This window comes from Bos javanicus, chromosome 6 (assembly GCF_032452875.1).
Source record: "Bos javanicus breed banteng chromosome 6, ARS-OSU_banteng_1.0, whole genome shotgun sequence".
Classification (NCBI taxonomy): Eukaryota; Metazoa; Chordata; class Mammalia; order Artiodactyla; family Bovidae; genus Bos; species Bos javanicus.
The window spans coordinates 115,524,285-115,804,209 of NC_083873.1; the positions used below are offsets into that span (position 1 = coordinate 115,524,285).

Here is a 279,925-nt window from a genome sequence, read left to right on the forward strand (position 1 = left end):
CATCAATTCTTCGGCACTCAGCTTTCTTCACAGTCCAACTCTCACATCCATACATGACCACAGGGAAAACCATAGCCTTGACTAGACAAACCTTTGTTGGCAAAGTAATGTCTCTGCTTTTGAATATGCTATCTAGGTTGGTCATAACTTTCCTTCCAAGGAGTAAGTGTCTTTTAATTGCCTGGCTGCAGTCACCATCTGCAGTGATTTTGGAGCCCAGAAAAATAAAGTCTGACACTGTTTCATTAGGGAAATGCAAACCAAGACCACAGCGAGACATCACCTGGCACGGGTCACAGGCACTATTACTAGAAAGATGACAGGGTTTCCCTGGCAGCTCAGGGGCAAAGAATCCGCCTGCCAATGCAGGAGCCGGGTTCCATCCCTGGTGTGGGAAGATCCCACATGCCACGGAGCAACTAAGCCCAACAGCCACAACTCCTGAGCCCCCAGCCGCGACTACAGAAACCTGCGCTCCCGGGAGACATGCTGAGCAACGAGAGAAGCCGCTGCAGTGAGAACTCCAGGCGCCACAAGTAGAGGGCAGCCCCTCCAGAGAGAAGTCCCTGCAGCAATGGGCCCAGCGCAGCCGAAACATAAAAGTAAAATGATATAAAGACAACAGATACCAAAGGTCGGCAAGGATGTGGAAAAAGGCGGCCCTTACGCACTGCCGTAGGTGGGTGCAGCCTCCAGAGTGAAAGCGCTCAGTCATGTCCGGCTCTTTGTAACCATGCTGTCCAGGGGATTCTTCAGGCCGGAACACTGGAGTGGGTCGCCTTTCCCTTTTCCAGGGGATCTTCTCAACCCAGGGATCAAACCCAGGTCTCGTGCATTGCAGGTGGATTCTTTACCAGCTGAGCCACAAGGGAAGCTTATTCCTAAGTGGAATATTACTCGGCCGTTAAGAAATGAAACCCTGCCATTTGTGACAACTTGGATTACCTAAGAGGGCACTAGGACAGAGAAAGCCAGATGTATGGTCTCACACATACGTTCAACCTAAAAAGAAAAAACCGAACGGGTGGAACAGGTGAACACGGTTGCCAGAGATGGAGGACGGGGAGTGGATGATGACGCAGAGGGAGTCAAAAGGCTCCCGGTTACAAACCAGGCCACGGGGGCAGCGCCCAGCACGCGGCTCTAGGCAGCGATGCTGTAAGAAAAAAAAAAATCCTGAAACTCGTAAGGTGACTAGACTTACTGTGGTGCTCATTTCACAATATATACAAATATAGAACCGTAATGCTGTACATCTAAAACTAATACAATTTGTCAATTACACCTCAACAAAAAGCATTAAGCCTTCCGGTCTGACACTGATACTCCAGAATTAGGGTGCTAAGCCCTTCCCGGCCCAGGAGGCCCCCAGGCTGCAGGGCACCCCTCCGCCGGCTCTGTGTCCAACACCCTGCGGGGTCTCCCTGAGGGCTGGGGGCGCGACAGGACAGGAGTGGGGCGGGCAGTGACGGGGCTGCCTGCGGGGGCCAGGCCAGTGCTCCTCTGTCGGCAAAGTCGAGGCGCCCTTCTCAGGCCTCATTCGGGTCCAGGGCTCCTGAGACCTTTCACAGCCACAGTGGCCCGCGTGCCTCAACCCTGGTGGCTGCAACAGTTTTGCTGAGGTGACCCCAACGGACTTAGCCACCACCAGCCACCCTTCACGGCTCTGCAGGAAGGGCAGGCATTTGTTTGGTTCCCACTTGGCTCCGTGTGGCTTAGCCCCCGCACCCCAGAGCCTCGCTGGCCAGAGGGTGGCTGTCACGTGTCAGGACAAACCCCTGCCTGCCCCTGGTATTCTGATTGCTGGCTCCTCAACTGCCCCTCCAAGGTGCCCGTGGCCAGGCCTGGAAGACCCCCGTAGGGAACTGCTCAGCTTCCCATGGCCACGTGCCTCCAGGCAGGTGCTGCCCAGGAGACCCCCGGCCACCCATGGGGCAGAGGGCCAAGGGGGTGCAGGGGCCCTTCCTGGGTGCCCCCACATCCTGGGTCAGCATCACGAAGCCACGGTGGGCTCCTCTTATTCCAACAACAGGAGAACCCAGACGCCAGCCACCCGAGGCCACGGGTAACACCTGGACCCTGACCGCCTGTCCCCATGCTGCAGCGTGTGGCCCGCCCAGACCCCAACCCCCAGCTGAGGGGCCCCAACACAGCAGGAGCCCCAGACTGGGTGCTTGGCCACACTTTTCCCCCACCTGCAAAGACAGAAGCTTGCTCCCCCTGGAGTGCTGTCCATGGTCTGTGAGACTCTGACCTGCGTGTGGAGCGGCCCCGGGGCCTTTGCCTCTCACTGGGGGCGTCTGCTGGCTCAGGCTTGGTGGGGGAGGGGAGCTACATCAACCCTGGCCACATCAACGTGAGGGACCCTCCCCCAAGAGGCAGAGCACGTGGTGGGTGTCCCACAGGCTTCCCATGGTCAGACTAACCGAGGCCTGCTGGGCACTGGGTGGGATCACCGCAGGAGGCAGTAGGCATGGGTCTGCGGGGGGCGGGGTTAGGGGGGGTGGTTGGAGCCCCCACCAGGCAGAAGAGCCCTATCACATCTCTGAGACCAGGGTGGGTGGGTCCGGCCCAGCAAGGAGGACAAAAAGCCCACCACCAACTCCAGGAACTTTCCAGCACCCAGACCACCTGCACTGGCCAGGGGAGCCAGGACCACCCCTCCTGCCCACTGAGTCACGGACACGCCGGTCAACCCCCAAGGCCACGGGAAACCCCCGCCCGCCGGCCAGGGGTCCGTCCTGTGCCCCCAGAGGGACACAGCAGGAGCCCGGGCGCTCAGGAAATAACTGGCCATGTTGACAATGGAACATAAGAGATTTTAAAGATCTAAACCGTTTACAGGACTAACTCAGTGGGTCCCAGGAGGCCGACAGTCGCCGAAGGGCCCAAGGGCCACGCCCTCCAGGCGCAAGGCAGTGCTGACGGGACGGGAGGTGGGGCCCTGCAGATGGACGCCGCACACCCCCGTCGGGGCTGGAGACGAGGGTCCTCGTCACTGGGCCGCTGCCTCCAGGGAAGGTTGCGGGCAGGTCACATCCCAGGGCCAGAAACTGCTAGCCAGACGCTGCCTCGGGTCCACCGCAGCCGCTGCGGGCACCTGTCCAGGCGGCACCTCCCGCCGGCCTGGGGGCCAGAGCAGGCGTCAGAGGGGCAACCAGAGCCGTCCGTCCACCCGCCGCCGCCCCCCACCCCCCGGGCCCGGGGAAGCGCGCCCACCCTCGGTGCCGAGCCCGACCGCCGCGATGGCGCGGGGCCGCTCCCTCCGCCGTCCAGGCGCGTCGCCGTGGTCCGGCGCCTCACCGCGGGGCCGCCTTCGGCCTCTGCTCTGGCGCAGGCAGCCGCTCCTCCCGGGCCTGCGCGTGCTGGGCCCCCGCCCTGTGCGCCGCCTCGGTGGCTGCGACGTCAATCAGCGCGTAGCGGGAGGCGCCGGCCCCTGCAAGTACACGGGGTGAGCGCGGCCGGGCCGAGCCCCCCGGACCCCAGACCCCTGGACGCCCGGCCCCCCAGCCTCCCAAACCCCGGACCCCCAGAACCCCTGGACCCTCGGGACTCCCGAATCCCGGACCCCCAGACCCACGGAGGCCCTGGCCCCTCAGACCCCTCGGATCCCCGGGGGTCAGCCCCTCGCCTGCACACCCACCTCGCACACCTGCGCCCGCCTCCGGCAGCTGCAGGCCCAGGTAGTGAAGCCGCTCGGCAGGGCAGGGGCTGGTGGGCACATTCACGTAGGTGGGCGTCTCCCCACGCGGCCTCCCAGGACCCCGCGCTCCTGTGGGGACAGCAGCCATCAGTCCCCAGGCGGTGACCCCCTAGACGGTCCAGAAAAGAGCTCCCCACCGCTGCCCACCCCTCTGGCGCCTCACCTCCACCTCTCCACGGCTTCCCCGACTCCCCCCATCTTCCCGACCACCTTTGCCCACCCCACCCAGGTTTCTCCCTGCCCCTCCTACACACACACAGCGGGCACCCAGGGGTGGCCCCGATGGCCCCACTGAGCCCAAGCGACCACACTTCTGTCTTCAGCCCCTGGCCACCCAACCGTCCAGCGTCTCTCCCCACCACTTGCTCCTGGGCTCCCCAGTGCCCAATCCCCTCCCAGGCCGCCGCCTTTCCCTGCTGACAACCCCCAGCCCTCCCCCTCTCAGCTGTCCTCCTGGGTCACCCCACCTGTGTCAGGGACCCTCTCTGGGCCAGTGAGTCCTTCCCTGAGCCCAGGCCCACCCACACTTTCAGTCACAGTGACACCTCCTCCAGGATGGCCCCCGGGCACTTCAAGTCCCTTCCCCCATCAAAGAAACTGCTCCCAGCTGGCCCTCATTGGGGTCCAGGGTCCTGGCTGTCTGCGGCGTCCACCGGGGGCGTGGCCAGGTCAGGGGGTGGCCCTGCTCTGCGGGGCAGCTGGCTGAGCGCCTTCGTCAGGCAGAGGATGGGAGTGAGTCCAAGCCCCAGACATCTCAGCTCTGAGGCAGGGCTCAGAGCTCAGGGCTCTCTGTGAATCCACTGTGTCTGTAGCACAGAGCCCATCACCCCATCACCCCCGAGAAGGAGACGTCCTCCCCGAGGCCCAGCGGGCAGAGAAAGAGCCTTGGTGGGTGGCACTGGGCAGGGCCCTCTGCAGCCCCCCGCCCAGGGCGGCAAGGAAGAACCTGGCCTTGCCAAGCTCACGCTGGCTACAAGCTCCCACCCAATACACCCAAACAGCAAGGCAGGACCCCACTGTGGCCAGGCTTGGGTGGGCACTGACCCACAGAGGGGTGGACGCAGACCCTCGCCCGTGTAACCCAAGATAACAGGCAGAGGCGCCTCGGGGAGGCTCTTAGACCCAGGGGCCCAGGGGAAATCTGGGCAGACTGCCTGGAGAAGGCGGCATGTGCCAAGGGATGAAGTTGGGGGGTGTAGGGGGTGGCAAAGGCCTGGCTAGAGTGAGGAGAGCCCTTGGGGGCTGAGATGGGGTCTGAGGGGAGTCTGGGAAGGAGGCCCAGCTCCTGAAAGCCAAGGGGAGGGCTGGGGTTTGACCTGAGGCCTGGGGGACAAGCTCCCTGTTACTCAGCGGCTGGCCTTAGGTCTGGGTCCATGGTGGGCGCAGGAGTGGGAAGGGAGGGCTGTGGCAGCCCAGAGAGGCTGGTCTGCCTCGCCCCGGCCGCCTGCATGGGGTGAGGGTGCCCCCCGGAGGCCACCACCTGCCCTGGCTCCGCCAGACTCCCCTTGGCCTCCTGTCTCCCTCCCTGAGCCTTCCCTCTGAGCGTCTCGCCAGCATCTCCGAAGCCGCTCCGAGTCCTCTCCGGGCCAATCAGAGATGGAGCGGGGCTGCCCTGGCTTCTCCCTGGCCGTGCAGCAGGCCCGGCCAGACCACCCTGAGCGTGTCCTCCCCGGCCTGGGTCCGATTGTCTTCTGCTGCCCCCCAGCCCCCTGCCCAGAGGAGAGCTTCCTCGCCCCCCAGCAGATCCTGATGCCGCTCCCGGGAGCACACCCTGTGCTGGGGGCAAGGGGCAGGGGGCAGCATGCAGAACCCTGCTCCGTGTCATCGGAGGATGGTCCCGAGAGCCCCATCCTGACCGGGGGATCCCCACGCCGCCTCGCATGGGGCTCCCCCATGGCCGCTCTCTGACCCTGCATGTCCATGACCTTGACCCTCCCCTCCTGCCCCCTCCACTGCAGGCGGGCCTGAGCCCTGCTTGGCCTACAGGGGCCAACCCCAAACAGGGGGCACACCCCCTGAAGAGGAGAGGGAAAGACCTAAGCTTGTAAGGACCCCGCCCCCAGGCTGGAGGTGGCCTCTATGAACCAAGAGGACCAAGCACAGAGTGGACCCCCCAGCCGTGCCAGGCCAACCGCCCCCACCCGCGGCCCCTCCCACGCGCCCAGGCCTTCCCAGCCCAGAGCCAGCTCTGCCCAGCTGTCCCCGTGTACTGGGATGTCCCCCTAACTCACTGCCTGGGCCCCCTCCCACCACACTCCCCTGGGCCATCATCACCTCCATTCTCTATCCCCCAGGGGACAGGCTCCCTCTTAAAGGTTGGGGCTCCAGGCCAGCTCTGGACCCACCCGCCTGCCCACACACCCTCCACGGCAGGCTGGACATACTCGGCCACCTTGACCCCAACCGCTGCCTGGTGCCCCCCAGCTTAAGCCAGGGCCCACCCAGCCATGGGCTGCTGTTGGGCTGTCTACCATCCCGCTCACTGTCCGCCGTCCCCCCTCCCACCGTCCCCCTTTCCCGCCGTCCCCCTCACTGTCCACTGTCCCCCCTCCCACCGTCCCCCTCTCCCGCCGTCCCCTCACTGCCTGCCGTCCCCCTACTGTCTGCCGTCCCCCTCTCCCACAGTCCCCCTCTCCTGCTATCCCCCAATGTCCCATCTGGCAGACACTCTGGCTGGGCCGTGACCACGGCCACATCCCTTCCCCAGGCTGATGGGCGCCGGTGCCCAGGCTGAGGCCTACCTGTGTGCGTCACCAGGAGCCCGGGGGGCGTGGCAGCAGCTGCCTAGACCAAGGAGACACATGTCAGCCGTCCGCCCAGCCCCACCCCGGGCAGAGGTCGGGCTCCTTGGGTCCACCCCCTCTCAGGGCCCCACACGCCTGCCCTGACACGCACACAGCCCATGTGGGGCGACGCGGTGGCACCTCGGGGCCCTGGACGTGGCCCGCAGCCGCGCCGTGCCACACGCTCACAGCAGGTGTGTAGCCAGCTGAGGTGCTCAGGGGCTTGTCACGCCACCCCTGAGCACTGCCCACCTGCTCTAAGCAGAGCACCCTGGGTGAGCCACTCCTGGGGGCCCTGTGAGATAAGTCAAGGCCCCCAGACTGCAGGGCGGCCACTCTGGGGCGTCTGATTGGAGGCGCACATGGGCCGGAGGAGGAAGGTGGTTTGGAGACCTCAGAGCCGGGGGCTGAGTGGGAGGGGCGGAGGCAGCCCACCGTGGGCGCGGTCACTCTGCCTGGGGCTCCGCTTCGCACACCCAGGAGGAGACGGGCCCCCGCAGGGCTGGACCCAGCACCCCGGCGCGGCTGAGGGCACAGACTGGCCGTGGGGCCTCCCGGGGGGCCGTGAGCTGGAACGGGTGCAGAAGCCGACCCGCTATTCAGGGGGGCAAAGGTGCTGCCCACTCTCAGGACGCAGCACCCCAGCCCCGGCCCCAGGCCGGCTCCTGTTGGGAGCCCCGACCCGCCACCTGTGAAGAGGCCCCAGCAGGCTCCGGGACTCGGGGAGGGTGTGTCTGACCCCCGAGACCCAGGACGAGAGCCGGCTGCCCTCGGGGGTCTGGGAGCCCCCCACAGCGGCGCCTGCTTCCCAGGGCACAGCCTGCAGCCCCGACGGTGCAGCCAGGTGCTGGTGGGGCACGAGAGCAGCCCCTCCTGTCCGCCCTCCCTGGGGACCGGGGCCAGGTGGCGGCAGGCGGGCACACGTGGCCCGTGGGGTGCGGGGGGCTCTCTGGTGGCCCCGGGGGCGGGGGCGAGGAGCACGAGGCCCAGGGACCCCGGCCCATCCTACAGCCTCACGCTAGACTCCCCCTGGGAACGGGGGTGGGGGGATGTCTTTGTCACCCGCCCCATGGGCTCAGAGATGAGCACAGGTGAGCTGGAAGCCTTGTGGTGGGGAGGCGCTGTCCTGGGGCCCACCCAGCCCCACCAGGCGAGACGCCCCCCGCCCTCACCGGTCCCCTGGGCCACGCTGGGCTCAGGGGAGACTGAGATGCGGCCACCGTGGGGGCCTGGCCTCCTCCGGAGCCTCCCCAAAGGGCCTCCGTAGTCAGGGGCCACCGCCATGAAGGGCCCTGCCTCCCGCAGCCCAGGGCCCCCACTGGAAGGCCTGGGCCACCCGCTCCACCCCGGCCTGGGTCCCCCACTGAGCACTGCCCACAGTCCACCCCGCCTGCCTCGCCCCCGAGACCGCCCTTCCCCGAAGTCCCAGCCATCAGCCTCAGACGAGGAGCCCAGAGCTCACAGCCAGGACGCCCTCGCGGGGCAGGGGGCCAGCAGAAGGGAGGCCCAGCTTCCAGCCTTCCCAGCTTCCTGGCAGTTCCCTGGGCCGCCAGGGCCTCTGCCGGCTCTACTGGAGGAGCGGCCCGGTGGGACGGAGCCTGGACGCCCCCCACCCACGGCTCCGGCCGCTCCCAGCGCCTCGCTCTTTGGCAGCAAGGCCGGCGGGCCCGCTAGGGGGAAATGGAAGCGGTGTGTGTGGTGAAGACTCCCACGGAAAAGCTCCCACTAGACGCGTTGTCTCGCCAGTCCCTGGCCCCCCAGACCAGCAGCACTGCCATCCCATGTACGGGGCAGGGGGCTCCAACGGGAGAGACCCCCCAGCCTGCCTTTCCCACTGCAGTCCTGCAGGGGCCGGGTCAGAGGCTGCTCTCAGCACTCCCAGGAAACCCGGGACCCGGGTCCCCACCAAGCAGTGACCAAGGCTGAGACGTGGCCCCCCAGGACATGCAGGGAGCCTGTGATGGGGGAGTCCCGGCTGCTCTGCCGCCCACACGGGGCAGACTGGGGACGGGGGTGCTTCAGGCTCAGAGCCAGGACTCTCGCTGACCCAGAAGGTGGGGGGGTCCACCCTCTCTGGACGCAGGGAGCCACCTGCCTGAGCCCAAGCGGACCACTGAGGACTGCGCTGTGGTCTCCAGTGAGCGCGCGCAGACACAGGCACACGCGCGCACACCTGGCACACACGCATCACACACATCACCTGGACATGCAACACGTGCACACAGGACACACGCCACGTGCAACTGCATGCATGTGTACACGCATGTGCACGCCACATGCCACGCTTGCGTACACGCCTCATACACAGTGCACGCGCATGCACATGTCACACGCGGACACACACCACACACGCATGCGCGGGCCCTGGGGGCTGGCCGAGGCCACTCTCCTGGTTCATGCTTCTGGCGTGTTCAGGCTTAAGGCCGACCAGACAGGCAGGGCCTTGTGCAGCTGCGACCCGCGGGCCAAAGGAGGCCCCTGGATTTCAGAGACAGCGAAAGGCCCCAAGCGGCAGGGCTGGGGCAGGAGGCGAAGAGAGCCAGCCACACGGAAAAGGACACGACGGTAAGAAAAAACAATTTTATTTCCAGTCTAAGAAGGTCTTACAAACGGTGTCAGGTTTTAAAAATGTGAAAAGAGCAACAAACAGTCTTCAGCCGACACTGAAGGTACAAAGCGGAACATTTACAGGTGAGCTGAGCGCGGGACGCCCGCCGGCCGGAGCCCAGATGAGCGGCCACGGGCCTCGCCTTCCACGGGGGCGTCCGGAACCAACCGCGGCGCCAAGGGACACAGCAGGCCACGCAGCCCAAGTCCATGCAGGTGAGCAGGCCGCCCCCGAGGGCGCACGCGGTGCCTGGGGCCCCAGAACGGGAATGGACAGCCCCACCCTGCACCTTGTGGCCCTGACCACCGACCTCCAGCTCGGCCAGGAGTGGGAGTTGGGGGGTGGTCCTGGGGCTTCTGACACGAGCCCGACCCTGCCCTTCCCCGCCCACAAGAGGCCGCTGTGAGTGAGCCACGGAGGTGCCAGGGTCCCGAGAGCAGACCCCCGCCAGCCAGCAGGCCCCCTGAGCCTCGGGGTCCTGTTCAGAGGTTGGGACACCTGCGGGCGCAACTTCAGCCAGGAGGCGCAAGGGCCAGGCAGGTGGAGGCCCCTGGGACGCACGTTGAGGGGCACAGGGAGGTCCTCGGGTTCTGCCTCCCTGAACCTGCCCAGGACACAGCCCTCCCTGCAGGCTGGGCCCCCACCCTCAGCCCGGGCCCGGCCTACCAAGCCCAGCGCCCACCCCGGGCCACCACCACCCTCAGGGAGGGGGCTTTACCTTCAGTCCTCCGCAGATGGGACACGCGGAAAAGAGCGCGGGAGGGGGCCCGGCGTGGGGGGCGCCGGCTTCCCAGGACTCGCCGGCCCCTGCCGCTGCCTCTGGCGCCGGTCCCCGCCGTCTCTCACCAGGCCAGCCAGCGGTACACCCCGAGTCCCGGGCGGTGCCCGCCTCGGGGCTGCCCGGTGCAACGGGGGGCTGGTCCCGGGGCGCCTGGCGCAGGCTGCGGGGCGTGTCGTAGTGCGGCCGTGGGGCGGCGGGCACCTGGTACTCAGACACCCCGGGCGGGCAGGCGCACAGGCCGGGCTCCGGGGCCCCAGCCGCCGGCAGGCTGAGTAGGGAGCCGAGCTCGTCGCCGGCCCGCCACACGTCCAGGCTGCTGCCCGCGCATGACGAGAAGCTGCCGGAGTAGGAGGAGTGGCTGCCCGTGGCGATGCCGCTGTCCGAGGAGCTCTGGCGGCCAACCTCCTGCAGCTGCCGTGGCCGCAGCGGCTTCGGGGCGGGCCTGGCGGTGCCCGGCGTGGCTTCCCCAGGGGCCTGGGCGGCGGCCAGCCCAGGGCCCTCCTGCGATGTGCTGGCCGAAGACGAGGACGGCTCTGGCCACGGCGTGAGCCGGCTGCTGGCGCTGACGTCCGAGTGACTGGCCTCTGATGACGAGCTGGACACGCTGCGGTCGTCCCCTGGGTGGGAGAGCCTGGGGCTGAGGCTGTAGAGGGGCTCGGCCACTCAGGTGGGCGGGGGGTGGGGGAACCTGGGTGGGAGGCTGACGCCCGGCCCCTGAGGCCCCCCGCCCTGCGGAGGGCTTGCGCTCATCACGCTCATCACGCTGGGACGGCTCACACATCCCCTCCCCAGACTCCGCCCCCAAGGGTTCGCCCCCCCAGGACGGCCCCCTCCCCACGTCAACGCTCTCCCAACTGTTGCCCTGGGAACCAGACGTGAACCCCCTTCTCTAAGGAGACGGCAGCCCCGGGCACACCTGAGATCCCCTGCTAAGGGGCCTGGACGGGCCGCTGTCCCCAGCGTGCATCCGTAGGGCTGTTGAGGACAGAGAACCTGCAGGGCTCCTCTGCCTCTGGCCCAGGAGACCCCGGTGCCGCCCCTCCTCTGGAGAGCTGCAGGGCCCCCTCAAGGGTCGTCAGCCCCTTCTGTCCCTCTCCCCATGAACCACAGCAGCGGGGGCGGGGTGGGGGGGCTCTGCTCCCAGCAGCTGACACCTCGGGCCCCCGCTCTGGGCACAGATGGTGCAGCCATGCTCGGTGTTGCGGGTGGGCGGGAAAGAATTCAAGCCCAGCCCGCCAGCCGACTCCGCGGCAGCACCACAGCCCAGTCGGCATCCAGGCTGGAGCTGGGTGAGTGTGGCCCCTTTGTGAGCGGGGCAGAGGGGTGGACAGGAGCTGGGGTAGGGGGGCAGGGAGGGCAGCTTAAAGGAGCGGCCCCAGACCCAGGGCCGCCAGACCTCCCCCGACCTCAGCCGGGTCACTGCCCTACCTCCGCTGCCCGGCCGGCCGGAGTGAGAGAGGAGGCTGAGCCGCTTCTCCAGCTGCAGGGCTTCCAGGGCCTCCTGCGCCACCCTTTCCTCCAGGGCGGGGCCCCCAGGGCTCGGGTCTGCAGCAGAGCAGAGTGTCAGTGAGGACGCGGCCCCAGGCCTGAACAGGCAGCGTCTTCCCCGTGACCCCAATGCCGTCGAAGCCCTGAGGACCCTGGTCCAGCCCCAACATCAGGACAGAGCCCCTGGGAGCCCCTCACCATGCCTGCACACCAGCCACTGGAGCCCAAGATCAGGGTACCCCAAACATCCCCATACAGGTGCCCCGGCCACCATCCTGTGTCTTGGGCCCAAGGAAAGGACAGTCCCTCAACCACCAGCTGATGGCCCTGGCCCAAAGCGGACAGTCCCTCCAGGGGGGCGGTCAGGATGCCAGGACACCCTCCTGCGGCTGGCGGGTCTGCAAGACGCTAGCGCTGGACGACTCGCGGCCCCACCCCTCACCCTCCCTGAGCCTGGCATCCGCGTCTGCACCCCAGTCACGATAGGGCCCAGGTAGGAACGCACAGGACACGTGCTCAGGGCAGGGGAGCCTCGGAACTCTAATCTCTCTCTTCCTCCTCGCAGCTCTGTCTGTCTGAGGCAGGCCCTGCCTCCGGGCCTTGATGTCTGCACGGCCCCGGGCGAGCCGCTGTCGGCTGGAGGAGACACTCCAAGATCCCGGAGGGTTAAGGCTGCACACCCAGTGGAGGCCGCATCTCAAGAGTCCCTGACGATCATGGGCCTCGGTGGGACGCCAGCCAGGCTCAGAGGGCAGAGCCCCACCAGCTCCATCCACACTCCACGTGTCCACCCCTGCTCTGCCCACACCCTCCCCATCCATGCCACCCACACCCACCTGTGGCTGCAAGGCAGGAAGGTGCCAGCAGAGGGCACAGCCGTGCCACCCAGCAGAGCCTGGGCAGCGGGGCTCTGGTCCCAGGAGCCCCGTCCCTGCAGCTCATCTCCCCGCCTCCCCCCAGCTCACTGCAGGGGTTGGGGGCCCAGGGGCCGAGGTAGAGAAAGGGGGGACCTAACACAGCCCCAGCCTCCCGAGAAGGCCCACCTGACCCCTGTCCAGCTGCGGGGCTCAGGCAAGGAGGCCACAGCTGGGAGCTCAGTGACTAGCTGCTGCCCGACGCAGGCCTTGGTCTCCCACCTGGACCAGGGGACAAGCGCCCCTCACGGGGGCCAGGGCAGCAGCGGCAGTCCTGGGTACCACCGCCCAGAGGGCCTCGGCCCCAGGGAGCGGCGATGCCCAGGGCCCACCTTTGTCCCTCCCAGGGCGGCTGTCCCCGAGCTGGTGGGAGGGACAGAGCTCACCCGGTGTGAGGAAGTGCCCGGCTAGCATGCCCTCCAGGGGCCGGCAGCATTCCCGGCCCAGGACTCTTGAATAAGAGGGGCGCCCCGCCCACGCCAGGGAAGCGGGGAGAAAGCCAGGCCAGCTCAGTGCGGCGGCCCCTGCCCCCACCACCCCGACGTGTGGACACTGAGACCCCACCTCACAAGGCGGCCTCCAGCCCAAACACCGGCTCAGTTGGGGCCAGAAACCTGACCCCAGCCACCTGGGGCAAGGCTCCCAGCCAGGTCTGGGAGGCAGGCCCCGCTCAGAAGGTCTCAGCAGGGCGCTTCCAGGCTGTGGTCTCATGCTGGTCCCCGAAGCCACGGCCTCTGAGCGTCTTGTGGAGGAGGGGCTGTGCAGGTGTGAGCGCCCCCCACCCTGGGAGCCCAGTGGGGGGTCACAGCAGCAGCACCCCCAACCCTCCTGCCAGGCCAGGCGCCCCCTCCACCCACCATGCACTCACCTGGGAGAACCGGCCGCAACCCGAAGGGGCCCTTGGTGGGGGAGATGCCTCGGACGATGCAGTCGAACAGGAAGCTGATCTGGTCTCCCTCGGTGGAAGACAGGAAGAAGACCCCAGCCCCTGCACAGGGAGGATGGACGCCACTGTCAGCCTCTCCCAGGGCTTTGGTGGCGTGGGACCCCCCGAGGTGGGCGTGGGACGCCAGGTGGAGGCTGCCACAGAAGCCAAGCAAACCCGCGAGCCTCCCCAACCCCTGCACCAGGGCGATGTGAGCCTCTTCCCCGCCTGAGGAAAACGCACAACTCGCCCAGGAGGCTGCGGCACACGCAGCTCTCCCAGGCCTGTGGGCACCAGGCTGGGCTGAGCAGCCTGGGTGGGGTGGGGGAGGGTGTCCTGCCCACTGGTCCCCGGCCGTCAGCCGTCTCCCGACTCCCAGGCCAGCGTGAGGAGCCGGGTGACTTCTGAAGGACGAGGGCCATGGCGGAGGGTGGCCGGAGGCCGAGGGGGGCGTCCTGCCTGCACAGAGCACCCGGCAGCCCCTCCCCACGGCCCGCGCTCCTCTGGGGTGGGCGGGTGCACCCCCGAGGAGGCAGCTGTGGGGCCCGGCTTCCTTGTCTGGGGCTGTGCTGAGAGGCCTGGCCCCCTCTGAGGCCTCTCCTCTTCCTGGGCATGTCCTCAGGGTGGGGGGCCCTGGAGCACCCCCACCCCGGCACTCTCACCCACAGAGAGGGTCCAGGGAACACTCATATCTTGAGATAAAGGAAGGTCACTGTGGCTCACGCAGAAGTCAACTTGAATTTGATGCTAACTGAAGCCGCCTGTTTGCAGCTTGTCAAACACACACTGTACATCTGCTTTGATCATAAAAAAGGGCATCCTGACCAGACGTAAAGAACGTCCGTGTTAAAAAGGACAGTGCTGGCCCTCCGTCCAGGGTGAGATCCCTCCCCAGGTGCCAAGGCCACGCTGACTCACTGCGCATGGGCCGGTCGTTCTTTTGCGGGGAAGAGGAACCGTGAAAACATGTAACCCTGACTTCTTTAACGCTCTTTGTTCTGACGAGATAAACTCCAATAAAGCCGCTGAAAACCCCTGCTTCTGCAGAGCTGTTTGGCCAGCAGGACGGGTCAGTCCTCGGGTGGGGCTCAAACAAAAGTCTTCTTTGTTCTCGTGACTGAAGTTTTGTTGATCACAGTTGTTGACGGATGGGGAGGCTGGCTAGGATCCTAGCCCCTAGGAGCGGGAGCGGGGCAGGGGAGGGCTGGGGAGGAGGAGGGGGCGCCTGGGCCTGCAGGGAGCCTGGATGAAGAACGGCAGGGGGGAGCCCGCCAGCGTGAATGGAGTCCCGCGGCCTCGTGAATGGGGACGCCAGGTCCCGCGGGCCGCACGCCCGGGCATGGTGTCACCGCCCAAGAATCCCTCGTGCCTCCGCCGTCTGCCCAAAGAAAGGCCAGCCCCCCGCACGGAGGAGGAGGGCACTCGGGGTGGGGCGGGCGGGCCAGGGAAGCAGCACAGTGAAGCCGGCCTGGTGACGCTCGCCTGCCCCGGATTCCATGGCCCCGGGCCAGCCCCACACGTGGCGATGCTGCTGTGCCCCAGGGCGGCCCCCCAGGGCCCTAGCTGGTGACACGCCTGCTGGAGAGACAGGAAACAGAGGCCCCTGGGGGCGGGGCATGCCTGGGCACCACGGAGCCCCGACCTTAAGCAGAGTGAGGGCACCCCCCTCCTGCCCACGGGGCCCCCTCTAGGGCCCCCTGCGGCTTGCTGCCTGCAGGGCTGGGCGGGGTCTCTCTCTCCTGGCCCCAGGGGAGGGGGGGTGGTGCTGACCAAGAACTCAAGCCGGGACCTTGGCCGACAGTGGGCGGACAGGGAGGAGGCCCTGTCCCGGCCGCCCCGCTCAGCTGGGGCCAGGCCTCTAATCCCGAGCTTACGGTCAGCTGGCAGCGGCGGTGGCACAGCCAGTCCCCCAACTATAAAAAACTGCATCACAGGAGAGAGCGGAGCCGGCGGCACTCCAAGGGCGTCTGCGGGCTCCTGCTCCCGCACCGGCCGCCACCCCACCTCCTTGGCAGCCCCAGGGCCTCCCGAGGGGGACGTGAGTCTCTGAGGGCCCACCCGAGCCTCGTGACCAAGAGACGAGGCCGCCCAGACCCAGCGCCGACCGCCCACTGACCCGGGCTCCCCTCTCCAGCCCAGGCTTTGAGGAGCGAACACACCTGGCCCGCCTGGCATACCTCCCCAGGGGGCGGCCACATCTGTAAGCCCCCTCCCCGCTCCCCTGCCTAGGACAGCCCTCAGCCACACGTCACCACCCTTCTCCTGTTGAGACTCTGCTCCTGTGACGTGGCCTTCCCTGGCCCCTGACCCCCGTGCTCCTGGTGACACTTTCATGGGACCCCTCCTCTGGGGCAGACCCGGGACCCTTCCCCTCCCTTGTGTGGACGCTGTCCAGGCCGCCAGGCCCAGCACCTTGAGGCAGGACCACTTCTGGCCCTTCTGTGGCCTCCAGTGTCTAACTCAGGGCCAAGCCCCAGGAGGGGCCCCTACTGAGCGTGGACGGAAAGAGTGGGGTGTGGAGGCAACCGGGGCCCTGCCCCTTCCCAGACGCCCCTCCCCAAGACAGGGTCTCCACGTTTCCTGTTTGCTTGTGTGTCCGCGAGGAGGGCGCAAAGCTAGAGCCTGGCCCCGTCTTGCCTTGTGCAGGAGGGCTCCAAAGTCACTGAGGACGGCGACCACGGCCATGAGACTGAAAAACGCCTGCTCCTGGGAAGGAAGGTTATGACCAACCTGGACAGCATGTTAAAAAGCAGAGACCTTACTCTGCCAACCAAGGTCCGTCTAGTCAAGGCTATGGTTTTTCCAGTGGTCATATATGGATGTGAGAGTTGGACCATAAAGAAAGCTGAGCGCCGAAGAATTGATGCTTTTGAACTCTGGTGCTGGAGAAGACGTTTGAGAGTCCCTTGGACTGCATGGAGATCCAACCAGTCCATCCTGAAGGAGATCAGTCCTGGGTGTTCATTGGAAGGACTGATGTTGAAGCTGAAGCTCCAGTACTTTGGGCACCTGATGGGAAGAGCTGACTCATTTGAAAAGACCCTGATGCTGGGAAAGATTGAAGGCGGGAGGAGAAGGGGACGACAGAGGAGGAGATGGTTAGATGGCATCACCGACTCAATGGACACGAGTTTGAGCAAGCTCCAGGAGTTGGTGATGGACAGGGAGGCCTGGCGTGCTGCAGTCCATGAGGTTGCAGAGTCGGACACAGCTGAGCAACAAATGAACTGAACAGATGTGGTCACTGCCACCATGCCCCTCCCACCCGCCTCCTCTCATCCGTGTCCGTGAAGCCTCCACTCCACCCCGAAGCGGGTCCGGTCCCCTCCCCCGAGCTCTGGACCACAGGAACTGGCAGAAGGGACACTCTACAGGGTTTGGGGCCCAGGCATGAGGGGCTGGCAACCCCCAGATTCCCTGTCTTGGAACCAGCCACCCGAGTTGTCCTGTTGGAAGGTAAGGCCCAGAGGAGAGCTGAGGCATCCCGGCCAGTAGCCAGCACCAGGGCCCCAGGCCATGCCTGAGGCCACCCACCAAATGCCACTGCCCAAGTGACTCCGGCCCACCGCGTGGAACAGAGGGAGCCCTGCAGACCGCTGACCCACAGAGTCGCAGCCAGGAAACGGCGCTAAGGTTTGGGGGTATCTGTCTCCCAGCAATAAGTAACATGGAAAATGAAGATTCGGAGGAGCGCATCCTGCCCAGCAGGAAGCGGCTACCTGCAGGCTCACAGCCACTTTTCACTCTGGAGACAGATGCTATGGGTCATAGGGGGTGCAGCAAACCTCACTCCCATCATAAATGCAACTGCTCCTGGGGAAGAATATCTCCAGGGGGAAAGCATCACGTTCAACTTGAAGATTCACTAGCCGTGAGAAAGAAAACCTTCCTTCAAACGTCCGATGAGCCCGATTAGATCCAGGCTGATCCCTCTCTTTAATCTCCAGTGTCCAGACCTTTGTCCCTGGATCTCGGTGTCCCCAGCTCCTCAGAGAATTCCATTCTCTGCTGGCAAAGACCACACAGCAAAGGCCAGTCGGGGACAGAGCCTCTGAAGGACTTTCCTGCTGAGAAGGTTCTACAAAGCTCCGTCCACACAGCACTGGTTATCAATCAGAAAGCTGGCAGAGCTAAGCTGGCTGAGCCTTGGGATGTTATTTTGCAGTTTCCTAATAGAGTGAAACATCTACTGATTAAAGTTTCATTTGTCTCTGCCTCTATTTTGGGAGAAAGAAACAAAGTGTGATGAAATAAGTTCATGTGAAATGAAGTTTAAATCTCACCTGATCATTTCATCATACCCACTAGGAGTGGGTATTTAAACCTATTTAAACAACAGGTGTGCTATTTAAACAACACGCAGACACAAATCGGGAAACAAGTGCTGGTGAGGGTCTGGAGACACTGGGACCCTCGCACACTGTTGGTGGGAGCGTGACGTCGTACAGGAGCATGGAAGGCAGTGTGGCCATTCCTCAAAACATTCAACCAAGAACCACCATCTGATCCAGCAAGTGTATTTCTGGGCACGCACCCAAAAGATTTAAAAGTAAGGTCTGCAAGAGATATTTGCCTGCCCGTGTTCACAGCGACATCATTCACAATAGCCAAATGTGGACACAGTCCAAGTGTCCATCGACAGATGGACGGATGAACACAATGTGTTCCGTCCACACAGCGGAATCTGATTCAGCCTGAAAAAGGAAGGAAAGTCTAACACCTGCTGAACGCGGATGAGCCGTGAGGATGCTGAGCCAAGTGAGACAGGCCAGTCACAAGAGGACAGATCCTGAGTGATTCCACTCAGATGAGGTCCCCAGAGTTGTCAAACTCAGAGGCAGAAAGCAGAATGAGGGGTGTGGGCTGGGCGGGGAGGGGAGCACGGAGCTGGTGTTTGATGGGGACAGAGTTCTGGACGATGACGAGGTTCTGGGGACGTCGGTGGTGATGGGGGCACAACCATGTGAACGGACGTGCTCGCTGCCACTGAACTACAAAGCGGCTTAAACGGTGCAGTGTGCATCGTGTGGGCTTGGCCAGGGTGAACCAAAACCAGGGGCAAATACCAAACAAGCTCTCCGGAGAGTAGGCTCTGTCCCACCCTCCAGCGAGGCACCTCCCCACCCCACCCTGCCACCACCCAACAGGATGCAGCCACGCGGTCCAGGCACCTCACATCCTCGGAGCAGCTCCCGCTAAACGCCAGGAGCTCATCCTAATCACCCTGACAATGCCCCCTGCACACGGGAAGGGGGGCACCCAACCCCACCCTGAGCAGACAGCAGGGGCGTCAGCCTTGGCCCTGGACTCTGTCCCTGGGTGGATGCTGGCCTCCAGCTCCCAGTCACCCACCGACACCCTGCTCCAGCCAAGGCCACTCACTGGTGACCCACCTTCCTCCAGCGCTCCCCCCACTGCCCCCACAGGGACGCACTGGACACCTGCCCAGGTGAGGGGCCCCTCAGGCGAGCCTGGGACCTTGCTTTCCTCTGCGTCTCCCCAAGTGCTGGCTGAGGGTCCTGCTCTGAAATGGTGTCCTGAATGACTCGGCCACGGAGAAGGCCTGCCCTTCCCCACCTCCACCCTGTCCCCCAGGGGTGCAGGAGGACAGTGGACTGGGTCAGCTGGTGTCCCCACCCCTGCATTGGGACAGGGAGCTGAGGTGCAGGCCGGGGAACAGCAGGTAGAGACCCACACCCAGGCCCCACTCACTGCATGGTGCCTGCCGCCCGCATGGTGAGACTCGGAGGCCCAGGTAGGAAGGACACTGTTCAGACAGAGTGCCCACCTCTGGGAGAATTCTGCCAAGCACGCCTGCCAGCCCGGAGCCATCACGGAAGTAGGGGCTGGTGCCACCCACCCAGTCCCTGCAGGGCAGTCTGGCCAGCAGAAGGGTCTCTCCCTGGGAGAGTGAGACTCAGGGTCCCCTCTAGGGGACGCTGTCACCCCGGCCCAGGCGCCTGGCTGCGCCAGCAGCAGACACTCCTTGGCCAGAGACCAGCTGGTGCGGTCAGTCCCGACCCACGAGAGGCTGCGAAGCTGGGTCCAGGTCACCGCGTGGTACACGCCTCGCAGGCAGGGGCACAGGAAGCCGGGGCGGTGCAGATGAAGGACTGAGGCTCGGAGAGGCTGAGATGAGTCAGACTCATCCTTGGGGGCCTCGGGAGAGCCGCACTTTCTGCCCACGGACCACCTTTCTCCCACGTGAAGATGTGGGACACGGCTCACTGGCCATCACGTCCAGATGGTCCCACGAGGCCACCCTGCCCGTCCCCGAGGATGCACTGGGCCCGCTTTTTGGCCTGGGAGGAGACAGACTGAAGCCAAATGCCCCGAGAAGGAGTCCTGGAGGCCGCTGAGAGCCAGTCCTGGTGCCAAGAGGCGCTGGCTGGGCACCGAGGGGGGTCACCTCGCTCAGACAGACTAGGGCAAGTCTTGGGCTGCTCTGTGCCTCAGTGTCCCCATCTGTAAATGGGCACGTGCACACACCGCTGAGGGTGGGTGTGTGGATCTGGGCCCCACCAGGTGGGCCTCCTGCAGGGGCCTCCTGCTGACTACCACGCTTAGGCCCCTCTCTCCCTGACCCTGAGTGACCTCGGCCTCCCTGGACATGCAGAGGCTCCAGAACCATCCCCGGCTGCACATGCCATCGTGGGCTGCAGAAAGGTGGCAGATCCCGCTCCGACTCAGGCCTGGAGAGCACGGACCTCGGGGCAGAGGGCTGAAATCGACCGCAAGTCTGTCCAAAGTGTGACGGGGCTCTAGACCCAAAGGGAGACTCCGCCTCCAGGGGTAAACCTGATCTGGCTCTGGACGGGCTCTGAACCCTGTCTGGGGGCCTTCCCCTCCCATGGGCCGAGCCCGGGAGCTCAGCCCAGGCCCACCTCCGCAGACCCTCCGCTCGGTGTCCTCACCACCCACCCTAGCTGGCCCTCCTCCCACTCCCTTCCTAAGGCTCCTGAACCTGCAGGCCCCGCCCCCAGCCTCCTCACACCCCGCCTCCCTCCTCCCAGCACTCTGGGGCCAAAGCTACCACCCTCGACAGGCTTGCTGCTGGCACCATCCCGCTCCAGCACCTTCCAGGGCTCCCTGCTACCCTAGGAACACAGCCCAGCTCTGGTCCAGCCTCCAGGGCCTCCCGTAACCGGGACACGGCTTCCGCCTTTGACCTCACCTCTGCCACTCTACCAGGGTCCCCCCACACACTGTTCCTGCCACCAGCCACGCTAATGTCTGTCTGGAACCCCTTTTCTCTTCCCTCCACTCTACCCTACCTTCAGCAGCCAGGCTCAGTTGAACTATTTAACCTGCAGAGGCCGTATTCAGGCTTAGCCCGTGAGGGCCTCCCCAGCCTCCCCAGCCTGTGGCCCTTGCAGGCTCCCCTCACACCCCTGAGGACTCTGAACGTCCTTGTCTTCTCACATAGCCTGAGCCTTCGCGGCGCAGCATGGGCTCCCCACTCCAACCCTGCACCCAGGGCCAGGCACAGAGAATCCCCTGAACACATTCGCCCCTCCTCCAGACTCCCAGGCTGGAGACCACGGCTCTAGCAGCTCCAGCAAGACCAGCATCTGGACCACAACGCCTACCAGAGGCGGCCGAGGGCTGTTCGGCGCTGGACACACGAGCACAGCAGTCTCTCCTGCTCCGGAGCATCCCCCTGTGCCCACTTGCTTGTTCTTGTTGTTCAGTCGCTAAGCCACGCCCAGCTATTTGTGACCCCATAAACTGTCCTCCAGTATCTCCCGGAGTTTGCTCACACTCATGTCCATCGAGTCAGAGATGCCATCCAACCATCTCATCCTCTGTCGTCCCCTTCTCCTCCTGCCTTCAATCTTTCCCAGCATCAGGGTCTTTTCCAATGAGTTGGCTCTTCGCATCAGGTGGCCAGAGTATTGGAGCTTCACTATAATTGGTTACATATATATATATATTCACTATACTCACTTATATATCCGTGAAGAATTGATGCTTTCGAGCTATGGTTTTGGAGAAGACTCTTGAGAGTCCGTTGAACTGCAAGGAGATCCAACCAGTCCATCCTAAAGGAGATCAGTCCTAAATATTCACTGGAAGGACTGATGCTGAAGCTGAAACTCCAATACTTTGGCCACCTGATGCGGAGAACTGACTCACTGGAAAAAGCCCTGATGCTGGGGAAGATTGAGGGCTAGAGGAGAAGGGGATGATAGAGGATGAGATGGTTGGATGGCTTCACCAACTCAATGGACATGAGCTTGAGTAAGCTCCAGGAGTTGGAGATGGATAGGGAAGCCTGGTGTGCTACGGTTCATGGGGTTGCAAAAAGTTGGACACGACTGAGCGACCGAACTGGACTGAATTGAACACTCACTTTATAAAAATGATTTACAATGCTCGCTGCTCCCCAAGGGGCCAACAGGATGGGCTGGACCCCAGGAGCCGGGAGGAGGAGAGGTGGAGCCGCAGGCGGAGGCCTGGGCGCCAGCCTTGGACTCTGCTGTCCAGTACCCGTGGAGTCCCTCCGCAGTCAAGGACCCTGATCCTTGGGGCCGCAGCCGGCTCACGCGGGAGTGGAAACACCTCGGAAGTGTCCTTGACAGGACCTGCCAATGTGAGAGACAGGGGCTTCCCCTGGCCCCTGTCCTAGAAGCTTCCACTCCCCCTTAGGCCCTGTGCAAATGCCCCCCAGACCTCCCCAAAGCCTTCCTGCCTCTGGCAGGACGCCCGCCCCCCCTCCCCTGGGTCCGCCACTCTCCCTGCGGCTGAGCCTGTCATGGGTGAAGGGTGCCCCAAATCTCTGTGCCACCCTCATCTGCATGCCCTGCCCCTGCCTGGGAGCCCTAAACATATCACCGTGATCACCCCAGAGACAGAGACCTCGGGCTCCTGTTCAAAGAATCTCATCAGGCTGCCGTCCATGTGGAGGCCACAGAAAGAACACGTCCACCCATGGGGTACCCAGAGCCACACGGAGCCCCCTCCCCTAACCCCTCCCCGACACCCAGAGGGTGCTGACCCCTCCCCCACACTCCCCAGGGCCCTCTCTTGACAGCCAGTCACTGGTGTCTCAGTGCGGGTGAGGGGCCAGGGTCCCGTCGCTGCTCTCCGGAGTGGTCTGGGGGCGTGGCTCTAGGGCCCCCGGACCAGGCAGGAGATGTTAATTCCTTCATCCAGAACCTTCCAGAGCCTTCTGGTGACTCTAACCCCTGCTCCAACTCAGGGCCCACAGGCTCACTGAGATCTGAATTCTGACACCTCCAGAGTTGGGGTGACCTTGTCATGGGCTGGATGGTGGCCCCAAAGAATAGGCTCACACCCTGTAGCCTGGGACTGGGCCCTTATCTGGAAAAGGCTCTCTGCAGGTGTGCCCAAGTGAAGGCTCTCAGACCCTCCTGAGTATCGAGGGGCCTTGACTCCAATGACCTGTGTCCCACGTGAAGTGGGACCTCGTGAAGCCAGAGCAGACAGGAGGGATGTGGCCACAAGCCTGGGAACACTTGGGACCCCTGGGGACTGGAACAGGCGGGGAGGACCCGCCCAGCCCCGGCCGAGCTTGATTTGGACAGAACGGTGAAGGGGCAGACTGTGCTGTTCTCAGGCGTGGGATGCGGTCATTCGCTACGTGGCCCCCGGAGCTGAACCAGCCACCCTCCTCCCAGGAGGCCCGCGTCCTGAGTGGACTGCTGCTCTGACCACACACACAGGGCTGCACGGTCCCTGCTCACCCTGCCTTGAGTCACCCGAGCTGGTGACAGTCTACAAACCGGCAGAGCCGCGGCCCCTGCCAGGGGCAGAGGGTCGTGTCCCTGGAGAACTGCGCCCCGTGGGACCCGCCGGGTGGCAGAGTGTTGGGAAAGGCTGGCACAGCCACCCACTGCGCCCACCGTGTTCTCTGGCCAGCGCTGGCCAGGGGCCTCCAGAGAGTCTGGAGGGGAGAGGAGGACCCCCAGGAGGGACTTTCTGTGGGAGGGAGAACCCGCCCTGGAACCCTCGGGTCCAGGCAGACCTGCCGGGCCCACCCAGGGCCCAAGGCCCAAACTTGGGCCTTGCACAGAAGCCCCAGGGCGGCCAGCCACGGTTCACGCTGTTGGCCTGCCTGCCCGGGAGAGGACTCAGCAGCCTGAGTTGCAGCTTCCGCCCTCCCAGGAAGCCCTGCGACTTCTGATGCCTGGAATCGTCGACGGTCGGAGAAGGAGCCCACCCACACCAAGAGCTGGAATTTTAAACCCTGAGGTCTCTGGTGGAAAAACATCCAGCGGACTATTACATTACGTCCGGGCAAATAAAACAGTCTCCAAGGAACTGGTCCTCCCGGCCGCCCCCGCTCGAGGGCACACACCAGCGCCAGCCGCGGCCTGCACCCCAGTCCTCACGGCAGCCACAGGCCACCCGCCCGAGTCTCGGCCCCGGGAGTCCCACTAGTCCAGCCAGGACGCTGGTCTCTGTCCCACTGGGGCCCCCAGCAGCTCCAGGGCCCCTGCCTTCTCAGGAGGGAAGGGCGGTCACACACACCAGGTGCGCTGCAGCCTGGGAGGGGGTCGGAGCAGGGCCAGGGCCCCTACCCACCCACTGCCGGCACCTCTAACGTCCAGCGGAGAGGACTCTGGACGGCAACCCGGGTGGGCCTTCCCCGCCAGCCCTGGGCGGACAGGCCAACAGCTGCGCTCACCTCTCCTTCCTGCTCGAAACCCCCGGGCAGGAAAACGCACGGGCCAAGCCTCGTGCAAGGCCTTCCGACTCCGGCTGTGGCCCCCCTGCCAGCCCCGGGGCCACCGTGCCACAGCACCCACTCCCCCAGCCCGCCTGCACCTCTGCCACGTCACCCCTCCCCACCTCTCTGCAGCATCTCAGAGCGTCTAACCTCCCTGGAGCCCAGGACGAGCCATCAGCACGAAATCCAGGGGCTGCAGGCAGCCGGCTGTCTCAGCTGCAGCTCCCACCTGCTTGTTCACCTGTCCACCCAGCTCCCCGTCAGAACCGTCCTGCCTCACAACCCCCCACCCTTGCGGAATGAGGGCCTTAGGCCCAGCCTCCAGTATGACCATGTCCTCAAGTGCATTCCCTGTACCCAGAGAAATCCGGGCACGATTGAGCTCCCGAGTGCAGGCGGGGCGGGGGGCACCCCCTCCCGCTGACCACACTGAGTGTGCGCCGGGCCCTGTGGGCGCCCCTGGCCGGCTCTGTCCTCTCCAGGGGCTGTGGGTTGGGGAGCGATCTGTGCTTCTCTAAGAGGGTAGGGGGAGGTGGAGAGAGGTAGCCTCCAGCTCAGAGCCCCGATCGCCCTCCACACGAGGGAGGAGTCTGTGACCCCCCACCAGTGTCTGGGGTCTTGGGCTGACCAAATTTGTTAGGCACAGCCCCTACCCAGGCCGCACCCTCCAGCCCAGCTCAGCGACCGTGGTCATCGAGGCAGCCCAGCAGGCAGCACTCGGCAGGACAACAGCCCGGGGTGGCCACAGACAGGCTTGGACCCTCCGGACAGAGGAGCGGAGGGACTGTCCCCCGCCCCCACAGCAAGCACAGGCCCACAGTGGCCCCCTCCACTGGGAGAACAGCGGGCTGGGGCGCTGGAACACACCCCCCGCTGCCCTGCACCCCAAACTCTCCACCCGAGGGCCTGTGTGTTCTCCCAGCTGGACGCCAGCTCCCTGCAGCGCTCACCTGGCCTCGGACGCCACCTCAGCCCTGGGGGCCCCCCAGCCTCACTGGTGGGCCCCCACATTCAGCCCTCATCGCTGATATCGGCCTGCGTGGGGGGCTCAGGGCCCACGGAGCCGATGCGTCTGCTAAGCATAGCCTCAGTGGACACGTCTGTTCTCTTTTTTTCCCGGCTGAGCGGCTCTGAAGCCCTGTGACCAGGACCTGAACCGCCCCCCGGGCGGCCCTGCACCGACTTTGTTCAGGAGGGTGCCGCTCGCAGCCCCCAAGCCCCTGCCTCCAGCCAGAAGCGCAGGGTCTGGGCTGGGGGCTAAGCATCAGTCTCTTTGAGACCGCAGGCCGCTGCGGGCCTGACAGAGGCCAGGGCAAGCGGGAGGGCTGGCTCTGGGGCCACGGCCCGGCCAGCAAGCCCGCGGCCCACGCCTGTACTTACAGAATCCACACCTGGTCCCGCCTTCAAAGATGAACCCGTTGGGCACGGCCCCATAGCGCCGGAGGTCTGACAGCTTCCACTGCCCCGCCACGGCTGGGGGGACGTCCCTGGCCACCACAAGGATGTCGTTGCAGAGGTGCAGGGTGGCGGGGCCGCTCTCCAGCTTGGTGCCCGGAGCCACGATCACGGGGAACCTGTGCACTGGGGCAGGGCGGGGGTGACAGGGTGTTGCTGGGAGTGGACGGCGGCCAGGAAGCACGAGCCCAGGTGTCAGCTCCCGAGGGCAGGGCCACTCGGTGCCATGGCCCCGCTCTGTCCCGTCCTCAGGGAGCCCGCCCTGATCGCCCCCACCTCCCACCCTAACAAGGCTGGACCAACCCCAGCAAGCTCCGGGAGAAGCACACAGGCCACGGCTGGTAAGTCTGAGGCCTTGGGCGCCTCCTCTGAGAAACCCCGCCCCCCACACAGCACAGCTGCTGTGGTCCCATTCCAGAGATGGGAACACGGAGGCCTAGGAGGCCCAGCCTCCGGCCCCTTCTGGAGAGTCCCAGCCTGGCCGCGGGGACATGCAGGAAACCCCAGGCCCTCCCCGCTCCAGTGAGAGGGTCTCCCCGGCGCTGAGCATGACAATTAGCTCCCCGAGACCTCCTCTCCACCTCAGGCTCAGCCCTTTGCCCCTGAAGCCCCTCAGGAGGGCAGTGGTGAGCTCTTCTGTTCTCACAAGGCGCCCCCTAGCCTCGGAAGGACCTTGGAAGAGGGGTGCATCCCAGAGCAGCCAGGCCCAGGAGCGGACGGCAGCCTCCTGGCTGGTGCCCTTCGGCCCCGTGTCCACCCCGAAGCTGAAGGGCCAGCCCCAGCCCTGCCTCCTCCTCCCGCCCTGAGCCCACCCAAGCCCCCGTGGTGGGCAGCAGCCCCTGGGCAAGGACCCTCATAGCCTGGTCCCAGGGGGCCAGGGATCAGCAACCCATCACCGTGTCCTGGTGATTTCTATTTAAGGTGCCAGGACAGGGCACCGGCTGCCTCGCACCAGGCCCCTGCCCACTCCCCCACCCCCAACCCTAGCAGAAGTGGAGTCACACGCTGAGCCAGGCTGAACTGGCGGGAACCCCAACGGGAGAACTTTCTGGAAGAGGCTCTTCCCTCCTGCCCCTGCGCCCCCTCACTGGGCCCTCCACACATCCCCCACCCTAGACGCCTGATCTGGGGGCTCCCAGAGGAGGGACGAGCTGCTGACCCCTAGCTGGGCTGGGCTGAGGTGAGTGAGGCCCCTTACTCAGGGTGCAAAACAGGGGCCAAGATCAGTGATATTTTAACGATGATTTAAACAACAAAAATCAGTGCAAAAAGTCCACAGTGAGTGAAACAGCTTAAATAAAGCCCAGGCTGGCTGTAGCATTGGGGAAGGTGCAGACGGGAAGGTTTAAAGACGGCTCACAGACCAGCTCCGCTTTAGATTTTGACATTTCTGTTCATCGTGGGCTTCGAGCTTTCATTTTTAACTGTTTAAATATTGTGTTGAAACATGATGGCTTTTGAGATAACGCGGGGCTTTGGGACTGAACACACACAGCGCTTCGTGCACGTTGGGTAAGCGACAGGGTCCTACTGGACCCGCACAGGGAGCTACACTTGGCGTCCTGCAGTGACCTGTGATGTGCGAGGACCTGAAAGAACACACACGTGTGCCCACACACACGCACGTGCCCACGCACACACACGCACAACCGAGCCACTGCGCCGCCTGCCCGCAGCCGACGCAGCACTGTGAGCTAGCTGCGTGGATGAAAGATGCCAGCCGTGGGTTCTGACGACGCAGCTGGGGGCCGGCCTGCCTCTGCTTGACCAGCCGGGTGGGCATGTGGGGGGGCTGGGTCTTGCCCTTCTCCCGAGAGCACCCCATCCTGTACCCTGCACCCCCCTTGTGGGGCTCAGGGGGGCTGGCTCCTCCTCCCCGAGGCTCCGGGGTCAGGCGGCCACCCGCTTGGGCTAAAGGCCCCCAGGTCATATGGATGTGGCCAAGTTCGGGAGCTCAAGAGGCATCTCCCCTGTGAACCCACCATCGCCCCAATCACGGCTGACCAGAGGGCACTCAGCAGGCACTGGGAGTCATGACCCGGCCTCTGCAGCCCAGCAGTGAGACCCCCGGGGACCCCTGAGGGCAGGAAGAGACCGTCCCCATAGGCTCTGGGCGCACTCACCCTCGCCCAGCGCGTAGCGGATCCGGGCGTCCCAGGCACACATGGCCTCACGGCTGTCGAAGCCCAGCATGACGGCCTGCGACAGACAGACGATGGCCAGCGTGTGGGCCAGGCCCTCGTAGGGCAGGCCGGGCTCCAGCCCGCAGATGTCCTCCAGCGTCAGGCTGCTACGCTCCCGAAGCCCCTTGGCGCGCTCCGACTTGTCCTTGTAGGCCAGCATCAGCAGGCAGTCTGCAGGGGGCGTGGGGGTGGGGGTCAGTGCGGCCACTGCCCCGAGTGCCCGGCACCACCCCGCCGCACCCCAGAGACCCAGGCTCCAGGCACGGCCGGCCCCCAGCAAGCCCCGGGCACCCTGAGCCTCAAGACCCTCATGTGCAAAAGGTACCCCCACCCCACACAGCCCCGGGCCACGCGGGCAGAAGTGGGCTTGGGACACTCCCTGGTGAGGACCCACCCACCCGGCCCGGGGCCCCCAGCTGGGGCCTGCACCCTGCCCCGGCCCTGGGGGGATGCCGCTCCAAACACAAACACGGCACTGAGCCACCTGCGTGGCCCTGGCGAGCCGCCCTGGGTCCGGGCCTCCATGTCCCTCCTGAGTGCAGGCGCACCCCGCCCGGCCACACCCAGTTTCTGCTGAGGGTGAGGGTCCCGGGCCTGATGCGAACACCGAGACCCTGGAGTGCGAGGTGGCCCTGAGCTCAGTGAACCAGCCCCCTCGTCGGGGCAGGAGAGGGCTGGGGGTGGGCACTGGAGGACCTTTCGGGATGGAGCACTTCCCCGCCCCACCCAACACTGGAAACACCTCCCTGCAGACCCAAGGGACACCCGGACCCCAGAGCCTGACTCCACACTCAGGTTGGCCAGCAGACGGAGACCAAGGTGGCGCCTCCTGCCTGCCCGCGTCAACCCCTGCCCCGTGAAGACAGAGGGCGGGCGGTGTGTCCCGGACGCGCACACCGCTGCGGTCAGGTGCCCGCCGTCAACCCCTGCCCCGTGAAGACAAGGCGGGCGGCGTGTCCCAGACGCGCACACCGCTGCGGTCAGGTGGGGACGCAGCCACAGGCAGACTGGACCCCAGCCTGAGGGACGGGCTGGCTCCGACAAGCCCCTATTAACAAGTCTCCAAAGCCTGCGATGGGGGCTCCGCTTCCTATCTGAGACCCTGTCCCTAGCGTTTGAAATGCTTATGTCAGAAAAAAAAAAAAAAAAGCAAGGATGTTTTCATTCTCAGGGGAATACACAGAACCCTAGAGCCCACAGAAATCCACCTGCCCACCCCAGGGGAATACACAGAACCCCAGAGCCCACGGAAACCCACCTGCCACCCGAGGGTTCGGGCATGTTCTCTCCAGAACACAGCTCCCTTGGAAACGCGTGGCCCGGCCCAGAGAGAAATTAGTCACTCAGGAGGCACAAAGGGCACGTGTTGTGGAAATGCCCCCCAGGTGTCACCAGAGGCTCAAGAGGAGAAAGCCTTGGGAGGCCATGAACACAGAGAGACTCCCAGCAAAGAAGCGCGTGGACACGGGGGCGGCCACGGACGGGAGCCCAGCGTACGCACAGCCCTGTCACCCACACCAGGCTGCTCCCCAGACACGCCTGCCGCTCCTCCCCCCGGGAAGACCGGCCTCTCCCGTGGGTGTCGCCGTGCGGCTGGCCGTCCCGTCTCCCGTCTGCCCACCCCCGACCCTGGGAGGCAAGCTCGCGAAGGCGGTGCTCTTCTACTGTGACAGTCGGGTCACCCAGCACCGATGAGGGTGAGGCCCTTCTATCTCAGGAACGACTGTTTGCTTCGGTCGTGGCCTGACCAGCAAAGGCAGGGCAAGCCTGTCACCTCCTTTGTTTCTAGGAGCTATGCTCCCTATGATGTAGCCAAGAGCAGGGTCTGTAGACTTTCCTGTGAAGAGTCAGACAGTAACTATATTCCACTGCGTGGGGCACGCAGTCTCTGTCAGTTTTTTCTGTTCACTATTTATTTATTTGGCTGTGCCGGGTCTTAGCTGCAGCCCAGGGGGTTTTGGTCTTCGCGGCGGCAGGCAGGATCTGCAGGATCTTTCATTGCGGCCTGTGGGAGCTAGTTTCCCAATCAGGGATCGAACCTGCACCTCCTGCATTGGGAGCGTGGAGTCTTAGCCGCTCGACCACCCAGGAAGCCCCTGTCACAGCTTCCTACTGCAAAAGCAGCCAGAGACCACACACACGTGTATGACTGTGTTATGACAAAACTTCATCACAGAAGCAAGAGACGGGCGGATTTGGCTCAGGCCCCGGATTTTCCAATTCGTGGTCTGGAATCCAGCTTGCCACAAGGGCCCCTGGGCTGCCCCACGGCTCCCTGATGCCTCCCACTATCAGAGGAGGAGGACGCCTGCCCTTGCCAGGCTGGTTTGGCTCTGTGTGGCAGAGCCAACATCTGTCCCCAAAACCCTTTTCTCCCGGCCTACCCAGTCTTCCTGGATCCGGGCTCTGTCTGAAATCAGCTCACAGCCTACTCCTTACAGAGATTTGAGAATAGACTCGTGCCCTCACCTGTCTGTGGCAGGGTAAATGGGGACCCCCTCAAAAAAACGTGTCCACGTCCTGACTCCCAGAACCTGCAGACACGCCCTCGTTTGGAGAAAGGGTCTGTGCAGATGTGGTCAGGTTAAAGATCTCGATGGATTGTCCAAGGGGGCCCCAAATCTAAAGATGAGTGTCCTCGTAAGAGACGGGAGGGGAGACACGGACACACAGAGAGGCCACGAGAAGACAAGTCATGGAGCGACGTGCCCATGAGCGCAGGAGCCCAAGCAGGCGGGAGAGCGCTCCCCAGCGCCTTCGCGAAGCACGTGGCCCTGCCGACACCTTGAGTGTGGGCTTCCAGGCTCCAGGACGGGGAGAGAGCACACCTCTCGTCTCGAGCCCCTGGGTTTGCGATGCTTTGCTACCGCAGCCCCAGGAACTGAGACACCAGGCCGGTCACTGTCTCCTTTTTCAGTATGAACGTAAATGGCGGCAGGGAGCGGACACGGCTGTGTGCCGAGCCCAACCTTCTGCCCAGTGGAAGCTGCCCGCAGTCACAGCCCAGTGACGGTGGCGGCCGGAGGAGTCACCTCCAGACCCTGCCGTGGTCTCCCACGAGCTGGCGCAGGACGCGGCCCAGGAGAGGGGCGGCAAGCGTGGGGCCGGGAGGGGCCCCGGGCCGGCAGCTGCCCTGCCCCTCCCCTCCCATTGCTCCAGCCATAAAGGGGTCCTGTCTTTAAAACCCATCCTGTAGAGAGTGCTGCTTAGTGAAAAGCTGTGGAAGGAACAGGCACCAGGGCAACGGCAATTCTCAGGTCTGGGACCTGAGACGAAGCGGGTCTCAGAGCTGCTCTGCACCCGGGTGAGCGCCCGAGCCTCCAGGGGCAGTGGCCCGCCGGCCTGGGACACACCGCGTGGAGGACGCGGGGGCCCGCAGCAGCTGCTCAGCCCGACCGGGGCCCCCTGCCGTGGGCACCCAGGGCTGCACCCCTCACACGAGGCCCCACGAGTGAGGCTGGTCCCTCAGCAAGGTCTCCCGATCACCAGTGAGGGAGCACCGCCAGCCTTCCCACCCTTCATCTCCATGCCAGGCTCCGTGGGCCCAAGGGCCCCGCTCACAGCAGCCAGCCTCAGCCAGGCGGCCACCGGGCCTGGAGCCACTGGGACCCCGGGGGCGGGAGCTGAAGCCTCCCACGGGGCCTGGAGGGCGGCCTGGAAGGGGCGGCTCGAGCAGGGGGTGGAGCGGACCAGAGTGGTCGTGCTAAAGGCAGGCAGAGAGGGGCCGTCACCGAAGTGGGAAGATGAAACGAGGTGGTCCACACACACACACACACACACACACACACACCCGGTCACACATGCCTCGTGCTCACACACGCACACCTGCTCGTAAGATGAAACGCGGTGGTCCACACACACACACACACACCCGGTCACACATGCCTCGTGCTCACACACGCACACCTGCTCGCATGCACGCGCACACACACACACGTACTCTGTGCGTGGGCACTGTGGTGGGGACCGCCTGACTGGTCCAAGCCCCACGCCTGTGACCAGAGACCCCCCACTCAGCTCATAGAGCCTTTACTTTCAAATGAGAGCTCCGCAGAGTTGAGGCACTAACACAGCCTTGGCCGGGCACGCAGAGGCCCTCAGCCACAGGCCAGCCAGCAGGGACCTCGGCTGGGAGCCGGACACCGTCCCATCACCGCCAAACACTGGGGAGGGTCTGCCTGTGGACCAGGCGCACCCACCCTGGCCTCCTACACCAGCCTGCACTGAGCCCAGCCAGGGGCAGGGGGCAGGTTCCTGGTGTAGAAAAGGCAAAGGCCCAGCGGCCGCGCTCACCGAAAGGGCCGCTGAAAGACACCCGCTGGGGCCCCTCGGAGCCCACCCCACCTCCTTTTCCGTCCCCCCGCCTGGCCTGCAGGGACCTGGGGACATGGCCCAGCGTCCGTGCAGCCGAAACCCAAGAGGGGAGATGGTCAGAACGTGGGAAAGGTGGACAAAGAGGCAAACCCTGAGGACGTGCTCTTCAGGGGCCCGGAGCGGGCACCTGATGACAGCAGCTGTTCATGGGCCTCCCAGACGGGACACAGACTCCCGAGGGATGAAAGGTACCAGCCCAGCAGCACGCAGGGAACAGCACTGTGCCAGAGGGAACAGCCAGTGCAGAAGCCCAGAGGCCAACATGTGGGTGGGGAAGAGCCATCTGAGATGTAGGTGGGGTCCAGCCAGGCGGGCCTGCTGAGCCAGGCCGAGGCCTCATCCCAGCTCACGGGAGCCTGAGAGCTGTCATCAAACAGGGCCCAGGCTGGCTGCGTGTGGAGAGTGGGCACAGCACAACAGCGAAGCTGTCCCGGCCAGGGGAGCTGCTGGCTAGGCTGGGCAGAGGGAAGGGGGCTCAGGCTCTGTAGTAACCACAGGGACAGCTGGCAGGGCCTGCCCCCTGCCAGAGGCCGGCCAGCTCATGGGACCCCTTGGTGGGCAGAGGCAGGGCTGAGGGAAAAGAAAGAAGAGGATGATTCTGGATGGGGGCGGGGGGACCTAGGGAGAGGAGGGGGCAGCCAGGCGGGGTGGGGTTTCTGTCACAGACACATGAGCCCAAGAGGCCCAAGGGACGCCAGGCGGCCTGCACGCAGGCAGCTGGACACGGCGCCTGAAGATGTAAAAATAACCACGAGAGTCATGGGCACCCGGAGGCGTTTACGGCCCGGGGCTGAGCGCCTGGGAGGGCGGCCGGGAAGCCGCAGGCCTCCGGGCCTCATGGGGGTGGGGGGCCGGCAGGGAGGACGGAACCGGCAGGGGAGACGAGGCGGACGCCCACCCACGGGGACACGGCCGGAGCAGCGCTGTGGGGCTCAGTGCTCATTGGTCATGGTGACCTTGGGCTGTGCCTTCCGCAGAGCTGCTGGGCAACAGCCCCAGGGGCCGCCCAAGGGCTGGGGCTGGGGGCTGCTGACCAGGCCCGCCTGCCGGGGCCCCGGGCCACCTGACCCACCGGCCTCCTGACACACAGGCCCAGGTCTGCTGCTGATCCAATTCAGGGGGAGAGTGCCCCACCGTGTGTGTGTGTGCAGGATGCCACGGGGCTTCGCGGGGCACCAGGGGGCTTCGCAGGGCTCCAGGGGGCTTCGCGGGGATCCAGGGGGCTTTGCGGGGCACCAGGGAGCTTCGCGGGGCACCAGGGGCTTCGTGGGGCTCCAGGGGCTTCGCAGCCTCAGCACACAGGCGGCAGCAGGAGGAGTCAGGGCCCTGGGCCCCTGCAAACCCGCTGCCCATCCACCCTCTGCAGGGACTACCCTGCAAGCCCAGTGAGGACTCATTCTCATCATGCAATTGGTCAGAGCAGCAGCCAGACCTGACCCGGGGTGCTCTGACTCCTGGTTGGACCCAGGGGCTGCAGGAAGCCTGGCCCTCCGTGTCAAGGGTCCACGGGGACCAGAGGGCTGGTCTCCACCCTCAGCCTGCGCTTGGGGGCTGGCCCAACCCCAGGACTGAGATAGGACACCCATTCCCGGGGGACACGGCCCATCCCAGGCCAGAAGGTGGGACCAGAGCAGGATCCTCCTGGGCGTCACCACCTGAGAGCCCTCTCGTCTTCAAACATGCCCGCCTCAGCGGGGCTGCCACTGCATGGGGTGGGACAGAGGCCGGTGGTATGGAGGCTTAGGGGGCACGTGCCCCGAGGACCCCGTTCCTGGGTTTGTCTGCAGGACCCAGGTGTTGCTGAGAGCAGCTGGGCTCCCAGCCTGTGTCCCCTGGCAGGCCCTAGCCCCAGCATCACCTGTGAGGCTGTCAGGGTCCCTGCCCTCCAGGAACTCAGCACCAGGAGGGAGCGTAGACGGCAGGGGGAGCACTAGACCAGCCCTCCCCAGGACAGGAGTGGCGTGGCCTGCCTGCTGGCCAAAGGGCAGAGCACATGGGGTCGGGGGAGGGGTCAGGAGACGACACCCACTCATCCAGGGCCAGAGCCCTTGGGTCACCAGGTCTCAGCCTGCTGTCTACAAGGCCCTGCCAGCTCCAGGACTCAGGGTCCCTCCTGCCGGCTTTTCTGGGCAGAATAATGCGGCCCCAGCAGCACACGGGAGTCCCTGAAGCAGGGCCCTCGGAGCCGGTGCCCAGGGAGCTGCCCTGGCTGCTCGCGACCCTCTGCACGCCTCGCCCATGGGTGGGCCGCCCTCCAGAGCTCAACCACGGGAGAGACCATCTCCCACCATCCTGAGCCTCGACCCAGGGAGGCGCAGAGAGAGGCTGCCCAGGGTCAGCTGGGGTGGGCCACACCACCCTCCTCTCATGGGGGCTTGGCCCAGGGAAAGGACCCGGACAGGAATTCTCAGGCCAGGACAGAGGTGGGGACCCCCGAGGGCAGTTCTCACTGAAGCTTCAGTAAAGCCCGTCCCCTCTTCCCATAGTCGTTCCCCTCCCTCTGATTACCTAAACTTTATCACGAGCGTAAGTGGTCTTGGCTAAAACAAAGCGCAAGCAGCAAAGCAGGGGCCAAGTGGAGAGGGGCCCTCTGTGCCCTCCGCCTGCCCAGAGCCTCCAACACCCCCTACTGCTCCCCTTGGGCCCACCTGGCAGGGAAACGATTTCTAAAAGCAAGAGCCCTGGGGTCTTCACGAAGAGTAGGCAGGGTGGCCCCTCCTCCCGTCCCCAGGCTCCCCTCTGCTGCAGCTGGGATCTGGGGAGTCTCCGCGGTGAGACTCCCACATGCAAGGGCCTGCCCCCCACCCAGGTCCACCGAGGGAGCCGGTCTTCAGGATAAGGGGGACCAGGCAGCTGCACCCCTCACAGCCAGGCCCTCAGCAAGCCCGAGAGGGGCCGGCTCACCGGCTAAGGGCCAGGGAGGAGAGACAGGGGAGTGGGGACAGATCCTCGGGCCGAATGGGGGACCACAATGGGGGTCCCGAGACTCTGAGGACCAGGACGTGGGGTGCAGGGCTCAGGACGGACAGCAACCCAGAGGGGCCACGTGGACCGTCCTCCCGCCCAGTCCTCCCGCCCAGTCCCCGGGCAAGGTCCTGCCTGGAGTGCCTAACCCTCTTCTCTGGGGACGTCCCCTCCAGCTCCACCGCCCTAGCACCCTGGAGAGGCGGCTATTCCTTCCCCTAAGGCCCGTGGCATGCTCCCCTCCCATGGGGCTGCGCGTGCGCGACCACCACAAGTCCACTCACAGACTCTAAGTCTGCGGTGGTGAGGAGCTGCTGCCAGAGGGCCCGGTATACAGGCGTGCCTGCTGGGGCCGGCCAGGGCACAGCCCTCACCCAGCTCTCTAGGATACGGACATGACACCCACCACCAGGGGCTGCACGTCACCACCCGCCCCAGCAAGAGTGACGAGGCCTGCCCGGGGCTGTGCTCGGGTGGGTCACCTTCCCCAGAGGCCCGCACAGGCCCTAGCTCATCAGCCTCCCCGCAAGCAGCCCCCGCCCCGGGCCCCAGCCGGCCCCTGCCCCCTCCATCAACACCGCCTGTGCCCCACCTCGGCCACCCACAGCCTGGCCAGTGCAAGGATTCCACTGTCTCCCGGCCCCTAGCCCCGCCAGGCCTCCTTGAGCTCCCCGGGACTAGGGTCCCCCAGCACCAGGCACGGGGCTGGGCCTGCAAGACCGGTGAGCTGAGTGAAGGGGGTGCGGGGCTCAGGCCCCCTTGGCGGGGACGCTGAGCTCCAGGCAGGAGGAGCGTGTCCAAGGCCAAACGCAGGCCCTTGCCCCGCAACCGTGCGGCTCCCAGAGCCGGCTCGGCCAACGGATGGAGGAAGGGAGCTCCTTGGGAACTGACAGCACCCCTAGGTGTGCCGGAAGACCGACAGCCTCGCACGTGTGAGGCAGCGTGCACGCACACCCCCAGCAGCCCACACAGACCCCCAGAGACCTGGGCTGGCTCCAGGGCACCTGTCTCCGGGAACAGCTGCAGCCACCCGGCTCAGAGCCTCCGGGTCGCCGCCGCTCGCTGAGGACTGAGGCTGGAGATGCCCAGCTCCACGTGCCCTCCTCCCAGGGGGCGCACTGGCCCTGCAGGGGTTCCCAGGACACATCCCCAGAGGAGGCCGCTTTCCCCTTTCTCTGTTCCCACCTGGGTGGTCCAGCCTCAGCTCCACCTGGGCAAGATTGGGGGGGTGGGCGGTGGCGGCGCCTGGGGTCAACATGGCCCTGACACCCCATCTGGATTTGGGGCCAGTGACACAGCTCAGTCCCCACTGGGCCGGGACTTTCTGGGATGCTCCCTGGGGCGCGATGGGGGAGGGGGCCAGAACAGGCTCCTGCCCTTTCAGCCCTCCCGTCTCCACGGCTCCCCCAACCCCCCCAGGTCCCTCTGAGGTACTGTCAGCCCTCCTGCCAAGGGGGGTCGGCCCAGGGATCTGGGGTCTGAGACGACCTCGGGGCTCCGGGCCGAGTCGGGGCGCCAAGAGGGTCCCCGCAGGCCGAGGCCGGGGCGCTCTCCGGTTACAGCCCTCGCCCCGGGGCGCCCGCTGCCGGCTATTTCGGGCGAGCTGGCCGGCGCTCCGGGCCTGCCGGGCGCACGCAGGAGGCCGCCGGCGGCCGATCGCGCGCGCGGGGCCCCCGACCCCGCGCCGGCACCCCGCGCCCGCTCACCTGCCACCGGCGAAGGCTTGCGCAGCACCAGCCACCTAGTCTTCCACTGCGGGGACAGAGAGAGCGTGAGCCGCCGCCCGCGCCCGCCCCGCCCCGCGCCCGCCGCGGCCCCGACCTTCTTGCCGTCCCGCAGCTTGACCTGGCCCTCCACCAGCGCCGCCTCGGTCATCTTCTGTCATGGTTCCCGCGCCCCGCCGCGCCTCTCCCCGCCGCCCCGCGGGCCGCCCAGCCCAGGGTCACTTTCAAAATAGCTCCGCGAGCGCCGTGCGCCGGCCGGCGGGGCGGCGGGCGGGGCGGCGCGCGCGGCGGGCGGGGCCGAGGTGCCAGCCCGCCGGTCCTGCCCCACCCGCGCCCCGCCTGGGCGATGCGCCCCCGCGGCACCTGGGGCCACCTGAGCGCCCTGCCCTCCGGGACCGCGCGCTGCCGAAGCTCGGACCCTGGGGCTCCGGCCTGCTCACCCCAGTGGGGTGGGCGGGGGAGGGGGCCCCGCTTCCTGCCGAAAGCACAGGCAACGACCACCGGAAGAGGCATCCGCCCTGGGTGGGTCCCGGTTTGCAAGTGTGCCTTCCTCTAAGCTGGCTCACCCTCGCGCACCTGTCCTTCCCACCACCTCTGAGCTGTCACCGGACACCACGGACCTCTGGCCAGGACGTCGCCTCACTCCCCAACCCAGCTCTCCTGCCTGCTCCCTGCTCCCTTCCAACCCCTCAGACCACCCCTGCTCCATAGGCAGGAGGATGGGGGGGGGCATTCCTGTCCCCTGGCAGCAAGGACCCCCGTGTGGACTGCTGCCGGGGGTTAGGGGGCCAGTGCCCCAGTTTGAGTCGTCCCGGGCCTGCACGCGCTGCCACTGGCTGCTGGGGGGGTGGTCCGTCCCTCCAGGCTGCTCCGTAAAAGCCCGTGAGAGAGCCCCCATTGCAGCGGGGGAGCTCTGAGCCTCGGGTTTCCCGTCCTTCCACCCACAGCCCCTGCTCAGCCGCCCAAGTTCTTTGGGAACCCAGGTGAGTCCACATCTCAGATGTCAGCCCCCGTTTCTGAGGCGACCTCCAACACTCACGCCTTTCGGAGTGTCGACGAGGCCCCCGGGGCCAGTGGCAAAGACAGGCCGGCGCTCTGAAAAGCAAAGAGAAGCAGTGCGCCCCAGCCAGGGTCCCACCCTGAGGCGGCTGAGGATCTGGCCGGGAGGAGGGGGGAAGGCTCTGCGGTGTCCTGTTACCCTGAAATCCGCACGGGTAGGAACGCGGGTGCGTGTCATCATCCCGTCCAGGTCTTGCCTCTCACAGAGAAGGATCTAACACTCAGAACCACAGGCACCTCCAGGATTGACCTCCGTTGGCTAAGCCCTGAGCAGGGCATGGGGTCATGTGGGCAGGAATACCGCTGGGTTGGGGTCCCAGCTCAGCAACCACCATGCTGGGCACAGAGAGGGCCAAGTCTGTCCTCTCTGTGCACCCCTGTCCCCGTTGTCCCTGGGAATCTGAGAAGGCAGGGCCCTGGGGGGGGGGCGATGAGCTCAGTTCGAATGTCCTGGGAATGCGTGCCCAGGGTGCGATGCGGAGCAGGGTCACCCCAGGCCCAGGAGGCGCCTCGCTCTCCCGTCCTCCAGGGGCACCACCTCTGCAGGGCGGCTGCCCGCTCATCCCAGGCCCCCCAGCCGCTGGCCCAGGACGGCCAGCAGCGAGCCAGGCGGTGCTGGGGGGCTGTGGCCACCAGCACATCTGCCACCCCAGGCGCCTGGCACATGCTCATCCCCACGGGGAGGGGCAGTGCCCTGCCGCATTCCGCAGCACTGGCCCCGACCCAGGCTCCTGCCACACCCGGCAGCTGCACCTGCTCCCACATGGGCCCCAGAAAACGCGGGCTGCTGTAGGGACAGACGGCTGCCCATCGCCCCCCCGCTGCAACGCTGGCGACTGAGAGGCAGGCCCAACTTCCAGCCTCGCTCTGGACCTGGGGCGGGGGGATCCTGGCCTCTCATTCCTAAGCTCCTGCTGTGGACCGAATGCATGTGTCCCCACCCCCCAAATTCATGTTGAAGGCCAACCCCCAAGGGGATGGTATGAAGAAGTAGGGTTTGGGGGGTGATAAGGTCATGATGGTGGATCCCCAGGACTGGATTAGCATCCTCGTAAGAAGACGTGATCTTTCTCCATACCCACTCTGAGGACACAGCCAGAGGCAGCCATCTGCACGCCCGGAAGAGGGCCCCCACCCCAGACCCCAACCAGGCTGGCACCCTGATCTCTGACTTCCGGCCTCAGCAACTGTTAAGAACCGCATCTGTTGTTTCAGCCTCGCAGTCTACAGTATTTCTGTCATAGCTGCCTAAGCAGACTCAGACAGTTCCCTCAGCCGTGGCAGCCAGAGTCGCTGGTGGCAAGGGGCAGAAGCCGACTCTGGTCACTGAAGCAGGAAGGAATCTGTGGGAAGATCGTTAGGCCTCAGGTGGAACCCAGGGCAGGCGGGGATCAGCAGGACCTGCAGGAGGCCGGGGGCACAGCCACGCTCCGGAGACCTGCAGCTCTGCACCACTGCCCGGGCAGACTCCAAAGCCACGGGCCACGGCTGCTGCCTTCCAAGAAGCCCACCGCCATCACGGGTCAGAGCCGGCTGATCACACAGCCGCGAGCGCTGCTGCTGGACGTCACCACCAAGGACACTGCCACCACGGCCAGACCCTGTGGCCACAGGGCACGGTCACCCCATCAGTGGCTCTGCAGCCGCGGGACCTGCCGTCTGACGCTGCACCTGACCCTCGACAGCCCAATGAACGTTAACTGTCGCACGACTTCTCTGGCCTGTTTCCTCTTCCAGCCTGACGTTGTGATGATGAGCTCCTGAAGGACAGGGCTGACCTGCTGGTTCGGACAGTCAAGAATCTGCCTGCAGTACAGGAGGCCTGGGTTCGATCCCTGGGTCGAGAAGATCCCCCAGAGAAGGGAATGGCAACCCACTCCAGTATTGTTGCCTGGAGAATCCCATGGACAGGGGAGCCTGGTGGGCTGCAGTTCACTGGCTGGCAGAGTCAGACGCGACTGAGCGACTGAGCACTCACCTGAATGAGAGGATGCGTGTGAGCGTCTTTCAAAATGATCGTGAGTTTTACAAACACGAGAGCATGTGGGGACTGGGGACAGGCCGCCTTGTCTTGTGTCTCCAGGTGCTCAGTGAGGCTGGAGAAAAACATGCACCAGCTGATCGTGGCAACACTCCACCTGACTCCACCCGAGTGACTCCCTGAGTCACCCCTCTGCAGGTCCCAGGTCCCCCCAGGGAGGTGGGGCCACATGAAGGAGTGGTGGCCAGCGGAGCACGGGCGGGAGTGATGACCACCGCCTCCCAGCCCCGCAATCTCCCACACTCCTCATTCACCACGTGGTGAGACAGGGTGTTATGGACCCACCTACGTGCCCGCTAATCCACCTGTTGAGGCCCTAGCCCCAAGGTGACTGTGTTTGGAGCTGGGACCTCTAAGGAGGCAACAAAGGTCAAATGAGGTCATAAGGGCGGGGCCCTGACCCCATAGGACTGTGGCCTTTCAAGTGGAGGGAGAAGCTCGCTCTCTTTCTTTCTGCCTGTGTCTCAGCACGCGCACGGGGCAAGGCCGTGTGAGGACATAGCAGGAAGGCCTGGAGAAGAGTCTCCTCAGAAACCCCCCTCACTGGATCTTGACTTCACCCCCAGAACCAGGAGAAAATCAACGTCTACTGCGTGACTCCCCCACCGGTGGCCTTCTGTTGCAGCAGTCCCAGCAGACGGGTACAGAGAGCACATAAGATTAAAAAGCGCCACAGTGTCTCTGGCCTGCACGCCCCTTGACACGCAACCTCCTTCCACTGAGAGTTGGAGTGTGTCTGTCTACCCTGGCTTTGACGAGTGAGATGCAATGGGAACACTCACACCCACTGTTTCTTTGGAGCCCGGCCTCCACCATGTGAATGGGCCCAAGGTAGCCTGCCAGACGACAAAAGATGTGTGTCCCAGTCACCCTGCCACCCCAGCCAAAAGCCAGTCGGCCCCCAAGGACAGAACCGCCTAAGACCCACTGATGACCCACATACAACCCGGGCCACGAGAACCACCCCGTGAGCAAAGCCAGGGACCAGCAGGCCCAGCGTCGTGAGCTGAGCACACGGCTGCCTGTGTCACGAGTTTGGGTGTCATTTGTGACACTCTCGAGAGCCTCTCGGACTGCAAGGAGATCCAACCAGTCCATCCTAAAGGAGATCAGCCCTGGGTGTTCATTGGAAGGACTGATGCTGAAGCTGAAACTCCAGTACTTTGGCCACCTCATGCCAAGAGCTGACTCATTTGAAAAGACCCTGATGCTGGGAAGATTGAGGGCAGGAGGAGAAGGGGACGACAGAGGATGAGATGGTTGGATGGCATCACAGACTCAGTGTACATGAGTTTGAGTAAACTCCAGGAGTTGATGGACAGGGAGGCCTGGCGAGCTTCAGTCTACGGGGTCGCAGAGTCGGACACGACTGAGCGACTGAACTGAACTGAGCTGTGATGCCAGAGCAGTCTGATACAGAGTGTCTGTGGCAGACTCCAAGCCTTGTGCGACACTGGAAGCTCTGCAGAGAAGGAGCCTGGACCCTGAGTTGCCATGGCCACGGGCACCAGCAAGCGTCCAAGCCGAGCAGGGGTCGGCACACAGCAGGCACGAGACAGAGAGGCCCCCCTGCGCGTCCTGAGTGAGACCACAGCACATCAGAGACAAACACTCAAGCGCTGAGCATCACAGGGGAAGTGATGTCAGAAGAACCAGAATTCACAATTCGATTTGTTTTTTGGCCACGTGGCTTGTATGATCTCACTTTCACAACCACGGATGGGACCTGCGCCCCTGCATCAGAAACGCGGAGTCCTAACGGCCGGGCCGCCAGGGACGCCCCACGACTCCATTTAAAGCAGGTTTCTCAACAGTAGGAACGGAAGCCAGGGGAATACCTTCCAAGTGCTGACAGGAAATAGCTAGCAATACATGTGAGATGAGACGCAGAGAGAACAGCACGAACGATGCTCTGTCAATAAATGTGGACATGTAGACAGATAAATTCACCAAAGTGTAGCTTCCTAAACTAGCTCAAGAAGAAACAGAATTCTCAACAAGTCCCAAACTATTAAAAAAATGACTCAGTAGTTAAACATCATCCTGTAAATAAGACACCGGGGGCTTCCCTGGCGGCTGAGCGGTAAAGGCTCCGCCTGCCAACGCAAGAGACATGGGTTTCATCCCTGATCTGGGAAGATCCCACACGTCACACAGCAACGAAGCCGGGGAACCACAACTACGGAGCCTGTGCTCTAGAGCCCGGGGACCACAGCTAGAGAAGAGCCCACGAAGCAACAAAAGCCCAGCAGAGCCAATACAGAAAGAAGAAAGAAAACACTGGGCCAGGGAATCTTGTAGGAGATGCCACCAAACTCAGTGAACAGACGACTGGCTTTCTACAGCCCTCCGGTGGACCGGGAAAGAAGGGCAGCGTCTCTTAAACTCGCTCTATGAGGTCTGAGGGTAGCCCTGCAGACAGTCACTCAAACAGTATAAGAAAGGAAAATTACAGGCCACTCTCGCTCAGAAACATAAATGCAAAACCCTAAACAAAATAAAAGCAAATTCTGAAAAAGCCGCTACAAAGTCAGCGTGTTGGCCAGGGTTCCAGCTGCTGACATGTTAGGACAATTCAGAGAGGGTCTATTTACAAAGGTGTGGTCTTGGAGGGAACCACCAGCAGTGGTGACTCTATGTGTGTGTGTGTGTGTGTGTGTGTGTGTGTGTGAGTTGCTCGGTTGTGTCCGACTCTTTGCTATCCCATGGACTATAGCCTGCCAGACTCCTCTGTCCATGGGATTCTCCAGGCAGGAATACTGGAGTGGGTTGCCATTCCTTTCTCCAGGGGGTTTTCCTGACACAGGGATCCAACCCGAGTCTCTTGCATAGCAGGCAGATTCCTCACCGACTGAGCCACCAGGGAAGCCCACCGTGACTGTGTAGCCCTGGGCTGTTAGAGAGACGTGCAACTGCCTCGAGACCTGGGGGTGGGGGTCCCTGAACCACGAAGCGGCGGGATCTACACCTTGGGAGGAGTGTGACCTTCGGGTGAGGGATCCAGGTGTACCCTTTGCTGGGATACAGAACAAGGCACCACAGCTGCTGCTGCTGCTGCTAAGTTGCTTCAGTCGTGTCCGACTCTGTGCAACTGCACAGACGGCAGCCCACCAGGCTCCTCCGTCTCTGGGACCCTTCAGGCAAGAACACCAGAGTGAGTTGCCATTTCCTTCTCCAAAAAGCACCACAGACTGGGGCTTTTACCAACAGGAATTGTCTCACCGTCCTGGAGGCCTGAAGTCCAAGATGAGGATGTCGGCAGGGCTGGGTCCTTCCTGCCATCGTGAGGACCTGCTCAGGCCTCCGGCCTCGCCTGTGGACGGCCGTCTCCCCCTTGCATCTCTTCACATCACCTTCCCCCCATGTGTGTCTCTGTGAGCACAATTTCCCTTCTTACGGGAACACAGTCATATGGAATCAGGGCCCACTGCAACGATCTCATCTTAATGTGACCCCTTCTCTGAAGACCCTCTTTCCAAATCAGGTCACGTTCTGCGGTCCTGGGGGTTCTGACCCCAGTCTATGAACTTGGGGAGGACACAATCCAACCTGTAACACTGAGGTCACCCCAGAAGAGGGAGCCAGGGAAATCAGCACCCCAATCTCATGCTACCCTCTCCCCTGCTGGGCTCCCCTCACCCGAGGGCACAGGAGCCCGCTGATGCAGCCCATCGGGATCAGCAGACGGGGCACAGCGCAAGGTGGGGAGGAAGTCCAGAGCAGCCCACAGAAGGTAGCTGGCTCCCTCCCTGACTCAGCACAGCTTGCTCCAGGAATACAAGGTTGGCTTGACGTCAGACCATCTGTAGACCCACGTCACCTCTTTAACATCCTCACTCCACACCCACAGGGAACAAGGTCGGGGAGAGCTCACACCAGGCAAAGGTTTGGGGGCACTGAACCCACAGTGTTCCTGGAGGCTGAGAGCGGGCGGTCAGAGGCCCCAGGTCCACCAGTGGGAGCTGCTGTGCCTTCCGGGGGCCGGGGGCCAGCACCGGCCTCTGCCACCCGGCTGTGGCCCACGAGTCCAGTCCACTGACGGCCCTGAGCCGCACCCACGTGCTGGGGTGGCAGGCACCCACTGTGGCCCTCTCTCTTCCTCTGGCTTCGCCAGGGGGCCGGGCGCCTACCTAGTGATCCTGTCCTGACAACTCTGTTCCCTGCCCTCCCAGCCTCCCCAGCAGCTGGGTGTGGCCACGAGACCCTATTCGGGCAGACAGAGCAAAACACAAAATCCGCTGGAGAAGGGGTCCCTGGGGAAACCCATCCTCTCCTGAAAAGGGGGCTGTGGTGACCACTGTCGGACTTCCTGCTACGGGAGGGAAGCAGAGCTCTCCAGCCCCATCGGTCAGGTCTGAACACAGTCCTGACTAAGACGGGGCCAAGAGGCGAGGGGTCTGTGCCTACCTGTGTGCGTGACGACGGGGAGGGACTGGAAAGGACCTGACCACCAGGCCTTCCAGGACGTCAAAAGACTGAGTGGAGGGGGAGGGGCAGCATGGGACAGAACTTTCTAGGCAGCGGTGGGAGCAGGGTGAGCAAGGGGCCTGGTTGGTTTCATGAACACAGGGAGGCCGGGTGGCTGGAGCAGTTTGGGGGTCAGGGCAGGGCAGAGGAGGGTCTGAGAGCAGTCTGGCTGGGAAGAGGTTCCCACCTGCATCTCTTGACCCGAGTCTCCAGGCCATGGGGCCAGACCCCTCCTGGTGGGGTCACAGACTCCCTTCTCCACTGAAGAAGGGCAGCTGGGGTGCTGGCTCGGGGGGCCCCCCAGCCCCGAGGGCACATCATCCACAAAGCTGGGTGGGGGGGTCATGGCCTGGGAGGGAAGGCAGGGCTGGGGGGCTTGGGCAGAGGGGCCGGCAGTGTGGGCGGGGTCTTGGAAACATCTTTATTGGCAGCAAGGAGGGAACACCAGGACACAAGGCCCCGGGGCAGAGGGGGCTCAGGAGGGACTCGCGGGCCGCTTGTGGGGGCGAATCCGGTCGTTGATCCAATCCACATAGTTGGCCACGCGGGTGTAGACGCCAGGCTTGTTGAGCCGCCCGCAGCCGTCGCCCCAGCTGATGATGCCGTACAGGTAGGCCACGCCGTTCTTCTCGCAGGCCAGTGGCCCGCCGGAGTCCCCCTGTGCAGAGCGGCCCATTAGGGCCTGAGACCTGCCTGGAAACTGCCCACCACCCTTCACCGCAGCCTCCGGCACACCGACCCTGAAAGTGCCTCCACAGGGGTCCGGAGCAGCCTGAGACACAGATTCTCAAGGTGGACCCCCAGCAGCCTGGGGTGGGGGCAGGCGACACAGGCACCCCGAGCAAGGGAGCGGTCCTGCTCACTCTCCCCCAGCCCCAGAGGTGGCGAGGCCTCTGACTCCCGGGCCGCCGTTCCGCAGGCCCTGCCCTGCCTCCCTCTCACCTCCACAGCTAGCAGCGCCCTCCTCAGTCTGGCTCTCCACCCACCCACCAGCTGGCACCCTGCTGGAAACGCCCTCTTCACCTCCTGGCAAACTCCTATTCACCCCTCAGGACAGGTGCAAGTGCCCCCTCCTCCAAGAAGCCATCCTTGACCTTCCACGAGGCGTTTGCTGGACCACGTGGTCCAGGGGCGAGCCCCCGCACCCTTTGCCACTTCTCGGGTGGGTAACCCAGGAAAAGCGTGCAGACCCCTCTCGGCGTGTCTCCCCACCTGTGAACTGGGGAGTAAAGCAGTTTCCCCATCTCAGCCCTGAGGCGCAGCCCCCTGAGCAGCCTTGAAACTGGGCTATTGGGATCGGCAGACCAACTGAGCCCACTCGGGAGAAGGCAGGGTGAAATGGGCTTTGGCCTTTGGTGTCACGTGGACAGTCCTGCCCTCAGTTTGATGTGCCCAGGCTTTGGGATCTGGCAGGGACAAGAACCCACCCTGGGGGTGGCCACCGACTGGGAGGTGGGCCTCTGGCCCCACTTCCTGGCTGGCCCCGCTGGTCTGGCCGCTTTCAGCTCCAGGCTCTGGGGCGGTGGGCTGTCCAGGCTAACCTGGCAGGCGTCCGACCTGCAGTCGAAGTAGCCGGCACACAGCATGTTCGGGCTGATGTCGGCCCCATACACCTCAGGGCTGCTGCACTTGTGGTCTGCGACCAATGGCACCAACGCCTCCCGCAGCGAGGGGGAGTAGCCGCTCACGTCTGCGGGCCGACACGGGGGGCGGGGGTGCTCAGGCTGGGTCAGGCCACCGCTCCTGGGGGCACGACCCTGGCCCCCTGCCCGCACTCACTCTCATCCTGGTGGCCCCAGCCTGCTATCTGGCACTTGTGTCCCGGGGGGAAGGAGCTGCCAGGCTCGGGCAGACAGATGGGCTGGACGAACTGGGAGCGGACAGCGCAGCGCTCCCCTTTCTTCTCCAGCCGGATCAGGACTGGGCAGGAGAGAGGTCGGAGGTCAGCCTGCCACGCGGGGGCCCGTGACAGCCGAAGGTGGCCCCGGAGTCACACGGGGTGCCGCCCGCTGGGCCGTGGGGACTGTGTCCTGGGAGGCCCCGGAGGGAACTGCAGGCAAGCTTCCCCCTCCTCACCTTCTCCCTCCCTCCGCCCTCCCCCAGCCCCCGTCTCTCCCATCCCTCCCGGGAGAGGCTGAGGACTCCCCCAGGCCTGCCTGGCGCCGCTCCCAGCACACAGCCTCCGGCGGAGCCTCACCGAGGTCGTGGTCACTGGGGTTGAACACCGAGTACAGCGGGTACGGGATGTACTTCTCGATGCCAAACGTCTGTGTCACGTCCGTCGTGCGGTTGAAGAAGTGCTGGCCCAAGACCACGGAGACGCTTTCCCTGGGGGGGCTGTGCGGCAGGGGCTGGTGGCGCATGACCCTCGGGCCCCTGAGGTCTGCTCGCGCCTCCTCCCACACTGTGCAGTGCCCCGCCCCCAAACCCTGGGAAGACCTGAGCAGGGGTGTGGTGGGGCGTGGCAGGCTACGGCCACACCCACAGTCCTGGCAGCACCACCTCTAAGAAGGCCAAGGCCCGCACAAGTCGGGGGCGTCTCATGTGTCCAGGTGGGCTCGGTGCTGAATGGGGCCCAAGCTGGTGCAGGTCCAGGTTGGGGCACAGTTCTGCCCGGTGCCCCTGGCCTGGAAGCAGACCTTCCTATGAGGTCACCCGGGGGTCCAGGAGCCTGAGCACTCCTCTCACCTGCTGACCCCCATCACACCTGCCCATGAACGCCCTGTTCCAGCCACCTGCTTGGCCCAGTTCTGGGACCACTGCTCTGGGGCCCCAGCTGCAGAGGGTGGGTACCTTCACCCAGCTGGGCCCCTCCTGTTATATGAGGAGAGCATGCCAACTCCCCTCCTCCAGCCTGTTAACCACCCCCACCCCAGTGCGTACAGGGAGGCTCCAGGCGGCTTTTCACAGGTCCAGCCGGAAAGGAGGCGGCCCAGGCCGCAAGCACTCGGCACAGGGCTGGTGCCCAATGCCCCCACCCCCGCGGTGCAGTCCTTAGGGTGACTGGGGGGCGTTGCTCATTCCGGACTCTCATGCAGCCAGACCCCAGCCTGCCCCAAGCCCCTGACCCCTGGGATGACACTGGACCCTTCCCCCGGGAGAGAGCCTCTTCCCCTCAAGGTAGAAAATTTAGGAGAGGTGGATGGGCAGGCCTTTCCCAGCTCTGAGCTCGCTGCCCCTACCCCTTGGGTGTGGTCGTGGGCCTCACACCCCTGACCCCGACCCCGGATGCCAGCCCCAGCCGTCCTTGCCCACCCGGAGGAGCCGAGTGGGCAGGACCTCAGGCTCCCGAGGCCCCTACATGGGGCCACCTGCTCCTTCTGGGCAGAGGCGGGGCCGGGGCGGGGCCTCAGGGCTGGCCTCGCCCACCGCCCTGCCGCGCAGGCGCAGGCGCGCCACCCATCCACGCCCCGCCCCGCCCCGCCCCGCCCCGTCCACCGCCCTGCTGCGCAAGCGCGCCGCCCCGCCCCCGCCCCGCCCCGCCGCGCCCCAAGCTCCAGACTAGGGAGCTCCCGGGAGAGGACCCGCCACAGAGACTGGGGACTGCGCCCCGGGGCAGGAGCGCAGCGGCTCTCGCAGTCTCCGGGCCCAGCACCGGGCTGAGCGCGGAAACCCACCTGAGTCAGAGGGGCGACGGGGAGCGGAGGGACCGAAGGACGGGGCATACATGGGTAAGGTGGGGACGCGCGGGTGATGCTTAGGAGCTGCGGGCGTGTGCGCGGATGGCTGGCGGTGGAGCCGGGACGCCGCGTGTAGGGCCGGGCGGGCGGGCGGAGAGGTGGATGGTTGAAGGGGGGACACCGGGGTGGATCATGGACACTGGGGCCCAGGGCCGCTCACCTATTGGAGAAGCAGTGGGCGGCAGACACCACCCAGCAGGTGTGGACGAGGCTCCCCGCACAGAAGTTGTTCCCGATGTAGATGGCGGCCAGCCAGGGATGGGAGCCGGGCAGCGAGGAGGAGCCGCCGATAATGCGGGGCCGCAGGAAGGTCCTCTTCTTGTGTCTCTTGCCGCAGGTCTGGCGTCCAGCTGGTCCAGCGGCTGTGGGCCCAGGCAGGGTCAGCAGGGCCTCGGTGGGCGGGGGCTGAATCCTGGCAAGGGATTCTGGGGACACAGATCACTGGATCACGCCGCAGGTCCTGGCTGTGTCCAGGATTCTCTAGGCCCCCAGTGGTTCACCTGCCTCCAGCCCCAGCCTAGGCAGCTCCTCTGAAAGAGGAGCCCAGCTCACGCCCAGCTCTGCCCTTGGGTGGGGGGTGGTGGCGCGGGGCACAGGACTTAACTCTGAGCCTGTTTTCCTCATCTGCAGGATGAGGAGAACTGTGCCTGATCACAGGCTTTGCAGAAGCCAGGGTGGCCCAGCAGGCCTGGCAGGGGTTCCTGTCCCTTCCAGCAGCCTGGGACCCCAGAGCCAACCCGGGATGGGTCAGAGGGCAGGCTGGCCTCTTGGAGCCACCTACCCACCAGGGGCTGACCCCAGGGACACCCAGCTGTATCTTTGTCTGTGGGGACCATCCGGGCACAGTGCAGAATGCCTGGGCCCCCTGACCTCTGATGCCGACCCACTGCATGGCCTTGGTCCAGCCCTGTTGTGGTGAGCCTCAGTCTCCCCATCTCTCAGATGGGCCCGTGGTCCTCCGGGGAGAGGCGGCCACACATGGGGGTGTAGTGGGAAGACCCCAGTGGGGTGGGGCCAGCCCGGTGCCCACCCTGCTCCTCCCGAGACCACCTCCAGCTGCGCGCACCGCAGGCCGCTAGGCGGCAGTACTCCCAGGAGAGGGCGCTGTCCTTCACCACGTAGCACCAGGGCCTCTCGTCCTTGTCTGGGTTCCTGGTGGACAGGGACAAGCTGGTGGGCAGGGGTCATGGCCCCGCAGAAGCAAGGGGGGAGATGAGGATGCCTGCTGTGGGGGTGGGGGGTTTCTGACCCCCCCCAGAAGCCTCTGCTCCTGCAGGTGGTTCTGAGCCCCGGCCCCAGGCTCCGCTCCCTGAGCAGCCTCCCGAGCAGAGGGGTCAGGACCGTGGGGACAGTGCTGACCGGCAGTAGGCGTGGGGGCCCAGGCCCAGGAGGGCCGCGGCACCCACGGAGTCCACGTGCAGCTCCTGGTAGAGCAGGTCGGAGTTCCAGGCCAGGCAGCTGAGGCCTGAGGCCGCCGTGCTGGCCACGCCTCGGTACTCGGTGCCAGTCCCCACGAAGCAGCGCTGGGCGGGCACTGTGGGCGGTGGGAGTGCGGTGAGCCTGGGCCGCGGGACGTGGGGCCCACACCGCTCTGAGGCTGGGCAACTCACCGATGTTGCAGAGCCGCCCAGCGTAGTCTGGGGGGCAGGCGCAGACGGTGGTCCCGGTGGCCACGATCAGGTGGCAGGAGCCCCCGTTCAGGCAGGGGCTGCTCAGACAAGCTGGGGGGGAGCACTCGGGAGCTAGGCCTTGGCCCCAAGCCGGGGGTGGGGGTGGGGTGTCTAGGCCTGGTTCCCACCCCGGTGCCCCTCTCTGGTGGCCCTGGGAAATCCCTTCCCAGAGCGCAGGCTCAGTGACGTGGCCCACCCCGCCGGGCCGCGCCCTCGAGTACCTGTGTGGCGGGTCCCCTCGCAGCGGATCTGGCCCCCCGCGCACTCGCACTGCTCCACGCGGCCCTGGTGTACGCGGGCCCAGCGCTCACCCGGCTCCAGGTACTCGTAGCGGCTCTCGTCAAAGCACTTCTCTGGGGTGGGGGGTCGGGGGGCACAGTAAGCCACTGTTCGCGCCTGTGGCCGGCGCCCTGCCGCCCCGCTGCCCCGCTTACCTGTACCACAGTCCTGGCCGGTGAAGGCCGCAGGGCAGGTGCAGTGGTGCGACTCGGGGTCCTGCGTGCTGGAGCAGGAGCCCCCGTGGAGGCAGGGGCCAGAGGCACAGGGGTCCCGGAGGGCTGGGCACACGCGTGAGGGAGGGGGGCGTCTGAGAGCCCCACAGGCTTCAGGCCCCCGACCCACACCGTGATGCCCCTTGCTTGCCAAGGGCCTGCTGCCTTCAAGATGCCCCTTCTAAGGCTCCTCAGGGCGTGTGTGCCCTGCAGGCCTCCACCCTCCCCACCCCACCCCTGCCCAGCTCTCAGAACCTGGGCAGAGGCCTCTGTCTCCGCATCCAACACCCTGAGAGCCGGACCCCGACAGGCAGCACACTGCCCCTGGAGCGCCCTGGCCCCCCGAGCAGGTCTCCCAGCCTTGCTCCCTGCACGGGGACCTCTCTGGCCCTGCTGGGCCCAGCCTGACCAGCAGGGGGTGGCGTGGCCCCAGCAATAGCTAGAGCAGCTCTGTGGACCCCAGAGAGGGTGGGACCCTGCCTTGTGGGTGGGCGGGTGCTCCCCACTCCCCGCTCCTCCAGCCCCCAGGCCTGCAGTGGGATGAGCACAGGACAGGACCCCCCACTCCAGCTCTGACTCCCCCCAAGAGATCACCCCCACCCCGGCTCCAGACCCCCAGGCACCCACCTGGGCCCCCCCGGGGAGCGGGGTCCTGCACACAGTAGCCCCAGGCCCTGTCCCGATCGTAGTTGTGAGTTGTGGCACACCTGGGGGTGAGGCGTGCGCTGATGGGGGAGGGCGCCCAGAGACCGGCTCGTCCCGACCCCAACTCAGGCTGGCTGGCTGGCCGCTCTGGAGCGCTCTCCTGCTCAAGCCCTCGTTCATTCACTCCACCTGCTGCGTGCCGGGCTCAGGCCGGAGTTGGGAGGGCAGAGGGTGGGAGGGCCTCCAGGGTGGACTCGGGGGCGCGGGGACCGGGACCCACCACTTCCTGTGGGCGCCTCCCTCTGTGGTGCAGGAGTGCAGCATGCGGCCACCGTAGCGGAATGGGAAGCTGCAGGGCTGCCCGGCCTCGGTGAGCACTGCTGGGGGGAAATGGGGGTCAAGGGCTCCCGCGCCGGGCGCCTCCTGACCCCCATCACCCACCCCACTCCACCGCCCAGGGCTGCGGTGGTGCCCCCAGAGCCCCGTCTGGGGGTCACCCGCCGCCTCCTCCAAGAAGCCCTCCTAACGCACCTGTGCCCCCAGGGCTGTTGGAGGGGGCTCCCCTGGGCAGGGGGGTGAGCCCTCCACCAGGGGGCCCCTCTGTCTGGGGTGCTCCCACGGCTGCAGTGCTGGGGGTCACTGAGGTTACAGGGGTCACAGGAGTCATCGTGCCGTTGTGTCCTGGCGGCTCCCTTTGGCTCTGGGAAGGGCCGAGAGGGCTGTGATGGGGGGTGTGGGGTGGGCCCCTCACACAAGGACCTGCCTCCATTTGCACGTCGGCGTCCTCAGGCCTTGGAGGGGGGGCCAGGGGACACCGGTCTCAGCTGAACACTGTCCCCTCCCCGCCCGCCCAGTCCAAGGAGCCGGGACACCAGCATCACTGCCATCCGGGCTTGAATCCTGGGGGTGGGGTCGGACGAGAGCAGCTGTGTGGCTTTCAGAGCCCCCGCATAACCTCAGACACGTGGACCCAACAGGCCCAGAGGGCAGGGACCAGCAAGTTGGAGCCCTCGGCCTCCTGTCCCCCAGGCCCGCCCAACATGCCCACCTCGGCCCCGAAGGTCCACTTTCCCCATGGTGGGCCCCTCACCCTGTCCCACACCCTGCCCTGGCCTCACCCCAGGACCCGGAGTTGGCCCAGGGGAGCCCGTGGTCACAGAGCTGCGGGATCAGCACTCACCCTGGCAGACTGGAGCTGCGCCCCGCGAGGCAGCAGCAGCAGCAGCAGCAGCAGCAGGGCCAGCCCAGGCGGGGGGCAGGGGCTGGCGACCCGGGCCCAGCACCCCATGGCTCCTCCTGGGCTGGCGTGAGGAGCCGCGGGACGCGGGAGCAGGGTGAGGGTCAAGGCTGCCGGCAAATGATTAACCCTGGCTGCCTCCCGTGCCGGGAGGTCCGCACGTCCGCCATATCTGCCGCCCAGCTCACGCTGCCCAGGCCGGCGGTCCCCTCTCGCCTCCGCCATGCTCCTCCTAGCCCTGACCGCGTCCTGCAGGCGCAGCATAGACGCCTCCTCCAGGAAGTCTTCCAGGATGACGTGGAAGGAAGGGGCCTGGACCCCCCAGTCCCAGCTTCCGGTCCCCACCCAGCCCGAGGGCTGGCCGCTGTGTACTTATGAGCTGTACTAACCAGAGCAGCTGTACGTGCTGGGCCCTCTGGCGCGGCCCCATGGCCAGCAGGAGGCCCGGCGCAGAGGAGCGTGTGCGCACTGGGGTGGGAGTTGAGGACAAGGCCCCGGACAGGGACTTCCGCCGCTGTCCTCCACAGCACTTCCGTCTGTCCCCTCCCAGGGCGAGCCTGGGCTGGGGCCTCCCATGCGAGGGGAGCAGGGAGGAGGCCTGCCCCCAGCCCCCTGCCCCAAGAGCTCCTGGACCCACAGGGGCGCTGCCTCAGGAAGCCCAGGACCAGGACCAGGACCACCCGTGCCGTCCCGCCTCTTCCATCCCCAGCCCCTGGCCAGGCACCCGGGCCCACTGAGACCCGGCTTGGGGCCCTGCCCTGGTCTGGGGGCACTTCACTCCCTGACCCATGAACGGGGACGGGGTGTTGCCCCCCAGACATGGAGTCGTCACCCCAGCCGGCCTGTGGTTTGTGACTGCAGCCGCAGGCAGAGCTGCTCGGGGACCCTCTTCAGCAGTTTGAGGGGGTCACGGAGGCCAGGGGGCCCTGATCCCTGTGAGCTGGCTCAGCTGCCGACGGGGTGAAAGGAAGGGCTGGTCTGGGGGGATTGGCCTGGCGCTGCAGCCACCTCGCTGGGCACTCCAAATCGCCCTCTGGGCCCCCGTTTGCCCTCTGGGCAGAGAGAGGGAATGCAGAAATGGGGGACACCCAGCTTGGAGGCGGTAGGCACCGGCCCTCTTCCATGTGGGCACCCTCGGGCCCAGCTCAGGGCGCGGCCCCGGGGGCGCTGAGGCTTAGGGCCCTTCTGCAAGCCTGGAGCACGTCTATGTGGGCAGGGCGCTCTGCACAGGCTCCGTCCGCCCAGGACCTGGGCCCGTGGCACCATCTCTGCCTCCCTCCACCCCACACCCTGCCCCCTGGCCTGGCTGCCACCCCTGTCCCCTCCGGACCCCGGCCTCAGGGCCTTTGCACAGGCTGCCACCCTTTCCCAGGCCTTCTTGGGCAGGCAGGGCTCCCCCGACATGGTCACTGCACAGACTGGCCCTGCCAGACCACTCTTCTGGCCCTGCCAGACGACAAGTGGTCCTGGACAGGGCAGGACCTCAGCCGGCTGCCCACACGCTGGGCCCCACTCCCCCTCAGGTCAACCTTGTTTTCCTGCCTGCCTCTGATCCTGCCCCCCTGAGCTGGTCCCCCACGACGTGCCTGGGGCCACGGGGGCCATGGCTCCCTGGAGGAGGGCCCATGCCCCAGGACCCAGCACGAGGCCAACAGTCGGGTCCGCTCTGACACTTTATTGCGGGAAGGCTGGGCACCAAGCAGCAGGGGCAGGACCACCAGCCCTCTGAGCCAGCCCTGGCGGGCGTCTGAGGCCAGGCCCCCGGGGGCGGCTGACCTGGCCTGTCTGAGGCCCTCGAGGGGGGCTGAGCTGCCCTCCCTCAAGACCACTGCTCTCCACGCATGTGTCCCGGCCAGCAGCCTGGGTGCAGGGTCCGCAGGGATGGGCCGGTGGGCGGCAGCCTCAGACAAAGGTGGCGTGGTGTGGGCTAGCCTTGGGCTTGGCGGTTCCCCCGGGGACGGGGCTCGGGGTGGGGCAAGCCAACGTTGGGGCGCCACTGGCCCGTGGCCTCCAGGGGGCCGTCCGCACCCCCGGGATGCTGCCGGCCGGCCCAGACGGCGCGCCAGTGACTCGGTCCACATCTGCGACTGCGCTGACCGGGGGGTGTCGCCTGCCTCGGGCCCTGCCTGCTGTCACGGGGAGAGGAGAGAGGCTGTCACCCGCCTGCCCGCCCTGGCGGGAGATCCCAGCCACCCTCTTTGCTCAGACCCTGCCAAGGGGTTCCCGCGCCACCACCCCCTCCACCTGTGCGTCCCGGGGGCAACAACCTCTGCCCTGTGGCCCCTCGGCCTGTGCTCCAGGGATTACTCAGCAGATACCCTGAGGAGGGTCCCAGGCCAAGGCAGGCAGCAGGCTCCGGGGAGCGGGCAGGGCGAGGGTAGCTGCCATCCTGAGTGCTGGGGGTGAGGCCTGGGGGTGCCTGGCCTGGGGGACTCGGTGTGCTGGAACCAGCGGGGCCCCTCATCTGGCAAGGGGACGCCCGGGGCTCCCTGCCTGGGTCCAGTGCAGCTGGGAGATTGGGGACGGCTCACCCAGCAGGGCCTCTGCGGGAGGAGCTCAGAGGCGGGCAGCTCCCCTCCGCGCCACCCCCAGCCCCTTGTTCTCCTTCCCTGGGGGAGGCTGTCTGTAGCCAAGGGGCGTCGGGCAGGTGGTTGTGATGGGGGCTCCGGGGAGATGCGCACTTCTGGGCTGGGGAGCGCGGAGCGCTGGGTGGGGCTGTTGCAGGCAGGCTGGACCCTGGGAGCAAGGCCCTCCGCAGGCACTTGGGGTCTGCACCCATGGGCCGCGCTGCTGGCTTCTCAGGGCCGTGGTCCCCAGGCGAGGATAGGGCAGGGGGCCCACAGGGCCCTCCCGACCTGGCCCCACCGTGGTCCACGTGCCGGCGGCTGACGGGTGCGTCTCAGCCTCCAAGACCCCGAGCCCCTGCCGGGTCCCCCTCCACGCTCTCCCGCTTAGCCAGCAAGACCACAGGCCAAGCGCCCCTTCCTCCAACCTGCCCTCTCACTGCTCAGAGCAGCCAGGCCCTGACTCCAAATACCTGCCTCACCCCCAGGAGCTCCAGGCTTCCTGGGACTGCCTTGGAAGCTTCCAGACGCTTTGGTGGGCAGCCACACCTCCCCACCCACCACCCTAGGCGGTCGTCACTGCCCTGTCCCCCTGGCTGGTCCTGGGGCCGGGGGGGGGGGCCTGGCGGGGCAGAGGTGCGGTCCCCAGGAGCCAGGCGGGTGTGCACCTCAGCCTCAGCCCTGACACGGGGCTCCCCAGGTTCACCCCCAGGACAGGTGCCAGGCTCAGGGCCACAGGCGGGACTCCAGGCCCCAATCAGGCCAGGTGTTGGTGGGGAGGCACAGCGTGTCTGGGGTGGTCTCGGTGAGTCTGAGCCAAGGACCCGCCGATGTCTGGGGTGCGGGGGAAGGCGCCTCGGCCCGGCCCCCAGTGGACAGGCTGGAGGAGGGGGCTCCAGCCCAGAAACATGGGGTCCGGCTCCCCTGACCACCCCTCCCAGCCTGTGGGGGAGGTGGCAGGGGGGGCCCCCACAGCGGGTCAGCCTCACGCCTCACAGGGGAGCTGCCCGGCCACACACGTCCCACCCGGGCAGTGTGACAAGGTCGGGGTGGAAAGCGGAGACATTTGCGAGGAAAGGGGCCTGTCCAGGGCTCCCAGGGTCCACGCGGAGCAGCCGGGACTAGAAGCTCCTCCCAGACAATCAGTCCTTCAGTCATTCAACAGACATTCCGCTTGGGCCTGTCCCGGGCTTGCCAGTCGGCCCCCAGGGCCAGGAAGCCATGCGGTTGGGCTGGTCTGCCTTTGGATCTGGGGCGGTGGGGAGGGGCAGGGCTGTGCTCCTCAGTTGCTGGCCCCAATTTGGGGCACCTGTCTGGAGCGTTAAGAGGCCCGTGGGCCCACACACACCGCGGGGCACGGCCCGCTCCTGTCCAGCCCTGCTCAGACCCTCCAGGACAGAGGCTGGCGAGCGGTGTGGCCCCAGCCGCGGGCCCTCTGGCGCCCAGGTAGCTTGCGGGCTCGGGATGGGCGTTTCTCAGGAGGGTGGCTGCGGTCCAGGCTCCTTCCGCCGCCTGGACTTGCTCCTCTGAGGCAGCGGCAGCCCCAGGCCTGTGACTCAGTGTCCGGGGCCCAGCCCAAGCGGTGGGAGGGCAGGCGTCACGGCCTCTGTGCCAGGGCCTGCCCGTGGTGACTGCTCTCCCAGCCTCCCCAGGACCCTCCTGGCAGGCGGTGGAGCACAGAGGACCCCCCTATCCCCCAGAGTTCGAGGGCGACCACTTCCAAAGGAACCAGGCTGCCCTGTACACGACGCTCGCTCCTGGCATTAGCTGGCCCCAGTCCTCTGTCCCACGTCCCCCAGAACCTGCACGTGGGGCCGGAGCTGGAACCTCACTGCCCACCTCTCAAGCTGCCCTGGGGATCACAGGCCCGGCCCCTCGGCTGACCGGATTCTGTGACTCTGACTGGCACAGCTAACCCCTCCCTGGGGGCACCATGCTGGAGCCCTCACGGCAGCTGGGACCCAAAAGCCCCTCCCAGGACCCTCCGGCAGCCCCCGGCCAGTGGCGGGTCTGCCCTGGCCCTCAAGGCTCCACATCAGGAGAAGGACGCTCCTTTGGGGGGCCGGCAGGGCTCCCAACAGCCCTGGTGTGGCCTGACCCCTTGGCCACCCCCAGGGTCACAGTCTGGCCTCAGCCTCCAGACCTGCTGGGCCCTCGCGAGGCCCCCGCCGGCCCTGGGAACCCCATCCCACTCGGCGCCCTTTGTGGAGGCTGCCTGGGCCCCCAAGGGCAAGTCAGGGGACAGCCCAGCAGAAGCCCTGGTTCACCTGCGGCTCCCCCCACCTCAGCCCCCAGTCTGCGATGGGGGTGGGTGCCGGCTCGAAGCCCCTCACTCAGCAGATCTCTGTTGAGCACCTACTGGATGCCAAGACTCCAGCCCATGGCAGCACAGGCTGGGTTGGGGGGGGGTCACATGGAACCCAGGCGGGCAGACCTGGGGGCGGGGGTGTGGGCAGGGCTGCCCCGGCGGAGGTGGCGGGGGTCGTACTACCAGCCACCAGCAGCCCGTGGGTCCCACTGGGAGACACCCAGAGGTCGGGTGGCGTGGACCACCTGCGGGGCACTCGGGGGAGACACGGAGAAGGGGACGCAAGGGGGATGGACACGCAGCAGAGACCCAGGGCCAGCGGCCAGGAGGCCGGAGTCATCCTCACCCACGCCGGGGCCTGGGGACAGGTGTTGGGCCAGCTCGGTCAGCCCCGGGGAGGCCGTGGAGCCGGCCAGATGGAGGCGGGAGCCCGGGACATCTTGAGGGAGGTCCACTCAAGTCCATCCTGGCCAGGGCAAGGCCGGGGTGCTGTGCTGGAAAGAGGGTTCTGAAGAGAGCCCTGGCTGAGGTCTGCCCTCCCGGGACCCTCGAGAGCCCACGTGTCCCCGAGAAAGTCCACCAGCCACCGTCGGCCCAGGAAGGTAGGAGTGAGCAGTGGGGGTGCCCCTCTGCCGCCCAGATGGAAGGGCCAAGCTCCTGCTGGGGAGGAGATGGCTGATGGACAAAGTGCAAAGGAGGGACAGGGGCCGGGAGGCGCCTGGAGCAGGCGCACGGGGCTGGGGTCCGGGCTGCGGAGACCGGCACAGCTGCCCCAGGAGGCCCTGACGCCCTGGGCACAGGCCGCGGCCCACTGCGGAGCCAGGCGGGCCTCCCCAGGTGTCCCTAGCCCGGGGCTCCCACCTTACCTGGCCTTAGCAGGTGAGACACGCCAAGGCTGTGGCTGGGGGGCGGGCGGACAGGGGCAGAGGGGCTCCTGGGACTCGGGGCCACCCCGAGGGCATGCGGTCTGGCCGCCTGCACTACCCAGTGGAGGGCGTGGCCCTTGAGACAGGCCTCTGGTTTCCATGGAAGCCGAGTTACTAGGCCACAGCGACCCCTGGCGGGTGGGCTGCGTGGCAGCACTTCCTGGATCCGCGGAGAAGTGACTGCGGGTCCCTCCCGCTCTGGGGTCTGGACATGCCTGGGGTGGGGGGGAGGGGCGGGGCGGAGGTACACACCCCCAGGATGGAGGGCTTCCGCCCCGTCCAGTGCTCCTTGGGCTGAGCCCCCAGTGGGGCCAGGATGGTGGCGAGGGCTCCTCAGGGAGGGTAAGGGAGAGACTCAACCAGGACCCTGACCCAGGCCCCACCGCCCAGCTCGGCTGGGCAACAGGAGAGGGAAGCCTGCCCAGCGCCTGGCTGGGGGGCGGGGGCGGAAGGACACACTTCTCTCAGCCCAGCGCCCGATTGCAGGTCCCACAGGGCCAAGCCTGCACCCAGGTTGACACCCCGCTGAGCGCTCAGCCGGGGGCAAGGCCAGGACCCACCCCGCCCGACACCTGGGGGCGACGGGGTGCTGGGCCGGGGCCCACCACCACCGTCCGCGCTGCCACGGCTCCTCTCCTCGGCCTTGAACACCTTGCTCTTTCCCTAGGAACATAGGGCCCTTCGGGGTGACTCCCACGCCTTTGCCACACCCATCCACGTGGACAGGGGCGTCTCAGCCCCCTGGCTGAGTGAGCCCTGAGCCCTCTGTAGAGCCCTAGACGCCGTCCTTGGACCTGACACTGGCTCCATCGGGGCCAAGGACTCACACCCACACCCAGCCGGTGCTCCCTGGGGCAGGACGTGCCCATCACCGCCCAGGGTTTTGCTGGATACCAAACAGGTTAACAGGACCAAATCCACGGCAGGCCATGCGGGAAGGCTGTGCCCTGCGTGGGCATGCGTCCGTCCAAAGGCCTCCAGCCCTCGGGCTCTGACAGGCCTCTGAACGTGGGCGCTGGGGACCGAGGCCCACCCTGACGGGACCTTCTCCTCAGGGTGGCACAGAGCTGGCAGCCCAGGGCTCCACATCTCACGACCTGGCAGCATGGCCATGCTGTCACTCTCACTCTGGACAGAAGGGTCTCGGTGGCCACCGTCTAGGAAACAGCTCACAGCACCTAGAACTGGGGACGCACTCTGCATGAAACCTGCCGGTGGACCCCAAGAATAAGCACACTGGCTTAAGGGTGCCTGCAGTGCCCCACTGGCTGGGGAACCCCCGATGCTGTTCTGAGTCACCAAGGTGAGCTCGAGGCTCATGGGAGGAGCACCCCCCCAGGATACCCGAGGAGGCAAATATCCAGGGCTCCCACCTCGCTGGGGATTGGGGGGCAGTGGGGGTGGCCACAGTGGTCAGAAGCAGCTGCCGGCACTGGCATGACCTGGGTTCCTACCCACCAGTGCACAGGGGTAGGGGTGGGGATGGGACTCACATGGCCCCGGTAATGTGCTGGGAGATGCAGGGACCCACCCGTCACCCTGCCCGGGCTCCAGAGCGAGAAGCAGAAGACAGAGGCCCCACTGGGTAAACCGCGTGGGCTCAATGCCCAAGCAGAGTGTGGAGCCGGGGAGGACGTGGCTGGACCACAGGCAGCCAGCACACCTGCACTCTGGCTCACAGGTGACCAGGTGGAAGGATCTTGCCGCCTCACCCAGCAGTGCCGGCACCCCCACCTTCAGCCATCCGATCCCTAACCCCCAGGCTCAGGGAGGGGCGAGCCATGCCCCCCGTGTGTTGTGTCTGCCCGTCCAGCACTTCCCACCCCCCGCCATCCTGCCCTCATGCAGCTCTGTCTGCAGACACACCTGAGGCGCCCAAGTGTATCTAGAGTGGTCTATTTTCAAAAGCCAGTATATTAAACAATGAATTACATGGAAATGTGCAGTGTTTGCCATGGATTAAAATACATCTATCGTTTTCTAAAGAGAAAATAGGTTTTCAAATGAAGGAGGAAAGAGTTTTCAAGCAGTCTGATGGTCAGACATAGAGTTTATTTCTCCTGGAGGAGCACAGACTCAGCACAGATGCAGCTGCACACGTGTGCAGGGGATGGGAAGGGGAGACGGGGTCGCAGAGCAGGCCACATGCGAGGAGGAAGCCCGGCTTGGTCTCCGCGGGGAGCCTGCTCACACAGCCAGTCCTCCAGAGCCACCCCGCACACCAAGCCAGACCACCACAGCCCGGGGTCCCCAGAGATGTGGCTGCGGGTCCTGGAGGACCCATCCCAGGCAGGACTCAGGCAAAAGGGGCCTTCCCGGCTGCGGAGCAGCCCACAGCGAGGGTCTGCGCATCCTGGGGCTCGAGGAGCCGCCCTGCGGGCGTGGCCCTCTCCAGGCGGAGCGGTGTGCCCCCTGAGCCCCTTCTCCAGGAGGCTGGGGGCCTCGCTCCCCCAGCCAACATTCATGCGTCTCGGGACCGGCTCACGTGACACATTCACACTTTCGTTTGGAGGAACCATGCTGACCTCCCGGGTCAGGGAACCCCAGGCCCGTGGGCCCCCACGTGCTCTGACCGATGTGCAGAGGGGGAGCAGGCCCCCGCGGCCAGACCTGGGGGCTCACCGTGGGCCTTGGGCTCTAAGCCACACAGGGCTTCTCCCACTTGCTCAAGACACATACTTTTTTTTTTTTTTCAATCTTGAGATTAAAATGCTGAAAGTGCTAGAGATTCAGATTGTAAAAATAACACACATTTTTCAGAAATCCCCAGGGCCTTGCTTGGCGGCATTACTGCCCCGGACTGGGGAGAGGCACAGGGGCCCGCGCCGCGGCCCGGTGGGGGTGAGCGCCCCCACAGGAGGCCTCCCAGGTGCCCGCCGCCCCTCCCACCATCCTGGCCACTCTCCGACCTCAGCGGCGCTGCGTCCTCTCAGAGAGGGCGGGGCAGCCAGGACAAGCACGGTCACCGAGGAGGAAGCACCCTGAACCCTCCCTCGAGAGACTCCGGGCGGGGGTTCACTTCCCACCGCTCTCTCGTTTTAATTGGAAACTGTGTGGACAACGCCAGCGCCGGGCGGCCGGCGCGGGGCCAGCGGGAGGAGGGCAGTCAAAGGGGAGCAGGGGCGGCGCGCCCGGAGGTACCTGGTCTCGGAGGTGCGGCCGCGTCCCGCGGGGCGGGGGGCGGCGGCAGGAACGTGCTGTTGGGGCTGCTGATGTCCCCCTCCCCCGTGAGCGTCAGGTCGGCCACGTGCTCGCCCTCCTCGGTCTGGACGCTGCCGACCTCCACTTCCTGCGCTGGCGGGCTGGGGGTCCCGGGCGCCCCAAGGGGCAGGCTGTCGCCGGAGCCGGGGCTGCTGGCCGGGCTTTCTCGGGGCAGGGGTGCCCGCTCCTCGCCGTGACCCGGCACAGGTCTCGGGTCGAAGGCCTTGGCAGCGGCTGAAGGGGAGGGGGCGAGCCCTGGGGGGCTGGGGGGCAGACGCAGGAACTCGGGCAGCACGAGGTCCTCCTTCCTCAGCAGCCCGCGCTGGTCGTCTGCTCTGCTGCTCTGAGCTTTGGAAATGAGCTCAAAAAACTCTGGGAAGAAATCCCACATTGACCAGGTTTTAGAGCGGGTCCCCTCTGGCCCAATGCAAGCGCGCGTCTAGAAAGTTCTGTCCCGCTGCCCTGGGGCCTCCCCACCCTCTAGCCTCCACCCAGAGCCCGTGAGGCTGCAGGCCACGGGCACGGCTCTGGTCCTCCCTGGACTAGCTCTGGGTGCCGGGGCAGCAGCCACCTGGTTCCCTTCTGAGCAGGAGGGAGGCCGCTGACCAGACGCCACAGCCTGACAAAGCCAGGAGCCCGGGTGTCCGGGCTGGTGAACCTGTGTGCGGGCTTCCTCGGGCACTACCTGGGCCTGCGAGCAATGCCCGGCCCTCGACCCCCTCCTGCAGCCCCGGCACCCCCGGCCGGGTACTCTACCTTCCTGGATGCCCCCCAGAACTTTTCCTGTTCTTGAAAGTGGAAGTCTTAGTAGCTCAGTCGAGTCCGACTCTTGGTGACCCCATGGACTGTAGCCCCCCAGGCTCCTGTCCATGGGATTCTCCAGGAAAGAATACTGGAGTGGGGTGCCATGCGTTCCTCCAGACCGTCCCCACCCAGGGATCGAGCCGCGTCTCTTGTGTCTCCTGCACTGCCAGTGGGCTTTTTACGGCTAGCTGCGCCTGGGAAGCCTGTTCTTACCAGGGTGGGTTCTCAACTGTAACTCAAGTCCACCGTCCCAGGTAGATGGTTTCTACACTGAGCCTTCTTGGGGTTAGCTTAGCTAACTAAGGTTACAGTCTTAGCTTCTGACCAACAAGGAGCCTGAAACCTCACACCTGAGGGTGCGCAGAAGGCGGGCGCTTCGGCGCAGGCGCGGCCGGGCAGCGCAGGCGCTGCGACGAGCCAGCCGAGCGGAAGCACTGCCGGGTTCAGCCGTCACAGGGCAGCTCAGAGCGGGGCTGCTCCTAGCGTTTCTCTTGTGTTACAGGCTTCTGGAGGGAAAGCTTCCCGCCTCCCTGTCTCTCACGCGCTGCCCTCCTTCGTCCTGCGGTCCGGGGACAGCGCGGGCGGCCGGCCCCACGGCCTGACACACAGCGTCTCCTCCCGGCCTCTGACCAGGGCGGTCAGCGCAGCCCGGGCTCCGCCTCACCGAGGACCCGCCCCCTTGGCAAAGGCCTGCCCCCTGACAGGACCCGCCCCCTATCAAAGGCCCGCCCCCCAGCGAGGGCCCGCCCCCTGAAGGACCCGCCCCCTGACAAAGGCCCGCCCCTTGACGGGATCCGCCCCTGACAGGACCCGCCCCCCACCCCCCACCCCCCACCCCCGCGAGGGCCCGCCCCCTGATAGGACCCGCCCTGCCCCGCGAGGCTCCCCACCCCCCACCCCCCACCCCCCGCCCCCGCCCTCCAGGGACTCTGAGCAGGACAGCGCTGTGAGGGGGACACAGAGACCACCTGTTGCAGCCCCAGGCGGGGGCTCCCTAACTCCCGAAGGGCCCGGCCTTCGGTCTGAAAACTGGGGCTTTAGTAAGGTTACACCGACACGTGCAGACCCACACGGGTGACTTCTCAGTGTGAAGGGGTCACAGTCACCCCAGTGGCATAACCCAGAGAAGGTTCTAGGGGTCCTACGCATTCACGAAAAACGTGCAAGTTTTAAAAAGTACACGTACCCTCTGCTTCGTCCAAATTAATTTTCTGATATTTTTTTTTCCCAATCTTTGCAATAGATTCTTCTCTCTTTGAAAGCCGGGGCTCCCTAGCATTCTTCCCATTTTCTCCTTTAATTTTAATAGAATTAGACTTGCCTAGCGTTCTCTCCTCTCCCTGTGTCAGAAGGAAAGTCAAAGTTCCACTCACGTTGCAGACACGACAGCACGTTCCTCAGTTATATAACAGGGGACTTGGAAACACAGACTGCACGGATTTGGACTTTACATGAGTTGCAGAAGTCAATTGCAATAAAGACTGCGTGTGAGGCACACACACCCACCCAGCGATTCCCAGTCCAGTGGGAGCGGGCACCACAAAGGGGCCCTAGAAGAATCCCCCACCCCGGGGCGCAGGCCCGACTGGAGCAGAGGGCCGCGGGGGCCACCACCCCCAAGCATTGCAGGTGCGGGGCGAGGAGAAATTACCGTAGCCGAGTGATTCCTGGAGCTGGTGTTTACAGCTGTGCTTTGTCTGACCGGCGCACTTCTCTGTTTATCTGTGGACACCGAACACAGTTGAGATAGACTTTATACCGCAGTGAACCTCAAACCCACCTCCACATCAATACAATGACGTTTATACATCTTTGAGAGCAAAGCTGCACAGAAGCCAAGGTACGAGAGGTCCCTTATCTCCATCACGTTCAGGCCGAGGTGCCCGCACAGGGCCAAGGGCCAAGGGCCAAAGGACCAGCGCCCTGGACTGGCCGCATCTGGACAGGGCGGGGTGAGGGTGACCATGCTCCCTGGGCTCTGCAGTGACAGAAAGGGCCTCCTGGGGACTGTTTGGCATGAGTGCCTTTAGAAAGTAGGAGGCTCTCACATTCATTATGTATTTTCAACCACGGCCACTGCCCCAAGTCAGGGCCGCAGGCTGGCCCCCAGCCCTCACGGTGCACGGCCACTGCTCTGGCCCAGGATGGGCCGGCGCAGTCCTGCCATCCCATCTGTGAGCAGCATTCCGCACCCGGCACACACCTGCCTGCGGCTGCACCTTCAGGCTCACCTGTGCACATGGGCCAGGGGGTCCAACCGCATCAGACCCTGGAGGGGGCGCTGAGCACCCACACCCTGCTCAGGCCGCTCGCCCCCAGACCAGCCGCTGGCTGCATCAGACCCTGGAGGGGGCGCTGAGCACCCGCACCCTGCTCAGGCCGCTCGCCCCCAGACCAGCCGCTGGCTGCATCAGACCCTGGAGGGGGCGCTGAGCACCCGCACCCTGCTCAGGCCGCTCGCCCCCCAGACCAGCCACCTGCCAGGGGGACAGCGCACTGCACTCTCACAACCCAGATGGGCGCAGAGGGGGACGAGGGGCTGCGCTGGAGCCCCGAGGGCAGAGAGGCCACCACAGCGCAGGTCACCGGACACAGACGAGTGACCGGCGCCCCACTTCAGAGCTGAGTCAGCCTGGGAAAGGGATGGGGCAGCTCCTGGCCCGGCCCTCCACTCGCCCTGTTCAGTGGACTCCAGGGACTCCCTGCAGAAGACACGGCCCCGCTACCCTCCGCCTGGGAGGGGCTGAGCGCTCTGGGGAGTGCTGGTCCCTGAGACCCAAGGCGAGGCCAGGTGACCTGACGGAGCCCCGGCAGTTGCACTGCCGCGGGGATCGCTCTCCCTGAGAGGCTGCACAGCCAAGGCCAAGGCAGCGAGCGTGGGGAGAGCTCAGTGAACCACTGCCGCCCTGTGCACAGGCCCTCCGTCACCGCCCAGTCTCCAACCAGGCCCCACCTCAGCCACCGCTGGGCTCGGAGCAGCAGCAACACCCTGGGGTCCTGGGCCCTCCTGCAGAGGATGGGGGCCCCCCAGGAGCAGAGCACATGCCAGGGCGCGCTGGGATGCCCCGGGGTCTCGGCAGGGCTTGTCGCCCTTCTCCCAGCAGAGGAGACACGCTTGGCGAGGCCCCAGCGCTCCTGCCCACAGTCAGATGCCCGTCAGGCTTGAACTTGGCCACGGTGGGGAGCTGCCGGGCCCTGGGAGACCCTAAAGCCGTGAGCAGCCTTCTGCAGCGTCACACTGAGACCGGACAGCAGAGCCCGGGACACAGCATCTCTCCACTCACCTTTCCCTCGGGAGGGGTCCTTCTCCTCCAAGATGACCCGCTGTCCGTCCAGACTTGAGATGGGGGCCCCAAGGTCCAGGGGCTCCTTCTCTCCACTCTAGAGGCAGAGATGGTGTAATGAGCAGCCACGCAGGCTGGAGCTCTCCGGAACAACCACGTGTGGTCCATTTGCCAGCAAGACCACCCCAGGCTTGATGGAGTCATATAGGCCAGCTGACCCCAGGTCCTGCCACCTCAGCAGGGCTGGCCGCAGACTCCTGACGTGGAATGACACGGATCCCAAGCGCTGGCAGGCCTGCCCGAGCGCAGGCACCCTGAGGAACCTGCGTGAACTGGGCTACCACCTGGAGCCAGCTGCGGGCTACACCGAGTCGGGTTGAAGACTCGGGGGTGGAGGTCACACGGTGGTACCACTAACACCTGAGTCCCCAAGTCAAGCTGGCCGAAGTCTCAGGACCTCTCTCAGCCTGGAGGGGGCGACTCCGAGCCCGCCTCGCTGGTCCTCAGCGTGCCAGGAAGTGCGTGTAGGGCTTCGCGCCCTTCCCTGACAGCAGGGAGCAGGCGGGTCTGAGGCCCAGGGTCCTGCCCTTCTCCCCTGGGAGACTATTTTGCTGTTCGAGTCCCGCAGCTTCTGTCAAAAAACAATCTGAACGTGCAGTCTGGCTCTTGAACTCCTAGTGACCCGACACCCAGCCAGAGCTCCAGCCAAGGGGGGAGCGCACAAGGCTAGCGGTCCAGGTGGCTTACCACCTCCTGGCGTCAGTGGCCCACGGCTCGCCCAGGAGGGTCTGCGAGAGGGTCCCAGGACAGCCGTAGCCTCATGTTCTACCCTCCCCAGTTCCCCCAGCCTCTCCCCTGGAGTGGCTGGACTGCCCTTATGGCTCAGGCCCCAGCAGGGAAGGAGCCCTGCCCGCCAGCCAGCCCCCTGGGACGGAATCCCCACAGCAACCCCATGAGCAAGCTGCCCTGACTCCCCCACTTTACAGATAGGTCTACAGGCACAAAGCGTTAGCCATGGCTTAGGATCCCAGCCAAGGGAGGGCAGGGAGGCCACGTGGCATCCAGGCCATGCCCCTCTCCATCGGGCATATGCTAGACTCCAGATTCTGGGGCAGCGCTCCCCCCATCCCCTCCCCCACCGTCCCAAGCTGGGCCGGGGGGAGCCCTGGGTTCTCCTCGGGACTGGTCCTCTGGCTCAATTCAAAATTTCTGAACAATTCTGGAGCTCATCTCAGAGAAAATAAAAATCCTAAAAATACTTACAATTGTAGTTCTGATACAGTATATTTTGTAAAGAAAGGAGAACACAGGCCAATGGGCCATAAGTGCATGCTCAGTCACTTCAACGTGTCTGACTCTTCGTGACCCCATGGACTGTAGCCCGCCAGGTTCCTCTGTGCATGGGATTCTCTAGGCAAGAATACTGGAGTGGGTTGCCATTTCCTCCTCCAGGGGATCTTCCCCACCCAGGGACCGTGTCTCCTGTGACTCCTACGCTGCAGGCGCATTCTTTACCGCTGAGCCACGGGAAAGCCCCCAGTGGGTCCCAAGTCACATCTCAAAGCAAACATGTGGTGCGTGAGGGGACAGGTCCGAGCCTGCTGGCCCAAGTCTCCCCAGACGCCGTCTGGCGACAGGGTGGGGCTCTGCTCTGTCTCTCCTTAACCCGTTCACCAAGTAACTCGATGGCCGGCTGGGAAATGCCAGAGCGCCATCAGACCCTCAGCGTGTGGGCAGCTGGGCAGTTAGCGGGTGCGTGAGGGGCTGGTGTTGATGGACCGACGTCTGGTCAGGTGTGCAAACAGCGGGACGCTGCAGGGTTTCCCTTTGTTGCTTTTCTTGGCCTCCTTGGGCCAAAACCCCCAAATCTCAACCCAAACCCAGAGGGCACGACGGAGGCAGGAACAGCGAGTGTGTCCACTGCAGGGTGAGAAGCAGGCAGGCGGGGGTGACGGCCTCCCAGGGCTCCGGGCACTGCCAGCCGCTCCTCGCCTGCCCCTTGCGACGCCGCAGCTCACTCTGTGGACGACTGGGGGCAAACTGCACCCCGGCAGGCAGGAGCCCGTGGGCAGCTCGGAGCACAGAGGGCCCTGTGTCCCGGGTCAGCCTGGTTACTCACCAGCCGGGCCACCAGCTCATTCAGCCGCAGGCCGTACTTGGCCGCCACGGGACGCAGCACTTCTGTGACGGGCTTGCTGGGCTTGGCCTTGAGTCCCACCGATCGGTTAATCGGCACCAGATCCAGCCTGGGCAGAGGGGGAGAAACAAGCATGGCTTTGCCACACGCACGTGCAACCCTCGCACAGACGCTCTCCCTCGAGAGCACAGCGAGTCACCGTCACCAGGGCGGCCGGGGTTCCACAGGGAGAGCCTTTGGGGGCTTCTCCAGGGCCTGGGGGCCGCCAGGGTGGTCACAGCCGGTAAGGAGCGGCCACCCCACAGGACGGCCCTACACTGGGTGCAGCCCGACGGTGGTCGCTGGCAGGGAGCGTGACCCTCTGGCCCCGGGAGCTCCTGCCCCTTCCAAGCTCACAGTGGGGGTGTCAGCCCTCCCGTCGCAATAGAGTGGAGGCCAGCAGAACAAGTCGTTAGAAACGGCCCTGTGGCTCTGGAAACCTTATGGAATCGGCAGCTGTATTTTTCTTACCGAAATAAAGTGCGTTTTTCTAGGCGCAGGTCCCTGGACTCCAAGATGCTACTGTCCTGATGCAGCACCAGAGGCTTCGAGCACACAGAAGGGACAGAGAGGGCCGTCAGCGGGGGCCGGGCACGCGGCCACTGGGATCACAGTGCCGCTGCGGAGCCCGGAGAAGGCTGCCTGCCAAGGGAGCTCACAGCCGGGCTGGCTCCCGCCGGGCCTCTGGCAGAGGTGAGGGGGACAGACGCGGGCGGGCCGGCCCCCCATCGGCAGGATCCCCACGGGACAGGCACCCCCCCAGAGAAAGGCCCGAGGTCCCTACAGCCGCACCTTGTCCCCGCCCGCCAGGAAGAGGTCCACGGCAGCCCCGTTGATGCCGTGCCGCTCGCACAGCCCAGCCAGCACGTCCTTGATGGAGAGCCCGGCCCTGACCAGCACCACGCAGGCCGTTCCGTCGGGCAGCTGGATGCTGCAGTGCTTGGCCGGCTTGTCCCGCTCGGGCGCGAGGGTCCTGCAGGCCTCTGGCTGGGGGCAGGGAGACATGGGGGTGGGCACAGGGTGGGGCTGCTTGGGCAGGGCTGGCACTGCTTGCACATGTGGGGGGGCAGCAAGGTGCCCCCGTGCACACGCAGCTCCAGCACACAAGCACACGACCTGTTCTGATAAGTGCACGCTGCGTTGCAGGGCCTCCAGCCGACACGGGAGGGAGCCAGCACCTCTCTGAACCTCGGGCGCCGTCCGGACAGGCCCACCCTCCATCCTATGGGTCTAACTCTCACAAGGGTTAGGCTGGCAGCTAACCACACAGCTCTCCTGCTCAGAACAGGACGGGTCTTTCCACTGTGGTTTCTGGGGGTCCGGTCGTGGCCTCCCTGACCCAGAAGCGCATGGAGTCACCTCTGGAGCCCCGTGGGGCCTCTTGGGGACCACGAGCTGCGCTGCCCGCCGCCACTCAGTCCAGGGGCCGCGGACACGAGGCGGGCTGGATCAGCGCTGAGGGCCTGCAGCCCAACCTCTGCTGCTTCTGGTCGCTTTTCTGGCTCTTTCTGCCTCACCTCCCAGGATTGGAGGCCTTTCTGGGAGGAGCAGGCTGACGGAGAGCAGGGCAGGTGGGCAGCCTGGCCAAGGCTCAGGGCCGGCAGCACACGTCCGAGGTCAGAGGAGCAGGTGGGGGGAGGCGGCGTGGGGTAACAGGAGCCCCAGGCCCTTCCTTCGGGGGAAGGCTGGGGGGCTGCAGCCTGCAGGGCCCGCAGCCCAGGCCCCACAGCGGGGAGCCCTGTCTTCCAGGGGAAGGGGCCGGGGCAGAGCAGTGTGGCGGTGTCTGTGTGGTGCAGAGGAGGCGAGCCCAGGTGCACTCAGAGCCGGGTCCCAGGGCAGGACAGGAGCCACCCAGCGGCCCAGCTGCCCGGGCAGACCCCAGCTCCCTCCACGATGCTCCTCCGGGTCCCTGAGCCACAGGAGCCCCGCCTGCTGGAAGGCGCTCCCCACATACATCCTCCTAAGGTCTAACCTACCCTGCTCCTCAGATTCGTAACACACTTTCCTCCTGGGGTCAGAAAATCCCTTTCACCCAAATGTGACTTCAGAAAACTAGTCTGTAGGTGGCAGGCGGATAGAAAACGGCCCCAGAGTGCTCTTCGCAGATGCATGTGTGATATACACGCCCTTTGAAGCCGCTGGGCCGCGGGTGCACGGTTCACCTGACAGCTCTACCTGGTACTGCCTCAGCTGGAGAAGAACGCGTCCTACACTAACCGCTGCCTGACCATTTCAAGAGACCAGGCTGCTGACAACAGGGTTTTCCAAAGCTGGCATCAGACAGCAGCTAAGAAGCCAGCCAGTCCGCTGACGCCTCCTCCACATCACTGGAAGTGGGGGCCCAGTGGGCGGCTCAGCAGAGTGAGGGGCGCGGGGCCGGGCAGGTTGGGCACCACCCCCGTGCACGGGCGTGGCCGCGGGCATCGGAGCTCACGGCCCTGCGGGCATGCAGATGCCTAGACAAAGACGAGCGCCTGCTGCTCCCGTGGGCGTCCAGGGACGCGTGCCCGCGAGGACAGAGGCCGGGAAATAAAGCCCGAGATACTCTCAGTGCTCTGCGCAGCCCTCCCACCCATCCCCGCTCCTCCGGGAAGCCCCGTGGACAAGGGCGGGGCTCTGCGGGCACTCACCAGGTCCAGGCTCCCGGCTGAGGACACAGAGCCCTGTGACTCCCGGCGGCCCAGGCCTCCATTGGCGTGCAGGGCGTCTGCGGGGACACGGGCACTCAGGACACGCGACTGCACCAGCCTCACGCCTCCTCACTTAACGCAACCACCCCCCAAGCATGGCCAGGCCCCCACACCCCCAGTGGTTCAGGCTGGACAGACGTACTCGGAGGACAGAAGCCTGGCACCCAGCGGAGCCAGGAGCCTGACCCAGGCCTGCGCTCTGCTCTGTCTGCGGCCGTGCGCCCCCCCACCCCCTGCCCCTGCCCTCCTCACAGTCAACACACAAGCGAGCGCAGGGCCTCATGGCCCCTCACTCATCCGCCACTGTTATCTCTGCACATGGCTTAACACGCAGCGGCTCACTGCAACTCCACCGCCAGCTCCCGGGAAGTCCTGAACCAGCGGTGATCGCACTGTCTGATGTCACTAACGCAGCTAATTCTGGTCTGAAAGTTGCGACCACTGTGTCGCAGAAAAGGCCCTTCCAGAGCACAGCGCTGATTCCCGGATCAGGACTCTGTGCAGGGCCCTGGGGCTGAGCAGGGGCCCGATTAGACAGAGGCCCCCAGGGTCCATCGACCACCTTCCTAAAGCAAAGATGGCCAGGCGACCGAGTCAGAACTCCTGGGGAGGGCCCTGGACTCAGGGTTTAGCGCCCTTCCCGGTGGCTCTCTGAAGATCGGGGTGTGGGGGCCCTGGCCTCCTGGGGTCCTGCCTGGGGTCACAGCCCTAGAGAGGCAGGCCCGGCCCCATCTCGGGTCCTCGGGGGTGCCTGGCCCCACTGGCCACAGTGCCCCCATGCCCCAGTCGTCTGCCCTTCCTTGTGGTAGACTGCTGTCCCAGCGGCCCCGGCTGGCCCGGAGCCTGAGGGCCCCACCAGGCACACAGCCCCCCAGCCCTCTGTAAAGGGGTGCAGGCCTGCTTCGCGGGCTGCTCCGAGGAGATGACCACACTCTACCCACCGCCCGGCACAGCGCAGGCCTGGCCGCGGGGAGGCCGCCTCCACCCTGTGCTCAGCTGCTCCCTGTCTGAGCCCCCGACGGGCTTCCAGTTTAAACCTGGGGACCAGGCCTGAAGCCTCCAGGTTACTTGCTGGAAAATAACCCCGCTCGTGGCAGTCTGTGGGGAAGAAGCGGCCCCGTCCTTCCCTGCCTTGCGCCCCCAACCCCACCACCTCCTCCCAGCAACGGCCCCGCCCCCCTCACCCTCTCTTTCAGCCACACAGGACAAAGAAGCATGGGGGAAAAGCTCTAGACTGCTGACCTTTAAGAATTGCAATAATACAATGACGACTTTGGGAAAATGCCTGATAACCCAGCTATGGTGTCACATTTTCTTTAAAAAATGACAAAGGCTCATGGACCCCAGCACACCGCAGAAAAGCAAGAGCAGACACCTGTGTTTCCTTTTCTCCTGGTTGTGTCCTCCAAACTTTCTACAAAGAGCATGTGACCGCTCAGGCAAGATGGGGGTTGAGTGGCGGGCACCAGGCCCCCCGCAGGGCGCCCGGGCTGGGGGGCGGGAGCGGGACGTACCCTGCGCCTCTCAGAGGACCCGGAGCCGCCCCGCGCCCCCGCTGGCCGCCCCACAGGCCAGCGCACAGCACAGCCCGCACTGGCTCCTCCGTGCCCCCGTCCCCCGCCCCCCGCACAGGACAGACCACGAACCGTTCGGACGGTCGCCGTGGTCCTTCTTCTTCTGGGAGCGCCCGGTGCTCCTGGTCCGCGACCACGAGAAGAACGCGCCTTTCCGCTTCCTCTCGCTGTCCTCATCCCCCAGCTCTTCATTCAGGGACCGTCCTGATTTCGATTTTCCACTCAACTGCCGTCAAAGGGAAAGTGCTGTTAAAACAGTGTGAGGCTGCTGCACTGTCACGGAGAGGCAGGGGAAGGGAAGAGGGGCGGAACACCCAGGCGGGGGTCTCCAGGGAGGTGCAGCCCCGCCCGGAGCCCCGGGAGTGCAGTGGGAGCGCGCGCCTTGCAGGTTCTGCGAGTGAGAGAAGACGCCAGCAGGGACGGCTGCTGTCAGCAGAGTGCCCTCCCAGGGAAGGCCGGCGCGCGGACGGGCACCTTCTTGGGCGTGGACGTGTTGGAGTGGTCCGAGCTGGCGCTGTGCTTGGAGGCAGGGCTGCTGGGGACCTGCTGCGCGTCGGGCAACGGGCGGCCCTCCACCTCGGCCAGGATGCACTCTTGGTACAGCGGGGATTTCAGGAACCGCGTGTAGCTGTCGAACTTCATCAGGTTGAAGATCTGCTGGGAAAGGCAGCACCGTCCCGTCACACACAGAACCGGACCCTCGGTCCCAAGGGGGCAGGCCTCTTCCCACAGCCCCTCGTCTGCCCCGGAGGGGTCGCCCAGGCTCCTCAACATGTGATCACACGTCTCATAACACGCCAGCCCCTGGGGTCACGCTTACAACCAGCCTGTTCCAACACCTACATGAAGCCAGCGCCTGAGGGGACTCAGGACAGCCAAGGACAGTCATGAAGAACCTTGACTTTGTTAAATAAGAACAAAACCAAAGGCAACCGGAACCTAAAGGAAGTGAGACCTGCCTTGACAATACCTTCCTCCGGGACTTCCCTGGTGGCCCAGTGGCTAAGACTCCGGGGTTCCGATGCAGGAGGCTCAGGTTCAACCCCCAGTCAAGGAACTGGGTCCCACACACTGCAGCTAAGACCCGGGGCAGCGGGTATATAAATACGTATAAAAAAGAAAATACCTTCCTCATTTGTTTCAACCTTTGTGACTAGGCAACAGAAGGAACCTCTACTGAGGCCAGTGGACATGTGCTCTAACACTAGGTCCCACGTAGACACGCACTCTAACACCAGGTCCCATGTTTTACACGGGCTCTAACACCAGGTCCCATGTGGACACGGGCTCTAACACTAGGTCCACGTGGACATGCGCTCTAACACTAGGTCCCACGTTTTACGCGGGCTCTAACACTAGGTCCCACACACACTTCTCATCGCCATGATGTCCTAAAGCTGAAAAGACCCACACACCTAGGAGCTCTGTGTGTGTCAACGCCCATGAACCTGTGATCGCGTGCAGATGCATACAGAGAGCAGCCAACAGACAGGGATGCGGTGCTGGGTCTTCCTGCTCCGGGCCCTGCTGAACCCTGGCCCTGAGCTGGGAGCCTGGTGGGGGGAGGGTACCACTGCACTCCCTGCAGGGGGCTGGTGCCGGCGGGGGCAGCCCTCCAGGACCCCACCCTGCACCCCTGCCAGGGCCATCACCTGGAGCTGCTGCTCCTTGAACATGTCAGGGTGGGGGGCGTTGAGGATGTCGTCCGCCAGCTGGGCCTGGCTGTCGATGTTGACCGGCGTGGTGGCCTTGCTGCTCAGGAACTTACTGAAGATCTCGCGGGCCCTGTAGGAGAGCTGACGGGGCAGCGTGTGAGCCGCACACACAGACCACACGCGTCCTCTGTGCCTGCCACCGCTGCAGCCCCAACGCCTGACGTGGCTGCAGGCCCTGGAGACACGTTTTCTTGGGACCGAATAACCATCTCTTGGTTGAAATCTGACTGAAAGTACCAGCTGGCATGAAGCTTTTCAATAAATCGGCTCCTCTCCAAGTTCTGTCAAAGGGCAATCCGAATGCTCAGAAGACCTGGGCTGGGGCTCCTGTCATGTGGTCCCCGTGGCGCCGAGCGTGGCGGGCAGAGGGCAGGCCGCCTCAGGGCAGGTCGCAGCGGGACCCAGCCCGCCCCACATGGCCTGCACGTGGCTGCCGAGACGGAAGCTCCTGGAAGGCACCCCCACCCCCAGATTCTCTCCCATTTCCCCTTCCACACTGGGCAGCAGGCAGTACACGTGCTGAGCTAAGTGTTAGGGCTCCAGGCATTTATGCAAGCTAAGTTTAGGCAAAATTAAATATCACATATATTAAGAAACATTCTGAAAGAAGCATTTTTTTAATCGTGTGAAAGTATTTGTGCATAGACTTTTCAGCCACACTAGGTGTGAACCTCTGCTGAAACCACCCGCCCTCCAACCCCCTCACGTCCCCGCCTGAGAAACCTACCTCCTTTTTGTCGTGTGCGGGAACATGGTTAAAGTATTCGCAGGCCTGCCAGAACAAAATGTTTTCTTCACTGAACTCCTTCCTTAGAAAATCCTAAGGAAAACACCATTGATTAACCGTCACACAGTCATCAGAAAAGGGCCAGTCAGCGGTGGGGGAACCTCCCCCTCCTGTGCTATCTCTTCCCCACTTTACTCTGATTTTCCCCCTTTGACAGAAACCAGAGGTGCCAAGCACCTCTCCAGAATTTCCCTGAATATAAACCCAAAGGCTGGGGACACCCGAGGAGCCGAGCATCCCTCCCGAAGGCAGGCCCGGCTCACAGGCAGCTGCTGAGGGTTCACGGAGGCCCTGACGCAGCAGAGAGAGGCTCCCTCTGACCCTGGAACTGAGTGTCCGGGGCTGAGGCAGGAGGAGGAGACGCTTGCCCTGCCTGGCCAGTCCTGCTCGAGGGGGTGCCTGCTGCCCATCAGACTCACAGAGAAGTAGCGAACGCCGAGCGGGTCCTGCAGAAGGCGCTCGAAAGACACGGCCCAGCTGGCCACTCTCCGCTCGCGCAGACGCCGGCAGCTCTGCACGCTGGGCAGGCTGGCATTGCTGCTCAGGCTGTGGTTGCTCACGCAGTCCTTCAGGTCGGCGCCAGTCAGCTCTGTGGGCCACACACACCTCGCTCACTGCGGCCCCTGCCCTCCCGCCCGCCGCCTCCCCAAGCCGTCCCCTCCAGGCGGGGGGGGAGCGCCCACGCTGCCGCCACGCTGTTCGGGCGCCCGGGGACGAGACGGAACGCGCCTCCTGAGGCAGAGGCGCACCCCGACAAGGGCGCCCCCGGGGTCGCGGCCGACCTGGCTGCGGGTGCCACAGGGAGGGAGCACTGAGTCCGCGCGGGGTCCCGAGGCGCCCGGGGCCGGGGCCGGGTGATGGTGGGCAGAGCAGAGGGCAGGGGGCACGGGCAGGTTCCCAGGACCCGGAGAGGCACGCACATCACTCAGCACGCCGCGGTGCCCAGCAGGGAGCAGGGCCCACGCACACAACCGCCTGGACCTGCTCTGCTGGAGCCCGACACACAGAACCCCGAGAGGAGAGCTCCGCTTCTGCATGTACTGACCGGAAACACACTCGCCACATGCACTGACACACTCACAGGCCGGCTCACACTCACACCCTGACAGACACTCAGGCCAGCTTACACACACACACTGACACACAGGCCAGCTCTCACACACACACTGATACACTCACAGTAGGCTCACACTCACACACACACACTGACACACTCACAGGCCGGCTCACACACATTCACGGACGCACTCACAGGCTGGCTCACACACACACACTCCCCACCCCTCCTCCCTGGGGCTGGAGTCCTGGAAGACTCCACGGCTCCACGGTTGACTGAACCTCAGAGACGCTCACCCCCTGAGTCAACCTCTCCTCCTGACACACTTCCCCACGTGTGCTTTATCAGATCTGGACAAAACCGCATGTGGAGGAGTGTGGAGGTCCGTGAGGACAACTACATAAGACAGAGGCAGGACCAGCCCCCCCCCCACCAATGCCAGACACGCTGCACACACGTCCTGAGCGGGGTGGGCGCGGCTGCTGCTGCAGGAGTGTCCACTCCACCCACAGGACACCCGGTCACAGGGAGCGCCGTGGGCCAGCGGTGGCCGCCTGGACAGTAATGGGGTGGGGCTCTCCCAGTGCGCTCCAGAACAAACCCCATGCGGACCAAAGATTCAGGCGTGAACGGTGAAGGCAGAGAAACACTGGAAGGGAGCACAGGAGAGCCCTCCGAAATGCCGAGTGAAGGCACCCAGAGCCGGGGGACAGACTCGGAGTCTCCGTGTGTGAGCACAGGCTGTGTGGTGCCAGCGCTGGCCGCGTGGGTGGGGGGCCCGAGGGACAAAGGCCAATCCCACGGTGAGCCGTCCCTGAGACGGGACGCACAGTGAGCACAGCCAACACGCGTCTGAGAACGCGGCTCGAGAGCAGACCGGGACGAGCTCTCCGCGCGCGCACTCAGGGTGTCCAAGTCTGCGACCCCGGGGACTGTAGCCCGCCAGGCTCCCCTGTCCATGGGATTCTCCAGGCAGGGATACTGGAGGGGGTTGCCATGCCCTCCTCCAGGGCATCTTCCTGGCCCAGGGGTCGAACCCGTGTCTCTTACGTCTCCTGCAATGGCAAGCGGGTCCTTTACCACCAGCGCCTCCGGGAAGCCCTACAACTTCTCATCTCAAAAGTTCTGCAACATGTGCGGTGATTCTTTTACAATATATACACATTTTGAACCATCATTGTACACCTGAAACAAAGCTGTCTGTCAACTACTCTCAACAAAATAAAGTCAATCTCAGTATGTAAAAAACACTGCAAGCGAAGTCAAAAGACAAGCAAGAAACTGGAAAATACAAGTAACACATTACACAGTTGAAGGACTAGTTTTCTGTATCTTTAAGAGCAACTAAACATCATAAGAAAAAAGATCAAGACGCCAAAGAAAAGTGGGAGAAGAGCATGGTCAGTCACTAGGCAGGAGCTTGGGAGGACCCCACCTCATGGGGCCAAAGCGACGGGAACATAGAGCCAGCGTCGGGGCGTGGGGGCTGAGCCGGGAGGCTCTCCTGCCACGCTCCACGCTGAGAAACGGCTGTCCTCACGAGACGAGCAGTCTTCCTGAAAATACGATGGACTGTCGGCACCGAGACGCTCTCCAGCTTTCCTCCCTTGAGGCCACGTGGCTGAGCTGAGAGCTGAGGGGTGCACAGACGGAAACCGACCTGAGAAAAGCCTTCCGTGAGGATGAGCCCGTGAAGACACACGGCTCACAGCTGGGGTGGCTGGGCGCCTGAGGGGCAGGACAGCCCCCAAGGCAGGGCCAGTGGGGCCGGGTGGCGGACACCCGAGCTGTGTGGGCTTCACCCTGGAGGGCAGTGATAAGCAAGGGAAGGGCAAGACGGCAGAAAATATTTCCAAACAAGGCAAATGACAAGGCTTAATCTCCAAAATAGAGAAGCAGCTCATACAACTCAACAGCAAACAACCCGATCGGAAAGTGAACAGAAGCCTAAGCAGACATTTCTCCACAGATGGTCTGCAGACGGCCTGGGGCTCATGAAAGTCCTCAGCATCACCATCAGGGAGATGCACGTCAAGATTACAGCAAGGTGTCACCTCACACAAGCAGCACAGCCACCATCAAGACGTCTACAAATGACAAACGCTGGAGCGGGTGTGGAGAAAGGGTGTGCTGGGAACGTGAACTGGCGCTAATGTTACGGAGAACAGACTGAACTCGGATTTGGAACGGCACGTGCACCCCTACGTTCACAGCAGCCAAGACACGGAGGCCGCCCGGGTGTCCTCTGACAGGCGCGCGGGCACAGAGGACGTGGCACACACACAGGGGAATATTATTCGGCCGCGAAAAGAACTAAATAATGTCATCTGTGGCAACGTGGATGGACCTAGAGGTCACGACACTAAGAGAAGTGAATGAGACAGACACACGCCGTGTGACGTCACTTACCACAGAGTCTACAGTGTGACACGCACGGACACAGGGGGCGGACACAGAGCACGGACACAGGGGGCGGACACAGGGGGCGGACACAGAGGACAGTCTTGCGCTTGCCAAGGGGGAGGGGTGGGGGTGAGTGGAGGGCTGGGGGAGCAGACGCAAGCTGCTACGTACAGGACACATAACATATGTGATACAAAGCACTGCACTCAGCGCGCCAGCAACTTTGGAAACCTCAGCAGTGGCCACAGAACTAGAAAAGGTCGGTTTTTAATTCCAATCCCAAAGAAAAGCAATGCCAAAGAATGCTCAGACTACCGCACAACTGCACTCATCTCGCACGCTAGCAAAGCAGTGCTCAAAATTCTCCAAGCCAGGCTTCAGCAGGACGTGAACCAAGAACTTCCAGATGTTCAAGCTGGATTTAGAAAAGGCAGAGGAACCAGACTGCCAACACCCACTGCATCATAGAAGAAGCAAGAGAATTTCAGAAAAACGTCTACTTCTGCTTCACTGACTATGCTAAAGCCTTTGACTGTGTGGCTCACAACAAACTGGAAAATTCTTAAAGAGATGAGAATACCAGACCACCTGACCTGCCTCCTGAGAAATCTGTAAGAGGGACAAGAAGGAACAGACTGGCTCCAAATTAGGAAAGGAGTACATCAAGGCTGTATATTGTCACCCTGCGTATTTAACTTATATGCAGAGTACATCATGTGAAATGCCAGGCTGGATGAAGCACAAGCTGAAATCAAGAACGCTGGGAGAAATATCAGTAATGTCAGATATGCAGACGACACCACCCTTACAGCAGAAAGCAAAGAGGAGCTAATGAGCCTCTTGATGAAAGTGAAAGAGGAGAGTGAAAAAGTTGGCTTAAAACTCAACATTCAAAAAATGAAGATCATGGCATCTGGTCGCATCACTTCATGGCAAATAGATGGGGAAACAATGGAAACAGTGACAGATTTTATTTTCTTGGGCTCCAAAATCACTGCAGGTGGTGACTGCAGTCATGAAATTAAGATGCTTGCTCCTTGGAAAAAAAGCTATGACAAATCTAGATAGCATATTAAAAAGCAGAGACATTTCTTTGCCAACAAAGGTCTGTAGAGTCAAAGCTATGGTTTTTCTAATGTATGGATGTGAGAGTTGGACCATAAAGAAAGCCAGGCACCAAAGAATTGATGCTTTTGAACTGTGGTGTTGGAGGAGACTCTTGAGAGCCCCTTCGACTGCAAGGAGATCCAGTCCTAAAGGAGATCAGTCCTGCATATTCATTGGAAGGAACGACGCTGAAGCTGAAGCTCCAATACTTTGACCACCTGATGCGAAAAGAGCCAGATGCTGGGAAAGATTGAGGGCAGGAGAAGGGGACGACAGAGGATGAGATGGTTGGATGGCATCACTGACTCAATCGACATGTGTTTGAACAAGTTCCAGGAGATGGAACAGGACTGGGAAGCCTGCTGTGCTGCAGTCCACGGGGTTGCAGAGTCGGACACGACTGAGCGACTGAGTAACAGTAACAAGAGACGTGTAGAGTGGGTAAACGGCGGGGCCGCCTGCACAGCGCAGAGGACTGTATCGATATCCCGTGACAAACCAGCGAGCGAGAGCATGTTTAAAAGAGAATGGACATGTGTGTGTGTGTGTGTGTGCGTGTGTATGTGTTGGTATGTGACTAAATCGCTTTGCTGTACAGCAGAAACCCATACAACATTGCAAATGAACTATACTTCAATAAAAAATATTGGAAAAAATCATCACATCTATGTTAAAAAATAAGACAAATAATAATAATAATAGTAACAGAAGGGACCTGGTCCTCCTGGCTGCCTGTGGAGAGGGGCCCTGAGCGCTGCCCTGGGAGAGGTGCGGCTGAGCGCACTGGTGGCCTGGACGGTGGGTGGGGAGGGGGCGCGGGCGGGGCTGAGAGGACTGCAGGCCTGGACCATGGGGAGGGGGGAGAGGTGGGCAGCAAGCCGCAGAGCAAGCAGCTGCACCCTTCAGCGTGAGAGCTTCTGCTTGTCAAACGCGAGACGTCTGGATTCCAACACGGAGCAGGCATGGAGCAGGCACACAGGGCGGGAGCGAGACAGGCGCGGGGCCCACGCTGCAGGTTTGTGGAGGGACTGAGGGAAGGAGAGGATGAACGCTGAATACATGTTGTAGGGGAAGATGACCCATACACTGACTCGTTTCTATTAAGACTTGGCAAATACGAATCAGTTTTTAGGACTCACAGATCAATAGCTGTCACTTTAAAAGTCTCATCGAGGGCTTCCCTGGTGGCCCGCGGTAAAGAATCCAGCTGCCAACACAGGAGACACAGGCTGGATCCATCCCAGATGCGGGAAGACCCACGTGCCTCAGAGCAGCTACAGAGCCTGAGGTCCAGAGCCCAGAGCTGCAGTTACGGAGCCCACGTGCGGCTCACCACAATGAGAGAAAGGCCAGCAGCCATAAAGACGCAGCACGGCCGAAAATAAATAAGATTAGTTTTAAAATTCTCATTGATAAAGACACTTTACAGTCAGAATAAAAGGAACCTCCTGGCCCCTTGGTGTGGACTCGGTGGGTCAGCGGTGCACTCTGGGGTCTGCCTTGCCGGACTCTTGGCGGGAGCTGGGCGGTCCCCGCGTGAGTCTTAGGGGTGCTGGCATCCTGCACAGGAAGATGGGGTAGGGGAGGGGTCGGGGAGGCTGGGGGGCTCTGCCTGCAGACAGAGCCCCCCCAGGAAGTCGCTTTGGCTGAAAACTCCTGCTCGCCTGAGGGGCGTGGGGACCCACAAGCTCAGAAAGGGGCCCCGCACCTGCACCGCCCCCATGAGCCCCTTCTTGGTCTGCAGGAGACACCCCCCTGCTGTGGGTTCTGGGACCCGAATGCCTGCTCCCTGGGTCTCAACTCTGGCACCGGGAGCTTGGAAGGTGGATGGCAGAGACCATGCAGGAGCACCCCAGGGCCAGGCCACGCCGCCCCCGTCTGCGGACCTCAGCCAGACCTCAGGGAGCCCGCACCCGCTTCAGAGGGGAGAACGAGACACCCCGGGCCCACACAGCGTGTGCGTACGGGTCTTGTCACCATAAGACCTCCTGGTGAGCCTTCGCGTGGGACCCGCCGGGCGGGTGCAGAGCCCCTTGGGATGACAAAACCCAAGCGCGTCCGTGTCCACAACACACACAAAGACCCCCTGGCCTTTGACATCCATTGTCAAATTCTGAATTTCATAATTCACAGCACCTTTCAACTCTCAACACACGGAAAACGATGCACATTTGTGGCAGGACTGCCCTTGAACACAAGTGAAATTCCTCCCAAGGCCAGGGTTCCCACCCCAACTCCAAGGCCAGTACAGTCTCCGGGGAGTCCGCTGTTTGGAAAACCCACAGGCATCCTCCAGCCCAAGGGGAAGACCCTGTGGCAGAGCCCGCCCTCCACCTCCCAGGCCCGTGGGAGAGCCCGCCTCCCGCCTCCCAGCCCAGCTTTAGAGACGCTGCCTGGGCTCTGTCCTCACTGTGTGTTTTTTTTCTCCCTTTCAATTAGTTTGAGTCAAAGAAACGCTTTCCTGGTGAGGAAGTTTACGAGGTCTGTCAAATTTGCTGAGAACGGGAACGCCACGACCCCTACATTGGCTGGATGAACACGCAGGTTACCCTCTGGCAAGTACCTTGAGGCCCGCCCCTGTATGAACGTTTCGTGGATAATTCTGTAACTCCAGGCCCTCTCCCATCATTATCTCGCCAGAATATCTCATCCACCTAACTTCCAGCACTGTAAAGACTTAAGTCCCAGCTCACGGTCAGGCTGTAGGCTTAATGGCCACCTGCCTGGGAGCCGACCCCCACCCCCGCACACATACCTGGAGCCCGCGCGGTCTGCCTGCCCCCGCCAACCACGACAGGGCGCAGACCAGAGGGACTTTACCTGGGCAGAGCTGATAAGAGCCACTGTGATGCCACTTAACCAAATACTTCCAACCATTCACCGCAAACCACCCCTCTGAATCCATACCAGGCTCAGCCGGCACAGCCCCTGGGGCCCCGGGCAAAGGCTGAGGCCACACACAGAGACATTGCTCCTGAGCTCGGCTCCCTGAGGAGGCAAGTTAGTGCACTTTCTCCAGAGATGCCCAGCCCCGGGCTGACAAGGGCGAGTCTCTCCCTTCAGCGAAGGGAGAAGGAGGCGCAGTACACTTAACACAAAGCCTCACAAAGACGCATCCATAATTCAGAGCAGACCTTTCGCCCGTGGCTGTGAGGAGCCTGAATTATTTAGCGGGCGGAGCAGCTCCCAAGGCTGCTCTCTGAGGCTGCAGGGCTGGAGCTGAAGCCCTGGGGCTTCGGGGAATCCTTTCTGTTAAACCAGCAGTGGTGAAGGGAAAACAGATGTTTCACAGTAAAACTCTCATTTCCCTATTAACAGAATTTCAGTCCCACAAACATGAAGCCTGTCTGTAATGAGAAGGTGACCACCCAAAGCTCACAGCGTCAGGAATGAGCCTTCCCTAGGTGATACGCAGCCAGCCCAGACTGAACCGCTTCTAAACCCTCAAGAGCACTGTGAGGTCAAAGCAGAGCACACGCGTGACTGCGGCGAAGGCTCTGTTTACCAACACGGGGTGGGGGGTCTGCTCCGGACTCTCGGATGGACGCTGCGGCATAAACTGGGCGACGCTCTGTTAAACAAGACGTCAAATCAATCTCAGCGTCCTCCAAGGGAACAATTCGGGAGAGGCTAGAAGGCCGCAGCCCAGCCCCCGGGGAGCCACCTTCCCAGCAAGCCCTTTCTGATCTCAAGTTTCCAAGGCGCGGCCATGTGCCAGCGAGGAGGCGGCAGAGCTCAGGAGGGCAGGTGCGGAGTCAGGCCGTGCCTGCCGTTTGTCCGAGGGCTCGGCCACAGGTATGGCTGACACCCCTGGGGACAGGACGCTGACTGAAGCACGGAAACACCTCCCCTGGCAGCCCTCCCTTAGGGCCACAGGTGCCACCCTGTGCGGGCAACTTTTTGTTCTGGTATAAATTAGAACTTGTGAGAGTTACAAAGACAGCAAATGGGCCCTTCTTGTGCCCTTCACCCCGATTCAGCGGCGTCTAGTCCTTCCCTGTTGGCTGTGTGACCTCTCCCCGATCCTGCTCACTCCCTCCCCTTCTTGTCTGAACACAAACGCTGGTAGCTCTTCCCAAACCGGAGATTAAGCTGGAGACAGCATACCTCTGGGCCCCTGAACACTTCAGTGTGAATTTCTAAAGAGCAGGACATTCCCTTTCGTAGCCAGAGCACAGCCATCAAAACTGCGGAAAGTCACACAGCGTGAGTCCCCGTTTCATCAACAAGGCCCTTTCTGGCTACTTCCCGGTCCAGGCTCCAAGTCAGTATTGCTCAGGGCTCGGGCCTCTTTAAAAGCTCCCGGCCCCTCTGTTCGCGAGACTCAGACGTGGGCCTGTTACGCGTGCACGGCCCTCAGTCTGGGCTGCCTGGTGTCCCCTGCTGGCCTGGCCAGTGCCCCGCGTGTGGGTTCTCCTTGCGTGTCTCTGCAGGAGGATGGGGGTCAGCCTATCGCAGGTGGCGCTGGCGCTGCTGGTCAGGGAGCCAGGCTTCTCCATGGTGGAGGCTCTCACATGGTGGACAGAGCCTGCTCCTGCATTTCAGCATCCAGGGGAGACTTCCTGAGGTCGCCGGTCCTCCTCCACTCAACTCTGCGAGAGCGTCCCTTCTCCCCACTTGCTACAGCTCATTCATCTACATCAGTATGCACTCAGCGGGCCTGTTTCATCCAACAGCATATAATCCACAAACACCTGACCTGTTTTTCTTTAATGCTCGGCCTTCCTTCGAGCTGGTGCTTGGTCCTTCTGGTAAGTCCTCGGCATGCACCGAGCGCCTCCTTATTTTCTGGTAGAAGACACGCGTGCGGGGCTTATTTCGTTCTTTCCCTGCTCCAGCCCAGGAAATCAGTCTTTGCTCCTAGGAACCTAGTTCCTTTCACTGAGGAGTGGTGTTTAGACACCGAGATCTGGACACAAGGGCTACTCATTGCTGCTGGGGAGTTTCATTGCTTCCTGGTCCTTCCAGCAGACAGACCTAAGAAATACTAACACACATACCCACACGTGCCTATGATACACAGTTCAGTTCAGTTCAGGTCAGTCACTCAGTCATGTCCGACTCTTTGTGACACCACGGACTGCAGCACACCAGGCTTCCCTGTCCATCACCAACTTCCAGAGTTTACTCAAACTCACGTGCATCAAGTTTGGTGATGCCATCGAACCATCTCATCCTTTGTCACCCCCTTCTCCTCCCGCCTTCAGTCTTTCCCAGCATCAGGGTCTTTTCTAATGAGTCAGTTCTTCCCATCAAGTGGCCAAAGTATTGGAGTTTCAGCTTCAGCATCAGTCCTTCCAATGAATATTCAGGACTGATTTCCTTTAGGATGGACTGGTTGGATCTCCTTGCAGTCCAAGGGTCTCTCAAGAGTCTTCTCCAACACCACAGTTCAAAAGCATCAATTCTTCAGTGCTCAGCTTTCTTTATAGTCCAACTGTCACATCCATACATGACCACTGGGAAAACCACACCCTTGACTAGACAGACCTTTGCTGGCAAAGTACCATCTCTGCTTTCTAACATGCTGTCTAGGTTGGTCACAGCTTTCCTTCTGGGTGAACACACAGGGGCACATCTGTTTGTTCGTTTCTACGTGCTCACATCCACTGAAGCCACGAGTTCACAGTGACAGCTCAAGCTCCAACCCAACGCCAGGACATTCTCCTTTGCCGGTTCTGTAACTCCGTCCCAGCAGTGGAGAGCTGGGCTCCCATGATTCTTGGTGTATTTACTCATTTGCTGGAGCACACAAAACGTACTTTAAGAACCGATAAACACACGCTTGCCAAAAACTAAACCAGTAATGAGAGTTCGGTCTTCCTTTACAGTTTTTGAGATAAGATCCACGTACAGTGAAATGTAGTCTTGGGCGCAGGACTCTGAGAGTTTTAACGTCACATCATTTACTTTTTAAAGCCTGTGCTTGCCAGTGAACTGGTCCACCCTCCAAACCGACCAGACCTTGAGAATACCTGCCACACGGTCCTGCAACAGTGCACCTTGGCTCTGGGGGACCTGGGGGAGACTCGCACCCACGCTGGTCACTGTGGCTCTGGGCGGCATCGCGTGATACGCTGCATGGACTTGAGTATCGTTACGCCTTGGTTTCCCTTATTAGGGAAAAAATGAACAACTACAGGGCTTGGGCCAAGAGTAGATCTTTACACCGTGCATCCAAATATTGAGAAAACGTCAAAGAAGCTAAAGCACTGTTAGTAAGACTCTTCAGATGACCTGGAAGGCCAGCATGGACTCAGAATTCTGAGCCATGCCCGAGTCCCGCACAGGGAGGTGGAGGCCCGGAAGGGCTGCCTGCCCTCAGCCCAGCCCTCCCTCCCCCCGCCCCACCCTCATCAGCCGCGTGCTCACGTCTGCCCCGTCCTGCCCAGGCCCTGCAGCAGGCACCCGGAGCGTGTTTGCTTCAGTCCCCAGCTGCAGCCCTGGTATGCTTTATAGATGTAAAGACGCAGCCCGTCTTTCCTCGAAGAAACCGCACAGGCAACCCCCGTGAGTGGCCAGGCCACTGGGGAGGAAGAGGACACGGGTAAGAACGGGCAGGACGGACCTCAGGCCGTGTCCTGCTTGACCTGGTGCAGCCTCGGGCAGGCGGCCCAGCTCCTCTCGGTGAAAGGCCTGCCCCTGTTTAGAGCCCTGCTGACAATTAGAAGGGGTGCAGCATCCTTGCGTGTACCTGCCAGGGCCACCAGACGCGTGGCCACACGGCAGAAACCTACATCTGAGACCCTCCTGGGGTCAACATCAGAGAAGTCGAGTTATAACTATTCTGGCAGAGCAAAGCAGCACAAACTCCCTGGGTCTGAAATGACACAAGTCCTTCTGGAGACTGAAATGCCAAGCAGATGGGGGTGAGACGCCGGGAGAGCTCGCGAGGCCGCGAGTGGGCAGAACGGCAACCAAAAAGGGGCAGCGTGGGAAGTGGGGTGATGCGGAGGGGACGCTGTCGCTTGTCACGTTGAGGGCCCAGGACGCGAGGCGCGGAGATGGCAGCCGCGGCCGCACATGGCTGCCCACTAACCGGCACCTGACCACAGAGGGCCCCCAGGACTCATGAACAAGAGACAGGGGCGCTTTTCAAAGAGGAGCCCTAGGCAATTTCGTTGATTTGAATGGAAAAACTTACATTATTCACTTATAAATTATTTTGTGAAGTTAATGTATTTCATTTCAGTGATTAAAATCATACACTCCATGAAGACCTCCCTTCATTCAGGTGCCAAGGGCCACACATGAAGCTTAGACCCCCCTGCTGTGTCCTGACCCTGTCTGCAGGCCACTGTTCAATGCAGAAGCCCAGGGACCCCAACTGGGGGCCCCACAAGGGAGACTCAAGCCGGGTGCTGACCCCACGCTCAACTGAGGCACAGAGACCGCAGTCACGGCTGGGCCCGGGTTTGCACGGAGACCATGTCACTGGGCACCAGGTGCCCCCCAGGACAGGGGCCGGCGGGCGGGCCAGCAGAGAGGGAAAAGGGTCCAGGCCGTGGGTCACCCGGGTGCCCGGGGCAGGCGCCCCCCAGGACAGGGGCCGGTGGGCAGGCCAGCAGAGAAGGAAAAGGGTCCAGGCTGCAGGTCACCGGGTGCCCGGGGCAGGCGCCCCGGCCCCGCAGGGAGGGCGCTGAGTGCAGAGGAGCCACTGAGACAAGGAGAGGCTGGCTCTCGCCTCAGGTGCAGCCTGCACAGCTCTGACCCGGGCTCTGGGACAGTTAGATTTCACAAAACCTCAATAATGAAGGCAATACGTCAGGTGCAAAACTAGACAACACTTGCGGCTTTTATGTGGTTTTCAGATGAAGCAATCAGATTTAAAAAGTCATTTATCCCAGGCTCACAAAATCTGGTCACCAGGCTGGCTCCTGCTCCATGGGGTCTTCAGGCCCCATGTCCCGCTCCCCCCGCCCCCGACCCGGGGAGGCAGGCAGCTCTCCTGCCCCTTCTCCTGCGGGAGGTGGTGCTGACGATGCGTGAGCGTCCCAAAGCCCCCGCCAGCAGCCTGGCTGTCTCCAGTGGGCGGAGCTAAGGCAGAGGTGACCCACACTGAGGTAGCACCTACGCAGGGAGCGGTCTGCAGTCTTCAAAAGCAGCATGAGTGTGAAAAGCAAGGGCAGAAGGAGGAACTCTTCTCCTGGAGGAGACAGAAAAACCACGGCCAGTAAAAGCAAAGTGTGATTCTGAACTGGATCCTTTTACTGTAGAGTTGAAATTTACCACGGATTGGTGGAATGAATAGACAGAGGACAAGATCACAGGAATGTATCGGCATTAAGTTCATAATTTCAACAGTTGTATTTTGATTTTACAAGAAAATGTATTCCTCTGGAATACTTTAATACTCTAAAGTATTCAAGATGATAGCGTATCATATCAGCAACTTACTTTCAAATGGTATAGGAGAAGTTCTTTGTGCTACGGCTGCAAATTTTGAGTCTGATATAGTTTCAGACTAAAAAAATAATTTACATGGTGCAAAAAAATAAAGATTAAAGTGCCCACCTGGCAGGTGTGCCCTCTCTCCCCTCACTGGCCCTGGGGATCACTCAAGCCTAACTCTTCCATGGAATAAGTCAAGATCGGGGCTCCACCACACCAGGAACCAACCATTCTTCACGCTGCCATCCTAAAACTGCACGGGACACTAAGATGGACATTTCAACATATATTTGTTCAAAGTCTGCTTTGTGGCAAGCTACGTCTGAGGAGCAGGAGTCTCCAGCCCAGCTCTACCTGACACAGCTGAGTCCTGGACAAAGCGCCCCGACTCCTCCTGGCTGGGCAGGGCGCTCTCCCTTCTGTAACGCGCAGTCATCAGTCAGCTCAGTCGCTCAGTCGTGTCCGACTCTTTGTGACCCCATGAACTGCAGCACGTGAGGCTTCCCTGTCCACCACCAACTCCCGGAGCTTGCTCAAACTCAGGTCCATCGAGCCAGTGATGCCATTCAACCATCTCATCCTCTGTCATCCCCTTCTCCTCCTGCCTTTAATCTTTCCCAGTGTCAGAGTCTTCTCTAATGAGCTGGCTCTTTGCATCAGGTGGCCAAAGTATTAGAGCTTCAGCATCAATCCCTCCAATGAATATTCAGGACTGGTTTCCTTTAGGATTAACTGGTTTGATCTCCTTGATGTCCAAGGAACTCTCAAGGATCTTCTCCAACACAGTTCAAAAGCATCAATTCTTCAGCGCTCAGCTTTCTTTCCAATTCTCACATTCCCACAGGACTACTGGAAAAACCATAGCTCTGACTCTACAGACCTTTGTTGGCAAAGAAGTATCTCTGCTTTTTATTATGCTTTCTAGGTTTGTCATAGCTTTTCTTCCAAGGAGCAACTGTCTTTTGATTTCATGGCTGCAGTCACCACCTGCAGTGATTTTGGAGCCCAAGAAAATAAAATCTGTCACTGTTTCCATTGTTTCTTCATCTATTTGCCATGAAGTGATGCAACCATGATCTTAGTTTGTTGAATGCTGAGTTTTAAGCCAGTTTTTTCACTCTCCTCTTTCACCTTCATCAAGAGGCTCTTTAGTTCTTCGCTTTCTGCCATAAGTGTGGTGTCGTCTGCGTATCTGAGGTTATTGATATTTCTCCTGGCAATCTTGATTCCAGCTTATGCTTCCTCCAGCCCGGCATGTTGCATGATGTACTCTGCATAGAAGTTAAATAAGCAGGGTGACAGTACACAGCCTTGACATACTCCTTTCTCAATTTGGAACCAGTCCTTTGTTCCATGTCTGGTTCTAACTGTTGGCTCCTGACCTGCATACAGGTTTCTCAGGAGGCAGGTAAGATGGTCTTTTATTCCCATCTCTTGAAGAATCTTCCATAGTTTGTTGCAATCTACACAGTCAAAAGCTTTAGCTTTAGCTTTTTAGTCAATGAAGAAGTAAATGTTTTTCTAGAACTCTCTTGCTTTTTCAATGATCCAGTGGATGTTGGCAATTTGATCTCTGTTTCCTCTGCCTTTTCTAAATCCAACTTGAACATTGGGAAGTTCATGGTTCACATATTGCTGAAGCCTAGTTTGGAGAATTTTGAGCATTACTTTGCTAGCGTGTGAGATGAGTGCAATTGTGTGGTAGTTTGACATTCTTTGGCATTGCCTTTCTTTGGGATTGGAATGAAAAATGACCTTTTCCAGTCCTGTGGCCACTGCTGAGTTTTCCAAATTTGCTGGCATATTGAGTGCAGCACTTTCACAGCATCATCTTTTAGGATTTGAAATAGCTGAGCTGGAATCCCATCACGTCCACTAGCTTGGTTTGTAGTGATGCTCTCTAAGGCCCACTTGACTTCACATTCCAGGATGTCTGGCTCTAGGTGAGTGATCATAGTATCATGATTATCTTACTCGTGAAGATCTTTTTTGTATAGTTCTTCTGTGTATTCTTGCCACCTCTTCTTAGTATCTTCTGCTTCTATTAGGTCCATACCATTTCTGTCCTTTATCGAGCCCATCTTTGCATGAAATGTTCCCTTGGTGTCTCTAATTTTCTTGAAGAGATCTCTAGGCTTTCCCATTCTATTGTTTTCCTCTATTTCTTTGCACTGATCACTGAGGAAGGCTCTCCTTGCTATTCTTTGGAACTCTGCATTCAGATGCTTATATCTTTCCTTTTCTCCTTTGCCTTTTGCCTCTCTTCTTTTCTCAGCTATTTGTGAGGCCTCCTCAGACAACCATTTTGCCTTTTTGCATTTCGTTTTCTTGGGGATGGTTTTGATCACAGCCTCCTGTACATTACGAACCTCCATCCACAGCCGGGTACTAATGGCATAGGATGCTGCCAAAACTCCTCAACCAGGCCGCTGGACCATTCTGTAAACCCACAGCAGTCACTGTACACAGGCATCGTAACAATACTGCGACAAGGGTCTTCCCTGGCGGCCCAGTGGTTAAGACTCCGCCCTGTGGAAAACAAGGGAATTCCAGAAAAACATCTACTTCTACTTCATTGACTACACTGAAGCCTTTGATTGTGTGGATCACAATAAACTGTGGAAAATGCTTAGAGACAGGAATACCAGACCACCTGACCCGCCTCCTGAGAAAACTGCACAGAAGCAGCAGAACTGTACACGGAACAACAGACTTGCTGAAAACTGGGAGAGGAGCACAAGGCTATATGCTGTCCCCTGCTTATTTAACTCACATGCAGAGTACACCATGCAAAACATCAGCTGGATGAAGCATAGCTGGAGTCCAGACGCAAGAAGTATCAACAGCCTCAGACACGCAGATGACACCGCTACAATGGCAGAAAGCAAAGAGGAACTAAAGAGCCTCTTGATGAGGGTGAAAGAAGAGAGTGAAAAAGCTGGTTTAAACAACATTCAAAAAAAAAAAAAAACCTAAGATCACGGCATCCAGTCCCATCACTTCATGGCAAACGAATGGGGAAAAAGTGGAAACAGTGACAGATTTTCTTGGGCTCCAAGATCACTGCAGATGGTGACTGCAGTCATGAAATTAAAAGACACGCACTCCTTGAAGGAAAGCTATGAGAAATCTAGGCAGCGTATTGAAAAGCAGAGACATCACTTTGCCAAAGCTGTGTTTTTTTCAGTGGTCATGTAAGGATGTGAGGGCTGGACCAAAAATAAGGCTGAGCACCAAAGAATTGATGCTTTTGAACTGTGGCTGGAGAAGACTCTTGAGAGTCCCTTGGACTGCAAGGAGATCCAACCAGTCCGTGCTAAAGGAGATCAGTCCCGAACATTCATTGGAAGGACTGATGCTGAAGCTGAAACTCCAGTACTTTGGCCACCTGACAGGAAGAGCTGACTCACTGGAAAAGACCCTGATGCTGGGCAAGACTGAAGGCAGGAGGAGAAGGGGACGACAGAGGATGAGACGGTTGGATGGCATCACGGACTCGATGGGCATGAGTTTGAGCAAAGTCCAGGAGATGGTGAAGGACAGGGAAGCCTGGTATGCTGCAGTCCATGGGGTCACAAAGAGTTGGACACGACTGAGTGACTGAACTACAAGATATTATGTACAACACGGGATACAGCCAATGCTTTGTGATAACTATAAATGGTGTATATCCTTTAAAAATTATGAATGAGTGCATTGTACACCTGTAATATATAATATTGTAAATCAACTATATTTCAATTAAAAAAATAGAATGGGGGCTTAATTTTATCAGATACTCCCTTTAGTCTCTATTGTGATAATCATATAGTCTTACCCCTTTAATCTATTTGTACAACACAATCTGCCCATGTGACTGTGATATTACCTTGAAAGTTGAAAGTTAAGCTGAAAGTTAAGTCGTTCAGTCGTGTCCGACTCTTTGTGACCCCGTGGACTGTAGCCCACCTGGCTCTTCCGTCCATGGGATTCTCCAGGCAGGAATACTGGAGTGGGTTGTCATTTCCTTCTCTGGGGGATCTTCCCGACCCAGGGATCGAACCCAGGTCTCCCGCATTGCAGGTAGATGCTTTAACCTCTGAGCCACCAGGGAAGCCCGTGTGATATTACCTTACTGAAATGTAAATCCCATGAAGGCAGGGACTTTGTTCACCAATATATCCCCAGTGCACAAAACAATTTTTAGAAGAAAGTAGGAGCTCTAAAAATAACTGTTGAATGGATGAATCGGATGCATTAGTATAAAGTTATTCATAGAATTTTCTTGTAACTTCACTTCTCTGTTGTATTTGATGTCATCTTTGTCTTCTTTCTTCTTCATTCTTGATATATTTTCCCTCTTTTCCTTGGTCATACTTACTGAAGACTTCTTTTTTTGTCTGATCAGTTATATACCGTTTGTTTTGTTTGCCGTTTTGTTAATTTCTAATTTATCCTTATTATTTCCTTAATCTTAATTTGAGTTTGTTATGCTTTCCCCACCTTATGTTTTTATGTTGAAAGCTTACTTCCTATATCTTCCAACTTTTCTTTTTTATAATATATATATTTAATACTACAAAATTTTCTCTGAAAACCACTTTGACTATATTCAATGGTGTTAATGTACAGCACTGTAATTATTAAACAGTTCTAAACTGTATTATAATTTCCATTTTAATTTTCTCCTTGACCCATGGATTATTTGGAAATATAGTTTTAAACTTTAAAACATACAGATTATTTTGTATTGTCTTTTTTTCCACTGGCTTCTATTTAATTACTGGAGAAGGCAGTGGCACCCCACTCCAGTACTCTTGCCTGGAAAATCCCATGGACGGAGGAGCCTGGTGGGCTGCAGTCCATGAGGTCGCTAAGAGTTGGGCACGACTGAGTGACTTCACTTTCACTTTTCACTTTCATGCATTGGAGAAGGAAATGGCAACCCACTCCAGTGTTCTTGCCTGGAGAATCCCAGGGACAGGGAGCCTGGTGGGCTGCCGTCTATGGGGTCGCACAGAGCCAGATACAGCTGAAGCAACTTAGCAGCAGCAGCAGCAGCAGCTGTTTAATTACACTGCTGATAGTAGATGTGACCTGTATGCTATAAACATATTTTTAATTGGTAGGAACTGCACTTCTGGAGTAGAATATTATCAACTTTGGTAAATACGCCATGTGCCTTTGGAGAAAAAAGTATATTCTCTACTGGGTGTAATATACATGTGTGTGTGTGTATAAAATGTAATACATGTGTGTATGTATATAAGTTGTCTGAAATACCCTGTGGTCTAATTCCATTTCTTAGTTTCTGGAAACTACGCGTAGCATAGCACAGCCTTCCCCTAAGAATACTGGTCCATGTTTATTGTAGTCCATCTAACTTTGTTGATAAGTGAGAGACTCTTTATTTTTGGTGCATATTGCCTGCTTTGTTCTTTTTATAGGTTTTTAACTTGAATTATTTTGTGTGATGTTATTATCGCCATACCAATATTCTCTTTTCTTAGAATCTACACAAGAAAAAGATTAATTTCATTTAATTTTTTCAATCTTCCTGTGTGTTTTAATTTTGAATTTTAAACAATCTAAACGGAGAGCTTTTCTCCTCTGAGGCCGTTTCCTCCTTCCATTTGCCCTGTGTCCTGTCCTGGGTTCTTCTCTCTGCCTAGTCCTTCTAGGAAGTCTTATTCCCTCCTAGAGCCACTCCCACCGGAAATGCAGTGAAGACAGCAGCAGGGACTCTAACATAAACTGGCGGCTCCTAATCACGTGCGTGCTGCTCCAAGGGCCTCGCGGTTCCCGCAGTGACTCTGCACAGCGGTCCCGGTGCCCAAATCACAGAGGCCTGAGCCGCCCCACTCGAGCTCGCTGCGCGTCCCCAGCCGCCCTCCACTGCCCACTGATCGCGCATGTTTGGGCCTCGTCTTTTCTCATGACCTCCCACCACTCAAGCCTCCCACAGCACTAAACCCGCCCGCCGACTGAAAACCCCCAGCTCACACTTCCAGGCCCGACCGCTTCTAGCATCCGCACTTACCCACCCCACTCTCAACACCACGGTCCCATCTGGAGTCTGAGAAGCATCTCCAGAGTCACAGGTCCAGAGCGGAGCGTGTCTCCCTGCCCCGTTCCCGTTTCTCCCGGGCCTGCCCCCTCGCCCCGCCGACGCTGTCACCGCTGTCCGTGGAGGTCTCGCGGGCACAGCACCATCCTCTCCAGGGCTCCGCAGCCCCAGCGCTCCTTCTCGGCTTCTTCCTGGCTCCTCCCACCCCCAGACTCATACCAGGGATCCCCTCAGTCCACCGGCTGGGGCTCGGCTCCGCTCCCACACGCAGGCCCCTGGTCCGACCAGGCCCCGCCGCCCAGCTCGGCAAGTGTCCCAGCGCCTGTGGGCAGCAGACCAGCCCAGCCATCAGCAGAGGCAGACACGGCCTGTCCACTGGCCTCTCTTGGATAACTGGTCACCTTACACGCAAGTCCCCACAAAGCCTTATATGCTACAAGACTCTCCCTCCCTCCTCTGAACAACCGCGTGTCTGAGGGCGACACACGGGCCCGAAGTCAGCTCACTTCCTGCCGGTTTTAGATAGGGTAGAGGCTAAGTCATCTAAAAGGGATGGCTTTTTAAAAGGCAAACACACCCAGCCAGATTTAGCATTTACTCCTGCGGGAATGACCTGAAGATTTTTAGAAAACAAGACAGAATGAAGATCACAAAGGTACGGCCACAAAACATAAAACCCAGCTGTCCTAATATCAGCGTGGCTTTTGCCACCATTGCCAGCGAAAGCATCACACGAATTCCAGAAGTCCTGTGTCTCCACCAGCCCAGACAGAAGAAAGGTGAGTCTGGAAAACCGCCGGCAACCCACTAATGGCTCCAAAACGTGCAAATCAGTGCCGCGCGTCTCAAGACTACACAAGCAGACCTCTGAGTGCAGGCAGACGGCGTAAGCACGACACAAGGTGCTGATCCAACAACAGAGCAACCAGCGGGTCAGAGGCCAGGAACAGACCACAGACGGGGCCACCCGACAGACGCCACGCCTGCTCGGCGGGGAGAGGCTCGCCTTTGCCACAGATGAAACTGGGCCACCAGCTTCACAGGGAAAATGAAGCCCGTCCCCTAATTCACACCATACAAAAATCAGATGGCCAGAGGTTTCACCGTAAAAGATAGAACCTTCATGGTTTCACCTTCATGGTCTTGGGAAGGACAACCGCTGCTCTAAAGGATATAAAAGCATCAGAAGAAAAGGAAAGTGATGAGAAACTCACAGTTATCAAAAGAGCGTGAGGAGACTGAACAGCAAGCTGCAGGGAGCTCACCCGAGCATACGAGCCCAACGTGAGAATCAGTCCCAGGACATGTGTCAGCACTGCCCACAAACCAGTAAGGAAAGGCAGATGGTCCATGAGGAAAATGCGCAGAGGCCCTGCTCGGGCACTTCATAAGAGAGGACAGGCCGGTACCAGCAAGACATGAACGCTGCTCAACCCACCCGTCGTCACAGCCCTGCAAGCTAAACCAGAACCCAGCGCCGTCCATCTCCAGGAGGGTGCGCAAATTCACGTCCACTGAGTCAGTGATGCCATCCAACCATCTCATCCTCTCATCCCCTTCTCGTCCTGCCTTAATCTTTCCCAGCATCAGGGTCTTTTCCAATGAGTCAGGTCTTCACATCAGGTGGCCAAAGTATTGGAGCTTCAGCATCATCATCAGCCCTTCTAAAGAATATTCAGGACCAATCTCCTTTAGGATGGACAGGTTGGAGCTCCTTGCAGTCCAAGGGATTCTCAAGAGTCTTCTCCAGCACCATAGTTCAAAAGCATCAATTCTTCAGTGCTCAGCTTTCTTTATAGTCCAACTCTCACATCCATACACGACCACTGGAAAAACCATAGCTTTGACTATGCAGACTTTGTTGGCAAAGTGATGTCTCTGCCTTTTAATATACTGTCCAGGTTTGTCACAGTTTTTCTTCCAAGCAGCAATGTCTTTTAATTTCACGGCTGCGGTCACCGTCTGCAGTGATTCTGGAGCCCAAGGAAATAAAGTCTGTCGCTGCTTGTGCTTTTCCTCCTGTTTGCCATGAAGTGACGAATGTAAAACGTAACCGTGTGTGACATTTGATCACCGGCTGTCAGATACTCTCCTTCCTAGATGTGTTACCTACATTTTATAAATCCAAACTGGCCAAGCTGGCGACTCAGGTCACGAGTGAGGGCGCCCTGCGTGTGCCCCGAGCTCCCGTGGTCGGTGGGGGTCGCTACACAGACCCTGACCTGTCCAGGAGGGGCTGGCGCTGCCCCGAGGAGGGGGACGGAGCCTGGAGTGGGCTGGGGCGGGGGCGCTGGCTCCACGTGCCCTGCAGCCTCCTGCCACCAGCAGGACACACGCCGGGAGCCCGGCCAGGCCTGTCCGCCCCATGTTCAGCCACATCTCCACTGTCGGCTCCTGACGGGAACTCGTCGTTGGTGTTGGCAGATTGCAGGAAGCAGGAAACCACGCCAGGTTTGGACTGTCAGGCTTTGCTGCTCTTAAACCTTTGAATGGAAGCTCTGAGCACCTCACACGGGGATGGGAGAGAGGACCAGCTCTCTCCTGGGCCAGAAGGAGCCACACGCCAGCAGGGCTCCAGGCTGCAGTGAGGAGGCAGGAGTGACAAGGTGTGAGGTGTCCTGAGAGCTCGTGACCACAGCCCGGCATCACCGGAGTCCCCACACCTCAGCATCACCATCCACAGACCAACCCAGCACCTAACTACGCCTCTGCTCTCTCCACAGGGTGCTGGACAAGCCAGAAATCCCCTGAGGGGGTGGGCCCCCAGTTCCCTCCTGTCAGAGGAAGGGCAGTTCCTGGGCCCCCTGGGGTCTCTGGAGAGACACTCCTCCGTATTCTGGGAGACTTCAGCGCTCACTATGAAAGTCAGGAACAGCACGAACGAGGGGGCTGCAGGCCGGGTGGCTGCCCTCACTCCCAGGAGCTGATCGCCTGCAGTCGTCCTGGGCTGTGCCTGAGCTCTGCCTCCGGGAGGGCAACGCTGCGGCCTGCCGGCGCCGGTCCACAGAAGCTCAGAGCTCGTGGGGCTCCGGGGCTGGGTTGTGTGATCATCGCGGGGTGCTCAGTGCCAAGCTGGGCGGTGGACACGCCAAGGACAGGCTGCGGGTATGAGCCTGGGTTCTCTGGGTGGCGAGGCTCACTCTTACACTACAGGTAATGGGAAGTCACTGAAGCTCTTTGTGCAGGGAAGTGTCATGACCTGAGGTTTGCTCTGAATTTTATAGGCTGTCATGAGAAGTCTGTATCTGGCTAAGACAGAGTAACTGAGACAGGACTTCCCCTCCTGCCGGTGACATGTCACTACAAAACGAGGCAAGACACACGCAACGATGGCTTTCAAAGTCTGGACTCTGGTTTCTGGTGGAAATCAACATGGCGAGCCCTGAGCTGCCCGCTGTCTGCCAGGAGGCACTTTCCACACGTCTGCACAGGGAAGGGGAGCTCACGGAGATCACAGCTCTTCACTCAGCAGAAGAGACCAGAGAGCAGGGTTAGGCCAGGCCAGGATTCACAGGTGCCAGGAGGAAAGAGCAGTGGAGAAAGCAATCTGGGAGACCCGAGTCTGTTGCTGAATTCTAAGCCGTGCGCACACAGGATGCAGCCCTGGGAGGCCAGGAACAGCACAGCTGGGAGCTGCAGACTTCGTGCTCCCAGAACTCGCCCAGGTTTTGAGATTTCTGAGTCCCCAGTAGCTCTGGCTGAATACCTGGCCTTCGAAGGAGACTCCACATGTGTCAGCCGTAAGTAGTGGGGCTAAGCTTAGAGTGAAAGCTACTTTAGATCTGTCCTTTTAAAAAGCCTAAAAACAAGCCTCAAAGGGATAAAGCCAATCCCCAAGTAGCCTGACAGCCAGCTAAATCAAACCCCCACGCTCTTCAAAGGAGGATAACAAAATTGAACACCCACTGGAAAATCACTAGCCAAGGAAAGATGCAGAAATGAGAGCCACACCCAGGGGGAAAATCAGTCAGTAGAACAGACCCATGAAGGACAGCAAGGATGAGTCTGCAGATACAGACTTGAAGACACTCTGAGATGCTGTAAACGTGCTCAAGAGTTTAAAGGAAAGCATGAACTTATGAGGAGGGAAGTGAAGGGTTACACAAGGTCAGAGAAGGACTGCTGGAAATAGAAAACCAACCTCTGAAGCAAGAGTCCCCAGGAGGGAACCAATGGCATATTAAACACTGAAGAAGAGATCAGCGAGCCCAGAGCAAAAGAAACTATGAGACATGAAGCACATGGAGAAGAAAAAAGGCTGAAACTGAGCAAGCCCCAGTGGCCTGCAAGAAAAGCCCAAGCCCCCAGAGCTGGAGAAGAACGAACAATCTCTGACCCTCAATGCACCCCAAGTGGCAGGCACACAAGACCCACCCAAGACTCTCCATAATTAAGCTGCTGAAGGTCAGCAAAAGGGAAAACCTTACAAGTAGAGGAGGCAGACCCAGAGGCATCCACTCTCTCCTCACAACCACAAAAGCGCCCAGAGAGCCCTGGAGACAAGCCACCGAGCCCTCCCCAACTTCAGGGTCAGCTTTTAGATCTCTTCCCCTCAATGACTTGGGCAAATCAGATTTTCAACCCAATCTGTGTGATACTTTCTCTCAGCAACTCCACACGTATTCTCCTGATAAAAATGTCAGACCACGTTGAAGGTTCTTGGGTAGAGACCTTCAAGCATTTAAACCAATATTAATTATTTTAGTAAACTCTTCACTGAAGTGGAACACGTACCCCGAAAGGACACAAACCCTGAGTGAACACTCGTGTGAGGGGGGAGCTCAGGCTGCGTGCGGGGGGAGGGCTGCAGGGTGACCACTCCCGACGGGACACGCGGCCGCTAAGCCATCCTCACACTGCTCTTCAAGCCACGGCTCCCTAGGAGACGCCGCCCCTCGGCAATCGAACGGACCATCCCTTGCAGCGGAAGGACACACACCCAGGTCCAGGCAGGGCCTCTGAGGAAGGACGGGGAGTGGACAGGAGGGACACAGAGCGGACCATCTCCACGGTAACTGCAGCATCGAGCAAGAAAGGCCTCAGGCAAACACACCCGAGTGTCAGCCAGCAGGGCTTCTGGGGCGAAGGTATGAGGTCACTGGTTTATGACTTCTGAACTTCTGTTTGCTGGAAACAGTATAAATAATTACTAATAAAAACTCTCTAGCAGAACTGGAAAGAAGCACATTGCAAAGAATCTTGGCAGAAATCAAGATTCTATGCTTCTAAAAGCGAAAATCTAAGTCTGACTCATATTTATAAAATACTTAGTACTTCAAACCCTATAAATACACTATGTTACTCTGGATATAATTTTTAGGTTCAAAGCAAACCATAAGGAATGTGACATATTAAACCAAAATAAAGACGTCTGCTTTAAACAACCCCTCTCACACAGCAAATTACAAATTACCATTCCATCTCTACTATTTAGCAAACATTTTTGAAAATGAGCAATTAGGCTGCACTATTTTTCTGACGAGGAAAATATGAGTTCACCAGAATTCTACGCAAATCCTACCATGGCACTACCCTGGAACCTTTACATCCAGAATTCTACGCAAATCCTACCGTGGCACTACCCTGGAACCTTTACAACCAGAACTCTACGCAAATCCTACCGTGGCACTACCCTGGAACCTTTACAACCAGAACTCTACACAAATCCTACCATGACACTACCCTGGAACCTTTACAACCAGAATTCTACGCAAATCCTACCATGGCACTACCCTGGAACCTTTACAACCAGAACTCTACACAAATCCTATCATGACACTGCCCTGGAACCTTTACAACCAGAACTCTACGCAAACCCTACAGTGGCACTACCCTGGAACCTTTACAACCAGAACTCTACGCAAATCCTACCATGGCACTACCCTGCACAAATCCTACCATGGCACTGCCCTGGAACCTTTACATCAGTCTTTCTCTTTTGTAATGCTCGAGAATGCAAATTCATTTGCACAAACAAAAGAGGCTGTAGTACCTGACATTCTGAAGAAGCGGGCAGTTTAACTCCCTCGGCTATTAACAGGCATGCAGGCCTCGCTGCCAGGCCCGCCACAAGAGGCCAGGAAGCAGCCTGGCCACAGGGCTCGCTGCTGCCCGCCACCCACCAGGCAGGGGAGGAGATGTCGTGAGTGAAGACGAGACACAGACAGAGGCTCCAGCCCGTGAGCTTCCCTCCAGCTGTGGTCCTGCTGCACGCATGTCACTGGGCTGGGGGCAGGCGCCCACCAAGGAGCTGCGGGGGAGTCGGCCCTTTCCAGCAAACGCCCAAGGCACCAGGGCGCCTCTGTGCATTGACGCAGCGTCTCACACGGGAAGGTGTTACAGGAAGGACCCTCTAGCCAGCACCTGAAGTAACGAGCCCCTTCTGGAAATCACAGTTTGCCGTGAACGTAAGGCGCAGGGAAAGCGGGTGGAGGGCTGGGGCTGGACTTGGGCGGGTGGCGGGAAGCACCCCCAGCCTGGAGGCAGGGAACGGGGACTCCCGGTCGGATCTGACCCAGATTCTGCTCAGCACGGTTCCCTGGGTGGGTGTCCAGCAGGTCATGGAGCGGGCAGAACCCTGGCAGATGGGGCCAGGCAGCCAGGTCCCTGAGCTGGGTGCAGCCCAGGCCAGGCGTGGGGAGGAGCTAGGCCCTCCAAGCGCTCTGCCCGCCCAGGACACTCACCGCACAGCTCCTGGAGGAGCGGGAGGTCAGGAGGACCGGGAGCGCCGCTCTTGACCACCCACTGTCCTCTTCCGCTTCCTACTGATCGTCATTTCAAGACAAGACCAAGCAAACAAGCAGCCAGCAGCCCCGGGGGAGTGTGGGCACCTGAAGAAGAGCCAGACTGCTTCCCGGCGGCCAGCACCGGCGGGCTGGAACGGAGGGACTGCAGATCAGCCACCGATCTAGCAAAACAACCAAAACAGAGGGCATGGTCTGAGGCCATTAGCTTCAAACAAGAAAAAGAGGAAAGGGGGAAAACGCCAAGAAAAGGTAAAGCATAAGAAGGTTCTGACAGGCTCTGCGTCTGACCCACCCCCGAGCCCCTGGCAGGCGTCCTGGGAAGCAAGGTGCACCAACCAAACTCTAAGCATTCCAACCACGGCAGGAGAACAGGGACAAGGGGGAAAGTCAAGGACACACCCTTGTGCGTAGAGCCCAGCTGGTGCTGAGGGGTTGGCTGAGGCAGGAACGACAGGAGCCCAGCGCTGTGGTCTCTCTGGGCTCAAGAATGTCTGTGGCAGAAAGCACAGTGATGGGCTGTGGGGCCTGCACACACCCACAGACGGGAGGACGGGCTGACAGACAGGCGACGGGCGGGCTGGCGCATGGATGGAGGGATGGAGGGATATATGGGTAAGTGGATCAACGGTGGACGGAGGGATGAATAAGTGGGTGGATGGGTGAATGGATGGATGGGTAAGTGGATGGATTGATAGATGAGTAAGTGGATGGATGGGTGGATGGATGGATGGATGGATGGGTGAGCTGACAGATAAAGGACGGTATATAATATGCAAAAAGCAAACACAAAGTCTGGTCTGGAAGAAAACATAGCCTAAAGAACTTTAGAAGTTTTTAAAGAGACAAGGAATACCAGACCACCTTACCTGTCTCCTGAGAAACCTATATATGGGTCAAGAAGCAACAGTTAGAACAGAACATGGATCAGTGGACTGGCTCAAAATTGGGAAAGAAGTATGACAAGGCTGTATATTGTCACCCTGTTTATTTAACTTCTATGCCAAGTACATCATGCAAAATGCCAGGCTGGATGAATCACAAGCTGGAATCAAGATTTCTGGGAGAACTATCAATAACCTCAGATATGCAGATTATATCACTTTAATGGCAGAAAGAGGAACTAAAGAGCCTCTTGAAGAGGGTGAAAGAGGAGAGTGGAAAAAATGGCTTAAAACATAACATTTAAAAAACTAACATCATGGCATCCAGTCCCATCACTTCATGCTAATAGAAGGGAGGAAAGTGTATTAAAAAGACAGCACATTAAAGAGCAGAGACATCATTTTTTGTCAACAAAGTTCTGTCTAGTCAAAGCTATGGTTTTTCCCATAGTCATGTATGGATATGAGAGTTGGACCATAAAGAAGGCTGAGCGCCAAAGAATTGATGCTTTTGAACTGTGGTGTTGGAGAAGAGTCTAGAGAGTCCCTTGGACTGCAAGGAGATCAATCAAGCCAATCCTAAAGGACATCAGTCCTGAATATTCATTGGAAGGACTGAGGCTGAAGGTGAAGCTCCAATCCTTTGGCCACTGATGTGAAGAGCCAACTCATGGGAAAGACCCTGAGCTGGGAAAGACTGAGGGCAGGAGGAGAAGGGGACGACAGAGGATGAGATGGGTGGATGGCATCACTGACTCAATGGACATGAATTTGAACAAGCTCTGGGAGATAGTGAAGGACAGGGGAGCCTGGTGAGCTGCAGTCCAGGGGTCACAGAGTCAGACACGACTTAGCAACCGAACAACAATGAGAGAAAGGGAAAAACACGTTCTATGAGCGAAAGGGGGAAACACAGAGACGATGAGACTGAGGACAGAATCAAGGTTGTTGCAAAACAACTAAAAAGCAAAAAAAAAAAAAAAGAGGCAAGGTGTGTCTGAAAAATCAAACTAAAGACACAGGAAACAACCTCTACAACAGAACTGCCTTTGAATATAGCCGACACACCTCCCCAAAGAAGAAGGGGACACAACACGCTCAGGCTCTTAGGAGCTGGCCTGGGGTGGGGGCACAGCAAAGAAGCTGAGGGTCTGAACTGCTTCCTGGTGGCAGCGTGGCCAGGATTCCTTCTGAAGGCTTGCAAACCTATCTGAAGAAAGATTAGTATCCAAAATATACAAGGAATGCATACAACTCTATAACAAAACCCCAAATAATCAGGTTAAAAATGAGCAAAAAACCTGAGTTGAACATATACTTTGACAAACAAGACATGCAAATGGCCAACAAGTGCATGAAGAGACGCTCAACGTCAGTAGTCCTGAGGAAATGCAAAGCGAAATCACGACGAGGCGGCACCTCACGCCCATTGGTGGGCAGCCGTGTCTGTTATCAAGCGGACAAGACAGAAACGCTGAGGAGGGTGTGGAGAAAAGGGAACCCTCCCACACTGCTGGTGGGAATGGACATGGGTGCAGCCGCCGTGGAAAACAGTAGGGAAGTCCCTCAAAAAAATCAAAACTAGAACGACTACGTGATCCAGAAATTCATTCCTGGGCATTCACGCAAATGAAACAGAATCTCAAAAGCTACTTACATCACCACGTTCACTGCAACATTACTCACAACAGTCAAGATACGGAAACAACTTCAGTGTCCACAGATGAATGGATGGAGGTGATGGCGTTATAATATTCCATCCCAAAATTCCATTAAAGGAATATTATTCAGTCTTTAAAAAGAAGGGAATCCTGCCTGCGAAGCAGCGTAGATAAATCTGGAGGACATGCTACATACAACCCTGACACAGGACAAATACTGCATGCTCTCCTGTCTGTGGAAACCACAGCACTCAAGCTCACTGAAGCAGCGGGCAGGACGGCGGCTGCCGGGGGCTGGGGCGGGGGACGGGGAGATGCAGGCCGAGGGATCAGAGTTTCCGCTGCGAGGGGAGGACCTGCGGCGTGGTGGCTACAATTAACCACGGTGTTTTGTACACTTGTCTGTGAAGACGGTCGGCCTCAGTGGGCCCGAGTCACACACAGCAGGTACCACGTGCGGAAGCAAGGGTGTTAATCAGCTTCATTGCAGGCGCTCTGCCGCCAGGTGTATGGACATCAGCATATCACATCACGTACCTAAACACACAATCTTTTATCAATTATACCCCTGTAAAGCTGGAAAAAAGCAAAATAAAACCATTTTTAAAAGGGAAAAAGAAAGCCTTGTGCAGCAAGAGGCTGCTGGTATCAAAGGTGAGTCAGGGTGACATGCACGGGCGGGCAGCGAGCAGGATGCAGGGCGCTGAGCTCACCCACAGCCTGCTTCTCTCTGAGGGCATCTCACAGCCCAGGTTTACGACAGGGTCCTGGTCACTGAAAGCATCATCGGCTTAACCTGATACACCCAGCCGCACGCCACATGGCCCACAACCACCACCAGTCCTAACCAGCTAGCACAGCGCTCAGCCACCAGGTACAAAGGAACAGGCCAGCACGCGGTGCCCGCAGACCTCGGCCCTCCCCACGTCCTGGGCCCCCGGACCGCGCTGGCTGAGGCCAGGCCCAGCTCACGGGCCAACGCCGGCGCCCCTCGCTGGGCGACACCCCGGGCTGGGCGGCCAGGCTCCTCGGCTGCCGGGGGCCACGGAGCCCCGCGCGGCGGCCTTCTCGGCCTCTTCTAACCTGCCCCCTTCTTCACTCCCTACTGCTTGACCAAAGCTGCGCGCTGTCGGAAAAAGGCAGATGGAGAGGGCAGGGCAGGGGGTACACACAAACTCAAAGAATGTCTCCGTTCAGCAAACAAACAGAGCTGGAGGACGCACGTCTCTGGTCTCGGGTATTCTTCCCGATTTCTGAAGGCCAGTTTCTGTTAGAACAATAATTGAATGTTGCAAAGTACTGCTGATTCATTTATGGCACGGAGCTCACACTCTACCCTGAAACTATTTGTCCGTTAATCAGAGGTGGTAAACTACAGCTTCTGGAGAAAGACAAAGGAAACTGCAGGTGTCCCCGTGGAAGCCGGCTGCCTCGGGTCCCCCAGCCTTGGAAGCTGGAGCATCACCAGAGGGTGGGCTACACCCCATGAGTCCAGAGGACGCGTCTGCTGTTGCATTTTAACAGATTCTACCGAGCCTGCCTGGTTTTTTAAGAGGATATTACTAAGAAGGCCCCCACCCTAACAGCCTAGTGTGGGTCTTACTGAGCCCCCAGGCCCTGGCTGCGGCTGCCACACAGGAAAACCTGAACCCCACACTCACTCAGCAGACACTCCTGCGTGACTGCTGTGCTGGGGGCCGAGGACACCCCTGAAGCCACCGCACAGAGGGCTCCGTCTCTGGGTGGAGGGAGCAGACAGTGACACGGACAAACCACTAACGGCAGGACCTTGTCAGCAGTGTCACAGGGGCTGCAGCCTGGGCTGACCCTCAGGCGAGGGCTGGGTGGTCAGCACAGTGCTCTGGGGGGGCTGCCCCCGGCCAGGGAGACACTGGCAGCGGACGGTGCTGTGTGAGACCCCCGAGGCCCCCGTGTGTCTGCGCACCCAGGGGAGTCCTGGGGAGGAAGCTTGCCCACCACGTGGGCAGCGCCCAGGTCAGCGGTGAGGTGGGCTGAACCGGGGAAGGAAGCGGGAGGCGCCAGGCTGCAAGAGGCAGAGACGGAGAAAGGTGGGGAGACCCTGGGACCACTGCACTTGGAGGCCGGAAAGGTCAGGCCAGCGTGTCTGCAGCAGCCGGAGAGGACGCGCTGTGCAGACATGCCCCCAGGGCCACAGCCCGACCCGTGCCTGCAGATGGGCACATCCACGCGAAAGCTCCCGAAAGCCCCCAACTGCCCAGCCTCCAGGGGTAGGTCCCGGGACGGCAGGGACAGTCGGCCCTTCCAGGACGTGGGAGCAGGGTGGGAGGGGCATCCCAGCAAAGCCGCTCAGTCCAGAGTAGGAAAAGAAGGAAAGAAAACAGGAGAATGAGCTTCTACTACAACAAGGCTGCCTCACGCCAAAGCCCAGGTCCAGGGGCTGCAGGCTCCTTCCCCCCAACGGGGAAGGCTTCCCCTCCCCCAGGCTTCTGCCCCTTCAGCTCCCAGCGCTGCCTGTCCCGGTGCTGGGGACGGCAGGCTCCTTCCCCCCAACGGGGAAGGCTTCCCCTCCCCCCGGCTTCTGCCCGTTCAGCTCCCAGCGCTGCCTGTCCCGGTGCTGGGGGCGGCAGCGCGAATACACGTTTGCATGATTTGCCACAAGGCAGATCCTTGCATTTTTTTTCTTTTTTTTTTTAGATCCTTGCATTTTTAAATGTTGCTCAAGGGCTAGAATGTTCTTCCTGATCTTGAGGCAGATTCTGCCTCCTTGACTCAGCCCAGCTCCTGGTTTGCCCTCCACAGAGACTGACCTCCAACCCTCCATACAGGGTGGTCTCGGGCTCTGGGTCCCTCTCCTCCGGAGAAAGTGAAGACACACTTCAGGTTGACAAAGACTGCAAACGCGGCATTGTCCAACCTCCTTAAAATAAAGCCACGGAGCTAACTACATGGCAAGAACAGACACAGGAAAACATACAGTGTGAAGTGAGTCCAGCAGGTAAGTAAGCCCAATGAGCTCACCAACAAGGTGAACTGAACACAAAACATCTAGTGTTGACCTATTAGTCACCCACACTAGACGGGATGACTAGGTGGGAACCATCCCAGCCTGTGAAGAGGCCGCTCCCCGAAGCTGGCTCCTGAGTCAGGGCAGGACGCGTTTCCCACGGCAGCGGTGTGCTCCTGGAGCGCCAGGCCCCGGAGCCGGAATCTCCTGCTCGGCACGAACGTGAGACGTCTCTGCGTGGAGACACGTTCCAAGCTCCCACCTAGATCCTCTCACCAGCCGCCGACCACACAGGGGAAGGCGACCCCAGGAAGCAGGTATCGGGAAGTGAAGGGTCCCGGGTGGGGCTGGGACGCTCGGGTGAGAGGGGGAGACCCCAGAGCCTGACCCCCGCCTCTTAACTCGGTGTCTGTGGGGCCCTCTTTCTGCCCAGCTGCTTTTACTCGTAAAGATGGCAGAACATGTTTAATAACACATACCTCCTAGGACAAACGTGTAAAATAAATAAGATCACGTTTTCTCCTTATCTATGATCAGAAAAGAGACTAAGGTGGGAAACCATGAAAGTGGGAAACTCCTCAGGACACACACACTGGACTGTCATCTGCAGGCCCTGGACCTGCAGGCTCGTGAAACAGCGGCCTTGCCCGCCCTGCTCTCCACGGCGGGGCTCACGGAGCGGGGCCGTCCCGAGCGGCACCAGCCCGGGGTAGGGGGAGAATGACGGCGGGGAGGGGAGCCCCCCAGGCGGGGGCCACTGCCACCAGCCGGGACCCCACTTCCTTACGGAGGACACGCGGCCGTGAGTCTGGGGCTTCCACAGTGGGCAAGTTCAGCTTTCCAGAAACTGTAAAATGCAGTTTATAATAAAATGCTGTGGGGTTCCTGTGCCTGCTGCTGACAGAAGAAAATTTAACAGATGAATACTGCTTACCATGTATGATTAAACTGAACATATTAAATAAACTTCTCAAACGAATAAATTTTCTGCAGAAATGAATGCCTTCTACCAGAAAACCTAAATGAGCACACAGGAGAAAGGCTAACGTGAACAGAACACTGTAAAACCGCTCACTGCTGCCCTGAGTTTGGTTACATCCTATTTCCTTTCATTAAGGACGTTTTTCCCACTCTTAGCTTAAGGTGATTAAATGACAAGATTATCAGTGTACATAAGGCAAGTTAACATAATTCCTTTTGCTGAAAAATAAATCTGCGAACACAACCTTTAGGACCCATCTGGTCTCAGTGTCGGGTGTCAGCGTGTTTCTCGTACTTCCCACTCTGGACGTGGACGGACCCCGACGGGCAGAGGGTGACTGGTGGCACTTCCTGGTGGCTCTGTGCCCACCCGCCTTCCACCCACCAGCCACCCTTTCTAAGGCCCGGGACTGAAGTCAGCAGTTGTTGGACAATAGAAGCCCAGAAAACTTGGTTTCTCTTCAGCTCACAATAAAGAGGGTAACCCTGACCCCAGCTCTGGCACTTCTTGGCCCCCAAAGTTAACATATAAATGAAAATAAAATGCTGATACTTTTTACATTTTAACAAACTGTAAGATTCAACTCTCAATAGACAGAATAGAGTCGTTAAAAACACATAAAAAGAAACAAACCTGTGAGCACAAGGACTTTTATGAGTGTTACAAGGAACAAGGAACTTTGGGGAGAAACCCTCCAAGTCAGTCTGGAGAGCTTTTTAAAACTCACTGAGCCAAAGGGATAAGGGTTACATCAGAGGAATGACTTAATGAAACAGGAAGTCTCTGGCCACCTCCTTTCAGTAAAAGAATCCCCTGAACGGAATCACTTAAAGGCAGAAAGAAAGCTTTTTCCTCTTTGTCCCACAGGTTCCAATCATCTACTGAACTTTTCCTAAGAAACGGAAATTCAGCCTCTGAGCGTCTCGCCGAACTCCCAGAACCGCCCCAATCCGGCGAGCGCTCTGAAGCCTGGCTCGCTGGTCTACAAGCTGCTCCACCACGCGGGCGGCAGGTCTTTACTTGCCCCCACGGGATACGTGGGGACGAGCCCAGACACTGTCACGACAGCGTGTCCTCAACAGACGGCTTCCCAAACACGGTGGTGGGCCCGGGGGTGACGGCCCCCCAACAGGCCCCGGTGAACCACCCCCACCCCCCAGAGGTGGAAACGCCGAGAAGACAACGTCAGAGTGAGTCAACAGCAAATACACCCCACACTTGAAACTTCGTCAAAAATTATAAAAAATAGACATTAGAAATTGTGACTTACCCCCATCGGACACAGTTGCGGACTGAAAGAAAAGAGAGAGAGACATGAGTTAATTGGGCCTCATGACCGGTCAGAAGGCAGCACGTCCGTGTGAGGAGCGCAGCCAGCCTCTGGCCGAGCCTGCTCTGGGAGCAGGTGCCCGGGCACGGCCGCCTCCCGGGGTGTGGCCCTCTGCTTCCTGGGTGAGCCCTGCCCCACCCCCAGGCCAGGACGCGGCCGGGCGACCGTCCCCTTCCTCCCTGGAGAACAGATCCTGGCACGCCTGACACCGCAGGCTTCGTAACCACCTCGGAGCAGCCTTAGAAGTTGGGCTCACCAGCCCGGGCTTGAGTCTGCCAGGCACACCTGAGCCCAGGAGGCAGGCCTGCCCTCTGTCCATCCAGAGTGATGCGTGGCCCAGGGCACATGGCAGTCCTGCTCTGCACTCTCACCCCAGGCCCACCCAGGGGTAGATCCGCCTCGGTGGTGGTGGCAGAGGGGAGCTGGCCTGCAGCCAGCCCGGACCTCTGACCCAGCCACCCTGGGCAGGCAGGTGGGGACAAGCCAGGCCTGGAGGGAGGAGGCGGTGGAGAGAGGTCTTGGGACAACAGGCAGGGTCCAGAGAGCTCCAAACAACTGAGCAATTCTCTGATGGGGACGGCTGAGCAAGTCCTCCTGAGAACGCAGTTCTGAGGCTGCAACCTAGGGAGGGTGCCTGGGATCATGGAAGGAGGGCCTCCAGAGAAGCCAGGAGAGGGGAAGGGGCCTGTGGAGGCAGCACAGACACCAGGGAGCTGCCCCGCGGGAAGGGCGTGGGTGCAGCACCTCTGTGACAAGTCGTGGTCACAGCCCAGGCACAGCCTGGCAGGCCAGAGGCAGGCAGGGCCCCACGGCAGCCACACGGGGCCCGCAGGCCTTGGGGCAGACAGCACCCCTGGCATCTCAGCCCACAGTCATGCCCTGAGAAGAAGCCCGCTGTAGAAGCCCCGGGCCTTGCACGCCCTCCTCTCTGCAGAGCGAAGGGAGACCAGAGAGCAGAGCGTGGAGAGTGACGGGGGGCCCCTTCCCAGGTCCGGGGCCTCCCTAGTCAGCGGGGATCACGTCTCAAGACCCCCAAGGCCAAGAGCAAACAGGTGGGGAGAAGGTGCCAGACCACTGCTTCCAGGGACAGCCCCCCACCCGGGGGTGAAAGCAGGTGTTCGCGGCCAAATTGAGGAAAGGGTGGTCCACGTCAAGTGCACACCCACACACTGTGCGGCCCCCGTCCCCGGTGCCGGCGCCCCCACCTGGAGGACGGGGGCCGCACCTCCTGGGGCTCACCCCTGCCCAGCCCGGTGAGCCGCCCTCCTCCCCCTGGGGGCCGGCCTCCAGGACCCTGCCCTAGGATCGGGTTCGTCACGGCTTCACACCATCTTGAGCCCTGGGTCACAAACACTGCACAGGCTATGGTGGAGCTAGCAGCCCCTGCACAGCAGGGTCTGTTCTCGGTGGAGAAGTGGGGGGCCCCCTCCCCAGGGTGGACGGGGGCTCACGGACGCTGTCCTCCTGCCCATGCTTACCACAAGTCACCTGCGAGCCTGGGAAAATTCAATAATATCAAAGGCAACTCACTCCCTGAGACTGCGAGAGGAAACCCTGCAAGGCCATACACAAAAGTAGAAACCCCATCAATAATAACTTCTGAAAAGCAAGTCAGAAAATGTAAAATCCACCAACGTGAAGGACGTGGTCCACTCCATGTATGGTCGCAGCTAAAGCTGAAAACTCAGGCTTTAGCAGACTGGACAAAATGCAGTAAAGAATCTCTACACACATCCCCCAAATGCACAAAGATCCTGGAGAGAAGAGTGTCCCTGAAGCTGAGAAGGTGGCCGGTGAGCACAGGCTGCCCATGGGGAGGCTGGACCAGCTGGGCAGCAGGGACAGGGCCAGCAGGGCAGGCCTGCGGCTGCAGAGGCTCTTGAAGGGGGCCCTCTGGTACAGGGTGACCAGATCCAGGTAAAGGTCCCCAAACGTGCTTTAGAGCAGCTGTCGATTTACAGAAACTCTGTGAAGCAAGCATCAAAACACACCAGCTTTCTAATACAACACTGCTCTAAAGGAAGCAAGGGCCCCCTGCGGGAGGAGCGGGGAGGGAACGGAGGCCCGCAGGGCTGAGGGGTGCGTGTCCCCTCACTTGGACGCTCCCGGGGTGAAGAGCCCCAGCCCCACAGCCACAAACACAAACCGTCTGGGAAGAAGCAGCCAGGCAAGGCCCACAGGAGTTCAAAGAGCATGAGCCCACCTAGAAATGAGCTCAAAACTCCCCTAAGCCCAAGGGAAAACCCCCTGAGAAAGAACAAGCAGAAACAGCAATGAACAGAATCTCAGATACTGCAAAGGTCAATGCAGATGTCAAATGACTACGAAATTGTGAAGTCATCAAAGGTTTCAAAAAAAAGGGGAGAAGCAGGGTGGTAGATTTAAAAATAATCCTACGGGATGATTGACGATGAAATCCACAATTGTTGGAACTGCAGAGGTACTCCGTAGAGGGGTTACCAGAGATCGGAGACGGAAGAGAAAACCTGGGAACTCCAGCAGACCTGAAAGAAGCGCCCTGACAGCAGCGCGGCGGCGGCGAGAGCAGCGGGCGGGCGGCCGGGCGAGGCGCTCCTGCGAACGCGCGCCCAGCACCTCGGGCCAGCCCCAGCCCGCCCGGGACTCCTGCAGGACGCCCACCCGCAGGACGCCCACCCGCAGGACGCCCACCGCAGGACGCCCACCGGGACGGGCTTCCTGGTGCAAGTCTCAGTTGTTCAGCATTTTCCAGGAGGGGCTCAGAGTCCGTAAGCCACAGCCTCAGATGACGTCCTTCCTGCCCTGTATGAACTTTGGGCAACTGTGCCGAGAGGACTTCCCAAGCTCTCGGCACCTGAGGAATCACAGCTGGTGGCCCGTGTGTGTGTGTGTGTGTGTGTGTGTGATTGTCTGTGGTGTGTGTGTGTGTGTGTGGTGTGGTGTGTGTGGTGTGTGTGTGTGGTTTGTGTGTGGTATGTGTGTTTGGTATGTGTGTGTGTGGTATCTGGTGTGTGTGGTGGTTGTGTGCGGTTTGTGGTGTGTGTGTGATGTGTGTGGTGTGTGTGTCGTATGTGTGTGGTGTGTGGTGTGTGTGTGTGTGTGGTGTGTGTGGTCTGTGTATGTGTGGTGTGTGTGGTCTGTGTTGTGTGTGTGTGTGTTGTGTTGGTGTGTGTGGTGTTTGTGTGTGGTGTGTGTGTTGTGTGTGTGTGGTTTGTGTGTGGTATGTGTGTTTGGTATGTGTGTGTGTGGTATCTGGTGTGTGTGGTGGTTGTGTGCGGTTTGTGGTGTGTGTGTGGTGTGTGTGTGGTATGTGTGTCGTATGTGTGGTGTGTGTGTGTGTGTGTGTGGTGTGTGTGGTGTGTGTAGTGTGTATATGGTGTGTGTGGTGTGTGTGTGGTCTGTGTATGTGTGGGGTGTGTGTGTGTGTGTTGTGTGTCTGTGTGGGGTGTGTGTGGTGTTTGTGTGGTGTGTGTGTGTGTGTGTGTGGTGTGTGGTGTGTGTGTGTGGTGTGTGTGGTGTGTGTGTGTGGTGTGTGTGTGTGTGTGTGTGTGTGTGTGTGTGTGTGTGTGTGTGGTGTGTGTGGTGTGTGGGGTGTGTGTGTGTGTTGTGTGTGTGTGGTATGTGTGGTGTGTGTGTGTGTGTGTGTGTGTGGTGTGTGTGTGTGGTGTGTGTGTGTGTGTGTGTGTGTGTGTGTGTGTGTGTGTGTGTGTGTGTGTGTGTGTGTGTGTGTGTTGTGTGTGTGTGTGGTGTGTGTGTGTGTGTGTGGTGTGTGTGTGGTGTGTGTGTGTGTGTGTGTGTGTGTGTGTGGTGTGTGGTGTGTGTGTGTGTTGTGTGTGTGTTGTGTTGGTGTGTGTGGTGTGTGTGTGTGTGTGTGTGTGTGTGTGTGTGTGTGTGTGTGTGTGTGTGTGTGTGTGTGTGTGTGTGTGTGTGTGTGTGTGTTGTGTGTGTGTGTGTGGTGTGTGTGTGTGTGTGTGTGTGTGTGTGTGTGTGTTGTGTTGGTGTGTGTGGTGTTTGTGTGTGGTGTGTGTGTGGTGTGTGTGTGTGTTGGTGTGTGTGGTGTGTGTGTGTGTGTGTGGTGTGTGTGTGGTGTGTGTGTGTGGTGTGTGTGTGGTGTGTGTTGGGGGATGTGTGTAGTGTGTGTGTGTGTGTGTGTGTGTGTGTGTGTGTGTGTGTGTTGTGTTGTGTGTGTGGTGTGTGATGTGTCTGTGTGTTGTGTGTGTGTTGTGTTGGTGTGTGTGGTGTTTGTGTGTGTTGTGTGTGTGGTGTGTGTGTGTGTTTTGTTGGTGTGTGTGGTGTGTGTGTGTATTGTGTTGGTGTGTGTGTGGTGTGTGTGTGTGATGTGTGTGTGGTGTGTGTGTGGTATGTGTGTATGTGGTGTGTGATGTGTCTGTGTGTGTGTGTTGTGTGTGTGTTGTGTATGTGTGTGGTGTGTGTTGTATTGGTGTGTGTGGTGTGTGTGTGTGCACTCAGGGTCCCTCTGCATAGCTGGCATCCCTGCCCACACTGGCCACTGCCCAGGGCCCCTGAGGAGAGGCAGGCTCCCAGGGTGGCTCCTGGCAGGATGCACTGGAGGCCGGCCGGGAAGCAGTTCCTCACCGTCTCCCACCGTCTGCTCACGGCTTGTTAACCTGGCAACTGTTTCCGCCCCAGCCCGAGGTGAACCCGGAGGTAAAGCCAGGGAGAGTGCCCTGTGTCATCCCCTGGACGGAAAGCCTCGGCCTCCTCCAGGTTTCACACTCCTGGAGAAGCAGGTGCTGACTCCCTCCAGACCCCCTGCCGTCTAGCATCTGCTCCGTCCACCAGTTCACACCTGGAAGGGCGGCCGGGACACCTCTGACGTGACATCTGATGCCCGGAAGGGGCCCCTGGGTCCCTCGTCGGCGCCTGAGCCCCTGGCCCTCTTGAGAAGGACGCAGAAGCAGGCTACGGGGCACGCAGGGGGCTTCGTTATAACCGGAGACGAGGCTGGAAGGGGCGGCACAGGGCCGCACAGGTGACAGGCGCTGTCGCGGGGGGCAGGCGGCCAGCGCCCCACGTAGGAACGGACGAGGGGGTGCAGGCCCGCCACTTGCTGCGACAGCTGGGGGAACACGGCGAACCCCCAAGTCGTCTCTATTGGCCTCGGGACCGACATGCCCAGCTCTGCCCAAATCACCCTTTCCAAGCCTCGCTTGCAACACTTCAGCACTTCTGAAGTGGGGCACCCCCAAGTTTCTTGGCATTCTTAAACACTTTCACAAATTAAAACTCCACACGCCTAACTGTCCTGATAGCCAGCATAGTCTGTATTAATGATGAGTTTTCATTAGCCTGTCCGCCTTGCGTTCTTCCCACATTCCCATGTTGGCATGCTATTCTTATAACAACGGCAGCCACAAAAAAAGAAGAAAAAGCCGCTAGCTAAAAGGTTCGAGAAAGTGAGCATTTCTCTGTGCTTAAGATTTACCTGTGATGGATTCATTTTGATATTTGGCAAAACTAATACAATTACGTAAAGTTTAAAAATAAAATAAAATTAAAAAAAAAAAAAAGATTTAAACACAAACCATAACTAAACAGCCCTAAAAAGGTCTGCGGCTCCCTAAGCCTGGAGTTTACACTAATGTAAAAACATTTGCTTTTAAAAACTTTAAAGTATTTTAGATAAGTAATTTAAGTTCAAACAATTTCTATTTCTTAGGTCAGCCTGACAGTTCAGTGCTGACTGACTGGGATTTATTCCCAGCAGGAAATTCATCTGGACCACACACACGCGTGGATACTTTATTCTGAACTAACATTTTGAAAGTTTTAAATTATTTACATGAAGAATGCTGATTCTGATTTATCGAGGCTAATTCTGTCAGTAACACTGGGACAATAGCAGTTATTACAATATATAATTTCATAACTACTTAGTATATAGGAATACACAGTTGTATACATTTTCAATTTTGAGCCAATGAAAAAATTTCCTACCTTGGGCATAAGAAATATTAAACAACCATCTGTGACTCTTAAATAAGAGACAAAGGCCTGCAACTTACCCATTGGTACCAAACATTTTGAGAAAAAGAAAAGAAATTCAAATAATCCCAATGAAAAAAAACCTTAAGAATTCAACAATCCAATCTGCATCTAATTCATATTCATTTCGCCTTTGAAAGCCTTGCTCATCTAAGTTTTAAGGCGACTCCCTGTTGGACCGAGCACAGAAGAGAGCAGGGCATGGGGTGGGGGGGACAGGGAAGACCCCCAGGGGTGGGACAGAGGGCCACTGAACCAGGAGGGCCCCTCTGCGGTCCCATGCAGGTGCCCGCCCGCCCTCTGTGCCTCGAGCGCAGGGGTCTTCACACTCAGCTTCAGCACTTGAAGGAGCCGCGCAATCAATCCCGTGGGTTGTAAGCAGCATGTGCGAGAAAAATGGGCCAAGATGGACTAGACCAGCATGACAGGCCCACGCGCAGGCCAAGAGGAGCCACGTAGTTCTCCCGACTCTACCACAGAGGGTGCCCGTGCCCCAGAGGCCGGGGCGGCAGCATAGCCACGGCGCCACGGGTGTGTTCAGCGCTGCCCAGCGACAGACGGAGTGGCCGGACACAGGGCAGTGCAGGGACGGGCAGGGAGGCCCGCGGTCAGAAGAGGCAGCGCCCAGCTCAGAACGGGCTCTGAGCCTCCCCTCTGCGTGTGTGTGTGTGTGTGTGTGTCCCAAAGAGCTCGTCAAGCCCCAATAAAATCAAGAGAAACTGAAAACCCACAATCACAGCATTTTCCTAAGAATTTAACAGCTAGTATTTCTGCCCTGCCCTTGGAAAAGCCCCAGATCACTCATTATAAAACCTTTAAAAGTCCAGAGTCACACGGACGAGGTGGCACGTGGGCGCCACGTGAATGCTGCGGGCTGGGGGCAGCATCCGACTTTACATGAGGACCCTCTGGCCTTCCTGCCACATCAAGACAGAGACCTTCCCCACTAGCCGGCCCGGCTGCAGGAAGACCCGCGCCCCACTGCATGGCCAGGCCAGGCGTCACAGAGGGCGCGTCCCCACAGACAGCTGGACACCCACAGCTCGGGTCAGCACACACACGCACCACACAGCCTTGGACAGACCCGCTTGTCAGAAGCACCTTCTACATCAGCAGCCACTGAGTGCCGCCAGAGCCCAGGACCCCTGGCAGCTGAACTCGAAGCCCAGCTTCATGACACGCTTTCTCATGAAGGCGAGACCTAGCCATGGGGCGGGGGTGGGGGTGGGGTGGGGTGGGGCTGGCCCTGGGTCGGGGGTGCAGGAAGTGGGGGGATTGCTTGGACAGCTTCCACTTGCTCAGCCAAGCCCAGGCTCCTCCAGACATGGGGCGCCCACCGCTGCAAACCTGCCGCTCGGGCGCTCCTGCCAGGGCTGGAAACCAACCCAGCAAGTTAAGGCCCCGCCATCCGGGGTGGGGCAGGGGGGGCGCGGGTGTCCCAAAGCGCATGGCACAGAATTAGGGTCCCCAGGGCCCCAGGCAGGCGAGGAATGTGAGGTCAGATGGACTCAAGAGGGTTTCGGAGGACCGAGCCCAGGGGCCCACTGACCTCCGGGCTCCAGGGTCGAGCCTGAGGCAGGAGCAGGCACATACTGCGGGGGGCACGTGCTTGTCTCTGGGTCTGCAGACGCAGGTGGGAAGGGCGGCCCCTGGGTGGCAGCTGGGACACGACGCCAGAGGAGGTGAGCCCGGCCTCCACGTCTGCCCGACGAGAACTGCTGTGGGCTGGAGGGGAGAAAGGAGCCGCCTGTGGGCACGCGAGGAGACCAGAGGCACGACAGCGCGGTCTCCTCGAGAGTGATGCAGGGAGAGCCCAGCTCAGGGTGACCGCCTCCGAGAGAGAAAGGGGAAGACGTGGAGAAAGCGGAAGACAACAGCTTCCCTCAGCCTTCCTCTCACGGGGACCAGAGCCTTAAAAGGTAAGAAAGGCGTCTGTGCAGCCCACAGACCAAGGGGCAAAGTGGCCGGTCCAGACAGACGGACGTCCCCGCCCTGGGCAGCTCTGGGGTGAAGAGGCCTGGGGCGGGCGGGCCCAAGCCGCTGGGGTGCCTCGCTCGAGGGCCTGCCCACTGGAGCAGCCCCCTGACCCGCAGCCCCGGCTCTCTGCCCAGCGCTGCCTGGAAAGGCCCCGGGCCACCCGGAAGAGACGCTGGTGCTGTTCCTCACGGTGCAGCCTTCTCAGTCCACGTGCCACCCAGAGCCCAGCACACAGAAGTAAAGCTGGCCATGGAGAGGGCCACACACACTCGTCACGTCCGACCCTTGCACAGACCGCCTGAGTGATGAGCCCGCCACTGCACGACGTGGTGTGACTGTCTTCATGCCCAGGACCCCCAGGACCGACTGACCTTCCGGCCCAGCCACCCGAGCGGGCGCCCCAGGGGCTCAAACATCTCTGCCTGGTGGGCACGGAGGACGCTGACTGCGGGTCTGGCCGAGTGAGAGCAGAGCGGTATCAGGTCACAGAGGGCAGTGCCCAGGCGGTGCCCTGGGGCCCAGACCTCGAGAGGGGGGCCTGCCCCCACACCCCAGTGGGCAGTCTGAAACCCGACAACAGCGGCGGTGACCGGATCCTGGAACTCCTGGAGCTCGACAGCCCTGCACAGCACAGGCTCAGGTCCCCAGACCGCTCGGGCCGGGCGAATTCTGTCCCCGCCTCCTGGACGGCAGCCCGGCCACAGCGCGGACAGCCACGGCCCCACCCCAGCAAGCTGGTCAGACACGGCAGGGGGCTCCAAGGGGTCCACGGAGAAAGCCCACCTAAGCTCTCTTTCTTCCTGCAACAAATCCTGACCCAAGGCTGGACCAGCACGTCCCCCGTGCGGTGGTTGGGACCGGCAAATGGGCGGGTCCTAGAGTCCAAAGTCCGCTCCGCTGCACCTCATGCCTACAAGACAGGGACCGGGATGGACGGGCCGACGGCACTGACAGCCTCCGGTCGCAGCCAGCCTCCTTCTGGGTCACACCCCGAGAGCATCTCAAGTGGTCCTGGGAGACGCCTCCTCTCAAGGCCCACGGGTCCTCCTCTCCAAGGCGAAAGACGCTTCCGAGTCACAGTTCTTCACAGTCACGGCTTTCCTTGGGCCCGTCCACTGAGGACAGGGCCCCAGAGCGCCCGAGACACCCCCGCTCTGACGACGGACAATCTGAGGCTCAGAGCCGCCAAGGGCAGAGGCCCCTCCCACGTGGCCACCCCAGATCAGTGCCATTCACCTCGAGACTTCTCTCTCGAGGACTGAGCTGGAGGCCACAGCACTTTCTGCCCTCTGCCCCTGGCCCGCGGGCAGAGCCAGCCAGCCCCTCAGGACTGCCCGCCACCCCACCACCTTCCTGCAATTTTCTGTTGCTTAAAACAGGACCACACCAACCAGACTCGTTCACACCCTCGGCGAACAACTTATTCGCTGGGTTGAGCATTTGCAAAATTTCAAAATGAATCCAAATCATTATGCAGGCAAATAAAAGGCAGATTTCTAGTGATTTTTTTTTTCACTCAAAATAAAAAAACAACCTTTTCTAAAACTTGCCTCTGTATATTATGGGAATGGAAATGCAGCCTACATGTAATACAAATTAGTACTGGTTAACCGGTACGTGTGTACGGGACCCAGTATTTCCGAAGTTCACGTTCCAGAGAGACAAGAGTGGACAAACAGGAGCCCAGTCCTGCTCCTGCGGGGACAGCCAGAGGCAGCACGCAGCAGGCACGCCCGTAAACATCAAAGAGGCTCCCCACCCTCTCGAGGGAGCTTTATTGGCACAGGGAGTTCTCAAAATACACACGAAGTGTTTTTAAAATCCATTAACACCTGCCCTTCCTTCATAGGCACAACTCTCAACCTGTCCAGCAGACTTATTTCTGTTTCCTATTTGAAAAGCCAATGCAGTCATGTTCCTAAACCCAGCATCCCAACCAGTCACCTCTGAGTGAGCAGCTTCTCCTCTCCTCTCTACAGAAGGTTGTAATTAGATGTCCGGAGATCATGCTAGGATGAAACAGCTCTCAGGAAAGGATGAATTTAAACCGGTCCCCGGTAACGAGGGACGATCTTCTGTAAATAATCGAAATGTGGTTTTGCCTTTACTTCAACACAACGCAGCCAGAGAGGAAGACAAAATGTATTATTCCTACTCTCAAAGCTTTTCAAAACGTTTTACAGTAAGTTCACGTTTATAAGCTCAGATACTAATCAATCAGCAAACAGGCTTGCCAGTAGTTTCCTGCGCATGTATATGAAGCAGAACCAGCTCGCTCCATTTTAAAATACAACACACACAACCAAGTCACTTGGCTGTACACCTGAAACTAACTCATTGCAAATCAATTTTTTAGAAAAAGAAAACTATACTTCAACTCTTAAAAAAGAAAAAAATGTTATAAAACAGCAATTTAAAAAGTAAAAGATGATTGTAATACAGTTATGTCGTCGAAATCTAAATTCACTCATCTCCCAAATCTGTCTCAGTCACTATGGTGAGGACGATGGACTGCCGCTGCTCCCCGTAAGGCTGACTCGGGACGCGGGCAGTGTCCCCCCGAGGGGTTGAGGGGGCTTGGCGTGAGGGACTCCCAACCCAGCCTCACTCGGGGTGTGGGTCTGTGGTCCCAGGGCCGGGCTTTTATTATCTCCATGGGACACACTTCAAGCTCCAAGATGCAAACACAAGAAAAACATTTTCAAAGTTTACACTTAAAAGCCACCATTCACTAACAGGCTGAAAATAAAGCTGTACCCGAGACGCCAGGCTTCCTCAACAATTCTGTAAGCAACAAAAACATCTGGAGTGGCCTACCTGCTGGCTGTTTAAAACGTGGGTCTCCTCCAGCAACCCTTTCTCCGAATTCATCCTAAGACTGGAGGACTTCCTACCCACTCCAGGCACGCAGCTCTGAAACACAGCGCTCAGCCTTGCCGCACGCCTGTGCACGTCAGAAAGTTTAAAGGCATTTCAGATGAAGTTCCATCCGCTCCCTCCGTCACCCTGGCAACAGGACACTGCAGGAAGCTGTGGTCTGCCGGGATTCAGGCTCTATCTCAATTGTCTCCACAAAGAAAAAAAAAGCCGTTCACATAAATCATGCCGTGAGATCATTTTTAAAGTATTTCCTCTCCCAAATCAGAAGAATAAAACTTCAGCTGATAGGGGCAATTTCTCAGTCAGCACAGCAGCTGCAGAGAATTTGTTTTCTAGCCGCGTGGTGCAGGGCGCAGCCTTAATTACAGCCCCCGACGGGTCTATTATGAGCTCCACGTGCACGCGAGCGTGGGCCCAGCCCAGAACGGAGGGTCCTGAGACCTGGCCCCAGCAGGGCCCCTGCTCCACCTTCAGCTCGGTCTGGTCCCACCACCCGAGCTGGCCTCAAAGTGAGAGAGCCGTGGCAGGTCCTGTTTTAACTTAAAAGGGAAGCAGGAAGAGAAAGAGCCCTGTGTCCAGAAGCGAGGGAGCCCTGCAGAGCACCTGCTCAGCTCTGGACGTGCGGGCGCCCAGGGCCTCATCCAAGGGGCTCCTGGGGGCACCCTGCCCAGGGCTGCGGGCAAGGGGCCGGCCTGGGGCTCCACGTTGTTCGGCTTTGTTGGGAGAAAGGCGCAGGCAGCCAGCGGGAATGTCTGGTGCACAGACTCCACGACGCCGGCCGTGTTTACTGCAGAAGCGCAGGGCGCGGCCCGGACGGCAGCTCGCAGACAACAGGCGGCTCCGGCCCGGCCTCGGACCCGTTCTCACACGATAAACACACGGAAGCAGGAGCGGGGAGCGAGCCGAGGCCGCCACCTCCACCTCAGGGAGCACAGGAGGGCAGCCCAGAGCAGGGAGGACACTGGGGTCGAGAGGGCCAGCGAGGAGAGGGAGGGAGCAGGGACCTGGGGGGCAGGGAGGGCACGGCTGCCCCGCCCAGGAAGGGGCCCCGGGACTCAAGGGCCTCAGGCACCTGCCGGCCTGGAGGGGCCGCAGAGCCTTTACCTGGGCAGGGCCCCGTCTCTAAGGAAAGGGGTGCCCTCCAGCCCGCAGAGGTCCCCTTCACGCCCGTGGTGGCAGAGCTGAGACACAAGTGGGACACGGTGATCTCCTTTGCACTCCCTGGCCTCCCCCTCCAGCACGCACACACACACAGGCACACGTGCAGAGGAAACCCACAGGAGGGTTCTGGGGGGTGACCCTGCGGTTTTCATGGGGATCAGCTGAGCCCCTGACTCTGTGACCCTGACCGTCCTCCTCGCTGACTTCCAAGGGCTGTGCACTAATTCATAGGATTTGGGGGGAGGCGGTGACCCCTCACCAGAGCAAAGGACAGCAGTCTGCAAAGGCCTCCAGACAGAGCCTAGCCACGACCACCAGGGACCAAGAAGGAGAAGAGACGATGGGACAGGCCCCGCCCACAGGCACAACCTCCTGGTGCGGCGGGAAACCCTGCGTCCCGGAGCTCAGCCGCTCAGGTCCCCACTTGGTGTGTGTTTTCAGCGTCCCTGTGAGCCTGCACAAGCAGCATGGCGTCACTTCACGCGTCTTATTATCACACTCAGCCCGAAAGGTGGCCCAGCCACGCGAGGTCCACGTGGAGCTGCGCCCTCCAGGTTCCTCTGTCTCTCTGGGGCTCTCTCTGTCTCCCCTTTGGCTATCAGTCTGTCCCTCCTCTGCTGTCCACAGGGCAAAGAGAGGAAGAGAAGAGGTGAGAATCGGGCCACAATGCCCCTCTGCCAGGTGGCACCCTGGGGGGCAGAGCCTGGTGGGCCTCCTGGAGCGAGGAACCAGACATTCTGAGCACCCACCACCGCGTCCTGGTGGTGTCGACCTATCGCCAGATGGGGGTGGGCTCAGAGACGGACGGGGCGAGAAGTCCAGCACAGCCCCTAAGAAGCCTGGCACGTGCCAGTGGTGTGGAGCTGTCCGGCTTTGCCGAGAGGACAAGGGCGGACAAGCTCAGAGAGGCCCCTAGCTCCCGCCCCTCCGAGAGGAGGCGGGCCCCTAACCTGAACCAGGAGAAGAAGGCCAGCGAAGGTCAGACCACCCACCCTCGGGGATGCCCAAAACTTCCCGAGGAAGAGGCGGGGCATCCACAGTGACCATGGTGACCATCAGGGGAGGTGCCCGGGAAACCAGCCTCGCCTGCCCCCGGCTCCTCCCCGCTGGCCTCCTGCAGCCGCCTGGTGTCAGCTGTGACCCCCGGGCAGGACTCTCGAGTCTGAGGTGAGACATCTGACCATTCGCCGTCCACTGGCCCAAGCCCCCCATTCCCCAAGCCCTCCCCTCACCCAGACCACCACGTGGCCCCAAAGGTAATCCTAAGGGCCCCTTCCTGCCCCAACGTCCCTCCTGTTTACTCTTGGCAAAGCAGCCGAGGGACCCTTTCTAAACCAGACTGCCACCGCTCGCGTCCACCCATCCGGCCGGGAAGCCAGTCCTCTGGGGCAGGGTTGGCAGCAGTTTCGGGCAGGGCTGTCCACACCCAGTGGGTGTTCCATAAACAGTCCCTGAAGGAGGAATCAAGGCACTGGGAGACCCTAGCATGTGCCCCTAAGTCAACAGGATCTCAGCGAGAGGGAAGATTCTTTCCTACGTAAGAATTTAAAGAGTACGCTAGTACGGACCGACCAAAATACGCAAAAATCCAAGCTGAGTTTCCCTAGAAAGAGCAAAGCAGCAGAAGTAAGAAACAGGTAAAAAGAGCGTGTTTCGAAATGTCTGGGGAGATTTCACCCCAGAACATGTGAACTCTGTAAATTGCCCAGAGTACCCCAGAGGTGAGCCAGGGGCTGGAAGGTTGAACCTCTCTGTCAGTCTCAGATCTGAGGTCCAGCTCGGGGTCCCCGCCTTTGCTTTGGGGGGTCATCTCCACAGAGCTCACGTGTTCAACACCAGCCTGGAGGGACCACGGAGAGCCACGCTCCTCCCAAGGTGCCCCTACCCTGCTCCCCAGAGGAGAGTCTGGACTTGCTCCCGGGGAGGGAAACGCATGGCCTCAGCGCCCCCTGCTGTCCAGACTGGGCACTGCCAGTCCTGTCACAGCTCCTGGACCCACTCACAGGCGGCCCTCGGCGGAGGGAGCAGGCGCGAAGACTCCTGCGCACGGTCAGCAGAGGCCCACCCGGCTCCACACACAGCACGGCTCGCAGTGGGGGCGAGAGGGTCGGCTCCTGGGAGCTGGGCTCCAGCGCCGCTCCCCCAGGCCTGCGCTGCTCAGCTCGGATCCCCAAACCCGGACCCTTCAAGGCCCTGGGCACCTTGAAGACGTCACGCAGAGGCGAGGACCTCCTTCCGAGGCCGGCTGTACACCTGCGGGCAGGGGCGGACCTCTGCTAACCCAGGCTCCTGCCCCACCTCTCAGGCCCCTCTCAGTGACCGCCTGCCATGGTCAGGACCACAACACACAGAAACTCACCTGCTGCTTCTACACCTGCTGTCTCAGGACCCCCAGGGAGGACCCCCCACACCTCCACCTGCCAGCAACACCTCTCCTTGCCCTGGCCCCCACCCCCCTGCACACCCCTCTGAGGCTCCCTCCCGGTGCCCTCCTGCACATCCATCTGAGGCGCCCTCCTGCACACCCCTCTGAGGCTCACAGGCTGCACTGCCCACTCAGCACTCACAGGCCCAGAGGACACACGATTGTGCACATGGCACTCCCGGGAAGCTACCCGTTCAGAACAGAGAACAAGCAGAGCCAGCGTGAAGCCCATACGACCCTGCAGGTCACAGGGAAAAGTGTCACTGGTGCCCACTTCTCTCTTTGGTTCTGCACTGGACATGCCACCCCGGGCCACAGCTACATGGACAGAGCGTGCAGAGAGTTCTGCAGTGCCCGCCCACCCCGTGACACCTGCCAGTCCATCCCGAGGTGGCTGGGGCGTCAGCCCGGTCATGCTGCAGCGGTAAGGCAGCCTGTGACGATGCTGCCTTGAGTCGCTGCCTGTCTCCTGATCACAGGCTGTCGTCTCAGAAGGGAGGGGCTCATGTGTCTTCAGGGTCACTGCGAACAGCAAACACTCACGCCCACTAGGCAAGAGTCCGGCTGCTTCACATCCACACCGACACGTGCACGGTCCACTGTTCTTTCCACGTCCGACATTCTGCAGCATGGACCTCGCGGACTGCCATTTGCTTCCCTGACAACTGCTGTGGTTCGATCCACCAGAGCTGGGTTTGCCACTGGGTGTCATCTCTCATCAAAGGCCGGTGTGCATCTCTTGCTGGCTTGGCTTTGCTTGCTGGGTGTCATGGGGACACAGGGCCTCCGAGGGTCGCCGCACTCATGTGCCCCTGGGCACCCTAGGGATGGGGTGCTGGGATGAAGGTAGGTTCTGAGCATTCGCTGGGTCAGAGTCCATCCTGGCGTTTACGGTTTGTGTTCAGCTTAGAAAGTCTTTCCCTCCCCAGCACCACGAAGATGAGCGTCTACTTTATCCTCCACTAACTCTCGCTTTGCCCTTCCCAGGAAGATTTCCGACACAGCTGGATTAAATCTGTCTGCACAGCATGGGGGAGAATCCAGCTTCTCTTTCTTTCCCTCTTTTTCCGTGTAGACCTGTCCTCACCTCAGCACCACTGAAAGACCACGTCGTCCCGGCTCTGCACGCAGCTGGTGTGTCCGCAGGCGCGGCTCTGTCTCTTGCTCTCTCTCCTGCTCCACTGCCTCTCCAAGTACTGACACTTAGTCTTCCCCGGCTCTAAAAGTGTAAGTTTTGGAGGCTGATAGAGGACGTCTTCCTAACTCATTCCTCTTCAAGAATGTCTTGGCTACTACACTTGACCGTCTGCATTTCGACAAATTTTTTAGAATTATCTTCTTAAGCTCAACAAAACTACCTGTTGGGATTCTCATTAAAATAACATCCAATCTATACATCATTTTCTAACTGTATCTACAACTGACTTTAAAATTGTTTTAATTGACTGAGGGTTAGGGTCTCCTTTTAGGTTAGGGTCTTCTCTGCTGCGCACGGGCTTTCTCTAGTTGCAGCGAGCAGGGGCTGCTGTCTGGCTGCGGTGCACAGGCTTCTCGTGTCGCCGAGCACAGGCTCCCGAGTGCACGGGCATCTGGCTGTGGTACACGCGCCCAGCTGCCATGTGGCATGGTCCTTCCATATGCACAGGGATGGCACCCACGTCCCCTGCACTGGCAGATGGATTCTTACCCACTGGACCACCATGCAAGTCCCCACACAGCTGACTTTTGTATCCTGACCATTTATCCAGCAATCTTCCTAAATCACTCATTAATTTTCAGAATGAACTCATAGATTGTTTCAGATTTTCCATGTTACAACCTCATCATTTGAGAATGATAACATTGTTGTGAGAATGATAACATTGTCATTTTCCTTTGCAAGTTTTTAAACTTCAGTTGTTCTACACTAACTAGGACTTGCAGAAAACATTTAAATTGAAATGGTAGTGACAGATATCTTTCCTCATTCCTGATCCCAAAGGGAAAGCTTAAGTCTTAAGCATGTGATGGTTTTTTTTTTTTAATACCCTTATCAAATTAAGGAAGTTCCCCTTAATCCCTATTTTGTTTAAGGGTTTTTTTTCTTGACCATGAACAGATATTGAATTTTACCAAATGTCTTTCCTGCTTCTGTTAAGATGATACATGATTTTTCTCCTTTACTCTGTTAATGTGGTAAATTACATGACTGATTTGCAAATGTTAAAAATACTGTGTCCTTAGAACAAACATGAGGCTGGACCCAGTGACGTGTGTAGCTGAGGACCCCCACGTGTCCCACCAGTGAGCTGCCCCGCAGCTCTCCTTTCCTCTCAGGTGTCCATCAGGTTTGGGTTCAGGGTTTTGGGGGCCTCACCCAATGAGCTGGACAACGAGATGATGTCCAGGCCCTTTCTAGCTCTAACAGCCAAAGATTCCAGCTTCTGCATCAGAACACAAATTAACTTTCTGTTTTAAGCAAAAAGAAACCCCATAGACAATTTATTCCAGATAACTATTATTGAGTTTGTAAGAAATTATCTTGTGGTCTATTTTTAAAACATCACTGAGCTCAAATAGACAGCTGCATGCTCGTATTCATAACATCACTGGCCGCATTAGTCAAAGATGGGAGCAACCCCAGGGGCCATCGTCAGAAGGATGGATAAACACAAAGTGTCTGTCCACACAGTGGAGCGTTATTCAGCCTCAAAAAGGAAAAATGTTCTGACACCTGCTACATGGATGGGTGAACTGTGAAGATGCTAGGTTAAGTGAAATAAACCAGCCACAAAAGTCAGTTCCTGGAGGCAGAGAGCAGGCAGGGGTGGCTGCCAGGGGCTGGGAGGAAGGGGGACTGAGTGAGTCATGGGCGCGTTAAAAATGATGTGAGTGCTTACTGCCTTGAGCTGGACACTTAAAACGGTAAATTCAACGTTCTATTCTACTACAATTAAAATACACACATACACACACATGTATACACACCCTAAACAAAGGTAGAAAAAAGTCACAAAGATATTTTCAAAATATTTATCTGACAAAGGATGTGTCCCCAAAATGTAAAGAACTACTATGAAATCTATTTTTTAAATAATTAAATAAATAAAATAAAAATTAAAAAACTAGAAGGACATGAATAGGTTACTAATTCAAAACAGGGAAAACTCATATAGCCAAAGAGCCCATGATGGAATGCTCAGCCTCACTCACAGTCAGTGAAATGCAAATTAAAATGAGCTGGCATTTTATTGACACAGAAAGACTTCAGTTCGACAGTCCCAAGCGTCAGTGAGCAGGGGGAACACGTCCCGCTGGTGAGCAGACCCTGGATGGGCTCGGCCACACCAGTCACAGCCACCTGATGCCCTGAACGGGTGTGCACACGGACCCCTGCCGCCCACCGTCCACTGATGACCTGTTCAGAGAAGACTGTCCTGACCGTGCATGGAGTGCCAGGCAGCAGCAGAGTGGAATGAAAACCGTTCATAATGGAATGTCGCGTAACAAGTAAAATAAACTAAGACCCCAAGGCAGAGCTTGAAAACGTGATGCAGTGCTCTAAAACTGGCAGAATAAGATGTGTAGTAGAATTACATTTGTGTAAAATTTTAAAACACACAAAATGAGCCAGTTAAAGGACCATGCTGCCAGGGTGGAGGGCAAGCAGGGAGGGGTGAGCAGGCGGAGCACGTGGGGCTCGGGGCAGAGGGGCTGCTCCGTGCGACACTGTGATGGTGACCGCATGCCCTCCTCCACCCGACCAAACCTTCCGGATGACGGCACCAGGGGCGGCCTCCACGCGAGCCTGAACTGAAGCTAAGAGTCAGGGACCCGAGCGGCCTCCACACGAACCTGACCTGAAGCTAAGAGTCAGGGGCCCGAGCAGCCTCCAAGCGAGCCTGAACTGAAGCTCAGAGTCAGGGGCCCGAGCGGCCTCCACGCGAGCCTGAACTGAAGCTCAGAGTCACAGACCCGAGCGGCCTCCACGCGAGCCTGAACTGAAGCTCAGAGTCAGGGACCCGAGCGGCCTCCACGCGAACCTGACCTGAAGCTAAGAGTCAGGGGCCCGAGCGGCCTCCAAGCGAGCCTGAACTGAAGCTCAGAGTCAGGGGCCCGAGCGGCCTCCAAGCGAGCCTGAACTGAAGCTCAGAGTCAGGGGCCCGAGCGGCTTCCAAGCAAGCCTGAACTGAAGCTAAGAGTCAGGGGCCCGAGTGGCCTCCAAGCGAGCCTGAACTGAAGCTCAGAGTCACAGATCCTGCACAGCACACACACGGAACTCTCAGTACTTCCTGCTAAACTTCTCTGTAAACCGAGAACTGCTCGAGGAGTGAAGTCTATTCTTTTCCAGCGTTACAGATCAGAGAGAAGAGCGTTATGAGGTGAAACTGTCAGGACCTGTGGCGCAGAACCACATCTTTAGAAGGGGGCACGGAAGGGAGCAGGACCCCTCGAGGCCTTCCTGGGACACGCCGTCGCGCGCCCCCACCTCCTGTTTGTCGACAAGCTTTCGCCTCCTGGCTTTCCCCCAGTCCCAAAGAGCAGATTCAACCAGGGAAGTGAGAAAGCGTGAAAATGAAAGAGAATCGTCAAGCAGAACAAAATAGTAACAGTTTAGCGAAAAACAAAGTCAAGGACCTTTAGCTTCTCCTCAGGGCTGCAGATAATATCCTGAGCCATGTCCGCGAACTGTTTTGCAGATACTGAAACCCTCGCCAGGAGGAAGTGAACTGCGCGCTGCCCCCCGCCCAGCACCTTGACCCCAGGCCAGCTGGAAGCAGAAGGTAGATGGCTGAGATTCCCGTAACATCACCTTGTTACCTCACCACCAACCAACCGGAGAGCTGCCCGTGAGCTGATCAAGTGCCCCGTGAGCCCCTCCCCTGAAGCCCAACCGGAGTCCGGGCCTTCTGAGCATGAGCTGCTCGCTCCCCTCCTCTGGGGCCACAAGAAAGGCTGCGCGGTCCTCCCCACAACCTGAGTCAGTGGACGAGCCTTCCTGTGCACCACGCAAACGGACCCAAGCTTGGCTGAGTAACGGGTCACGACAGGCCCCATAGGGTCCGTGTGTCCAGAACACCGTGCCCGGCAGGCTGAGGGCACAGGCGTTATCACGACTCTGCCGAGAGGCAGAGGGGAGGCCGGGGGGCGGGCTGGGTGGGGAGGGGCTGGGAGTGCACGCTCGCTCGCCTTGAAGACCAAGGTTACGGGAGAGGGAGGGGGCAAGGCAAGGGTGGGAGTCAATGGAGACTCAGATGTATCATTTCTGAAAACCTGGAGAATAAAGAGAGAAACACTCAAGTCACCTTACCTCAAGATCATCGAGGGAGCGGGTGATGCTCAGCCTCCGGGACCTCCCGAAGGACCTCCGGCTGGAGGCGCGCGGAGCCGGGGTCACGAGTCCAATGCCCCGGCCGAACTTGGAGCCCTGGAACAAAGACAAAGACCCGTTACCTGCTTGGGAGAAGACGCTCGTTCTGCCCCTGGTTCTGCCCCGGGGCGCCGCCTGGAGAGACGAGAGGAGGGGAGGCCTCCAGGTCAATCTCACGGTGCGTGGTCCCCACAGCCGAAAGCACAAAGTGGGAAAGGGTGACCCAGGGCCCGAGTGCTCACTGGGCCACCTCCAGCTACGCGTCCAGAGGCGACCCCAGCCTCAGCCCACGCGCACGGGCAAGGGAACAGCACAAGCGCGTGTCAGGGAAGCTCGAGCGGGCGGAGGAGTCGTTAGTAACATAGGCTGGTTTTCGGAAAGTTTGTGCTTTCACATAATTTTATAAGCGTTTTAGGGAATTAAAGAGTCTCGGGACATTCAGCTGGTGTCTGAAGACCAAACCAGCCCCGTGGATGAAACAACCAACCATTAACACATCTCATCCTTTCTCTGGGAAATGACCAGAATTAATTCACTGCCGTTATGCCAGACGTCTCCCCAAATGTGGTTCAGCAAATAAGCCGTCACATTTTAAAAATAAAAAGCGTCACAGCTGAAAATCTCTGATTTCCTGGGCACGTGAAACCCTAAGTGACCAGCTTCAGGCACAGAAGGAGTTGCAAGTTTCTAAACACGTCAAGACCTCGGGTTCTCCGCTCCGCACCTGCGGAGGGACCCCAGGCATCCTGAGCAAAGACAAAACGCACAGCACTTCCTTGAAGCCTCTGCGCTGAGTTTCTGCATCGTCAGCCTTGCAGACGCACCCGTGCCCTGCTGAACACACCTCCGCCGGGGACAGAGGCCCAAGCAAGGCCGTGCTGCGGACACTGAGTAGTGAAGGTTCAGAAAAGCGACCCGGAGCGGACAGTGGGAGCTGGAGCGAGAGGAAATCCGGAACAAACGGGAGAGGAGGGAGGGAGACAGAGGCAGAGAGAGGACAGAGCTGACTCAGGGAGAGGGGACGCAGAGACGACTGGGACTCCTCGGACTCATCGTCACCAGCAGCAAAGGGGTCCCTGGCGCAGTAATGCGTCACCACGCACTCCTCAGCCCCCGTGTCCCAGCAAGAGCCCGGGCGCGGACACATCCCCGCAAGCGCATCCTCATCTCTGCGCCTCCACCCCAGGCGGGACTGTGCTGCCAGCCTGCCCGCCAAGGTCCCTGGGCAATGCGATGCCCACGGAACTCCTGGGCATGGGCCTCAGGGCAGCAGGGGACAGGGCAGTGGCCCATGAGGGTGCCGAGCCAGAGCCAGACCCCCAAGGGTCCGGGACTGTCACCCTGAAAAAGAGCAGCCGCGGAGCCGTGAAGAAGTGAGGCTGTGTGGGGCGGGGCTCGGCCTCTAAGGAGCCAAGTTGCCCAGAAGACCTCCTTGTCCCCAGACGGGCCTGGGACCCACCACGCTGCCTCCCGGAGGCCCAAGTGTGCTCGGGGGCCTGGTCTCCAAGACCCTCCGCCACCCACCAACCAGGGGTGAGCCTGTGCTCCCAACTGCGCTTCTGCTCCAGGGCACAGGCACCCGGGCTGGCCCAGCGGGGCTCTGTGACACTAACGGGCTCTCACGGGCTCTTCTCCTCGTCCCAAAGGTGTCCCCTCCCCTGCCACCTCCCTCTCCCACCCCCAGCAGCACTCCACCTCACTGCTGGGCCTTGCCAGCAAGTTACTGACATACTCTTGAGCAATATTTGTCTAATATTTTCAAAAAATATGCCCCGAGCTGAGTCTGTGTGTGAGATGTATTGGAATCCAGCGACCCCTTTGCAGACCTATGCCGCCCCCTACCCCCGGGCACCACCCCCCAAGTATGGCACACCCTTTCAAGAACCTCCTTCAGCCCTGTTTTCCATAAGCAAGCCCCCCTGGGGGAGGCGGTCCTGGAACCACAGGCCCCCAGCAGGCCCACCTCCCCAGCGGGGGCCGCAGGGCCTCTGCTCTCCGTGCTCCCTTTGGGAACACCTGCAGACACGCTGTTGGGGGAGGCACGCTGACTGGAACCGCCCACCCTGGCCAGGCCCCACGGTAACCATTCGCACGAGTTGTTTTATGACAGGACCTCCTGGCAAGGAGTACGGAACTGATAAGCCACCACCAATAAGAAGAGCTCGGGAAAGGCCTACAGGAGACACGGCGCGTCCGTCCACTTCCCAGAATCCCTCTTGCTAGCGTCCATCTTGGCTGAGTGATGCGTGCGCCACCAGGGGAGGCTGATTTAGAATCACTGGCCAAAGACCGCCGGAAACTAATCCCATCACCAAAAACCCAAGGCTGCGAGCCGTGCGGCAGAGCGGTCCTCCTGGGCTCCCTTCCCCTCCTGCTCTCCACCCGGGCGCCCTTTCCCAATAAAGTCTCTTGCTTTGTCAGCAGATGTGTCTCTTCCAACAATTCATTTCCGATTGTTAGACAGAGCCCAGTTTCAGGCCCTGGAAAGGGTCCTCCTTCCTGCAACAGGCCGAGGGCCACCCCGGCCTCAGCTGAGATTTGGCGACCTCAGCACGATCCCCCTAGATGGGGCCCAGAAGAGGGAGCCAGCCGGTGGGGTGAAGGCAGAACCTGGCCGCCGCCCACCCGCCACCCGCGGAGGGGCCTCCCGTAGCCCACGCAGTGAGCTGGCTCGTCCGGCCTCCTCGGGCTGCAGATGAGAAACCACAGGCAGAGAAGGGCCCGCTCGGGACCGCGGGGGCCAAACCCACCTCTCGTCTTGATGGTCAGAGCCAGGAACGCCCAACTGAAGGGTGGAGACACAAGGCCAGCAGCCCCGGGCGGGTAGGGCCGGGTCCCTGCTCAACAGCGCCGGGCACGCGGTGGGCGCTCTGGGAGCACTTGGGGAACAAACCCCAGCGCACGGGGCCGTCTAGCTTCCAGCAGAGGCCAGGTCCGCTGAAGGTTCCCCAGGAGACCCCGAGGAGCGAGATTTCCAGCTGACGTACCTCTCTTGCTGAATCAGGCAGTGTCCAGTCAGAAAGCAAAGCCACCCTGACTGCCTCACAGAGCATCCCTGTAAAAAACCGCCAGCCAGGCAGCAGAGAACCGAGCGGGCAAAAGGGATGCACGGTGCCAGGAGGCCGGGTCAGCACAGGAAGAGGAGCTGTCTGAGCCTGCGGGCAGACATGGGGTGGGTGCGGCAGGACCCTGGCCTCAGACTCAGGCCCTCAGGGGCCACGGGCGACGGCTGATGTCAGGCAGAGAGGCCCGGGGAGGCGAGGAACCGCACGCTGGACACGGGCAGCGGGGGAGCACTGCAGGCCCCCAGCCACTGCAGCCAGAGCCGGCAGCGAGCCAGCTGACCCGGGGGGAGGGGGCAGACCCCGTCCCCGAGCCCGGCACAGGAGGCGGCCCCGGGGCTGAGGGACGAGAGCTGAATGGGGCTCCTACAAATTCGGCCGTCAGAAGAAGTCTAAGCCCAATATCCAATCAACTTTAGAACCAAAAGAATTCCACTTGCAACATGGCCCTGGACAAGCACGCAGAGGTGACTCGGGTGGCGTGAGAGCTGAGGAAGGGCCCCTCTTCACTGCAAATCACCTTCTCAAGAAAGAAGCCGAGACTGGGTCTCCTGCTCAAGAAAGAAAAGAGCAAGTATGTTTCTTGTTGTTCAGTCGCTCAGTCGTGTCCAACTCTTTGCAACCCCGTGGACTGCAACACACCAGGCTCCCCTGTCCTACACTCTCTCAAGGACTTTGCTCAAACTCATGTCCATTGAGTTGGTGATGCCATCTAACCTCTCCATCTCATTCTCCTGCCACCGCCTCTCCTTTCGCCTTCAACCTTTCCCAGCACCAGGGTCTACCTGTAGAAAATTCTTAGAGATGGGAATACCTGACCCTCTCACCTGTCTCCTGAGAAACCTGCTTGCGGGTCAAGAAGCAATAGCTAGAATGTATACAAAACGACAGTCAAATCAAGACAGAAAATTAAGGAATATGCTTTGTTTATTCAATAATGTCTAAGAGACAGGCAGTCATCAAGAGTGACAAGAGACACTTGTTTAAAAGACAGAAACACAGCGTGGGCAGAACTTCCAGCTGATAAAGGAGGCGATGAAGAAAGCAAGGAAGCCAACAACAGCCTGGAAACAAAACAGAGACCAGGCGGAAGGGGAAGCCGAGGAAAGACAGAGACCAGGCGGAAGGGGAAGCCGAGGAGAGACAGAGACCAGGCGGAAGGGGAAGCTGAGGAAAAAGACTCAGACAGCACAGGGCAACGCCACGGAGCCAAGACCACACACGGCAGAGATCTCATTTATTCCAATCTTACTCCTGAGTCTCGGAACATCAAACTGCATTGGGGCAAACATCCAACCACCTGCCACTCACAGTAACAACCCTAAAACATGAAAAATGGAAAAGTTTATTAAAGGCAGAAAATGCTGACTCAGAGAAGGCTTGTGTAGCTATGCATAACAGACAGAACAGTTTCACCTCTAACAGAGGTTTTTAAATAAAAGATTCAATATGCCAAAAAGAAAGGGGGGGCGGGAAAAAAGAAAGGGGGAGAAAAATGCCACCATTGGTCTTATGACTTTGTGAGGTTAGAATAAACTTGACACCAAAACTAAACAACGAGAGGAGGAAAAACTACAAGACGGTCTCACTCTAAAGCGCAGACGCGGAATCCTACAGGAGCACCAGCAGCCAGAGCCCGCGGTGATCAAGACAAGCCCAAGCTAGGCTTATCTCAGGAACGCACGCTGCGCTCAGTATTTAAAGTATCACTATAATACACCATGTTAGCATTTTAAATGAGGAAGCCCACTTGATTGTCTCAATGAGTGCAAAAGAACCAAAAAAGAAAGACTAAAATTCAACACCCATTCATGACGACAAGTACTCGCAGGCAGGGACAGAAGTAACCCTGGCAAGGCAGCTGCACGCAGAAAGCAGCAAATGCGCTGCACTTTTAAATATCACACGACGACAGGCGCGACTTCTCCGTATGTGCCACTAATAACAGTAGCAAAGCATACAAGGTATCTAGAAATAAGTCTGGTCAAATAATCTAACAATAAATATAGTCAACAATGTTTATGAAGGTAAGTACAAGACTTTACTGAAAGAAAATAAAGAAAATCTAAATGACGAGAGATACCACTTTCATGGATAGGACAGGATACAGGATATTTCATCCTGGATATGCTGTCCCAATAAAACAATCAATAGCAATTTTTTTTTGGAGGATTTATTAGCAGATTATGAAATCTATATAGAAGAGTAAGGCTCAAGCAACACCAAGATCAGATAAGGCACATTAGATACAAAGCTACAGCTCTGAAAGTAAAGTGTGGTTGAGGTACTGACAGCGGAGGTCAGAGAACCGAGGCCCACACGTACGTGGACACGTGGCCCACCGGTGCCCTGTGCCGTGGGCCCCTGAGAGCATGGATTCAGTGCTCCAGCCAGCTGTCCACACAGAGGGAAGAATTAACTTGTCACCCCCTCCATAAAATGTTAGGGGAAAAAAGGAGAAAATCTTTCAGAGCTCAGGATAGTAGTCAATATGTTAAATCAAAAGTGCAAGAGAAAGGCTGAGAAGCTGGAGAACATCAAAGTCAGGAACTTCTGTTGGTGACACGGCATGTGGAACGCTGGGAGAGCACTCAGGGACTGTACGTAATTGGCGGAGGGTAACAGCCAGAATCTGTAACTCCTACCAATCAGAGAAGACAGCCCAACAGCAACATGGGCCGTTCTCAGCAGGCCCCTCGAAAAAGAGGAAATCATCTTTGTGATCGAGGGAACACAAAGTGAAACCACAGCGAGATGCCACTGTACCCGAACAGGCTGGCAGAACGTGGAGGACCTCACAAAGGCAAGTGCGGCAGGCGTGCGGGCAGTCTGAGCTCTGAGAGGAGCAGGCGCAGGGCTGTTGGGAAAACAGCGCGCTTCTGCGTGCTGAGGCCTTGCTGAGCTCCTGGACCCGACTGGGGGCGTGCAGGGTGACACCGGATACGGTTCTCACCGCTCCAGGGCAAGGACTGGGCACCGGGACACAACACTAGCAGGACTGTCCATCAGTGATTCCATCTGCGCCGGCCCCAGAGACCCGTCTACTGTCGACACGAAGGAACACAGAGACCAAAAGCTTCCCACTCGGCCCTGCTGCAAAGCCACAAAGCAGCCTTCCATTCTCTGGACAGACCCTGAGAACTGCCTTCATATGCACACCTGGAGACGTGTGCAAGAATGTTCACCAAAGCATCGTCTGTCATTCTGTTAATGGCTGTGTGTGGGTGTGTGTGTGGGTGAGTGTGTGAGTGTGTGTGTGTGTGTGTGAGTGTGTGTGTGTGTGTGTGTGAGTGTGTGTGTGTGAGTGTGTGTGTGTGGGTGAGTGTGTGAGTGTGTGTGTGTGAGTGTGTGTGTGGGTGACTGTGTGTGTGTGTGTGGGTGTGTGTGTGGGTGAGTGTGTGAGTGTGTGTGTGAGTGTGTGTGTGTGTGAGTGTGTGTGTGAGTGTGTGTGTGTGTGAGTGTGTGTGTGTGTGTGTGTGTGCACGCGTGGTAGTGGAATACTCACACAATGGGTAATTTTATAGCTAACATGATGAACTGCAGGTGAAGATAATAAGGCTAACTCTCTGAAGTGATAGCAGTATCAGAGAACAAGTTACAGACACTGTGTTATAAAGCCACTTAAAGCTTCAGTTCAGTTCAGTCGCTCAGTTGTGTCCAACTCTTCACGACCCCATGAATCGCAGCACACCAGGCCTCCCTGTCCACCACCAACTCCCAGAGTTCACTCAAACTCATGTGCATCGAGTCGGTGATGCCATCCAGCCATCTCATCCTCTGTCGTCCCCTTCTCCTCCTGCCCCCAATCCCTCCCAGCAGCAGAGTCTTTTCCAATGAGTCAACTCTTCCCATGAGGTGGCCAAAGTATCGGAGTTTCAGCTTTAGCATCGGCCCTTCCAGTGAATACCCAGGACTGGCCTCCTTCAGAATGGACTGGTTGGATCTCTTTGCAGTCCAAGGGACTCTCAAGAGTCTTCTCCAACACCACAGTTCAAAAGCATCAATTCTTCGGCGCTCAGCTTTCTTCACAGTCCAACTCTCACATCCATACATGACCACAGGAAAAACCATAGCCTTGACTAGACGGACCTTTGTTGGCAAAGTAATGTCTCTGCTTTTTAATATGCTGTCTAGGTTGGTCATAACTTTCCTTCCAAGGAGTAAGCATCTTTTCATTTCATGGCTGTAATCACCATCTGCAGTGATTTGGGAGCCCAGAAAAATACAGTCTGCTACTGTTTCCACTGTTTCCCCATCTATTTCCCATGAAGTGATGGGACCAGATGCCATGATCTTCGTTTTCTGAATGTTGAGTTTTAAGCCAACTTTTCCACTCTCCTCTTTCATCAAGAGGCTTTTTAAAGCTTAAGAAACAGCAAAACTAATCAATACGGGATTCAAGCACTTCAAACCCTTCTGATTCTGGCAGGAGCGTGGTGGCCACTTAGCTGGGAACACCCTCCCTTTTCCTGGCAACTGTCTAAAGCCGAAGAACAGGAGGCGGCGGCCCTGCTATGTGCGGGCTCCCTTGCTGCCTGTCTGCTCCACCTGGGTGTCCTCCCGTCTCTGTGCTCCACACTGCGTCCAACTCCTCTGGAAGCCCTGCCCCGCCGGGTCCAGGAGGGGCCGAGCACTTCTCCCCGCCGTAGTGGGGAGCACGGGGTGCACGAGGTCGGAAGGACCGCCTCATGCGGGATGAGCGAGCACAGAAAGCCGAGGGGCCCAACGTCCCATCCCCCTCCACCATGTCCCCGCGTCCCGTCCCCGCGGCATGCCATCCCCACATCCCGTCCCGGAGTCCCTGCGTCCCGTCCCTGAGTGCCCGCATCCCCACGTCCTGTCCCTGCGTCCCCGCGTCCTTCCCGGAGCAGGGCACCTCCACCGGCCGGCGGGCGGGGCAGGGCGGGGCGGGCCCTGTTATCTCCCAGACCAGCTGACTCTCCCCATCGTTCCACCACTGACTCTTAGAGAGCCAGGCGACGCTGAGCAAGGGCACTGTTTACAAGGAGGGGAGATCAAAGCCGCTCTTTTTAGAGGCAGTTAAATCTCAGGGGCCTCGCCCCGCCTTTTCAGTATTCTCTAGACTTTGTTTTTTTTTACAGTCTATTTTAAAACTTCCTCTCATTGTACTAGAAGAGAGGTCAGTCTGTTGAATCCCATACTGTCCTCACGGGAGGACACATGAGCCTGTCCTTAGCAAAGCCACAGAAGTACCGATACTGCTTCCAGCACCAATCCTCACTCTGCTCTTAATAAATAAAGAATTACTAAAATAATTTTAAGTTTTTTCTTCAAATGTGTTCTTTTTAGTTAAGTAAAACATGTTCAAATTCTCACAATACAAAATCAAAACAACAAAAAAATAAAATTCCAGCGTCCGGGACCCTACCAGTTTTCCCCTGCCGCCCTGGGTGACCAGGACTGTCTCCCTTCCGTTTCTTCTATGTTTTACACATAAATATGTGTGCGCTTTGAAATGCATACGTTTACTTGGGGGGTATTGAAATGCTTTACACAAAAGCGGGACCATGTTAAACATGCACGTGCCCGGCTTTCCCGCTCCCTGCACCGTGAGGGCTGTCCCCACGGTGGCGCTCCACCCACCCACCTCCCACCTGGCTGCACACCCGCCTCCCCTGCAGCAGGGGCAGCCACGTGACGAGGCCGGGCCCATGAGGGGCACCAAGAGGGTCCCCGCACCTTCTGCCTGGCCTCCACCCCCCCGCCCCCACCCCTGCAGACCCCGCCCCCACTCCCGCAGACCCCCCGCCCCCCACTCCTGCAGACCCCCCGGCCCCACTCCCGCAGACCCCCCGGCCCCACTCCCGCACACCCCCCGCCCCCACTCCTGCAGACCCCCCTCCCGCCCCCCACTCCTGCAGACCCCCCGGCCCCACTCCCGCAGACCCCCCGGCCCCACTCCCGCAGACCCCCCGCCCCCCACTCCTGCAGACCCCCCTCCCGCCCCCCACTCCTGCAGACCCCGCCCCCAACTCCCGCAGACCCCCCGCCCCCCACTCCGCATCCCCCCCGCCCCCCACTCCTGCAGACCCCCCACCCCCAACTCCTGCAGACCGCCCCCACCCCCACTCCTGCAGACCCCCCACCCCCAACTCCTGCAGACCGCCCCCACCCCCACCCATGCAGACCCCCGCCCCCTACTCCCACAGACCTCCCCTCCCGCTCCCCACTCCCACAGACCCCCCTCCCGCACCCCCACTCCCGCAGACCCCCCGCCCCCCACTCCCGCAGACCCCCCTGCCCCCCACTCCCGCAGACCCCCCGCCCCCTACTCCCACAGACCTCCCCTCCCGCTCCCCACTCCCACAGACCCCCCGCCCCCCACTCCCACAGACCCCCCCCCCCCACTCCCACAGACCCCCCTCCTGCACCCCCACTCCTGCAGACCCCCTGCCCCCCACTCCCGCAGACCCCCCTCCCGCCCCCGACTCCTGCAGACCCCCCTCCCGCACCCCCATTCCTGCAGACCCCCCACCCCCCACTCCTGCAGACCCCCCTGACCCCAACTCCCGCAGACCCCCCCGCCCCCTACTCCCACAGACCCCCGCCCCCCACTCCCACAGACCCCCCTCCCGCCCCCCACTCCCGCAGACCCCCCTCCCACCCCCCACTCCCGCAGACCCCCTCCCACCCCCCACTCCCGCAGACCTCCCTCCTGCACCCCCACTCCTGCAGACCCCCCAACCCCCACTCCTGCAGACCCCCCGCCCCCCACTCCCGCAGACCCCCCTCCCGCCCCCCACTCCCGCAGACCCCCCTCCCGCACCCCCACTCCGGCAGACCCCCCGCCCCCCACTCCTGCAGACCCCCCTACCCCCCACTCCTGCAGACCCCTTCCGCCCCCTACTCCGTCCTCCTGCAGGCTGGAATGTGGACAGCCGCTGTCTCACCCCTGCGGAGCAGCTGTCTTCAACCTCAAGTTCAAGCACAGGCACATGTGAGACCATGGAAACAACACAACTGGGAACACGGCTCCTAATGAAGGGGGAGCCTCCACGCCGGCCCTGGGCAGCCCACCCAGGCCGACCAGCGGAGAGCACAGCCCCACAGTTCAGGCCACGCCACGTGAAGTCCTGTGTAACAGACTGAAATCCATCACTTGTAAATGAGCGCATGTAGCCTACCGTGTGAAAATACATCAGTCTTCACTCCATTGTCAACAAGCACGTTTTATTCAATCGTATTTTGGTGACGACCACTGCTGCCAGTTTGGAAATGACTCACCCTTGAAAGCCTCCCCTCCTGCATTACCCGAGCCTCTCTGGGGCAGCTGACCTCAGACACTGGCCTCAGGATGCCTGAGAGGTGTCCGCCTGCACGGGCAAGAGTCAGAAAATGCTTTCCCTGCAGGCTTCACAGCAGAAAGGGTCCCAGAAAGCTGAGATGTGGACTGAGCCAGCGTACACAGGACGAGGAGACAGCAACAAAGCCCGGGTAAAGCTGCATAATGAAGAGAGGGCCGTCTGGACACAGAGGTGACAGGACTTGGGGACCGACTGCTGACCAAAGGCGGTGATAACGACAAAGCCCGGGTAAAGCAGCATAATGAAGAGAGGACCATCTGGACACAGAGGTGACAGGACTTGGGGACCGACTGCTGACCAAAGGCGGTGAGAAGAGTCCTGCTAACAGCTGGCTTCCTTCCTGCAGACAGAATAGAAAGGCTGTGTGCCAGGAGTTCCAATGGGAACATTTAACACAAAGAGCTGTTGAGCATGACATGGAGGCAATCATGAGCACCCAAGGGTGGAGGGGAGAGAGAGCCAGAGCGCGCACCCCTCGGGGGCCCCTCCTAGCCTGGGGTCAGGCCTGCTTGCCCTCACTGGTCACAGGCTACCCGTTCAGGGGCACAATCGGCAGAGGTGGCTGAAAAGAAGCTGGTGAGAAGTCCCCTGGGGCATGCAGAGCTCCTCGGGGCCCTGGAGAGCTGTGCCCTCCCAGGGCTGTGCTAGCAGAGCAGAGCCCGCCTGTCAGGAGCGAAGGCCCAGGCAGGTGACAGGTGCCCGGCTGAGTGACGGAGGCTCCACGCGCACCGGGCCCCTTTGCGAAGACCGAGACTGACCAGCTCCAGGCACCCGGGAGAACCTCTGCGCGGTCAGCCGCTCACATCTACGTGAAACACGCCGAGGCCTCGAGGACACATACAACGAAGAAGGCCCTGGACCAAATTTGCTTGGAAAAGCCACTTCACGAACATCAGCAAACACAAGGACTCTGTGTGGGGACGGAGTTGGGGGGAGGGCAGCAGCGGGCACAGAGGCGGGGCGGGGCCGGCGTCCCGGGCTCTCCCTCTCAGCACTGAGCACTCAGCACCTTCTTCGCCCGCGTCGGACGCTGGAGCTGGGTCGTGTGGACAGCACTCTGCCTGCAGGGCCGTGCTGGTTCCCGCGGTGCCAACGTGGCCACATTCTCCCAGGGCCATTGCCCAGGGCAGCCTGCTCCCCAGCAGCCAGTGCCGCCCCCCAGCCCACCGCCCCACAGGCCCGCCCCCTGGGCTCTGAGTCTCTGCCCTTGCCCCCTCCGCTGCTTCCTCCGCAGGGTTCCATTCGCGCTCCCCTGGCGGTGAGCCAACTCTCGTCTGGTTCTTCCTGAGAACTTCTCTCTGTTCAAATCGCAGGCGTGTTTTCTGTCTCCTGGCCGGACCCTGAGGACGCAGCCTGATTCTGCACAGAGTAAGGCACTGAAGCCACAGTCTCCGTGGAGACGAGCTGACAGCAATTCCGGACACCACCCACCCGGCCTGCTGCCCTATCTGGCATCTCCCCCTCCCACGCCTAACGCCTCTTCCTCTTGGCATTTCTGGCACTTCCGGCCTCCATCCCTTCCTGGCCTGTCCTCTGCTGATGCAGACAAGCCTCACGCCAGCTCAGGCCAGGCCAGGAGGGACACCAGGAGCCCCAGCTTAGGACCCTGGAAGCTTTTGCCACTCCAGCTGGGGCTGTGGGGTTAGGCTGTGCTAAAATGAGGAGAACCCACTTAGCAAACAGCAATGGACACACTTCCAGAGACTGGAGCTGCAGTAACGTACAATCTATTACTACTTATTTATTACTGTACTACTAACTACAATTTATTACTACTTAGATAAATTGTGTGTCCGTCACATCGCAAGATGAATGCCACCTGACTATTGGTAAGTCGCTGGATGTACATAAACCCTACCCTCCTTATCAGTAGGATGATGAGCTCACAGCATCCCCATTCAGGTCAAATAAGGAGATAAAGCAGACTGCAAACAGTGAGCGCTTCGTCGCCACTCCCCAGCTCTGGAGACATCCCTTCCATGCCAAGGGCTTCGTTCTTTTGTTACAGTGTAAGCAGCAATAGCCAACACCTTCCTTTTCACTACATTTTTGTTCAAGGTGAAAGAACATTAAAAAGAAGTCCAAGACCCTCCTAAGTGCAGACCACTGATCCCTGACAAAGGGTCCAAGATAATACAAGAGAACAACGATAGTCTTCTCTACAAAGGGCGCTGGAACAAGGCATCCACAGCCAAAAACTGAATCTAGACACAGACCTCACACCCTCAGAAAACTAACTCCAAGTGGATCACAGACGTCAGTGTAAAACAAACAACCCAAAAACCCCTAGAAGATAGCACAGGAGAAAACCTAGGTGACTGTGGGTTCAGTGATGTGTCTGGCACAGCACCAAAGACACGATCCGTCAAAGAAAGAATTGACAAGCTGCTGGACTTCATCAAAATAAAGAACTTTTACTCTGTGAAACAGGGTATCAAGAGAATGAAGACAACTCAGAGAACGGGAATAAATAATTGCAAAAGACACATATAATGAAGGACCATTATCCAAAACAAACAAACAGCCCTTAAAACTCAACGGTAAGAAAACAAACAATCCAAGACTCAGGGCTCCCCTGGCAGCCCAGCGGTTTAGACTCCACGCTTCCAGCGCAGAGGGCCTGGGTCTGATCCCTGGTCGAGAGAGATGTGCCGTGCAGTGTGGCCAAACAATCTGATAAAAAATGCGCCAAAGATCTTAACAGACACCTCACCAAAGATACCCAGATGGCAAGTAAGTACAGGAAAAGACATTCAACATCACATGTCATCAGGGAGATGCAAGTTAGAACAACGAGACACCACTACACAAGTGTCAGAAAGGCAAAAACGCTCAACTCCGACACGCAATCAGGGCCAGAACTGAAGCGACAGAAACCTTCTTCCTTGCTGGCAGAAATGCAAAATGGTGCAGCCACTTTGGAAGATACTTTCTTACAAAGCAGAACACACCCTGAGCCTGCAATTCAGCAACCTCACTCCCTTGGAGCTGACCCACAGGAGTCAAAAACTTACACCCACACAGAAACCTGCACACAGGTGTCTAGATCAGCTTTATTCAGAGCTGCCAGAACCTGGAAGCAACCACAGTGTCCTTCAGGAGGGGAACAGATAAACAAACTGTGATGCCTCCAGACAATGGAATATTGTTGGTGCCACAGGAAAATGAGCTGGCATGCCAGAAAGACAAGGCTTCTGCTTAAAGGCACGTCACCGAGTGAGAGAAGCCACTCTGAAAAAGCTACGTGCCAGCGCTAAGCTGGCATTCTCCAAGAACGGGACAGTGCAGACCGCAGAAAGCCTGAGTAATGGCCGGAGCTGACAGAGGGAGGGAGGGGCAGGCAGAGCATGGAGGGGATTCAAGGCAGTGGAAACCACTCTGCATGACCCACAGTGGTGAAGACACGTCCTCATACACTTGTGCAAGCCCACAGAACACACACCACAGAGTGACCCTAGGAGAAACTGTGGGGTCCAGGTCTGCTGATGGTGACCAGGTCCCCCTGGGGGGGAACGGGACGGCGGGGAGGCTGTGCACCTTTGAGGACAGAGGAAACGCTGTGCCTTCCCCTCAGTTTCATTATAAACCTAAAACGGCTCCAAAAGACAGTCTTTTGAAAAATAGAAAGAAGCCCAAGGTTTGAATCATGAACCTGCTTCATCCTGACGGCTGGCCTCAGACAAGTCCTTAGCCCCTGCAGGACCAGTCACCTGCCTGGACGAGCACAGCACCACCGTCTCAGGGTCCCTGAGGTCAGACCTCTGCCCCCGAGGAGCTGAGACCGCGTGGAGCTGGACGGGGCCGACGGGCACTTCCCACCAAGCAGACAGACGTGAGGCAACTGCCGTCCACCCTACGCTCCTGTCAGTGTGATGGCTCCCCGGCACAGCGGCAGTGGAGAGGAACCCCTGGTGGGGGACGCACTCAGAGAGAGGGCCGACGCCCATACTTCAGGTAACGCTTCAGCCACTTTCCGGGGCCTCTCCTCCCCAGCCCCTCCCCGACCCAACGGGGACGCCCAGGCGAAAGCTGCCGTCCACCCGTCCATGCTGCAGGTGGCCAAGCGGGAGTGGGTGGGAAGGCGGCCCCAGCCAGGCAGCTCAGACCCTGGAGCTGGGGGAGGGGCCCTCGAGGGCAGAACCCCCGAGCCCGGCCACTGTGGCGATGTGCTCAGGCCCTGTGATCACAGCCGTGTTTACAAAGGCAGGGTCTGCACTCAGACACAGCACAGGGCCACCCGGGCGTCGAGGGAGGGAAAACCCTGAGGGACTTCCAAACCCTCTGTCTGGAAGTTTTCTTTCAAGTGTTTCATGTCAGACCTGGGAAGGGGTCAGGTCTTGATCCCCTCCTCTACTCTGACCCCACCCGACCCACCAGCACCTTCCCGGGATTTTCAGCTTCTGGGAACAAAGGTGTGGACAAACGCAGAAGAGGCACTTCAAACCACAAAGGTCCTCTGAGAAGAGTTCCTCTCAAACCAGCTGAGCGGCGAGCCAGCCCCCTTGTTCCGGCTGCACCCCACGTCTCGCCCTCCCTCCAGCACCTGTGGGCCCCGCGTCCCGCCCTCCCGCCAGCACCGGGGCCCCGCGTCCCACCCTCCTGCCAGCACCTGCTGGGCCCGGTCTGGCTCAGATGGTACAGAACCCTCCTGCCAACTTTGGCAGGTTCGATCCCTGGGTTGGGAAGAACCCTGGAGGAGGAAACAGTAGCCCACTCCAGTATCCTTGCCTAGGAAATCTCATGGACAGAGGAGCATGGCGGGCTACAGTCCATGGGGTTGCAAAGAGTCGGGCAGGACTGAGCAACTGAACGGAACTGAACTGAAGGGATCACGCGCACAGTCCAAGCCTCCCCGAGCTGTCTGCGGCGGCTTCAGCTGCCGCTTCTCGTAGCAGCACCTCCTGTGTGGAGGAAACGCTGCGGGGAAGCTCCCTGTCCTGAAGGGAGCAGGCTGAGCGTCCAGAACCTGCCCCCACGGCACCCACCGCAGTAGGAAAGGATGGGAAGCGGGGAGGAGGGCCTCACCCCGACCGGGAGCTCACTGCCCCTCCACTGCCGCCTGTCCCACCCGACGCCCGCCTGGGCCCCACCCAGAGCCCCAGTGAACCCAAGGGAGGTGCCATGAGGCCTCCAGAGGCGTCCGGGCCGGGCGGGAGGAAGCGGGCCACGCAAGTGCCGGCGTCCATCAGTAACTGACCGAGTCAGGAACCACGCTCGCCTCCCCGACCCTGCCTCCAGGCTCACCTTCTTGTCTTCCTTGGTCTTCCTAACACTTCGATGGGGGCCGAAGATGTTCTGCACGCCAAGGGCCTTCCTGGCCCAGTCCCTGCGCTGGGTGCTGGGTGGGGGCTGGGCTGGGCTGCCCTCCACGCGGTAGCGGTCAGCGGGAATCTTGCTCATGGGCGGGGGCAGCGTCCCACAGTTGACGCTGGACCAGCCATCCGTGGAGTCGGTGTAAGACTCCTGGTCGCTGACGTGCCCACACTGCCCCTGCCGCAGCACGTGCACTGGGAGCCACCGCTGGCTGGAGCTGCCGCCGGGGCCCACAGCGCCCCTCCGGGAGGGCGGGACCGGGCACCTCAGGGGGCCGGGGGGGCCCTCCGCGTGCGGAGCGGGCCCCAGGTGCTTACTGAGGTCCCGGCACCTGTCAGCCTGCGGGGCAGCCTCGAACGGGGCCCCCTCAGGGTCGAGACAGAAGGCCCCGTTCCAGGGGGCAGTCCAGGGCTGGGGGCCCCTCCCACCCGTGCCCTCCCAGGCGCCGCCGCCGGGGCCGTGCCTGCTGGAGGCGGCGCCCAGGTCCACCACGAGCACGCGGCTGCTCCTGTCCTCGGGGCTGAAGTTCCCGATGCCGCTGTCGCTGTTGCTGCTGGTGCTGGTGTTCTGGTGGGCATCGGCGTCCCCGTCAGCGAAGGCCCGGGCCCGCACGCCCTCGATCAGCTCGCCCATGTCCCGGTAGAGCACGGAGATGAACTGCAGCACGGGCAGCGAGGACGCGGGGAACTCCAGGCAGCCGTTGGTGTCGGGGTCGGCCGTGCACTCAAACCCGAAACGCCGGGCGATGCCCTGGTGGATCTTGTGGCTGAACAGGTCGGGGTCCACCATGAACACGTGGCAGGACGTGCGCAGGGTGCCGTCCTCCTCCTGCGCCAGGCTCCCGTCGTCGCCCGCCTGCATGGTCACCAGCCCGAAAAACCTCCTGTCGTCTGGGCACACGGCGCTGAAGGCCAGCCTCTCGGCCGGGTAGCGGGCCAACACGGCAGCCTTGTCCGTGCACAGCTGCACGCAGTCGTGCATGACCTTCATGGTCACCAGCGAGTGGATCTTCTGCTCGGCCCGCAGGCGCCGCAGGCAGCCGCGGATGGCCTGCACGCTGTCCGACTCCAGGCTGCAGCCGGCAGACGGCAGCTCGATGGAGCCCAGGTAGCCCACAACCATGGCCACGTTGAGAATACTTGCATCCAGCCCAAAGTCCTCAGGAGCCTCCAGCCCCGCGCCGAAAGCAGAACTGCGGTTCCCCGCTTTGGGCGTCTCCTCCTTAGAAGGCAGGCTGGGGTGCGGGTGACTTGCACTCTCATGGGCAAGGTCACACCGGCCAGCGGCCGACTCTGAAAGCGACCTCTGCTTCAGCTTCAGGGGCTCTGAACTGCTGGCTCGAAGGCCAGGGTTTTCAAAGATCATGTTGAAAATCCCTCCTGACTGCATTTCCTCAACGACTCTCTCTGCCCTGTTTATTCCTAAAGCCTTAGAGTCGAGCTTGGGCTTCAGCCAGCCTTTTCCTTCGTAAAAGCCGAACTCCTCGTCACTGGAGCAGGACTCCAGGTGGCCGCCGCCCTCCGCAATCACCATGTGCAGGACCCCAGAGCACTTCCCGATTAACTTCACCACGTCTTCATGGGACGCTTTCTTCACGTTGATCTCGTTGACGGCCAGGATCTGGTCGCCGGCGCGGAGGCCCACGAGGTCGGCGGGGCTGCCCCTGAGGACGCAGCTGAGCACGCAGGGCGCCTGGCCCGAGAGCGTGAAGCCGTAGCCGGCCCGGCCCCGGGCCACCTCCACGCTGCGCAGGCGCGGGGGCGCCGGGTCCCCCGCTCGGAACATGTCCGCCGCGCCCGGTGCATCGCTCACCCCACCGGCCGGCCCATGGTGCGAGGCTGCCAGCAGCCAGCCCAGTCTCCTCGGAGGGGTGCCCTGCGGAGGAAGAAGAGAGAGCTGGTTGTTGAAGATCGCACCCTGTACGGTGTGCTTGCTTAAACTCGAACGCACAGCTCCCAGCGCAGCCACCGCGGGGTCAATGCACAGGAGGGGCACGGTCGCTGTGTAGCCCAAGGGGCCCCCTTGAGGGGCAGGCCTTCTGTCCTTCCGACCCCCACCTCGGCCCACCCCACTCACAGTGTGAGGAGCACAGGACTCCAGCAGAAGCTGCCCCCTCGGGTCTGGACGCAGAGAGGCGCATCCTGGGACCCCCAGGGCCCCGATGGGCCCCCACCCCGCCCTGGGGGCAGTGCAGAGCCCCAGGGGGAGCGGCCACCCCTAGTCCAGCCTGGCTTCGATCACCACTGCTGTCCACACCAAGTCCGCCCCCAGGAAGGGCCGTCTGCTGGTTCTCTCTCACATCCGCCACCCTCTCTCCAGTAACTGATTTTGAACAAGGCGTGGTGTGGAGAGAACACACCAGCCTGAAACAAGTCCTGCAGGATGGAGGCCACCCCGCGGAACAGACGAGGCAAGCAAGGAGAGCACGGGAATCTGTACTTAATTGTCCCACAGGGACGACTGCACAGTGAAAAGGACTGGTTGTCAGCAGGAACAAACCCGGGTTGGGGTCCCCAAGGCCACCCCAGGTTCCAGCAGGAGGACGCACAGGACTGGGCACATTGGTCCTCTTGGCTCCAATCCATCACAGCGAGAAGCTGCAAAGCAGAACCAGCACTGGGAGAAGGTCCAGTGGGGGAGGGGGTGGGGTCCAGGGGAGACGGGCCCCAGCTTCCAGAACCCCGTCCCGAGGACACACACGGACCCCCAGAGACACGTGCGCCCAGGGAAGCTTGTCACAGACTCAGAGCCAGGGTTCTTACTGGGGGGCCGGCCCTGCGGGCCCCTCTGCTGGGCACTCAATCCAGCCCCAGGGTGGAGGGTGTAAGCACAGACAGAGCATGGAGGCACAGGGAGCCCCCATCCGTGGGGGTGCTGGGGGCCCTCCCGACACCCCAGCTCCTGGATGCCAGCCCCACACGTGGGCCTCTCGGAGGACGGCAGTCAGGACCGCTGGGAGGACCCCTCTCCTCACAAAACCCTTTAAAGCTCACTTCCAAAAGCAACACACTGAGTAAATTATACTGTGAAGATCCAAGATATAATAGAACATGTTTTTTTAAAGAGTGTATGTTTTTTAAACAATTGTTTTAACATTGTCAGAAGAAATTCTCAGGTCTTGGGAAACAGTTTCCAGTAACAGAAGCCTAACACAAAGTAACTGATGCTCCCCACCAAAAAAGTGCAAGAGCTGGACAAAAGGGAGAGCATGTTATCATAGGACTACAAGGGCAGCCTCAGGCATGACAGAACAATGGTCTGCAGGACGTATGTTTAATTATTTTATGATGAACAAAGAATAATTTATTTCTAAAGTGGAAGTGAAAGTCGCTCAATCGTGTCCAACTCTGTGATCCCATGTACTACAGAGTCCATGGAATTCTCCAGGCCAGAATACTGGAGCGGGTAGCCTTTGCCTTCTCCGGGGGATCTTCCCAACCCAGGGATCGAACCCAGGTCTCTCACATTGCAGGTGGATTCTTTACCAGCTGAGCCACAAGGGAAGCCCAAGAGTACTGGAGTGAATAGCCTATCCCTTCTCCAGTGGAGCTTCCCGACCCAGGGATCAAAGCAGGGTCACCTGCATTGCAGGCGGATTTTTTACCAACTGAGCTATGAGGGAAGCCCTAAATCACCACATTATTTAATATCTGAGTGATGCCAAATTAACCATTCAAATATGACTGGAATTAATGCCCATCACTGAAGGTGTGTTTATCAGTCTGCCATGCACTGTCCTCCACTCTTCCCACCGGATCTCCTAAAGGGGTGTGGGCTGAAACACGCCCCAGAGCCACCCACGTCCAGACTCCTGGAGCCTGTCACCTCACAAGGCCAAGGGGACCCTGCAGATGTGATGAGGGGAAGGGTCCTGGGAGGGAGGTCCCCCTGGATTCACAGGGTCAGGGAGGACATGACCACAGGGTCATCGTCAGAGGGAAACAGGAGGTGGGAGTCAGAGAGAGGCCTTGATGAGGGCAGCAGAGAGCAGAGCGCTTGGCCTGGAAGGTGGGGGGTGGGCCCCCGGGGGCCTCCAGGAGGGAGCAGCCCCTCCTCCACGCAGGCTTCCCCAGAGACGCTGATTCTGGGCTCCTGGCAGGGCTGTCTGGGAGCTTCATAGTTGGGCAGGCATGTGTGTAAGATGTCACTGTGATGCAGGTGTGACTGTTATTCCCATTTTGCAGATGAGGAAACAGAGGCACAAAGAAGTAACTTGTCTTCAGCTGCAGAACTACTCAGCGTCAGAGGTGGGCTTGAACCTGCTGCTCTGGGCTTCCCCGCTCCCCACACAAAGGGCTTCCGAGAGGAAGCAGAGCGGTACTGGGAGGAGACCACCAGCAGACCCCTGTACCTCAAACCCACCCCCAGCGCCACCCTTTCCCAGCAGGGGCCTCCAGCCACCACCCTGGCTGCTGACACCAAAACCCACCAGGGACCGCCTTCCCCAGACACCCCTCGGGGACACACACACACAGCCCCGGAAACACACCAGATGCACACTGACCGCCCTGTGCCCCAGCCACCTCATCCCCCAGTCCATTCCAGCCCTGCTCCACGGCCACTCCAGCGCATCTGCCTCCCCCAGCCACAGGGCCCGAACCACCCAGGGCCCTGGAAGAACACAGGCGGCTGCGCTCATCGAGGCCACCACCTAGCAGCGCCCTTGCCCAGCTTTCACCCTGAAAGGGCCCCTTTCCACGCCCGCCGGCGTCAGTAAGGCCCGTCACCTGTTCATCGGTGTCACCAGCAGCCTGCCACGCGCTGGACGGGGCCAGACATAGGACTGTTAGGAGGGAAGGTCCCTTCCTGCGAAGAGCCCTGGGCAGGGGTCAAGGAACCAGAGGCCCCCATAGCAGCAGCTTCTGAGGGTGTCCGCAGCCCCGCCGGCAGCTCCCAGGCGACCCGGGAGGCACCCCCCCCCCACCACTGTGCTCCCTGCAGATCACTGCTGCTGGCTCCCCATCCCTGTCCCCTCTCCCTGAGGACCCGCTTCCTCTCTGAATGCAAAGCCCCCATGTGGGTAACCCCGTGGCCTGACCACCCGCTGAACTCTCTCCTAGGCGCCAACCCCATTTCCCGAGCTCTCAGCCACGTGTCACCCAAACACGACCCTGCCCCTACGCCCACCCAGCCACCCAGGCCCTGTCCCTTGTCCCCGGCACCTTCGTCCCCCTGATGCCCCACCCTGGGCCTTCTCCATGCCTCTGCTCGCGCCAGCAGCCCCACTCAAGGTCACGTATGTCCACACGCTACTCCCTGGCCTCACGCTGATCCTGCACCCCAGAGACCCCACTGCAGGCCCCCGCAGCCACCCCGCCTCTCCCACCCACAGCTGCTCCCGCCGCCCCACCTGCTGCGCCCACTCCAGTCCACCACGCTCTCCGCCCCTCTCCGAAGTCACACTCGCAGCCCCAGGGCCCTCAGCACCCCCGTCAACCCTGACAGTCTCCCCCAGCCATTCACGACCACCCAAACCCACCCGGGGGCCCGGCTCTCCCCTCCCTGTGGCCTGTCTCTTACTTTACAGAGAAGACAAACCCCACCAGCCCACCCCGCCCCCACCACCCCACCCCACCCCACCCCGACCAGCCCTCCCCCAGCAGTGCGCACCCTCCCCTCTCCTTCAGGCCAGCATCTCGCCTGGACCCTCGACACCGTCCCCACCACCTCGGGGTAAGGGGGACGGACACCACCTGCCGGGGTCTGAAAATACCCAAACCTCTCTAAACACGGAAGGAGTAAATGCCTCCTTCCCCAGGGCCACGCTGCCGCTCCCCCAGGCAGCTTCTTAAGGGCTCATCCGTACTGGGGGCCCAGCCCTTGGTGCCTCTGAACACCGCTCACACCAGCCACCGAGGACCACACGGCCCGGACCAGCAGGCGCGCCGGGTCCTCTCCCCCAACTGCTCAGCAGACTCAGCAGATTCCGCACGTGCGCGTCCCCCCAGGCTCCTCCACGTGGCTTCTCTCCCTGCCCCCGGCAATCACGCCCACCCCAGAGAGGGTCTCCCACCTTCTGATCTCCACCTGCAACTCTTGGGCAAGCTCAAGGGCACCACAAACTCAACAGTCAAAACAAACCCCCTTCCCCAAATCCACCCCCTCTCTGTGACTGGCCCGCCACTCGCTCAGTCACATAGCAGGGGGGAAGGGGGGTGGCCAACACAAGTGGGGGCTCCCAGAAAGACTCCTGAGACCCCGATCAGGACACGTGGAGATTCACACAGATGCATTTTCAACTGCAGAGGAAGGAACACTTCTGAATGCATTCTATGAACCAGTACCACCCTGATACCAAAACCAAATATATCACAAGAATAAAAAATTAAAAGCCAATATCACTGATGAATACAGATGCAAAAATCCTCAACAAAATATTAGCAAACTGAATCCACAACATATTAAAAGTACACCATGATCGGGTGGGATTTATCCCAGGGATGCAAGGATTTTTCAGTATCTGCAAATCATTGTGATAGACCACATTAACAAATTGAAGAATAAAAATAATATGATCATCTCAGTAGATACAGAAAAAGCTTCTGACAAAATTCAACATCCATTTATGATTAAAAAAAAAAACTCTCCAGGAAGTACACATAGAGAGAACCTACCTCAACATAATAAAGGTCACATATGACAAACTCACAGCTAAGATCGTACTCAGTGGTGAAAAGCTGAAAGCATTCCCTCTAAGATCAGGAGCAAGACAGGGATGCCCACTCTCACCACTTTTATTCAACACAGTCTTGGAAGTCCTAGCCACAGCAATCAGAGAAGAAAAAGAAATAAAAGGAATCCAAACTGGAAAGGAAGAGTAAAACTCTGCAGATGATACAATACTATACTGAGGAAATTCTGAAGACACCACCAGAAAACCACTAGAGCCCATCAGTGAGTCTGATAAAGCTGCAGGATACAAGATCAATAGACAGAAACCTACCGCATTTCTATTCACTAACAACGAACCATCGGAAAGACAAACTAAGGAAATAATCACATTTCCCATCACATCAGAAGGAATAAATAGTCGTGAACAAACCTACCCGAGGACGTGAAAGACCTGCACTCAGAAAGCTACAGACGCCACTGAAAGAAGAGGCAGACGACACAGACGGACGGAAAACACACCACGTTCACAGACTGGGGGACGGACACTGTGAGAACCTCCACGCCACACAAAGCAATCTGCCGTTTCGATGCGATCCCTACTAAAATGCCAAAGGCATTTTTCACAGAAATAAAACAAGTTTAAATTTTCTATTGAAACACACAAGACCCTGAATACCCAAAACAATCTTGAGAAAGAAGAACAGAGCTGGAGGAATCACACTCCCTGACTGCAGACTATGCTACAAAGCTACAGGAGTCAAAACAGCATGGTCCTGGCACAAAAGCTGACACACACACAGATCAACGGAGCAGAACAGTGAGCCCAGAAACAGCCACACACGCTTATGGCCAATTAATCCACAGCAAAGGAGGAAAGAATACACAGTGGAGAAAAGAATCCCCTCAGCAGGGCTGAGATGACTGGAGAGCTTCAGTGGATGAAATTAGAACGTTCTCTAACACCACATACAAAAATAAACTCAAAAAGCATCAAAACCCTAAATGTAAGGCCAGAAACCATAACACTCCCACATGAAAACACAGGCAGAACACTCTTTGACATAAATCATAGCAATATTTTTAATTCATTTCCTTAGCAAAGGAAATAAAAGCAAAAATAAACAAATGGAGCCTAATTAAATTTAGAAGCTTTTGCACAGCAAAGGAAACTATGGACAAATGAAAAGATAACCTACTGAATGGGAGAAAACATTTGAAACGATACGACCAGTAACGGCTTAATATCCAAAATACACAAACAGCTACTACAACTTAACATCAACAAAATATCTGATTAAAAAAGTGGGTGGAAGACCTGAATAGACATTTTTCCAAAGAAGAAGTGCAGATGGCCAACAGGCACATGAAAAGATGCTCAACGCTGCTAGTCCCTTGGGAATGCAAATCAAAACCACAATGAGATACCACCTCACACCCGTCAGACGGCTATCATAAAAAAAGAACATGAATACCAAATGTTGGCGAAGATGTGGAGAAAAGGGAACCCTCATATCCTGTTGGTCACAATGTAAATTGGTGTGGTCACCGTGGAGGACAGTCCCACTCCTGGGTATATGAAGGGGAAAGTGGCTCAGTCGTGTCTGACGCTTTGTGACCCCACGGACTGTCCGTGGAATTCTCCAGGCCAGAACACTGGAGTGGGTAGCCTTTCCCTTCTCCAGGGGATCTTCCTGACCCAGGAATCGAATCGAGGTCTCCTGCGTTGCAGGCAGATTCTTTATCAACTGAGCTATCAGGGAAGCCCTCCTGGGTATATAATCCCCCCAAAAAAACTAACTCAAAAAGATACATGCACCCCGACGTTCATAGCAGCACTGTTTACAATAGCCAGAACACAGAAGCAACCTATGTGCCCAACAACAGACAAACAGATGAGGAAGATGTGGTGAATACATGCAATGGAATACTGCTCAGTCATTAAAGAGTGAAATCCTGCCATTTGCACCGACATGGATGACTTGGAGGGTATTACGTAAGTGAAATAAGTTAGAGAAAGACAAATACTTATCACCTACATGTGGAATACCATTTATATTATAATATCACTATACGTGGAATCTAAAAAATACAATAACCAGTGATTATAACAAAAAAGCAGCAGACACAGAGAACAAAATAGTGGTTACCAGTGAGGAGAGGAGTTGGAGGGGCAAGAGAGGCGGAGGACTGGGAGGTGCAGACTATTTCGTATAAAACAAGCTACAAGGATCCATCGTGCAGCACAGGGAGCACAACCAGTATTTTATAATAACTATGAACGGAACACCACCTTTAAAATCGTGGCTCACTATATCGTACACCTGTAACTTACATGACTTTGTACATCAACTATACTTTGACTAAATAAATAATGTGCCCTGCAAAAAGCAAAGCAAAACAGAAAAGATGAAGCCTCAAGCAAAGGTTATCACAGACAAGGAACAACCGTGCAGAGTCTGCAAAAATCCACAAGTAACCCAGGGCGGGAGGACAGCCCAGGGCCGCGTCCACAGCGGAGCGGGGCACTGTGGGAAAGGGACAGGCCGGAAGGACGCGCCCAGGGGTGACCGGGGAGGGAAGCTGGGGATGGACTCAGCGACAATCCTCTCTGCTCGTCTGTCACTGGGCTGCCCGTAAGGCAGCCTGGAAGGGTTTCCCAAATGTGTAGTGTGTGTTTGGGGTTGGATGACTTAAATTGTAGATTACGTGGAAACACAAAATTATCCCTGGAGAACCTTAGAGGGAGCTGAAATCAAAGCCAGGCTTTAGCTTTTGGTGGGATGTTTGACCTCATTTGACTTAAAAAAAAAAAAAAAAAAGAGTGGGAAAGGAGAGAAAGAAATTGGAAGAAATAGCAGAGGGATCCTATAGTAGTTAAAAGAAAGAAAAGACGCCCTCAGCCCCGCCCCCCGCGAAGTCAGGAAACACAGGCCCCGTGCTCAGGTCTCACAGACAGAGACAAGATTGGCGGTTCATCACAAGTGCCAAGCCACAGGTTACGCCCCATCTCCAGGGACGTCTGCAACAGGCTGCTTCTGCACAAGCAGCTGGTTACCACATGCCAGGGAACACCGCTCCAGTTACGGGTGGACGGGCGGAGGGGTGGAGGGGTGGAGGGAAGGACGGATGGGGAATGGGGAGGTGGATGGGAGAATGCAGGGGTGCATGGACGGCTGGGGAGGACGAGGGAATGGATGGGGAAGGACGGATCGGGGGACTGATGGCAGAATGGAAGCATAAGTGGAAGAATAAGGCAGACAGAGGAACGGGTGGAGGAGGAGAGGGTGGACGGGGAGACAGATGAATAAATGGACGTGTGGATAGAGGGATGGACGGGGGAGGGAGGGATGGATGCATAGGTGGATGGACAGACGGGATCGGAGGATGGGTGAGCAGGGGTGGAGTGGGTGGGTGGAGAGACTGACTGAGTTCGTCAGTGGTGGCCAAAGTTTGCCCAATAACACCTGCTTGCCCAGTTGGTCCAAAAATTAATGGACCATTTCCCAGATCTACAGACAGACAAGAACCTTCCCATTCAAAGGGCCCATTAAGCGCTAAGCAGGGTAAGTGAAAAAGTCCCCCCAAACCTTCAGAGAGAAAGGTCTTGCGCGAAGGACGAGACCCTGCCAGCAGGTGTCTGAGGACAGCAGAGCCCACCCCCCAGGTGCTAGGCCCCCGCATGCGGGCCAGCAGGCAAGCGGAGGTCGCGGTGGGTGTTCAGGCGGGGGCACACCGAGGCTCTTAGTGATAGCTGTGCTATCAACACGCCCCGCCAGGACTTCAACCTGTGACGGCTGTAAACAGTGAGGGTGGTCAGAAAAGGCAGATGTCCAGCATGGCCGCGTGAGTGTGACGGTCAAGCCCGGGGAGGAATGTGAGCCTGCGGCCGCCTGCACCAGCCATCAGGAGGGGCCCCGCCAGTAGCAGAGGCCCCTCTCAGCAGGGCTGGGCCCAGGGCCCACACACACCCTGGCAGAGGCACAGACTGAATCCACCAGACAGACAGACAGACAACAGGAGAGCTGCGGGCAGTGCCCCCAGACCCACCCTCCGCTCTCTGGCTGGCGGCCACAGCTGGGACCCGCCGGGCGCCCCACCCCCACCCCGAAGGACTTCTCAGCCTCTGCAGCAAAGAAGGAAGGACTCTTTTTAAAAGGCCCTCTGGTCAGGCAGGATCTGAGTGCAGAGCCTCACCCCTCCCCTGAAAGCCCGAGGTGCTAAAATAGCTCTACTGATAGGTCTCTGCCCACGTCCCACCCACATCCGCCCCACAGACTCGTAGGAGGCCTTTGCCAGGCTCAGCCAGGGGAAGCCCATCCTGGGGAACCCATTTTGGGGGGGAGCCTGTCCTGGGGGAGCCGTCCTGGGGGCCCCCCTTCTGGCTGTGCCAACAGCTGAGACAGCACAGCAGGCCACTCGTCAGGGCCCTGGGCTGTGGGGCTGGATGCTGGGGCCAGCCAAGCCACGCCCCGCACAATGGAGACCCCAGAGCACCTTTCCTGGGGGCAGGCGAAGGCCAGGCTCACTCTAAGTCTTCCACCGTCTGAGGAGCCACAGGGCCTGGTGGGTAACAGGGGACCCCACGCAGCTCCCCAAGGGCAACAACTGGCTTGGGCCCCTCACCCCTACACCAGCCTCATCTGCACTCTCCCCTCCGCAATGTCCCTCCCAGACCACCCTCCCTCCACAGGGCCCAGCACTAGCCCAGAAGGCAGGTTTTGTGCGGGTGTGGGGACGTGCGGGTGTGCAGGTGTGGGATGTGCGGGTGTGTGGGTGTGGGGACGTGCGGCGGGGGACCCGCAGGTGGGGGACATGTGGGTGTGGGGATGTGCAGGTGTGCGGGCGTCCGGGTGTGCCAGCGTCTGGGTGTGGGGGTGTGCGGGTGTGTGAATGCGCGGGTGTGGGGCCGTGCGGGTGTGTGAATGTGCGGGTGTGAGGATGTGCAGGTGTGCGGGCGTCCGGGTGTGCAGGCGTCCGGGTGTGCAGCTGTGCAGGTGCAGCGGGAGGGCTCTGCGTCCAGGTCCTGTGCCCCTTGGAGTGGGAGGACGTGCATGGCGAGCCCGCACAGAGCCGGGAACCGTCCAGGACTCGGCAGCACTCAGTGTTAGGATTTAATGACTCCAGTCCACAGAGGCTAAGTTTTCTACAAAGAACAGATCCGACCTTTGCCGTGAGGAAAACAGCTGACTGAAAAGGGCCCCATCCTCAGCCACAACCACCCCCCAGTCGCACACAAAGGAAGGCGGCTTCTCTGCAGCCCCAGGTCAGTCCTGCCCCACCAAGGCTCGGGAACCCGCCCTGCTGTGGGGTCTCAGGAGACACTGCGTGAGCTGGGAAGGGGACTGGCGAGGGCGTGAGGCCTCAGCAAGACTCCCGCCCTGGTTGCAGGAAAGCAGGTGCCAGGGCAGGGGGTGGGCTGCCCCTTCATGTCCGTCAACAGCAGTCTGGACCAGCGCCAGCTCAGAAAGGAGGGGCAGGGAGGGGTGGGCACCACACAGGAGCAACCCGGAGAAAGCCCACTCGGGCACGTTCCCAGGCCCCAGAGAGCGAAGTGGCAGCCCACCTCACACCCTGTCCCCAGACACCGGCACCTCATCACCCCGGCGCCCAAGCCAGCCTGAGACCTCCAATGACGGCTGCCGGCCCAGCCGCCCAGCCAGGTGGGCCTCATGGAGCCCCCCACCCCAGGGTCCCAGCAAACATCCAAAGCGAGAGCCGTGGGGGCCGTGGGGGCGACGCAGGCGGCCAGGGCCATGCGCCCCTCTCCGCTCAGGTCACCTGCCTCTTCCAAGTCCTGACCTGGACCCTGAGGGGTGTCCTGAGGCTCAAGGGCCAAAGCAGGCTGACACGCTCCTATCCAGGGGGAGGACGCCGCCAGGTGTCAGATCACAGGCAGGGAACCTGTGGAGGAGTGTTCAGGGACGGACGTTCACACGTGACGCACACAGGAAGCCCCAAGCTGAGATCCATTAGCCTGAGTCCAGGTCACAGCGGAGAGAGGGGACCCTGAGCTGCGGGCTCACGCGCGCGCACCCCTCCTGCGGGCAAGGCTGGGCCCCCAGCAAGCTCGCCAGGCTACCTCTGAACTCATCCCGGCCCTTCGGCCCGACGCCCCCACAGGCCCTGGTGTCCCAACTGCTCACCCGCCCCCGCCTCTTCTGTGCACGACACAGTCCTGGCGCCTGGGGTGTCCGCTGAAGGCCGCCGCATGCGGGGAAAGCTGTAAAAGATGGGCTCGCTGGCCCTCGCCGGCAGGAGCCCACGCAGAGGAGGGCTGGTCTCAGCGAGCTCGGAGGGACAGCCCTCGTCTGCTGGAGAGAACACCACGGAGGTTTCATGGGAGGCCCCCGAAGGTCTCAAGAAAGCGCTGTCCGTGGAAACCTGGCAGTGAGAGCTGAGTCACAGGGAGGACAAAAGGAAAGCGGGGTGCCGGCCCCCAAATCCTACTGGCGGGAGGCAGGCTGAGGAAGCAACTCAACTGCAAACGCGTGCGATCCTCGTGGGTGGGAAGGCGGAGCGCCAGTGTCCCCAGACCTTCGGATGGGGAGCTTCTAGCACGTCGGGGCTGTGCCCCAGGACGCCTGCACATCGCTTTTGAGGAGCGTCTACAAGCTCATCCCGTGTCTGTCCCAACACCGCTCACTGCCGAGGGGGGGGGCTGAGCGCCGGTCTCCTCGGTTCAGGTCCAGGATGGAGAGGAGGGCACCCCCGCAGCGGCACTCAGGGAACCCCTGCTGGGGAGCCTGCTGCGTGAGTCTTGGGGGGCATGTGTCTTGCCTGTGGGAGGGATGAGTCACTGAGGCTGGGGGCTGGACAGACAGGCGGCCTCCCAGGGGCCCCAGTGATCCTGCCTGTGGTCGCCCACTCTTGGCAGGCCCCTTCCCCAAGGGCAGGCTCCACAAGGGCCCCCTTCAAACCAACCGAACAGGCAGCTTTGAGACGAGGTCGCTTTCAAAGGCTCTCCTGCTCACCCCTCCCTCACTTGCTCCGAGAAAGGTCAGCCAGGCACTGAGCTGCCCTCAGAAGCCGCCCACGTGGCAAAGAAGGCCTCTGGCACCAGCCAGCAAGGCCGTGAGGCCAGCCAGGGGTCACACGAGTGACCCGGGACATGGATGCTCCAAGGCCACCAAGCATCGTGACGGTGAGCTTGGTCCTCCGCATCGCGCCCGGCCGTCACTCTGACACCAACCTCGCGAGACCTGGCATGGAGCAGCCAGCTCAGCTGCAGCGGGCTCCTGACCGAAGGGACCAGGAGACATAAAACACTCGTCTTTTGGGGTTGGTCTGTCACACAGCAGCAGTAACGGACGTGCTACCTAATCCAGTAACTGACGTGCTGCCTAATTTCAAATTGGGAAAGGAGTATGTCAAGGCTGTATATTGTCACTCTGCTTATTTAACTTCTATGCAGAGAAACAATGGACTGGATGAAGCACAAGCTGGAATCAAGATTGCCAGGAGAAATGTCAATAACTTCAGATACGCAGATGACACCACCCTTATGGCAGAAAGTGAAGAAGAACTAAAGAGCCTCTTGATGAAAGTGAAAGAGGAGAGTGAAAAAGTTGGCTTAAAGCTCAACATTCATAAAATTAAGATCATGACATCCAGTCCCGTCACTTCATGGCAAATAGGTGGGGAAACAATGGAAACAGTGACAGGCTATTTTGGGGGGTTCCAAAATCACTGCAGATGGTGACTGCTACCATGAAATTAAAAGATGCTTGCTCCTTGGAAGAAAAATTATGTCCAACCTAGGTAGCATACTAAAAAGCAGAGACGTTACTTTACCAACAAAGGTCCGTCTAGTCAAAGCTATGGTTTTTCCAGTAGTCATGTATGGATGTGAAAGTTGGACCATAAAGAAAGCTGAGCACCGAGGAATTGATGCTTGTGAACTGTGGTGTTGGAAAAAACTCTTGAGAGTCCTTTGGACAGCAAGGAGATCAAACCAGTCAATCCTAAAGGAAATCAGTCCTGAATATTCATTCATTGGAACGACTGATGCTGAAGCAGAAGCTCCCAATACTTTGGCCACCTGATGCAAAGAACTGACTCATTTGAAAAGACCCTGATGCTGGGCAAGATTGAAGGCAGGAGGAGAAGGGACGACAGAGGATGAGATGGTTGGATGGCATCACTGACTCGATGGACATGAGTCTGAGCAAGCTCCAGGAGTTGGTGAAGGACAGGGAAGCCTGGCGTGCTGCGGTCCACGGGGTTGCAGAGAGTCGGACACGACTCAGCGACTGAACTGAATCCAATACGTGAATGCTGTCACTTGACTTTTCCCCATTCCTGCTGCACACACACAGGACAGCACATGCTGGTTTCTAAGCAGCGATGCCTTGATTAAGCATTCTTCCCTCAAATCTAATCTGTGATGAGCTGATTAAGGGAATCCTGCTGCATAAACCAGAGATAAACTGACTGGAAATGGGAAATCAGCTAATAAAGCCACTACCATCAGATGACGACCTGGGCAGCCACTGTCGCGTGGCCCCATTTCACAGAAGAAACCAAGGCTCGGGCCCCTTGCCTACACCATGACCAAAGGCAAGAGTCAGGATTCACCTCAGGGGGACTGACTTCAGTCTGTGCTCTTGACCCTGGCTGCCCCCACTTTTTCCATCGGCATGCGAGCCAATGCCAGTGTAGAGGCTGACCTCCCCTGAAGCATGCTCGCAAACAAAAATTATCCACCTGCTTCTCAAACGGCCCGTCTCAATTCCTAGGGAGCTTCACCTCCCACGTTTGAACATTAAGTCCAGGAAGCAGGTCAGCGGCTCCCCAGATTACTGGGATGCATGGTTGTTGAATAATTTATGATGGACTGAACAGCATACAACATATAAAACGCTCCAGCTTTGCATTTGGGTATTATGCAGGGCTTTTTGTGAGGGTTCTTTTTAAAGGTCAGTTTTTAAGGTTTTAATGCTTTAAGCCCAGAGATACCAAGAGGCCAGGCTGCAGAGACGCAGAGCAGATGCCCTGGGTCTGTCCCCGGGGGGGCACGTCCATCTCAGCTCAGCAAGAGCCAGGTCACAGCAAGGCAGCCATGCGTCCACAAGGGATGGAGACGTGTGTGTGTACCTATGGCTGATTCATGACAGTACTTGGCAGAAAACAACAAAATTCTGTAAAGCAATTATCCCTCAAAAAAAAAAAAACCACGAAACAGTGAAGTAGCTCTTGGAATTAGGAGACACAGCAAATACAAACAATTAGGAAAGAGGAGGAAAAAATAAGAGAGAGAGGAAATGAAAGACCGGCAGACTTAAGAATACAAAACACCTCAGGAAAACGCAGACACGACTCTCACTCACGGTCCAATAATGTTAAAAGGACATGGAGTTCCAAAAATAAAGTTGAAGACGTACAGCGATGCTGATGCCGTGCTTACCGCCTAAAGAGAGGCTAAGACACCAGCTTTAAACTCATCCAGCTCCACCTCCCTCCACGAGAAGACACCGCAGGGTGCGTCTTACACGGTGCTTTTTCTTCCCTCCATGGGAAGGGCGAGCGCGGCTCAGCCACAGAGGAGGGGGCCGCCGAGCCTGCGAGTGCCCGCAGCACACAAGCAGAAGGGCCCCGGGAACCGGACGCCTCCCGGGCGGCCTGAATATTTCATCGCCGTCTCCGGCGCCCCGGCAACGCCAGGCCTCACCCAAGTAGCCCCGGTCTCCAGCCCTCTGCCTTTTCTCCAAGCGGAGAAGAGAGTCCAGACTTAGCAGAAAAGACACTTTTAAATCAAATCACAAAGGTCCGTGTGACTGGCTCAGATGTATTCCTGTATCACATCTTTCTGATTCTGATGCTATATAAAGTTTACATCGTGAAAAATCCACATGATAACCAATGAAGAGAAGCAAATGTTTGCGATCTCTCTCATCTAAAAGAAAAAAATAAAAGTGTAAAACACTGCAAATCAGCTATGCCTCAACAAAAAATTTAAGTTAAAAAACAATAATTTTTTAAACCTAAAACCTCCGACGAGCAGGTGCCCCCGGTTGGGCTGGCACAGGCACTGAGGGGCCAGACTCCTACAGCTCCGAGGGCACGAGGATCCCATGCTGCGGCCAGGCATCCGTGTCCAGAGAGACTGCTCCTGAAAACACGGGCACCACTGGGGGCCAGGGACCCTCTGCTAGCCCTGGGCATCACGCTCCAGTTTGCTGGGCGTGATGGAGACACTGGGATGCGTGCACTCTGGAGTAAGTCTTTGACTCCTGTCACAACAAAAACACTCTCTACACACGAAGGAATTTCATAAAGGTCTCAATTAAGGAAAGAAGCAGCTTCACAGAAGGCAGGCAGCCAGACATCCAGGTGGGAGCCAGCAGGGCTGATCCCGGCCAAGGTGGGGGTGGGGAGGGGCGGGGGGCGGGGCTGCTGGCACGGGCAGGAGCTAACACCTGCGGGCCCCACCACAGATGTTCCCAGGGCCCCGCCCAGGCCTCAGTGCCACCCGAGCAGGCCCAGCGTCAGCACCCATGACCGTCCTGCACGCTCACTCACTCGTCCGCCCAGGAGCCGGGCGGGGGCCCCTGCGGTGGCAGTACGCATGGTCAGGTGACCAGTGACGGCCCACCCTGAGGGGCAACAGGCCGATGCGACCACACGCTGACGTAGGGGGCACAGGAGGCCCTGTAGCCCTGACCCCATTTGTTTTAAAAGCCGCTCTTTCCAGAACCTACACCCCCACCTCCCTCCGCCGCTCCTTGGCTCAGTCTGCCCCATTCCTCCCCGAGACCCCCTCAAGCCTGCCCGCCCACCACGTGACAGCCGTAAGAAGCAGCAGAAACATCAGCTCGGGTCCATGTGCCACAAGGTCAGGACACACAGAGGCCATGAACCCAGAAGCCCTGACTGTCCAGGAGCACCACGCCACCCAGGAGCCCCCTCGCTCCCACGCGGCCCCCACAGCCAGGCCTGAGTGGGGGGCGAGTCCAAAAGCGGGTGCTGACCTACTCCAGCTGTCGGCGGGCAGACCCCACCTGCCAGCTCCGGGCTGGCTCTGGGCACCAGCCTGGCCGTAACCGGCTGGGAAAAAGCAGGACGAGCAGAAGCCAAGCGTTTCAGGGTCTACAGCTGATGGGACTGCAGGGATATTCCTGACTCCAGAAACAAAATCTGGTTCAATAATCTTGAACTACTGGAGGTTAAACCATCTCAATCTTCCCTTCCCATTATTCTTTGACGTTCCCTTTTTATCTCTGCTCGGGATTTATTTCTGTTTGTGGTTTTTAAACCTGGCGAAGAGAGGATATAAATGAAGTTACTGAGTTTAGCAAATAAAAATAAAGGACATCCAGTTAAATTTGAATTTCAGATAAAAAGACAAATAACTTTTTACTCAAAGTAGGCCCCAAATATTGCCTGGCAGGTTTTATCTGACGAATCTAACTACGAAGAGGGCCCCGTTTCAGGCCTCCTACAGGACACTGCCCCCTGCCTGCAAATCTGGTCATCCGCGAGAGGACACAAGAGGGAAAGGCCGCGGAGCGCCACACACTCCTGACTCGTTTTCTTCAGCGGAGCGGACGGGGGCGTCTGTGGCCTGCGTCTCTCTCTGGCGCTCTCAGGGAGACACGGGGTCCCCGGTGCCCACGGGAACCCACCCAGGAGGCACGGCCGCGGACGGCGCGTGGCGGGAGGCACGTCTCCACCCTCCTCCGCCCCCACCCACCCCTGCCCGCGACCCCACAGGGCTCCTCACGTCCCAGGTCCAGGGTGTGCTGGGCTGACAGCGGCCCCAAAGTCGTAAGGCCTTAACGTCCAGAGCCTGGAAGTGCGCCGGCGGGGAACGGGCCCTGCAGATGGGCCTGCGGGCAGGTTCTGAGAGGAGGAGGCCGTGCTGGCTGCCCACGGGCCTCCGTGCCAGCACACGTGCCCTCGTAAGGGGGGGCAGAGGGAAGGGGGTCCCGGGGAGGCCATGTGAAGACGGAGGCGGGCCCTGGGGCCCCAGGAGCCTCCGGAGGGCGCAGGACGGCCCTGCCCACACCTCCAAGCGAGCATCTGCGTCCAGAAGAGTGAGAATAAACCTCCACCTCTGAGGCCCCGGTTGGTGGTACTTTGTTACAACGGCCGCGGGAAACGAGCGCCACGGGGCTCAGGGGCCTCCCCGGCCTCGCCGCTCACCCCCGCGGTGCGGAGCGCCGGCCTGCCTGGCTCCTCAGGCCCATCCCTCCGGGCCAGACTCCAGGCCTCGGGGGCAGACGGCAGTCTGGGCACCTCACACTGCCCAAGTACCTCCAGGTAAAATGTGTCCCAGGCCGGGCTCTGCGGGGCCACAGGCTGGCAAGAAGTAGGGGCTGGACGCAGACGCGCCACGGGTGCCCACCCGCTCAGAGCAGCCAGGCCGAGGGCACCAGCAACGCCCCGCAGGCCACACGGCCGCTGGCGCCTCACACGCGCTCTCCTAGCTCATCCGCACGGCAGTCTCAGCGCTAACCACGCTTCACAGACGCAAACTGGCACAGAAGGGCAGTGCTGAGGCCAGACCAGACAGCAGGGCGGGTGAAGGGCAGGCACCCAGGGCGGCGATCTGGGCTGGGCCTCTCGGCCCACAGCAGCAGGACCAACCCGTCAGAGGTCAGCGGACAGACGCCCTCCTGACCCTCGGCGACCTTACCAGAGGGGGGCAGTGAGCGGCGCACAGGGCCCCTGCGCTCACCCCGCCGTCTGCACCCCAGGCAGGCGCGTGGGGAGTGCAGCCCTGGGCGTCCACCGGCCCTGGAGGGCTTTCTCTTGGGCTACAGTGATCACTCCCTGGCTCCCCACTTCTCCAAACCAGCAACAGGTCAGCTCCGAGGGCAATGCCCAGCCCAGCAGGTCCCCCAGTGAAGGGAGAGCCTCACACGGGAAGGCCCGCTGGGGGCACGCTACAAAACCCGACCACCCGCGGGGGCTGAGCGCAAGGAGGCGGGCGGACACCAGGGGTGCTGCTCCCCGCAGGAAGAGGGCTGCGTGGGGTGCAGAAGGGCACTGGTGTCTGGGCGTGTCTGGGGCTCAGCCGGACGCCGCGCTCCTCCAGCTTCGGGCACAGGACCAAGTCAGGCATGGAGGCGGCTACAAAGGGAGGGGCGTCTCAGTATCTCAGATGGGAGGGAGCTGGGGAGAGAGGGGGACCCGAAACCTGGGGGTAAATTCTTCCAGGCCCTGACATCCCCAGGCCAGGAGACTGTGAGGGGCCAGCGCTCCAGAGGCCACGGCGGAGCCGCCTGGGTCCCCACAAGTCAACTCCCGGGACAGACCAGCGCCTTCATAACGGAGAGCCACTCCTGCAGATGCTGCGATGCCCAGCACACAACCTCTTTTACTAGAGGCTCAGAGAAACAGGGAGGCATGACCCAGTCAAGAGACAGGCCAGGGGAGCTGATCCTGAGATAAGCCAAGAGCTGAAATTACAGGCCAGGACTTTAAAGCAGCTGATTCAGTGTGTTCAGGGATTTAGTGGGAGACACAACCATGGTAAGCAGGTGGCCTATTTCAGTAGAGAAATGGAAACTATTAAAAAAAAGAAGCAAGTGGAAACTCTAGAAGTAAAAACTACAGTAATTGAAATTTTACAACTCATCGAAATGGACTTAATTTGGATTGCAGATGGAAGAAAAAAGAGATGAGAAAGAAACAAAAAATTTTAAAATTAGAACCAGGCCTGAGTGCCCTGGGAGACAATAACAAACATGTAACACAGCACCAGGAGGAGAGGAGAAGTGGGGCGGGAAGAGCATCCGAGTAAACCATGACCAGATCTTCCCCAAGTTTGGTAAAAAAAGTTATAGACTTATTTATCTAAGAAGCTCAACAAACCCTGAACAGGATAAATTCAGAGAAAACCTTCCCAAGGACATCACGGTCCAAGCGCTGGGGGTCAAAGGCACAGACAGAGCCGGCGACAGCGTCTCCACGTGACACACGGCGGTTACGACGGGCTTGACTCGACGGCTGACTCCACCACAAGACGAGCGGACCAGTCAGAGGGCCGGGAAGAGAACCCGGCCTCCAAGCCAGCAAAAAGGTCCTTTAAAGTGGAACGAAAATGAGCACGGTTCAGACAAACCCAAACTGGGAGGATTTGTCACCAACAGACAAGAAATGCTAAAGGAGTGTTTCAAGCTGAGGAAAAATGATACCAGATGGAAAGTCAAATCTATACGAAGGAAGGAAGCATAACAGAAATGGTGAATACTGGTAAATGTTTTAAAAATATGATTTTCCTTCTTTTAATCTCTTTAAAATACACGACTTTTTAAAGCAGAAACTGTGACAGTGTTTCGTGGCTTAGAGCACATGCAGACTAAGACGGCTGACGACAAACTGCTCTGCTGCGGCACAAATGGGACTTCCGTTACCGTTACAATACACGGCTCTTACGTTCCATCTGGAGTGTTATCAAACGAACTCTAAACAGACGGCAAAAAGTCAAGATAGGCATTTTAGACTACTAAAAAATAGTGCAAAGACGCAGTGCTAGAAAATACGTGTGTGTTTATTAGATACACACACTTGGTACATGCACCCATAGATACAAACGTGTGCATCCCTGGGTGAGCACACACAGACACACATGCACTCAATTAACCCAAAACAAGATAAGAAAGGAAAAACAGCAACAAGAAAATAGTAGGACAAACCGAAAACAAAGTGACCCAAGTCAGCCCTGGTAATATTCACGTGAAACAGAAATGAAGGAAGAGTGAGGAGCAGGGGGTCAAGAGGAGACCAGAAAGGCAGGCCAGACATCACAGGTCTTACGGGTGAGCGATGACTACCTGGGCGTGCACTATATTCTTCTGTTTACTCTGTCTGTAGTCACATATTTTCCACAATCAACACTTTTTAATTAGTATTAAGAGTGTGCCAAATATTATCTATAATCAAGTGGGCCTTAGGAAGCATCACTACAAACAAAGCTAGTGGGGATCGTGGAATGCCAGCTGAGCTATTTAAAATCCTAAAAGATGGTGCTGTTAAAGTGCTGCACTCAGTATGTCAGCAAATTTGGAAAACTCAGCAGTGGCACAGGACTGGAAAAGGTTAGTTTTCACTACAATCCCAAAGAAAGGCAATGCCAGAGAATGTTCAAACTAGTATTCAATTGTGTTCATTTCATATGCTAGCAAGGTAATGCTCAAAAGCCTTCAATCTAGGCTTCAACAATACATGAACTGAGAACTTTCACAGGTACAAGCTGGATTTTTAAAAGGCAGAAGAACCAGAGACTGGTTGTGTCCGACTCTGTGACCCCATGGACCATAGCCCACCAGCTCTGTCCATGGGATTCTTCAGGCAAGAATACTGGAGTGGGTTGCCATTTCCTCCCCCAGGGGATCTTCCTGACACGGGGATTGAATTCACATCTCCTGCATCTCCTGCACTGGCAGGCAGGCTCTTTACTGCTCGCACCACCTCCCAAGAGCAGGGCAAACATCAAGCAGATCAACAAAAGGAGGAGGAGGACCGAGGATTAGTGCAGCCCCAGAGTTCCAGCCTCTAAATAAATGGAGTTCCAGAGAGAACACAAAACTGAAAGAAAGTGAAGAAGCACACTAAAAAACGCCAGGCCTAGGCGAACAGGGCTGCCTCACCCACTAGTGATGAGAACATGTCATCACGTTCTGACGGTTCAGATCTCGGGGAACAAGGGGTGCTCCTGAGGGCCTCCTAGAGCCCATCACTGAGAATCACTGGGGCATCTGCTTCCCGCCAGGGCTGGCAAGTGTCACATGTAGTGCAGCAGCGGCTTCGACGCTCTGAGAAAACACTCCTTGGTAGAATTCTATACCCAGCTAAACTACAAGTTAACGGAAAAGCAATTTTCAAAATCAAGAGCAAAGGGAAAATCCAGATGAGGTTTCTTGGCTATCATGAACATGCACTTCCACAGAACCAGGGTGAGCCCAGACTGGGAAGAGAGGTCCCTGAGCACAGACACGTGTGGGCGTGCAGGCCCCACAGGGGCCAGGACAGAGCGGGGCAGGAAGCCGGACCGGGAGCCAGGGGCCACCACAAGAGGGGAGCCGCAGGCCTGCGCAGGAAAGGGCTTGTGCTCCAGCAGCTCGCTCCAGGAACAGACAGGTGAGCAGCAGACACTGGTGTAGCCGGCGATGCAGTGACTGAGCTGGGAAATGGAGGGCGAGGGAGCATCACCGCCTCGGAGGAGAGAGCCTGGGTCCCCGCACCTTCTAGAGAATTCACACACGCAGACTAAGACAGCAGCTTAGCCGGCAGGAAATGCCTGAGGAGCCGGAAGCTGGGGTGCCTGCCCTGGGAGATGCGGACAGCAGCGCAGGAGAGCACCTGGCGTCTTCATTCTTTAATCAGTAGCTTAGCTCCTCATCTAAGTGTCCTAGAAGAGTGGCCAAGACGACTGTAAGGGACAAAAATAAGATGTAGAGAAAGATACATACGTAGCACAGAGTGTGTAAAAAAACAAAGAAAGTCAAGGAAGGATACATGTGGGATGTCACCTGATGACAGGGCTGGGGACGGAGAGGAAGGGGGGAAGAACGCAGGAAGGACAAGCCGGGCATCTCCTTTGCCTCGAGTCCACGGCCTCAGGGTTGAGTCTGCTGAACCCCCAGAAACCACAGGGAAACTTGCTTGTTAAAATCGAACGTGCCCATGGTTTGAGTATACTTCAAGGACTGACTACAGCTTTTATTTTTTTTACATTATTTATTTATTTATGTAGGCCGCACCGAGCAGCGTGCAGGATCTTAGCTCCCCGATCAGGGATGGGACCCAGGCCCCCTGCAGTGGAAGAGTACAGTCCTAACCACTGGACCACCACAGAAGTCCCTGGTTACAGCTCTTCTCAGATGGCCAAAGGAGCAGGTAACCAGCACCCCTAAAAGTCAACATGAGCCATCTGCCGGCTGGGAACCCCAAGCCAGGCTCATCTCCTCCCAGGGACTGCTGCGGTCTCTCCTCCAGTGCTGGGCGGGGACGCACGGGGCGGCAGCAGCAGCATCCCCTGGGCGGGGCGGGGGGCGAGACGCTGCTCCCCAGCCCACGACAGGAGAGACCCCAGCCCTTGCAAGAGTGCCCAGGGCAGTCCGCAAGGACACCAGGCCAGAGGCCCCGGGGCTGTGAACGTCCCCTCACAGGCAACAGGGCCTTGGCAGGTGTGGTGACACTAACGCGCCTGTGTGGGGAGAGGACCTGGCTTCCACACGCGGGCGTGACCACGCGTGTCCTCTCGGGAGGGACGCAGAGCGAGGAGCCAGGACAGAAAGAGGGAAGCAGGAGCCAGGGAAGGATGACACGGGCTTGGTGTGAGGGTGCCCCCGCTAGCCGAGAGGACGTCCGGCCTCCTTCTGCTTTTAAGCCACTAGGCTATGGTCCTTTGTTACAGCCGCCACGGGAAACTCATACAGGTGTTAACCAGGAAGTAAAATGTTTCTGTGAATTCCACCAAATTCAAAGAAAACATAACACGCCATGGCTTCGCCATGTTCGTGTCAAGTCTTAGCGACACACTGTTCTTCCTTCATCCTGACTTTTGCTTGACCCACTTCAGACAAAGGCAAGCGTCCAAAGGCAGTGTAATCAGAAAGCTCACGCGCTCTCCTCTGCTGCGGGAGGCTTGGGCCTCCCCGCCTCCCCTGCCTAGCGCGCCCCTGCAGGCTGGCCGCCTCCTCGGACAAGACCACCCGGTCCCGGCCTCCCAGCCTGCAGCTGCTCCTCTGCCTGGTCGCCGGCCCCTTCCTGGACGCCCTCCTCCTAGAAGAGGGGGAAAGGAGCCTGCCCTGAAGCTGGGGCGCTGGCCCACCCCGTGCCCGCTGCTCACCTCCTGACCCCGCCCAGGGCGCTGCCACCCACCCCGCCCCGGTCCACTCCACACACCAGCCCAGGTCCCCCTCTCCCAGGGGCGGTCACCCAGCACCGGGGTGGGCACCTCAGTGATGGGCTTGTCCCCATCTGAGGAGCATCCCTGAGGCCCAGGCTCCGCGTCCCCAACCCACAGCCAGGACCTCTAGGCTCAAGACCACCAGGTTGGAGGACATTCTGATGAAACGTCCCACTGTGACAATAAGTCCCTAAGGCAGGGTTTTAAACACCTTCTCTCTTCTTGTTCATGGCCCACTGCCCACCGCCTATCTGGGCACTCGTCTCAGACCTGGAGTGGGGGGTCTCCAGAGCAGCAGTTCCCTCCCTGCCAGCCTCACGGTCCGTCTGCGGGTTCCACAGCCTCACAGGCGCCCTTTAACCATAGCACGTGCCACCGATGGACACTGACCACTCGAATCCCCTCCAACCCTGAGCAACCCCGCTGTTATAGGCAGGTCCTGTTACAAACCCAGCCCTGCAACGGGGAAGCCGAGGCACAGAGGGTGGTCGTCTGCCCTGGGGTCTGTCTACATCCACAGCTCCGGGCCATTCTACCTGCACCCACAGCTCCAGGGCCACTCTATCTGCACCCACAACTCCAGGCCACTCCGTCTACACCCACAGCTCCAAGCCACTCCGTCTACACCCACAGCTCCAGGGCCACTCCATCTACACCCACAGCTTCGGGCCATTCCGTCTACACCCACAGCTCCAGGGCCACTCCATCTACACCCACACCTCCAAGCCACTCCGTCTACACCCACAGCTCCAAGCCACTCCGTCTACACCCACAGCTCCAGGGCCACTCCATCTACACCCACAGCTCCAAGCCACTCCATCTACACCCACAGCTCCAAGCCACTCCGTCTACACCCACAGCTCCAGGGCCATTCTAGCTGCACCCACTTCGGGCCACTCCGTCTACACCCACAGCTTCGGGCCATTCCGTCTACACCCACAGCTCCAGGGCCACTCCATCTACACCCACAGCTCCAAGCCACTCCGTCTACACCCACAGCTCCAGGGCCACTATATCTGCACCCACACTGGGCCACTCTGTCTACGCTCACAACTCTGGACCAGTGTTTACATCCACAATTCCAGGGCCACTCCATCTACACTCACAACTCCGGGCCACCCCGCCTGCACTCACAGCTCCAGGACCATTCTGTTCACACTCAACTTCGGGCCAACACTCCATCTACACTCAAAACTCCGGGCCACCCCGCCTGCGCCCGCAGCTCCGGAACCTCGCAGCGTCCCCCACGCCCTGCTCTGAGCCGCAGCTCGGAGCCCGCACCGGGAAGCCAGCACAAGGCTGCGTCGCGGCGCCGCATTCCCAGAGCTGGGGTCTCCGGAGGCGGCCTCTGGTCAGACAATGCGGCCGCCCGGGATGTCGGACAGGAAACTCGGGAGTCCGTGAGGACTCGGCCCGGGGCGCCCGCCGTCGGTGGGCGTCGCAGGCCCCGCGCGCTCGGCCCTGCCTCGATCCCGGGCCCTCGGGTCCCGCGGCCGCCCCTCCGCCCGGCCGGAGTCGCGCTGGGGAACAAAAGGAGGGCGGCGGCGGCCGGGCGGCCCCGAGAAGCAGGACCCCGAGGCGCCGGCCGCCCCCGGCACTCTCCGCTCGGCCAGGCAGAGCGGGCCGCGGAGGCCGCGAGCGCGCGCCCTCAGAAGAAAGAAAGCGGAGGCGGGGCGCCGGCGCCCGGCCCGCAACCTACCGGCCGCTCGCTCTCCGGCCGCGATCCACTCAGCCAGCGCGCGCAACGGTCACAGCCGCCGTAGCCCGGGGCCGGGAGGGGGCGGGGCCGATGAGAGGGGCGGGGCGACGCGAGGGGCGGGGTCGCCTAGAGGGGCGGTAACCTGAGTGGGCGGGGTCTAAGAGAGGGCGGGGTCGTAGGGCGGGGCCTTTGGAGGGGTGGTCCATCCTTGGTGGGCGGGGCCGTCTGTGTCTGGACCAATGAAGGGATCGGGTCGAGTAGGGCGTGAAAGGCGGGCGGGCCCTGGGGCGGGGTCGTGAAGGAGCCGGACCTCCAGGAAGAGAGTGGGGCTGGCTTGGCCTCCAAGGCTGTGGGCGGCTCTCGGGACGCGGCCGGTGTGCGTGGTCTACAGGGCGGGGATGGGGCGTCCAGTGGACAGCATGAGGGGCGGCCCTTCCAGGGAGGAAGGTGGAAAAAACCGAGGGACGGAGCCCGAAGGGGCAGATCTGGAGGGGCGGGGACCCCCCAGAACTGGGGCGGGACTTCCGCTACCCGCGCGAGGTGGCGGGTCCGCCTCTGGCTGTGGAAGCCCTGCGCCCCCCACCCTGCGCCGCCCGTATCCCCTCCCGCCCCGGGTGCCCTCCTACGCCCTCCACCCGCTTTCCGAAGGCGCGTTGACACTTCTGCGCCCCACATCTCGGGGTCCCCGCCCCTCCTCTCGGCAGCCTTCCACAACCTTAAGGCTCACCAGACCCTATTCTGCCGGGACATCATTTTATTTTTAAGGAAGGGAAGCGGAACGGAGTGTGGGGTTCCCAACAGCACTCAGTCACCCCCTAGTCCCCCAACAAGAGGGAGTGGTCAGGCAGGCCAAGCAGGTGCCCAGCTCCACCCGGCTTTCCTGGAGCTCCCGGGGGGCACCTGCTCCCCTCTTCTCTTCCTGGAACCCGGCCTTGTTCCCAGGAGCACCATCCAGGGTTACCGTCCCTCCCACATCCCGTTGTCTTCCTCCTCAGCGATCACTTCTTTGGAAATTCCATTTCCCGTTAGTCAGTGACCTGATAGGCACCTGCCAGACCATTTTCAGGAAACAGTCGGCTGGGCATTTATTGTACAAGCCAAGAGTAGGAAAGATTTAAGCCCAGGACTCCTGGCTGGTCAGACCTTGACTCTCAGTTATTTGGCCGGCTCCCAAACCTGGCCAGAGCCTCCTCGCTTGTAGGATAAATCATCGTGACAAATATTAATACGCCAGCCATCGCACTTCAAGCCCTTCCACTCATGGTAGAAAAACCAGAAATCTTAATTGATGCTTCATCTTCCCTTCAGTGTTCCCAAAGTGGCGGCAAAGGATAAACTTGTCACTACCTGGCAAGTGGTCAGGACATGTCTTCCCCTTATATTTGCAAATGAAATTCCCCAGACAGAATCCTGGGATGTGGACCTGTGTCCGCAGGAGTGTGTTGACCAGTGGGAGGGACGAGCTCTGCCCAGCAGAGGGCAGGAAGTGTGAGCTCTCAGGCACTGAGGCCAATGGTCTCTACAGCAGCACAGCTACAGACCGTGTCCCCCCAAAATTCACATGTTGAAGCCTGTTCCCGGATGTGACGGTGTTTGGCGGTGATGAGGTCATGAATGTGGAGTCCAGTGAACAAGATTAGTGCCTATACAAGAGAGACCCTAGAGAGCTCCCTCATCCCATGGGCCACAAGAGAATACAGACCAAAGACACCTGTCTGTCAACCAGGAAGCAAGTCCTCACCTGACAATGAATTTGCGCATGACTTGATCATAGAATTCCACCCTCCAAAAGGTAGAACAGAGGGAGAAACCTCTGCTGTTTCTAAGCCACCAGTCTGTAGTATCACTGGGGTAGCAGTTAGCGGGGTGGATGTATGATCTTCCAGAAATGCCTAGATTCACTTGGCCCACCTGTGCACTGAGCCAGCAGGGACAACCAGGTGCCACTTGTCAGCTGGGGCTGTTATGACAGACACCACAGACTAGGGGGCTGAGACAGCAAGTGTTTATTTCTCACATTTTTGGAGCCTGAAGTTCCAAGATCAAGGTGCAGACGGATCCTGCATCTGTTGAGGGCCCTCTTCCTGGTTTACAGACAGCTGTCTTCTCAGAAGGTGGAGATCAGAGAGAGAGGACAAAAGCTCATATCTCTTCCTGTGCTGTTCTTAGTCGCTCCGTGGTGTCAGACTCTTTGCAACCCCATGGATTGTAACCCTCCAGGCTCCTCTGTCCATGGGGATTCTCCAGGCAAGAATGCTGGAGTGGGTTGCCATGCCCTCCTCCAGGAGATCTTTCCAACCCAGAGATCGAACCCAGGTCTCCCCCATTGCAGGCGGATTCTTTACCAGCTGAGCCCCCAGGGAAGCCCTTCCCTTTCTATAAGGGCACTAATCCAGCTCGTGGGGACTCCTCTCTCATGGCCTGATCACCTCACTAAGGACCACCCCCAACACCATCGCCTTGGGGGTCAGGGTTTTAACACCTGAATGGGGGTGGGAGGTGACAGTCCAGAGTGGCACAGCTGCAGCTTTGACAGCCTGCATTGGCCATGCCAGCCTTGCAAAAGGTCTGGGGCAGGTGAGCCAGACAGTTCTGCAGCACAGACCCCACACGCAGACCCAGAGGATGCACTCGCACTGGCGTGGGGGTCCTGGCTCCCCTCCAGCCTTCCAAGGGCCAATGACTGGGCAATGAGAGGCCTGAGAAAGAAGGGTCCGGGTTTCGCTTCTCATGCCTTCACCCAGGGTCAGATTGCTCCAAGTGAAGCTGTTCACAGGCAGCCCAGAGACGACCTGCATCACTGGGCAGAAGGCCAGGCCCTGTGCCGGCTCTGGGGACAGCCTCGTGTGCCCCTCCCAGCCCTGCTTTCACCGCCCTCCCACAGGCTCTGTGCTCTAGGGAGCCCTGGCCCAGGCTGGCAGGCAAGCATAACCCTTCCAGAAGGCAGACCTCCACGAAGGGGTTTTAGAACTGGATTCCCACCCTGTGTAAAGGACCCTGCTGCTGGTGTGAGTGACGTGAGGGCAGGACTCGAGTCCATGGTGACCACTAATGCCTTTGTTCACAGTCACTGGGCCAAGATGCCGGCCAAGGCAGTGCTGGGATGTGTGAAAATTAACAAAGGGAAATCTCACTTAAAACAGAGCTGGGGGGAGCTCCCTAGTGGTCCAGTGGTTATATTACTGAAAGGTATGCAGGGGGTGCAGCTGCTCGCCGCTCAAAAGCCAGTAAACAGGCCAGGTTGGTGGAAATGAAAGTTTGCTTTATTTCAGATGCCAGCAACTGGGGAGGAGGGTGGTGGACAACTGTCCAAAGGCCGACTCCCCAGCCCCTCTGACAAGCAGGGGGTGAGTGCATTTAGAGACAGAGTTGGCGGGGGGGGCGTTATATGCAGAAACAGCACAGTCATCTCTAACAGTCATCTTCAATTGGTCATCAGTGGTCTGACTGGCAGCATCTTGGTTGTTTTAGGTACAGTTAATCTTCAGAAAGTGAAGAGGAACTAAAAAGCCTCTTGATGAGAGTGAAAGAGGAGAGTGAAAAAGTTGGCTTAAAACTCAACATTCAGAAAACGAAGATCATGGCATCTGGCCCCATCACTTCATGGCAAATAGATGGGGAAACAGTGAAAACAGTGTCAGACTTTATTTTTGGGGCTCCAAAATCACTGCAGATGGTGATTGCAGCCAAGAAATTAAAAGACGTTTACTCCTTGGAAGGAAAGTTATGACCAACTTAGATAGCATAGTAAAAAGCAGAGATATTACTTTGCCAACAAAGGTCCGTCTAGTCAAGGCTATGGTTTTTCCAGTGGTCATGTATGGATGTGAGAGTTGGACTGTGAAGAAGGCTGAGCGCTGAAGAATTGATGCTTTTGAACTGTGGTGTTGGAGAAGGCTCTTGAGAGTCCCTTGGACTGCAAGGAGATCCAACCAGTCCATTCTGAAGGAGATCAGCCCTGGGTGTTCTTTGGAAGGAATGATGCTAAAGCTGAAACTCCAGTACTTTGGCCACCTCATGCGAAGAGTTGACTCATTGGAAAAGACTCTGATGCTGGGAGGGATTGGGGGCAGGAGGAGAAGGGGACGACAGAAGATGAGATGGCTGGATGGCATCACGTACTCGATGGACGTGAGTCTGAGTGAACTCCGGGAGTTGGTGATGGACAGGGAGGCCTGGCGAGCTGCGATTCATGGGGTCGCAAAGAGCCGGACATGACTGAGCGACTGATCTGATCTGATCTGATCTGAATATTACTTACTGTCCTCCGACTGTCTTCCTTTGTTTCAGCATTTCTCACTTCTCTGATTATTCTTTGACTGAAGTTTTCCACAGACAAAAGGCAGGCAGAGGACACGGGGCGGGGATGGGCAGCAAGCACCATGCGGGCCTGCTCTGTCTCAGGGAGGCGCTCCAGGCTTTCACTGCCGTAGGCAAGGTTGATCCCAGGTCAGGGAACTAAGATCCTGCATGTGTGTGTTGTGGCAAAACACACACACACACAAAACCCAAACCAAACAAAACAAAAACAATAAGTGAATAAATAAAATGGAGTTGGGAAGCCCTGAAGGGGACCTCTCACCTACAGGAAGAAAGTACTTTGCATCTTTGCATCTGGGCTGCTTAACTTCGCACCCCTCCCCCTACCCTGCAGGAGGAAGCTCTTCTCTTCACCCAGCAACAGCCTAGCCAATGAGAAGCCTCCACTGCTCGGCCAATGAAACGCAGTCAGCCCTGAAGCCCTGCTTTTCTGTAATGAACTTGGAAAGCAGCCACTCCCTCCTTCCCCTTTTCACTGGATCAGGTTCCTCTCCACCACCCCCACCCCAGCCCCACGTTTGCCAGACTTGCTCGTGGTTTGGCCACAGCTTACATGTCTCAAGTGCAGTTCTTCTGCTCTTCTTGAATGAACTCATTCTACTGGTAAAATAACTTAAAATAACCGATGTGCTGTTTTATTCTGGAGGTCGGCAGAGTTAAGTGACTGTGCCACGTGGGCACCTGCCCTCTGTTAGCAGCCCCCTTTCTCTCCAGGAGGAGGCCCGTTGGGGGCAATAAAGCGTGTGCCCACTTAGCCTAAAGAGTCCAGCGCGCCCAGAGCCTGGCGGTGGCTGCCTTCAGGGGCCAACAGTGGACGGTGGAGGGGCTGCCGTGGCTGGTCCCTCCCTGCACGCTCAGGAGGGAGTCCAGAAGAAAGGGAATGTGCTTCCTCCGCAGGAAAGGTGTTGGAGCCACAGGAGTGGGCAGGCTGGGGAGGCCTGAACTCCGGGGGGCTCTGTGGCAATAATGTTCTCCAGGCAAGAAAGATGGGCAGGTCACCGGGTGCTGGTAATTTTCCACAACCTAAGGAAAAGAGGGCTGGTGAGTGGAAGGCTGCAGCAGCAGACCCAGGGGAGAGCCCGGCCCTCCCAGGTTACCGGATCACAGTCCAGGGCCCAGAGCCCTTCCGCAGATGGACCTGTGGGCCTATTCCTCCCACAGGCCCTGCACACTCACCACTAAGCGGGGGCGCTGGCGTCTGACAAGCCCCTCACGGTCCTTCCCGCACCTGGGCCATCCCTGGAAGTCCCGAGGGGCGGGGGACACACTGCCAGGCCCCTCTCCCGAGCCTGCGTCTGCTGTTCATCCCTGCTCAAATGCCCCTGGGGACACCACCATCTGCAGGAAGAAATTCACTGAGTCCAAGGCCGGTGTTCAAGCGTCCCCTCCACGAAGGCCGTTTCTGCCTTCCAAGGAGTCGAAAGGACCCCACTTTGGGCCTTACAGCCGGGCATCCAGATGCAGCTGGACACGAGGCCAGAGCAGAGTGCCAGTCACGCGACCAGTGACCGCAGGCCGAGTTCCCTCTCACTCCCGAGCCGGCACGCCTCCCCACTGCCTGTCCATGGCAGGCCTGCTGGGAAGTTGCCCCCAACCCATCACCTGTCAGGGCTCAGCTCAGGCGTCACACGCACCCCACCCTGGTACCCACCAGACCTGTAGGCCTACCTGTCACTGTCCCAACATTCTGTCAAGGGGTCGAGTTCAGGTCTGTTCCCCACCCCCCAGACTACACCCCTCCAACACGAGCTCCTGGACAGAAGGGACCATCGGTAGGGTGGGCTTCTGAGCGCCCGCCCATCCCAGGCACGGACAGAAGCACAGGAGGCTCCAGCAGCTCCGGGTAGACCGGCCCAGCCCAGGTGCCATGCAGGGGGGTGGCCAGCAAATGGGGGCGGGGGAAGCCGGCCAGCAGAGAAGCCTGCAGGCTCTTCAGTAGGACTTTGGGAACCACGTCCAGGACCCTGGGCAGAGAGGCTTCCAGAAGCATCCTTGGCTGGGTGAAGGAGGGGACAACAGAGAGGGGCAGTGGTGGCGATGCTGGGGACTCGAGACAGTGACCCGGCCTCGGAGACAGACAGGGCCCTGGGGAAGGAGCCACGGTGGGTCAGAGGGCCTGGAGGCAGCGGAGGAGGCAGGGCCCTGGGCCAAGTGCCAAGAGGCCAGGCTGCCATGCACCCAGGGGTCAGACGGGACTGGGCCCCCAGCCTGGGCCCCGCTCACACCTTGCCCCCACGTGAAGTCCTCGATCCCAAGCGGCCCGTCCTGAGGCCATGGCCTGCGGGGCGCCGGCCAGCCCTCCCCGAGAACCTTCTGCAGTGGGGGGACAGCGGGAGCAGATGACCAGCCCTGAATGTGTGGACTGCGCCCCTGCGTTTGAAACCCTCTAGGATCCGGGAACAGAGGGAATCAATCAAGTGAAGCTCCATGTGGTTTTTAACCAGAACACAGGAAATTCATTAAATAGACCATGTTGTCACTAAATAGAACTTGTATTAATTAGGGACATTGTTACCAAACAGGGTGGCATTAATGAAATAGACCATATTGTTACAGAAAAAGAACATACACCAATCAACCAGAGCACACGGGGGCCCGGGGGCCCTGAGAGGATCCCACGGGGCTGCTGGTGGTCTGGGGAGGGGGCGGCCCCACAGGCAGCCTGGCCTCGGTTAAGGTCACTGAGCCCGGAGGGGAGGCCCCTGCCTGGTGTGAACAATCTGGCCGGGGCAGAGATGTCTGCTGAGATGTCTCTTCTCCACGAACCCCCTAAACACGCCGGAACGAACCCCTCCTGCTGAAAATGTACCTATTGGGGGACAGTGTATGTCAGGAGATCGTGTTTTCCTCCACAGAAATTAAACAAGAAATAAATCAGAAACATCCCCTCAAAACAGGGAGATGACAAGAGGTCATTTCTGAACGCCCCTCAGCGATCCTGTGACAGCCCCTTGGCTCCTTGGTGGACTCAGGCTCGCCTTTCAGACCAGGACTTGGGAGGGCGAGAGTCCCGCCATGGCCACTCCCCAGCACCCACGAGTCCATGCTCCTGGCCCAGCCTGGCCACTTCTGGGGCCCCGGGCATGTGCAGAAATCCCTTGAGCAGGACGAGCCCCGGGCGGGCGCCCCTGGGTGCTAGCGAGTGGGTGCTCCCCAGCCTGGCCTCGCCTTCCCCAGCCCCACTCCTGCCCACTCACAGCTGTGCCACGCAGGCTCCGGGAGGTGGTGTCCCAGACTCGATATCGTTGATTTGGACTGATTCTGAGTTGAGACTGTGTTTGCCAGTTCACTGATGGGAAGCTGCCTTTTATGTAAGAGTGAGCAGAGAACCCTGACGCCAGCCGGTAGTTGCAGGGCTGTAGGAAGTTAGCCCACCGCCCCCGCCGTGGGCTGCCATGACAAAGAGGGGGACAGTAAAAGATGCCTTTCTGGTTCTAGTCTGGAAATGCTTTCCCACCCACTGACTGCACAGGCGCAAACGTTGCAGACCACAGGGGAAGTTCTGACCTTGGCCTTCTGAGAGCTGGCCCAGTTCACCTGGGCCCCTCCAGGCTTTCCCATCAGAAGTCCTCTGTCCCTGAACCCCCGAAGCCCTCACCCCACCCCGCCTCTGATGGATGTCAGGGCTAACCGAGGGACACCCAGGCTGGACACAGGTATTGCCTCTCATGCCTCAAGGAATCACATTTCCCAGTTGGTCCTGGGACGGGATGTCCTGGGTCACCCCAGCAGTGCCCCAGCCCGGGGCTGTAGGGGGTCTCCACCACCAGCGCGCTGGGTCAGGAGAAGGAGTAGGCAACTCCACAAAGCCGCGTCTACACCCTGCAGTTTTCACATGCTTCTCAGTCTCAGGATGAGAGGATTGGCTGGCATCACCAACTCGATGGACATGAGTTTGAGCAAGCTCCAGGAGTTGGTGATGGACAGGGAGGCCTGGTGTGCTGCAGTCCATGGGGCCTCAAAGAGTCGGACACGACTGAGCGGCTGAGCTGAACTGAGCTCTCAGTCTGACCCCTTTCAGGTCCAGCGTGACAGAGTGGATTTCCCGGCTGTCCCTCCCTGGGGAGCAGGGGCCACCTGGGGCCAAGCCAGGCTGGGTCCCCCCACGAGAGACACGGCCTCCTGGGAGGCTGCCATGCTTTCTTCACCTTAGAACCCACCTGACCCCCGCCCATCAGACGACCGCCCCGCCCTCCCAGGTTCCCATCCAGGCCTGCAGGCCCATCTCAGGGGGCTGTGCTCCCGTCTGTGCAGGAACAAGGGGGGACTCTCATCCGAGGCTGGGGGGTCACGGGCCTTGTCCGCCTGCCGCCAGGTTCCTCCACGGCTCTCTGGAGCCCCTCTGGTCCGTCCCTGCCAGCCTTCAGCCCCTCCACTGATCCTGGATACTCCGGTCCCCAGGCCACAGTGCGGATGGGCACTCCACACCCCATTTGCCTGAATACTAATAAGTGAAGAAAATGCCTTCTGTCTTTCCGCCTTGACAAAATTCCCACAAAGCAACAAAATTGAAACAGCAAAATCTGTGGATTTTTCCCTTTTTTTTGGTGAAATAGACAAGCACAGGGAATCCCCTGGTGGCCCAGCGGTTAGGGCTCCATGCTTCCATCGCCAGGGGCCTAGGCCCAATCCCTGGCCAAGGAATTTGTATTCATACTTAGCCACTCAGTTATGTCCGACTCTTTATGACCCCATGGGCTGTAGCCCGCCAGGCTCCTCTGTCCACAGGGACTCTCCAGGCAAGAATACTGGAGTGGGTTGCCAGGCTGTCCACCAGGGGATCTTCCCAACCCCGGGATCAAGCCCAGGACTCCCGAATTGAGGGCGAATTCTTTACCATCTGAGCTACCAGGGCACTTCAAACCACAGGGCACGGCCAAAAAAAATAGACAAAATTTGCCTCGGAACCATTTCTCAGGTGGTATTAAGCTGTTTTGCAGCTGTCACCACTATCGGCCCACAGAACTTCCTGAACGAAAACTCTGTCCCCTTTAGACACTAACTCCCCATCCCTCCTCCCCTGGCACCCACCCTTATACTTTCTGTCGCTATGAGCTCGACTCCTCTCAGTTCATGACCAGCCTAGACAGCACATCATAAAGCAGAGACATTACTTTACCAACAAAGGTCTGTCTAGTCAAGGCTATGGTTTTTCCAGTGGTCATGTATGGATGTGAAAGTTGGACCATAAAGAAAGCGGAGCGCTGAAGAATTGATGCTTTTTTTTTTTTTTTTGAATTGATGCTTTTGAACTGTGGTGTTGGAGAAGACTTGAGAGTCCCTTGGATTTCAAGGAGATCCAACCAGTCCATTCTAAAGGAAATCAGTCCTGAATATTCATTGGAAGGACTGATGCTGAAGCAGAATCTCCCAATACTTTGGCCAGTTGATGCTAAGAACTGACTCATTAGAAAAGACCTTGATGTTGGGAAAGACTGAAGGCGGGAGAAGGGGGTGACAAAGGATGAGATGGTTCGATGCCATCACCAAATTTGATGGACATGGGTTTGAGCAAGCTCCAGCAGTTGGTGATGGACAGGGAGGCCTGGCGTGCTGCAGTCCATGGGGTCACAAACAGTTGGACACGACTGAGCGACTGAACTGACCGAATGGCTCAAGGTTCATCCATGTTTAGCCAGTGTCAGAACTTCCTTCCTCTTTAAGGCTGAATAATATCCTGTTGTACGATGGACCACATTGTGTCCATCCATCAATCCATCCACCCAAGGATACTTGGCTATTTTCTCTGTAATCAAAAATTTTTCTTAATTTTTAAAACATGAAATAGTCAATCTTCTTTAATTAGTTTTTCCGTAAGCATTTCCTCATGTTATCAATAGCATCAATGCCCCAGGTGACTGAACAGAGCAAATCTGAAGTCAGCTTCGTTTTCCCCTGAAGACCATGGCCAGTCTCTACCTGAGGATATCCTGCTATTTCAAGTCGCTCTTATAATGCAGCTGAATCTTGTGTAAATTAATTCTAATTGCTTTAACAGTGCTTAATTGATGTTCTTTTTGTGTTGCTGAGGGTGATTTTAAGGTCGAATGCAATACACGTTTCATGGAGATGTTCCATCTAGGGGCAGGCGCAAAATCCATCAAGTCTGGTTTCTGCCTTATTCTGAAGCATGGTGTCCCTGTCGGCCTCTAGGAAGCCACGCCTCTGAGTAGTGAATTCGGACTCCGGCCGGAGCTGGCGCAAAGAGCCTTCTGGGTTTCAGGCCCCGGTTCTGTCTTCTTTTTCTTTTGTGCATCGTGATTCACGGTCTTCCCCTGGCAATCTTTAAAATTATTTAAATGAGGGCAAAATTACTTTATTTGACTGTTGAAAATTTATTGGGATCTTCTTAAATAAACGCCTCCCGGCTTCGTGTCCAGGGCGCTCCCTGCTGCGGGTGTGCGGTGAGGGCCCCACGAGGTGGCCCGGTCCACTCCCCCCTGCACGTATGTGGGGAAGGACGTGCACGCCCCCCGCGGCGGACGCGCCTCGGCTCCCAGGGAAACGGCGGTGATGCTCTGCTGACTTCTGAGACCCTCCCGAAGAAGCGGGGATGGAGACGGGGAGGAAGCAAGACCACGGCCATCGGCACCGTCAACACGTGGGCTTCGTTGTTCGAGAATCCAGGTGCCCACTCTGTCTTTGAGGAAGGGTTTGACAAACTTGTTACTTTGCTTGCACGCTCAGTCGTGTCCGACTCTTTGCAACCCCAAGGACTGTAGCCCACCAGGCTCCTCTGTCCATGGGATTCTCCAGGCAAGAGTACTGGAGTGGGTTGCCATTTCCTTCTCCACGTGGAGCATAAAGATGAAAGAAAATGGGACTTCCTCCCCCTGGGGTGTAGAAGGAGGCAAAGGCTTCCATTCCCACAGTAACAACAGAAAAACCCAGGGTAAAAATTATACCCTTATGGCTCAGCGGTAAAGAATCTTCCTGCAGGACAAGACCTGCAGGATTCGATTCCTGGGTCGGGGAGATCCCCTGGAGGAGGACACGGCAACCCACTCCAGTGTTCTTACCTGGAGAATCCCATGGACAGAGGAGGCTGGTGGGCTACAGTCCCTGAAGCTGCAGAGTCAGACAAGACTGAGCGACTTCGCGCACATGCATGAGGATAGGGGGCCAGTTGTTGATAGTGGGCCAGTTTATTGTCGTTGGTCAGTCAGTAAGTCAGGTCTGACTCTTTGGGACCCCATGGACTGCAGCACGCCAGACTTCCCTGTCCTTCACTATCTCCCTGAGTTTGCTCAAACTCACATCTGTAGAGTTGGTGATGCCATCCAACCATCTCATCCTCTGTCGTCCCCTTCTCCTCTTGTCCTCAGTCTTTCCCAGCATTAAGGTATTTTACAATGAGTCGGCTCTTCACACCAGGTGGCCAAAGTATTAGAGCTTCAGCATCAGTCCTTCCAATGAGTATTCAGGGTTGGTCTCCTTTAACATTGACTGTTTGATCTCCTTGCAGTCTAAGGGTCTTCTCCAGCACCACCGTTCAAAAATATCAGTTCTTCAGTGCTCAGCCTTCTTTCGGTCCAGCTTTTACATCTGTGCATGACCACTGGAAAAACCATGGCTGTGACTATGTGGCCCTTTGTGGGCAAAGTGACACCCCTAGTTTTTCTTGCACTGTCTGGGTTTATCACGCTTTCCTTCCAAAGAGCGTCTTTTAATTTCATGGCTATGTTCATCATCCGGTAGGTACAAGTAGACCAGAAGGTACAGGATAACTTTTATGAACTGAATTCTTGAGAAAGACAACTCTTAATCAAGAACAGACATTCACAATTATATATATTCACAGATATACAACTACGGATCACTTTGCTGTAGACCCAGAAGATTATAAATTGACTTCAATTAAAAAACAAAACCAAAACTGATTTAATGGTGATGGTTGCACCACTCAGTAAATTTACTTTAAAAAACCATTAGAGAATTCCCTTGTAGTCCAGTGGTTAGGACTCTGTGTTTCAGTGCTGACAGTCCAGGTTCAATCCCTGGTCAGGGAAGTAGGTCCTACATTCTGCAGCTAAGACCCAGCTCAACCAAAGAAATAAATAATAAAAATAAATTTTTTAAAAATTAAAAAAACAAAACAAAAAAAAACGCTGCAGGGTAATAGGAGGTGGAGGGCTGGGCTGAATGTAAGCAAACAATGTAATTAAAGCCTTGTCCCAGCTCCAGCAACAGCTTGACTCTTGGAGGAATCCAAACAATAGCTCCAAACCCAAACTGTGGAACGGCTCGCCTTCTGTGGGAAACAAGCAGGATGAAATCAAAACAAAACATCACATACCGGTCACCACCGTTCACTTATACACAAATCACATACCGGTCACCACTGTTCACTTACACACAATGTCTGGAGTGGAATTGAAAATTACAAAAAGTGTGAAGCAGCAGAAAAATTTGGCCAAAAATCAAAAGAAAACACAATCAAAAGATATAGACCCCAAATGATCCAGGGATTGAAATTAACAGACACATAATTAAAAAGATATTATGAGTATGCAGAAGAATTACAGACAAAGAGAAATAATAGAGATGGGGTATTTTGAAAGACAAATGGAAACTAAAAACCTTGAAAGAAGTTCAATCACTGAAAACTACAATATCACAGTATCTGAAATAAAAAACTATCGGCTAGGCTTCTGGACACTGAAAAAGGAAATTTCAGTAAATCTGAAAACAGATCAGTATGAATGATCCAAACTAAATCACAAAGAGGGAAAAGAGGTTGGGTAAAAGGGAAAAGAGTACGGTAGCCGATGGGGTAATACCAAGTGGTGGGGGGGCGCTCTGTAATTGGAGTCCCAGCAAGATAAAGTGGGGGAAATATCTTAGAAGAAATAGCAGCCAAATTTTTCTCAAATTTGATTTTTAGAAAATCAATCCATAGACCCCCAAATTCAACACACCTCGACACAAGCTGTAGAAAACAACAACAAAACTGAAAAGTTAGAAACACCTAGAGGGAAAAAAAGATTCCACACGTCACCACCACAACAAAAACGAGTGCGTTCGCATCAGGAACCGCAGAAACCCTGAGACAAAAAGAAAGCAGCATTTTAAAACGACTAGGCACGAAAACTGCCAACTGATATGTCTAAACAGTGAAAACAGCCTTGAGCAGCAAAGGCGCAGTGAAAGGCACTGCCAGGCAGACAGAAGCGACCCTAAACACGCGCTGTAAGAAATGCTCAAAGACGGTCTCTGGCCGAAGGGAAATGGTGCCAGATGGAGACGTGGATTCACGCGAAGGAATGAAGAGCAGAGCAATGGTAAATACGTGCACAAATAGGAAAGACCTATTTCCCCCCTTTTTTCATTTCTTCAAAGGACAGTTGGACATTTCAAGCAAATATAGTGACCATGCTTTATGAGGTTTATAGCAAATGTACGTGTAAGTTATGCAAAACAATCGCAGAAGGAACGGGAAAGGAAATGGAATTTTATGTTGGAAGGTCTTTACATTATACATGAAGTAGTATAATATGATTTCAAAGTAGACTGAGGTAAATTAAGGATACATGTTGGAATCCCTAGAGCTAACTCTAAAAACATAATTCAGTATACTGGAGCTAAAAGGCAATGGAAGGGCCTTCCCTGGTGGCCCAGTGGCTAAGGAGCTAAGCTCCCCACGCGGGGTCGGGCTTCCATCCCGGCTCGGGGAACTAGACCCAACGGGCGGCAACCGAGAGTTCGAATGTTGCAGTGAAGGTCGGGGGTCCCGCGTTCTGCCACTAAGACTCTGTGCAGCCAAAGAAATAAATATTTTTTAAAAAAAACAAACAATGGGATGGACTTCCTGGCAGTCCCGTGATTAAGGCCTTGGCTTTTAATGCCAGTGGTGTGGGTTTGATTCCTGGTTGGGGAGCAAAGATCCCACACGCCTTGTGGCCAAAAAAACCAAAACACTAAACAGAAGCAATATTGTAACAAATTCAATAAAGAATTTAACAATGGTCGACGTCAAAAATAAAATCTTAAAAAACAAAAACTCAATGGAGGGAACAAAATTTTGTTTTAAATTTTAAATCAGTTAATCCGGAAGAAGTTAGAAAAGGAAGAAACAAAAAAGCAAAGAACAAATAGGACAAATAGAAAACAATTAGTAAGATTATAGGTAGATTCAATCTACAATATCCCTAATTACATTAAATATAAATTGGCTGAACATTCCAATTAAAAGGCAGAACATGTCACACTGGATTTAGAAAGAAAAAAAAAGCCTGCTATATTCTAGTTTAGCAGAGACACACTTTAAGTAGAAAAACACATTTAGATTAAAAGTGAAGAGATAGAAAAAGAAATACCATGGGAAAATAGTCATAAGAAAGGTGGAGTCGCTGTATACTCAAACATTTGAAGCAAAATTGTGAGAACTAAGAGGAGACGATAATAAAAAATAATAGATTTATAATTAAAATTTCAACATTTTTCTATTATAAATTGATGACAAATAAAAAAATCAGGGTGGATATAGAAGATCTGAACAGCACCATCAATCTAACAATCACTGCATATGGAAGACTACCCCCATCAGCTGCAGAATACAGACTGTCTTCAAGTGTACATGGAACACTCTCCAAGAGAGAACATACGCTGGGCCATCAGATAAGTCTTTTAATGTTAAAGGATTGAAGTAATACAGCATACATCCCCTGACAGCAGAAACCAACAGTGATGCCTAGAAAATCACTCCGTTTTTGACAATCGGGTAACATACTTCTAAATAATCCAAAGGTTGAAGAAGAAATCACAAGGGAAATTATAAAAATATTTTACCTGAATTGTTAAAATCTCAATATACTGAAAATTGTGGTTTCAATTTTCAGTGTTTATAATAGAAAAAAGTGATTTGAAAGTCATGACCTAAGCCTTGTACGTGCTCCATCGTGACCCTGTGGACTGCAGCCCGCCAGGCTCCTCTGTCCATGGGATCTCCAGGCAAGGATACTGGAGGGGATTGCCGTTCCCTTCTCCAGGGGATCTTTCTCACCCAGGGGTCGAACCTGTGTCTCTCGTGTCTCCTGCACTGGCAGGTGGCTTCTTTACCAGCTGAGCCACCAGAGAAGCCAGTCTAAGCCTTACATTAAGGCAAAGCGGCGAAAAACAAAGAACAAACTAAACCAAAAACAAATGAAGGAAATGAGTTAAATGGAGGAAGGAAGTAATAAAAGTAAGAGTAGAAATTAGTGAAATACAGAAGAGCCAGACCACAGGGAAAGCCAAAAGTTGGTTTTTCGAAAAGATTAATACAATTTGTCAAACCTTAGTAAGATTAGTGAGAGACAGAGGGGAACATAAACTACTAATACGATGAATATCATTACAGAGCCCACAGACAGCCAGCAGACAGTAAGCGAGTAGCTGGTTTAATATCTGAAACTCAGCCTTTGTGATTCACCACATTATCAAAATAAAGGGGAAAAAATCTTGCACTTAATAAATGCAGAGAAAGATTTGTCAAAATTCAATACCCATCTGTGATTTGAAACTCTAAACAAACTAAAACTAGAAGGGAATTTCCTCGATTTAATAGAGTATCTAGGGGTTCCCTCGGAGAAGGCAATGGCACCCCACTCCAGTACTCTTGCCCGGAGGGTCCCATGGACCCGGGAGCCTGGTGGGCTGCAGTCCACGGGGTCACGAAGAGTCGGACACAACTGAGCGACTTCACTTTCACTTTTCACTTTCACGCATTGGAGAAGGAAATGGCAACCCACGCCAGTATTCTTACCTGGAGAGTCCCAGGGATGGGGGAGCCTGGTGGGCTGCCATCTATGGGGTCGCACAGAGTTGGACACGACTGATGTGACTTAGCAATAGCAGCAGCAGCAGCAGGGGTTCCCTGCCTTTTGCCTTTTCACACTGGCAAAAAGTCCGTACTTAGACTACAAGGAGATCCAACCAGTCCATCCATAGGAAATCAACCCTGAATATTCATTGGAAGGACTGATGCTGAAGCTGAAGCTCCAATACTTTGGCCACCTGATACGAAGAGCTGACTCATTGGAAAAGACCCTGATGCTGGGAAAGACTGAGGGCAGGAGAAGAAGGGGGGCACAGAGACTGCAATGGGTTCCCGTCCTTCGTTCCTTCTCCAGGGGAACTTCTGACCCAGGGATCGGACCTGAGTCTCCTGCGTTGCAGGCGGATCCTTTATCGTCTGAGTCATGGGAGGAGCCCTAAAATTTCTCCAAAGGGAGAGCTATACCCTGTTCAAAAATGGCCAGATTCAGTATTGATTGGTAGCATGTCTCTTCTCTTCAAGTTGATCTGTAGATTAACAGATCTATGCTGTCTCAATAAAAAATTTCAGCAGGCTTCTTTGGGGAACAAATAGATAAGCTGAGTTAAAATTTATATAGAAATAGTAGAGATCTATAGCAACCAAAACAACTTTAGAAAGGAAGAACAGCTGGAAGAGTCACACCGTCGGACCTCAAGACTTTCTATAAACCACAGCCAGCGATCAAGATAATGTAGACGCTTGACCGGCAGAAGTGAATGGAGTCTAGCCCCACCTGTGCTCAGCGAATTGATATTTGACAAAACACCAGAAAAATTAAATGGGGGAAGAAAAAGACTTTTAATAAATGGTGCTGGAATAACTCAATAATCATGAGAAAAAAATAAACCTTGATCTCTTCATCACATGACGCATAATAATTGATTTGAGTTAGGTCAATGATCCAAACATCATCACAGCTGCTAGAATAGGATCCGGGAAAAGAAATTCATGGCTTCGGTGAAGAGTTCTTAGGCCACGAGAGCTGTGGCCACACAAGAATAACAACGGTAGATAATTTTGATTTTGTTGTTGAGTCGCTCAGTTATGTACAACTCTTTGTGCCCCACGGAGCGCAGCACGTCTGGCTTCCCTGTCCTTCATCTCCTGGAGTTTGCTCAAACTCATGTCCATCGAGTCAAAACAAATTCTCTGCGCCCCCTCCACAGGCACCACTAACTCACACTCTCCAGGACGGTGGAGACCCACACCAGCTCTCCACTCCGGAGAGGACTGAACACTGACCCCCGGCGTGAGAAGTCTGTGGGACCCTGGACCGCAGTGCTGAGAGGAGAGACACGCGCGGGTGAGCACGGGGTGCCCAGGTGCCTCAGAGGAAGCCCTCTCTGTGGTCTGGGCTGCGGGGTCAGGGGTGGGTGGGCTCTGCCTGGGGTGGAAAGGAGCTCAGAGGCAAGCATGGGGGCTGTGGGCTGGGCTGACCTGGCCCAGGATGCACTTTCAGGGAGGAATGCCGTGCGTGTGGGGCCCAAAGTCCAGGGTGCAGGCTCCACCCTGACTGGGCGCGGCCACTGTGCCCAGCCGCCCACCGGCCGCCCCGCCTGCCCTGTGCAGAGGCCCACAGCCCCCACCTCCGGCTGGGAGCGTTACTATTCTTGGCTGTAACCTACGCAGCTGCCCATTAAAATTCCATTAGTTTCGAAAGGCCTGAGCTGCAGTTGATATTTCTAATTATTGTGAAATTAAAATTGTCCCTATAATTTAAGGATAATTGCAGGAGATGCCAGCTGGCACCCTGGGGAGCCACACTGTTCCCAGAGAGCTTGGAAAGTCTGGTGAAAGTTCTCTGAACATGGAAAGACCAAGGCGTTTTGGGAAATGAGGCAGGGGTGGGGGGTGCGGTGGTCAGGCACGAGGCTGGAATATAAATTTCAAAATTTCCACAGGAACGGGTGGCCGTGAGCTCCTGACCTGGAGGTGGTTGGGGCAAGCAGCCCCCAGACCCCAGGCAGCCAGAGCTGAGGGTTTGCTGGGAGGAGGTTGGAGCCGTGGTGAGTGAAGAATCAGCCGTGGGGGAGGTGGGCCAGTGTCGGAGGAGGAGTGGCAGTACAGGGTGAGACGGCGGCATCAACTCGGTGGATGTGAGCATGAGCAAACTCCGGGGGACAGCGGAGGGCAGAGGAGCCCGGGGGGCTGCAGTCCATGGGGTGGCAAAGCGTCGGACACCACTGAGCAGCTGAACAGGGACAAGTAAGCTGGGAACATTCTAGAAGCTGGTGGAAATCTCGTGGAGTGAGGCCCGCCTTGAGGGTGTTTTGTGGACGTGACATAAAGCAGCAGCTGGAGCAGGAGGGGGACAGGGATCTGTGTGCCCGGCCCCCTGCGAGCGAGGCCCTCTCAGCCAAGAGGCCCAGCCCGGCTCCCCAGGGCCCGCCCCGCATCCTGGCCGGGGACCATCTGCACGTGCGGTGGGGAGGCCTCGGCCCGAGGACCCTCCGAGCCCCTGGGCTCCTGGACGGGGCTACTCCCTCCTGCCCTGGCCCCCACACCCTCGTGCCCACTGGCTGGCCCTACTATCTGTCAGCCCCTCCCACGCTGGCCGCTCTGAAGGCAGGACTGTGCCAGGTTACACTGGGTCCCCATGAGGGTCCCCGTGGCCGGTGCCCAGGGAGCTGTGGGAAACGGAGGGCCTGTGGCCCGGGGCAGGACCACCCAGTGCATCACTGCAGTCTGGGGACAGCCCTGTAGCACCCATGAGGGGGCTGGCATCAGCCTGGGCGACGGGCCACTCAGCACCATCTGTGCGACAGGCTGGAGGCGCGGAGCTGACTTCATCTTGCTCCTGGGACTTGCTCGCTGACCCTGCCATCACCCAGGGCTGCTACTCTGCCCGAGTGTGGTCTGCCCACCGAGGTGGGCCAGGTGACAGTGTGGCCCCACTCTCCTCACAACGCGACCCGGGTCACTGGCTTTCTGGCCTGTGGTGGGCAGAGGGGGTGACCCCTCCAACCCTGCTCAGCTGCCCTCACTCGGCCAGCGCACTGTTCTAGGAGCAGCTGTGGCCAGGACCCCTTTCCCTTTCTGATATTAAATTTGCTAAAAGTTGAGCTAGGCTAGAAATGGGGCTTCCCTGGTGGCTCAGTGGTATAGAACCCGCCTGCCAATGCAGGAGACTCAGGTTCGATCCCTGGGTCGGGAAGATCCCCTGGAGAAGGAAATGGCAACCCACTCCAGTATTCTTGCCTGGGAAATCCATGGACAGAGGAGCCTGGTGGGCTACAGCCCACAGGATCACAAAGAGTCAGACACTACTGAGCAGTTGACCGGTAACAAGGCTAGAAACGACACTGGCCTGGGATGGAACTTTATCTCTCTCATAAGAGAAGCCAGGCCTGCACAGCAGTGTCCCAGGGCTGGCAGGCCCCAGGCCCACAGTATCCCTCCTCTGTTGGGCTGTGACTCTCATCCTCAGGGGGTCCTCATGGTCCTAGAGGGCTGCTGGAGAGCCGGACATCTTCTCCATGTCCCCTGTTGTGGGGCCAGAAGCACAAGAAAGTGGGGAAAACGCAAGAAAAAACCCACGTACCTGCCTGTTCCTTTCTTAAGGAGGTTCCCCAGAATTTGCACCCAACTTCCTCAGATGCCTTGTCACCTTAAATTGCAAGGGACTTTGGTCAACTTCAGTGGGAACATTGCTGCCCAGAAGAATATAAGTGTTCCCGGGGAAGGGAAGAATGGATACTGACGGGCCTTTAGCAGGCTCTGCCACAAGGGAGGGTCTTAGGTTCATTGTAACAGGAGAAAAGAAAACTTGAATCAACCTCGACATCAAACATCAGAGATTGGAATAAAAAGTGGGGTCTGTCCTGAGCTCCTCCAGGGCAGGGACACAGCATCGCAGCACCTGAGCCTGAGCAGGGGCCCAAAACAGGCTGTGGCTGTGGCTCCCTGATGGCTCACACGGCCGGTTACACCGTGCCAGACAGACTGGAACAGCTGAGACGGCCGCGGCCCCCGACCCTGGTCACCTCTGACCCCCCTGGCCCTCAGAGCATCCCGGCCGCCCCTGCACATCACCAACCCTGACTAACCCTCCCCGTTCTCTCACAGCCTCACCCTGGACCCTGGATCGTGGACTGGGGGAGCGTTTGTGGCGAGCATGGTTCTGATGGAACATTGAGAGCGCAGCGTCCAGAATCCGTCTCGAGAAGGGCCCCCAGGGGGCTCCCAGAGGGCGGGCGGGCCGGGCAGGAGATGGGCCACGGGCTCCCTGCGGCGGCTGGGGTGCTGCCCAGCTTCTCCTCCGGGTGCGGGAGGAGGGGGCCCTGGGGGACCGAGGGCAGTGGCCCCCGCGACACCTCGGTCCAGGCCCTTTCCTGGCCTTTAATGATTGTGCTCACCTGTCCTGTCCGTTGTCATCCATTCACAAGCACTCGGAACACTACACAATTACACGCTTGACAGGAATAGGACTTCCCCCACGTCCGTATTACAATAACACAGAAAAAGGGGATTTTATACATGTGCCTTACTGTTAACCTCGAAGGGTTTTCTTTTAGGTTTCCTGGTTTTACAATCACGCCGTCTGGCAAAGAGGGAAAGTATCGCATCTGGCATTCCCGATTTCTACACTGATGGCTTTGTCCTTGGCTGAGCGGGCACAGCGCCAGGCAGGGACCCGCCACACTCCGGGGGCGCTGGCCATTGGCACCGCGGTGACTGAAGCAGGCACAACCTCGTCACCCACAGGGCCTCGAGAGCAGTAAACAGGCCCGTGACGGGGGTGGGGCTGGGAGGGGTGGCCCCGGCCTGGTCTGTGCAGCAAACCCCACCCCTGAGAAGGCTGGCGGCAGGGTCTTCACTGCAGACCCCGCGGCACACGCCCACGGGGTCGGGCAGGAAGGGGTCCGTGGGGAAGGGTGGCAGCTCCCAGGGGCTCCACGAGGGCCTGAGTCCTAGGCCCCAGGTCCCCGCGCCAGACGCTGTTGCCCGCCCGGCCCCCAGGGCCCCGTGCGCCCTGGTTCCTGCCACGGCCCCGGCCACAGGCCAGCAGTGAGTGCACTCCTTTCCCTTTGGAGTGTCCTCGATGAGCAGTAGAAAGCCTACTCTCCAGCTGGGGTGGGTTGACCCCACTGCGGAGGGCTCCCACGGGCTCCAGGGATCAGAGGCTCAGTGTTGCACGGGCTTAGCCACCTTGCAGCCTGTGGGATGGTCCGAACCAGGCGTCGAACCCGAGTGCCCTGCACTGGCAGGCGGATCCCAGCCACTGGGCCACCAGGGAAACTGTGGAACAACGTCTTCCTCGACAGGGGGACTGACGGAAGCTCTGATTGTTCAGACCTGTGTACCCGGCAGACGTTTTCTTGAAGACGACAAAGTGAGTCTGTCCCTTCAAGGAAAACTGACGGTGCTTGTGACCAGCGATGAACTTCAAGCTTTCATCAAAATCAGAGACTGGGATTTTGAAAAACTTGTATCCACCACCAGGAGCTTGCCAACTCACCAAACTACAGACGTTTTAGCTGAGACTGATGGTGAATTCACACAGGGACACTGACACAGGATGGTCGACACGGGGCAGACCTGTGTGCTTGGCGCCCGTCATGTTCCAAATGCCCACCTGTGACGTCACAGCCGTAAGTGTGGAAAGGACTGGTCCAGGTGCAGGACGGACAGACGGATTCCAGGACGGACGGACGGATTCCAGGAGGGACGGACGGATTCCAGGAGACACTGGTGAAAGCTCACTGATAGGATTTCAGAGTCTACGCTGTAACCAGCCCACAAGGAACCACCGTGGTCGAGTCTGGGTGTCATCAGAAGGAAGAACGCCCGTGACCCGCAGGTGTTGAAACCTCCGCTTCTTTTCCAAACGTGTATCCACACGAGGCGGGATTTCCCAGATTCCTTCACTTGGCAACCAAGCCATGTCCCATCGCGGCCGCCGAGTGCTCAGGCCAGAGATCCGAGGAGACGCGGCACAATGCCACTCCTCTCGCTGAAACTCCTCGTTTAGGAAAACATGTTTTCCATGCACTTGGTGCGTGTTACCACTGTAAGGAGTTTATTGCTATCTTGAAATGAACATTTCGAAATCTTGGGTTTAATTTTTTAATTTCTACTTTTTAAAACAAGTATTTTTAATTTATCTGGCCGCACGGGGTCTCAGTTGCAGCATGTGGGATCTAGCTCCCTGACCAGGGATCAAGACCGTGCTCCCTGCATTGGGAGCGCATAGTCTTAGCCACCAGACCACAGGGAAGTCCCTGCTGTGTTACTCCATCTGTCCTTCCCGGGGGCGTTTCAGGGTGTCACCACCCTGAAGGGTTGCATGCCTGTCAGGGCTCGGACCAGAGCCTCGAGTTTCTCTGGCCCAGTGTCGGCTGAACCAGTGAGTTCTCACGCTGGTGTCTTGTCTAAGAGCTAGAAATTCACTGGGCAGCCCCAAACGCCGTTGCTGGACCCGGGGCGCCTCCAGGCTGAACTCTGTGGCGGGCGGGTGCGGGAAGCAGGCGCAGTCACCACGGGCGCACCTGGCAGCTGGTTCACCCCAGGAACCACCCCCCTTCACCCGGCAGCATGGTCCAGCCCCAGGCAGGAGGGTCCAGAGTCCATGGCTCGAGCTCTCTAGGTGGGGATGGGGCGGGGGGGTTGCGGGTGGGCCATCCTGCCAGCCCAGCTCCACCCAACCCCTCCCTCCCAGGGGCAGGCTTCGGGCTGGCCTCTGCACCCCCAGGGGGACCTGGAGTCTGACACCAGCTGAGTACTGGTCACTGCCTGGCTGCCCTCAAGGGTCACAGGAGGATCCGGTGTGCTGGTGGCCATCACACCAGGGGGTCTGCAGCAGCCTCTGGGCAGGGCCCTCCCCCCGAAGCACCAGAGGGAGCGGGTCTAGACAGTCACCTGCCACTAACCCCAGTCCCCGCGTCCCCTCAACCCTGCTGATCGGGGCAGTGACTTGCCCGTCCCAGGCGAAGCAGACATTCCATGAAAGATCCCCTCCACCGGGTAGAGCCACACGGACCCAGAGAGAGAATCAGGGCCATGGGACCGAGGACCGTGATAGACGCTCTGTGCAAACAAGCAGGCCCTCAGACAGGTTTTCTGGCCCAGGTTTTCTCTGGGCAAGAGTGTGAATGACTTTGCTGTCCCTACAGGGCGAAGCCACAGCCAGTGGCCAAGCTGTCTGTTCTTGTGACTTCCCGCTTCTCACTAGACGCCTGCCTGAGAGTCACACGGAAGGGTTTCCTCTCCCCCATCTGCACGGCACTCTCGGAGCTACGGAGTGGCTGCGACCCCGGCCGTGTCCGGAGTGAGACTCTGAATGAAGCCCGGCTCTCGTCTCCCCTGGGGGCCTCCCTTCAGCGGCCACCTGGGCCCAGTAACTCAGGAGGAACTGGGGGTGGGGGTGGGGTGCTCTGGACAGGCTCTCTGGCCTGTAGACCCTGCACCCCACCCCAGCCCCTCCCTTCTGGGAAGGCATCTCCCCCTGGGGTGGCTGTCCGCTCCCCAGGCGCCCCAGCTGTTGTGTCCAGCCCCCCCCGGGCCCTCGAGGCCTGCAGGCGGCCCTGCCCTCCCAGCGCTTTCACACCCTGCTGCTAGTCTGCGTTCCGGACCGTCCACGTGTCAGCTCCTGAGGTCAGCGGGGCTCTCCCACCTGTCCCGAGTTGATAGATGGCACAGGGCGGGATGCATGGGCAGGATCATCGTTTTTATTGAGCTGTTGCCGATGGGGGTCCAGAGACCCCACGTCCCGGAGTGGGGGTGAGGTGGTAGATAAAAGGCCACCGGAGGCCGTGCGGCCCCCTGGGGTCTCGGGGCCAATGCAGGCCCAGCGAGGGGGCACCTGCGCGCACACCTGCCACGGAGCCGCCTCCACCGGCGTCGTCTTCGGGCGGGGGACGGCCGGTCGCCTCCCTTCATGCCCAGCCGTGAGCCCTGCTCCCAAGAAGTTGTGAAAAGCACACGATTAACGTCAAAAGCCGCTTCCAGTACCGTCGACACTGACAATACCGGAGGGCAGATTCCAGGCGTTCTTACTGGGGAGCCGCCCAGCAGTGACCCTGAGTCCAGGGGCCTGGTGTCCAGGGAGGGGCTTTACGCCGGGGGGTCCCACGCCCGGGGGCTCGGGGCCGTTCAGGGGGCGTGGCCCAGGCCGGAGCTGTTCCGGGGGCGGGGCCCGGGTCAGGGGCGGGGCCCAGGCTGGGGGCGTGGCCCGGGCCGTTCCGGGGGCGGGGCCCGGGCGGCCTAGACGCCGGACTTGGCGATGATGCGCTCGAGCAGACTCATCATTCGCTCCTGCAGCTGCAGGCTCTGGGCCTGCAAGACGCTGTGCTGGTCCAGCGCGCGGCGCACCTCGCGGCATGTCTCCTCCAGGGCGCGGCTCAGCCGGCGCTGCTCCTCCAGCAGGGCCTCCAGCAGCCGCAGCTTCTTTCTCTGCAGGTGGCCGCCCTGCCCCTTGCGCTTCTTCACAGGCCGCTCCTCCGACCTGGAAGGACAGTGTGATGTGGAAATGGCTGGGCCCTCCTTGTCACACAGCATTCCCACACCCACTGTGCTGGGTGGGCAAGGTGCACTCATGGTGGGGTGAGTGGACACCCAGAGGGACGAGGAAAACGCAGGGTGGGAGGGCCTACAGGGCAGACACCACCAGTTGGGGCCAGCCTCTGGCAGACGGGGGAACCCCTGCCTCCTGGCAGCCTGGAAGGGGCCAGCACACCTTGGGGTGAGGAGATGGGGACAGCAGGCCAAGGGCGGGGCCATAGAGGCCAGGCTCCCCTCCAGGACAGGAATCCTTCCAGGGTCAGGGCTGAAGGAAGCCCATCTCTCTGCTGTAAGTGGGGCCCCCAGGGGTGGCAGGGAGCTGCCAGACGCCCCCAGGCCCTGCCTGTCCCCAGCCTAGGCCCTCTGCTTCTGTGCAGGATTGTGGCCCAGCCACCCTTGGGAGCAGAGAGCACAGCCTGGACTCTGGAGGGAGAGGTGCCCCACGGCCCGGCCTGGCGCAGCACCAGGCAGCCGTCAGTCTGGGAAGTAGGCTCAGCCCACGGAAGCAACTGTCTGCCAGCGGCAGATCCCCTGCACCCCAGCCCGGCCACTAACAAAGGCGATTCTGTTGGGAGGTCTTTGCTGAGAAACCACCCCCCCGCAGGGAAGGGGCGCTGGACAACCGAGCAGGAGCCCCCAGATTCTGGGTGTCAGACTGGAGGGGCCCCCGAGATGCCTTCCTCACCCCACCCCCATCTGACAGACTTGAGACTGAGCTTGGGGGAGGCAGGACCAAAGCGCAAATGTACACTCTTCCTGTTCTCTTCTCCAATGGCCAACTTCTATTCACCAGTGAAAGCCCAGCCCAACGTGACCTCCTCTGGCTCCCCGGCCCCACACCACACCTGTCTGAGGGTGTCTTGAGGCAGGGTCAGCTCAGGGCTGGCAGGACGCCATGGATGGCAGAGGGGCTGGGCCCCCACTGCAGCCAGGCTCCAAGGACACCGTGGAGGCTCAGCCTGATGCCCCCTCCCTGGTTTTGAGAGACCAGCCAGCCTGGCAAGGCCAGGGAGAAGAGGTCTGCTTGGGGTGGGGGAGCTTGAGAGCCAGACACCGAGGAAAGGGCAGGAGGCTCGCCTCTGACTCCCAGCCTTTGCCAGAGAAGGTCCTGACTTATCCCCATTTTACAGACAGAGACTGAGGCCCAGAGAGATCATGGACTTTCCACACAGCTGAGCAGCGAGGGTGCAGGAGACGCGCTTGGGCGGTGAACTCGACGGCCCAGGCCTCGGCCCACCTGCCTCCCTGTCTCTGGCCTCCCTGCCCCTGAGGTGCGTGTGTGCCGCCGAGGCCTCTGCAGTCGGCCCTGGGTGGCAGAGACTGCCGCCGCCAGGACGGCCGCCTGACCCGTCTCGGGGGCGGGCGGTGGGGCGGGAGCGGGGCGCACACACACCTGAACTTAAGGGACAGTAAGCTGGAGGAGCTGTCGGAGCCGTCGTCCTGGAAGCGGCCTTCGTAGGAGCACTGGTTATACGGTAAGTACAGAGGGGTGGACTTAGCAGACGGCGACAGGGACGCCTCGGTCTGGGACGTGGAGGGCCCCGGCTGCTGGCCGTCCGGCAGTTTGCCATCACAGGACTCGGGGACCTTGGCCAGAATCCTATCAATGGCTAGGTAATAGGGCCAGTCGGGCGGGACGGACTCGCTATCTGTCATGCATTTTAATTTCCTGAAACGAGAGACACAAGAGCCAAGGGTGAGAAACGGCTGCTCCTGGCCCTGCCTGCCCGGCCCGTCTGCAGAGGCGTGCTCGCGGGCGCCGGGCCCAGGGGGCCGTGCGGCACGGGCGTGGGCCACTCCTGGCCCTGCCCGCCCGGCCCCTCTGCAGAGGGGCGCCCGCGGGCGCCGGGCCCAGGGGGCCGTGTGGCACTGGCGTGGGCCACCCCCAGCCAGACAGGCCGCCCCGGAAACGTGGGCCAGGTGAGACCGGGTCAGAAAGAGGTTGGGCTCGGGACCCTACGCCGCTGCGGGCGTCGGCAGGCCCCACAGGCCCCGGTGTCAGGCTGGCGTCTCGAGCTGACCCCTCAAGTCCTCTCTTTGCTTTTCTGGAGTTTCTAAACTCTCTGCAATGAACAAATGCCGCTTTTTAATAAGTCGGTCAGCAATAATAAGAACACATGTGGTATAATACCAACATAGGAGTGAGATGCGGTATAATCTGTAACGCGAACGTAGAATGAGTCAGGTCACAGGCGTGTCCTGAGGAGGACGTCCCGGAGCAGGAGCTCAGGAGGGACGAGCACAGGCCTCGGTGGTCACGGCTCTGAGTCTGCGGCTCATCTCTGCCGCTTCGCTGTGTGAGCCTAGGCAGGTCCATTAACCTCTCTGAGCCTCGTGTCAGTAAAATGGGGATGATCCAAGTTGTGCTGGGAAGACCGGAGCAGACAACGCCCGGTACCTGGCGAGCAGCGAGCTGTCCAGATGACGTTCTTGGTACCAGGAGGGGGGGCGCTGACGCCCCGGGGAGGGTCTGCTGCCCGCCTACGGTGGGCCCCGCCCGCCCAGGCCCTGCATCCTGCCCTCCCCTGCAGACAGGCCCTGTGGTCCCTGAGCCTCGGCTGTCCCTGGGGAGGTGAGGCCATAGTGCAGGCCCCGGCCAGCGAGCGAAGGGGCCACAATGGGGTTGGCGTGGGCCTTCTGCCTCCCGAAACCCCGGCCACCACTGGCAGCCCCTCCACATTCCCCGTCCTTGCTCCTCCGGCTCTGGGGAGGACTCTGAGTGACAGGGTCCCCCACCGCAAAGTGGCTCCTGTCTCCCAAAAGGGTGCCCCGAGGTCAAGTCCCTGCCGGGGCGTGGCCACTGGTCACCCTGGTCCCTGGAGATGCGCTGACCATCTGAAAGCATCGCCCTGGCGGGGGTGTGCGGCTCGGGGCAGAGGCCGAGGGACATGGGGTCCTCAGCAGGGAGCCAGGACGGGCTGCCCCACCTCCCTGAGGGCAGGAGGGCGGAAGGCTGTGCCGGGTCCCAGGCCCCCCTCCAGCTCCTCCGGAAGCCCCCAGGTCCCGCTCTGGCCACCCGAGACAAAGCCTGCCCCATTACAGGGGGCCCCTGCACAGCACACCAGCAAAACACACTCCCTGGAACCAGGCCACCCCCAGGCTTCCTTCACAGACAATCTGTTTTTATACTTTGGCCACACGGAGCAGCTGGTGGGATCTTAACTCCCCAGCCAGGACTGAACCTGGGCCCCTAGCAGTGAGAGCGTCGAGTCCTAACCACTGGACCTCCAGGGAATCCCACCAACCACCTGCATATCAACTGTTTCCAGAATCCCTGGGGGGTCCTGTGGTTGGGACTCCGCAATTCCACAGACGAGTGCCCAGGTTTGATCCCTGGTCAAGGAACTAAGATCCCACAAGCTGGCGGTGCATTCAATAAATAAATAAAGATTGGCTTTGTTTTTGTTTTTTTTTTTAAAGTTTTCATGAAAAAATAACTAAAGCCTCGGCAGTGGGCAGCTCTGGGTGGTGGGGGTCAGGGGAGGTGTCGGAGAAGGTAAAGAACCAGTCCCCCAGCCAGAGTGTCGGTCTGTAAGGTCCTCTGCGTGCGCACTCCGTCTCTTCAGTCGTGTCCAACTCTTTGTGAGACCCCATGGACTAGCCACCAGGCTCCTCTATCCATGGGCTTCTCCAGGCAAGAATACTGGAGTGGGTTCCATGCCCGCCTCCAGGGGATCTTCCCGACCCAGGGATCAAACCCAGGTCTCCTGCACGGCAGGCGGATTCTGCAGCGCTGAGCCCCTGGGGAAGCCCTCTCCTGCTCTGGGCCTTGGTGCCCATCGGTGACGGCAGCTGAGAGGTGCCGCTGCGCACAAGACTGTGAAGCGCTGTGTGCGTGCGGCCCCACCCCGCCGGCCACCCCCTCGTCTCCTGTGGCCGCCTCAGCCCACCTCCCCTCCAGGAATGGAAGAGGATCCCTCCCTGGGGCTCAGGAGGCGGCTTTCAGGATAAATAATGAATAACCCGGCCAGACGCCAATCAGAGCCGTGAGTCACGGAGTCAGATAGCAGGCCATAAAGCTGCCCACCCCAGCCCTGCTGCCCCCTCCCTGCCAGGCGCTGCGGGGTGGTGGCGGGGGTGGTAGGGGGCACATGGCTCCGCCCCGGCCTCGGACCACCTTTACCCCAGCGGCCGGCCTCCTCTGCTCTGCCCCGCGGCCTGGCTGGGGGCCAGGCTGCGGGTCAGAGATGAGCCTCTGGACGGGCCAGGCTCAGGACCGGCTCCTCCAAGACCGAGAAAGTTAAACTGATGCAACTGAAGCGGCCTTCAGTTGTCCAGGGCCCTGGGAGTCTCTGCACACCCCCAGGCCCCAGACGGGCTGGGAGCCATAGGCCAGGAGGCGCAGGGTGGGGGGATCCTCTCATCCACAGAGTGTGGCTCAAGGTGCCCAGGCCAACCTGCAGGGGCCTGTCCACGCCCCCCTGGCTAACCTCTGCTCCTGTCTGGGGCTGCCTGGACTGGGACCAGCGGGGTCCTCGTGTGTCCTCCTGGGAAGGCAGCCCCCTAACACGGACAGGCTCCTGGGGGCTGTGTGGGCCCAGCCTGCCCACAGGGCCCACTCTCTATGCCTCTCTGCCTGCAGCCCAGCTCCTGCTCGACCTTCACCCCACCCGTGACCCCCTCCACCCCCATGACCTCTCACCTGCCCATGACCTTCTCCTCCCGGGGACCCCAGGCAGATAAACCTGGCCCCGCCCTCTGAGGTGCGGGGCACGGCCTGGAACTGCCCCCGCCCGAGCCATGTGCCTGGCAGTGACCCAGCCCCTCCCGAGGCAGCCAGGGCAGGGGCCCAGCGTGGGGCGGGGAGGGGGTAGAGGCGCGGACCCTCTTGGGTGCTCAGGGCCTCCACACCCCCTCCCCAGCCCTGAGGCCAGCGCTGTGCCCACAGTGGGCTCAGTGGACACCGGAGACAGCGGGTTCAGGGGCCTAGCGGCCCAGCCTCGGGTATCCTGCCCCCCGGCCGCCAGCAGTACCCTCCACCATGCAGGGCCTTGGGGGTCTCCCTGTGCGCCGCTCCATGGGGCCCACAGGTCCCCTCTTGCCTACACAAAGCTGGGACCCCCCCAAGCCCCCGCCATCGTGACCCAGCAGGCCGCCCGCTGCCCACGGGCCTACCTGTACTGGAAGGTCATGTTGGTGATCTTGATCTTGATCTCCTCGCCCAGCCGGCGCTCGCCCGTCATCTCCAGCAGCTTGCTGGCCATCTTCTCGTACACCTTGGCGTTGCGCTTGGTCTGCTTCAGCTCGTCGAAGAACTCCTCCCAGACGAGCATGAGGCCGCGCATCTCAGCGTCCGTCCAGTTGCGGGCCCGCCGGTGCTTCTCAGCCTGCGGGGACACGAGGTAGCCCGGTACCTCGGCCGTGGCCATGCCCGGGGCACCTGTGGGGTTAAAGAGCGCGCTCGGGGCGGGCCGCCGGGGCCTGCACACCGCGGCGGGAGCCCTGCTCCTGGAAGGCAGCTCCTCGCTCAAAATGGGGCCTACATCTGACAGGCAGGAATTTAGTTAAAAGCTTTTAAACGGGAAACGTCATTTTGATGTCACGTTTCCATAGCAACAGAGCAACTGCATAAGCTACAACAACAGAAACCTTTTAACTGAAAGCGCAGGAATCGGGGCCGCCCTGACGGGCCATCAATACTGCAGCGAGCGGGCCAGGCCCAGAACAGGCGGCCCAGGTGCCCGGCCCTGCCTCCCAACCCCGGCCTGGCCGTCAGGCTGGCCGGCCCGGGGCCACTGAGTGAGGCTCCTCTGCTGGGAAGATTGGGCTCGGGTGGCCAGGCCCCACTCTGCCAGGGGCCCATGGAGGGCCCAAGATGGGGGGCTGGGGTGCAACGGAATGAGGTAAGAGGCGGAGAGGGAGACCCAGAGTAAGAGAGACGGGAGGACAGACAGACAGACAGGAGACTGGCACAGGAACACACGCTTTGGGACCTGCAGAGACACACGTGTGCAACGCCCAGCCGCCCGCATGCCCCACGCACGGCCATCCTCCAGCCAACGGCTCACACTTAACAGTACAAACGCCACCACCACCAGGCTGGGCACCAGCAGCTGTAGCAGACCCCTGGCTTGGTCACTGTCTGCTTCTTCCCCTCCTCAAGGGGCATGGCTGCCGGCCTGGGTGACATGGTAGCCTGGGTGACTTGGCACGGGCCGAGGAGCCAGCACAGGGCTCGAGGCACAGGGTACCTGGGAGCAGATGGTGCCATGAACAGCAGGGCCCTGTGGGGCTCCCAGGCATGGAAGTCTTTTTGTCCCCCATCCCTTATGGACAAGACTCTGTGGCCTGCTCCGCATTCCGAAGGGCAGAGCGGTTGCTGATCGGAGGAGGGACAGGACAGGCCCGTCAAGATGAGCAGGAGACAGACCACTGGAGACCCTGCACAAACTGTGAGCTCATCAGCAACCCCGCCTTTTGGAAAACTTGCAGAAGCAGAAATGAAGACTTGCTACTGCCTTGACCCTTATCACAGACCCCTGCCTGACTATAACCTCTGCCTACACACCAGGGAGCGGGGCACAGCCCTTGAGGTGCTAGTGAAACCGCTGACCTCGGTTGGGGCTTAAAGCCACGTGTCTGGGAACGTAAACCTGGCCAAAACCCTGCTGGAGACTCGACCCCAAGTGGCCGGGACTCCAACTCGGCCACAACGCGTTGTCTGCCAACTGAGATCACAGGCCTGATGTCAGGACCTAATGAAGCTCAGGTCTCTGATGTCTCATTGCAGAAGGAATTCAGCGAGAGACAAAGTGATAAGGAAGAAGCGGATTTATTCAGAGAGAAACACTCCACAGAGTGTGGGTTGACGCAGAGGGCAAGCAGCCTCGCAATGTCGTGTGGTTAGCTTTTCCTGAGTTGGGAAGGTCCCCTGGCGAAGGAAATGGCAACCGACTCCAGTATTCTTGCCTGGAAAATCCCATGGACAGAGGAGCCTGGCGGGCTACAGTCCTTGGGGTCACCAAGAGTCAGACGTGACTGAGCGACTTTCACTTTTGTTTTTTATGAGCTGGGTAATTTCACAGGCTAATGTTGTTCAGTCGCTCAGTTGTGTCCGACTCTTTGCAGCCCCATGGACTGCAGCATGCCAGGCCTCCCCGTCCATCACCAACTCCCAGAGCTTGCTCAGACTCATGTCCATCGAGTCGGTGAGGCCATCGTGCCATCTCGTCCTCACAGGCTAACGAGTGGGAGGACTGTGCCAACTGTTTTGGTGAAGCGGTGGAGATCTCCAGCAGTTGGGCCACTGCCCACTTTTCGGTCTCTGAGGGTCAGCCCTGGGACTGCCATGGTGCCTCTGGGTGTGTCGTTTCGCTTGCGGATGTTACAGAGAGAGTGGACGGAGGATCGGGGTCTGGCTGAAGTTGACTTGTCTGCCACCTTGGACCCACTCGACTCTAATCAGCTTATGTTGTGTCCTCGGTCTGTGCCATTCTTTCAGAGGGTGCGCCCTGCCCCTCCCTCCTGTTTGACTAGCTTTGCCTGGCGAAGTAAAGCCACCCTTTCCTTCTCCTCTGAGACTCTGTCTCCACGTTTCTGTTCGGCATTGGTGCACAGAGCGCCGAGACTTGGACAACAGCGTATTCCCACCCGTCCTGCAGCCGGACCATCTGCACCCAGACCTGCCTTGTGTACGGGGCTCGGTGGGGTGCTCCCTGTACCCCCAGCACCCCACAGAAAAGGCCTTGGTGAAGCCTTGCTGAGTAAAGGTATGGACTCTGAAAGACTGACCTCAAGTAACTCTCCCCTCCCTTCCCAGTCGGTGGCCTGGATTTTGCCTTCGGGCTTCCTGGCAAACTCTTACTTGTTCTCCAAACCGTGTTCTGGCAACACCTTCGCTCTCAAGTCCTGCTGTTCCACTTTGGTCCTTCCTCCCATTTTCCCTCCTGCAAACTGAACCTCCGGTGAGCCAGCCGTTTCCTGTCTGCCCTCCAGCTGTGTGACCCTGGGTTAAGAACACTTGCAAAGACAACTGTCTTAAGAATGCGAGCTCGCTGACCATTGGCCCCTGTTCTAAGCGCAGTGTGTCTGTTTTCAGCTTTGACCCTCATGGCATTCTTGTGAGGGAGGCTGGCGCTGCTGTTATTCCCATTCTGCAGATAAACAGCCTGAGGGACAGAGGTGAGGCCACCCTGCGGGCAAGGGGCCAAGCTGGGCTCCGAATCCAGGCAGGCTGGCTCGGTGCCGGGTCTGACCTGTGCTCCCCGGGAAGGACACGTCAGGCCTTCTCTGCCCACGGTCCTGGGCAGGGTCTCACAACCCATGCTGCCTGCCTGGGCAAACGCTCCCATTGTGCCCTGGAGGCCTGGGGAGGCCCCCTAGTGCAACCCTGGACAAAGTGGCCTGGCCAGCCCCCTCCTCAGGCCTCCGCCAGACTCAACTGAGGCTCAGTCCCAAGATCTTGGGGGCAGACCTCCACGTCACACCTGCTGGCCGGGCTATGATGACCACACAGAGCCCCTGTCCTGCCCCCCGGCCAGTGTGCTGCGAGGGTTCTGGGGGGGCGCTGAACTTGGGGGAAGGGCTCACAGAGTGCAAGCTGAAAACCTCCCCAGGCACAGAGGGCCCTCCTCAGGCCTGCTGGGTACAGGGGAGTCCTGGCCTGAGCCGCCCAGGACAGGGAAGCCAAGCCTGGGGCCGGGGCCAGGGCGGTGGGGGGGTGGGTCCCTGAGGCTCTGGCTAGGTGACCTCACCCTGCACCTCCCCGTGTCCAGAGCTTGCCCTCTCACCCCGAGAGAGGGGCCAAAGCCCAGCTGGAAGGAGGAGAGGGCTCAGGATGGGGTGGGCCGCCCGGGGCTCTCTCCTCCCTGCAGTCGGAACTTGGGGTGCAGAGGCAGAAGGCAGCAGGGTGTCCTGGGTCAGCACCTGGCCCTGCCCTCAGCTCCTGGTGGGAGCCCCTCCCTGTCGCAGCTTCTGAGGTTTCCTGGGGACACAGGGCACCCCTGCCTGGCCACACAGCACCTCCCGGGAGGGCTGACGGCTGCTACGCCCCTCGACCAGGCACCTAGCCCACTCAGTAGTGTCTGCAGAGGGCGTGAGGGATGAAAGGCCCACCTCCTCCAGGTAGTCCTCCCCAAGCCCCTCTTAGATAAAGGATTTAACCTACCAGGTGGCCTGAGAGCTGATTCTCTGCCCCCAGAGCCTGGGGTAGCCCTGACTGTCCTCCGGGTGGATGTTCCCTCAACCCCGACCCCCAGAGCCGAGCAGGTCTGCCTCATAGCAACCCCCAGCGCCCAGGCAGGGCTCCGAGGGGAGGCAGGCCAAGCTCAGGATTTCAACCTGCCTCAGCCAACTACAGACACAGCTTGGTCAGGCCACCCCCAGCCCTGTCCTCACAGACACCTGCCTGGACAAGTGACCCCACCGGACATGGGCTGGTGCAGAGGGCACAGCTGCAGCTCCGAGGCCCCTCCCTGCCCTCCCCTCTCCTCGGGGCATTTGGAGAGGGCACAGGCCGGCATACTGGCCCGGCTGCGGAGTGGTCATCAGGAGGCGCTGCCGCCCTAGGTGCCCAGCTTGGGCAGCCCCAGGGCAGCAGGTCCCAGTGCCTCTGTAGGGGCAGCTGTGGGCCTGGGGCAGCGCTGCTGGTATGCAGGGCCAGTGATCACCCCCTGCTGGCAACCAGCCGACGGGTCCCGCAGAGGCAGGGTAAATGGCTGGGCTCCAGCATCTCCACTGAGGTTTCAGGGGTGCTGGAAAGCCTCGGGTGTGGGGCAGGGGGGCGCTCGCTTTAGCCTGCAAGGACAAGAGGGAGCCAGGGGGAGACGGAGGCAGGCCAAGCTCTCGGCAGCCCGTGGGAAGGCCCTGTCTGCCCTTGGTGGGGTGTGGACGGGGGCTGCGTACCTTGGCACAGCTGCATGGCCTGTGGGGACCCTCAGGCTCTGCGTGCCAGGGAGGCAGAGGGCCTGGGGCCAGGCGTCCAGCAGCACCTGCAGAGAGAAGGGTGGTCAGGCCTCAGCGGGAGGGGCCCGGGCACGCAGGGGAGGCCGGCGCCCTCCAGGGGCCCAAAGCAGGAAGGGGCATCCCTCAGGGGCCTCCAGCACCTCGCCGGGGGCAGACGGCAGGGAGCCAGGCCCATCCCAGGAGGTGGCAGTCCTTAACGGCAGTGTTAAGGCCCCCAGCTGGGTGGAGGCGGGCAAGCACAGGGGGTGTGGGGCTGGGTCCAGGCCAGGGGCGAGCGGAGCAGGAGGGTGGGCTCTGCTGGGCACAATGACCCGCCTGGCAGCACCGTCCTCTCCCCACGGGAGCCCAGACCCTTAACTCTCGGTCCTCAATGGGCATGCCCAACCCTGAGTCGATGGCTCTACCACACTGGGCCGCCCCTACCCTGAGTGCCCCAGGGCCAGGACGAGTGCAGGCCCAGTCGGCGGTTATCTGCTCACAGCTTGGCATGGAGGCTTGACAACGCCTGCCCTAGAGGACGTGGCCAGGAAGGGGGGACCGCACCTGGGTAGCCCCCGGGCTCCTGCTCGAAAGGCCGGTGGGGATAAGCTATCCTGGGCGAGAGGCCAAACTGCAAGGCCCCCAGGCTTGTGGGACCCCAGGCACCCCTGTGGTCTGCCAGGAGCCTTGGTGACTCCATAAAGCCAGCCCACCTCTGTGCCCACGGGCCCCTGGCAGGAGGCCCCTTCCAGCAGCGCCCGGGCCACCCTGAGGGGCGAGGCTGGACCAAGAACCCCTGGGCCCAGAAGGGCTTTCCAGGTTCAGGTCAGGAAGCAGGGGGTGGGCTGCCCTCTACCGAGGGCACCTGTGCTGGGCGGCTAGAGGTGTCGCTTCCTTCCAGGGCGTCTGGGGCCCTCGTCTAAACACGGAGGCCAGGGCGTGGCCGCCTCACCCAGACCATGGCGGGCAAGGAGGGCTCAGCCCCTCCCAAAGGGGAGGCTGCTGGGGCCTGCGGCGTGTTGGGGTAGACGGGCCTGTGAGCTGACCTCTTCCCACACGCACAACGGGTGCACACACACTCACGGCCTGGCCACTGGAACAGCACCACGAGGGCAGCGCCCACACGTGCCATGACCAGGGCACAGGCCAGGCTTCCTAAGCCCGCTGCCTGTCTCTCTGGGCACCCGCTGTGGTCGGGCTGGGGGCTGCCCACTCCCACCAACACCCTGGGACCTGGGAAGCCTTCGGCAGACTCTGTGGAGCACCCATCCCAGGCAGTCCATGACCTGGGTCTCTGCCTCCGCAGGTGGTGTAACCTGTGGGCTGTGACCCTGCACGGCCGGCGCTCCCCAGGAGGGGCTGGGAGGGCTGGTGCCCGCGCAGCTGACTGGAGAGGATTCCTGGAGGAGCTGGTGTTTCCAGCGGGAAGAACATACCAGCTCAGATGGACCGGGCAGCCTCACCACTCGGTCCCAGGGCACGGGGGCCGGTAGCCAGTGAGGCGACAGGGGCAGCAGGGCCACGAGGGGCCCCAAGGTCAGGTCACAGGCCCCATGTGAGCCCCCAGGACCTGTGCCGCTGTGACCACCCCTCCAAGCTGGGGCCTGGGGCGGAACCACACGGCCCCTACAGGGATTCGACATAACCACCGCAGCCTCTGCAGCCTTGGGCACTGGTGGGGGGCTGCCCCCGTCCCCGCAATACCCGGCACCTGGGTCCCATAGCGCTGGGCTCCTGCTGGTGTGGTCTGCCGCCCCCTGCGGGGGCAAGGTTCCCCATAAGCAAAGCAGGCCTCACACGGCAATTTACTTTTTTTTCTTTTAATTCATATGTACAGTATTTGTAGCTGTTTAAAAAATTAAAATATACATCTCATGTCAGAGCTTCGCTCTCTTCTCACAGACAAGCCTGGGCCAGGCTCCGGGATGCACCCATCACAGCCCTGTGGGTGCCCGGTGTGTGCATGGTGGGGACCCTGGCGGTGGACAGCGTGGGCTCCAATCCTGCTGGAGGACGGTCACCCGTGGAGCGTGCTCAGAGCCCACCCCCTGCGGCAGGTCCCTGATGCTACAGTCCTCTAGGCCAGCGGCCACCCGCCTGCAGCAAGACAGCTGCAGCGACCGTCGGGGGCCAGGGGCTCCTTCGGCAGCACGACTGAATGCCAGACGCACAGGCCCCCTCCGAGGCCGCCCCCGCCTGAGCCCAGCCCCCCGGCTCCCCCGCTGAGCCCAGGCCTGTGGCACCAGGCAGCGGGGGGCGGGGGGGGGGTGGTCCCCTCCAGGTGGGGCCACCCCAAGCTCTCCGGGGAGCATCAGTGACCTTCAAGGTGGTTCTTGCACCCCCGCCGTCACTCCAGCGTGCAGGACCACCGAGCATCACCCTCGCCAGGACCTACCGTTTCGGGCACAACGCAGAGGGGGACAAAAGGCAAAGCAAGGTCACGCGCCAGGAAGAGACGCCCATGGCACCGAGAGGGAGCAAGTGCACTCCTCCAAACCACAAAAGAGTAACCACGCTGAACGGCCCGGAGGGGCTTCCCCAAGACGGCCGTGGGCAGCTCTGCTAACCCGCGGTGAGCTGCCTGCACCCCTGGGCTCGGCAGTGACACCCGGCCACAAGCGGGGTTGGGTGCTACATGCCAGGTGTCCGGAGAATCCCAACACCATCCTCGCCTCCCAGGAGGATGCGTGTGCTGTAGGAAGGCGAGGGGACAGCGGGGAAGGGCACCTGGAAACACCCCCTCCCCCTGCCCAGCTCAGTGGGGCCGCCACAGGACCCATAGGATAAGACGCACAAGCACCTCGCCCACCAACACCCTGGTTTCGCTCAAATCTTCCCTGTGTCACCAGCAGGAAAACAAACCCCGTCCTTGCCGCCCCCTAACGACCCTTTCCACACAGTCTGGGGTGGCGAGGTGACTGCTGCCAGACGCAGACTTTAGTCCACTCGGTCCCTCTCAGACAGCTGACAAGCGGGCCCATCTCTCAGACGTCTCAGCCACGCGGCCCACCCTGTGGGGCAGGTCTGAGAAAGGTCAGCTTCTGCAGAGACCTGTTGGCCGCCCTCAGAGGCCCGGATGGAGACACAGGTGCACACCCCCACACATGTACCCTCCTCCATGGATAGTGACCTCCCCGAGCACTGGCACCCACCCTGGGGCAAGCCAGCGGGTCTCTGGGTGGCACCGATGGCCAGAGCTGGCTGCAGCTCCTCGCTGAGTGGACAGTCACGCGGGAAACCCAGGCAGGCCCTCGCCCAGCTGTGCCTGGCGCTCGGACTCCGAAGGGGACCGGCCCCCCGCTCCACGCTCACAGGCTGTCTCTAACAAGTGCAAACACCTAAGCGCAGACAGCACGGGCCTGCGACACGTCTGCCTTGGAGGTGCTGAAGGGACCCTGCGGGTGAGGGCAGCAGTTCCAGAACTCCCCGTGTTCACGGTCACTCCAGCAGGCTTGCGCCTGCCAAGGCGAGGATGAGCCCAAGTGAGAGGCAGGGGAGCAGGGACGTCACTTCTGTGGAGTCGGAGCTCCGCCCTCAAGGCCCCGGCCGGCTTCTGACCCATGTCCACCGCTCACACCACTGGGCCCTCTGCAGGGCGCCCGGATACAAGGGCAGCTCTGAGGAGGGGCTCCCTGCGCACGCTGACCCTGGCTGGCCCCAAACTGCCTGGCTCCGGGGGTGGGGGCTGGGGCCTGCACCCGTAGGAGGTGTGTGCAGCGGGCGGTGTGCCGCAGAGACAGGCGTGAGGTGCACCTGAGGCCTCCTCCCCCTACAGACCCTGGACGAAGCTGCATGTCAGCCCCGCTTGCCGAGGAGACGCCCAACCGGACGCACCTGAGGTCCTGACCAAGCTGCGTGTCGTGCCGCTGACCACAGGGCCGGCTGCCCCGCGGCCCTATAGAGCCGCCTGGAAGGGCTCCGCCAGCCCCCGGCCACGCACACTCCACTGAACTGCTCTGGGTCCAGGAACAAGCTGGGCGAGGGCCTGGGGTAGGGGTGGCGGTTGTGCCCGGCGCCCCCTGCCCAGCACTGGCCCCGCGAGCACAGACCTGTGCTCTCCCGAGCTGAAAGGAGGCCCCGCTGATGGACCGAGGGGCGAGGTGGCGCTGGGGTCTTCCTTGACCAGCCGCTGGGACACCGTGCTCTGCTCCTGACACAGTAAGCTGCTGTGCCCTCGGGGCTCCCGGCCAGTGAGTGGCTGGGCCCATGACGCAGGAGGGACACGGGCCTGGACGCCAACACCTGCCAGCCAGCCCCGGGCAGGCCAGAGCCCAGGTCAGGGCAGGCGCAGGGGGCTGGCCTGGCTGGCTAACTGCCCACATGCTGTCACCGCCAGAGAGTGGCCCGTGCCCGGAGCCGACCATGCACAGCCAGGACAGCCAGGTGGGCACCTTCCCCGCCTCAGCAGAGCAAGGACTCCTGACCAGCACAGCAGAACTGCCCTGAACTCCAAACGGGAACTCTTATAAAAGAGGGTGGCATGGTGGAGGCTTAGGGCTGCCAGCCAGCCAACCCCGCAGGTGGCAGGGAGGACAGACCCCGTCCACCTGCTCGGAGACTGTGACATGCAGTGCTGACCTGGCGATGCACAGACTGTACACGGGCGTAGAAAGTTACCTTAAAATTAATCTCTTTACTGATAGAATTAAACTTTAAATCCTGAGAAGACAGAGATGGGAAGGACAGTGCCAACTGTCGCACTCCCAGCCCCCCCGCCTGGCCAGACCCGGCATGCGTGCCCTGCGGAAGCCCGAGACACCCCAGGACTCCGCATCTCGGAGCCTGTGGCGTCCCCTCCCGCCTGCGGGACAGCGGAGGGCTCATGGCTCGCTGGCAAGAGCAGAGGAATCCTGCCCCCCGGGCAGGAGCGGCTGGGACCTGGTGACAGCCGAGCGCTGGATGGGAGGAGGGTGTAAAGAGCGGGCGGCTGGCTCCTACACCAGCTCCAGTGCGAGGCCCGCCACAGCAGCTCCCGCCCCGAGAGGACTCAGGCTCAACCCCAAACGTTACCGCGTGTGCCCTGCACGCAGCTTCGCCACCACGCGGCGGGACGCCCGCCCCCTGGCTCCCCGGAGAGAAGCCCATGCTGCCTGCTGCCTGGCACAGGCTGGGCCCCGCAGTCCAGGGGCCACCTCGTCGCCACCCGCATGGGCACTCAGCATGCGGCGGCCTTCTGGACGCTCCGCAGACAAGCCAGCAGGCGGTGGTATGGGTTTCCGGGCACGGCGACCACCTCGAACACGGACTGGAAGGCCCTGCGGTCGAGCTCCTCCTCTATCTGGTGTCGGTAGAAGTCCGTGGCCACCAGGCAGAAGAGGTTCACGTCCACCTGCTCCAGCTTGCCCATCCTGCTCACAACGTGCGGGAGGCTGGCCAGCCAGTTAAGGGCGCAAGGCGGCAAGCTTGGGGAGACCTGTTCCTGTGCTCCCGGGGGTTCTTGCCTCCCCCAGGGCTCCGGCCCCGACACAGGCCTGCGGACAGCGGAAGCACCGGGGGGGCTCCCCAAAGCCGCAAAAGCAGCGGCCCAGGGCTGGGCAGCAGCTGCCTCCTGTCTGGGTCTGGCCCCTTGAGCCAGAGGCTCCGCCCGGGGAGTTGGAGCCCCCGCCCCGTGGGGCCGCCCCTCACACAGGGCTTACCTGGCCTGGTTCCCGCACACCCAGCACAGAGCCATGCCGCCCGGCCAGGCCGCTCTCCGCTCCGAGGCTCTGCGGTCTGTCTGGGGAAGGCTGATGGGAGGGGCCATCCCCTTTTGGCAGCCAGCGTGTTGGGGGCGGGAACTGGATCTTCACTGACTTCAGCGTTTGCCCAGGAGAGTGATACACAGCACGTGACAAGGGCTAATGAGAAGCAGCATGAGCGGCCCGCCCAGCTGACAGGCCCGCAGGCAGCCACGGGGGCTCCTCTGGGGGCCTCCCTGCTGCGCGGCCGCTCGGCGCAGGGAACCACGGGCTCCTGTTTCTTGGTCTGTGCCTCACTCTCCTGGGGTTTAAGGGACGCGTCACCCTGACACCTGGGCTCCCTACTGAACGTGGGCTTCCAAAACGCTGACGCAAACGTCAACCAGGGTGCTGACGGGACGGCAGGGCTGCCCGGGGCCCAGAACCAGGCAAGGATACATCGCTGAGACCCACGGGCTGGTGGACGCGCTGACGAAGAAGCAGGAGAGACTCCACATGGCCATGGCGACTGGGCTCCGCTGCGTGAAGTTGGAGAGGGACAGCATGACCCAGTCCCGCACCATGGGCGACTGCCCCGCGCCGTGCAGCGTCTGGAACACCTGTGAGAGGCCACCCCATCAGCGCCGGCCGGGGGGAGCTGGGGGCCCGGCGCCTGGTTTGGGAGCCCTGCCCCGGCCCCTCACCTGGTACACGACGGTGGCCATGAACTGCGGGTATGGCTGCTGGCTGGACAGGAACTCGCCGATGACCTTGTTCATGACGTCCTGGGGCGGGAAGAAGTCGTCCAGGAACTGGGGCAGGACGCGTGCCACCACGCGGGCTTCGCAGGGGAACCCCTTCCGGATCCTGTGGTGGGGGGGAGCCTGGATCAGAGCCCGTCTCGCCCACACTCCCCAGCCCGGGGGCTCCTGATCCGGCTGGCATGCTGAAGTAGCAGCAAAGATGGCTAGGGCGGTGACATCACGGCATGCCACAGCCCCTTGTGACAGACCCGCGTCCTCCTGAGGCCCTCAAGCGCGCCTGTGCCCCTGGAACCCATCAGTGCCCTGCCAGGCCCTCTTCGTGGCAGGCCCTCTTCCCTGCCCCAGTGCTCTTGGCTGCCTGCCCTCAGCAGACCCGTGGCTGGTCCCTGGCACAAGGCCCTCCCAGGGCCAAGGGGCAGCCAGCAGGCTACTCAGGCTACTGGCCATCGGCACACCTCCGCTGGCCCTCCATGTCCATGTGTTCCGCGTGCAAGCCCCACCTGCAGGAAGCTGAGCACACACAGGCCTCGGGGGTGCGGAAGTGGGTCCTCTGCACCAGCACACACGAGGGGCCAGCGCGTCACACCCTGGAGCCCGTGGGGGTGGCCCCCAGAACCAATCAAACAGGCGCCTGTGACTGAGAAGCACCGGAAGGGACCTGGAAACCAGCCCGGTGTGCCCACTCCACCTGCCTGCAAATGCCAGCCGTGACCCGCAGGCGTGAGACCCGCAAGGGAGAGTCAGCGCTGTCGACCCAGCGTCCCCCACACGTGCGAGCGCGGCCAGGCTGAATGCTGGCCCTGCATGGGCGGACGTGCTCATCTCGCAGCACGCCTGGCACATGAGCCCCCGCGGGTGGGGCTAAGTGTGGGCGCCCTGCATGCCCCCGGGCTTGGTGAGTGTGAGCGCGGGACTGAGGACGTGCGCTGAAATGGGCAACGAGGGCGCAGCATGCTCAGTCCACTCTCCAGAGCACCTCATCCGGCCAGAGCGCGCCTGGAGAAGGTTCTGTGGAGAGTGCTCCCGTGAGCACCCGGATGGTCACCTGCTGACCAGAGCTGACCAGAGCTGAGGGGCGCAGAGCAGAGCCAGCTTCCCTGAGGCCACAAACATGGCCTGAGAGGCCCGGGGCAGAGCCGGACGAGGCCCCCAAGCCGTCCTGGACCCCAGGGCACACATGTGGAGGCAGGCCGTCATCACAGGCTCTCAAGGATGCTGCCTGCTCGTAAGGCTGTCCAAGGGCCACGAGAGCAGCCTCCTTTTCACGAGGGCGGCCTCCTCCCGAGCCGCTGCTAGCGCAGCCCCTAGGCCCTTCTCTACAGGTGGCAGCTCAGACAGTCGCTTCGGTCTCCAAGCAGGCTCTAGGCCGTCTCCTCAAAGGCCCCCGACACCGCCACACTGCCCCTCGCCACCAGGACCTGGGCAGCACTTGGGACAGCCCTGAGCCACCTGAGCCCAAACCCGGGCGCTGGGTGCCAGGACGGCCCGCGGCACAGAGCCCGGGGCTCAGGCGGGAGCAGGCCGCCCCCAGCTGCGGGCAGGCGGGCTTGTGCTCACCTGTCAAAGAGGACAGACACCCGCTCCATGGCCACGATCACGGACTCGCTGTCGGGGGCGGCAGTGCTGGGCTCGGAGGCTCGGCCTGGACTGACTTTCTCCTTTCCTGGAACAGAGCCGTTTTGTGCCGCTGGTTTGTAAAACTGGATGGTTCTGGGAAGCGGGCCTGGAGCTCACACAGGAGTTTACGAACTCCTCCTGATGGTCTGATACCGGGGGGCGGGGGCCCGGCCCCCAGGGCCCAGCCGAGACACAGGGCACAGGGGTCAGACTGAGAGCCGCTCCCAGACGGGGCTCTGACCCCACGCAGCTTGGTGGCCCAGAGAACTGGAGGCCCCCGCAGAAGCCCTGCGTCTGGAGCCCAGCGGCACCCGCGTGCCGGGCTCACCTGTGTACATGCAGGTGAGCATGAGGCCCAGGGCCGCCATGGCGCGGTGCGGGCTGTGCACATTCACCCGGTCCACGCTCAGCTTGACCAGGGACTCTGTGTCTAGCCGGGAGAGCTGCTCGGAGAGAAGGAGGCGCTCCAGGCCCCGCAGAACGCAGTGGTAGACGACGGACGGGGTGGCCTCTTCGCTTCCAGACAGCATCACTCCACACATCTGCACGGGGGGAAGGCTTCCGGGTCAAAGGGCCGCCCAGCCTCCTCCCTGGTGGGAGACTCTGCCGGCCCAGCCCCCAGTCGCAGAGCAGAGCACAGCCCGGGCCAGCCTGGCTCACCTGTATGACGGAGGCCGAGAAGTCCGGGCCCACGTCCAGCGGGTAGTTCTCGATCAGGTAGAAGGCCGTGGCGCACATCACCAGCACGTGCTGCTGGCTGTGCACGCTCACGCAGCTGAAACCGAGACGCGGCCAGGTGAGCGACACGCCCGCTGCGCTGTCTGCCAGCACTGCGCGCTGGCCTCCTGTCTCAGGGACTCAGCCAGCGTCCCTGTGAGGAGGGCACCCACGTGGGCCCCTGCTGGCGCCTCAGCCAGGGTCTGCTGTACGCGCACTTCTCACAGGCACCCCCACCCCCCACCCCATCGGACGAACCCGGGAGACCGCGGTGGGAGGCCGGCCACGCCCACTCACTGGGCTCTGCCCTGGAGGTTGGAGAGGAGGTAGTCGGTGACGACAGGGACGAGCTGCTTGGCGGTGTCATCCAGGAGGTCGCACTCCAGCACGTACAGGACGCCGTGCAGGGCACCCATCGTGCTGGGCAGGTGGCTGCTCCGGAGTGCGCTCTCCAGCAGCCGGCTGACCGGTTCCGCCACGGCCTTGTCCTGGGCACAAGCACACAGCGGGCTGGGCAGGGCCCATACCCCAGGGGAGGCCCGGGAGGCTGGCCTCGTGCCACAGGGGCCTGCGTGCAGGGCTGGGGTGTCGCGGGGGCCCCCAGCACCCCTATGAGTCGGGGCTCCCTGAGCCTCCATGTCACATCTGTGCTCACACCCTTCTCCTGGGGCTGGAGTTCAGTGTGTGAGTGACACAGGGACCCACGAGGCCGGCCCTGGGAAGAACCCCAGCCCTGAGTCTGTGACGGACTTCCCTGGGGACAGATCACCCCACCCAGGGACAAGCAACCACTGCTGGCTGAGGGCCTTGTCTCACTCTGCAAAAGCCTCAGAGGCTGTCTGACTACCCCTCAGCCCCCGGGCACTCTGCCCTGTGGTCCCCGCGAAGCTGACACTGCAGAGGACTCCCTTCCTCCCACCCACACCGAAGACCGCCAACCACCAGCAGAGCCCGCGGGGGCAGCTTTCATAACCTGGGGAAGTCTGGAGAAAAGCAGAGCTTGAGAACTCCGCGGCCGGGCTGCGTGGGTACAGCCACAGAGGACAGGGTCCCGTCCCAGCAGCGTGTCCCTGTCCTGGGGGAGCAGTGCTGCCCCCACCAGCGGGGGTTCACCCCAGGCCGACCCGTCTAAGCCTCTTCTTGAAAGCGTTACTCATTCCATTTATAGACAACACAGCTTAGCCTTGGGGATTCAGGCCTGAGCACAATTACCGTGAGAACGAGCCAGCAGCGAAACTCCCCGCTGAGACAAAAGGACCCCTCAGGCCTCCAGTCTAGCTGCCTCCAGCTCCCGCAGCAACCCAGGGGGCCCCACTTGGGCTTCGAACAGCAGAAGCCAGGGGACTCATCATCCCGCCCCTTGGACGGTGCTGCAGGGCACTGCAGGGGGCGGATGCGTTCTCAAGGGGGAGGACCTGGCCTCGTGCCCCCTAGGGCACAGCCGAGCCCCTGGAGGAGGCACCGCACCACCTCAGGACCCAGGGCCACGGGAGCCCCACTAGAGGCCCGGCTGGCACCCCACGCTCTGCAGTGACGTGGGGCCCCTCCTCCCACGGCTGAGGCCCCGCACGCCCTCCGCTCACCATCCCGAGGACAGCGGCTGCTTTGCAGGTGGCGGGCACCAGGTACTGCAGGAGAATCTCGTCTTCCGAGGGGTGTACCTTCCGCAGCTCCGTCAGCGTCAGGTACATCGTCTCAAACTGGCTGCGCTCAGTGAACAAGTCCGAGACCACGAGGAGCTGGAGACAGACACGTGGTGGGAGGGGGCGGGTCACTCTGGGCTCCACACCCTGAGCCGAACCTGCACCAGAGCCTGGGCCCAGGAGAGAAGGGTGCCCGCGGCCTCCCTGGAGCCGGGCTCACACACTGCGGCCACTGCCAGCCCAGGTCTCAAAGCCGCGAAGGAGAAGCAGGCGCCTGGCTCAGAAGTCAATGCTTTGGCACCGATTCCTTCTGTCTCCCCAGAGTCTCCAGTTTCTCGCGTGACATCTGAAGATGGGCTCTGATCAGGTGGAAGCCCCCCGAGCACCGGGAGTGTGTTGGAGGCGGGGGCTGGCTGGTCTTCAGGGACCCTGGCAGCTGAACAACTTAGCCGGCAGGACTTCAGGCCACCCGTGGAGGCACGCAGGCCTCTCGAGGTCACAAGGTCAAACACTTTTGTAGCAACGCTGACCCGACCTGCCCCTCTCTCCTGTGCCCTCCCGCACACAGGCACAGCGCTGTTTCCCAGAAGTCACCTGATGTTAACAGACTGAATACACAGGAGCTGTGAGAACCCAGGGACTGCTGATGAGCCAGATGCGGGATGCAAAGCAACTAACAACTTTTAAGTTATCATTTTTAAATAGACAATTTTTTTTTTTTTTTTGGTCATGCCATGTGGTTTGTGGAATCAAATCTGGGCCCACAGCAGTGCTGAGTCCTAACCACTGGACCACCAAGAATTTCTAGCAACTTGTTTTTTTTAAGATCTTTAGCAGTACTTGTAGTTTGTTGACCTCTTTAATAAAAATCAATTTGCAACTTACATTACAAATTAAAAGTGAAGTTTTTAAAAATATCGACTTGACCAAATATCAGACAATCTGTAGAAACCTTTAAAGGAATACTGAGAAAAACAGGTTTAAAAAAAACAAGTCACTCCCGAAAGGAGACACCTTTAGGTCAAAAGAACAGAAATAGCTAACGCGATGGATCCAGTCCCGGGCAGCCCTCCTTCCGGACGAAACCCAGGTGACAAGCCGGCACCGAGTGAGTGACTTTTCAAAGCTCTCAGGTGTGACTTCAACGCTGCGAGGACTGACGGGTGCTGCTCATAGGAAGCTACACTCCCTGGCGGCCCCTTGGGGCTCCTGGACATGAAGGACTCTGAGGCCAACCCCCGGACAACAACCGCCCAGATAGGTGCTTGGCTGCTGGGGGGGTATGTCTGTCACAGGCCTGAGGAGACAGCGCTGCGAGGACAGGCGGTCCCGTGCCGACTCCACGATGCGGCCACTGGGCTGGGGCGTGCCTGCCCGGCACTGTGCGTGGAGGCGGCCCTCCCCTGGCCTGAGAAGCACCACAACCTCCCGGTGTCTCCGCACGGGCCCCGGGTACCACAGGGGCGGGCACGCCACTCACCGAGCGCACTACCTCGCTGATCAGGGTGACGGGGGTCCTCCTGGTGGAACTCGACGGCAGGATCCAGCGACTGTACAACTCAAGCAAAAACTGCGAACAGGAGTGGATGTCGACTCCAGCCCGGTGTTTCCTGCAATTTCCCCCAAAAGAGATGAGAGGTTCATCAAGAGGCCCCCAAACAAGGGACTGGACGGAGCTCCCGCTCGCTTGGACAGAAGGCGGAGGGAACCTGGAGTTGATCGGAGATGTGGGCGGGGACGACGGTGCCGGGGCCTCGGTCTCCTCCTCCTCCTCGTCCCACTCCTCCTCTCGCAAGGGCGTGATGCTGTTCCCCAGCCACACCGAGTGGATGGACACCTTCAGGGGACACGGGACGGGGGCGGTGCTCAGGCGCCGGGCCCGCCTGGGGTCCCTGAAGCGAGCACCAACCCCCATCCCCAGTCAGGGCTGGTCAGACCCCCAGGGGTTCGGGGCTTAAGAATGAGCCCCGGGAGCAGCTGAGGTGAAGAGGCGCTAAGAAAGGGAATGTTGAAAAAGAAGAAAGGAAACTTGGCTACTGACAGACGTCAGGGTGAGGTCTTGACACAAAATGGAACGACAAGGTGGGATCTCTATTCAAAACCGGTCCTCTCACCAGACAACACGTGTGGGCCCGTGTTTCTGAATGACGTAACAAAGCCCCCTACACATGCAGAGGACAGTCAGCTAGCTCTGGAGAGGGGGGGTGTTGGGGAGGAACCAGTCCTGCTGGCCACCCTCCGGGCACTGACCTGGCCAAGCTTGTAGCTCATGTCCCCCAGCTCACGCTCGGGGTTGAGCTGCAGCAGCAGCTTGTCATGGCTGATGAGAGCACCTGTGGGGCAAGGACGCATGAGTGTCCCCCTAGTGGGGAATCCCGTCCCTGCACAGCCCTGAGTGTCTCCGGCAGAGTGGGGAGTCCCATCCCTACACAGCCCTGAGTGCCCCCCAGTGGAGAACCCCGTCCCTGCACAGCCCTGAGTGTCCCCCCAGTGGGGAGGCTCATCCCCACACAGCCCTGAGAGTGCCCCAGTGGGGAGTCCCGTCCCCACACAGCCCTGAGTGTCCCCCAGTGGGGAGTCCCGTCCCTACACAGCCGCCCCCCAGTGGGTAGTCCCATCCCCACACAGCCCTGAGTGTCCCCCAGTGGGGAGCCTCGTCCCCGCACAGCCCTGAGAGTCCCCCAGTGGGGAGTCCCGTCCCCACACAGCCCTGAGTGTCCCGCAGTGGGGAGTCCCGTCCCCGCACAGCCCTGAGAGTCCCCCCAGTGGGGAGCCCCATCCCTGCGCAGCCCTGAGAGTCCCCCCAGTGGGGAGCCCCATCCCTGTACAGCCCTGAGTGTCTCCTGCAGAGTGGGGAACCCCGTCCCCACGCAGCATATGAAGCTGGCAGGGCCAGCAGGGTGATATGAAACTATCACTTTTTCTCCATAACAAACCAGACTGAACGGGAACTGGCTGTGGGCTGAGCTGCAGAAGCTGGAGTGTCAGTGGTCGCTGACAAGGTGCCCACCCAGCCGGCAGCCCTGACGACTTTCTGGAGGGTGGGGCCTCCCGAGCCCCCACCCTGGCGCTGGGACAGTCCAGCTGTGCTCATGGGCATAGGGAGCAGGCTGACACTCTCAAGCGACCCACCCTCCCCATGAGCCCCTGGAACCTGTGGTGGCCGGGGCCAGAGACGGGACGGGGTCCCACGCCTGGTACAGGTGGTGAGTGGCGGCGTTTTCTCTCCTGGAAACCATTGCCTGGATCTCCTGCTCGACAATCCCTCTGATGATGCTCAGCTTCCTCCCAAACCTAAGTTCAGAGCAAAGGTTACTGCCATCCGGCTCCTCCGGAATCTTCACAGTGAACCCCCTGGCTCCCAGCTTCACCTCCAGGAAACACGGAAGAGCCAAGGCCCCCGGGCCCTGCACAGGCGCCCCCTTAGCTCCGCCGGAGCCGGCCCCCGACACCGGAGGCCAGGTCATCAGACTCAGCCACCAAACCACCCTGGCAGCAAAGGAAAGGGCGCCCCGGGGCCTCCCTGCTCCCATGCGGCCATGCTCTGGGGACACGGTTCTCGGGCCCACCTGGTGTCAAGGGCCTTCAGGGGCTTGTTCCGGGGCTGCTGCTCCAGGCAGCTCACGGCCGGGTTGCCAGCCACAGGCACGGTCATCGCGCTCAGCACCAGGGAGGTGATGGCCTGCACAGCCAGGACGTGGATCTGCGTCCTCTCCACGTCCTCCTGGAAGGAGAGCCCCAGGTCACCAAGGCGCACACCGCAGCACGCTACCTCCCCCATGGCTGCCCGGCCAGGTGGCCTCACGGGCACGGGCCCCGAGCAGGAGGAGGAGACGCTTCAGAGTTTCCCTGAAGATAAACCCAAAGGCTGGGGACGCCCGATGAGCCGAGCATCCCTCCCGAAGGCCGGCCCGGCTCACAGGCAGCTGCTGAGGGTTCACGGAGGCCCTGACGCAGCAGAGAGAGGCTCCCTCTGACCCTGGAACTGAGTGTCTGGCCCCGAGCGGGACAGATGGACGTGCCTTCCTGCCCGGGGTCCCGGGGCGTCTGCCTGAATTCACCAGAATCCACACGCATCTATGATTTGAGATAAATCTGATGGGCAAGTGGCTGCTTTTCAGAGCCAGCTTTCCTCCAGACACAAACCTGCAAATAGGAATTACTTTTTAAGAAACTGTCCTCAATTTCCTCACCAGCTTTAAGGGCCCTGCATATGACAAGCTGTTAGCTCCTCTCCAGCGAAAGTCACTCCTGGTAATGTCTGACACATATACTCTCTGAACTGCCGTTTCTGCTGTTTCATACCACACCTTCTACCTGAAGAACGTGTGTCTGAGGACTTTCAATATTTTAGGCTTTCCTTTACCAGAACGTGTCTTCTATTAATTTTAAACTACCATAATATGCATTAACACTCCAAGCCGCATAAAATTTTTGCAAAACAAGAGAAATAAACACTGGTAATCACGTGTGGCCTCTAAGACACGTCTTTCCTCTTTGATGGAATGTTGCTACACACCATACCTGAACAGTGAGAAGCAGAACACAAGATACATTTAAGAAAGGACACAGTCCTACGGCCTGGAGGCAGCACGCTGCGGTAAACGCCTTCCAGCCACGATTCTAGAGCACCCAGACCTTGGAACACCAGCCAGGACGTAACTGGCTACCCGTTTACCAACCGGGTGAGACAGGCGGAAGGGCGTGCTGCCCCGGCCCCCACGCACGGGGTGCTTCCGTGCGAGCCTGCGCGCAGCCTTACTTCCGGGGGGCTCTCCTCCTGCTCCATCATGAGCGGCTGAGTCACCAGGACGCCGAGAAGGGTGGCCCATGTCTCCTCAAACTGGGTGCGGCTGGTCCACCCTGGAATGTGAGTGTTGCTTTAGACAGACGGTCCCCGCTGCTCCGCCTTCTCTGCGAGACAGGGCAGTGGGTACTCTGGCTCTCGCTGGCCAGGTGCTCACAAAGCCACTGCCCAGAGACTCAGGATGGCGCTGCGGTGCAGCCTCACTTCCGGCCGAGCCCAGCGGTGAACAGACCAACACAGCTGAGTTCAGCCCAGGTGGCCTGGTGTGAAGCACCCTCTGGACCCTGCTGTGTGGATGTCTGAGTGGGGGACGCTCATATGGGGTCAGAGTGCCCTCTGCCCAGCTTAGCAGGGGCTGGGACGGCCTTACTTAGAGTCACACCCCCAGACCACATGGGTGTGTTCAGCCTCCACTGTGGAACCACACCAGAGCGGATGCACAGGCTGCCGGGTGAACTCTACGTCAGGGCAGCGGCATAAAAGCTTAGAGCAATGGCTGCCCTGACTCCGTCAAGAAAGATGGTAGGTCGAGACAGAGTGTAATCTGTGGGGGAAGTCCAGTCTGTGAGGAGAGCATCTCAGGGGCCATTTTCAGGCACCACTGTCCCAAGCCGCTCTCAAGGTGGTCCTGGGTGAGCAGTTATCCCAAGGGCCGTGACCCTAGAGGGGAGGAGGCCGTGCCACTTGAATCAGGGCTACAAGGGGCAAGAACAGGGTGCCGAGGACAGAAAACCAAAGCCGCAAACATTAGGAACTCTCTGGTGACGTGACGTGGACAGACAAAGCGGCTGATTCAGGTACGGAGCAGACACACAGATGAGCTGAGGTAGGAGGCCTAGAGAGACGTGTGCTGACTCCCCGGCAGGAGAGAGGAAACGAAGGACCACGGGCAGCAGCGGCGTACGGGGAGGCCTGCAGGCCACCTCCAGGTGAGTGGGGACTGACGACGCAGATGGGGAAGCCCAGAGACACAGGGCGCGGGCGTCGGGTGGGCTGGGGGAGGCAGGGGCCGCCGGGGAGAGGGCGGAGAAGTTCCGAAGACAGCAGCCTCAGACTGCTGCTCAGGCTTCGCTGTGGACAGGGAGAGGGCTCACTGCTCGACTCAGGGAGGAGAGGTGGCAGCGAGGTGTCTGCTGGCCCACGCCCCAGGGTCACCGCAGCACAGACCCCGTGCAGGCTGAGAGAGGAGGGGCGCTGGGCGGAGGGGCCGACGTGGGGCTGGGGCTGGCATGGAGTTGCCCTGCCGGGCGCAGCCTCGCAGGCTCTGCCGATGACAGCGCTCACGCGCCAGGGCTACCCCCAGCCACAACACGGGGACGAAGAGGGTGAGCTTCCGCTACGCTGCAGGCAGCAAGGCAGCGTCCTGAGGGGAGCCTGGGACCCTGCTGCTGACGGAGACGCCGCGCGTCGGGCCCTTCCGTTTCTAAGGTTGCAGCAGTTGTGTGAAACAGCTGCCACCCGCGTGCCACGGACGGTCCAAGAGCAGTCCTGGGGGTCAAAGCGGCTGCCCCGCAGCCCAGTGCTGCCCCCCTGGGGTCTGCTGCCTGCCCCACGGGGACCGGGGCGGCAGCGGTCACAGGCGGCTCCCGCAGGGAACCCCGCACCCTCCAGCCGAGGGGCCGAGACACAGGCCAAACCCGGCTCAGCACCACCCATCACAGGGGCACCGCCTGACCTGACGTGAACATGCGGGAATAAACGCTCTCACACACACACGTGCACACACACTTGTCATCGTGACAGCTTTGTGTATATTATAGAACTTACGCACACGATTGTGTCCTGCCTCAACGCCTCCCTGGATAAAAGAAGGCAGACCCCACCGCTGCCCCAGCTCCCGGCAAGCGTGTCAGGGCGACGCGCCCGCAGGGCCCTGGCCTACCCAGCGTGTTGATGCGGTAGATGAACTCTCTGAAGACCTCCTTCTCCTGAAGGAACTCCACGGGGATCTCAGGGAACACTGTGCCGAAATCCCCGCCTGGTTTGGGTGACCATCCGAGTTTCCACACCTAAGAGGGTGGGAGAGAAACAGTGAAGGCAAGGTGGCCAGACGGGGAGGGCACCCAGAAACGCGCCTTCTCTCCCCACGGCTCCCTGGCTGCAGACACGGTTGAGCGGGGGAGCTCTCCGAGTCCAGCTTCGTCGCCCAGTGCTGCTCCCGCAGCAGGAGCCCAGCTCCCAGCCGGCCCCAGCTCGCGCTGGGTCCCCGAGTCCGGTCCCCCGGCCCAGCAGCTCCAGCACCTCTGGCAGACACTCTCAAGGAGCCACGTGGGGCGCAGCGCTCGCACGAGGAGCCTCATCTACAGGGCGTGGTCTGTGCGGGCCAGACACCGGGGCCTCCGGACTGTGCCTTCCTCTATCTGCTCCCCACTCCCTCCCAAAGGCGAGCCGGCTCGACACCTGCAGGGACGGCCCGAGGGCAGCGCCAGCTCCCCAGCTCTCCTCCCAGTTCCATGGTGACCTCGGGACAGCAGCTGCTGGGCTTTCCCTCAGAAGGAGCCCCTAAGTGGGACTCCTTCCCCTCCCACAGCAAAATCCTCTTCAGGCCAAGGGCCCCCTGCCTCCTCTGAGCAGCCACCGCAGAACCTCGTGTGCACAGAGGCTGCGCCCCACCAGCTGGCACGCACCCTCCCCAGGCAGCAACAAGCACCCGCCTCAGGCCCCGGCCCGCCTCCCCCGGCCGGCTGCAGCCCCGCATCCTGCTCGTCCAGGCCCTACCGGTTATCTAGAACCAGGTCCTTTAACAGTGCCCACTGGATCCTGGTTCTGGTTCTGAAGCCAGCTTTGGAAGAGCAGCTGAGCTGCAGCTGGGCCAAACCCCTGGGCCGCCTCGGGGTGACTGCTGACAGGGAGGCAGTGAGGGGCGCAATTTCTGCTCTCCCACCAAAGAGACGGGTCTGAGGACCTTAGAATCGCACCTGGTGCCGTGGGGGCAATTGCTTCATTTCGCCTCATTTTGCCACGTGATCCCTCACCGTTTCAGAGCACTGCTACTAATGACCGAGCCACGGCGCGCCCGAGGAGCCCAGACGGGTGTCTTGACGGCACACAGGAGCACGCCAGCCCCCGTCAGCGGGCATTGGCGCGCTCACGCCTTGGCTTCCTGCTCAGGGACCCCGAGTTGGGGGCCTGCCGAGTCTGCCTCGTTTGCGTCCTGAGCCAGGGGAGGGCTGACTCACCAGGGGCGGGACGCGCGTGTAGCTGTTGACGAGCGGCAAGCGGGCCAAGCTGATGACGATGTTCCTGAGCACCGGCGTGAGGAACGCGGGCGTATGGCTGTTCCTCTTGTGGCCCAAGGCCAATACCGACGGCAGGCACTCCACCATCTCGGCCACCATGCCACAGGCTGCAGTGATGTACTGAGGGTCTGAACAGACACCGCCGTAAGAGAGGCCCCTTCTGTTGAAGCACACCCCGAACCGCCGCCCCGCCCCCTACTTGCCCGGCCTCACAGGGTGGGAGGCACAGGCCCACCACGCGCCAGAGACGTGACTTGTCGTGGGCGCCTCACATGGACTCATTTACTTCACCCTCCTGCAGCCCCATCAGCTGAGCGGGACACCCCTGCGGGGTGTGAGGTCACGGAGAGCCAGGCGGCGGAGCATGCCCACAGCGGGGCGGAAAAGGCGCCATCTCCCAGCTCCAGGACAAGCAGGACACAGCCGAGGACGGGTCAAGCGTCCACACCGACCACGTAGGAGTACTCTCCCATGAATGACTCTCAAGCCCCCGAAGACTCAACGTAAGAGAAACGACCCCAAGACTTACTCTGTGTGTCTGAATCCACGCTGTCCTCTCTGGCAGCCTTGGTGGTGCTCGTCCTTCTTTCTGGACTAAGAAGCTGGTCCCCGGGCTGCACCACAACTGAAATCACAACGAAACAAACAGAAGAATTCCAAAGCATGTCGACCGTCCCTTTCTGTTCAGATTTTCACATTCGTGTAGCCTTATGAACGCTTCCCAAGTGACAGGTTAGGTCAAGTGAGCTTGAAGTTTCCTAGATTCAACTTGGGACAACTTCAGACCCACTAGACTCAAGTATCAATCTCTAGTTAATCTGAAATGCACCAGGATCTGAACTTCTACACTTGGATTCCTCAGTCCTTCCGCTCTCTGCCACCTCTGACCCTGAGGGCTTTTATCAGACAGCTCATGATCCATTACTGCTAACAGCATGCCTGGAGCCCCCAAGAAGCTTGGCTTTGATAAATCACTCCCTGGATCTTTGTTTTCATGTTACTACAAATGGACAGATGAAAACAATTTAAACAATGAATCTTCAAAACACCACTCTATATTTAATTTAAAAATACAAAACATCAAGACACCCTCTCACATGTAAACTATAAAATCCAATTTTAAAAACATTTTGGCTAATGACCCTTGTTAAGGACACTGTCCCTTGAAAAGAATAAGACACTTTTATTTCAAAATTGATGCAGTATAGAAACAAGCATTTTGACTGTAACAGAAAAAAAGTGATTTTTGAAGGTAATCTTATTGGTCTTGTGACGACTCACAACTAAAGGGGGAACCGCCAACTAGGACCCGAGACCAAAGGGCCAGGAAGCAGATGCAGTTCTTAATGGAAGCTGAAATTCCAAATCCACACAAAAGCAAATTCAAGTCAAATTCTAGGGCAGACTCCAAGAGCCCGGAGATGAAGGCAAGGCCCGTAATTCCTCCACCTCCTCACTCCCGATTCCCAGCTCAGCACCTGGAGAGCAGGTGGCAAATAACCATCTGCGCCTAGCCCTGCAGCACGGACCACTGCTTCAAGGGCCAAAGGACAGCGCGCGCCCCGGTCTCGACTCACTGGCCTCCAGGATGAACCGCACACAGTGGATGAGGGAGCAGGCGTGGGTCACCATGTCGGGCGCGGCGAGCAGGCTCCAGAGGCCGGGCAGCTGCAGGGCCAGGCAGCAGCAGTCCAGGCCCGCCTGCAGGTCCAGGCTCAGCGGGACCCTCGCGTGGATCAGGTGCCACGACAGTGCCTGTGGGGCGGGTCGTGTGAAGGAAGGCCCCGGGCCCCATCCCGCCCCAGGGCCCGCCGTCGGGCACGTCCAGACTGCCCTCCGGAGCCACGGCTCTCAGGCCACCACTCCCAGCTCCTCCAGTCCAACCCCGACCTGCTAGCTCACTGGGGGACGCCCGCCTCATCTGGTTGCCCTGTCTTCAGCTTCTGCGCCTCCGGCTCTGACCACTCAGGCTGTGGGCTAGGCGCTCCCCTAGAACTCCCACAGCCCGGGGCCTTGGCCTCGGCCACAGTCATGGAGGCTGAACCCGACAGTGAGGCTGTGCTGGCTGCTTCCCAGCAGGTAGAGCCACTCAGCCCGGCTTCCCTCGTCTGTGAAACGAGACCAGCAGCCCTCACAGGGCTACAGTGAGCCCTGAATGGGATGCTGCAGGGAGGGCCGCCCTGCCCATGGCGACGGCAGCGGCCTCTGCAACATCACCAGGTGCCTGTCTGCCAGCCTTCCTGCGGCCCCAGCACCTGAAGGGCAGGGTCACAGCACTCGGGCTCATCGCTTCAGGAGCAAACGTGTGAGTGCCCTCTGCATGCCGCTGTCTCCCCGCGGCCCGGCGGCGGGGGTGTGGGCACTGTTCAGGTGTCTGCCTCCCAGGGTGCAGGCCGGGCGCTCCTCCAGAGGGCGCATGAAAGGACCGTGGCCCACCCTGTGCACACGTTTCAGGTTGGGGGTATTTATAAGTGTTAACACCAAGAGCGTTCAATTCCCCACAGCTGAAATAGCAGGCTTATTGCTCAATTTGAAATATAACAAATTTCTCAGATCGCTACTTTTTAAGTGTCTAAAATTAAAATACTCACGACTTTTTCTCCCTGGAAATAAATTTAAATGGATGGTTTGTACTAAATCAAAAAACTTTCTTGGCATCAAGGAAACAGACTCACAAATAAGTGAACAAGGCCTCCCCGCCCTGTACCTGGGAGACCCCGGGCAGGAGGCCAGGTCCCAGGTCTGACTCGTCAGAGCGCCCGCCCCCCCAGCCCAGAGGCAGAGATGGGGGCAGATGCTGCCAACCTCACGAGGCAAACTGTACAACAGAGCCACAAGAGGAGCGACCGTGCTCAGAGGAGCGGGGGTGGGCGTGCTGCGGGACACGGGCACTGAGGGGAAGGCAGGCCTCGGGCGTCAGGCTGGCCCCGCTCTGGGTTTCAGACAGAGGAGCCTCCTCCCTCTGCGGGCGGTGCCTCAGCCTTCCCGCAGCTCTGAGCCCGAGTTCCCGCACTGCGGCTTACCTCGAGAGTCATGACCATGAACTTCACAGTGTCCCTCTCTTTCTCAGGAGGAAGGTGCAAATGGCTGGGCAGCTTGGAGAACACCAGCAGGTACTGGGCCAGGGCCCGGGCCAGGGTGGTCAGAGTCCGATACAGTGCAGCATCCCCTGGAACAGAAGGCCCCGTGGGTGGACGAGCCCCCAGCAGAGCCCTGACCTTCCCTGCAAAGCTGACAGCGGCTGCAGACATGGCTCCCGGAACACACTGCACACACCCCGCCGTCCCGTGAGCCCAGGCCCCGTGTTCCCGAGGCTGAGACTGCGCTCCTCGGGGCCCGGAGCCTGGGCCACGCCAAAGCATGGCAAAGCGGGACACACAGCAAGGACACTCGGAGCCAGGGCCCAGGGCGGGCCCCCGGCTGCCTCTACATGCCACAGAGTGCTGGCCCGCAGCCTTCACTGTGCCTTCACTCGGCGCAAGGCCTGGCACCGGCTCTGCAGCATTTTATAAAAGTAAGAGGAGCTTTCAGTGTACTTACCAAAGAGGTCATCCAGCTTGCTCCAGTAGGCGCTGGGTTGCGTGGGCAGGAACGGCTGGAAAGCTTGGTGGACGGCGGGAAGCTGCTGGACCACAACAGTCACGCGGTCCAGAGTTGCCGTGCGAGCTGCTTCAAAAAGGGGGCTCTCCTGGCCCCCCGAGATCTCACGCATGCCCAGGCCCAGGCACGGCGCCAACAGGCTCAGGTTGAACTCCTGAATCGGGGCATTAGAGGTTGAACAACGACTGTGACACGTGTCCAGTCAGGCAAGAGACACACAGCAGAGAGCAGAACACAGACATTTGGAGACGGCAGATAAGCACGGCGTCAGAGACTCGCAAACAAGTACCTGCTCCCGCTTCTGTCACAGATAACCGACCACCCCCATCCTACATCCGACCAATGAGGTATGTTTCTGGACTCTACTAGTTCCTTCAAGTTTTATTTATTTTGGCAGAGCCACAAGGCATGTGTGATCTCAGCTCCCCAACCAAGGATGGAACCCAAGCCCCCAAGTGGAAGCGCAGAGTCCTAACCATTGGACAGCCAGGGAAGTCCTGGTACTTTAATTCTAAAGAAATGTTTCTGCCTTCATATTTATCTGAAGTCAAAAATTTAATATGATGGAATTTTAACTGATACAGATATAAAATCAAGCTGATGTGCCACCCAGGAAATCAGTGGAACACCAAACGTCCCCAGTGTCTGAAAAAGACAAGTGATGTTTCAAAAGCAGGTGAAAGAAATCACAGCAGGCATAGAAATGTGGCAAGTTTGATTGGAAAAACAGCACTCATTCGATAATGCTTCAATTTGTATTGTGCTCTGCCAGCTTTTGAAAGCCATTTAAGGATCTTTCCAGCAGATCTTTAGTTAACATTCAGAAAAGCGTGTCATCACCAGTGACCAAAACTGAGCCCTCTGGTACAGCCATTAATGCTGAGCCTTTCTTTAAAGCTGGTAAAAGTCTAATTCGCAAATTTGGAAAATTCAATAAATCGGTTATTAAGTAAGCTTATCATTTACCAGCAAATCAGCTTTCACTGAATGGCTCTTAAAATGATTTTAGCAAACTGATGCTCCTGTTCTTTTTCCACGGAGCTTTTATTTTCACACTGATGGAGGGTCAGTGCTTGGGAACACGCGGCTGCGTGGTTGCACCGAGGCTCTCCGTGTCACACCTGGACTGTCCCTTGGGCCTACGTCACTCCCACTTGGTCTACTCAAGGCAGCACCACGACACCTAAAGGTTTATCAGCCGCTGGTCCCAGGAGGTCTGAGAAGGGACCCGCCAGGGCTGTGGCCAGCTCCACACAGCAGCCTGCAGGCTGCCTCATGAGGCGGGGGCCTCCCTGCATGCACTGCGTGCAGGGAGGGGCTTCCTAGTTTCCAGAACATCATCACAGAGTCTACTCCATCACGCACCGCAACACCACGCTGCTGCTGCCTGTCAGGGGCGCGAGACAAGCAGATCTCACTGCAAGTCAAGGGAGCCTGCTTCCTTCAGGTTCCCAGGGGGTGCCAGTGGCAAGGAATCCACCTGCCAACACAGGAGACGCAAGAGATGCAAGTTTGATCCCCGGGTTGGCAAGATCCCCTGGAGAAGGGAATGGCAGCCCACTGCAGGATCCTTGCCTGGAGAATTCCATGGACAGAGGAGCCAGGCGGGCTACAGTCCATGGGGTCTCAAAGAGTCGGACACAACTGAGCGACTAACACTTATAATTGATTTCCTTTAACTGCGTGAAAGGGTGAGCTAAACACAGGAGGCTGAGGTCACACGCTGCATCAGGTTCCCTGCCTTTAAGGCACAAAGGTGAGGGGCGCACACTGCAAGCAGGTCATGCCACAGTGGAGCAGGGCAGGCCCGCGCGAGCGGCGAAAGCGACGCAGACCCCGCGTCCCTAGCCCCGTACCGAGTGCATCATGAAGGCGCCCAGGTCGCCCGCGGGGATCCGGCTCACCAGCTCTGCGCCTTCCAGCAGGGCAGAGTCTGACCGAGTCCAGCACTGGGCCTTCACCAGCTGCACGTACCAGTCCTGGACAGAAGGGAAGGAGACGGCAGGCTGCAGCCGCGCGGGCTCTCGGGGCTGCAAACTGACCGTCAGCCTGTCTCCGCGCTGCCTGACCCTCACGCCCATGGCCTGGCCCAAGCACACTGGGCCATCCCTGGGCCACGACCAACCCTCAGTGAGACCAGATGCTGGCCGTCACCACCCCGCGGGCCCTCCTATGGGAGAGGCCATGAGGGCAGTGATGCGGACTTGTGACCTGTCCACACCGCCTCCCCTCATCTGCTGAAGGCGCCGCTGTCCCTGAGCCTCAGCCGTGCCCTGAGGGCAGCGGGCCCACCTCTGTCCGCCCTGCTGGGCACTGTGCCCATCGCCTCTGGGCATCTGCTCTGCTCCCTCTCCCCAGGGCCAGCGCCGTGGAAGTGAGGACAAGTCACGCCTGAGAACTGCGGCCCAGGCCTCGCTAGTCTCTGCTCGGGATGCTGGATTCTGGGGTCCAACGACATATTTAAACTGAACTCGCTCCCAGAAAGGACAGCAGCAAGGCTCTGCCAGGGCTCTGAACGAGCCCCAGCTCTGAGGTGAGTGGTTCCCAACCCAGGACAAGGTGCCAGGGCCCACAGGTCGAGGGTGGATATGCGCAGATCAGCAGGCCTAAGCAGAGGAGACAACTCGGGTGGGTGGGCCACAGACACCGTGTTCCGATTCTCCATCGACCACCCGACCCTTGGCCCCTGCTAAAAGCCAGGGCTGCATTGCACGGCCCTGTCACCGATGCAACTGTACCCACCGCGGGCAAGAATCAGGGCAGGCTGAGGGCCCTCGGGGGCTGCACTGGGTGCCGGGAGGACCTGGCACCTGAGCCACCCCATGGCCCAGGCGGACAGCAGTCCTCAGCAACCCAAGGGCCAGGGTGTCAACACGCAGACACTTACTTTGTCAGGATTCACTGCCTCCAGTGCCAGGGGCCCATCCCCGTCCAGGGGGTGGGACGTGACGGGGGGCGTGGGGCCATGCGACCCCGGTGCGGTGGCGAGACGAAGCCTGTCCAGCAGGGAGTAGAGCCTCTGGTGTCTGGAAGGCAATCACACGCGGGTTAGAAGCCACATGGGCTCTTCCAGCGAGATGAGACGTGCCTGAGACTGTGCAGAGCTGCTCCTCCTCAACACTCACACAGGTCATGGTGCAGAGTCAGGCCTAGCTGACGGGCAGCCTCCAGAGACGCGGCCCGTCAGCATTCTCCAGGAGCCTCGCTCACCGGACAGTGCCACAGGGACACACAGCGTGAGCGCCACTCGGCGCTGCTCGGGGACCCACGTGGACCAGGTAAGACCCCAGGGCACAGATCCACTCAGTCTCCGCATAATACACAGTTTATACCCATCTACATTCACTTCATAAACGAATCACCTCATCTGGCACAGGGTATTTTTATTCTTCCTCATCTAGGGACGAAAAAAGAAAGTCTGACCTCCCATCACTTGTTTTGAGAACAGAGTTCTGATGCAGACTACAATGTCAGCCACTCCATGTGCTGACAGGTCACCTGAGGCCACACACTGCCCAGGAAGTCCTGTCCCTCTGAGTTAGACCATCAACTGCTACTCCTGAGACTGCAGTCACAGCACACTGACCCAGCACAGGAGAGAAGGTAAAGCTCCCTTTTATTCTGCAGTGATGGAAATACACTCACGTCATAGGCATCAGGATTTCAGATAAAGGCCTCTAAGGCTCTGCAGACAAAAGGAGGTGATAGATTGCTATGGAGTGAGAACACTGACGAGCTGCAGACACACTTCTGGGTAACGTGTCTCAGCTCTGCTGTCTCACTCACTGATCGGATCACAGGTTTCGATCCTAAGACAGAGCTGATCACTGGTACTGCCACTCAGAGCAGACAGTAAGCGAGGGCTATGCCAATGCGCACCCTTCTCAGCCACGGGCACTAACGCGGCAGAGCGGGTCTGCACTCTGCACACAGAGACCGGGTAATTTTGAAGGCTCTCTCGAGGCCCATCTGCCACCTAGAATGCACGTCCCTCTCTTGTCCTGTGAGGCTGTGCCCTTGTGAACCCTTGTCTCCGCACCTGCAGTGAGAAGCCCGGCCATGCGTTACCTCTGTGCTAACCCGCTGCTCTGCAGGTGCTCCTGGATCCGGATCAGCTCCTCCGCCGGCAGCTGGGCCGTGCTGCTCTAGAGGAGACAAGACCACGTCAGTGTGTGTGACGCACAGGAGGTCAGAGGCACCGCGCTCATCTACAGAACACGAGAGCTGCGTCCGGCTCCTGGGAGCAGAGGCGGACCGTAAGCACAGGAAGCACAAGAGTGGGACACACAAAAAGGACCGACGCAGCCGTGCTGCACACGTCGCTCGGGGCCGTGAAGACGACGCCTGCGGAGGAGGAGCCGGCCCAGAGCTTCCCCTGCCCTGCCAAGTTTCCAGTAAAAATCAACGCGCAATGTTATCTCCTAGTACCTGTAAATTTGCGGCCAAAAGCATTTCCACCCGGCGACAAGCAAGGGTGTCGACCATGCGAGCCAGCACACGGAACGGCGTGCACAAAAGCTTGTCCACGTACAGCATCAGCACGGCACCCGACTGGCTCAGGTGGATCCCTTCCAGGCACTGGAGCGTTCTCTTCAGCATGGTGGGCTGCAGAGTGAGAGAGGAGAGAGATGAGGGCAGCGGGTTTGCCCAGTGGAAAGAATAGGTTAAAAAACCAATGGGGGCTTCCCCGGTAGCTCAGGGGTAAAGAATCCACCTGTCAATGCAGGAGACATGGGTTCGATCCCTGATCCGGGAGGATCCCACACGCAGTTGAGCAACAAAGCCTGTGCACCAAAACTCTGGGGCCTCTGCTCTGGAGCCCGGGGGCTGCAACCACTGCACCCCGCACGCCCCGGGCCCGCGTCCCACAGCAAGAGAAGCCAAAAATGTCAATGCTCCATTCTTCAGGCAGAGAAAACGCGCATCAGCCGGCACCCAGGAGACTTACAGTTGAAAGATTTTCACAGCGAGACTGAATTGCCTGGATGAAAAGGCCACTGGCAGCGGAATTCCGATGGATGGCGCTGATGAAGTCCTGCACCGGAGGCTCGTGGGACAGGTTGATCAGGTCTTGAATGTGGTTCACGATGAGCCATGTCAAGTGCTCCGAATCATGCAGGTTCTGGCACTGAGGACAAAGCCAGCAATGAGAGGCCACCGTCCAGTGGACACACACGGCGACGCCACAGAAGAGGCCAGGACAGGCAGGGAGGAGAGAGCCGGTTCCAGACTGCAGCCCTCACTGAAAACGCCTAGCGTCTGGACAGCGATACTGACGAGGTCGAAACACACTTCACAGAGCCTGACCCCCGCCACCCCAGCCCCAACAACCACACATCGTGGCCGTGACATTCCATCAGGCCCCAGGGACGTGCACCCCAGCAGCTCGGCCCCCAGGGCTGAGGGCGTGGGGCGCCCAGGGCAGTGGCGGCCGCGTGAGACTCCAGGGCAGGCGGCACTCCAGCCAGAGCGCACCTGCATCCCCCGCCCCGGGCCGCGGTCCGGCCTCCTGACGGGAGCTCTCCAACTACTCTTGCTCCAACTTTGTGACAAGTCAGTGGAAAAAAAGAATTCCCTGTTAACTGTCACAGTTTTGATAGTTTCTGAATTTAAAATATGAATGATTCCTACATATCCGATGAACCTTAAGGGAAGATATTTCACATAAGATTTATAAGGAGATAAAAAATACACATTTTAAAATATGTATGTTGCCTTTTCATTATAATTCCTGATCCTAGGCAGAAATTGTTAAAACAAGATACATTTTCTGCCATCGGGTTAATGATTAATACTTTTCATGTGGGATAATTTGATACTATTAACATAAAATAAATACTTTTCCTACTGTTCTGTGAAAACATCATTATATAATTATAACAAATTACTTTAAAAAGTGGAACAAGATAGAAAAACTACTTCAACAACAAGAATGTAAAGCAATGTGTAAGCATTAACAAACTGCCATCATGGCAGGAAGAAGCTCTGCAGAGGGCGGAGGGGAGCACGTCATGTCTGCCCCGAGGCGGGCGGTATTCCCGTCCACCCGGAGAAAGGATCAAACGTCAACGAGGTGGAACGCTGGGTCCTCTCTGAGTTGTTACCATTAAGGTTTAATTTTCTTCTGTTTACTTATTTGGCTTTTGCAAATTTTCTGTGTTAAACAAGAGATGACTGTAATTTTATGGTAAAAAAATACTAAAAGAGTCATATTTTAAAAGAATGTCATTCAAACAGGAATCTATTTAAAACGCGGCAATTAACTTCTGAAAACCTTTTCCACAGATTTAAACAGATTTAGTCAGAACCTCACTCAGATTTGTAGTTCCTTCCCATTAGTACTGTCACTGAAGACGACAAAGGCACCCAGCGCTGCAAGTGGCCTGAGCAAGTGATGGCTGACCCAGCCTTCTGCAGACGAACCTCAACTCCTGGGACCAGATCCGAGTCTGACTTCCCATTATAGTTAGGAGCAGGATTCAAATTTAGTTTTTCACTGGCGGAACTGGCGGGAGGGCGGAAGTCAGTCTGGAGCGGCATCAGCCGCGTGAACCCTGACCCCGCCACCGCCGGCATTCGCACACTTACCACGTAGTCGCAGAAGAGAATGAGGGCGCCTCTCCGCACGATCTCTCTGTTGCACATCCCCAGCTTGGAAGCCACGTCCGGATCCTCGTCCTCTCCAGACGTCTCCGGACTCAGCGATTTCGTGCTGGACAGGCTGCGTCTTCTAGAAGGAGCAACAGAAGCTCTGACGGCGTTTCTGAGGCGGCAGCGGCTTATTTTCAAAACACTGAAGACACTTATTGCTCTGTCCCAGTTCTAAAGCAGTCCGTTTACTTTAAATACGGCCATACCAGAATGATGTAAGAGCCACTCTCAGTGATCTACTCCTGAGCTATGGGATGAAGCACACGTGGAAAACTAAAGAAAAGAGGAGACTTAACAGGCAGGAAACTAAGCTGCTTGACTGGAAGGCCAACTCCACCCTGAAGTGCTCTTACCTCATCAGCGGCATCTGATCTCACAGCTACAGCCTCTGGAAGGCCCTGAAAGCTGTCAGGAGCCAGAGGAAAACCTCCCCATGCCCACGTTTCAGTCTTCAGTTGCCAGCCTAAACACACCTGCAGTGTCCATGTTATCATGGAAACCCCGACTAAAAGCTTTTCTGCAAAATTAATTCTTCACCAGCGAAGGTTATTTCAGTTCACGTTTACTTCTTACCTCATCGTAATTCCCATTACAAACAGGTGGGGTCTGCTCAGCTCTGCTCCTTATTTGGGGGACTGCATCATCACAGGCTTGTCATTTGCCTATGATAAGGCATACGAACTAAGGCATAGGCTTATCATATACCTATGATGAGGCATAAATGATTACGAACTCTGAGATTCTCAATTCTGGCCACCACTCTTAAAATGCAGCAGTTGCCATGCTCGCAAACTGACTCGAGGGTCAGTAAGATAAGGCCCTCGCCTCATCAGCCAAGGCTTAGCAGAGATGGAGACGACATCAGGACTAGAATATTCTGAAATGTGTCAACTTTTCCTACCAACATCTCAGTATTTGAACGAGAACTGGCATAAAAAAATTCTACAGGTAACAAAAAAAAGAAAACTTTACCATTTCTGTTTTTGAACGAGTGAATGGATAAGTGGACGTGCACACAACGCGAAACAAGGCAGCAATCACAAGAAGCTAATTCTGATGTGTGCAACACAGTGAATGAACCTTAAATACACTGAGCTAAGTGACAGAAGCCAGACTCAGAGGGCACAGACCGCGGGCTTCCGTTCACAAGGCATTCTGCAATAGGCTACATGCAGAGACAGAAGACGGAGTGTGGTTACCAAGGGCACGTGGGGGACAGGTGACGGCTCTGGACACGGGAGTGCCTGTCGTGATGGCACTGTCCCAAACCTTGCTTGTGGTGGGCGACCTGACCTCACTGGGCACAGAAGAGCATGTTCACTGCACCGCAAATTATATGTCAACAGAAACCCTTCCTTACTCAGTCAGCCCTCCTGCCAGCCCCAACATGACCTGCATTCAAGCTGTAACTCTGTGTTCCGCCACGGTATAGCCGTAAGGAAAAGAGCCTCTGAAGGTGGAGCAGAGAATGTGCAATTCAAATATTAGCAGTGAACACAGAGAAGGTCCAATGTCAACCCAAATTTGGTCCCAGTTTGTAGGAGGGCAAGCGCCCAAGACAGATGCTGCCAGCTACTGATAGTGAACGATCTTCCCAAATAAAAGGTGACTGCATATGCAGGACCTTAAAAGCCCACCTGACAGCAGAAAGCAAAGGATAAGTCCATGAGGATGCAGTCCCCCAAATAAGGAGCAGAGCAGAGCAGACCCCACTGTGGCAGCCGTGGTACTTCCAGGACGCACGGCCTGGGGGCCCGGGCTCGTCTGAGAGCCGGCGTGTGCTGGGCTGTGTACAGAGCCTCGGTGACCATCTGATGAAGCAGTGCTATATCTGCAGAGTATATGCGTAAAAAAAAATAATGGCTTGTACTACTCTGTATCCCAAACTCTAGTAATTCACTTTCATCTTTTGGAAACGGACACGCGTCACAACAGCCAGACAAGGACACACCAGAAAGGAAAATCCCACGGCAATATCCTGATTAAGACAGATGCAACACCCTCGACAAGGTACAGCAAACCGAACGCAGCAGGACATTAGAGAGGCCCCATATCACGACAAGTGGCATTTACCTAGGGATGCCAAGGACGGTTCAACATCTGTAAATCGACCAATACATCATGTTAACAAAATGAAAAATAAAAAAATGATCATCTCAACAAGAAGCACTTAACAAAGTTCAACATTTATTTATGATAAAAAAAAAAAAAAACTCTCAGTAAAATGGGTCCAGAGAGACCATTCATCAACATAATAAAGGCCATATATGGCAAGCCTGCAGCTAACATCATAGTCAATGGTGAAGAGCTGAAAGCTCTTCCTCTAAGACCAGGAATAAGACAAGGGTGCCCGCTCCCACAATCTTTACTCAACACAGTATTGGACGTCCCAGCCATAACAATTAAGCAAGAAACAGAGAGAAAAGGCATCAAGTCAGAACGAAGTCTGGCTTCCACTGCCTGCATGTGGCGTGACAGTGCATGCAGAAGCCCTGAGGCGCCCACTCAGAACCCGTCAGAAGCAACAATGAGCTCAGTAAAGCTTCAGCATACAGAATCAACACAGTAAGTCCCCCACGTACGAGTGAGTTCTGTTCTAAGGGTGCATCCTAAGTCCAACAAAATTGGCCTAAGCACTCAACTAACACAATCAGCTCTGGAAGCCCACTGTACTGCAATAGGCTTATAAATACCCTTCACACAAATAACACATGAAAAAACATACCAAAAACAAAGAAATCCTACAGTACAGTGCCTTGAAAAGTCGAGTACAACCACTGACACATGGGGGTTGGCCCTGAGTGAACAGGCAAGAAAAATGACTGGAGAGGGAGGTGGGTGGGAGACGGTAGGGCGGAAGGATCGTCAGCAAGAGGAGACAGAGGGCGGATGGAGTTTCACTCATCCTGATGTGGATGGCACAGGCTCCAGTTCCTTGCTGGATTCAATTGTATCTACTCTCTTAAAAAAAAAAAACGATCCGCTGATGTCTGGGTAGTAGCTTTTCTCCTCTCATCGCAGACGATATCCTGGTCTTGAAATAAAGACCCTATACCACCGGACCCTACACAGTAGTGTACGGTACCCAAAAGCACAGCCGTCTGTGGACAATGCACGCAGGCGACACTGTATGCCAGACACGTGGGCCTTGCGTGACTGGACACGTGAACACACGTTTGCATCTTTGAAAGCTCACAACTCCAAGGCCTGTATGTAGGGGACTTACCGTATACAGAAATCTGCGGCATTTTTATACACCAATAACAAACAGAGAAATTAATGAAGCCCCATTAACAATTTCATCAAAAATAATAAAATAGGAATAAATTTAACCAAGGAGGTGAAGCTTTAAGACACTGATGAAAGAAGCTAAAGAAGACACAAACGAGAGGAAAGACATTCCTTGCTCATGGATCAGCAGAATTAATACTGTTAGAGCGCTTCCCAGGCAGCTCAGAGGAAAGAACCCACCTGCAAGGCAGGAGATGCAGGTTCAAGCCCTAAGTTGGAAATATCCCCTGGAAAAAGAAATGGCAACCCACTCCAGTATTCCTGCCTGGGAAACCCCATGGACAGAGAGCCTGGAGGACTACAGTCCATGGGGGTCCCATAGAGTTGGACACAACTGAATGACTAAACAACAACAACAACATTGTTAAAATGCCCATAACATACAAAGCAATCTATCAATTCATTGCAATCCCTATCCACATTCCAGTGGCACTTTTCACAGAACTTGACAAAAAATTCCAAAATTCACACAGAACCTGTAAAAGACTCTGAAGAGCCAACACAAGCTTGAGAAAGAGAACAAACCTGGAGGTATCACGCTCCCCGATTTCAAACCACGCTCCAAACCTACAGCAGGCAAAGCACTACGGCACTGACCTAGACCCAGAGACCAGTGAACAGCAGCCAGAGCACCGAGAAGTGAACGCACACTACTGCGACAGTGAAGCTGTAACAGGTGAAAATAAACAAGCGGGGGATCACGTATGCACACATGTGTGTTAACCTGTGACCGCACGCAAGTTACTTTACCTCTCTGGGGAAAGAAGCCTCCTCATCTGTAATATGCATGCAGTCCTAGGGGTTTTAATGACTTAGTATAACAGGAAGCCCTTAGAACAACACCTGGCACTTGGTGCTATGTGCGTGAAAGGACTCTGCTGCTGCAGCGTCAGGGAGATCAAATCACTAACTCACGTTAGTGCTGGGATACAATGAGGGCCCTTGTGGGGTAACATTCTCAAGGGAGAGAGAGATGGAAACCAAATTGTCACTCAAATAAACATCAAATTACAGTTTCAACACATGCCAGAAAAAAGAGGCAAAGGCTGGAGTGAGAGCAGATAGTGTGAGATTTCACCAATCAAAGAGAAATCAAGAAGCTTTCCTGAGGAAGCGATGACTGAGCTAAGAACCCAGGATGGACGGCCTTCCTGTATCTGCTGATATATGGAGAGAAATCAGGAAAATTTAAGTTCGATTGTAAAAATCTGGCAAAAACTAAATCAGTACCACAAACCTGAGGTCTGTGCCTCAAAGCCCATCCGCTCTCACCAACTCTAGATAATGCTCTGTATCATAAGGGTGGCCCACGCCCTTCGACCTCTCACCCGGAAACTCTCTCGTGTCCCCATTTCCTATTACTCTGCTTCCCTCCAGAGCAGACCTACCCTGACCACTGTTTGGAGCTGCTCTCTAAAGGCCCTCGCCTATCTTTTTTCTTCACTTCTATTTTGAAAATTTTCAAGCCAACAGAAAAACTGAAAGAATAACTCAATTAACAGTCACATACTCTTCAGCTAGATTCAACTACTAGTAAGTCGCCACGTTTGTGCTCAGGCACACACGCACACACACACACTCACTCTAGACATGCACACACTCTACACATACACATGTAGTTTTGGGGGCCTGCACCATTTAAGAGTCATCTGCAGGTCAAGAGACTGTACCCCTAAATGCCTCGGCAGGTGTCTCCCCTAAAAGCTGCTTATAACCAAAAGCACAGCAACGAGGGCTTGTTCCAAGGGCCACGCCCACTGTTGGACCTGACAGCCGGATACTCAGGAGTTGGGGTGCCAGCCTCTGGTGTTCTTGCCTTCGCCCCAGGACGAGTCTGGGGAGCCTCACCACGTCCTCCCCGTCATACCAGGCAGGACTAGGTGGGGCGGGGCCTGAGCTAGCTGTGAGGACCCGCAGGTGCTAGGCAGGTGGACAGAAGGGAGACAGCACCCACCACGGGGCCTCGGTGTGCAGAGCAGGCCCCTCAGACCAGACACTGGCAGCCCCAGGAGCCGGGCAGAAATGCAGAGTCCCGGGCCCTACTCTCTGGGTGAACTGAATCCGATCTGAACGAGCCCCACAGGCGATTCACATGCACAGTGAAGAAGCTCTCAAGGAAGAGACTCTGACCTTCTGTTCCTGACTTTCACGGCACTGAAGCCACCATGGCGAGCTTAAACTGTCCTCTAAGCAGATTAGACGCTCACTGCTCTGCTCCCCCAGCTCGCCGTGAGCACGTGGAGGGCCGGAAACACTGACTCCTCCTCCGCACACCCAACGGCACACAGCACAGAGCGGGCCAGCACCTGCGAGCGCGGCCCGCCGGCACATCCTCGCGCCGACGCCGAGCGGACAGGGCTGACCTCGGCCCTGCAGCCTCCTGTTTCCAGAGCTTTCTCTCCTGGGGGGCTCTTAAGTCTTCCAGAAACACTGCCCCAGGGACTCAGTTTGGGGCGGGGGTGCGGAGGGGTGGTGATCAGCTTTTATCTCCACATACGCACACACGGCTGGGCAAGAGGGGCCTGAAATCAGAGTCACACCTGGAAACTTTTTACAAAAAGAGGGCCACCCACAATTACATACTTAGTAAGTCTTTCTGAACGACAAAAAATAAGGTAGTTTTGAAACGCGGCTAAATAATGACTGCATTATCTAAGAATAACCAGAACCACATTTAACTTATAACAAAGTTAAAATGTTGCAACATTTCTGGCTCTGGAACCAATTTAAGAACAAGAACCCAGCAGGAGGGACACAGGACAAGAATGGCCCGTAAGATGGAACGGTGTCAAAGAGCTTGCCAAGGAAGTCACGTGTGAAAAGCAGTGGCTATTGTGAATGCCTGCAGTCAAACCACATTTCCCTGCAATGGTGTCCAGGAAAGAAAGGCATGGGAGCAGAACCTTTCAACGCCTCGGGAAGACCGGGCTGAGCTCCGGCCGCTGAGAGCCGCGCACAGGAGCCGGGCGGGCCTGCCGGGGGGAGAGCGCACGTACTTGGGGGTCTGCTGCACCTCTGCCCACCAGCGGTAGTCGGTGTGGCTGACGAGCAGCAGGATCTGACACCAGAGCAGCACCAGGGCCGGGTGCGTGGGGACCATGGAGCGCACCCACGCGTTCAGGCTCTCCAGGCCGTAGAAGCCGCCGTCCGCGCCGTCCCTCAGGAGCCTCGAGGCAGCTGCGGTGATCCTCCGGAACGTCCCTGGAAACAACCCGGAACAGAGCGGATTACGGGGACACGTCTGTGCTGCTCCTGGCGGCCCAACGCTTCACAGCCACGTGAAGCTTTTACACCAAAGGGGTACACGCAGGGCTCCTTCCTACATTCACATGTCCAGGGCACCTGGCACTTCGGAAACTCCAGCCTGACAATTTGCCTCCTTAACTGAGCAGCCATGGAAGCGGGCGCCCCACCGTCCCCTCCTCCCCAAGGAGACCAGGCTCTCCAGGGGCTCCGGGCAGGAAGCCTCGCTGGTGCCGACAGTGGACACAGCCCCACAAAAAGGGCAGCAGCCCCTACGCGGCCTGCAGTCAGGTCACTTGCAGCCAGAACAGCCCGAGCCACAGCCCTGCGGGTGGGCAGGGCGCGGCCATCCTGCAGGCTCCAGCGAGCTGAGGGCCGGGTGGCCCCCACGCCCACCATGACACGACCACCTGGGTTGGGTGGCCAGGCAGGCAGGCATCTACGCTCAGCCCCGCATGTCAGCAGCAGACCCAGGCAGGCTCTGCTCCAGCTTCCCCACAGTGTTCTCCTCAGGGCCCGGAAGCTCTCCCCCAGGGGAGAGCGGATTCCTGTTTCCTTCCAGCCCACCTCAAGATGGACACGAAGCCAGCTCCACATGCCCCAGGGACGCAAGGACACGAATTTGTCCACAAAGTACAAATGCTGCTTTGGCCCACACATACAGGGGAATATAGGCCCTTTTGAAAATACCAGGAAGTGAGCTGGGCCTGCAGGAAGGCAGCAAGGGGGCAGGAATGCTGCCCGCGGCTGGGCAGGCGTCTGCAGGGCGGTGGGAAGGGGCAGGCGACGGGGCGACTGGACGACACGGTGAGCAGCAGGGAGCCTCACGGTGGCCACAGGCCAGACCCAGCCCTGCCCGTGGCAAAGTGATGGACACTGTCAGCCCGCTGCCGGCTCCCCCTGCTTCCATCTGGGCAGCCGGTTTCTGAGCACCTGTAAAGTGGAGACCAGGTGCCTTCTTGTCTGTTTGCGCCAGATGGAATCCGACACAGGCCAACGACTGTGGGGTTCACTCCCCTCCTTCAACACGAGGGGTAACAAAGTGAAAACACAAGGCCGTTACTCAGACTGGTTCCTATTTTAAGAAATAACACCTGAAATGGGCAAATTCAAAGGTCTCAATTTTCAGTGCAGGGTGTAATTATTGTCATTGTTTAAGCAATGCAAAAACAAAAATTACCAACTTTAGATGCTAAAGGCACCTTATTTATATAAAAGTACACGATGATTTAATTTTATCTCAAAACCAATCACACAGTAATTCTGCCCCCTAGTGTGTTTAAAAGAAATGGCGTCCAAATACACGAGGAGCTAGAAACAAGACCTTAATACACACCCATCGCCGCTTATTTACAAACACCAACATTACATGGTGATCAAAACCATCCCCAAGAAAAAAAAGGCAAAAAGGCAAAACGGCTGTCTGAGGAGGCCTTACAGATAGCTGAGAAAAGAAGAGAAGCGAAAGGCAAAGGAGAAAAGGAAAGATATACCCATTCAAATGGCGAGTTCCAAAGAATAGCAAAGAGAGATAAGAAAGCCTTCCTCAGTGATCAATGCAAGGAAATAGAGGAAAACAATAGAATGGGAAAGACTAGAGATCTCTTCAAGAAAATTAGAGATACCAAGGGAACATTTCATGCAAAGATGGGCTCAATAAAGGACAGAATTGGTATGAACCTAATGAAAACAAAAGATACTAAGAAGAGGTGGCAAGAATACACAGAAAAACTATACAAAAAAGATCCTGATGACCCAAATAACCATGATAGTGTGATCACTCACCTAGAGCCAGACATCTTAGAATGCAAAGTCAAGTGCCCTTAGGAAGCATCACTACGAACAAAGCTAGTGGAGGTGATAGAATTCCAGTTGAGCTATTTCAAGTCCTAAATGATGATGCAGACAGAGTACATCATGCGAAATGCCGGGCTGGATAAAGCACAAGCCACAATCAAGATTGCCTGGAGAAAGGTCAATAACCTCAGATATGCAAATAACACCACTCTTATGGCAGAAAGTGAAGAGGAACTAAAGAGCTTCTTGATGAAGCTAAAAGAGGAGAGTGAAAAAGCTGGCTTAAAATTCAACATTCAAAAATCTAAGGTCATGGTATCCGGTCCCATCACTTAATGGCAAAGATGGGGGAAAAATGGAAACAGAGAGAGACTTTATTTCCTTGGGCTCCAAAATCAGTGCAGATGGTGACTGCAGCCATGATATTAAAAAACACTTGCCCCTTGGAAGAAAAGCTAATGACAAACCTAGGCAGCATATTAAAAAGCAGAGACATTACTTTGCTGACAAAGATCCACCTAGTCAAAGCTATGGTTTCTCCAGTAGTCATGTATGGATGTGAGAACTGGACCATAAAGAAGGCTGAGTGCCAAAGAATTAATGCTTTTGAACTGTGGTGTTGGAGAAGACTTTTGAGAACCCCTTGGACTGCAAGGAGATCAAACCAGTTCATTAGAAGGACTGATGCTGAAGCTGAAACTCCAATACTTTGGCCATGTGAAGAACTGATGTGAAGAACGGACTCATTGCAAAAGACCCTGATGCTGGGAAAGACTGAAGGCAGAAGGAGAAGGGGACGAAAGAGGATGAGATGGCTGGATGGCATCATCGACTCAATGGACTTGTCTGAACAAGCTCCGATAGATGGTGACGGACAGGGAGGCCTGGTGCGCCGCAGTCCATGGAGTCACAGAGCTGGACACGACTGAGTGCCTGAATAAGGAACAGTAAGGACCAACTGAACAATCTCCACAGACATGAGCTGCAAAATCCAGGTGCCCCGACGCCTGGCCGGGACTCCTGAGCAGGGCACAGCCGCTCACACTCCACTCCACAAGTGGCTGTTCAAATTTAACCAAAATTAGATCAAGTAAAAGCGCTTCAGCCACAGCAGTCACACTTCCAGAGCCCATGGGCCACATGCAAGCACAAGTAGCTGGGTTAGCACAGACACGGAACATGTGCACCCTGCAGGAAGCGGGCTGGGCGGCCCTGCAGCAGACACAAAAGTGTCCTCCCTGATCTCTGAGGAAAGGAGGATGGTTAGAACAGCAGGGGAGCGAGCACCGTGAAATCCCTGGGTGCGGCGAAGGCCGCAGAACGTACCGCTCTTATCAAAGAAGGTGGAAAGCAGCCCCTGATGTGAACTGGGGTCAGATCCACACCAAATGATGGCCAAATATGAAAGTGACCAACATGCTAATAACAACTGATTCTTCAATGCCTTAATTATCCTCTCAACTTCACACTTACAGTGGTGGGTTGGTGGGGCATAAATTGGAAGATCCTCAGAAAGAAAACTGTTTCCGTGTTAAGTAAATAAGGTGGCTTAAAGCTATAGCCCATTATCACAAACTCTGACTACACCCCAGGGCCGAGGGCGCCTGCAGTCACGCGGCGCAGCTGAGGAGGCATCCGGCCCCATCATTCTCGGTCCCGCTGCCTCCCAGGCCCTCTGGCCCTGGCCGCTCTCAGAAACTCTCTCCAAAGCGCCAGCTCCTTCTCCTCCAGGCCTCAGCTTTGCGGTCGACGAGGAGAGCCCGCCCCGTGCTGCCTGCCACTGTCTTGTTTCCTGATCCGGAGACATCAGGACCTGCGGCGGCACCTCTGTGTACCGGCATCTCTGTGTACCGGCATCTCTGTGTACTGTCCGACTCGCTGGACTGACAGCCGCAGAGGCAGGAATCACATCAGCTCTACTGACCACCACACACCCAGGCCTGGCCCGGCGGCGGGTGACTCAGCACCTCTTTATCAAGCGAATAAAGGGTGATGATGGTACCGACCTTCTGCTTTAACGGTACGTATCTGCGTGTGTGCTTTAATTGCATTAAGGTGATATATACACGAGTGGGATTTGAACTCGTGTGTATATATCACTTTGATGCAAATTAAAAATCTCGTAACACAAGAGGATTTGATTCTACAGGTGCCCTGCCGCATCCCTCTGAGGGCAACTTCTCATCGCTCTGCTTCAGGTCTGGTGGTTGCCTCCGAGCTCACCCTGACGCGCTTTCATCGCCTGCAGCAGACCCTCAGGTACTCTGTCCACTCCGCTTCCCTCGCTCACTGTCGTTTGCTGTTCAGTTGCTAAATTGTGTCCAACCCTTTGCAGTACCCTAACTGTAGCACGCCCGGCCTCCCTGTCCTTCACCCCCTCCCGGAGCCTGCTCAAATTCATGTCACTGAGTCGGTGATGCCCTCCAGCCATCTCATCCTCTGTCACCCCTTCTCCTCCTGCCCCCAATCTTTCCCAGCAACAGGGTCTTTTCCAATGAGTCGGTTCTTCACATCAGGTGGCCAAAGTATTGGAGTTTTAGCTTCAACATCAGTGCTTCCAATGAATATTCAGGGTTGATTTCCTTTAGGATTTACTGGTTGGATCTCCTTGCAGTCCAAGGGACTCTCAAGAGTCTTCTCCAACACCACAGTTCAAAAGCATCATTCTTCGGCGCTCAACTTTCTTTATGGTTCAACTCTCACATCCATATGTGACCACTGGAAAAACCATAGCTTTGACTAGACGGACCTTTGTCGGCAAAGTAGCATGTCTGTGTTTTAACTCGCATCTCGGTTTGTCATGACTTCTCTCCCCGTGCTACTGGAAAGTAACCCCTCCCACAAAGGAAGGCTGTCCAACCTCTCAGCGGGCCCAGGGTGGCCGGACTCTTGCAGCCCTGAGAGCACAAGTCAGAGACCCTCCCTTCTGCCATGGGGAGGGAGCCCACCAGACAACAGAGCCAGCACAGTAAGAGCTGAGGTATGGAAACAGGCAACGTGGCCACAGAGTGAAGCACACTGGGGGCCGCCACGCAGAGGGCACCCGCTCCCACACCTCCAGGTGTACCGCGGGTCTGGGCCAAGCTTTCCTGCTGCTTGTGTTTCCCCGAGATTAGAACTGCCTTTCGCTTTTCTTGCTGGACAAAGAAAGATATGCCTCTACCCGATAACTAGCAAGACCACTGCTTTTGAAAACGCTCATTCCTCTTGAAAAACTCGGGCCCCTTCCTATGCCTGCTACAGGGCAGGGACTTTGTGATCTCTCTCACTCTCTCTCGTGCAATGACTTTTTAAATTCACAATCATACATAAAGGCAACAGAACATCCTGACTTCCCGAATCTTTAACACAGCAGAGGCCCTCAGATTCACGTTCGCACAGCACCGCGCCGTCAAATACACACAGGGCACAGCAGAGCTGGCTCTGCGCACACCTGCACGCCGGGTGTGTTGGCAGGGCGGGGCACAGGCGCTCTAGCCAGGCTAGTGCGGTGCACCTACCGGACTTGAAGATGTGGATGAGACACATGAGCAGCGTGCCCAGCTCCTGGCAGTAGAAAGTCTGCTGCTGCTCGCTCACCTCCACTCTCAGCTGCTTTGTAACAATGTCCTCTAAGAGGACTCCAACCAGCTGGAGCAGAAACCTTCAGAGAGAGGGAGAAGGGGAGAGAAAAGTAGGTGACTGTCACAGAGCACTCCTAAGAAGTACACCCACGAACATCACACACACGGTAGGTACAGGGGGAGTCCAACGCAAGAGAAGCAGAACAGGGAAGCGTGAGTCGCTCAGTCATGTCGACTCTGTGCAACCTCACGCACTACAGCCCGCCAGGCTCCTCTGTTCTTAGGATTCCCCAGGCAAGAATATTAGAGTGGGTTGCCATTTCCTTCTCCAGAGGATCTTCCCGACCCAAGAATCGAAACTGGGTTTCTTGCACTGCAGGCAAATTCTTCACCGTGTGAGCCACCAGGGAAGCCCAATACAATGAGAGGAGGAGAGAGGCCCTGGATGAAGCCACTTGACCTCTCTGTGCACCACTTTCCTAACAAGATGGGATAAGCACAGCACCTCTGAGGGCGTGTCAGGAGGCTCAAGGGACCTGTGGTGTTCCTTCCAGGCTTTCAGCCATCAAGCGGGCTGATGCCCACCACAGGGCGTTCCTGCAGCCTGCACCTCAGCCACCTGCCTAACCGCGACAGTGTGAGCCGCAGGCTGCGTGCTGACCAGGTTCACCCGCCTCATCTCCATGACGACCTCTACCTACGGCCACCCAAGGGTGGCACACGGCCATCACGCAGGCAGGAAGTGAGCGCCCAGGACATGCTCTGCAGGCTCCAACTCAGAGCACACCCGAGTACAGCAGACGAGGAGGCACACTTGTCTAACAGCAAGTCTGTACAGTGCCCGAGTCATGAGCGTGGCCTCCAAGGAGCTTCCCAACATCGACACGGGCAGACACGATCTGACACCACAAATACAGCGGTGGGGCTTCCCAGGGGCTCAGTGGTAAAGAACCCGGCTGCGATGCAGGAGATGCAGGTTCAGTCCCTGGGTCAGGAAGATCCCCCGGAGAGGGGATGCCAACAGGCTCCAGTATTCTTATCTGGAGAATCCCACGGACAAAGGAGCCTGGTGCGCTACAGTCCACGGGGTCGCAAAGAGCTGGACGCAACTGGATGACCAAGAACACACAAGTGTACGGAGGGGAGCACAGCAGAGCAGTCCACCTGGCAGGGAGCAGGATTCTACTGCCTATGCTGTCAGGAGGGCAGTACACAGTGGGGAGGAAAAGAAGCGGGTCTTTTTAGTGGGTCTTCCTACGTTTTCCAACTCTCTGCAGGCAACGCACCCACAGACTAGTCTGGGCAGTCTTCAGAGGGTCTGATTCAGGACCTGACCGAGCCTGCAGAGAGGCAGGACCAAGGGCCAGAGACGAGGCTGGCTGGGCAAAGAGAACACACCGGCTCCTTAAGCCACCTTGTCGGTCTTAGGGCTCCAACACCACACAACAGCCCAAGGCCACGGACTAGACGTGACACGCACCTGGCAAATGTTTCTTCCGGCAGATTCTTCATCTGTCTCCCTTCAGTGTGCTCCTCCAGTGCTGAAGTACTGTCCCCATCTCTTAACCTACTGATTGTCGGACAGGAGACCAAGTACGGAGAGAAGGAGAGCTCCTGGATGCGGGACAGGACGATGTCCTCGGTCGACTGGGAAATCAGCACCCGCAGGATGGCCAGGATGCCTGACACCCACAGCTGGACCGTGCTCACCGCTGCCTGGGGACAGAGCCGGGGAAGCGCTGCTGAGGAGGACAGCCAGACACCCCCCTGCCAACGCCAGTTACGGAGACCCCCCTCACCCCCAGTTTGACAAAGCCCCCTGAGTCCCTGTCTTGCTGGTTCTCAAAGTGCGGCTGGGACCAGCGGCCTCAGTGCTGTCTGGAACCCCGTGAAACAGGCAAAGTCTCCACCCCCAGCCCTGCAGACACCCCCAGGCGCACCAGGTGGGGGACCCAGAACGCCACCAGGAGCCAGGTACTCACCAGGGTGTCTGGGGTGACGAACATACTCCGTAAAAGCATGTCCACAGGGCGTAGGGAGGAGGGGGCCAAAATCTCAAACAACGTGTTCAGCACTCCCAGGGCCTCGTGAGAATCAATGTGCATCTGTTGCGAGTGAATGTCGCAGATGTTTCCCCGTAAGCCAGCAGAAAAAAGGTCAACGCTGCCCTCCACGTGAGGTGTCTCACGGCCTGATGACCTGGACCATCCCATCGTTCCCACCCCGCAAAACTTCCATACGACTCAACGTCAGTAGCAAACCAAGGAAACGTTTTTTTAGAACAATACCGTAACAGCTACGTTTTTTTTCGCACGATGGAAATCTTTTCATTTCATTTAGATTTTTACTAAATAAACCAAATATGCTTTCTGCACAAATTCAAATAGATCCAAGTATGAGATTTACTCAGCTGAGCCCGCATGGCCTGCCACAGTCACCACCGCTCCGGGGACCGGCCCCTCCTGCACCCCTTCCTGCACGCGCAGCTCCCCCACACGGGCGTCACTCTCTGTCCTCTACCTTCTTTCACTCTCTTCACCTGCACTCCATCCCCACCCCACCACCGAGTAGACGACGTTCGCAAATTAGTGCAGTTCTCTTTAACTTCCTCCACATTCCTGTACCTGTAGAGAAGTTTTTAAGTTGTTTCGAAAAATTGTATTATGTCTCTGTTTTTTTTCCACTAAAAAATAAATGAAGAACGGGTTTCAAACCTTAAGGTTACTTTTAAAGGATGCAGAATGGTCCCGATTGAGTGTGCACACAGCGCACTCGCCCGCCGCCCTGCCGCTGAGCCCGTCACTGCTGACAGGGTGCACATGGCCACGGCTGCGGGGAGTGCCTTCTCTCCTAGGTTTCAGAACACCGTGCCGCCTGCTCCTCCGGTTCCCCGCCCTGCCCCCGTCTGGTCCGCAGGGCCCCTCACACCTCCGGGGCTCGGCCGCATCCCACTGCCCACCCACCCTGGCCCGCAGTTCCCCCGCCCCCTCCAGGCTGGCACCCCAGGGTCTTGCTTCAGCCTCCTCGGGGACCTCCTGCTCTCCCAACCCAACACATGCGGATGAGGCTCCGAGCTCCCCCTGAATCTCGCTCCGTCCAGGTGGCCCCTAAGCCATCACCTTGCAGCCACTGACCTGCCCCTCCTCTCACGCCCACTGAAGCTGTCAGCACAGCTCGCTGGTTGTGCATCCGAGCTGCGTCCAGCGGGTGCCCCTTCCTGCCCCTCTGTCCCCATGCCCGGGTCTATGCAGGCCCTGAGCTGTGAGCGGCTCTCTCCGCTACCCCTACCCTGACCGCCTGTTCAGCTCTCAGATTCACCCTGCCCCCCTTCCTACCAAGCCCCCTGAGGGCTCTCCCACAGCCCCCCCAGAGACAGCTTCCCCAGGTATCTGCTCAGGTCACCCTCACGTCCTTCGCGTCCCCCCTCCACAACCCTCGTCAGACGCTACAGACAGTAACCAGGCCCTGTGCTGGCTGTCTCCAGCCCTAGGCCAGCATCCTCCGGGGCCAGGAGGGCAGGCGTGGTCGTGGGGGACGTGCGGATGCACCCTGCGCTGTGCCCCTGGCCCACAGACCACCCGGCACACAGTGCCACTGCAGGGGAAGGTACGCTGGGCGTTCACCCCGCACTGCGGCCCCGGCCCGCTGCCTCCTCAGTGTCTGCGGTGAGAGGAGTGCAGAGCTCACGGAGCCCCACCGTGAAGACGCGTACCTGCGGCCATGGATGCCTCGGCCAGCTGCAAACAGCGGAGCCACCCACTCATTAAAACTGCGTCTTGTCAGGCCCTCCCTGGTGGTCCAGGAGCTGGGACCCATCCTTCCACTGCCTGAAGCCTGGGTCTGATCCCTGGTCGGGAGCTGAGATCCCGCAGCCACATGTCAGGTGCCAGTCATCAAAAAAATCCTATGTATCTGTTGTTCTTACCAAACGCCATGACCCCGCTCCCCGGCCCCCACCCCGGCCTCAGGATGACGGTCTGTGACGAGAGCAGAGCAAGCAGCTGACGCCGTGAAGACAGGGCCTACCCGCTCCCGTCAGCACCAAGAGCCATGGGCACCGCACCGCCCAGAGCACTCACTCCCGAGCTGGCTGACCTGGACGAGCTGACGGGCACCTGCTGGCGGCACCCACGGCACCTCACAGCCAGAGCTGTGCCGGCGGCAGGCAGGGTGTCCTGGCAGCGGCCTCTGGAGTGACCGTCTTTGGCGCGTCCCTGCTGCTGACTCCGAGGCGGTGCTGCACCCGGCAGGGAGTCCCGCCCTCAACCCTGCACGCGTGGGGCCCACCGATGGCACCGTTCAACCAGAGATCCTAAGTGTCGGCTTACTGCTAAGCTACTCTGTAAGCAGCAAGAGAAAACCCTCCCTGACAGAGCAAACAGGAGGGAGGCAGGGTGAGCCGGAAAGGAGGCAGCCCCGAGGCGCGTGGGCGCCAGGCCGTCTCTGACCCGGGCCCCGCACTGGCCCCGGTGCACAGTTAACGCCGATGAAACGCGCCCGCTGGGAGTGAGCCTGAGCACGCAGCTCCAAGGCTGGCCCCACGGGAGGCGCAGGTGGGGGCGGGGGGGGGGACGCACCTGCTGCTTGGCCAGCATCGGGAGGATGACGTCGGCCACCTGCCGGGACAGCCGCTTCCACCTGTCCTCGCTCTCCTTGTGGCACTGCCGCAGGACCAGCGTGAACATCTCCAGCACCTGCGGGGACGGCCCAGATGCTTGAGCCCGGCCCGCACGCCCCAGGCGCCGTGCACACCAGGTGGACCCAGCGCGGCCACGCCTCAGGCCTTCCCAGGCTCCAACCAGAGGAAAGCCGGGCGCCTGTCGGCCTCGGGCAGAGCACAGGGGCAGGACCGGACCGCCGCGCAGGGGCCCCGGCTGAGCCTTCCCCTCTGCTCTGCGCTCTGCAAAGCTCCCCTCCCCCTGAAGACGGTTTGGGTCCCCGGCTCCCGTGAGCCTTCCCCTCTGCTCTGCGCTCTGCAAAGCTCCCCTCCCCCTGAAGACGGTTTACTTCAGAAGAGTTCTCCGTGGGTGAGCCCCAGTTTGGTCGTGATCCCTCCTAAACAGAGACCCCTGAACGCCTGCTTGATAAACACGGCCTTGCTGGCATGGGGCCACCGTGAACCTGCTGCCAGGACGGTGCTCACACGACAGCAGACAGGGAGAGATGCAGGTGCCAGGCAGCCTGCAAAGCTGAAAATGCTTAATCGCAGAGACAGTCTACAGCCCAGTCTATAAAATGCCATGTTCCAGGCGGAGCCCACTCCCTGGAAAGCCTGCCCGGCCGCCTCCTCCCACAGCGGCCTCTCCCTTCCCAGGACCCAGCGGCACGTACGCAGAGGCAGGCAAGTTTGCGCTGTGGCCCGTCTTCCCAAACCAAGGCCAGCCGCGCTCTGTCCCGTAAGCCAGGCTGCGGACGCGCGGGACACCAGCCCATGTGCCTGCCAAGAGCTGGGCACTGGCTCTCGACCCTCTTATGGAAGTTGTACTTTTAATCCTACGGGACTTAATTCAACGCTAAGTATTTAGTTAAATATTACCTAGGTTAAGCAAAATGAGAATGCATAGAAGTTTCTGTGAGAGAATCTGTGCCAGAGACAAACAGTAACAGGGATTACTGAGACCATGAGGGCGAGGCCCCTGCCAGTCATGGAAGAGGGCTCTCTAAAATGCCAGGTTTCAGACGGCCTCACACCATCTGAAATTCCAAATGTACCTGGAGGAAAGCGGAGCCAGAAATCAGTGCAAAGACTCTGGTCCTCCACCAACACGGTGGTAAATACATGTACAAACAAGTGTTGAAATCACTTCAGGCTGAGATCTTTCAAAACAGTTACTCAGAACTCCAGCACCGTGATCAACGCTGCTGACTGATTTTTGGTCCTTGTTTTGGAAAAGGGTCCTCCACCACCTTGACTGAACTTATGACCATCGGCCAGGCGTGGGGCCTTAAAGAGAGACCCCGTTAAGCCTTCCGCCTGCAGTGTCTCCCCACTGCCCAAGAGCCCAGGGCTGGCACAGAGCCACACTCGCTGACGAGTGGACAGGGCCACCGCAGGCTTCCTGCCACTCCTGCTCCCCTACCCCACCCCTTACCTGATGGTACTGGATGAGTCTCAGTAACATCGACACCACCACCTCTTTCTGGGTTTCAAGCTCTTTTCCTGCATCAGCCTTATTGGTTCCTCTTAAAACGAAGAGGTCGTGGACTATGGGCTGCAGGGCAGGTATGGCTGTGGGCACAGAAGGACACTAAGAAGGCGCTCGGGAGACGACACTGACGCCTCCAGATGATTTCCAAGAAACAGAGGTCTGATCCACACTCGACTTGGCGATCAGGGATAATTTCAGGTTACCCAGGAGTGCACAGAGATTATCTGTACGCCATCCTGGAAGGTCAAGGGTCTTCCCTGACACTTCACAAGGTTGTGAAATCTTTTTGAAAACTAGGACTTCTGTGACATAACATTACTTCTGACACAAAGTGACACAAATTCAAAAGTTGAATTTAAACTAAAAAACAGCAGCATCCTAACCTCATACACCATCTGCTCAGTCACCTGAAAAGAGCACAGATGCTTTCCCACAGAAAACACTTAGAGTATTAGATTTCTATAGTGTTTCAAGCAACTCAACTCAGTCTCTCGTTAGACTAAGGGTTTCCCCCTCAAGGCATGTCTTTACTCAAAACAGCAAAGTGAAGTCTTTGGCTGAACACACCCTCAGGAGTAAACTAGGAAGGCCTTTCACTGAGGAGCATCAGCCGGGCCAAGTCACCAAGTTACTGAAAGGCACACTCTCACCCTCAGCCTCTCTCACACTCTCTCTCTCTCACACACATGCAGACTCATACACACACTCACACACACATACTGGCTGAGTTTCCCACAGATGACCAGGCTCTGTAGTGGAGACAATAAGGTCTGACTGTCCATCAACTTTCTTTCCAAACAAAGAACTTGCTTCCCTCTGGTCTGGGAAGCCTCAGCCGCCCCTCCAGTGAGGCCTGCACTCTCAGCTCCAGGGCCCAGGCACATGCAGTCAGGGCCCCTCTGCCGAGGCCGGGACAGGGGCCTACAGTAGGCTGGCCGCCTTGCTAGCGTGGAGGCGGAAAGGAGCTGAGCCCTGCGTACCCCCGCCCCCGGCCTGGGAGGTCCGCCACCGCGGGACAGCACAGGGGGACCTCGGTGCGGCAGCCAGCAGAGGTCACAGGAGGCGCCCCCACCACGGCGCAGAGGCCTCCAGGCTTCTGCCGACAGCGCCACATAAGACGAGCAGGGCGAGCTGGGAGGAAGTCAGAGGGGTGACACTCCTCCCCACAGCACAGCCTCACTGCGCCAGGCGGCAGCAGGTGCCTGGGCTGCGGGTCGCTCTCTGTGGACCTCACTTTAGCTCCTATGAAACAGGCAGTCAAAACAAGGTCCTGAATCAAGGCCACACTGTACCTTCCAGGACATTGGGCAATAAACCCAGTGGCCTTACAGAAGCTGGATTTTAAAGTTTTCTGTTTCATGTGGATAGACAAGAGTATTTATGGCCGACTCCACGTGCGCTGTTTGTACCCAGGTGGACCACACTCCCTTCTTCAGACACCTCTGGCCAGAGTACACACGCGCACAGCCAGCGGGAGGCAGTGTAAGCACACAGACCAAAGAGCCAGGGAGAGGCCCGCCCCCCATTACCGTGCGTCACTGCCTTCCTCCCGCTGGCCATGATGCCGTCACAGAGCTGGATGATTTTAGGGATCCCGATGATCTGTTTTGAGTGGTAACGCTCGTAAGACAGTAATACCAGGAAGAAAAAGATGTTTGGGATAATCGCCTCTGACTCCCTAGAAACAGAAACATCCAAAGACATCCTTTTAAAATGAAAAAACATCATCGTATTAACAGCCCCAAAACACTCCTGATTCAAAGTGGAGAGCATGCATATGAGAAACAGGAGAGCGTGGGGTAGGGGGCAGCGCTCGGAGCCTCGGCACCCGGTTCAGTCCCGTCACCCTCATCTCAAGTCCCTGTCTGGGGCGGGGCCCCCATGCCCGCTGGGGCGCTAGGCAGCTGGCAGGGCTCAGTGAGGGCCCTGAGGGAGGCACCCTCATCACCGCAGCCCAGGGCGCCTCCATCTGCCCCTCACCCTGCCACTGAAGAAGCTGGCACCCAAAGGAGAAAAGGTAACTTGCCTCCAATCACATGGTCAGGGTGACACACCCAAGAACAAGAGCATGGGCCTCTAGACCCGGGGGCAGGGGGAGAGGCGGGCGGACGGGCCGCTCAGGACACTCCTCTGCACCACACTTCCCTCACGACTAAGTGGCTCAGAAACTAAAGGAGTTTCATTTTCAATTATATTTACAGGATGAAGTATTAAAACCTTACAGGCTAGCAAGGTAAAGTTACTAGAGATAACCATATCTAATGCTGTTTTCTGTAAGATTAGAAAAAAATTACTGTTATCTCAAATAAGATTTCATTTAGCAAAACCATTATAATTAAATGCTTTAAAATCTGAAATGAAAACTGACAACACGTGTAAATGTCAGGTGAAGAACGACCTCCCAACAAGGCTTGAGATACTTAAGTCATTAATTTTCAAGAGAAACAAAAATCCACAGCACGTTGATCAGACTTTCATTAAACACAGTGCCTGGCAAAAACGCCCAGCGATCTTTAAAGTAAACATTCATCTTAAAAATCTAGAATTACACGTATGGACTTCCCCAGTAGGAAGTGATTAAGACGCCACACTTTTACTGCAGGGGACACAGGTTCAATTCCTGGTCAGGGAACTAAGATCTGCATGCCACTTGGTGTGGCCAAAAAAATAAAATGGATGAAAATAAAATAAAATTACATGTAATTATGTAACAAGGACAAGAAGTCTAAAGTAACAAAATGCAATTACCTGAACTGGCCGACCTCAATGTATTCAAACTGCTTCAGCACAAATCCAATAAACACCTACAGGCAGGAAATACAATTTTCACATCAGTAATTAAAATGTGCAAACAAGGTTACTCTCCTTGGCGCTCATCTGTATAGACCTCTGACAAGTTTCCTGACGGTAGACAACCTTGCTTCTATACAAGAACTCAAATGTATGCTACGGTCAGATTAGATAGTTTCAAGACACTTGCAGAAACCCTTTTAAACTCGTTTACTCAACACTGAGGTGAAACCTCCTGGGAGAAACAAACGAGAAGCTCCAGGGGCCACCAGGGGGCCCCCAAAGGGCGCAGCACAGGTCCCGCTGGTCCGGCTGCGGCACGCCCGGCAGCCTGGGCGTCCTGAGCTGGCTTAGGGACAAGACGTCCAGCTGAGCCCACCTTCTCCCCACAGCACCAGCGCTCAGAGGGGCCGGGCACCCAGGGCTGTTGGGGGCGCGATGGCTGTGAGTGGAGGCCACACCCGGGACTGCTCACGACCATGTCGAGCTTTAGGCGCGTGTTCGTTCTCCACCCTGACACTCGGAGCTCATGTCCGGCTCCCTCCTGCCCCCGGTGTGACACAGACACACGCAGGGGCTCCGTAAGCCATGCCCTGAACTGAGGCAAACCGTGGGCCTCTTCCGTTTTTCTACCCTGTTCATAAAGGCCATCACCGCAACTAATCCTAAGACCTGGGGAGAGAGGGGGCCTCTAACCACCACTGAGAGGACTGGTCTCCATGAGGAGTTGCGAAGGTGCCTGCTGGGCTCCGACAAGTGGAGCCAGCCCGCGCCGGGCCCTGCTTCCTCCCGGGAAGCCCCACGGCAGGTCCCACGCCTGCCTCCCCTCGGCCACAGCCACCCCACCGCGGATGAGGGTGTCCCCTCCCCAGACGACAGAACCACCATCCCCTGGGAGCGTTTCCCCAGAGAAGGAAAACAGCTCTGTGGAGAATGTCCTCCTGAAAACCAGCGCGGAGAGCAGGGTGGTGAAGATGCTGGCCAACACAAAGCCCCCAGGCCCCTCCCCTCGGGTGGACCCCCAGCAGCACTGCAGGGAAAGCGGGGTCACCTCTCCGTCGAGCTTCCCCAGGGCAGCGACGCTGCCACAGCACCCACAACACGGTGACGTTGAGGGGCAAATGGAGAGCTGCAGCGTTTCCACCTCAGAACACTTCCTATCTCGCCCAGGAAAGCGACCCACGGTCACAGCCCAACAGGGATGGTCACATCCTGACGCCCCAAACACAACTGTCCCGGGGTGACCTTGGCTGGCCTGACTCCTGCTTTCAGAGAATTCACGTCATGAAGGGATCTGCCTTTCCACAGTGGCACACGCCAGAGCAGGGTGCGGGGGTGAGGGCCCACGGAGTGGAAGCGAGTGAGGACCCTCGGGACGGCTCAGACAGCTGGGGCGCAGGGGCCAGCCGCTGCCCGACAGACCACACGCCTTTGCAACAGGTGACAGCTTGAAACTGGCAACCGTTCCTCATAAGCTGTTTAAAACCACACTCTGGATTCTGCACAGATGTCCCCCCAAACCGTAAATTCAAATTACTCTTGGGGTGGGGGCAGGTGGGTAGATGGGAGGAACCACTGCAGGAGCGTGAAGGCTGGAGAGCCCAGCTGAGGGCGCCGAGCTTGCCGAGGCTCCGCAGGCCAGGCCTCCGCGCCCGACCGTGGGTGAGACAGAGGAGAGGCAGCAGCCAGTGCAGGAAGGAAAGGCACACTTCCTGACGGCAGATTCCAGCGTCTTTCCCAGGTAACCTTCACTACATCGTGAACAGGTACGGCAGAGCAGAGGCGCAGTGTCACACCTGGTCTGAGTCCAGGAGGCAGTAGTTGACCCGCAGCTGCACCAGCTGCGCCAGCAGGTCCAGCACCTGCTTCTGCAGCTGCACGGAGGTGGTGGTCGTGTACTGCTTCAAAGCCTTTATAACAAGAGGCTCGAACAAGCGAATGTGATTGTGAATAGCATTCTGCGAAGGAGAAAGAGCACGCGAGTGAGTCTTCAGCGGCAGCCGCTTCCAGCCGCAACCTGAGGGGCTCCCAGTTACCTTGTCTGCTCGGTTCTTTGTGACGCTGGTGAGGTTTGTCTTCAGCTGGGTCGACACTTTCTGGAGGACGTCAAACCACCTGCCAGGTAGGAAAGAGGGCAAGCAAAGAACACCCTTACATACTCTCCTGTGTCCCCAGCTAGACCCAGGTCAAGCTAACTCCAACTCACAGAATCAGAACATTTCAGGGTCAAAAGGACTTCAACAGCCACTCGGTGTAGCGGCATCAAGCTCTTCTTTTAATGAAGATTAGTCAGGCAAGGAAATGGCAACCCGCTCCAGTATTTTTGTCTGGAAAATCTCACGGACAGAGGGGCCTGGTGGGCTATAGTCCATGGAGTCGCAGAGTTGGACACGACCGAGCGACTGGGCATGCCATCAGACAGGACTGAGTTTATGGTGGACGGACCACCATGACTCGTCACCCGCAGCAGGTGACCTGGGCCAGAGCGCTACTGCTGCTAGACACTCACGCAGCCCCGGGGTCAGGGGCTGGAGGCGCCAGGCTCGGAGACTCAGAAGGCATAGCTTGATTTCTTTAAACTTTTACAGCAAATACCCTTTTCAAGAAACGTAATATTAAATGACAATGATCAGACATTTGCTTGTTTTACTTATTTCCCATATTAGACAAAAATTTAAAAAGCCCTAGTCGGAGAAGGCAATGGCAACCCACTCTGGTACTCTTGCCTGGAAAATCCCGGAGGAGCCTGGTGGGCTGCAGTCCATGGGGTCGTGAAGAGTAGGACACGACTGAGTGACTTCACTTTCACTTTTCACTTTCACGCACTGGAGAAGGAAATGGCAACCCACTCCAGTGTTCTTGCCTGGAGAATCCCAGGGACGGGGGAGAGCCTGGTGGGCTGCCATCTATGGGGTCACACAAAGTCGAACACGACTGAACCGACTTAGCACCAATAGCAGTCCTGAGACTTAGAAAAAGTCTGTATATCACCAATTAAAGCCCAAAACATGGACATTTTCCTAAAATACTCTAAATCTACGTAACAAAAACCCAGGAGTTCTACTGCTACTACATAGTAACTCAAATATGCATTAACAATTAACAGTAATTTAAGAAACAACTACTGCAATTCCAGACATCCTAAAAAAAGAAAGCAAGCAAAAAAGAAAGTGAAGTCGCTCAGTCACGTCCAACTCTTTGTGACCCCATGGACTGTAGCCCACCAGCTCTCCCTCTATGGAATTTTCTAGGCAAGAGTACTGGAGTGGGTTGCATTGCCTTCTCCGGGGGATCTTCCCAACCCAGGGATCGAACCACACTGCAGGCAGATGATTTCCCACCTGAGCCACTGGGGAAGTGCAACACAGCCATAAATTAAGTGGAAAGAGCTTTATCCATGAAGTTGGGAACACACCACCCACCAGTCCTCTGTACACCAGCACACCTGCACTGCCCGAGCGGGCCCCCTGGGCGCCAGCAACACACAGGACCCGACCCTGCGGCGACGCGCCTTCAGTGTCAGACACACGCACCCCCTTCCCGGTCTGCTGAATCGTCAGCTCTCCTGTCCCGCAGCCCAGCCCCACCCGCCGAGATGGGAACACCCCAGGCCCTTGTCTCTCACTGGGCTACACGCTTCTCTGAAGGGGGGGCCCTGCCTTCAGCACCGCAGAGAGCTCTGGAGAACACAGGGGGCGCTCAGAAGGTTACCCTGCGGTGTCCTGGTCCTGCTCTGCCTGCGCCGCGTTCCGCAGGCTGGCGTCCGCTAAGGCCTGGGTGAAGAGGGTGTACGGTGCCATGAAGCAGTAGTGGTACAAGCCGGGCCGCGCGCTGGAGGAGCCGAGGCGCTGCGCACGGCCCTGCGACTTGCTGGCGTGCGAAGACAGGCCGTCCAACTGGGAGGCCAGGTTTGTTCCAAACAGAGTCTTCAGCAACTGGAGCAGAAGAATTGAAGTCACTGACAGTCGAATTAACGTGGAATTCCCCACATACGCACTGAGTCCACCTGAAACGAACTGGATGCGCGAGCAAGACTTCCGGCCGTACGGACGTGGGAGGGGCGCTCGGACAGCAGGAGGGGGATGGGAGCCTGTCCCCAAGGGCGAGCCCCTCCTCCAGGGGCGCAGGGGACAAGCAGCCTCCTGGCCCGAGAACGAGCGAGCAGAGGCGGGCTGGTGCAGCTGCCGCATGCAACACCTCCTGAGCGCCAGGCTGCGCGCCAGCGACGTGCAGGGAGAAGGACTTCCCGGGAGCTCCTTGCTTACCTGCTGAACACACACGGTCGCCATCATTGGCTCTCGACTGAAGCAAGACTTCAGGTATCCCAGAATCTCTTCAACACACTGGAAAGGAGAAGTGTGAGGCATTAAAGGAAGCGAGTCACAGACCACTCGCTGCCGCAGTCCCACACGGACAGCACACAGGAGTGCTTCCATTTAAACTGGGAACATCCATCAACACCAGAGGACACTCAGAGCAGGCTCTCACTTATCACAGCCAGAGACAGTATGAAGCACTGAAACCCAGGCTCTCGGCCTTCCTTTCACGCGCTTCTACATTCATGCCTTCGTTGGCTCACTCGTCCAGACACAGGACATCTAGGATCTGCCGCGCCCTCTGCGTCCAGCCCCGTTCTCAGAGCAGGAGGTCAGAGTCCACAGGGGAGCTGCATCTCAGGGGTACCTGCAGACGGTCAGCTGAATGCAACACATATTACGTCAGGTGTGATTTGCCACAAAAAGTCCTGGATGTGTCTTGACAGCCTGCAAAGATGACCACCACGACTGCCTTCAAACGCCTGCCCTCACAGGTGCTTCCCAGCCTCGTACGCAAGCTCTCAGCAGACAAGGCGCCCTGGGGACGAGAGCCGGTCCACGACTGCCAGCGGCAGCCCCTCCTCACAGCCACGTGGCCTCCAGCCACTGCTCACGGCACATCAACTACAGGGAGAAGGCCACTCGCTTCATTCGTTTGATGCAACTTCCTGCACTAAACAGTGACAGACTTCTGTTCACTTCATATACTCAGGCCCATGTATGCTGAATATTCCGATTAACTCCCCTGGACCAGATGTCCAAGGCTGTATGTATACTCTGCAGGGTTGAGTTTGTTCCACGTCACCGCTCATAGCAGGTAACTAAGAAGTGTTAACTGGAAGAATTCAACCAGAGTCTTTCATATCACAAGCTATCTAATAATCCTGTCTCTTAACAAATACACCTGGAAAGCTTTCTGTGCATTCCCAGGTCTCCTGCACTGCAAGCCGACACCACCACCTGAGCCACCAGGGAAATCCAGAAATTAAGTTCAGTTCAGCTCAGTCTCTCAGTCATGTTGGACTCTTTGCAACTCCACAGACTGCAACAAGCCAGGCTTCCCTGTCCTTCTCCCAGAGCTTGCTCAAACTCATGTCCGAGTTGGTGATGCCATCCAAACATCTCATCCTCTGCGTCCTCTTCTCCTCCTGCCTTCAATCTTTCCCATCATCAGGGTCTTTTCCAATGAGTCAGTTCTTTGCATTAGGTGGCCAAAGTATTAGAGTTTCAGCTTTAGCATCAGTCCTCCCAATGAATATTCAGGACTGATTTCCTTTAGGATGGACTGGTTGGATCTCCTTGCTGTCCAAGGGACTCTCAAGAGTCTTCTCCAACACCACAGTTCAAAAACATCAATTCTTTGGCGTTCAGCTTTCTTTATAGCTCAACTCTCACATCCATACATGACTACTGGAAAAACCATAGCTTTGACTAGACGGACCTTTGTTGACAAAGTAGTGTCTCTGCTTTTTAATATGCTGTCTAGGTTGGTCACAGCTTTTCTTCCAAGGAGTGTCTTTTAATTTCATGGCTGCAGTCACTATCTGCAGTGATTCTGGAGCCCAAGAAAATAAAGTCAGCCACTGTTTCCCCATCTATTTCCCATGAAGTGATGGGACCAATGCCATGATCTTAGTTTTCTGAATGTTGAGCTTTAAGCCAACTTTTTCACTCTCCTCTTTCACTCTCATCAAGAGGCTCTTTAGTTCTTCTTCACTTTCCGCCATAAGGGTGGTGTCATCTGCATATCTGAGGTTATTGATATTTCTCCCGGCAATCTTGATTCCAGCTTGTGCTTCATACAGCCCAGCGTTTCTCATGATGTACTCTGCATGGAAGTTAACTAAGCAGGGTGACAATATACAGCCTTGAGGTACTCCTTTCCCAATTTGGAACCACTTTTCCCTCTCTGGTTCTACCTGTTGCTTCTTGACATGCATACAGGTCTCTCAGGAGGCAGGTAAGGTGGTCTGGTATTCCCATCTGTTGAAGAATTTTCCACAGAAGAATTTTCTTGTGATCTACACAGTCAAAGGCTTTGGTGTAACCAATAAAGCAGAAACAGATGCTTTTCTGGAACTCTCTTGCTTTTTTGATGATCCAACGGATGTTGGCAATTTGATCTCTGGTTCCTCTGTCTTTTCTAAATCCAGTTTGAACATCAGGAAGTTCACAGGTTGAAGACTGGCTTGGAGAATTTTGAGCATTACTTTGCTAGCGTGTGAAATGAGTGCAATTGTGAGGTAGTCTGAACATTCTTTGGCATTGCCCTTCTTTGGGATTGGAATGAAAACTGACCTTTATCAGTCCAGTGGCTACTGCTGAGTTTTCCATATTTGCTGGCATGAGTGCAGCACTTTCACAGCATCATCTTTTAGGATCTGAAATAGCTCCACTAGAATTCCATCACCTCTACTAGCTTTGTTCATAGTGATGCTTCCTAAGGCCCACTTGACTTTGCATTCCAGGATGTCTGGTTTAGGTGAGTGATCACACTATCGTGGTTATCTGGGTCATAAAGATCTTTTTTGTATAGTTCCTCTGTATATTCTTGCCACCTCTTCTTAATATCTTCTGCTTCTGTTAGGTCCATACCACTTCTGTCCTTTATTGTGTCCTTCTTTGCATGAAATATTCCCTTGGTATCTCTAATTTTCTTGAAGAGATCGTTTGTCTTTCCCATTCTGTTGTTTTCCTCTATTTCTTTGAACTGATCACTGAGGAAGGCTTTCTTATCTCTCCTTGCTATTCTTTGGAACTCTGCATTCAGATGCTTGTATCTTTCCTTTTCTCCTTTGCCTTTCGCTTCACCTTTTTTTCAGCTATTTGTAAGGCCTCCTCAGACAACCATTTTGCCTTTTTGCATTTCTTTTTCTTGGGGATGGTCTTGGTCACTGCCTCCTGTAAAATGTCACGAACTTCGGTCTATAGTTCTTCAGGCACTCTGTCTATCAGATCTAATCCCTTGAATGAATCTATTTGTCATATTCACTGTATAATCATAAGAGATTTGATTTAGGTCATATCTGAATAGGCTAATGGTTTTCCCTACTTTCTTCAATTTAAGTCTGAATTTGGCAATAAGGAGTTTATGATCTGAGCCACATTCAGCTCCTGATCTTGTTTTTGCTAACTGTATAGGGCTTCTCCATCTTTGGCTGCAAAGAATATAATCAATCTGATTTCGGCACTGACTATCTGGTGATGTCCATTTGTAGAGTCTTCTCTCGTGTTTTTGTAAGAGGGTGTTTGCTATGACCAGTGCATTCTCTTGGCAAAACTGTTAGCCTTTGCCTTACTTCGTTTTGTACTCCGGGGCCAAACTTGCCTGTTACTCCAGATATCCCTTGACTTCCTACTTTCGCATTCCAGTCCCCTATGATGAAAAGGACATCTTTTTTGGGTGTTAATTCTTGGAGGTCTTGTAGGTTTTCATTGAATCGTTCAGCTTCTTCAGCATTACTGGTTTGGGCATAGATTTGGATTACTGTGATATTGAATGGCTTGCCTTGGAAACGAACAGAGATCATTCTGTCACTTTGGAGACTGCACCCAAGTACTGCATCTCAGACTCGTTAGTTGACTGTGAGAGCTACTGCACTTCTTCTAAGGGATTCCTGCCCACAGTAGTAGATATAATGGTCATTTGAATTAAATTCACCATTCAAGTCCATTTTAGTTCACTGATTCCTAAAATGTTGACGTTCACTCTTGCCATCTCCTGTTGGACTACTTGAAATTTACCTTGATTCATGGACCTAACATTCCAGGTTCCTATGCAATACTGCTCTTTACCACATTGGGCTTTACTTCCATCACCAGTCACATCCACTACCAGGTGCTGTTTTCGCTTTGGCTCCATCTCTTCATTCTTTCTGGAGTTATTTTTCCACTGATCTCCAGCAGCATATTGAACTCCCTACTGACCTAGGGAGTTCATCCTTCAGTGTCCTATCTTTTTACCTCTTCATACTGCTCGTGGGTTCTCAAGGCAAGAATGCTGAAGTAGTTTGCCATTCGCTTCTCCAGCGGATCACGTTTTGTCAGAACTCTCCACCGTGACCTGTCGCCTTGGGTGGCCCCACGCAGCATGGCTAAGAAACTGAGAACAGGTTGAGAAGAGGCTGGTGCTGTTGGCTCTGCGAGTCCAGGGTAACAAGGAAACAAGTCCCAGGCAAGAACATAAAATCACAGGATAACAGGGACACCCCATTCCCAGCCAGTAAGGGGTAGGAGGGACTACATTTATCCCACAGCCAAACCACCAAAAAAGCCAGACAATACATGAAACCACAGCTCCAAGACCGTGATCACCAGGCACCAGAGGACAGGAGTCCCTGAGAGATGGGAAACAAGCTGGTCAGCCGAACGGCTGCCCTGCTCACTATGCCCTGCTCACTATGCCCCTCGGAGAGCTCCCAGGAGGGGCATGAGGACGAGGGACGGAGCAGAGACCAGGAGCCCCGAGTCGAGAAGGAGCTGGGAGTCCGGGAAACGGACTCAGTGAGGGTTCCAAAGAAGAGTGGCCTCCCAGAGAGGACCTGAGGAGGCCCCGCAACGCTGGGCGGGGAGGAGGCGGGCAGAGGGAGCAGCGCTCAGAGCTCACACAGGCCCGGACAGTGACCCCTCTCCCTGTGGGTTCGCAGCCCCGGGCTGAGCCAGAGAGCCCTTGCCTCGGGCGGAAGACTTAGCCCTGGACTGAGCACTCCTCCACCCCCTTCTGAGTTGACATGTGGGAAAAGTACAAGAGACAAGAAACAGAAGACAATGTGTACAATGACTGAGACCAGGTAAGCTTCACGCACGTTGAGAGAAAGACGGGGAGAACGAGCACAGCGAACTGCACGGTAGCCCATGTTCAGCGTGGGCTTTCGGAAACTCACTGTGGAGTTCATTAGACACCACAATGCCCCAGCCGGACAGGTGGGTCCACACACACCAGAGCAAGTGGGCAAGGTGCTGACTGTCACATCTGGATGTGGACACAACAGGGGCAGTCACTGCACGGCCCCTTAACTATCCCGTCTGCTTGACCAGGTCCCCACGACAGGAGGGTGGCGGGCAGAGGTTAGTCACTAGGCTCAGCACCAAAGTCCACAAGCCTCAAGCACAGCTCTGCTCCTTCCTAAAGCGCCACCGAACAAGCCCTCACTGTGACTGCTTGGACTTTTCAACATGCAGCAGGTCAGAGAAGGCAAAAGATTCAACAGTTTTAAACCCAGTAATTTTCTAATTCAACTGTGAAAAGAGAATACAAACTGAACTCCCCTCAACGCGAGGCTAAGATGAAAATCAGACTCAGGTGCCCAGACTGAAGAACCTGCTCCCTGCTTCCCAAACGTGCCAGCATGGTGGGCTCCCACTCCAAGGCACCTGGCCCAGAGGTGCATTTCAGGCGTGGCAGCCACAGCTCAATGAGAAGACAGGAAACACAAACCTTCCCGATGTCCTGCAGCGTCGCCAGCTCCAGAATCTGAGACAAAACGTCCAAGGCAGAGCGCAGGAAACCCCCAAACTTCTCGCTGCTGCTCTGAAGATCCAAGGTGACCTGGGGGATGAGGAGGGAGACGAGAACAGGCATCGCTGGGGCGGCAGCCTCCCGGGCACCTGAGACAGAACCACGGTCTGCGCTGGCAGCTGTGCTCCACCAGGCAGCCCAAGGCTCATCTTGGTGGGGGTGGGGGTGGGGTGGGGGTGGCTTCTATTTGTTTGCTTGTAGCACTGGGGAAACGCCTTGGAAAGGAAATTACTCTTCCAGATACCTACATAAAAACTGATTTTCAAAGGCATCTTCCAACTTACATTTGACACTATTGAAAGAAATAATTCCTAACCTTCTATCATAATGAGAAAAAATGCTTAATGCCCATCGTAACCAGTACCTGATAAGCAGCAAAAAAAAAAAAAAAAATTGAATGTAAGTCCTTTTCCACACCAGGGTGTCCCTGGTGGCTCAGGTAGTAAAGAATCCGCCTGCAATGAGGGAGACCCGGGTTCGATCCCTGGGTCAGGAAGATCCCCTAGAGGAGGTTGTGGCAACCCACTCTAGCATTCTTGCCTGGAGAACCCCATGGACAAAGGAGCCTGGAAGGCTGCAGTCCACTGGGTCACAATCAGACATGACTGAGCGACTGAGCACAAGCACAGCTCTTCCACACACATTAGGACCCCTGGAAGAACCATTATCAGATCCGGACACAGCCTTTTAGTCTGGGTACGGCAAAATATTAAATTAGTCTAAGAGGTATTAAGTTAAGATCCTAAAGGGCCAAGCTTAAGTCAATTTTGCAGCAATTTCCCCCATTTAACAGATGGAGAGGAGGATCGGGCCCAAGGATATAACATGTAAGAACAAAGGTGAGAGGGAGAGACTGAAAATAAAAACCGGCAAAACCCTCGCAAAGACACTACACTAAGTAGAAAGCAATTTGCTCAGTGAAGTAAAATCTAACCACTGCTGAAAAAGGAAAAAATCTCTTTCTCAGAATGAGAAATATACCCATGCAGAAGAGTCAAGAGAGGAGATGGCTGTCCTTCCAGAAACCCGCCCGCAGGCCTGGCCCAGGGATCTGGGAGCTCGGCCGGGAAGCCGTCCGCTGGACGGACACCAGCCCTCCTGAGAGCCGGGGGCTCACTGTGCCGGCCTGTCTGGATGCGCGTGTTCAGGCGGGACACCTGCTTTCCTCTCCTAGCATGGCCGCACACTTGCTCTAGTGAGTGGTGGGGGTGTGGTCCTCGTGGCCTCATGGGGGCAGAGGTTGCTCCAGACTCCGCCTGCATCCTCCCCATCACGGGCTGGCCGTGTGTCCTCCCTACCCCGCTGTGAGGAGTCCACACTGCGAGCGCGACCACGTGCTGAGTCCTAGGAGTCCGTCCAGCCGATCTCTGAACGTGGGTGCTCTTGGGAAGCCCAGACCCAGCACCAGTAGATCATAAAGACATCACTTTCCCAATAAAAATCCTAACCTTTTGTATGATGGAAGCTATCATAAACAAAGCCGAAAAAGCTAATCGTAACTCATATCCCTAAGGCCCTCTCACTTATACATGTCTGTAAGCTACAATTGTAGGAAATATGTCGACAGTCCCCTGAAATGTGTGAGAGCAAGGGTATTTTTACAAAAGCAGTACCTTGTAGTTGGCGTGAGTGGCTTTCAGGACGTCGTGCAGTTTGAGGTAAGAAGGCAGGTGACAGAAGCTTCCCAGTGACGAGGACTTGTTTGTGGCGACAGGCCCCGAGGTTTCAGGTGGCCGAGAGGCTTCACACAGACAAGATACACTTTCACATCAAAAGGACACACTCGCCAAGTTTAAAAGAGATCCCTGTAACAATTATTTTTAAAGTATTCTAGAAGGAGATCAGCCCTGGAATTTCTTTGGAGGGAATGATGCTAAAGCTGAAACTCCAGTACTTTGGCCACCTCATACGAAGAGTTGACTCATTGGAAAAGACTCTGACGCTGGGAGGGATTGGGGGCAGGAGGAGAAGGGGACGACAGAGGATGAGATGGCTGGATGGCATCACCGACTCGAAGGACGCGAGTCTTGGTGAACTCTGGGAGTTGGTGATGGACAGGGAGGCCTGGTGTGCTGCGATTCATTGGCTCGCAAAGAGTCGGACACGACTGAGCGACTGAACTGAGGATAAAATGCCACCTTTTCCTGCCTTTTTGATTAATTAGAAGTAGTAAGAGACTGACTACTAAACATTAGTAGACTCTGAGCACCTCCCAAAGATAATACAGTAAAATAAAAAGAGAAAGAGAAGACAAGCGTGATGCTGGAGGTGTCTGCTTTGGCCTGGCTGCAATTCAGAGGAACAACCGGCTCAAGGGCCTTCAGTCAATCTGAAAACCCCCCAGAGCACAAGGCTCCCAGGGGCACCAGGGGGATGGCCCCCAGCTGACTGAGGTCACGAGCCCTGTAAGCAAGTCAACAGGGGTGCAGTGAGCATGCACGGATGACCGCGCGGGTCACACGCTATCACTGAGCTGGTACTAAACACAAAATGCTACAAGGCCTTACAGATGGGTGGTTGGGGTCCTTAGTTTATCAATCATCAGAAAGATGACCAGTCACATACTGATGACTAAATCTGCATAGTTCTGAAGCTTTTTAGATGCTAAATCCCCAGTGGAACTGCAATCCTTAGAAAACAGCATCTTTTCAAATGCTTTATACAGGAAACTAACTCCCTGTCGGTCCAGTGCTCAGGACCCGGTGTTTTCACTGCCAAGGACCCAGGTTCAATCCCTAGTCAGGGAACTAAGATCCCACAAGCCATGCAGTGTAGCTGAAAGAAGGAATAAACTTCCAACAATAATAAAATGCTCAACATGAACGCTTTATAAGCAAAAATGAATGGAAGAGTCACGTGCGGCCCCAGCACTGTGAGGTGGCATGTGACTACGTGTGGTGGAGTCCAGTCGCCTGCCCTCAATGCCCACTGTGAGGGGCACAGACGGCACCTGTCACAGGCAGAGCCCACGGGCACTCTGGCCCCTCTGGCCTGAGACCCCGCTGCTGCTGCTGCTGCTGCTGCTGCCCAGCTAGCATCTGTGAATTCTTCAGGTTTGGCTCACTCAGATGGTTTCATCCCCACTCTCCTCCCTATGCGGCCTTTCCAAATGGAGGGTTTCCACTTCCTACTTCATTATTCTCACCCACTACCTCTGTTTCCAGCCGTCTACATCGCCTCCCTTCCTGAAAATCAACGAGAAGAGCAGAAGGGAGGAGGCGCAGGGCATAGGGAGCACAGGGCGGGCACCTGTAGACGGCTGGGACCCCGAATAATTAGAACACCACACTCAGACGTGCTCAAGGCCAAAGTGTGCTCTGTGTCCTCTTAGCAGTTAACACCGGAAACCACACCTGGGGAAACCGTTTCTGTGGTTTCGTTCTATGCATTTTATTCCCCAAACTCCACGTCATCCATCAGCCCGGACCTGACCAGAAGTGTTGGGTCCTAATCGCTGTGACACAGTCGGCCCCCGCCCCTGCCCCGCCCCACCCTGCCCGCCTCCCAGCCTGGGCCCTCGCCCCGACCGGCCTCACACCTGGACTGGCCTCGCTGCCTTTCTTGGGACTCACAGGCACAGACACCTGCTCTCCTGGCTCCTTCTCTTTCCCTTTCCGTCGGATTGGGCTCAGAGAAGGCGGGTTTGTGAGAGAAGGCAGGGCTGCCTAAAATAGAACACAAGACACTGTGAAGGAAATGTAACCAACACAAAACCGAGAACTAGGCTATGTGTGTGCTTCACCCATCTGTGGAAAAGAGTCAACCCATGGAATTCATTTCTTTTGTTTGAATCTGCATCTGTGGGGCTCAGAGTCTGTACGCACACTGTCTACTTTAATCCACACGACAATCATCCATGGTGGGAGGTGGCCCAGCACTTCCTAATGGGAGCACCGTGAACGCAAGAGGCCGGAGAGGCCTCAGCAGGCCACAGGGGCTGCAGGAGGCTTTGGGAGTCCAGGCCTGCCACCTCCAAGAGTGAGCACTGGGACACCCTCCGGGGGCCAGGGCATGAAGCAGGGTAGGGAGCAATGCTCCGAACTCCATTTCAAATTAGACAGGCTCAGCGATGATGAAGGGACTTATTCAAGGTCACAGCCAACAAGCAGCTGAGCTAGGCAGCAACAAACCCAGACTCTTCATGAAGTCCACACTGTGCACACCCATGAGAGAACGCAGAGCCCCAGCCCGCACTGCGGGAGGCAGAGGCACGGGCACCTTGGCTCGCTGCTTGCCCAATTCAAGATCTAAGAAGTCACCGTACACTTTGGAGCCTTGCCTGCAAAGCGGACACGGGGGCTTAAGGGCTGCCATCAGAATGGACTCCGAGGCAGCAGGGAGGGGCTAGAGAGAGCCCGGAAGCAGGCGGCTGCACTGGGGAGACCCGCGTGTCTGGGAGCCCCCGCGCCACGCGAGCTGCGGGAAGAGCTGCCCAGGTGAGGGGTTACCTTCACTGCGGGTCCCGGAGCCACATCATCCAGGACGTGTGCGCAGATGTTGATGACCTTCAGCAGGTGGGAGAAGAGCTGCTCCACCATGGGCACCAGGGTCCGGTCACCCAGGGCCGGCCACGCCTCCTCCTGCTTGGTGGCTGCCGTGCTGGCCTCATCTTCAGAGGCCCACGAGCTCCTCAGAGACCTGGGGGCGCTGGCTGCGATACGGGCACACATGTCACCCCCCAGCACCAGGGCAGGGGGCAAGACCAAGTCACTCAAACCCGTCCACATGGGGTGTCTGCTGGACACCCCCTGGGGTCAGCTGATGCCTTGGGTTCCACAGGAACCTGACATTTCCCTGTGTGCCCACTTGCCATGAACCCACCCTCATATACCCCCAGGACGATAGTCCCCTTCCTGACCTAGACAACTCAAGTTCACCTGGCGATCGAGACCTGCGGATTCTGTCTCCGTTACTCTCTTTTAATTGGTTTCTTCAACACAAGCCACAACCATCACCCTGTTCAGACTCTCTCCATCTTGCCTTAACTACGAGTTTCCCTAACTTCTCCAATCTGTATTCACATAACCCAAGTGGTCTTTCTAAAATACTGACCCGATTGTTAGTCCCTTTCATGAAGCTCTCCAGTGACCTCCCAGAGCAAACGGACTAAGTTCTCACTACTGGAGACAGACTGCTCGCCGGCCACATTCTCCATCCTCATCGTCACTCACGTGGCATCCAAAACTGTCAGCTCCGACGCCACACGCAGCTTGCTCCACGTCCCGTGCAGCACCCTGCGCGCTGTGCCCTTTCCTGCCAGCCGACAAACCCTGTCCCTGTCCTAATCCCCCATGGGGAGCATCGCGCCCCGCCGCGTTGACACGTGTCCTTATGAACTCCTACATTTGAGCACGCAGCCCTCTCACTGCCTCCTTACTGCCCGGGCACCCAAGACAATGCCTGCACACAGTGCCCGCTCAAATGAAATCAGAGGTGAGTTTACCCACAGCCAACTGTTTCAACTCAGGGCCGATACCTGCCAGCAAGTTCCCGGCTAAGATCAGAGCATCCTGGTGGGCGGAGAGATCCAGCGGGAACCAGGCAGACGACAGCAGGGTCAGGATCATCGAGACCATCCCCACGGTGCAGCTCTTCCTGGACTCATCTGAGGCACTCAGCGGGGGCACTCTGGAAGCGGGATCAAATTACAGAACAATGCTGAGCTAAGTCTTGCCTCCTCTTATGAACCAAACAGAAGATTATGGCTATTCATTTCATGGCTGCTCATAAAGCGATTTTACTAAATTGTAAACTAGCATCTTTCTTGTAACCACAGGTCCATAAAAATCACCTGAGAAATGAAATCAGGGAGAAGATCTGATTGAAAGTATAAAGAATCCACCTGCAATGCAGGAGACCCCGGTTCGATTCCTGGGTTAGGAAGATCCACTGGAGAAGGGATAGGCTACCCACTCCAGTATTCTTGGGATTCCCTGGTGGCTCAGCTAGGAAAGAATCTGCCTGCAATGCGGGAGACCTGGGTTTGATCTCTGGGTTGGGAAGATCCCCTGGACAAGGGAAAGGCTACCCACTTCAGTATTCTGGCCTGGAGAATTCCATGGACTGTATAGTCCATGGGGTCACAAAGAGTCAGACACGACTGAGCGACTTTCACTTCACTTCACTTCATTAGGGCCATCTACGGGAGGAAAATCCTTTTCATTTTTAAATGAGAACTGCTAATGTAAGTACAGTAGTTCCTAAAAGACTCTTGTAACTGATCACGACTTTGCATGATAGATCACATCTGATTTCAAACAAAGAAAGTTTCTAAATTTTTAATAGTAGTGAATAATTTTGGAGAGAATCAAGCCAATTAGAAAAGTATTTTGCCAGTGTATGCAAATTCCCTTCAATGAGACTGCAAGTCACACCCTCAAATCCTCCATATGCTGATGAGTGAGCATTTCACATCGAAAAGAATCACAAGTAACTCACTGCTTCCAAGTCTCCTGTCACTAGCATCCAACACAACTAACCAGGAGAAGCAAATATTCCAGTGGGTGTTTCCCCAAAAGGTAACACTGATGAGAGACTTCACAAGAGAAAAAAAAAGGATCCATATAACCATGATTGTATCACATGACTGTAGTCATGTGCCAAGGAAATACATACCCGCAGTGCCAACCCAAACTCCAAATGCAAACTGGGAAGGCAGTTGAAAGTAGACACAGAGCTTCACAGCATCCAAACTAAACAAGAAAGGAATGGTAAGATCACACCAAAAGGGTTCATTACACTGACCGTCCTTTTACGCTTTATAAAACGTACGAACAATGAAAATAAAGTCGGGCTCTGTACCCAGGCACAGGACATCTGCCCTCCCACAGAACAAGTTCACACCTGAGAATTCAGACACAGCTGGACAACCGAGATACAGGTTTAAGGAGGGTCCTTACATCCAGGGAGGAGAGGCCAGCAGGGAGGCACCTCCTCTAGTTGGCTTTAATCTTCCTGTGCCCTCCTCCGCCCCCCAGCTGGAATTCCCTTCTCCCCTTCTCCGCTTCTTCCCCCTACCCCACACCGGCCATTCCTGAGCTCAAGCTAATTAATGTCCATCTTCCTGACCAGACTTAAAGAACCACAGGGCAAGGATTCTTCTTGTTTTTACATCCCAAGCCTAGAACAGTGTCTGACATATGGAGGTCACAATAAAGACAGATAAAATTTATAACATTTTGAACAAATCAAGGGAAGCCCAAACTACAGACAGCCCAAACAGTATTTAAGTTTGAAAGGCACTTATATAGTATCAAGAGAGTCTAATCACAATTGTCTGAGTTTTTACAACAGGAAAGCATTCCTTCTGTCACAGAAAATAAAGGACAAGGTTTAAGCTGCTAACTCAGTGAACTGGCACCACTTTTCATGTTAACATTCTTTTTTCTGATTATGGAAATTACATGTGTTCATTTTAGAAAATGTGTGATATCTTAAAAAGAATAACCATTCATAAAGTTAATTTTAGTTCTAAAATTAATTTTAGTAATTAAAATTAATTACTAAATTAATTACTAATTAATTACATTCTAAAATTAATTTTAGTAATTTTCTGCCAATTATCCTCCTGAGTGAGAGAGGTGTTTCCGTGAACGTTACTTCTCACCACCACTACACACCAGCGCGCGGTTCTGTTCTGTGCGTTTTTCACTCGGTATTATCATCTAGAGGCTCCCTCTACAGACTGTTACAAATGCTCCAAAGCATCGTACTAACAGGTGCACAAATAAACACTTCAGCATCTAAACAGAATTTAGGCATCTTCAGAATTTATCCAGTAGAGAATTATTGGACATTAGACTTCTTTGTACTTTTAGCATCATAAGTAATGATACAGATAATCACACAACACAAAAATCTTTGTCAGTATTTCCAAGTTTTTCTTCCTCTTCATATATATTATAAAGTCCTTGAGTCAATTATTTTAGAGATATTTTAAACTGCTGATATACTACCAATTTGGATTACAGTAGTTTTTCATTATTATTTCTTCCCAGATGGGCTGAATGTTTTTTTTTTTTTAAATAAACATGTATTACTTTAATAACCTGAAAATAGTTGTTTCCATTTTCGTTGGAATAAACCAGGGTTTTATTAACAGAAGCCCACATGTAAGAGCTCTAATACAAGTATCCTATCATGAAGAACAGACCACACAAAACTACTGAAATTAACTCATTGGCCCAACCAAGAGACTTACTGTGAGTGCCCTCGTGGTCGATGTGATCAGTTCATGAGAAACCGCTGCAATGACTCTCGAGAGGTTATTTTCCAGAGTGACATCTGTGATGCTTGGTAACAGGTTATAGCCTCTATAAATTCTAACGAGAAAGATACAGAGAGACTTAAAATCTCCCATTAAAGTTTATGACATTCTCAGAATTCAAATGGCGTTTAAATACTTAAGATTAAAGGCCACAAGAAGTTAAAGCAGTCTTGACTTTTTAAGTTACAGGAAAACTGAAAATAAATGTGGTCATTATTCTATAAAGAAGGATGAAACAACCCGTCCCTCCTCCAACACCCAACCACACCAGAGGATCAACACTCCCCTCAACACAGCCTCAGCTGCAGCCTGCGTGCCGATTCAAAGCCGCCCGTTTTCAAGCTTCACATTATGTCCAATGGGAATCTACTCCTGATTCCAAACAAAACAAAGTCCTTTCCTACTACAAGACTGTCACTTTTTCCGCATTCCATTCACGGCACACATGAATTTCAATCCCTCCTAGTGGTTACATACAAATTCTAATTCCCCAACCACACAGAGGAAGCCCAGGCAGGGTGAGTGTCGATTCACTTCTTGTCCACAGACACACTCAACGATACACACTAAGGAGAACACATTTTATCTCCTTACATAAATCCTGCAAGTACAGCGCAAAACCGGGATTTGTGCTTATCATGCAAGAACCAAGCTGAACAAAGCTGAATGTCGGGAGGACAGTCCGAGTTTGGACTGGATATTTTCACAGCTGTAGTTACTAACCAATTTTAATAAAATATTATACGTATCTCTGTTGGCATCTAATGACATTTAGAAGATGCAACCTTGTTGACAAGTTACTTATCATAAGCTTGTATAATTCCTGATAATGAAATATTCTTATATTGCTTCTGCTTATCTTAAAGGAACATTTATCCTGAATCTTTTCAAAGAAAGAAAATGCCAGTTTTGAGGTTAAAAAAAGGAAATTAGGAAAAAAATTATTTCCATGTTTTTAAACAACCTTTGCATTAGAAGAGATATTTATTAAGAAAAAATAGCTTCAAAATTTGACAAGCTGAGCTTCAAATTCAGAACAAACTGTCACATGGACATTTTGGCTTCAAAAGTCATTTAGCCCACGTATTTTTTTAAAATGCCATTCAGGAAAAAAGTATCACATAAAAGCTAATTTTTTAAATAACATTTAAAACACAGAGAATTCTTTAAAAGCATAATAGTCTTATTATCATTTCTGCAACCTTCCTGGCAAACTGAAATTTTAAAGAAAATCAGAACTTCATTAAAGCATTTCTGATGATTACTTTTAGTCTATCCCACTCATCTGAGAATCAGAGAGAGGGCTGTTTAGTCATTTGAAATTGTATTTAAAGACCTTCACAAAAAAATGTGAATAATAATAATTGCTAATCACTTAACTAGTGGATAACCCTAAATAACACTGACACTCTTTAAGAGCCTGCTAAAATTAATGCTATTACATAACCATACTCTTAGATAACACAGAGAAAGTGAAAACTTTAAGGACAAGATAGAGCATTAGAGTCCTACAGAAAAATACAGTTGTCAGTATGTGGCTCGTAACAAACGAATCTTAAGACTTATGATGTCACTGCTGCGCGGCTGCAGCAGAACCTAAATAAAGAGGCTGGTGGTAAACCCTGAGAGACAGAAGCATCCTATCGAAGGCAGCCCACCTGCTCAGACACCCTCACTAAAGCATTTTCTCTAGAAAATGCAAGCTTTCGATGAGTGCCCACATGCCTTGCTTAGCGTACCTGGTTACGGCGCTGACGGAGAAGTGGGAGGGAGGCTGCGTCTCGTGCATGAGAAGCGTCAGGTACACGCTGCTCTGGTCTCGTGCCACGGCCACCACTGGGTCCGCTTGTCCTTGGTCGCACTTGTAAAACAGCTTTGGGACGAGCCTAACATAAAAGTCAGGTTTATTTCCCTTAGAAAGTACGTGAAACCCCTTCTGATTACGCCAGGCCCTGTGTCACCATCAAGCTCGGCAGCACCTACCCACAGACACGTCTCCTGAGCGGCGGCACTGGTCAGGCACGCCCCACACCCCCGCTCTGAAACGACCAGGGGCTGGACTTTCTTCTCGTCATCACACAGTTACTTACGGCTCTCTCCACAGATTAACTCCTCTGAGTTCAGAAGCCCTCCGAGTGCTCCTCTAATCGCCTTGACCAGCGTCAGCAGGTGCAGGAGACTGCCCTGAGCAGGAGTCGCCGGGGCGGGGCGGTGGGGGGGTGCGGGGCCCTGCACAGGAGTCACCCAGGTGGGCCCCTCCTCACTCCTGCGACTTTCTCTGCAGGACCGCCCCCACACCCCTAGGGGCGACGTCCCAGCTGAGGCCCGCATCTCAGGCCAACTCTGAGGTGGAGGCAGGGAGCACAGGGGCTCTGCATGAGCCCTCACACACCTACAGGCCGGCCTGTAGCTTCCAGAAACAATCAACTGTTTTAAAACAGTGGTGTGTGAACTCCATTAACTTTAGTTAAAGTCTCTTTCCTCCAGGAAGACCTGGCCATAAATACCATTTTTTCCTAAGGTTGAATAAATTACTGTCATAGAGAATCCCATGGATGGAGGAGCCTGGTGGGCTACAGCCCATGGGGTCGCAAAGAGTAGGAAACGACTGAGCGACTTCACTTTCACTTTCATAGAAAATGGTAAAGATTCAAGATCTTTGGTCAAGCAAGTCATACAAACCCAGTTAAGTCCCTGAAAAGGCACAGCTCACAAGCTTTGGTTGCTTTGGTTGATAGGCACATGGCCACACCAAAAACCCCTGGAGAAGGGCAAGGCTGCCCACTCTGGTGTTCTGGCCTGGAGAACTCCACGGGCTATACAGTCCATGGGGTCACAAAGAGTCAGGCACCACGGAGTGACCTGTACACTGAAAACCAAAGGGCTATCCACCAAAACACAATTGGTTTTCTTTGAGCAGTTTGACTACAAAGGTTTTTATACTTTTCCTCAGTTTTGTTTAGTAAACATGTTATTTTTAAAACAAAATAAAAGTTATGTTAAAAAGAAATACCAATAACGGCCTAAGCAACAGACAAATACTTAATGTTTTTTGAAGTGCTTGCTTTGGTGAAGACTCGGGCACAATCCCACTCTGGTGGTGGGAGGACAGGCTGACCCGCTTCTGGACAGAAACTTCACTGCCTGCTCAGTCGCTTCAGTCGTGGCCGATTCTTTGTGGCCCTATGGGCCACAGCCCGCGAGGCTCCTCTGTCCACGTGATTCTCCAGTTAAGTACCAAAACCATAAAAACCCACTTGCCAGTACCTACCCCCGAGAAATGAAAACATACGTCCAAAGTCTTGGAGGAAAGAGTTTAAGCAGCATGATTCATAACAGTCAAAAAGTGAAAATAATCATATCACTTGGTGAATGTATACATAAAACAGCAGTATTATCTACATAACAGAACGCTGTTAAACAACGAAGAGAACAAACAATGGGCACCCAACCCACAGCATGGACGAGCCTCGAATACCAAGTGAAACACAGTCAGGAGCAGAGTCCCTCTACTGACGTGTGCACACATCTATACAAGTGTACAGAAAAGGCACACGCGCCGCTACTGACCGTGTGCGCGCGTCTATACAGAGTGTGCAGAAAACGCACATGCACTGCTACTGACCGTGTGTGCAAGTCTATACCAAGTGTGCAGAAAAGGCACACACGCCTCTACTGATGTGCGCGCGCATCTATATAGTGTGCAGAAAAGGCACATGCACCACTACTGACCATGTGTGCGAGTCTATAACAAGTGTGCAGAAACGGCACACGCGCCTCTACTGACATGTGTGCACGTCTATACAGAGTGTGCAGAAAAGGCACATGCACTGCTACTGACCATGTGTGCGAGTCTATACCAAGTGTGCAGAAAAGGCACACGCGCCTCTACTGACATGTGTGCACGTCTATACAGAGTGTGCAGAAAAGGCACATGCGCCTCTACTGACGTGTGTGCGTGTCTATACAGAATGTGAAGAAAAGGCACACGCGCCTCTACTGACGTGTGTGCGCGTCTATACAGAATGTGAAGAAAAGGCACACGCGCCTCTACTGACATGTGTGCACGTCTATACAGAATGTGAAGAAAAGGCACATGCGCCTCTACTGACGTGTGTGCGTGTCTATACAGAATGTGAAGAAAAGGCACACGCGCCTCTACTGACATGTGTGCGCGTCTATACAGAATGTGAAGAAAAGGCACACGCGCCTCTACTGACATGTGTGCACGTCTATACAAGTGTGCAGAAAAGGCACACGCGCCTCTACTGACGTGTGCTCGCGTCTATACTGAGTGTGCAGAAACGGCACACGCGCCTCTACTGACGTGTGTGTGTGTCTATACAGAGTGTGCAGAAAAGGCACATGCACCTCTCCTGCCCATGTGTGCGAGTCTATACCAAGTGTGCAGAAAAGGCACACGCGCCTCTACTGACTTGTGCATGTGTCTATACAGAGTGTGCAGAAAAGGCACACGTGCCTCTACTGATGTGTGTGCGCGTCTATACAAGTGTGCAGAAAAGGCACACGCTTCTCTACTGACGTGTGCGCGCGTCTATACAGACTGTGAAGAAAAGGCACACGCGCCTCTACTGACGTGTGCTCGCGTCTATACCGAGTGTGCAGAAATGGCACACGCACCTCTACTGACCATGTGTGCGAGTCTATACCAATTGTGCAGAAAAGGCACACGCGCCTCTACTGACCGTTTGCACGCATGTATACAGAGTGTGCAGAAAAGGCACACGCGCCTCTGACGTGTGTGTGCGTCTATACCGAGTGCAGAAAAGGCACACGCACCTCTACTGACCGTTTGCGCGCGTCTATACAAGTGTGCAGAAAAGGCACACGTGCCTCTACTGACCGTTTGCGCGCGTCTATACAAGTGTGCAGAAAAGGCACACGTGCCTCTACTGACCGTGTGCGTGTGACTATACCGAGTGTGCAGAAAAGGCACACGTGCCTCTACTGACCGTGTGCGTGTGACTATACCGAGTGTGCAGAAAAGGCACATGCGCCTCTAGGGACGGGAAGCAGAGCAGTGGTTGCCTGTGGCCGGGTAGGAGTTGGCAGTTACTGCAAATGGGCACAACAGATCCTTTTGAAATGATGGAAATATTGTAAAGTTGGATCGTGGTAAAGGTTGCACAATTCTAAGTTTACCAAAAATCATTAATTGTACACTTAAAATGGGTAAGTTATAAAAGATAAAAAATTTTACTTCAATAAACCTAAAAAAAAAAGGTTTGGCTTAGTAACTCAACTTCCATGAATTAATTCTTAGAAACAAAAGTTATATGTAAACATTTACGCGTTATACTAGTCACTAGCTAAACTTTTATGTATAATACAAGTCACTGAACCGTTATTCATTATTTAAATCAATAAAAGCTTAGTATCCAACTGAATAATCTTTACAAAAAATTCTATCACAACTACACAGTGAAAAAGTGGCCACTAACTACAGATTTCTTGTAACAGGTGTTTCCAGCCTTTCTGTATCTGACACTGTGTGAAACGCCATTCGCCTCAGGACCAAAGCATGGACACACGGAACGGAGGGAGGTGCCCCAGACGAGGGCGGGGGTCAAAGAGGCCATTTCAGAGGAGTATTTCTAACAGGAAAATGCTAATTATTGTTCTGTGGAAGTTAACAGATAACAAAATTGCATGTACACTGTGTCCCAGTTTTGAAAAAGAAGCTTGTATAAAGGACATAAAGCAAAAAAATGTTAACAGTAGTTATCTCCAGTGGGAGAACTAGTGGTGATTTTTATTTTCTTCTTAGTGCTATTCTCCATATTTCAAAAATCTGGCCGTCAAAGCCCATTACTTTTACAATATGAAGCTAGTACTTTATTGCTGTCTTAATTTTCATTTCAGGCTCTTGAGACAGTGAAAAATATGTTTTTTGATAGCTTAAGAGTAACTGAAAGTGAGCTCAAAAGATTTAGGATTATGCCCTACGGTCTCCAGATTTTTGCCTCTCTTCCCACGTCATATCGTTTAGTACTTTATCCAAGAAGATGAAATGAGAGAGGAAATACTGGGCAAATACCTCATCAACGAAGCTGCAGCAACATGCCGCACCCTGGGGTCTTCATCTCCAAGCAGATGGATGACAACATTACTGAGTACCCGCTCTTGCAGTTTTAAAAGCTTTGGAAAGAAAGATGATAAAAACAGGTATGATCTCTGTATTTAAATGAATTTTAGATCAGGTATCTTGGAAAGCCGGTAAAGAAGAACTCAACGTCACTAGCCCTAAACTCACATATACGATCACAAGCTTCATGATACAACACATTCCTAGAAATCCCACACCAACAGGAAAGTGCACTGCTGGAAGTTAAATCACGGCCTCCCAGAAATGAAGGGCTTACCCCTGTATAGTGATGGGCCCCTCTGTGCAGGCTTTCTGCTTTGGCCTCCAGAAAGCTCACCAACCTAACACAAAAGAACATATTTCACGGTGAATAATTCAGCTACTGAACAAAGCCACGTGGACGGCCTGCACGGCACGCAGAGGAGGACGGCCAGGCCAGGGCCGCAGGTGGAAGCCGGGGAGGCTCTGAGGCAGCCCCACACCACACGGCAGGAAGATGCCTGCTTCCAACAGGAGAACACACGCTCCTCCCGACTCCAGGCTCAGAAAGTGCTCCATACTTTTCTTCTAAGTGAATATACACACCTGGTGTTGTGAAAGACCCCAGGTGCCCTACAGAACTAGCTCTAACACCTCAGGTGGCGGGAGGGCAGACCATGGGGAGGGGGCTGAGGCTCTGGCCCCCTCAGAGACCAGCGGGTCCCCCCCACCACTCGGGGTCCCGTCCGTGAGACGCAGCGGGAAGCAGCCCTGACTTCACAGACATGCTCTAAGGCTGAAGACAATGACCCACAGAGGGCACCTAGCCCACCCCGGCACACAACCAGCCTTCTACAGATGGGGGCTTAAAAAAACCCCACAAACTCAGACAAAAAGGAAAATTTCCCATCTAAAAGAAAGCATAGAAAGAAAACGTGGGCAATCATGCTTTCTCAGAAAATTATCATAAACTGCAAGGCATCAGAAGTTATTCTTTAATTGTGACAATACCAATCTGCCGTCTGACCAAGGCTCAGTACAGCATGGTGTGCACTCGTCTAAACAGGCCCAAGTGACACGAGCATCATCGTTCTAGAAGCCTGAGCTCTTTCACTCACCAAGTGCAGAACACTTGAGTGACTAAGACTACCAGAAAACTCCACTCCTCTGCGTGGATGTACAAACTCAGAGGAGAGGGGCGGACAGAGGCACACAGTCACCATCTGCAGCTGGGCACCGGGCCGCCCAGCGCCGTTCAAGCCTGACCCAGCGGGCCCGCCTCACCCACCTGAAGTCAATCTCTGCCACGGTCTCCAGAAGCTCCGTCCGCACCAGCCAGTAGGAGCTGCTCCGCAGGGCCAGTAAGTCGGTGATGAGCTGCAGCCCCCAGGCACTGTAGCTGCTGCTGCAGAGGCTCATGACACAGAGCTGGAAGGCAGGCGGCAGGTGGCCCTCTGCAGACCCCCACACGCACCCCGCCCCGTGCCTGCTGCAGCCCCCCGACAGCAACCTCACTCAGGAACACTGGCCACACGCACGCGCCTCAGTCCCCTCGAGGTGGAGCACAAGCGTGTCACCACCACGGGACCCAGCTCTCTCCCCGCTGCCCCGCCTCGGTCCAGGCCTCTCCCCGGCCACCAGGCACGCGCCTCCCCTGCTGGACCCCCGTCCGCCCCAGGCCCAGCGCCACGACCTGGAGCCCGCGTCCTGCCCGACAGGACCCGGCCCCAGGCCGCCCCAGCGCACGCGGCCCGCTGAGTGCTGCTGACTGGCTCCCTTCTGCCCCAGCAGACACGGACTGACCGACACCTGGCAAACAGCTGGGACCAAGGAGCAAGTCTGGCCGGGCCGTGACACTTTAAAGGGGAACATGAATCTGACAATGGTAGGGTTTGGGGGTTGATTTTTACTGCTTAACGTGGACTGCTGTCGGGCCAGTTGTGAGTTATGAACCAGCTGACAGAACATTTCAACATGCTGCCTCAGAAAGGCCTGGGGCCGCCCCACCGCCAACGCCACAGCGATTAAATAACCCCAGGGCCTCACTCTGTGCATTCGAGGGGCCTGAGAGAGCTGCTGCGTTTTAATTCAGCAAGTTTTACATGTAATATGAGCAAGGTAGAGATACCCTTTAGGAAAAGTGTATTTCAAACAAATATTCTGAGATTTAAACCGAAGTCTATTAAACCTTGAGTCTGCGGGCACTGTTTTCCTTCTAAGGCTGAGGTAGATACACAGATGTTTATTACTCTTGCAAATGGAAATATTTAATATTAAGCTTAACCTTTCATTGTTAACATTGGTAAAATTTCCACTAATCAAAGAAATGACATCACAAACACTCATGCTCACCCTCACAGCAGCACAAGCCAACTTGCAAGTAACTGATGATTCGTCCTTCAAAGTTTTCTGCAGCAGGGGAATGCAGTCCGCCAGAGAAAATGTATTTCCTGCCCGGAAGAGCAAGCACAGAAGCCTTCGTGTGAACCTGAACTCGAGAACGCCATCCAGGGGCGACGGTGCTGGAAGCTGGAAGCGGGCGCTTACCTGTCCGGGCTCTGACG

General features: G+C 58.1%; 5 protein-coding genes across 15 annotated transcripts in view; all 5 read right to left on the reverse strand.

The window, feature by feature from the left end:
* Positions 1-2,798: 2,798 nt before the first annotated feature.
* Positions 2,799-36,863, reverse strand: DOK7 (docking protein 7). 2 transcript variants are annotated; one of them, XM_061420955.1, is made up of 10 exons: positions 36,717-36,863; positions 36,578-36,623; positions 27,474-27,704; positions 25,276-25,476; positions 13,146-13,265; positions 11,304-11,420; positions 9,813-10,492; positions 6,445-6,487; positions 3,220-3,772; positions 2,799-3,126 (listed from the first exon to the last, which is right to left on the reverse strand). In XM_061420955.1, the coding sequence occupies exons 1-9, from the start codon at positions 36,744-36,746 to the stop codon at positions 3,300-3,302; spliced, it is 1,941 nt and encodes a 646-aa protein (XP_061276939.1). In that variant the 5' UTR covers positions 36,747-36,863; the 3' UTR covers positions 2,799-3,126; positions 3,220-3,299. The 2 variants fall into 2 exon arrangements, with proteins under 2 accessions (XP_061276939.1, XP_061276938.1); XM_061420954.1 differs by having other exon boundaries at positions 36,693-36,863.
* A 7,706-nt stretch (positions 36,864-44,569) lies between these two features.
* HGFAC (HGF activator) lies at positions 44,570-53,439 on the reverse strand. 7 transcript variants are annotated; one of them, XM_061420967.1, is made up of 14 exons: positions 51,829-53,439; positions 51,180-51,348; positions 50,929-51,025; positions 50,631-50,710; positions 49,947-50,069; positions 49,734-49,865; positions 49,453-49,563; positions 49,202-49,376; positions 48,909-48,994; positions 48,003-48,204; positions 46,360-46,499; positions 45,942-46,082; positions 45,704-45,852; positions 44,570-44,820 (listed from the first exon to the last, which is right to left on the reverse strand). In XM_061420967.1, exons 1-14 carry the CDS (start codon positions 52,147-52,149, stop codon positions 44,638-44,640), a joined length of 2,109 nt encoding a protein of 702 aa, XP_061276951.1. In that variant the 5' UTR covers positions 52,150-53,439; the 3' UTR covers positions 44,570-44,637. The 7 variants fall into 7 exon arrangements, with proteins under 7 accessions (XP_061276951.1, XP_061276948.1, XP_061276946.1 ...); XM_061420964.1 differs by having other exon boundaries at positions 48,003-48,267; XM_061420962.1 differs by having other exon boundaries at positions 48,003-48,267; positions 48,873-48,994.
* Positions 53,440-53,540: 101 nt separating this feature from the next.
* Positions 53,541-169,272, reverse strand: RGS12 (regulator of G protein signaling 12). 3 transcript variants are annotated; one of them, XM_061420959.1, is made up of 18 exons: positions 169,151-169,272; positions 142,914-144,857; positions 127,223-127,339; positions 107,445-107,466; positions 74,334-74,503; positions 73,855-73,947; positions 73,065-73,208; positions 71,887-72,066; positions 71,485-71,638; positions 69,779-69,855; positions 67,941-68,135; positions 67,620-67,693; positions 67,092-67,218; positions 64,973-65,069; positions 63,340-63,410; positions 62,875-63,028; positions 60,825-61,256; positions 53,541-54,014 (listed from the first exon to the last, which is right to left on the reverse strand). In XM_061420959.1, the coding sequence occupies exons 2-18, from the start codon at positions 144,765-144,767 to the stop codon at positions 53,788-53,790; spliced, it is 4,188 nt and encodes a 1,395-aa protein (XP_061276943.1). In that variant the 5' UTR covers positions 144,768-144,857; positions 169,151-169,272; the 3' UTR covers positions 53,541-53,787. The 3 variants fall into 3 exon arrangements, with proteins under 3 accessions (XP_061276943.1, XP_061276942.1, XP_061276944.1); XM_061420958.1 differs by having other exon boundaries at positions 53,541-54,011; positions 169,151-169,254; XM_061420960.1 differs by lacking the exons at positions 53,541-54,014; positions 62,875-63,028 and having other exon boundaries at positions 61,105-61,256; positions 169,151-169,254.
* Positions 169,273-192,914: 23,642 nt separating this feature from the next.
* Positions 192,915-209,758, reverse strand: MSANTD1 (Myb/SANT DNA binding domain containing 1). The gene is made up of 5 exons (XM_061420971.1): positions 209,285-209,758; positions 203,610-203,695; positions 198,882-199,146; positions 195,160-195,435; positions 192,915-193,710 (listed from the first exon to the last, which is right to left on the reverse strand). The coding sequence occupies exons 2-5, from the start codon at positions 203,623-203,625 to the stop codon at positions 193,470-193,472; spliced, it is 798 nt and encodes a 265-aa protein (XP_061276955.1). The 5' UTR covers positions 203,626-203,695; positions 209,285-209,758; the 3' UTR covers positions 192,915-193,469.
* The window catches only part of HTT (huntingtin), a 125,511-nt gene continuing 53,847 nt past the window's right edge, over positions 208,262-279,925 (reverse strand). For both annotated transcript variants that reach the window (XM_061420970.1, XM_061420969.1), the window contains 51 exons: positions 279,909-279,925; positions 279,714-279,811; positions 278,650-278,789; positions 277,660-277,723; positions 277,335-277,435; positions 273,016-273,162; positions 271,211-271,331; positions 269,626-269,702; positions 268,487-268,638; positions 267,459-267,661; positions 266,549-266,675; positions 264,624-264,751; positions 262,930-263,040; positions 257,442-257,519; positions 256,888-257,111; positions 255,213-255,291; positions 254,973-255,134; positions 253,135-253,190; positions 251,916-252,064; positions 250,330-250,466; positions 248,815-248,931; positions 246,220-246,342; positions 245,718-245,953; positions 244,175-244,317; positions 238,631-238,835; positions 232,281-232,422; positions 230,641-230,820; positions 230,121-230,297; positions 229,761-229,837; positions 228,580-228,718; positions 227,549-227,671; positions 225,633-225,846; positions 225,116-225,261; positions 223,670-223,847; positions 222,622-222,717; positions 222,033-222,220; positions 220,736-220,862; positions 218,809-218,909; positions 217,616-217,770; positions 217,201-217,340; positions 216,297-216,379; positions 215,756-215,883; positions 215,527-215,656; positions 213,987-214,142; positions 212,701-212,891; positions 212,347-212,461; positions 212,015-212,228; positions 211,627-211,732; positions 210,010-210,172; positions 209,765-209,925; positions 208,262-209,017 (listed from right to left, as the gene is read on the reverse strand). The exon at positions 279,909-279,925 is cut by the window's right edge and continues 142 nt beyond it. In XM_061420970.1, the coding sequence (XP_061276954.1) occupies positions 208,804-209,017; positions 209,765-209,925; positions 210,010-210,172; positions 211,627-211,732; positions 212,015-212,228; positions 212,347-212,461; positions 212,701-212,891; positions 213,987-214,142; positions 215,527-215,656; positions 215,756-215,883; positions 216,297-216,379; positions 217,201-217,340; positions 217,616-217,770; positions 218,809-218,909; positions 220,736-220,862; positions 222,033-222,220; positions 222,622-222,717; positions 223,670-223,847; positions 225,116-225,261; positions 225,633-225,846; positions 227,549-227,671; positions 228,580-228,718; positions 229,761-229,837; positions 230,121-230,297; positions 230,641-230,820; positions 232,281-232,422; positions 238,631-238,835; positions 244,175-244,317; positions 245,718-245,953; positions 246,220-246,342; positions 248,815-248,931; positions 250,330-250,466; positions 251,916-252,064; positions 253,135-253,190; positions 254,973-255,134; positions 255,213-255,291; positions 256,888-257,111; positions 257,442-257,519; positions 262,930-263,040; positions 264,624-264,751; positions 266,549-266,675; positions 267,459-267,661; positions 268,487-268,638; positions 269,626-269,702; positions 271,211-271,331; positions 273,016-273,162; positions 277,335-277,435; positions 277,660-277,723; positions 278,650-278,789; positions 279,714-279,811; positions 279,909-279,925 (7,039 nt within the window). In that variant the 3' untranslated portion in view covers positions 208,262-208,803. The remainder of the gene's footprint in view (positions 209,018-209,764; positions 209,926-210,009; positions 210,173-211,626; positions 211,733-212,014; positions 212,229-212,346; positions 212,462-212,700; positions 212,892-213,986; positions 214,143-215,526; positions 215,657-215,755; positions 215,884-216,296; positions 216,380-217,200; positions 217,341-217,615; positions 217,771-218,808; positions 218,910-220,735; positions 220,863-222,032; positions 222,221-222,621; positions 222,718-223,669; positions 223,848-225,115; positions 225,262-225,632; positions 225,847-227,548; positions 227,672-228,579; positions 228,719-229,760; positions 229,838-230,120; positions 230,298-230,640; positions 230,821-232,280; positions 232,423-238,630; positions 238,836-244,174; positions 244,318-245,717; positions 245,954-246,219; positions 246,343-248,814; positions 248,932-250,329; positions 250,467-251,915; positions 252,065-253,134; positions 253,191-254,972; positions 255,135-255,212; positions 255,292-256,887; positions 257,112-257,441; positions 257,520-262,929; positions 263,041-264,623; positions 264,752-266,548; positions 266,676-267,458; positions 267,662-268,486; positions 268,639-269,625; positions 269,703-271,210; positions 271,332-273,015; positions 273,163-277,334; positions 277,436-277,659; positions 277,724-278,649; positions 278,790-279,713; positions 279,812-279,908) is intronic.

Coding starts and splice junctions, on each gene's coding strand:
- RGS12 (XM_061420959.1), bottom strand. CDS start 144,767: ATGTTCCGAGCGGGGGACCCGGCGCCCCCGCGCCTGCGCAGCGTGGAG. Junction 67,694..67,940: donor TCCTGGCGGGCGGGGACAAG/GTGCGGCTGTAG, acceptor GTGTGCTCGAAG/CCTCTGGTGCTGCATCAGGA. Junction 54,015..60,824: donor GGCCGCACCTCCGAGACCAG/GTACCTCCGGGC, acceptor TCCCCGTGACAG/CAGGCAGGGCCCGAGGCAGG.
- MSANTD1 (XM_061420971.1), bottom strand. Junction 195,436..198,881: donor AACATGACCTTCCAGTACAG/GTAGGCCCGTGG, acceptor CTCTCGTTTCAG/GAAATTAAAATGCATGACAG. Junction 193,711..195,159: donor TTACTGTCCCTTAAGTTCAG/GTGTGTGTGCGC, acceptor CTGTCCTTCCAG/GTCGGAGGAGCGGCCTGTGA.
- DOK7 (XM_061420954.1), bottom strand. CDS start 36,746: ATGACCGAGGCGGCGCTGGTGGAGGGCCAGGTCAAGCTGCGGGACGGC. Junction 25,477..27,473: donor CCGCTACGCGCTGGGCGAGG/GTGAGTGCGCCC, acceptor GCCCTGCCCCAG/TGCACAGGTTCCCCGTGATC. Junction 10,493..11,303: donor CGGCCGGCCGGGCAGCGGAG/GTAGGGCAGTGA, acceptor TCTCCCACCCAG/GGGACGACCGCAGCGTGTCC.
- HGFAC (XM_061420961.1), bottom strand. CDS start 52,149: ATGCTGCGCCTGCAGGACGCGGTCAGGGCTAGGAGGAGCATGGCGGAG. Junction 51,029..51,179: donor CAACAGCCCTGGGGGCACAG/GTGCGTTAGGAG, acceptor ATTTCCCCCCAG/CAGTGCTCACCGAGGCCGGG. Junction 49,564..49,733: donor CGAGGGGACCCGCCACACAG/GTACTCGAGGGC, acceptor GCTCCCCCCCAG/CTTGTCTGAGCAGCCCCTGC.